This window comes from Lithobates pipiens, unplaced genomic scaffold (genome assembly GCF_037356315.1).
Source record: "Lithobates pipiens isolate NorthernLeopardFrog02 unplaced genomic scaffold, aLitPip1_a1.2 Scaffold_10, whole genome shotgun sequence".
In the NCBI taxonomy this organism is placed as follows: Eukaryota; Metazoa; Chordata; class Amphibia; order Anura; family Ranidae; genus Lithobates; species Lithobates pipiens.
The window spans coordinates 166,672,202-166,928,183 of NW_027507686.1; the positions used below are offsets into that span (position 1 = coordinate 166,672,202).

General features: G+C 44.5%; 4 protein-coding genes across 10 annotated transcripts in view; 2 read left to right on the plus strand and 2 right to left on the minus strand.

The window, feature by feature from the left end:
* The window catches only part of CDC42BPG (CDC42 binding protein kinase gamma), a 304,707-nt gene extending 268,529 nt beyond the window's left edge, over nucleotides 1–36,178 (minus strand). Inside the window, exon 1 of one of the 2 annotated variants that reach the window (XM_077459264.1) lies at nucleotides 35,085–36,178. In XM_077459264.1, the coding sequence (XP_077315390.1) occupies nucleotides 35,085–35,262 (178 nt within the window). In that variant the 5' untranslated portion in view covers nucleotides 35,263–36,178. The remainder of the gene's footprint in view (nucleotides 1–35,084) is intronic. The other variant, XM_077459254.1, reaches the window with a different exon arrangement.
* Nucleotides 36,179–79,406: 43,228 nt separating this feature from the next.
* On the minus strand, nucleotides 79,407–96,170 carry ZFPL1 (zinc finger protein like 1). 5 transcript variants are annotated; one of them, XM_077459331.1, is made up of 10 exons: nucleotides 95,906–96,143; nucleotides 93,035–93,182; nucleotides 92,705–92,874; nucleotides 91,197–91,312; nucleotides 89,921–90,032; nucleotides 88,342–88,535; nucleotides 87,980–88,055; nucleotides 87,728–87,892; nucleotides 83,805–83,928; nucleotides 79,407–80,540 (listed from the first exon to the last, which is right to left on the minus strand). In XM_077459331.1, the coding sequence occupies exons 4-10, from the start codon at nucleotides 91,296–91,298 to the stop codon at nucleotides 80,354–80,356; spliced, it is 960 nt and encodes a 319-aa protein (XP_077315457.1). In that variant the 5' UTR covers nucleotides 91,299–91,312; nucleotides 92,705–92,874; nucleotides 93,035–93,182; nucleotides 95,906–96,143; the 3' UTR covers nucleotides 79,407–80,353. The 5 variants fall into 5 exon arrangements, with proteins under 5 accessions (XP_077315457.1, XP_077315464.1, XP_077315474.1 ...); XM_077459338.1 differs by lacking the exon at nucleotides 93,035–93,182; XM_077459348.1 differs by lacking the exon at nucleotides 92,705–92,874.
* Nucleotides 96,171–96,226: 56 nt separating this feature from the next.
* CDCA5 (cell division cycle associated 5) lies at nucleotides 96,227–136,831 on the plus strand. The gene is made up of 8 exons (XM_077459309.1): nucleotides 96,227–96,463; nucleotides 111,516–111,586; nucleotides 114,268–114,330; nucleotides 116,379–116,471; nucleotides 123,386–123,478; nucleotides 131,508–131,546; nucleotides 131,786–132,280; nucleotides 136,187–136,831. The coding sequence occupies exons 1-8, from the start codon at nucleotides 96,403–96,405 to the stop codon at nucleotides 136,265–136,267; spliced, it is 996 nt and encodes a 331-aa protein (XP_077315435.1). The 5' UTR covers nucleotides 96,227–96,402; the 3' UTR covers nucleotides 136,268–136,831.
* A 22,388-nt stretch (nucleotides 136,832–159,219) lies between these two features.
* Nucleotides 159,220–243,334, plus strand: LOC143935467 (uncharacterized). 2 transcript variants are annotated; one of them, XM_077459370.1, is made up of 7 exons: nucleotides 159,220–160,545; nucleotides 184,358–184,386; nucleotides 218,578–218,709; nucleotides 219,632–219,698; nucleotides 221,758–221,871; nucleotides 238,984–239,385; nucleotides 241,312–243,334. In XM_077459370.1, exons 1-7 carry the CDS (start codon nucleotides 159,430–159,432, stop codon nucleotides 242,266–242,268), a joined length of 2,817 nt encoding a protein of 938 aa, XP_077315496.1. In that variant the 5' UTR covers nucleotides 159,220–159,429; the 3' UTR covers nucleotides 242,269–243,334. The 2 variants fall into 2 exon arrangements, with proteins under 2 accessions (XP_077315496.1, XP_077315504.1); XM_077459378.1 differs by lacking the exon at nucleotides 238,984–239,385.
* The last annotated feature ends 12,648 nt before the right edge of the window (nucleotides 243,335–255,982 follow it).

The following is a 255,982-nucleotide window of genomic DNA, read 5'->3' on the forward strand; positions in this document are numbered from 1 at the left end:
TGATCATTGTAAATGTGATGGCTTTGATCATATACCAGTCTTGACTTGCTTTAATAAAATTAAAAGGGTATCTTTATAGTGGTTAGTGACTGAACTGTCAAAATAGACCTTGACTACAGAAAGGCCATCCTTCCCACTGCTTCACCCTGTCCTAGTGACTACAGTATTCATAGTCGGTATAATTAGAAACGTGTCATGTACAGAGAAAGACTACCCAGGACAGAGCAAACCTAAATATGGCAAAGAACAAAGGTAGTAACCTTCACTAAAAAATAAAATAAATAAAACAGACAGACAAATCTGAAATTTACTTCTAGTGGTAACTATCTTCATACAAGTCTGTTGGCATGAAAACACATTTCAGAGTTGCTAGGAGAAAGCCAGGCTTATCCAAACAGAAAAATTGCTGTTAATCTACAGTTTTGTAAAGATAATGAGAATGAGATGTCAGAAGATTGATCTCATCCATCCACAGAACAAAGTAGAACTTTCTGGCGCAAATTAAAAAAAGGTGTGGAGTTAAATGCAAACACTGCATTTCAGCATAAAAACCATATCAAATATTTGAAACATAGCGATGACCATATCATGGTTTTGGTCTGCTTTGCTGCCCGGGACCAGGATGGTTTGCTAATATAGATGAACTTGGAATTTTGATTTGTAAAAGTAAATTATTCAGAAAAATGTCAGGGTTTCTGTCCCTAAACTAAAGCTCAAGAGTAAACTAGGTTATGCAGCAAGGCAACGGCCCTGAAAAAAACACAGAAGGCACACCTATGCCTTAATAGTATGGCAAGGAAGACTGGAAGGGGCAGTTCATGTAAGGAAGCACACCAAGGGGCTAAAAAGTTTTGCAGGACTTCAACATATACCGGAATGGTTTAATTGCACTTACTACGGCCAAGGGAAACACCCCAGTTACTAAAATCAAAAGATAAAATACTTTGACCAAATACAGAAAATGTACATTGACTTTGGATCATTTTGTAAATGAACAGGTATTGCTTTTGAGACCTTTATCAAGGCTTCCATGGGAAAAAAATAAATAAATAAATAGTATTGTTAATGTTCACAAACCTAAGCAACGCTATACTGTATTTTTTTAGCAATAAACAAAACAAAAAACAAACTACTGAATGTCAGGAGACCAAAGTATCCTAAATCAATATATTAGCTGTGTCATAGTGAGGCGAGTATCCCAAACCTGGCATGAAGCGTGAGCCTAGGCTCTCAAAACTGGAGTCAATATGAGGGGTGTCTGAGAAGGTTCTCATATACCCAGGTCATAGTATAGCTAGCAGTCACATTCAGCCGAATGTAACTGTTCTGTTTATGACTTTCCATTGTTTATTCAAGTCACTTCTTCAGTTCCAAGTGGCTTGGATGAGCTACAAAAACATCCAAAATTACAGAACAAGTCCAGTTGAATGCAACTACTACTAGATATACCATGACATGGAAAAGCTTTCTTTCTGTGATGCCAATACTTAGGCTAGGTGCACACTTTTGCGGCTCTGAGAGCTGCAAGAAATGCTCTCATTTGAATGGGCTACTGTGCTCCTTAAAATGCAAAGAAAGGTCCCTACTCCATTCTTTCCAAAAACGGGGCCACGTGTTTTCTTTTATTGACAAGAGTACATGAAATTAAAATTGGAGCCATAAGAAACAATGGTGCCCTATAATTTTACATCCTTTTAACTTGTATATGAACTATAGGGGCTATACAGCTGAAATGGGATAAGACTGACTGATCTTGGTCTCTACCCATTTCAAGTACAAAATGATAACCTCAATGGAGAGGTACATGGCTTTGCTATGCGATTACCTGCATCACCTACTGTAGCCAACCTGTACATGAAAAAGGTAGCAGAGGAAGGCTTGAAATCTTCCAAGGTAATAACACTTAAAGCGGGAGTCCGCCGTTATTTTTTTATTTTTTTAAAAGCCAGCAGCTACAAATACTGCAGCTGCTGACTTTTAAAATAATGACACTTACCCGCCCAGCGCACCCGCGATGTCGGCAGCCGAAGCCGAACTCTCGATCGTCTCTCGGGTGCTGCGGCCGCCATCTTGGGTATGGGAATCAGGAAGTGGAGCCTTTCGGCTTAATTTCCCGGTACCCTACTGCGCATGCGCGAGTCGCGCTGCGCAATAAGGATGGTCCCCGCTGTCTCTGGGATCCGTGTGTTTCCCAGCAGGCAGCGGGGGACCTTCGGAAAGGGGCGTAGATTTTGCAGAAAGGGGCATAGCTTCTGCAGAATCTACACCGGAAGTGGGTGCAGATACATGTACTGTACAGGTACCTGCACCCCCCTCCCCCCTGAAAGGTGCCAATTGTGGCGCCGGAGGGGGGGGGTTCCAATGAGCGGAAGCTCCACTTTAGGGTGGACCTCCGCTTTAAGCTGGGTATACATGTATCGAAATTTGGCCAGCAACTTCCTAGATTCTCCATGTATTAACTATATTCTGTGCCTGACTTCCCATGTACCGATCCCAGCCTCATCTGTTTTTCCCCGCTTGCCACAGGGCAAGTGATCATCCCATAGCCCTTGTACACACGGTCGGAGATTCCGACGGAATGTGTCCGATCGGACAGTTTTGTCGGATATTCCAACTGTGTGTGGTCTACAGCGGACTGTTTCCGTCGGTATATACGACGGACCAAGTTTTCCAACATGTCGGTAAAATTTTCCGACAAAATGCTCCGATCAGACATACTCCGATCATGTGTAGAGAATTCCGATCGGACAAAGTGCCACGTATGCTCAGATCAAATTCCTACACCAAAGCTATTGGCTACTAGCGTGAACGTAGTCCTGTCGTTACAAAATAACGTCATCACGTCGGATTTTCCGACAACTTTGTCCGACCGTGTGTATGCAACAGTTTCGGACAAAATCTGACGGATTTGGTTGTCGGAATCTCCGACCGTGTGTACAAGGGCAGTGTTAGAAAAAGTAAAAAATGTTTTTTTTTTTTATAAAAACTTTTTTTGAGATGTAGGGAATCGGACTTTGAAATTGTGCGCTTTCACTTAAAGTCGCACATGTTCAAAGCTGCAGATCAGTGTGACTTCAGATGCAAGTGGGCTGAAAGACAAATCAAATCCATCTATCCATCTATCTCACATACATACTTTTCCTCTCCTTTTTCCAAAACGGTGTGGCACCACAAAGTCGGAGTCACACCAATTTGAACGGCTTCATTGCCAACAATAGGGTGCGACTTATGTGGTTTGGACCTGTCGCACTGGTCTAAACAGCAGCTAAAACCCTAATCAGGTAATTTTGCTGACAGTTTCCTACTGAGGAGATTTCCCTTCATGTTTGGTCTTGGAAACTCAACAGGAAATCGTACCAAAGTGAATTAATCTCTCATCACCTTAGATTGTAAACTCCTTGAGGGTAGGGACTGATGTGAATGTACAGTGTCTATGTGAAGCGCTGCGTAAATTGATGGCGCTGTATAAGTAACTGAAATAAATAAATCACACCCCTTACATTCATTTGCATTTTACTGCACTACCGAATCACACAAGCATGAATGGGCCCTTTTTGCAAGTATGCAGATTTATTAAAATCATGCAACACCTCTGTGGCCATCTCAACACTAATGAAGATCTGAGTTTTTGGCTTTGTATCAGATATGGTTTGGGAAATCCAATATTTAGGGTGCCCATACATCTTATACATTGGATAACGTCAAAGATTGTGAAGTAGTCTGCGTACAGCTTTGCGTATCGAAAGTTACAAGCAGTCCATTTCCATCCAATCTCCCCATAGAGGAGAAAGGGACTCTGACAGGTCCATATCTGCACAGTGAGCGGAGACGGACCTGTCATCTGCCTGCACAGCGGGGATTAGCGGAGACCTGGGAAGTGAGATTTCACCTGAGGAATGGCAAACTGCCTTTCTGCTTTTCCATAAATCTTTTGCATCTTCACATGCAAAAAAATAAATAAAAAAAATAAAAATAAAAATAAATAAATACTATAATTTGCTTGCCCATTGACATAAACATAATACCTTCCCTTCGGTCCCTGAAGAGTGTTGTTGATGTTGTAATACGGCGAAAGGAGCTTATCTGCATGTCTGGTGGGAATGCAACAGGATTTCTTTTTTTTGGGGAAATTTATGGTTTAGAAGATGATTTTTGACAGATCCAGTGACCTGTCTCCAGAAATTTCCCTCCTATCCATTTTTTCTAAGCTTCTATAGAGCTAAAATAAAAAAAATAAAAAGTCTACTACCAGGCCATTTTCTCTTGCTGGCCAGACAGCCGATATTCACCCTCTGGAAATCCCCGGCTATCTCTTCATTAGCCCAATGGGAGAACATGGTTACTGATATTATGCAAAATGGAGGAGCTAAGGGCGATGGAGTCTTATAAATTCAAAACGCAATGGCTGGTATTACTACATTACTCTTATTTCTGAAGAATTAAAGAGGCCGACAGCAGCATAATTCTTTTGGATCGCCATATGGCTTTAAATAGGCTTCTTTTACATAACCCACTGTGGTTGGGTTGAGACACTTAAAAAGACACCACTTGGGGTGGGACATTTGACACGGACGTCTTGCAGCTGTGCGGTTCTGGGTCGCAAGCGGCTGTTCATGCAAGCGATTTTCTTTGTTTTATGCTTGGAACATTAAAATATGCTATGGAACTATGGAAAATCCACCTGGGCTTGTGGAGCTTGCCAAGCTCTAGCTGCCCGGATTAATCGTGGGAGGTCCATGAGGCTTGACTACTCAAAATGCCCAGCTTGGCCACAGCCCCGAAAATGTAGTTAATAAATATATTCAACAGTAATCTATAAGCCATTTTTGTTACAATTTAAAAGATAGGGCTGTGCCAATAAAGACATACCAATCATATCAATTCTTATTGCATGTGCCTGTGCAATGGTGGCAAACTGCAGTACATAGTCCGTAAGTGGCACTTTAAAAGCCCTTACAGGTCATCCGTTTAGAGTTCACCATAAATAAATGGCCCTACAATTACTGCTCTCCTTCTGGCGTGTGTCACGATATTATCCAACACAAAAATCCCAAAACATGTGTATGTGCAGGTGGGGGAGGTGGAGGAGGTGGGGGGGGGGGGTCTCCATTTTTTTCTTTTCACTTACCGTATATACTCGTGTATAAGCCGAGATTTTCAGTCTCTTTTTTGAGGCTGAAAGTGCCCCCTCGGCTTATACTCGAGTCGCCGCTGTCTGACTGCTCGATCAGCGTATCGAGCAGACAGACGGCGGACATTAATTTTCAAAAGCCGCGCCTCCTTCTCCGCCTCCGCCTGTGATAGGCGGAACACTGAATTTCCCAGCAGTCAGTGTTCCGCCTATCACGGACATCCGCTCATTCTCATACTACGGACGAGTATGAGAGGATGTCCGTGATAGGCGGAACACAGGCTGCTGGGAAATTGAGTGTTCCGCCTATCACAGGCGGAGGCGGAATTTTGAATTGTAGAATGGCCGCCGAGAAGAGCGGCGATCCATCGGCACGGGACGGAGGAGGCACGGGACGGAGGAGGCACGGCACGGCACGGGACGGAGGAGACACGGGACGGAGGAGGCACGGCACGGGACGGAGGAGGCACGGCACGGGACGGAGGAGGCACGGCACGGGACGGAGGAGGCACGGCACGGGACGGAGGAGGCTCGGGACGGAGGCTTGGGACACAGGTAGGCTGGACACACACACAAGGCTACACACACACACACACGGATGGATGGATGGATACACACACACACACACACACACACAGGGATGGATGGATGGATGGATACACACACACACACACACACAGGGATGGATGGATGGATGGATGGATACACACACACACACACACACACACACACACACAGGGATGGATGGATGGATGGATGGATACACACACACAGGGATGGATGGATGGATGGATGGACACACACACAGGGATGGATGGACGGACACACACACAGGGATGGACGGACACACAGGGATGGACAGCCATGTCTCACCCTCGGCTTATACACGAGTCAATAAGTTTTCCAGTTTTTTGGGGGTAAATTGGGGGCCTCGGCTTATACTCGGGTCGGCCTATACTCGAGTATATACGGTAACTTCATTGCCATCACATAGGGGGCTGCTCATGTTGAGATACCAAGAGTCTATTAGGCCCTCGATAGGTCCAGGGTCGCCTAATATTGATTGGATCCTGGGCAAAAATTTTCTTGGGCCCTCCCCATGCAATTTCACTCTTCACCTGCTCTGAGACATACAATAAATAGCAGCTAGACTTAAAATCAGTTTACTGTATTAGATCAGGCAGAAATTGCGATTGGTTTTCAGCAGTTACAGCATATCATTACTGCTTACTGACTGACAGCACACATTATGGCTCACTGATTAGTTGCTAGAGGTTACAGCACATCACCTCACTGCAGGGGAGCATGATATACATATGAATGCTGCCTTTATTTACATATCAATGCTGCCAGCCGCATCTATTTACTTACTAATGCTGCTGCTATTTACATGTAAAAACGGGTCTACAGGTGAGTTACTTATATACAATAGGGCAACGCTGGGCAACATTAGTACCAGAACGCCATACTGAGATATCAGGACACAGCACAGGACTAAAGCTTCAAGGGACAAGGGAATTTAAACTGGGATAGTTGGCAAGTATGAGGCAGCTGCTTTGGGCCCCCCCCAACAATGACAGGGCCCAGGGCAGCTGCCCCTTTTGCCCTGCCTTAAAGACAGCCCTGGATAGGTCTCCTCTACGCTACACCTGAAGCTAATATAGAGGCACAGATCTTGCTCACATAGAAGAGGTTAGCGTAATTATACAACCTGCTCTATTTAGAATTACACTAAAATTAAAATTGAGGCTCAAAGCATTGCAAAGTTTGTTACAAGTGAAATCAAAGCTTTTTTCCTTATTACAAGACAAATTAAAAATAAACATCATGCAAACAGAAAAAATAATAGTTGTGGGGAGAGGTTTCTAGTCATGGCTGATTAGGGTTAACTAAGGCCTCATGCACACGAGACGCAGATGAAACCTCTGTTAAAAAAAAAGCTGAAACGCGCGTTTTGCCGCGTTTGCATGTCGCGTTTAGACGCGTTTAGACGCGTTTGCGTTTAGACGCGTTTATAAAGATAACATCATGTAGACCCTCCCCAAGCTCTCAAAGCATTTTTTTTAACTATTTCTGCTATTTTGATCAGAGTGAGCAGCAGCAGCATAGAGAGCAGTTGTACACTTGCATTTGCCGTGTCACTTGCCACGGCACCTGCCACAAGTTATGGATTGTCCACTTGCCACGTCACTTGCCACAAGTTGGGGATTGTCCACTTGCCACATCACCTGCCACGTCACCTGCCACAAATTGTGGATTGTCCACTTGCCACATCACCTGCCACGTCACTTGCCACGAGATGTGGATTGTCCACTTTCCACGTCATCTGCCATGCCACCTGCCACAAGCTGTGGATTGTCCACTTGACACGTCACCAGCCACATCACCTGCCACAAGTTGTGGATTGTCCACTTGCCACGTGACTTGCCACATCACCTGCCACAAGTTGTGGATTGTCTACTTGCCGCATCACTTGCCACATCACCTGCCACGTCACTTGCCACGTCACCTGCCACAAGTTGTGGATTGTTCACTTGCCACGTCACCTGCCACAAGTTGTGGATTGTCCACTCGCCACGTCACTTGCCACAAGCTGTGGATTGTCCACTTGCCACATCACCTGCCACATCACTTGCCACGTCACCTGCCACAAGTTTTGGATTGTCCACTTGCCACGTCACTTGCCACGTCAGCTGCCACGTCACTTGCCACGAGATGTGGATTGTCCACTTTCCACGTCATCTGCCATGCCACCTGCCACAAGCTGTGGATTGTCCACTTGACACGTCACCAGCCACATCACCTGCCACAAGTTGTGGATTGTCCACTTGCCACGTGACTTGCCACATCACCTGCCACGTCACTTGCCACATCACCTGCCACAAGTTGTGGATTGTCTACTTGCCGCGTCACTTGCCACTTCACCTGCCACGTCACCTGCCACAAGTTGTGGATTGTCCACTTGCCACGTCACTTGCCACAAGCTGTGGATTGTCCACTTGCCACATCACTTGCCACGTCACCTGCCACGTCACTTGCCACGTCACCTGCCACAAGTTTTGGATTGTCCACTTGCCACGTCAGCTGCCACGTCACTTGCCACATCACCTGCCACGTCACCTGCCACAAGTTGTGGATTGTCCACTTGCCACATCACCTGCCACGTCACTTGCCACGAGATGTGGATTGTCCACTTGCCATGTCACTTGCCACGTCACCTGCCACGTCACTTGCCACGTCAGCTGCCACGTCACTTGCCACAAGATGGATTGTCCACTTGTCACATCACCTGCCACATCACTTGCCACATCACCTGCCACAAGTTGTGGATTGTCCACTTGCCACATCACCTGCCACGTCACTTGCCACGAGATGTGGATTGTCCACTTGCCATGTCACTTGCCACGTCACTTGCCACAAGATGGATTGTCCACTTGTCACATCACCTGCCACATCACTTGCCACATCACCTGCCACAAGTTGTGGATTGTCCACTTGCCACATCACCTGCCACGTCACTTGCCACGAGATGTGGATTGTCCACTTGCCATGTCACTTGCCACGTAACTTGCCACGTCAGCTGCCACGTCACTTGCCACGAGATGTGGATTGTCCACTTGCCATGTCACTTGCCACGTCACCTGCCACGTCACTTGCCACGTCAGCTGCCACGTCACTTGCCACAAGATGGATTGTCCACTTGTCACATCACCTGCCACATCACTTGCCACATCACCTGCCACAAGTTGTGGATTGTCCACTTGCCACATCACCTGCCACGTCACTTGCCACGAGATGTGGATTGTCCACTTGCCATGTCACTTGCCACGTCACTTGCCACAAGATGGATTGTTCACTTGTCACATCACCTGCCACATCACTTGCCACATCACCTGCCACAAGTTGTGGATTGTCCACTTGCCACATCACCTGCCACGTCACTTGCCACGAGATGTGGATTGTCCACTTGCCATGTCACTTGCCACGTAACTTGCCACGTCAGCTGCCACGTCACTTGCCACAAGATGGATTGTCCACTTGTCACATCACCTGCCACATCACTTGCCACATCACCTGCCACAAGTTGTGGATTGTCCACTTGCCACGTCACTTGCCACATCACCTGCCACGTCACTTGCCACAATATGTGGATTGTCCACTTTCCACGTCACCTGCCATGCCATCTGCCACAAGTTGTGGATTGTCCACTTTCCACGTCACCTGCCACAAGATGTGGATTGTCCACTTGCCATGTCACCAGCCACATCACCTGCCACAAGTTGTGGATTGTCCACTTGCCACGTCCCTTGCCACGTCACCTGCCACATCACTTGCCACAAGTTGTGGATTGTCCACTCGCCACGTCACTTGCCACATCCCCTGCCACAAGTGGATTGTCCACTTGCCACATCACTTGCCCCATCACCTGCCACAAGTTGTGGATTGTCCACTTGCCACGTCACCTGACACAAGTTGTGGATTGTCCACTCGCCACGTCACTTGCCAGTCACCTGCCACAAGTTGTTGATTTTCCACTTGCCACGTCACCTGCCAAGTCACTTGCCGCGTCACCTGCCAGGTCACTTGCCACGTCACCTGCCACAAGTTGTCTATTGTCCACTTGCCACGTCACATGCCAGTCACCTGCCACAAGTTGTTGATTTTCCACTTGCCACGTCACCTGCCAAGTCACTTGCCGCGTCACCTGCCAGGTCACTTGCCACGTCACCTGCCACAAGTTGTCTATTGTCCACTTTCCACGTCACTTGCCACTTCACCTGCCACGTCACTTGCCACAAGTTGTGGATTGTCCACTTGCCACATCACTTGCCACCTGCCATGTCACTTGCCACAAGTTGTGGATTGTCCACTTGCCACGTCACTTGCCACAAGTTGTGGATTGTCCACTTGCAATTGCAATTGTTTAAAATATTTTTCTAATGGTTTTTCATCATTTGCAATCATTTTTGAGATTTTTAATGTAAAAAAAAAGGTCACCTTTAAAAACGCATATAAACGCAAACGCGGCTAAACGCGGTAGCGGCGTTTTGCCGCGTTTTGCGTCTGAAACGCAGAAATTTTTGTTTCTGAACGCATTTTTTTGCTTCTGGAAAAACGAGATTAAACGCAACTGCATATAAACGGAAAAAAACGAGACTGTGTGCATGGACACATAGGATAACATTGAATGAGTTCAGGTGCAGTTGAAAAAAACTGTCCAACTGCATCTGAACGCGCGTTTAACTGCGTCTCGTGTGCATGAGGCTTAAAGCTGGGTATTCAATTTGGTTTGACGTTTTTGTTGTAATAAAGTGTGTTTTTTAATCATTAGTGGGGTCAAACAAAAAAACAAACAACAACAAAAAAAAAACCCACATACCATTCGTTTTTGACTGCAGTGATAAGAAAATCTGAAGGAGCAGGATGGAACATGCATAAATGTTTTGCCTTTCATTTCTATTTGACACTGAATGGGTCATTTTACAAGATGAGGTTTTCCCAAAATCTTCAACACCAGCCTTCACTGCCGGTAGGTAAAAGTGATCAAGCAGGGTTTACAACCACTTTAACAAATTTCCATTTGATGTTCATATGTTACGTTACATTGTATTTCTGAATCGCATATCTCAATAGTGTTTACAAACACTGCTTGGAAACAAAGTTTCTGCCAGCTGCAGCCTGTGCTGTACAAGGCCCCTTCCACATGTATTGATCGTTCAGATCTGCCTGTCAGTTCTTTCAGGCAGATCTGAACAGATGCTCCATACATCTCTATGGTGCGAAGGATGTCAGCGGTGATATGTCTGCTGACATCCGATCCACAAAATCCAGACAGATGGATGTCCCATTTCATAGAATTAAAAATGGACAGGCGGTCCCTAATCATCCGATCCTCCCCATAGAGGAGAGCAGTTTCTCTGTTAGCAAGTCCCTGCACAGTGTGCAGAGATGAACTTGTCATCCGCCAGCTCAGCGGGGATCCACAGAGCGATCCCCGCTGAGTAAGCAGAAGGCCAAATACAGATCCGCAGGTCTGAAATGGGCCTTAGGCTCAGTTCACACTACTGTGATTTTGATTCCATTTTCAGTGCGATTATGCAGATCAAGTTTGATGCTCCATAGAATATTCAGTTGCATTGATGTGAACGAGCACCATTGAAAATAATGCGATTTTGCTTGTCACATAATTCTGTGAGACAAAAGTCACATCAGAAATCGCACTAGTGTGAACCAGCACTTACTCAGCAAGTCCGAGATGTAATTTTGAATGCTGATAATTACCAGTAAAAAGTGTGGAGAGCCTGCAGGAGGAAGAACAGGGGTGCTACATATGCCTTGTATACACAGCATACTTAAAGTGGAGGGCCATCCTAAAATAAAAAATACATTAATATTCTTGGGAAAATTTTTTTTTTTTTACCAGAAACCTCTGTTGCTAGGCAGTCTTCCTAATCTGCCTCTTCCTATTCCGCGAGCGGCCCAGTTGCCTTCTGGGACATGTGTGTGTCCCAGAAAACAACGGGACCATTGAAAATGCTGCGCAACTCGCGCAGGAGGAAATGGGCAGTGAAGCCGCAAGGCGGGGCCGACAGCCGATATATTTTTCGATATACTGACCAGCTTTTCATTAAGCATGATTCACATCAGCTTGCGTTTCATAACAGCTAGGTCTATCACTGTTTTTCTTCAAGGCGGTCGCTGTGGCGACTTTTTGCCACAAGAAACACAAAAAAGATTAAGGTCTAGGCGCGTTTGGGAGTATAACCAACTGGTTCATTAAGAAGAGCCACTCTGGGGGTTTTCACAATACTCACCATTGTCACAGAATAAAATCAGTGCATGAATGCTTATCTAAAAAGAACACAGTTTGGTGCACCAGGATGACTGCATCCTCCAGAGCATTAGGAGGAAGTCCCTTCTTACATTTTAGTGAGGCGGTCTGGCACCAGGTACCATCTGGAGTAGGGGTCTAAAACTGGCAGCCCTCCAGCTGTTGCGAAACTACAAGTCCCATGAGCATTGCAAGGCTGACAGTTACAAGCATGACTCTCCACAGGCAGAGGCATTATGGGACTTGTATTTTTGCAACAGTTGGAGGGCCACCAGTTTGAGACCCCTGATTAGAGAGTACCTTGTATCTCACCTCCACTAGGTCAGTATTCATGATGCTCTTGTATGTTAGAGAAGACCAGAGAAGTCCAGTCAGTCAAGTCAACCTCTTCCCCTAAAACACGTTCCTAAGCTAGCGTAGACAGGGCAATTTTGCAGTCTGGTAAACAATTTGAGATGTCCTTCCTCCGAGTCTCTCAACAGAAACATCTGGACTCAGGCCATACGCAAAGAGATATATGCTGTAGCTCTCTGCAACAAGCGTAAAAAAAGCAGAATCTGTTGGAAACCAAAAATTATGACAGGTGTAGCATCAGATCAATGCTCCATCCACTCAAGTACACTTTTAAAAACGCACACACCCATACTTCTGTACAAGTTCCGTTAACTGGCTTGTAAATAAGAGAAGATTCAGATGTAGACATGTGCAATTAGTTTCACTACAAATTCGCTTTTGGAAGAAATTCAGCATATCCGTTCATTCGGAAGCATACGAATGAACAAAAGACTCTTGACGAATGCATACAACAACCTAAAGAACGATTCAACGAATCGATTGCACTCGGATAATTTCATTTTTAAATTATTAATCATAGTTAGAATTTTACAAGTTTACTAATAAAAACGATAGGTATTGGAATTTCTTTGAGAATTTGGCTAAAGTAACCGTTAGTGAATATAAAGCAAATATGAATGCATCCAAAGTTAAGAATTATCCGAAGTAACGAATACGGCATCTAAACAAAAATACAAATTTTTCAGTAGTGCACATGTCTATTTATGTGTACCCGGGGCAGTGTGTTCTACTGCTAACAGGTGAAAATTACAATATATTCTGGTGCCATATTAAAGGGATTGTAAAGGTAATTATTATTTTTTTTTTTAAAAGAACAAACATATTATACTTACCTCCACTGTGCAGCTCGTTTTGCACAGAGTGGCCCTGAACCTGCTCTTCTGAGGGTCCCTCGGCAGCTGTCTCGGCTTCCTCCCGCAGGTACTTCTCACGTTCATGCGAGCTCCCTCACATGGTGAGAAGCATCCGCGGGCGTGCTCCCGTGATACAGCCGGCGGCTATATCACACGGCCCCGCCCCCCGGCGCTCCGCATCAGTGGATGTGATTGACAGCAGCGCGAGCCAATGGCTGCGGTGGAAAGGATGTCGGGGGACGAGTGCGGGACTTGAGGGGTGAGGTAAGTAAAACGGAGGGGGGGGGGGGGGGGGGGGGACTGGGGGCGCAGGCACTGTCAGATGTTTTTTCACCTTAATGCATAGAATGCATTAAGGTGAAAAAACATTTACCTTTACAACCCCTTTAAGCTGTACAAGGACTGAGAGATATCTGCCTGTCTATGGTTGCCATTTTTCAGTTATTCTATTGTGTTTGTAGGGAAAAAAAAAAAAAAAAAAAAGGAAGTCCCTTCTTGGACTTTGGTTTGACCCCTAAATCTCTTAAAGCGGAGTTCCACCCAAAAATGGAACTTCCGCTTTTCAGAATCCTCCCCCCCACCCCCGGTGTCACATTTAGCACCTTTTGGGGGGTGGGGGGAGCATTTACCTGTCTAATCCAGGTATTTGCTCCCACTTCTGGGCATAGATAGCCGCAGTATCCGCGGCTATCTACGCCATGTCCGGCACCTCCTCCCCCCTCCCCCCGGTTGTCTTCTGGGAGACACGCAGGTCCCAGAAGACAGCAGGGACCACGCAGCACAACTCGCGCATGCGCGGCAGGGGACCAGGCTACTCCCTTACCGAAGATGGAGCGGTTTCAGGTGCTAACATCGTGGGCGCCCTGGAGAGGTAAGTGTCCATATTTTAAAAGTCAGCAGCTGCAGTATTTGTAGCTGCTGACACAGAAAAAAAAATAAAACTATATATATATATATATATATATATATATATATATATATATATATATATATATATATATATATATATATATATATATATATATATATATATATATATATTTTAATATTAATATGATACTTTCTTAAGTTATCTTGTAAAGAAAGGGAGGCTGCAAGAGCCCGTTTTGTGTGCATATGAATATGATCTGCAGCAGTCACGCAGCCATAAATCCAAAACATTTTTCATTAGGGCCTCATAAACTGTACGAGTAGGAAACATTCTTCAGGGTTTTGCATGGACATGTTCTACCTGAAAAACAAGCATTGTCAGATCACTTGAAGGACAGGCAACAGAAACCTCTTTACACACAGTAACTACAGAAGAATCATTTGGAATTCCATGTGCAAAATGTATTTTAACCCCACAGAACTTGACACCATAATACAAGTGCATCAGTAAATAGTAGTCACTAACCTCTCATAATTTAACAAAGTAAATTTTTTTTCTTTTTTTTTTTTTTTTTTATAACACCCCCCCCCCCCCAATCATGCAATGAAATATTAAAAATATATATATTAAATAATATATAATATATATATTAAAAAATATTCACCTTTATGATCCCCTCAACGAATACTGACTAGGAACCCTATTTGCTACCAAAACAGCCCTGACTCATGGAGACATGGACACCACTAGACCTCTGAAGCTATACTGTGGTATCTGGGACCAAGCCACCAGTAGCACACCCTTAAAGGGGTTTAAAAATAAATAAATATAAAACCCAAACCCATCATACTTGCCTCCACTGTGCAGTTTGTTTTGCAGAGTGGCCCCAGTACTCCTATTCTGGGGTCCTTCCCCGCATCGAGTGTCTACATTGCAGAAGGCCATCCTAGGGTAGACATACATGCAGGTGCGTTTGAGTCCTGCATCTGTGTCCATTCACACAGAATGCAGGACTTGGCCAAGCCCCCGATGCCCCAATCGATTCGGGTTCCCATAGAAACGTTGAATTTAACATAGCTAAAACTGAAGCCCTGAGCATATCCTTAGCCACCCATAGCCTAACGGTACAAACAAAACGTTCCCATTCATTGGCAGACTAATCTAGCAAAATATCTGGAGACAGAGATCCCTCAAAACTTCCATGATGTATACCACCTAAACTTAAGCCCTTTACTGACTAAAATCCAACAATCAGTAGAATTCTGGCACCACCTAAAGTTGCCATAGCATCGCATAAATTTTAAGATGGATATCCTCCCCAAACTGCTCTACTTGTTCCAGGTCCTCCCAATTACCCTCCCGATGTCCTACTACTGAAAACGCTCCACTCCCCATCGATTAAACTTGTATGGCAACACCACCCATCCAGATTAAAACATACAACGTTATTCTCCCACAAATACACCGGAGGTATTAGTCTCCCCAATTTCGAGATTTATCATGCTTCGGCCATATTCTCCAGGCTGCATGAATGGTTCCCACGTTCCACTGACCAATCAACGCTGATCAGACAAGATATGGCACAGGTAGACCTGCGGGCCCTGCTCTGCGGGTACAATCTCAAAATTCCTCACCATGCCTATGCTTTCCTGATCGACCGAGGCGGCACTAGCTTTATGGTACCATCGATCTACAGCATTTGCACTTTCTACTGATCCCCAGCCCCGTAACCCCTTTGAAAGCCCAACACTTCCTGACTACGATGCCTCGGGATGGGTGGGTGGCTAGGAGAGAGCAGGCTGGCCAACGGCATGCTCATTCGTTCATACGATGGCCAGATTTATACCACTTGAGGGACACCAACCCCCCACAACAACTGGTTACCCGTGATATCCAAAATTTTGCTCTACCCTTCACTTATCCGGTCGGATACATAGGGTTCCAATGACCTTTGAGGAAAATGTGCAGTCTTTGCCAGGTCCCTAGACACACATTATCTTTAATATACAGAGAAATTCTCTCAAGGAGAAGAACTATAAAACGACTCTAGATGGTATAGCGATCCAGTCTTGGCCCACGGAATGTTCCCCAACACTCCTGATACCTGCTGCCGCTGTCACAGAGGAAGAGGAACCTTATATCTGAGAGTGTGCTCGAGTCTGCCCCTTCTGGAAAGGAATATTTGAGGTATACAACGAAAATGTATGACGACTCCCTCTACCTCAAGGTGGCCCTACTGTCTATCCTCCCGGGTTCATTCAAATCCCAGAAAATAACCTCCTCTGCTTTTTTCTGTCAGCAGCCCGTCAGCTGATTGCGAAACTCTGGAAATCAGAGGTAGCCGCGCCCCCCCCCCCCCCAAATAGGTGGATTGATATCCTCAACGACGTCATGCTTACAGAGGAGATGCAGGCTAGAGAAGGGGACAGCTGGGACAAACCCCTTAAACTGTCTTATGTTTGGGTTCACCGTTTTGCCTCAGATAGATTGTTGTTACACAGGTTAAACAGAGGGTGAGCTGAGGGAAACCCTAGGTGTTCAATCCCAGATTATTACTGGGGAATGACACACTATGTATACGTTTACCTTGCCCCATACTCCTTCTCCTCCACCCTTCCTCTGTTTTCACAGATATAGGTGTCCATCTACGAGGAGACACAGAATGTTTATGAAGCGGATTGAAACTTTTGCGCACTATTATTTGCACTTACGTGAGCTAACACTATGTACCGATTGTTTGGTGGCATTTGTTTACTATTACTCCCCCCCCACCCCCTTTTTCTCTTTATTTTGTACCATCTATTGCTCTACTTAGAAAACGTTTAATAAAAATATATTCAACTATAAATACCTTTTCTCATCAGCAGTATATACTGTAGCAGTCTTGTGAATTATATCAGTGCCCAGCTGAGCACTGGTTAAAGCTTGTAGGAGGGAGGAGTTTTCATGCTCCGCTGACTGTTCTATGAGGCTGCATGGCTCCCGATCCACTCTGGACAGTACAGATCAGATGCACCCTCCCCAAAAAAATAAAAAAAAATAAATAATATAATAAAAACCACATGCAACACTTTTTAGCCATACACAAACTGATTATGTGCAGAGTGCTCCCAAGGCTCTGTACGATCAGGAGATGGATTTGGGGCGGATCAGAGAAGACAGGATCAAACAGCGTTTTTTTTTTATTTATCTTTTTTTACAACACACACACACAATGCAGAGGGTTAACCCCTTAGATTCCACAGTGAGTAGAACAATCATGATTTACTGCACACAAACTGATTTGACTGTTGTGGGTTTAGGAACACTTTAAAAGAAAATACATTATCAGACCAGGGCACCATGGCTTTGTGATTCAGTTTGGATGCACATGTGCCCTTTTTAGACACTTTTGCCTCTCGTCTTTGTAGGCAATACTCTGGCCTGCAAAAGCCATCTTCCTGCACATCTGGATCAACACACTCGATACCAACCTTTCTGACAACATATTTAACAAAATCCCTCAAAATGGAAGACTGCTGTCAACACACCAGGTGTCAACGCACAAAAGGAGAAAGGAGGATGAACATTCCCATATGCACATTAAAAACACAAAGTGTAAAGGAACCCTTGAGACTGTTAAGATGAATGCATTACAGTTGTATTATAAGATGGCACACTAATATCCCACTTATGGGTAGTGTGATAAAAATAGTATAATGTTGAATATACCAATTTCAAATTGTCAAGAAAGCCAGAAAGACCAGTCCAAACCACAAAATAAAGATACCGAAACCTCAGTGATGTGGTCAGAGGACAGGTTGTGCCATAGTGATCTCACATTATGACAGATAGTCACACCCAGTCAGCCTCTTTGAAGTGCCCCTATGCATGATAGGATGTCACAAAGAATAATATTTTTCTACACTTGGACATTTTCTATTAATACACACAAGAATTACAATTAGTATTGTAAACTTCATGTATGTAGAAAAGCTCATTCGATACTGCATTACTGTCCCAGGATTTAAGAAAAACCCAGCATCCTGTGGGTCCAGGACATGTCCTGCTGCTGGGTGCTGTGACTTATTCCAACACCAGGAAGAAGCTCTACACAAGTACTGTCAGGTGAAGCGATCACACAGTTCAAGCATTGTTATCATTAGACATCATTAGAGCTGGGGTTTGAGTGGAACAGGTAGTCTATTTCTCAAGTAAGTAGAAGGCTAGGTTCCCACGTGTTGCAGAACCAGTCACGTACTTTCATGCACAAAAAATGGAATTACGTACCGGTAATGTCCTTTTCCAGGAGTCTTTCAGGACAGCCACCTTTGAGAGACACTGGCTCCTCCCCTCTTAGGAAACACCGCCTTCATTTTCATGATTTAAGCCTCCTCCTCCCTTCGTTCCTCAGTTCTTCCAGAGTACCTCCGGCCAACTGGGGAGACACAAGAACACGTCAAACAGATAAACTTTTAGTCTTACCTGACGGTCTCATGTGATGAGTTCCCGATGATCTGCAAAAAACTTGGATGGGAACCGGTGCTGTCCTGAAAGACTCCTGGAAAAGGACATTACCGGTACGTAATTCCATTTTTCCCCAATCGTCTTTCAGGACAGCCACCTTTGAGAGGATAAGCGAGTACCTTGTCTTAGGGTGGGACCTACCACGTTGCGGCTCTACAGATCTGTTCAGGAGACGCACCAGCCCACTTTGTCTGCGGAGTTGCCGCTGTCCTGGCTGAGTGTGCTTTAATTCTAACTGGAGGCTTTAATACCCCAACCACACAAGTCTGCCCAATGGCTGACCTTAACCATCTGGTTAGCGTACGTATAAAGGCTTTGGAACCCTTCCTAGCCCTTGGAAGTAACACTAAAAGTAAATCAGACTTCCTGAACCGACTTTGTGCCACCAAAATAATGAAGGACACATCTTCTAACGTCCAATAAGATGTGTTCCTGTTCTCTCACTGGTTTTGAACACAAAATAGGCAGCATAATCTCTCGGACTCTCTGAGGATTAGAGACTACCATTAGGTAAAAAGGCCAGAATGGTCTTAAACTGAATGGTCTGGAAAGGGAGTGCCCTAAAAGAAAGGGTTTCGAGTTTACTCACTTTCCTTGCCGTAGTGATCGCCACAAAAAAACAGTTTTGACAGTAATCAACCATAACAAGCCAGATTCTAATTGCTGAAAAGGTTCTTTGTGAGAACCTGTAAAACTAATGAGCGACCCCGACTGGGGAGGGGACGACCAAAGGCTTGGTCTTTGCCTACTTAAGGCTCTAAGAACCTTACTATACCAAGGTCTGATATTAAATGCCCTTCCAGGAATACGCTAAAAGCGAAAACCTGACTCTTTAATGTTTATGGGGCTAAACCTTTATCTGCCCCTGACTGCAGGAACTCTAGAACGGCTACAAGGCTGTGCACATTGAAGAAGTTCTGAGCACCAGCTGTTGAACCGCCTCCATACCTTCAAGAAAATGGTCTGAGTTTCTATTTACCTGCAATTCAGAAGAGTGGCTATTAAACAGTCTGAGACCCCTTTGCCCTTCGGCAATTCCTTCTCAGTAGCCAAGCTGCAAGGATCCACCTGGGGACCGCAGATTGGACCCTGGGAAAGGAGACACTCTTAGACCGGGAAAACCCGGGGGGATTCCACTGACAGGCCCTTCAGAATGGAGAACCACGGCCTCCTGGGCCCAAGAGGTGTGATTAGAAAACAGGTAGTAATCTCCACCTGAAAACTTCCCTGACCCTGCAGGAATCAGAACGGGAGGGGAGAAAGCATAGCACTTAGAGAAACCCTAACTCTGTGCTTTAGTATGTCTGCTCCCGACCTCCCCTCTCCCCTGTTCATGGAACAGGAGATGGCTTCCTTTGCGTTTTCCCTTGAGAAAAAAAAAAAAAAAAAAAAAAAAAAAAAGTCTATCCAAGGAATCCCCCAACTCTGGGTGATCCGTTCGAAAAACCTCCTGCTTGAGAACCTGGTTGCTCTGAGGAAATCTAATATCAGAATTTGCTCTCCTTTTAAACAGATCACTGGAAAGACAGGATTTTAATATTCGGCCCATCTGAGGATGGCCTTCGCTAGGACCCATAAGGATCCGCTCCAGGAGTCCCCGTCCTGTCGACGTAAGCCACTGCCAAGGGAATGTTTCCATGACTCTTACATGAAGTCTCCAGAGAACTCTCTGAAAGGTCCTGAGAACCAGATCTACTGTTCTCAACTCCCTCCAATTTGAGGATCTCTTAGATTCCTTCCTCTCCCAGGTACCCTGTACCAAACAGGAGTCTAGGTGTGTACCCCAACCTAAGCCATTCGTATCGGTTGTAACTACCCTGGATACTGGCAAACTCCATTCTAGGTCTTGTAACAAACGTGCTCCCTTTCCCTAAAGGGACCTCTTTACCTGAGTTGGAACCGAAACCAAAAAGTCCCAAGACCCCTGACTGTGGTCCCAAACCTTCAAGATAAATAGTTTGCAGAGGACGGTAACATGACCCCGTCCACTGAACTGCTAGGAGCGTGGCTGTCAGTAAACTCAACCTGCCTGAGTTTTTGACGGTTGCCCTGGAGAAAACAACAGTGCTTTGTCTATCTTCTGGATCTTCTCCAAGGAGGGAAGACCTTTTGTTCTGTTGAGCCCAGCACCTACCCCAGGAAGGTGACCCCCTGGTAAGGAATTTAGGTTGGGTTTCTCTAGGTTCAGAGGCCAACCCAGGCTCACCAACAGGTCTTTTGTTACCTGTGGATCCCAAATCGACTGCGCCAGAGAAGGTACAAACAGGAGAAGATCGTCAAGACACATGATCACCGAGACTCCCCTGAGACGCAGGAATGCCAGAACTTCTACCATCACTTTGGTGAAGATACGAGGAGGAAAGGGATAGCCCAAAAGGGAAGCCAGGAGTCCCCGTCCTGTTTTGAACTGAAGGTGTAGCACCCCTACAGAAGTTATCACTGCCAAAAGTAGACCGATAGACGATCGGACTGCCGAGTGGGGCCAGAGCTCCGCTCGGATAGCTTCAGTCTCTCCAACTGATTCAGCTAAGGTTCCTTAGCGGTGTCTCCCCACCGGAGGAAACACCATAACTGAGGAACGAAGGGAGGAGGAGGCTTAAATCATGAAAATGAAGGCGGTGTTTCCTAAGAGGGGAGGAGCCAGTGTCTCTCAAAGGTGGCTGTCCTGAAAGACGATTGGGGAAAACATGCATTCCTTTTGCAGATACACGGCAGGCACACCCATGCATTTAGTAACGCGCACGGTTGTGCCAAAGCTCATGGCTCTCCCGTGCCATTGGGGGCCTGGAGAAAGAATCGCCCGCCGCCGGATGACAAGCATAGAGATTTCCGGTGACAAGATGGTGGACGCCGGTGGTAAGCAATTTTTTGCGGGCAAAGGAAGGCTGGTGTTGGCGTTTCAATCATCATGGCACCATGGTTGATATGGTGTCAGGGTGAGCGAAGCACATTGTTTCTATTGTTATATTGTAATATATAATAAAATGGTTCAACTCACCACAACGCAGAATCAGTGGGAGCCCTGGGCGTGTCACTTGCCATGCCAGTCAGTGCAACCAAAATGTGCATTCTCGCTGCATAACTTTACCGTTTTACTTTTTAATTCAAGAAACAGTTGAATTGATTATCGAACAGTTATTGAACTGTTTAAAAAGTGTGCAAATACCATGCAAGATGAAAAGCAATGCAATGACTGCCATTTTATTCCCTATTCTCTGCTAAAGAAAAAACCTCATATATAATGTTTGGGGGTTTCTTTTTTTTTGCTAGAAAATTACAAAGAAGAAGAAGATTTTTTTTTTTTTTTTTTTTAAAGGAGAGAAGTGCCAGAATAGGCCCGGTATTGAAGTGGGAAAAAATAAAAATAAAATGAAAACTACTCAATAAAAAGTGTACAACAACAACGTGAATGTAATACAAATAAGCCGTATCAGGTAAGGCATAATGAAATATAGTCCCAAAACACAAAAAAGGGAATTCGTAGATACTGTGCAGGTACACAAACACCTCCAGTGTCCCTCCACCTTCATTCTTAGCCCTTGTACACACGATCGGAAATTCCGACCAAAAAAATCAGTCAGATTTTTTCCCGACGGATTTTGTTCGAAACTAGCGTTGCATACACACGACCAGACAAAGTTTTCGGAAAATCCGATCGTTCGGAACTGGATGACGTTCGTTCCGACGGGACTATGTCCAGCCTAGTAACCAATAGCTTTGCTCTCGTACTTTGATCTGAGCATGCGTGGCACTTTGTCCGATCGGAATTCTCTACATACGATTAGAAAAAGTCCGATCGGATTTGGTTGTCGGAAAATTTGAGATCCTGCTCTCAAGTTTTTTACATCGGAACTTCCAACGGAAAAAGTCCGATAGAGCCCACACACGATCGGATTTCCCGACAATATAATCCGATCGGACTGTTTCCGGTGGAATTTCCGACCGTGTGCACAAGGGCTCATGCACTCATCTCCACTCTGGACCTAGTACAGGTCACCACGCGCCTTCTCTAAGGGGTATATAAATCTTCTGCTGGGAGGCTGGATCCTCTGTTGGTGCTTGCAACAATCTGTAGCACTAAAATTCTGGCAGGTGCTTGCAATGTGTCCTATGATAATACCAGGCAGTATTGCTCAGAAAAGAACGGAAAGGACTCTTAAATTTTTTTTATAATAATAATAATAATAATAATATAAAAAAATTTAAAATCATAAAACAAGTGTACAAACTCAGATTTGTTTGTACACTGAATGCAGATCACAGACAAAGCACATTTAAGGGTGTGCAGCCCCCTTAAGGATCACTTTGCCATTTAGTTGGTAACAAGCTCACAGGGTAAAATCTTCCTTAGGATGCGCACTGACATCAATAGACCCCATCACTGATGCATTTAGTCACACACCTCGACTTTCTCAAAAGGGATTGTTTTGGGACTATATTTCATTATGCCTTACCTACTCACCTGATACCAGCTTATTTGTATTAGGACTCTTTCACACGGGGCGGATCAGTAATGATCCGCCCCGTGAAGATCCGCTCGCTCAGCGGGGATCGCTCCGTTGTCCCTGCTGAGCTGGCTGCGGACAGGGCGGTCTCCGCACACTGTGCAGGGACCGCCCTGTCAGCTCTCCGCTCTCCTCTATGGGGATCGGACGAGCACGGACCGTGTGTCCGTGTTCGTCCGATCTGCTGTGCAGACGGATAGAAAAATAGGATTTTCCTCCGTCTGCAGAATCGGACTGTTGCGGAGGCGGACGAAATCGGGTGTCTGCGGATGCTCATCTGCAGACACCCGCTATCCCATAGGGATGAATGGATGTCCGTATTTCATCCGCAAACGGATGGATGAAATACGGACATACCATCAGCATGTGTGAAAGGGGCCTTACACTGGTGGTTTATTGGTTTTTAGTCATTACTATTATGTTCACACATTGTTTTAAAAAAGGTACAAATTTAAGGAGTAGTTTTCATTGATTTTTAAAGTAGCCTTATCCCCCATTGGAGGAGCCACATAGAGCACTGAAATTTTTTCTTTGTATGTTCATTAGGGTAGCGCTTAACCACTACTAGTATTAAAGTGGGTAATGTAGCCACAGTCATCTTCAATACAGTGCATATAGGAAAGAATCATCCCATTTTGTTGCTTTGCAGCCTGAAATGATAGACACTGTTTTATCTAGCTGTATTTACCAGTGCAACTCATAACACCCAAGTAAAAAGATAACACCAAAATGTCAAAAGGAAAAAAAAAAATCACCGAGTTGGAAAAAGGATCACAGCCCTTGTGTCAGTTTGTTTTTCTTTAAAATTACAGCCTTTACTCTGTTGGTATATGTCTTTACTAACTTTGCAATATTTGCCCACTCTTCTTTGCAGAACTGCTCAAGTTCAGTTAAATGTGATGGTAACAGTTTGTGGACTGCAGTCAAATTCATTTCACAGCTTTTCAATGGAGTTTAAGTCTGGGCTCTGACTAGGCCATGTGAGGACATTCACCTTTTTCTCCTTCAACCACTGTGTGATGATTGGAAGGTAAACCTTCTTTTCCATTGACAACTTTCTGCCAGAGAGCCACAGATTTTCCTCAAGAATTTGATGGCAGAATTTATGATTTCTTGGTCCTCCAGTTTTCTTCTATCCCGATCTATCCGTGTTCCAGTCCCTGCTGCAGAGAAACTGCATGCTTTACTGTAGGAATGGTGTTATTTGGATGGTGAGCTGTACTGTATTTCCGCCAGACATATCATTTGGTATTGAGGCCAAATAATTAAATTTTAGTCTCATCTGACCAGACCACATGGCCTCGGAATCTTCAAAGGTCTGTTTTTGCAAAGTTCAGAATGATGTGGCCTTTGAGGAGGGGCTTTTTCTTGCAACCCTCCCATACAAACCACATTTGCGACATTGTTGTCACATGTACACATTGGGGGTTATTTACCAAAACTGGAGAGCGCAAAATCTGGTTCAGCTCTACATAGAAACCAATAAGCTTACAGGTTTTGTTATCAAGGCTTAATTGAACAAGCTGATTTTTTTCTACGCTTACTGTAAAACGCATAGCTAATCAGCTGTGAGGGTATCCCTCGTCATGTTCAAAGTTGGGAGGTATGCTCATTAGTACTACACCAACAAAATAACTACCAATTCGTATACCATCATAAATAACTATTAATACCGATGTATTTAATCATTCATTTTAAACGGCTGGCATCTATGAATCTTCAAGTACTTATTAATTATATGGCCGTTTAGTGGTGATGTATGCAAATGTGTGAGAAATTTCCATAATATAAACATGACTAAACTACGGAGAAGAAAAAGAAAATAGATCAGTAATTCACACAGTTGTGCTCATAAATGTACATAACCGGGCAGAATTTATGGATTTCTTGCCCATTTTTCAGAGAATATGAATGATAAACTTTTCACTCATGGTTGGTGTTTGGCTGAAACCATGTGTTAATCAATGTGTTTACTCTTTAAAGTGGTTGTAAACCCTAACAAACCACTTTGACCTACAGGTAAGCCTAGATAAAGGCTTACCTGTAGGTCCAAGCAATATCTCCTAAACCTATATGGTTTAGGAGATATTTACCCGAAAACGGGCACCGCTGTCTACGGCGCATGCGCCGTAGACAGCGGCGCGCAGGCGCACTGAGCGCGGCATTCTCCGCGACGGAGCTGCCGCACGTGCCGGCTCCCGTGCGCATGCGCGGGAGTGACGTCATCGCGGCTTCGCCGAATGACAGCGGCGGAGCTGCGAGACCCCACCAACAAGATGGATGCGGCGGACTACAGGGGACAGCAGAGACTTCGCTGGCTCCTGTGTCAGGTAAGTGACACATAATGGGCTACTATGCGATGCATAGTAGTCCATTATGCTTTGCCTTTGCAGGGAATGAAAGAGGAAGTAAACTCATCAGGGTTTACTTCCTCTTTAAATTATGACACCACAAACTATCCTAAATCAAAAGTTTACATACCCCAGTTCTTAATATTGTGTATTGCCCCCCTTGACATCAATGACAGCTTGAAATCTTTTGTGGCTGAGGCTCTTTATCTTCTCAGATGGTAAAGCTGCCCATTCCTCTTGGCAAAAAGCCTCCAGTTCCTGTAAATTCTTGGGCATTCTTGCATGAACTGCACGTTTGAGATCTCCCCAGAGTGGCTCAATGATATTGAGGTCAGGAGACAGATGGCCACTCCATAGCCTTCATTTTATTCTGCTGTAACCAATGACAGGTCGACTTGGCCTTGCATTTTGGATCATTGTCATCATGTTGGAATGTCCAAGTACGTCCCATGCGCAGCTTCTTGACCGATGAATGCAAATGTTCCTCCAGTATTTTTTGATAACATGCCTTCATCTTGCCATCAATTTTGACCAAATTTCCTGTTCCTTTGTAGCTCACACATCCCCAAAACATCAGCGACCCACCTCTGTGTTTCACAATAGGAATGGTGTACCTTTCATCATAGGCCTTGTGGACTCCTCTCCAAAATGTAGCGTTTGTGGTTGTGGCCACAAAGCTCAATTTTGGTCTCATCACTCCAAATGACTTTGTGCCAGAAAGTTTGAGGCTTGTCTCTGCGCTTTTTGGCGTATTTTAAGCGAGATGCTTTGTGGCATTTGTGTAATAATTCCTTTCTTCTGGCGATGCAGCCCATCTTCAAGTGCCTCCTTATTGTGCATCTTGAAACAGCCACATCACATGTTTTAATAGAGTCCTGTATTTCACCTGAAGTTATTCGTGGGGTTTTCTCTGCATCCTAAAACAATTATCCTGGCAGTTGTGGCTGAAATTTTAGTTGGTCTACCTGACCGTGGTTTGGTTTCAACAGAACCCCTCATTTTCCACTTCTTGATTAGAGTTTGAACACTGCTGATTGGCATTCTCAATCCTTGGATATCTTTTTATATCCCTTTCCTGTTTTATACAGTTCAACTACCTTTTCCCACAGATCCTTTGGACAATTCTTTTGCTTTCCCCATGACTCAGAATCCAGAAATGTCAGTGCATGAAAGATGCAAGGGTCTGTCAGGAGACCAGAAACTCATTGACCTTTTAGGCTTAATGTACACGGGACGTTTTTACAACCTCTCCTGAACGATTTAACTCGACAGATAGTAACCCACATTTAAAATGTCTGTTTTGCCGCATTTACATGCTGCCTTTAGCAAAAAAAAATTATATATATATATATATGTTATATAAGAGTTCAGGAGCAGTTGAGCGTCCGTTTAGCAGCAGCGTACATGAGGCCTTTCACACACACTAATTACAAGCAAACGGATCACAGGGGAGGATGGTTACCTTTAATAGCAAATTTAAACTAATTTGTGGGCATGCCATCACGCCAAAATCACCTCATCTGGACATCTGGGTAGTCTCTGCTGTCACGATTTAAAAAGAGTAAAAAACACTTGATTGATAATAAATGGCTTCAGCCAAACACTAACCATGAGTGGAAGAAAAAAGTTTGTTATTCACATTCTCTGAAAAATGGCCAAGAAACCATAAACTTTGCCAGGGTCTGTAAACTTTTGAGCACAAGTGTAATATAACAGAATAGAACAGAGATATAGAGATATATAGTTAGTAGGTCACTCATCTAGGCATCAGCGAGACTTTTTTTCTATTATTATACAAGATTTATATAGCAACAACAGTTTGCGCAACACTTTACAATGTATAGGGGGGGGACAACACAAAAGGTACAGGAGGGCCCTGCTCCTAGAGCTTACATTCTAAAAAGGGAGTGGGTGGTGGTACAAAAGGTATTAGCTGCGGATTATGATTTGATGGGGGTGGCTCAGGGACAGTTAGGTGGGTGTGGGATAGGCTTCCCTTAACCACTTAATAACCGCCCTATAGCCGAATGACGGCTACAGGGCGGTTTCTTAACTCTGGGAGGCCGTCATATGACTTCCTCCCAGAATTCGGCTCTCACGCGCCCCCTGGGGCGCGCACTCGAGAGCATCCGTTTACCATGTGATCGCTCCGTCAAATGACGGAGTGATCACTTGTAAACAAACCGGCGTCATGTTATGACGCCGGTTCCTCCCTCCCCCTCTCCGTACCGATCGGAACAGCGGAGGGGGAAGAGATCGGTGTCAGCAGCGATGTGGGCTGCATCTGCAGTGCCCACATCGCTGCTCACCGAAAATTAACCCCTCAATACCCTGCAACAACCGCAAATACCGTGCAACACCCGCCAACGCAATCATCTGCAACGCCATACACTGAGATACCCAGCCATAGTCGGTGATACCCTGCAATACCCAGCCACCACCCCCCCCTCCCGCCGTCCTCCGGTGCTTCTACCGACTCGCCAATACGATCAAATCCAGAATCTTTTTTTTTTCAGGCTTCCCAGCTTAGAGGTGAGATGCGGGGTCTTATTGACCCCATATCTCACTGTAAAGAGGACCTGTCATGCCATATTCCTATTACAATGGATGTTTACATTCCTTGTAATAGGAATAAAAGTGATCAAAAAATTTATTTTTGGGGAAAAAAAAAAAATGTCAAACTAAAATTATTTTTAAATTATTATTTTTTTTTTTTTAAAGCGCCCCTGTCCCCATGTGCTCGCATGCAGAAGCGAACGAATACGTATGAAAACGGTGTGAGGTATCGCTGCGAACGTTAGAGCGAGAGCAATAATTCTAGCCCTAGACCTCCTCTGTAACTCAAAACATATAACCAGTAAAAAAAAATTAAATCGTCGCCTATGGGGATTTTTAAAGTGGAGGGCCACCCTGAAAAAAAAAAAAAAAAAAATATTAAAAATTACAAACAAATCTAAAAAAAAATAAAAAAATTTTTTTTTATTTTTTATTTACTTACCAGAAGTGCCTGTTGCTAGGCACCTAATCCTAATCTTCCGTGGAGATCTTCTTTCTTCTCTCCTCCGTACGGCGTCTTCTGGGTAATGGGTCGCGCTGTGTTCTGGGAACTGTGTGTTCCAGAACACAGCGCGTCCCACTCACAAAGCGCTGCGTGACTCGCGCATGCGCAGTAGGAAACCGGCAGTGAAGCCATAAGGCTCCACTGCCTGTTTCCCTTACAAGAAATGGCGGTGCCGGGACCCGAGAGCCGAGGGACGGGTCGGCCTCGGGCGGCCGACATCGCGGGCGCCCTGGACAGGTAAGTGGGCTGATTAAGTCAGCAGCTGCAGTGTTTGCAGCTGCTGACTTTTTTTTTTTTTTTTTTTTTTTTAAACGGCCCTCCGCTTTAAGTAGCGACGTTTGGCGCCATTCCACGAGCCTGTGCAATTTTGAAGAGTGACATATTAGGTATCAATTTACTCTGTGTAACTTCATCTTTCACATTATGCAAAAATTGGGCTAACTTTACTGTGTTTTTTTTTTTTTTTTTTTTTTTTAAGCACAAAACAGTTTTTTTTTCCCAAAAAAAAAAGCATTCGAAAAATTGCTGCACAAATACCGTGCGAGATAAAAATTTGCAACGACCACCATTGTATTCTCCAGGGTGTTTGCTAAAAAAACATATATAATGTTTTGGGATTCAATGTAATTTTCTAGCAAATAAATGATGATTTTTACATGTAGGAGAGAAATGTCAGAATTGGCCTGGGTGCTCCAGAACGCCTGATGGTGCTCCCTGCATGTTGGGCCTCTGTATGTGGCCGCACTGTGTAAAAGTCTCACACATGTGGTATCGCCGTACTCGGCAGTAATAGCAGAATGTGTTTTGGGGTGTAATTTGTGATATGCATATGCTGTGTGAGAAATAAAACTGATAATATGACAATTTTGTGAAAAAAAAAAAAAAAAATCTTGATTTTGCAAAGAATTGTGGGAAAAGATGACAACTTCAAAAAAAAAAACTCATCATGCCTCTTAATAAATACTTTGGAATGTCTTCTTTCCAAAAAGGGGTCATTTGGGGGGTATTTGTTAGGGTCTCAAGAATTGAAATAGGCCGTCAGTACTTCAGGTGTGATCAATTTTCAGATATTGGCATCATAGCTTGTGGACTCTATAACTTTCACAAAGACCAAATAATATCCACCAATTTGTACTTATTTTTACCAAAGATATGTAGTGGTATAAATTTTGGCCAAAATTTTTGAAGAAAAAATTACTAATCTGCTAAATTTTATAACAGAAACAAAGAAAAATTCATTTTTTTTTTTTTTACAGAATTTTCTGTATTTTTTCTTATAGCACAAAAAAATAAAAAACCCAGCGGTGATTAAATACCACCAAAAGAAAGCTCAATTTGTGTGAAAAAAAAAAAAAAAAAAAAAAGACAAAAATTTCATATAGGTCCAGTATTGCATGACTGAGTAATTGTCATTCAAAACGTGAGAGCACCGAAAGCTGAAAATTGGTCTGGTTATTAAGGGTGTTTAAGTGCCCAGTGGTTAATAAATAAATTTTCAGGGAACTCCTAAAAGGTGGACAGGGTAGGGGCTGATCGGACAGACTAGGGCAGGGAGTTTTTTTTTTTTTTTGTTTTTTTAAAGGGAAACCTGTGCTGAGAGAAATATGGCATCTGCCAAATAAAATGCTAGCAGCCAGCCTCTCGTGGCAAACCAATCATTTAGGCCCTGTTCACATTTTTATGCTCCATTGTGGCATTACCAAAACATGCATTGAGGCAGCTTCTTCATTTGAATGGACAGACAATGCACAAACACAGCGGGGAAAAAAATAAAAACTGGCAGCGCAGTTTACCACACTACATGTTGCACAATATGAATCAACCCTAACTTGACAAACCATATGGATTAGTTCCGATTTCAATGGCAATATTCTTGTAATCAAGGCTGGCCAATTTTCCTTTAGGATTTGACCAAAACTATTTAATGAGGTCAAACCTAAAAACACTTATAAGTTGTATGCAGAGCCTATCTGCCCTCTATGCAAGCTGCGTAGGGCCCTGCCGCTGTGGGGGCCCACACCCCCTAGGGTGGATTGGCTTTGCTCCAGGAGCTCCCATCTGCTTGGACGATCCCCAGCAGCAGCAATCCCAGATGGCCTCTCTGTCCTCCTCCCCTCTCCCAGGCGGGTCCCTGATGGAGGGCGGGGCTCCTCTCACCTGTCACTCAGCCACCCACTGGGTCCCTCCGGAGACTCGCATCACCCCGGGGGTCATACGCTTCTCCTGGCTGCTGAGCAACCTGCGGACTGGAGGCTTCTAATCCGTTAACTACTGGGGCCCCCCCCCCCCGAACTCAAAGTCGAGGTGAGTGTATGGGCCACAACTGGGGGGTGGGTAGTAAATAATCAGCGTGGTGTATATTATGGAGTGTCAGTATTGTATCTGGGCTGTATATAATTAGTGGGGGCTAATAGTATATGTGGGGTGTATGTTATCAGTGGTGGGGGCAGTATTATATGTGGGGGTAGGCTTTGGTGAGCAGAGACCCCCTTTACACCAGAGTGACAGCATTCCCCCTTCAAATCAAGGTTCTCAGATCCCCCCTTAAAATCAGGATTCCCCTTTACATTAGAGTCTACAGCGCTCCCCCTTACAGTATAAGTGGACCCGATTAAGTAGGGGGGGGGGAGGCTCTCCGGAGACTCTGCTGTCTCAGCCAATGAGGAGGGGAGTCCAGGACTGCCCTCTAGATGGACCTCGGGTAAATATTAGGGTGGCTGCTGCATAAAACTGCAAAACCTTCTGCCTTTACAACCACTTCAAGTCCATAGAACTGAATTCCAAGGGTCATTACTGCCACAGGACAGAAGCATTTATTTACAGGAAGTGGTCAGCAACTTAGCACACATTTCCTTTATTAAACCAAGGAATATGCACCGATAGTGGTTGTCTTTGTTGGCGACAAAGTTACTGGCAACAGTCTATTAAGACGACGTAAGATGAGAGAGACCGGGCCACCGCTTGTAAAAAGCTAGAAGGTGGCGCGGAGGCCCGGCAAGAAGAACCGAAGAGGGGGTACAAGACCCCCAAAGTCGGAAGAAGAAAGCCGGGCTCCTCTGCTAGTGAAAGAGCTAGCAAAAAGAGCAGAAGATAGCGGAGGAGTCCGGCAAGAAGACCCCCGAAGCTGTGCAATAAACTATTTTAACCCTTGTGTGTTGTGTTTTTTTTTTTTACATTTTTTTTGCAGGTGAATGGGTACATTAAAGGGGGCTCCTGGATTCCAATAAGCCCCCCGCCCGCAGACCCCGACAACCAATGTCCAGGGTTGTCGTCGGGAAGAGGCCCTTGTCCTCAACATGGGGACAAGGTGCTTGGGGGGGGGGGGGGGGGCGCTCGCTAGTCCCCATTCCTGACCGGCCAGGTTGCGTGCTCGGATAAGGGTCCAATATGGATCTGGGGGGGACCCCCCCATGCCATTTTTTCGGGGTAGGGCTTCCCCTTTAACTCCATACCAGGTGCCGGGGCCAGCGACGCCTCCTTCGCTGGTCCCAGCTACCTGGAGCCACGCTCAAAATGAGCAGACTTTTCTCCATGCGGGAAAAGTCAGTTCACTTTAAAAGTACGACGGACTAGCACAGACGGCCGTATTGTCCGCCTGACTACGAGTCCGGCAAACATATTTTGGTGCAAAACTACTTTCTTAGTCCGCCGGACGTTTGGGTAAAAAAAATAAAATAAATAAAAAAAAAGTCCGCCGGAGCCCACACATGGGCGGATTGTCCGGTGGACTTGAGTCCGCCGGACTTTTCTACCGGATTGTTTGATCGTGTGTACGCAGCCTAAAGGCCCATACACACGATCAGACTTTTTGACAACAAACATGCAAATTAGCTGTTTTGGAGCAACAACCGACCGTGTGTACGCTCCATTGGACAAACTTTTTTGGTTTTCATCAGACTTTTGTTGGCTGTGTGAATGGACAAACATATACACATACATACATACATACATATATATATATATATATATATATATATATATATATACACATATATATATATATATATATTATATATATCCCCTCCCTGTGAAGTCAAATGATGTCAGAATCCCACCAGGAAACTTTAAAAACTATTATGCATAAAAGTAACTTACTGTGGACGGGGTACTGGATGCAAAAAAAAAATAAAAAATTATTCACATAATGTCAACTGCCTGCATTATGTCAGCATACTCTTGCTAGAACAGGTACATTTGCTCTGACATGCAGCTCACAGTGCATGTCAGAGCAAATGAGAATCATGAGGTCAAAAGGAACTGCCTGAAGAGCTCAGAGACAGAATTGTGGCAGGGCACAGATCTGGCCAAGGTTAGAAAAAAAAATAAGTTCTGCTGCACTTAAGGTTCCTAAGAGCACAGTGGACTCCATAATCCTTAAATGTCAGACGTGTGGGATGATTAGAACCCTTCCTAAAGCTGGCCGCCTGGCCAAACTGAGCTATCGAAGGAAAAAGAGCCTTGGTGAGAGAGGTAAAGAACCCAAAAGATCACCGTGGCTGAGCTCCAGAGATGCAGTCGGGAGATGGGAGAAAGTCAACCATGAAAGCCTGCATGGGGTTTGCTAAAACACCTGAAGAACTCCAAGATGACGAGAAATAAGATTTTTTGGTCTTATGAGACCAAGAAAGAACCTTTTGGCCTTAATTCTAAGCGGTATGTGTGGAGAAAACAAGGCACTACTCATCACCTGTCCAATACAGTCCCAACAGTGAAGCATGGTGGTGGCAGCATAATGCTGTGGGGTGTTTTTCAACTGCAGGGACAGGAAGACTGGTTGCAAATCGAGGGAAAGATGAATGCGGCCAAGTACAGGGATATCCTGGACAAAAACCTTCTCCAGAGTGCTCAGGACCTCAGACTGGGCCAAAGATTTACCTTGCAACAAGACAATGACCCCAAGCACACAGCTAAAATAACGAAGAAGTAGCTTCACAACTACTAATGACTGTTCTTGAATGGTCCAGCCAGAGCCCTGACTTAAACCCAATTGAGCATTCCGGAGAGACCTAAAAATGGCTGTCCACCAAAGTTTACCATCCAACCTGAGAACTGGAGAGGATCTATAAGGAAGAATGGCACCCCAAATCCAGGTGTGAAAAACTTGTTGCATCTTTACGAAAAAGACTCATGGCTATATTAGATCAAAAAGGTGCTTCTACTAAATACTGAGCAAAGGGTCTGAATACTTAGGACCATGTGATGTTTACATTTTTCTCTTTTTTAAATAAATCTACAAAAATGTCAACAATTCTGTGTTTTTCTGTCAATGAAGGAAAAAAAAAAATTAACTTAAAATTATTTTTTTAGCAAATGGCTGCAATATAACAAAGAGTGAATAATTTAAGGGAGCCTGAATATGTTCCATCCCCACTGTGTATATATCAGCAGCTACAACTACTGTAGCTGCTGTCTTTTAATAGGACACTTACCGGTTCATGGATCCGGCATGGTCCTCACCCAAGCGGTCTCTTCGGGTCCAGACGCCAGCATGCGAACTTTGAGAAGCTGGCTGTGAATGCTTGCAGCTTCACAGCCGGTTTCCCCTTGTGCACGCCGATTCGTCCCACAGCTTTCTGGAAACCAGTATGTTCCAGAAGGCTGCAGGGGAAAAAAAAAAAATATATATATATATATATATATATATATATATATATATATATATATATATATATATATATATATATATATATATATATATATATATATATATATATATATATGGGGGGGGGGTTTAAACTTCTGCTCGTATCACTGCGGTAGCCGCTTCCTTCCCAAAATAAATAAATGTGCCAAAAGTTAAAAAGGGGTAGGGAGGGGAGGCAGACAAGCGGAACTTCCCCTTTAAGTCATGCCCGTCCAGCGCAATTAGAAACACAGACACTTTTTGCAGCAGCACGCTTCATTTTCAGGCCAGTCTTGCACCCAGGACCACCATTTTCAGAAAATTACCCTGATTCTACATAAAATAGGAGGACTCTTGGTTCATCAAGAGAAGAAGATTAGACAGCATGGCTTCAAAGAGCTAAGAACTTCAGTATCTCCAAAAAAGTTCCAGAAAACAAGGAATGTTTCAATCACCAACTATTTGTTCATAGGCAAAAGATCAGCTTTGGGTTGACAAACCCTTTAAATAAGTCACCATTTATTAAGTAAAACTCATTGCTGAGCCCAAATAAAAAAAATAAAAATAAAAAAAATAAAAATAAAACAGTTTTAGGTCTGTGGGCCTTTACATGGAAAACTCAAATGGCTTTAACAGGACCCATGGTCAGAATATATTTTACCTCAAAACCAGTAGTCTCCAAATTGCAGCCCAAAGACTGGATGTGCTTCCACAGTCACCAATGATTGGGGCACCATTTCTCCAATACTAACAATGGGGCAATATTCCTAATACCAATGGTGGGGGTTGTTTATTCCCATCAATGCCAGGGCATTGTTGGCCACAGTCTGACCCCTTCAAAAGTCTGAAGGACGGTAAACTGGCCCTTTGTTATGGAAGTTTGGAGACCCCCTGCTCGAAACTAAAAGTTCTCTGGATGACATCAACCTCACCCACATAGTACGCTCAAACACATCACATAATGAATAATGAGAAACAGGCTTTGCATGTTCTTACCCCAGGCCAGGAATTCTGTCACGTTCTTGTCCCGACGGAAAGCTGCTACATTGCATTCTTGACACAAGCAGACAAGGATGTCTAGAAGGGTTTCCACACTTAAGGAATGGCATCCAGTACCATGGGGGCCTTTGAGGACCAGGTCCTCCAAATCCTTCAGCCTTCGTTCCACAGACATCTTGATGATTCTCCGGCACCAAGGTGCTGATAAGTCCCACTCTTTCACGCCAGATCAAAAGAGCCCACTATGGTGCATATACACAGTTTATCCAAAGTTCCGTAAAGAACAAAAAGTCTTGAAGACGGGACTGTAGAATGAAAGCTTGACGTCTCCCAAAAATTCTAGGCCCCAGTAAAAGTGTCTTGTTAAATTATATAAATACTTATTAAAAAATAAGCAGCACAGTGACATTTGGGGGAGGGTGCGTTTGGCTTTTTCCAAGCTTCCAGCCAACTTTGGATGAGGTGAGGAGCCTAGTCACGCATTCAGATCACACACCTGGATGTCTAAGCTCACTCTTGAGATGATCACACAGATCGTGCATCTACAGTCGTCCATACAATCACCCGCACACGCAGCCACACTTTCCCCAGCCGTCACGCACACACGCATTCACACAGCCCATTGTGAATGTAGACTACAAGACTGACACACAACAGCACCACTATTATCGGACACACAATCACTGGGACATAGTTCCATGCTTGTCAATGGCTTTCACCTTTCATTGCAGAAAATGGCAAGCCTTCAGCATGAACACACATAGGCTCAGCCAACCACAGCAACACTCACTCACCTGTGTGATGACTCCTCAGGTGTGTGTTCACTAATACACCCACACCCCTGTACTGTGCCACTGACTACCTGAGCTCAATGGGTTACCTGTGCCCACACTAGAAATGGAGGAGCCGAATAGACTACCTGTGCCTACACCACAAATAAAGGAGCTGCCTGGCCTGCCTGTCCCCGCACTAGGAATTAAGGCGCTGATATCCCTCTCGGCACACGGTGAGCTCTTCCTGAAGTGGCCCCAATCAGCTCCCTTCTTCCCTCACCTGTACAGGTCACGCCCAAACACCGGAGAGGGCGCGGCTACACGGCGCCTTCCCACGCCTCCCCGTGCACACCTGGGCACGCCCCCAGCTTTGATTGACGTCTCGCACAGCTAGTGAAAAGTGACTAATCTCAGCAAAACAAAGTCACGTGGCAGGAGATAATGGCCGGTGTTGTAGCTCGGTGTGACAGCACGGGCTTGTATTGTACAGAGGGGGCAATGTCCTCCAATGACATGATCCGGCAGGTTGTGGAGTCTGCCAGCTTGTCATTCTTTAGAAGTTCCCAGCCTTCCAAACCTGCTGGGACTTGTCATGATCCTGTACAAGTGAAGAAGACTATTCACATTACATTATATTACATTACATTATATATTAGCTGGGAAGGTGTGTTGTACTATAGTTGTATGCTTGCTGGAGGATTACATGACATCTAGAAAGTAAATATTTTACCAGTGATCACTTTAGGACTTATGATGGCCATACACTGTACGAATAATCCGCCCAACCCATTTCCGAAAGACGGACATTCGGGTCGTGAGAGCAAACAATAGTGCCATCGTGTAATGACAGATCAATCGTTCAGTGGACATAAATTAATCCATTTTTTGTTTGTTTTTTTACATATACCTAGTGCAAACAGTTCAGATGGGAAACACATTAACCTTTCAATTTATCGTTCATTCAGCAGAACATTTCCAAACTTGTCCTTTGTTTTTTCAGCTCAAAAACGTCCCAATGATTATTGATTTGTGCCCATTAACTGGCTGAAAAAATGAACAAACTGGCCAAATGACCGAATTTTGGCGATTTTTCACATAGTGTATGGCCAGTATAAGGCCCCTTTCACACTGGGGCAGTGCAGGCATCGGTGGTAAAGCCCGCCACTTTACCATATTTTATCGGCGGTTTTAACCCCCGCTAGCAGCCGAAAAAGGGTTAAAACCGCCCGCAAAAGCGCCGCTGCAGCGGCAGTAAACATCACTGATGGCTCGGTTCTCACAGATCCCCAAGAGGAGAGCTTCTGACTGTCAATCAGCAGCTCTCCCCTGTGCTCCTCCTCTCTCACTGGAGCACTGAGCTGTGGAGGGGCGGGGAGTGGCTATCTCAGGGTCTCAGTGGCTCATTGAAAGGCTGAGACAGGCATCAGTCCAGGCACTTGGTGGATCCAGACTTTATTGTTGCGATGACATGGTACCTGGACTGATTCCAGTGATGTCAGCAGAGAGTGGACTTCAGACTGCTCTCTGCTGAAAACGGGTCACAGGAGTGGAAAACGAATTGCACTCCTGTGACCCATAGGAGAAGCCCAGTCAAACAAGCTCAGGCTGCACTTCTTTAACCACTTGAGACCCGCGCTATAGCCGAATGACGGCTACATCGCGGATCTCCTTTTCCGGGACTACGTCTATTGACGTAGTCCCGTGCACGAGCGGCCTGCGCGCCCCCTGAGGGGCACGCGGCGCGCTCTGTGATCGGCGAGTCTACGAGACTCGCCTGATCACCGATCCGTGCAAGGGGTCGATCCCGACCCCTTATCACGTGATCAGCTGTCAGCCAATGACAGCTGATCATGTGATATAACGGAGCCGGTAATCGGCTATTATTCCTCCTCGCGCTGACAGCACGAGGAGAAAAAAAAAAAGCCGATCACGGCCAGCCCTGCCAGTGCCCACCTGCCCCCTGCCAGTGCTCACCTGCCCCCTGCTTTGCCTGCCTGAATAAAAAATGTGTCCCCTCTGTCAGTGCCACCCAGCAGTGCCCATAGTGCCACCCAGCAGTGCCCAAAGTGCCACCCAGCAGTGCCACCCAGCAGTGCCCACAGTCTGCCTCAACAAAGGTGCTGCACCCCAGTGCCACATATCCGTGCACCCCAGTGCCACATATCCGTGCCCAGCAGTGCCGCCCATCAGTGCCCAGCAATGCCACCTATAAGAGCCACCTATCAGTGCCACCTATCAGTGCCCATCAGTCCCATCTATCAGTGGTACCTATCAGTGCCCCTTAGTGCCACCCATCCGTGCCACCCATCTGTGCCACCCATCCGTGCCATCTTATCTGTGCCCGTCTTTGCCCATCAGTGCCGCCTTATCTGTGCCCATCGGTGCCGCCTTATCTGTGCCTATTAGTGCCGCCTTAACTATGCCTATCAGTGCCCACCAGTGCAGCCTATCAGTGCCCCCCAATGCAGCCTATCAGTGCCCACCAGTGCAGCCTATCAGTGCCCACCAGTGCAGCCTATCAGTGTCGCCTGATCAGCGCACTTCAATGAAGGAGAAAAATGACCTGTTTGCAAAATTTTATAACAAACTATTAAACATGATTTTTATTTTTTATTTTTTTTTGCATCTTTTTTTGTTTGTTTAGCAAAAAATAAAACTCCCAGTTGTGATTAAATACCACCAAAAGAAAGCTCTATTTGTGGGAAAAAAATGATAAAAATTTCATTTGGGTACAGTGTTGTATGCCCGCGCAATTGTCATTCAAAGTGCATCAGCGCTGAAAGCTGAAAATTGGTCTGGGACTGAGGGGGGTTTAAGTGCCCAGTAAGCAAGTGGTTAAAAAAACACAAAACAAAAGTAAACCCAATTCTTTTGTATAATGTGAAAGATGATGTTACGCCAAGTAAATAGATACCCAACGTCATGCTTTAACCACTTGCCGCCCGCCCACTGTCAAATGACGGAGGGACGTTGCGGCTCTTATTCTGGGTGAACTTCATTAAATTGCACACCTGAACGGCCGCACCTGCAGGGGTGCGCAATACGGTGGTCGTGCTGTGTTGCTAGGACACAGTACAACTCCCCGATCTCGGTAATAGGCACTCCTCGTCTCACACTGACAGAATGTATCTTCTACAGTGCAAGTTAAGGAGATATTCACGGTACTTACATCTAAGCCTTATTATAGGCTTACCTGTAGGTACAAGCCAATAAGAAGATTTTACTACCACTAATTGGGTTGTGTTCAATGGTGGCACTGCCCATATAATGGGACATGTGGTTTATATTTTGCCACGGCTATAAAGTGATGTGCCCACGACATGTACAGCTTAGAACCACTGCATGCCCTTCTTGAGGTTGGCAGTCTGAGGGTGTAAAACCACTCACGTGTCCATCGGAATTTCCAACACACAAAATTTGAGATCTGGATCTCAAATTTTCTGACAACAAAATCCGTTGCCAGAAATTCCAATCATGTGCACACAATTCCGATGCACACGCATGCTCGGAATCAAACAGAAGAGCCGCACTTGCTATTGAACTTCAATTTTCTCGGCTTGCCGTACGTCACTGCGTTCCTGGCGTTTGGAATTTCCCACAACATTGTGTGACTGTGTGTATGGAAGACAAGTTTGAGCCAACATCCGTCGGAAAAAATCCCATGGATTTTGTTGTCGGAATGTGCGATCGTGTGTACGCGACATAAGGCTTGGTTCAGACTGCCGCAGCTTGTCATGCAACTTGAAAGTTCACTCACATGACAAGTTGCACCCCACTAACTGCAGTAAAACCTTTCTAATTGGTGTGACTCAGAAAAAGGTTCCTGGACTACTTTGGGGCAATTTCATCGCAACTTGCATTGACTTCTGTTAATGAAGTCACGCAGGATGTTGGCTGTCAAAGTCATGCAACTTTGAAGCCACGTAGATGTGAACCGGTACTAAATCTAAAAGATAACACTGTATTGAAGTAATTAAAGCTCTGTTTGTGAATGAGGTCTTGGGGCTCATTCACATGGGCACTGTGGCCTGTACAGTATGAATCAGATTCTTCTTATTTTTTCTTTTTTTTATGTGGCTGGAGCTGTGTGCAGACAGCCCATGTTAAGCTATGGGGAGGCAGCAGCTGTATGAACACAGCTGCAGGTCCTAACTTGACAGGTCTATGGATGTACATGTATGGCCCCAAACACAGACAGTGTGCATTCGTGGGCCACTTGTCCGCACTGCACAAATAGGACCTGCGGCTGTGTTAATACAACCACCACCCACCACCCCATCCCCATAGAGTAAGGAGCGGCTCCAGTCTCATATGTAAACCACTTGTTTACACTGTATGCGCAAAAACCTACTGGCCCCTATCCCCGCTCTCCTTCCTGAAAGCATCCCCTGTAGCAGCTGGCAGGAGAGGAGGGAAGCCGGAGGCACTGCAGGGGATTAGGAGGGAGCTCAGGCAGTCCGGGGTGATCAGTGCATCAAGGGGCAATTACAAGAACCAATCTCCCTCTATCGCTCTCCAAGAAGCAGCTGAAAGCCGCAGGAGGGAGAAAAGGAGATGCTGGCTTTCAGCTGCTTCTTGGAGAGCCATACAGGGAGATTGGTTCCTATAATTGTCCTCCATCACACCAATCATCCTGGACTGTTCATCAAATTCCCTCTGCTTTGGGAGTTTTCTGTATGTTTTGGCTACACATATGCTGTTCAAGCTGATGCCAGTGTGAACAAGGCCTAAGGATAAATCCTGGAGAAAGGGAATGTAATCTCTTTTGATAAAACACGTAGGGCTCGTTCACAAGCACAGCAGACATAAGTGAGGGATAGGTGGCGATGAGGCGATATGTTGTCTCCTCACCACCTTATTTAACCCTTTAAATGCTGCACTAATATGCCACAATCACGTGCATTGCACATGATTGCGGGGAGGATGCAGGGTGGCTCAAATAAATTGCATTAGTCACGTTAAGTGACAGCGCTGCCCTTCAAAACCATCATGCTGTTTGCAATTTTCCACTGCTGAAAAACACATTATCGTGGCTGTGTACAGCCATGGGCCGAGAGCTGCTGTATGCTTAGAGTTCAGGCGGGAGGATGGGGGAGGTAAAACTCTGGCTCAACTGTCTGGTTTTACTGCACTTGAGCTGCACATGTGGCTGAGCCCATAGGGTGGTGAAGACAGTGACACCATGCTCAGATGCAGACCCCTTTATCATACACGTTTCCCATTCCCCTGGCCTCGCTACACTTACCTATGTGGATGATTAGCTTTCACTGCCCACACAGCTGGTACAGGGTTTCAGGGGTTTAAAAGCCGCCGTCTTCTCTCAGGATGGATCAGAGCGATTCTGATACATCACTTGCTGGCAAGTGGCCGCTTTGACCAATCAGAATCAATCTGATCGGTCCTGGCATCCCTTAGGAAATCAGAGATTTGCAAATCTCATAAACCCATATTTTATTCAGAGTAGAAAGTAGAAACAATATCAAATGTTTAAACTGAGAACATTCTTAAAAAAAAAATAAAGTACCATTTTCAGAAAAAAATAAAGTAATTTTCAAATTGATGGCAGCAACAAGTCTCAGAAAGTTGAGACAAGGCAACAAAAAGCTGGTGAAGTACAACGCAAATTCCAAAAAAGTTGGGACAGGGCCATGTTTACAAACTTTTAACAACACTAATGTTAATGTCTGGGAACTGAGGAGACCAGTTACTGGAGTTTTGGGAGAGCAATGTTGTCCCATTCTTGCCTGAGCATATGATGTTCTAATACCTGGATATATCTTTCAGCATTGATGGTGCCTTTCCAGATGTGCAAGCTGCCCATTCTATACACACTAATGCACCCTCCAACAATCAGAAATGCATGCTTTTGAACGGAGCTCTGATAACATTCCAGAAGGTCTCTCTCACTTTGTAGTCTGGAAGACGCTGCGCCCATTTTTGTCAAAAAAGAATGTCAAATTTTAATTTGTCTGATCACAGAACAGGTTTCCACTTTGCAACAGACCATTTTAAAGGAGCTTTGGCCCTGAGATGGTGGCATTTCTAGATCATGTTCAGATATGGCTTCTTCTTTGCATGATAGAGCTTTACCTTGTATTTTTGGGTGGCATGGCAAACTGTGTTCACATACAGCGGTTTTTGGAAGTATTCCTGAGCCCATGCAGTGATGTCCATCACAGAATCATGCCCGTTTTTATTAGAGTGCCGTCTGAGGGCCCGAAGATCACAGGCATCCAGTATTGCATTTCAGCCTTGTCCCTTCCGCACAGAGATATCAAAAGCAACATGTCTCAAAAAACTTGGGACAGGGCAACAAAAAGCTGGCAAAGTAAGTAGTACTGACAAGGAAGAGCTGGAAGAACATTTGTAACTAATTAGGTTAATTGGAAACAGGTCAGTAACATTATTGGGTTTAAAAGGAGCATCTGAGGCCGCGTACACACGGGCGGACTGTTCGCCCAACCTTGTTCGGCAAACAGTTTCATCAAACAGTCCGCTCAAAATTTGCATGAGCGGACTTGCCCACACACGAGCGGACTGTTTGACGAACAAGGTTGGGCAAACAGTTCGCTCAACTTTTGAAATGAACGGACTCGCCCACGTAAGGCGGAGGCAAATCCGCCCATTTCGAGCGCGTGTACAGGTAGGCGGGGCCCGCGAAGGAGACGTCGCGGGCTCCGCCGCCTGGAATGGGCTTAAAGGGGAACCCCAACGCCGAAAAAAATCGGCGTGGGGGTTCCCCCAAAGTCCACACTAGACCCTTGTCCGAGCACGCTACCCGGCCGGCCAGGAAAGGGGGGCGAGCGAGCGCGCCCCCCCTCCTGAGCCGTACCAGGCCGCGTGCCCTCAACATGGGGGGTGCCTTGGGGAAGGGGGGGCCGCGCGGCCCCCCCACCCCAAAGCACCTTGTCCCCATGTTGATGAGGACAAGGGCCTCTTCCCGACAACCCTGGCCGTTGGTTGTCGGGGTCTGCGGGCGGGGGGCTTATCGGAATCCGGGAGCCCCCTTTAAGAAGGGGGCCCCCGGATACCGGCCCCCCACCCTATGTGAATGAGTATGGGGTACAATGTACCCCTACCCATTCACCTGTGAACTAAAGTACAATAAAAAACACAACACAGAGAAAAAATATTTTATTGCACAGCCGGGGGTCTTCCGTCTTCGGGGGTCTTCTCGCCGGACTCCTCCGCTATGTGTGTGTAGCTCTTTTGCTAGCGGAGGAGTCCGGCTTTCTTCCTCCCCGCCGCCGGCCTCTTCTCCCGACTTCGGGGGTCTTGTCCCCCTCTTCGGTTCTTCTGCCGGGCCACCGCGCCTGGTCCGGTGGCCCGGTCTTCTGTCGCCGTCTTCCGTTCTTCTGTCGCCGCCTTCGGTTCTTCTGCCGGGCCACCGCGCCTTCTTGTAGCTCTTTTACAGGCGGTGGCCCGGTCTTCTGTCGCCGCCGCCGCCTTCCGTTCTTGTTCTTCTTCTTGTTCTTCTTCTTCTCCTGGAGATGTTGACTCGACGAGCTCTCCGGCCGGAATGCCAGAGCCGCGCTGTGCGGTCACTTATATAGTGACAATGGGGCGGTGTCACATGGTATATGTCACATGGGTTGGTCACATGGTGTCCCCGCCCCCTTACGATGTCATAGTCCCCATGTGACATCAACCCATGTGACCAACCCATGTGACATATACCATGTGACACCGCCCCATTGTCACTATATAAGTGACCGCACAGCGCGGCTCTGGCATTCCGGCCGGAGAGCTCGTCGAGTCAACATCTCCAGGAGAAGAAGAAGAACAAGAAGAAGAACAAGAACGGAAGGCGGCGGCGGCGACAGAAGACCGGGCCACCGCCTGTAAAAGAGCTACAAGAAGGCGCGGTGGCCCGGCAGAAGAACCGAAGGCGGCGACAGAAGAACGGAAGACGGCGACAGAAGACCGGGCCACCGGACCAGGCGCGGTGGCCCGGCAGAAGAACCGAAGAGGGGGACAAGACCCCCGAAGTCGGGAGAAGAGGCCGGCGGCGGGGAGGAAGAAAGCCGGACTCCTCCGCTAGCAAAAGAGCTACACACACATAGCGGAGGAGTCCGGCGAGAAGACCCCCGAAGACGGAAGACCCCCGGCTGTGCAATAAAATATTTTTTCTCTGTGTTGTGTTTTTTATTGTACTTTAGTTCACAGGTGAATGGGTAGGGGTACATTGTACCCCATACTCATTCACATAGGGTGGGGGGCCGGTATCCGGGGGCCCCCTTCTTAAAGGGGGCTCCCGGATTCCGATAAGCCCCCCGCCCGCAGACCCCGACAACCAACGGCCAGGGTTGTCGGGAAGAGGCCCTTGTCCTCATCAACATGGGGACAAGGTGCTTTGGGGTGGGGGGGCCGCGCGGCCCCCCCTTCCCCAAGGCACCCCCCATGTTGAGGGCACGCGGCCTGGTACGGCTCAGGAGGGGGGGCGCGCTCGCTCGCCCCCCTTTCCTGGCCGGCCGGGTAGCGTGCTCGGACAAGGGTCTGGTGTGGACTTGGGGGGAACCCCCACGCCGATTTTTTTCGGCGTTGGGGTTCCCCTTTAAGCCCATTCCAGGCGGCGGAGCCCGCGACGTCTCCTTCGCGGGCCCCGCCTACCTGTACACGCGCTCGAAATGGGCGGACTTTCCGAGCGGGAACAGTCCGCTCATTTCGAAAGTACAGCGGACAAGCCCACACACGGGCGGACTGTTCGCTCAAACACAGTTTCAGCGGACAGTTTTTCGGAATTTCCGAAAGACTTTGTCCGTCCAACTGTCCGCTGAAACTGTCCGCTGAAAGCCCACACACGAGCGGACTGTCCGCCCAAACACTGTTCAGCGGACAAGGTTGGGCGAACAGTCCGCCCGTGTGTACGCGGCCTCAGAGAGGCAGAGTGTCCCAGAAGTAAAAATGGGCAGAGGTTCGCCATTCTTTGAAAAGCAGTGTCTAAAAATTGTTGAACAATTTCAGAAGAATGTTCTTTAACATAAAATTGTAAAGATTTTAAATATTTATGTCATCATCTACAGTACGTAATATCAAAAACGTTTCAGAGAATCTAGAGAAATTCCTGTGTCTAAGGGACAAGGCTGAAATGCAATATAGGATGCCTGTTATCTTCAGGCTTTTCTGCACCCCAGTTCCTATGTTTTAATGCCTAGGGCATGGAAACAAGGCTAACTGACTCAACTATGCACAAGAAACTTGGGTAGAGAAAAATGGCAGCAAGTGCTCTGTCAAAATTTGAAATATTTGGCTGTAGCAGGGAGCAGTGTGTTTGCGAAGGGCTGGAGAAGTCTTACAATAATTATCTTTCTGCAGGCTACAGTGACCAACAGTGAAGCATGGTGGATGTTTCTTGCAAGTTTTGGGGCTGCATTTCTGCAAATGGAGTTGGAGATTTTGTCAGGATCAATGCTGACCTCAATGCTGAGAAAATACAAGCAGATACTTATCCATTATACCATACCATCAGGGAGGCGTGTGATTGGCCCCAAATTTATTCTGCCACAGGAAAATTACCCCAAACATACAGCCAATTAAGAACTACAGTACTGTTATCGTAAAGAAGAACAAGGAGTCCTGGAAGTGATGGTTTGGCTCCCACTGATCTCAAAATCATTGAGTCTGTCTGGCATTACATAAAGAGACAGAAGGATTTGAGGCAGCCTACATCCACAGACGATCTGTCATTAGTTCTCCAAGATGTTTGGAACAACCTACCTGCCCAATTCCTTCTGAAACTATTTGCAAGTGTACCTAGAAGAATTGAAGAATTGATGCTGTTTTGAAGGCAAAGGGTTTTAGCGCAAAATTATTTGATTTGGATTTCTCTTCTGTTTGTTTACTTTCCTATTTGTTAACCCCTTCAGATCCGTGCTAAAGCCAAATGACGGCTACAGCGCGGATCTGCTTTGGCAGGAGGCCATTAATAGACGTCATCCCCTTCGCACGCTGGCCACGAAAAGGTGCATGCTGTGATCACCCAAGTCAGTGAGAGAGGTGATCATAGATCCTGACCGCTTACCACGTGATCAGCTGTCAGCTAATGACAGCTGATCATGTGATGTAAACAGAAGATTGGTAATCATTATTATTTCTTCTCACGCTGACAGCGTGAGGAGAAAGAAAAGCCGATCACCGACTTCTGTTGAAAGGACATCGGTCCCGAAGAAGAAGAGCCGCCTCATATGTGCCCACCAGTATCGCCTGCCAGTGCAACGCATCAGTGCCCACAGTGCCCACCAATACATAAGTGCCAGCAATTAGTGCCACCTATCAATGCCCACGAGTGCAACCTATCAAGGCCTACCAGTGGTGCCAATCAGTGCCCACCAGTGCCGCCTATTAGTGCCCATCAGTGTTGCCTTATCAGTGCCCATCAATGCAGCCTATCTGTGCTCATCAGTGCAGCCTATCAGTGCCCATGAGTGTAGCCTCATCAGCGTGCATCAATGAAGGAGAAAAATTACCTGTTGGCAAAATTTATTAACAAAATATAAAATGGTTCTGTATTTTTTTTTTTAATCTGTCTTTTTGAATTTGTTTAACAAAAATTAAAAAGGTGACGAAATACCATCAAAAGAAAGCTCTATTTATGGGGAAAAAATTATAAAAATGTAATTTGGGTACAGTGTTGTATGACCGCACAATTGTCATTCAAAGAGTGACAGCGCTAAAAACTGAAAATTGGTCTGGGCAGGAGGGGGGTTTAGGTGCCCAGTAAGCAAGTGGTTAATTAATAAAAATAAACTATTATCACATTTATTTCTTAAAGAATTCTTAATTTACAGCATATTTTCACACCTGCCTAAAACTTTAGCACAGTACTGTACACCAGTAAATTTTTAGAAGAATTTCAAGGTGATCTTCAACATACTTTTTTTATTTCACAGTGGTGGAAGAACTGACGTATACACACACAACAAATTTTTTACCCAATGGCTTTCTGCCTCGTTCAGTGATGTCATGGGTCCCTCATCTCTCCAGTGGCGTTCACTCTTGCACTGAGTGGCATACCTGTGATCACTGCCCCACCAGGTGGAAATGTCCATGACAATCTGGGCCAAGAAGAAGTTGATTGCCATTCAGTTAGGAAGATTCTGGACATCTAGTGGAAAAGATATTGGCCATAGGACAAGTCAAAATTTAATGTGAGTATTACATCGAAGGCTGCTTTGTTAGTGCTACCAGTCTATTCACTTTTATTTTTCTAGTTCTAATTTATACAAATTCAAATTTAAATCTCCTAGAGAAGTTTTTAGTATATCCTCATCTTTTGAGTCACAGATTTGGAACAAGTATTACGCAAAAGAAAGTTGGAGAAAAGATAAGAAGCCAGGTGTCTTGACAACTGTGTTTATGGTGAAAAGCAACATTTTGGCAAGATAGATTCTTCCTGTGCTAAACTCCTTCTGAAAATGTCAGTTGCCTGGCAGTGTTTAATTACTAACCCAAACCAAACATATATCATGCAAAGTTTGGCAAAAAGAAGAAAGGAAATTGTTTGGGACTTTAAATGAGGTGGTAGGGGCCGTTCACATCCCCTCCTCCATCCCGATTTAGTATTTAAAAAAAAAAGGAAGAGAGCAACGAGCGGGACTTTGCGTGAGGCACACGGGAGCAGAAAGCATCAAATTTGATAAAGATGAGTTTTTAATGAGTACAAGCAATCATATATTTACATGTTATTGCACAATCATAAATTAGTATTCTCTATTTCATCAATGTATACACATTCCAACATGGACTTAGTAGTAGACATGTGAAGAGCTGAGTATTCAATAAGCACAGATTATATATAAATACATGACACATTAAAGCGTCATTTAGAGAAAAACCATAAAATAAAAGGACAAAAATCAAAATGGAACGTTCATGCTTTGTTGACAATTGTATACACAAGACGGCAGTTGAAAGCTCTACGCGTTTCGTGACCTTATAGCCACTCATCAGGAGCAACACCGTAGTGGTAGCCTATAGGTAAAACAAAATAGACAACCATTGTTTTAGGAAAAAAAAAATATATAATAATTTGAAATAAGAATAAAAATAAATTATATATACAGATGTACAGACATGGAGAAACCCCCATGGATGTACATAAAACCCGCAGACTTACATCCATATCTGCGCAGAGGCGGCACAGCGCATCGAGAATCGGGCCGACCCAAAAGTGCCATGAACCGGGGCTGAGGGAGCACGTCCAGGGCGACAACCAAAACACATAAACCGCCCCCCTAGCAGGTAGGAGTAGGGGATGTGAGAAAAATTGAGTATTGGAAGTGAGGTGACCCATTTGGGGGGACCTATAAAATATAAACAATTAAAATTAATGTGTGTTAAAATGTGTGTGAAACTGTTGTGTAGAAGTGTAAGCTGAAAGGAGAGGGAGTGGGAGATTGGAGTGGAAAAGAAGGGGAGTAGTGTAAAAGAAAAGAAAAAAAAAAAAAGGAATGAATAAATAATTACCTTGTGCTGTGTAGATAAGGGAAAAGAAGCCATAGGTCGTGTTGTTGCAAATGGAAAGTGAAGGAAGGAAAACCAAGAGGTGAGATTCTGCACAGGGGGAAGCCCACGGGATGGCGCCGCCATAGACCCACCCCCAACGCCATGCATCCGAAGTCCAAAGGGGGCGGGAAGGCGTCACACAGCTGCCGGCCGTATGGACCAAGCCAGACAGCCACACGCTCCAGTCCCAGCTCCCAAATGGTCAGAGATGGTTAACCTGGCAGCCAAAGCAAGCACGCCAAAAGGACGTCACTTATCAGGCGCCGGAAGCATGACGTCGACGAGCAGTGGAGGAAGCCCCGCCCACCCCACGTCAGAACGGGGCGGGGGGAGATCCCCAGTGCTCGTCGCAACCCCGGGTCATGGCAGAGACGAGCACAGCCACAGCACCGACAGCGCCCGACACCGCCAGTGCGCACATACACCGAAGTCAGCGGACTAACAAAAATTTATGAATATATGAATATATAAAAAAAAAAAAAACAACAGTGTAGTCTCCAATTAATAGTTTCTACACACTAACAGTCAAGGTTCATACCAAAACAGAATCAAAAATGAAGAATTATGGAAAGAAATAAATTGAATCAAATGTTAGTGCTACCGCGTGCCTCCATCCCTAATTATTTAGTTTGGCAAAAGGAAGAAAGGAAATTGTTTGGGACTTTAAATGAGGTGGTAGGGGCCGTTCACATCCCCTCCTCCATCCCGATTTAGTATTTAAAAAAAAAAAAGGAAGAGAGCAACGAGCGGGACTTTGCGTGAGGCACACGGGAGCAGAAAGCATCAAATTTGATAAAGATGAGTTTTTAATGAGTACAAGCAATCATATATTTACATGTTATTGCACAATCATAAATTAGTATTCTTTATTTCATCAATGTATACACATTCCAACATGGACTTAGTAGTAGACATGTGAAGAGCTGAGTATTCAATAAGCACAGATTATATATAAATACATGACACATTAAAGCGTCATTTAGAGAAAAACCATAAAATAAAAGGACAAAAATCAAAATGGAACGTTCATGCTTTGTTGACAATTGTATACACAAGACGACAGTTGAAAGCTCTACGCGTTTCGTGACCTTATAGCCACTCATCAGGAGCAACACCGTAGTGGTAGCCTATAGGTAAAACAAAATAGACAACCATTGTTTTAGGAAAAAAAAAAATATAATAATTTGAAATAAGAATAAAAATAAATTATATATACAGATGTACAGACATGGAGAAACCCCCATGGATGTACATAAAACCCGCAGACTTACATCCATATCTGCGCAGAGGCGGCACAGCGCATCGAGAATCGGGCCGACCCAAAAGTGCCATGAACCGGGGCTGAGGGAGCACGTCCAGGGCGACAACCAAAACACATAAACCACCCCCCTAGCAGGTAGGAGTAGGGGATGTGAGAAAAATTGAGTATTGGAAGTGAGGTGACCCATTTGGGGGGACCTATAAAATATATTAATTTTAATTGTTTATATTTTATAGGTCCCCCCAAATGGGTCACCTCACTTCCAATACTCAATTTTTCTCACATCCCCTACTCCTACCTGCTAGGGGGGCGGTTTATGTGTTTTGGTTGTCGCCCTGGACGTGCTCCCTCAGCCCCGGTTCATGGCACTTTTGGGTCGGCCCGATTCTCGATGCGCTGTGCCACCTCTGCGCAGATATGGATGTAAGTCTGCGGGTTTTATGTACATCCATGGGGGTTTCTCCATGTCTGTACATCTGTATATATAATTTATTTTTATTCTTATTTCAAATTATTTTTTTTTTTTCCTAAAACAATGGTTGTCTATTTTGTTTTACCTATAGGCTACCACTACGGTGTTGCTCCTGATGAGTGGCTATAAGGTCACGAAACGCGTAGAGCTTTCAACTGCCGTCTTGTGTATACAATTGTCAACAAAGCATGAACGTTCCATTTTGATTTTTGTCCTTTTATTTTATGGTTTTTCTCTAAATGACGCTTTAATGTGTCATGTATTTATATATAATCTGTGCTTATTGAATACTCAGCTCTTCACATGTCTACTACTAAGTCCATGTTGGAATGTGTATACATTGATGAAATAGAGAATACTAATTTATGATTGTGCAATAACATGTAAATATATGATTGCTTGTACTCATTAAAAACTCATCTTTATCAAATTTGATGCTCTCTGCTCCCGTGTGCCTCACGCAAAGTCCCGCTCGTTGCTCTCTTCCTTTTTTTTTTTATATATCATGCAAAGTCTGCATACTTGTTCCAGGTCATTAAATATGAAATCCAAACAAACAGTTAAATAAATGGAAAAAATTATTCCGCGCTAGGAAAAAAACGAAAACAAATATACTAAATGTGAAACAGGCAGCAGCAATAGATGTGATACAACACCAAACAAGTATACAGAAACAAAAAACTGCGCCAACCCTACAGTAAAAAATGTCAGAAAGTAATAACAAAATAAATAGGCATTGACCTTAAATGATTATAACAATGGAAAAACACCTTAAGTGCATAAAGAACACAGCAATGTGTAAAGTGAAAAAAACATAAATAAAAGTCCATTCAAGGGAAGTTCCTATGTGGATCCAAATAAGCGTTTGTGACACCACGGTGATTAGAAACGATCCAAAAGCTCATAAAAGTGCCCGTCACCGTACAATGAATGTGCTTACCAGAAAATAAGCAATTTGGGCGTTTGTATATAATCGATGGGTCCCATCAAAAGATATCCTCCTTTTTAGTGGGTCAAATCTCCATCTCCCAATAATGCCCTCCAGGTATTAATATGCTTCGTGGAGCTCAGTAATTCCCGAAAAAGAAAGGGGCTAACATGGCATGATATCGTTTGAACAATTTATTAAAGAAAAAGGTAGCACACTTACATGTGGATGAGTAAAATACAGCTTGTATAAACAGTAATAAGAAACCGGCCGGTAAAACAGGAGCCCGTCCTCCTCTCAAACAGCGTGGTGGCGTCACTGCGTGCCCTCCCAGACGCGTTTCGTCATACCTGACGTTGTCAATGGGGCTAAATAAATACAGTAGATAAAATATATACACAAGTTGGCTGGCAGGGAACAAAAGCTAATCTTTCTATGCTGAAGTTTCACTTTTACTTATGCCGCTTATGCCACGTACACACGATCAAACAAGCAGGTGGAAAAGTCCGGCAAACTCAAGTCCGCCAAACAATCCCCCCGTGTGTAGCCTCCGGCATACTTTTTTGACCCGAAAGTACGGCGGACTTAGAATGTAGTTTTACACTCCAATCTTCCCGCCAGACTCGCATTTCACAATCCGGCCGTGTGTATGCCAGTCCGCCATACTTTTGAAATTAACGGACTTTTCCCGCCCGGAGAAAAGTCCGCTCATTTCGAGCGGGTCTCCAGGTAGGCGGGGCCCACAAAGGAGACGTCGCTGGCCCCGCCGCCTGGTATGGACTTAAAGGGGAACCCCAACGCCGAAAAAAATCGGCGTGGGGGTCCCCCCAAAGTCCACAACAGACCCTTGTCCGAGCACGCTACCCGGCCGGCCAGGAAAGGAGGGGCGAGCGAGCGCCCCCCCTCCTGAGCCGTACCAGGCCGCGTGCCCTCAACATGGGGGGTGCCTTGGGGAAGGGAGGGCCGCGCAGCCCCCCCACCCCAAAGCACCTTGTCCCCATGTTGATGAGGACAAGGGCCTCTTCCTGACAACCCTGGCCGTTGGTTGTCGGGGTCTGCGGGCGGGGGGCTTATCGGAATCCGGGAGCCCCCTTTAATAAGGGAGCCCCCGGATACCGGCCCCCCATCCTATGTGAATGAGTATGGGGTACAATGTACCCCTACCCATTCACCTGTAAAATAAAGTACAAAAAAAAACACAACACACAAGATAAAATAATTTATTGCACAGCTCCGGGGGTCTTCCTGGGTCTTCTCGTCGGACTCCTCCGCTATCTTCTTGTAGCTCTGGTATGGCTCAGGAGGGGGGGCGCTCGCTCGCCCCTCCTTTCCTGGCCGGCCGGGTAGCGTGCTCGGACAAGGGTCTGTTGTGGACTTTGGGGGGACCCCCACGCCGATTTTTTTCAGCGTTGGGGTTCCCCTTTAAGTCCATACCAGGCGGCGGGGCCAGCGACGTCTCCTTCGCGGGCCCCGTCTACCTGGAGACCCGCTCGAAATGAGCGGACTTTCCTCCGTGTGTGTGGGCGAGTCCGTTCATTTCAAAAGTAGGGCGGATAGTACGGCGGACTTAGTCGCCGTATTAGTCCGCTGAAAAAGTGCTGTGTGTGGGCAAGTAGCCCGTTCAGAAAGTCCGATGGACAGTCTGGCGGGAAGTCCGCCAGACTAAGTACGTCGGACAGACGGCTACGTGTGTACGCGGCTTTACACACGACTGGACTTTTCAACAGTAAAGGTCTGATGGAACGAATCCGTCAGACAATTCGATCGTGTGTGGGCTCCATTGGACCTTTGCTGTCCAAAAATCTGACGGACTTTAGAAATAGAACATGTTTCAATTTTTTTCGCCGGAACTCTGCCGAACCCAGTTCCTATCAAGAAATCCGCTCGTGTGTATACTAGTCCGACGGACAAAAACTGACGCTAGGGCAGTTATTGGCTACTGGCTATGAACTTACTTATTCTAGTCCGGTCGTACGTCATCACGTTCGAATCCATCGGACTTTGATGTGATTGTGTGTGGCCAAGTCCGTTCATTCAGAAAGTCCGTCGGAACTCCGCCGAAAGTCCGTCGGGAAGACCGTCGTACCTAGTCAGTCGAAAAGTCCGGTCGTGTGTACGCGGCATTACAGGTCTCCTCCACCCACCTCCAGTCTCCCCTTTTAGCATGCTTCCTGCACTGCAGCACAACCTATTGGCTCATTGGGCTGCTTCTCCCTCTCTCTGTATAGGAGTCTATACTATACTAGACTAGACTAGACTAGACTAGACTGATGAGTCAAATTAACAAACGTATCTGCTTGCTTTAACCAAATACACTTAATGATGTATTAATGATTGCAGAACTGCACTGATCTGTGCTTTTTATATCTGCCTGGAGTTCAGAATTATCTAAAAAAGTAATGAGACCACTGAAACAGTGGGGCAGCTAGGTGACTAGCATTTTCAGAATTACAAGTCTATATACTGTATATAGATCAATGAAGGTTTCTGTGTTGTAAAAGTTGCTATTGTGACTTGTGCTTTTTTTACTACCCATCACTGAACGTGTCAAATACAAAGTCTGCGAGCCGAAGCCGGACCTCCGGGCCATTTCATGTGGCCCTCACACCTTTCCTGCAGCTGCGGCAACCCCCTCATCTCTGCCCCTTCCCTGTCTTATGCAAGGTGAAATGTGTAGCACTACAAATGTGTAAGGTAAGTAAACCTAACAAACCTTAATAAAGTCTATGTAATCAAAAAAGAAAATGATACAAAAATCCGTCTCTCATTATAAAAAGCACATAAATTTATGTTCCACACAGTGTGTATAAAGGACCACATGCGATAACAAGTCGCATGGAAGTCACATGATTTTTTTATGGAAGTAAAAAAAAATACTTAATAAAACAAACCCATGTATGACCATAGATGTGTAAAAAAAAACAAACACACAATACTAATTTCAATTGTGCTACTGAGGGTGAGGTTCAGAAAAAAAGTCAATATGAATAAACAGAAAATTCCAAAGATATTATTGTGTTATACAGATATGACTAAATTCATGAAAGTCTATGAGATTAAGACATCAGAAGCAAACAGTAATGCAGAGTTGTATGAAGAAAATGTTGTTGCTATAGATATCTGACAGTCTCTTCGGTAAATGTGATGGGCAGTTGGTAAATACACCCGGGAGTGCCTCCGCCTTCCAGGATTGGGGGGGGGGAAGGGCTACTCTTACCCAAAATGGTGGACCCAATTCAATGTACGGCGGTGGATAAATCAGGCATGAGACTAGAGACTTAGAGGCCTCAATAGGCCGATAGAAAATCCAAAATGCCTATTACAATGAAAATGGATAGGGCTCCTAGGATAAGATATGTCTTCTCATGTGCCAATTGATGGGAGGTTGTAAGCACAGCTCACCAGATACGTCTACTCCAGAATGTAGTGATGTTTTCCAGGCATAAAAGGGAGAAAAAACCTACACATAGCGTAAATCCAAATGGTGGAATTTATTGAAGTAAAAATATATCCAATATCCAAACAAATGAATTTTAAGTAAAAATATATCCAATATCCAAACAAATGAATATTAAGTAAAAACGGTTCAATTGAACAATTAGAATGCACAGTATGAGGTGGCTTTGGCCAGCGTAATAACCCTGTCTTAGCAGTCGGCAGCAGAGAGGAGGACAGAACTCCCCTGCCAGAGCCTGCGCCTCCTTGTGCAGCCTAGTGCCCCCTTGTCTCTGCCTCCCCTGGCACTCAGCTGACTACAGCCCTCCTCTGGTCCTCTTCCAGACCCTACACTTTCTGCTTTCCAGTTTCTTCTCGACAGCAGCACAAGGTAAGTGCGGTGCACTTTGATCTGAGGGAGGGTGGGGGACTCTTAACTTCTGATGTTGTGGAGATCTTGACATCTGATGTAAGGGGAGTTGGGCTGCTGTAGATATCTCCTTAATTATTATGGGAATAATACAATTCTATGCCCGTTGAAAAGGAGGGTCTCACACTGCTGAAATCATCCACACAAATCTATATTGGAGACTGTTCAGGAAACCATGGAAGAACCATGTTCTGTCTGAGCAATCTCAAATAAAGTTTCTTTTAGATGATACCAGCGGTGTGCGACCCTCCTTTTTAGAACTGCATCATCTGCTACAGGAGTATGAATGGGATCCATGCCAATCTGCACCTCTCTACAGCTTAAGTCTTAAGTTATTACTAAAACCAGTAGTAGTTATGGCTGCAACAGCAAAAGGGTTACATTTCTGATGGGTCTGATGAGTCCGACGATGTTGGCACCGCAGCTGATGATTTCATCAGCTGGCAGGGGCTGCTGCCACCATTGCAGGTGAGGGTACCCAGCAAAAGGGTTACATTTCTGATGGGTAACTAAAACCTGACTGATGCTTCCCTATTCACTCCAAAAATGGTGGGATTCAGTGTTAAAGTGGTTCTAAAGCTTTGTGTTTTTTTTTCTTTCTTTCTTTATTAAAATAACAAAAATGTTATACTTGCCTGCTCTGTGTGGTTTTGCACAGAGCAGCCCTGATCCTCCTCTTCTCGGATCCCCCGCCAGCACTCATGGTTCCTCTTCTTCATCCAGTGACCCCATAGGAAGCCATAGACACAGACAGCGGGGTACGGTCCCCCGACCACCCGTTATAGAGTTCAACTGACAGTAGCAGGAGAAAAAATGGATCCCACTGCTATTGATCTGCCCAGTGGGGAGGGACAGAGCCTGGAGAGCTGCTGCTCTCAGGCAAAGCGCTGGATCATGATGAGGCTCTGGAAAGTATAAGTAGGTGGGGGGGGGGGAGTCCCAGGCTCAGATTTTTTTTTTTACCTTAAAGCGGTGTTCCGCCCAAAAAAAATATTAACAGCCAGCAGCTACACATACTGCAGCTGCTGACTTTTAATAATAGGACACTTACCTGTCCTGGAGTCCAGCGATGTCTGCAACGCAGCTGATGATTTAATCAGCTGGCAGGTGCTGCTGCCGCCATTGCAGATGAGGGTACCCGGCAATGTAGTCTTATGGCTTCACGCCAGGAACCCTACTGCGCATGCGCAAGGCCCCGCTCCTCTCTCCTACTGGCCCGGTGACAGGGAGAGGAGGAGGGAGGAGAAGGGAACCCCGCAGTGATGTCATGGAGAGACAGGTATCCTGCCCCCCCCCCGAAAGGTGCCAATTGTGGCACTGGAGGGGGAGAGGAGACAAATGAGTGGAAGTTCCACTTTTGAGTGGAACTCCACTTTAAAGTTATATTGTTTTTTCTTCTTTTTTTAAAAATAACAAACATATAATACTTACCTGCTCTATGCAGTGGTTTTGCACAGGGCAGCCCAGATTCTCTTCTTCTCATGTAATTTTTTTAAACAGTACAAAGTAGGTGAGGTTGAAAAAAGACACAAGTCCATCAGGTCCAACCTATGTGTGTGATTATATGTCAGTATTACATTGTATATCCTTGAATGTTGTGGTTGTCCAGGTGCTTATCTATTAGTTTTTTTAAACTATCAATGCCCCCCCGCTGAAACCACCGCCTGTGGAAGGGAATTCCACATCCTTGCCGCTCTTACAGTAAAGAACCCTCTACGCGGTCTAAGGTTAAACCTCTTTTCTTCCAATCCTAATGAGTGGCCACGTGTCTTATTAAACTCCCTTCCATGGAAAAGTTTTATTTGTAAATTGAAATCAAGTGTCTCTTCTCCAGAGAGAATAAGTTCAGTGCTCATGACCTTTCCTCGTAACTAATATCCTCCAGTCCCTTTATTAGCTTTGTTGCCCTTCTCTGTGCTCGCTCCATTTCCAGTACATCCTTGCTGAGGACTGGTGTCCAGAACTGGACAGCATAATCCAGGTAAGGCCGGACCAGAGTTTTGTGGAGTGGGAGAACTTGAAGCTTCAGACTCAGGGATAAAAAAAGAATCAATTACTCTCCATAGTGGAGGTTCACATCTCTACAGCAAAGTGCCTGAAGCCAAAAAAGTGTTGGAACTTCTAATGTAGCTTGATTCAGGCAGATTAGTGCATTTTTGAAGTAGCTGAAAACAGAAACACATAGCAATAATTGATAGTTTTCTCTATTGGCTAATACAAAAATTCCAAAGATCCAAAACTCTTAAAAAACACTGTGCAAAAAACATGCATACAAATACATAACAAAATGTCCTTAAAAAATGCAACGCCCAGGTGTAAAAGCAGACTCAGGGCTGTTCAGTACTGTTGTGAATACCATAGATCATCCTTCCCATACACGATCATCTCTGGACCACACAATTCATTGGGCCTGACTGCACAAGCAGCAGAACCCCAGTACAATATATTGTGTCAGCGCTGTACACAGCAATGTAACCAGTGTTCTAGTAAACACAGAGCTGTAGTTTGAATGCACATTCCTGAGGGTGAAAATGCACAGGAAAGCACAAGGGTGTGTATGGGTAGGGCTAAAAGATGAACAAAAAAACAAAATAAATAGCCTAAAAATGTTACTGCCCTTTAAGTAGAAGGTCATTAGGCTACTTTTCCCTGAATAATTATTCCATTAGTTATGTCAGAGGTAGTTGGCTGCATCTATTGATTTTTAAATCAAGCTAACTAGGTCACATTGCTTTAAGCCGAATAGCAGTCCTATGCATGTCATTTTCCACTCACACACAAGTAGTAAATTGGAAATTTTTTACCTTTAGGTCAGAAGTGACATCAATAAAAAAGTCAACAGATATAGAACATTTTCCAAGTTTATAAAATCCTAACAAATAAATATTACATTTTGATTTAATAACAAGAACGCAACTAACTTAGCTTCAAAATACTGGCAAACATACCCATCTCTAAGGCCTCATGCACACTGCAGCTGAAAAACACCCATTTTACAGGACGTCTGACTTTTTTTTTTTCCTGTCCCTAAATGCCCCTCTATGTTTATGCATCCATGTACATGCAGGTTTTTAGTGGAGTTTAGGTGCAGAAATCTGAACACACCAAAATTGCATTCATGAGAGGAACGGCTTGGCAAAAAAACCTCACTTGATGAGCCTACACATGTGTAAGTCTAGGTTCACATCTATGCGGCTGCGCTTGATGCGTTTTTCATGTACGTTTTTCAGTGCGTTTTTAAACTCATGTTTTATACATTTTTCCATGCAGTTTTCATGCATTCATGTTTACGTATTTTTTTCTCTTTAAACGCACTGTAAACACACTGCATATAGCTGGTTGCTAAGGAAGGTTTGGGAAGCCGGCTGCTGCGTCATTAACAACCGTTAAAATTAGTTATCAGCTGTCAGCAAGGTTTCCTGCTGAAAGCTGAATGTAAAAAACAAAAAAATGCCAGCAAAAAAAAAAAAAAAGGCGTGGGGGTTCCACCTCAGGCCCATACCAGGCTGCATGTCCTCAACATGGGGGGTGGGTGTTGATGAGGACAAGGGCCTCCTCCCAACAACCCTGGCCAGTGGTTGTCGGGGTCTGCGGGCGGGGGGCTTATCGTAATCTGGAAGCCCCCTTTAACAAGGGCCCCCCCACTCGTTCACCCAGAAAAAAACTGTGAAATGTTAATGTAGCAGTACCCCCGTAGGGGCTGCTAAGTGGTGTGGCCCACCTGGCCTTCACTTCCCAGTCACTTTTGAGACAATGAACAGTCCATGTGCTTGTTTTTGTTGTTTTTATTAAGGTGATAAACTTGGATGGGTAGAGTAATAATAGGATTTTTATAACAGCTTACCTGTAAAATCCTTTTCTTGGAGTACATCATGGGACACAGAGCCTTAAGTAATAACTTAATGGGTATATAGGCATCTTCAAGTGATGGACACTGGTATACCCAATCCAGGAAGTTCACTCCCTATATAACCCCTCCTCCTTCCAGGAGCACATCAGTTTTTGTAGCAAAGAAATATACTTTAAACCCCATAAAAGAGGGGAGGGACCTTTGTGTCCCATGATGTACTCCAAGAAAAGGATTTTACCGGTAAGCTTATAGAGGTAAGCTTAATAAAGTAATCCTATTTTCTTTATCATACATCATGGGACACAGAGCCTTAAGTAATAACGTCCCATAGCAATGCTACTTGAGTGGAGGGAGACACAACCCGCCGGATACCCCCAGACATGAGGACCTATACTGCTGCCTGCAGCACACTACGCCGAAGACGATTTCCTCATACCTCTTAACATCCACCTGATAAAAGTTTGTGAATGTATGTACTGAAGACCAAGTTTGCAGCCTTACAGATCTGAGCCATGGAGGCCTGGTGACGCACTGCCCAAGAAGCACTAACAGCCCTGGTAGAGTTATAAGTTTGAATTATAACTTGCCGGATCCCCTTAGGGACAATGGATTTTGACGCTGCCTGTCCTTTCTTAGGACCCTCTGGCAGAATAAATAAGACATCAGTCTTACGAATCTGAGCAGTCTTTAAATTGATGTTCACTGCTTTCACCACATCAAGACAATGTAATGACTTCTCTTCCCTGGAACGTGGTTTTGGAAAAAAACAATGGCAGGACAATATCTTGGTTCAGGGGAAAACCTGAGACCACTTTTGCCAAAAAGCCTGGACGAGGGCGTAACACCACTCTGACCTCATGAATAATCAAGTATAGCTCTTTACAAGAAAGAGCAGCCCATTCCGAAAACCTTGCTGAGGATATAGTAACCAAGAACACCAGCTTCCTTGTCAGAACGACTAAGGGAATATGCTGTAGCGGTTCAAATGGCTGTTTTTGTAACACTGACAAAACTAAGTTCAAGTCCCAAGGGTTCAAAGAAGGTTTGATTGGCGGATTAAGCCGCATCACCCCTTGCATAAAACCCAGACTAAAGAATGTGTAGCAAACGGTCTTTGAAATAAAACAGATAAAGCTGAGATTTGGCCTTTAAAAGTGCTCCAGGCCAACTTCATATCTACCCCCTAATTGTAGAAAGGGAAGAAATCTGCCTATGATATATCTCCGAGGGTGCCAACCCTTGGATTCACACTAGGAAACATAAGCACTCCAGACCCTATAATATATAGTTCTGGAAACTGACTTCCTTGCATTAATCAGGGTAGAAATAACTGACGCAGAAAGCCCACGGTTCTTCAAAATGTGTGTTTCAATAGCCAAGTCGTTAAATTTAGAGAACGTAAGGTAGGATGAAATATCGGCCTCTGTGAGAGTAGGTCTGGCTGTAGTGGGAGGGACCATGGACCCTCCACTGCCATCTTTACGATTTCTATACCATGACCTTCAGGGCCATGCTGGTGCTACCAGAATTACCGGCTTTCTTTCCAGCTTGATCCTGCAAAGAAGTTGAGGCAGCAATTGAATAGGAGGAAACGCACAGATCAGTGAGAACTGATCCCACGGGGTCACTAATGCATCTGTTCCACATGCGAGTGGATCCCTTGTTCTGGACACAAAGTTGAGTAACTTCATGTTGAATCTGGACGCTCGAAGATCTATGTCCGGAGTCCCCCATCTTTGGCAAACAGCCTGAAAAATGTTGGGGTGAAGAGACCATCCCCTGGGAATAACTGCTGGTGACTCAAGTAGTCTGCCTGCCAATTCTCTACTCCCGGAATGAAGACTGCCGATAAGCACGGAACATTCCTTTCTGCCGAAGTTAGAATATGGTTCACCTCTCTCTGCGATGAGAGACTCTTGGTGCCCCCTTGGTGATTGATATAGGCCACAACTGTGGCATTGTTAGATTGGATCCTGACAGGACAATCCTGTAACCTGAAAGTCCAGGCCTTCAGAGCCAGACGCACTGCCCGATTCTCTAGGATATTTATGGGCAAGCTTCTTTTGGCTCTTGACCACTGTCCCGGGACAGTTGTCTTTTCTAGTACTGCTCCCCAGCCTGAAAGGCTGGCATCTGTCGATACCACTTTCCAGATAACTGGTCTGAAGGGTTTTCCTTTCAGCAGATTCTGGGTTAGTAACCACCAACTGAGGCTTTGGGGCACTTTTGGGGACAGCCGCATTGGCAAGTCTAAAGCTTGAATTGTTTTGTTCCAAGTAGACAGGATACTGTTTTGCAACAGTCTTGAATGGAACTGGGCATTAGAGCAACCTCATGCAAAAGCGAATGGAGGGATTGCCTTTTGACCTGACCATCCGCACCAGCCCTCTTATGGAGTTGATCTTTGACTGAGGCAAGAACACCTTTTTCTGGGCCGTGTCTATGATCACATGTACTCCAGCCTATTTTAGCGATATTAAGGAAGATTTCTCTAGGATGAGAATCCAACCCAAACTTTAAGTAACTGGTTGTAATGCGTATGCTTTGCTCCAAACGAGCCACCGACTGGTCTATTAGCAATAGATTGTCTAAGTACGCCAAGACTGTTATGCCCTGTGCCCTTAACCTGGCTAGAGGTGGTGCCAGGACTTTTGTAAACACCCGAGGTGCTGTAGCTAGCCTGAAGGGCAGGGCTACAATCTGGAAATGCTGCTGTTCTACCTCGAACTTCAGAAACCTTTGGTGAGCGGGAAATATAGGAACATGCAGATATGTATCCCTGATGTCGATAGACACCAGAAGTTCTAATAGGATAGAAACTGCTGACCTGATCATCTCCATGTGAAAGGAGCGGATCTGCAGGAACTGATTTCGATTTTTTTAAATCTAGAATGGATCTGACATCTCCATTTAGTTTTGGTACCATAAAAAGGTTTGAATAAAACACCAAACATTGCTCTTTTGTGGGAAGCTGTATGATCACCCCCTGAGATATTAATCGGTCTAGTGCCCGAAATAGAGTTGGTCTTTTCTCTGGATCTTTGGGAATGTTTGACCTCAGGAAACAAGATGGTGGAAAGTCTGGAAATTCCAGTTTGTAACCCAATGTTACCATGGAGATGACCCATCTGTCCTGAATTTCCTCTTGCCAGACTTCTGAAAACTGCAGAAGTCTTCCCCCCCACCCTGGTGAGGGGGCAGCCTCTTCATGATGAGGCTTTAGGATTCTGCTTTGCAGGTTTCTAGCCCCAGGACTTGTTTTGAGTCTGGGCCTGACCCTGAGGCCTTCCTCTAGAGTCTGACGGCGGAGGCTGTTTCCACTGCCTAGAGGCGGAAGCCCCTGGGGCAGGAGAAAGAGCCCGTTTAAATAAAGGGCTTTTATACTTTCCCCACTAGAAATTGTTTGGATGTATTTGTCCAAATCATCCCCAAATAGCCGATCCCCATGAAAAGGAAACCCCGTCAGGAGCTTTTTACATGGTGCTTCGGCTGACCGATTTTTTAGCCACAAGAGGATACTATGCATATGTACGAGCATACGTGTAAGGCGGGATGCCTCGTGAATAGAATCTTTAATGGTATCTATGGCAAAGCATAATGCTTTTGATGGTACTGCAAATTCCTGAGCTTGTTGTGCAGGAACCTCTTTAAGGGCCTGTCTAATTTGGTCCTTTAGGGATTTACAGATACCTATTGCAGCGACTGCAGGCTGAGTAACAGCACCTGCCGAGGAAAAATCGTATTTTAACAGGAATTCAAAACTTTTATCTGTTGGATCCTTAAGCTTTATCTACTGGACAAGTTAGACTTTTATTCACTCTGGAAATCGCAGTGCCAACTGCTGTCACCTTCCATTTTTTGGTGAATTTCTCCTCCATGGGATAGAGAACTGAAAAAACTCTTTGGAGGAAGAAAATGCTTCTCCGGTTGATCCCATTCAGCGTAAATAAACTGTTCTAGTAATGCATGCACAGGAAGCGCATGCAAAAGGCTGTGAAGGTTTTAAGAAACCCAAGGAAGAAACCAAGCTTTCAGCAGACCCTGTTAGGGGTAGCATGAAAGTAGAACGAGCCATCTCCGTAAGAGATTGTATCAGAATTTTCTCAGATTGTGAGGCTGAAAAAAAGGTTAATCGACCGTTGTTTCCTCAGCAGAGGATCATCGGTTTGTCTTTCCTCCTGATCGCCTGAGGGTAATACCGCATCCTGTGCCCACTGTTCCCCTTGCTAAGGGTCTAAAGTGGGGGAGGGTGATCTAGCACGCTTCCTATCCATTTGAATGGAGGAAGCGATTAAAGCCGCTACTCTTCCTTCCAGGCCTTGCAGGATGGAGGAAAAGACATCTTCAGTCATGTATACAGGGGCTGGCCATAATTGGTATTTCAGGCGAGGATGAAAGTATGCGACTGGAATTCCTAACGCCTGGGGTGAAAACCTTTAGTTTTTTGTTTTTTGTGGTGTCTTTTTTGGTACGCATAGTCCTAAGTCCAAAAAGGAGGGGTACTATTAAATTGCACTACTTGCTGAAAATAGTCATGACAGAATGATGCCGCTATTAAGATCAGCCTAGTGCTGAGAAAAAAGTCTTCTTGTATCAGGAATGCCACCTGCCACCCTTCCGTGCCCCACAGCTCCTGTGTCCCGTGTGCAGCCTGCTTGCTCCTCCTCGTCAGCCGAGGAGAGACTACTCCAGCTGTATTTTAGTTATCCTGCTTGCCTGCCGTGTGTCCTCGTGGACATTTCACGGTGCTCCACATATAAATATATAGGCGCAGTCCATACACCAGTCCATCCAGGTTTAGCACAGCATTTATTCATTTCAGATTAACATAATATTCTGGTTGAATAAACGCCCCAAACACAGCTACCCTCTCAGTTACAAAGCATAGAAGGATATTAGTTTATATTGACCACAGTAAAATCAGTTGATGTGTGTTTTACCCTTAAAAAATGAACCTAGCACTGGATAGCCTTAAATTTGACTGGGTTTAGAACAGGGTGGATTTGATTTAAATTAAGTCAATTTAAATCACAACTGAAATCATAATTTTTAAAGAGCAACTGTAATGTCTATCCTGCAGCGGCTCCTCCTCTGACACTCTGTTGACTCACCGTCAGTCCCATTCACTTTAATGGGAAGGCTGGTGATGCAGTAGTGACACAACAAGGTGAGGGATGTGGCGGCAGCAGGTGAGTGGATACCAACTAACAGGTGCTACCATGATGGATCTAAATTGAGAGGTGTTCTTTAAATGTAAGGACTCATTCTTGCTTGTAGTTAGAATCTTTAATATTTGCAAACAAAATGAAGGTTCCAGTGGCAGAACTACCACCACAGAGACCCATGCGGGCGCTATGGGGCCCGCAGCCGAGTGGAGAAATGCATTCTGCGGGGGTGGGGAAACGCCCGCGCGGTCCCCCTGCCAGGGGAAGTGAGGAGAGGAAGAGGCAAGCTGTCTACGAGCAGAGAGCAAGATGGTCCGCTGTAATAGCTTTCATTCGAATTTCCTGTGTTCCCGGGCCTCACCTCTTGGCCCAGCGCCTTTGATAGACAGAACACTGGTCCAGTGCAGGACATGTGATGTCAAAGGCACCGGGCCAAGAGGTGGGGCTGTGCGACGGTGAGCCCTGGGAACACAGAAAATTCAAATAAAAGCTATTACAGCTCTCTGCTTGTATGGACAGATTGTCTCTTCCTCTCCTCACTTCCCCTGGCTGGGAGCCCGTGCGGGCGTGCCCACCTCCCACTCTCTGGCAGCTCGACACTCACCAACAGCCATTTGAGGGCTGCAGTATGTATTCTTCATCCTCCACGGTAGGTCCGCCACTGGCTCACCTCTTCCTCTGAACATGTGAGGCTGCATTGTGCACGGGTCACACTGCATTGGGCTCAGGGGGGCACAGGTGAGGCCCCATTAGGCACAGGTGAGGCCCCATTGGTTACTGGACATGCTGCATTGGGCACAGGTCATGCTGCATTGGGCACAGGTGAGACTGTTGTGGGCACAGGTGAGGCTGTATTGGGCAAGGGCAGGCCACGCTGCATTGGGCATAGGGGAGGCTGCATTGGGCACAGGTGCAGCTGCATTGGACACAGGTGAGGCAGTATTGGGTACAGGTGAGGCTGTATGGGGCACGGGCAGGCCACGCTGCATTGGGAACAGGGAGGCCGCATTGGGCACTGGACATGCTGCATTGGGCACAGGCAAGTCATGCTGCATTCGGCACTGTACACCCTGCATTGGGCACAGGTGAGGCAGTATTGGGCGCGGGCAGGCCACACTGCATTGGGAACAGGCAGGACACATTAGGCACTGGTCACGCTGCATTGGGCACAGTGTTTGGAGTATCTTTATCTGTTGATTGTTAAACTTTCTAGATATATTGCTATTGTGGTGTAGGATCTGGGCCTGTTGTCCCTCCATCCCTTCTCTCTCCTTCCCTCCCTATCTTTCCTTCCTTCCTTCCTCCATTCATCATTCCTCTCAGACTCGAACCACGCCCCCTTTGAGCCTCGTCCTTTAAGCCACGCCCAGAATTTAATTTAAGCCCCACCATTTTTTTGTGGGGGGAGGGCCCATACAACATTTTGCTATGGGGCCTTGTGATTTCTAGTTACGGTCCTAAAAGGTTCACTATTTAGAATAATAAGCTGTCAGGTTAGTAAAACAGCGATATTAGAACTGATTCAATCACAGTTAGTAGTGTACATAGATTTGCAAAACTATGGGATAAAGGAATATTCCTCAACTTCGTTTTATCCCATGGTTACTGTGAAATCGTATGAATACATCAATGCAGTGCATGTTATCTCATCTTGCAGAGCTTGGATTCATTGAATGAGTTTACCAAAAATGTAAATTTTGCAGAATATACAGCCTCATGCTACATAACTAAGCTCCAGAGCCTAGCTCTGAGGAAGGGGGTGTGCCCCGAAATGCGTTAGTGTACCCTGTTGTTCTGTGCATGTCCATGCACTGTGTTTTATGGCCTTTTGTCAGTTGAATTTTTATACAAAAATTTCTTATTATTAAATTATCTCTGGTAATGCACTAAGTGTGCACACCTTCCATTCCTGTTTTTCTCATAACTAAGCTCCATCTCATGCTGAATAAACTAAATTATAAATGTATCTCAAATAGAAAACTATCTTTAACTGCTTTGTGCTCATATGACAGCTTCCTAGAACGGCCGCTCTGGAGCGCAGCGACGCCACGTCGTGTTGCTAGGACAGGGAGTGACCACGAACTCTGTAAAGAGCCATGTCCGTGGCTCTTTAACCATGTGATCGGCTGTGTCCAATCACATCCAGTCACATGTAAACAAGGAGATGCCGGTAATCACCTCTCCTTGCCTCACACTGAAAGAGTGCGAGGAGAGGAGAACCGTTCAGCGGCATCTCCTCACAGGGGGGCATCTAGGGATGTAATCAGGGCACTGATCATCGGTGCACTGATTACAATGAATAAATACAGTGTCACAAAACAGTGCCCACCATTACCCACCAATGCCAGCATACAATACCCACCACTGCCCACAAGTGCCACCAATCAGTGCCCATTCGCGATGCCAGTCAGTGCTGGCAATCAGTGCTACCCATCACTGCTGTCGATAAATGCCCATCAGTGTCGCCCATCAGTTCCGATGAGTATCACCGATCCGTGCCCACCAGTGCCGCCTATCAGTGCCCACCAGTGCCGCCTATCAGTGCGGCATATTATTGCCACCTCATCAACGTCCACCAGTTCAGCCTATCAGTGCCGCCTCATCCACGCACATCAGTGAAGGCAAAAAAATTACTAAGTTACAAAATTTACTGACAGAAAAAAAAGTAAAAAATTTTTTTTTCACAATTTTTGGTCTTTTTTTTTTTGTAAAAAAAAAAAAAAAAAAACAGCAGTGATTAAATACCACCAAAATAAAGCCCTATTTGTGTGAAGAAAATGATGAAAATATTGTTTGGGTACAGTGTTGCATGACCGCACAATTGTCATTCAAAGTGCGACAGCACTGAAAGCTGAAAAATGTCTTGGGCAGGAAGGGGGTGTAAGTGCCTGGTAGGCAAGTGGTTAAATACATTTTTACTCCAAAAACATTTCATTAAAATACATTTTGAAATAATCAAAAAAATCAGATTTTTTAGTAGTATTTTTTTTAAATCATTGATTTTATCCACCCTGGTTTAGAATTCCAATTTTTTAATGCTTGATATTATTTTATAAACTACCGTATTTATCGGTGTATAACAAGCACTTTTTTCCCCCTTAAAATCAAAACTCGTGGGTGCATGTTATATGCCGATCCCCTGACAATTGTGCACCTCTCGTCCTCTCTCGTGGCTTTTGGCGGCTCTCGCAGTCCCACGTGAGCTGCCGAAAGCTGCCGAGAACGGCTGAGAGCTGCAGAGAATGGCCGAAAGCCGCCGAGATACACAGGACATCCGGCGCTGTATCTCGGCGGTGCCATTTTTTTAAGTCTGCAAATGACACTGGGGCAAGGCTGCAGATGAACACTGACAAGGCTGCAATGATGGACAAGGCTGCAGATGGACACTGATAAGGCTGCAATGATGGACAAGGCTGCAGATGGACACTGATAAGGCTGCAATGATGGACAAGGCTGCAGATGGACACTGATAAGGCTGCAATGATGGGCATTTAAATGTAAACATTTTTTCCTTAAACTTCCCTCCTAAAAGTTTTATTCCTTAAAATTCCCTCCTAAACTTGGGGTGCATGTTATACACCGCCACGTGTTATACGCCGATAAATATGGTAACTCTTAATGTGAACACAAGTAAGCCTACATAAATAAATCTGAACATAAGTAAGCATACCCACCAAATGATTTGTAATTCAGGTCAGCCAGTCTTACAATTCAGGCACTCTTGCCAAACAACACAGACAGGTTCTCAGCCATTATTGCAGTGGAGCATGACAGCTTGGTCCAGGATACCCTCAAGTCAATCATCAGACATGAAAGAAGCAGTTGAACAATAAGATTATCTCTTTGCTTTCTCTTTCCATAAACCCGATTTGCTCAAAGTGCTGATATTCTCCTTACCAATCTGAGTGCTGTTCTGCAGGGGATTAGAGGAGACTAATACCTACACAGATTCAGGAATCTAAATCATGGGTTTAAACCAGGTGGTGAGGAGGCAACATATCGTCCTGTGGTTTGTGGCGATTCATAAACACAGGCAGAATCACGGCAATTCCACCTGCAATCCAGAAACGTCATAGTGTGAATGGAGCCTTACTCAGCTGTGTGCATGGGTCCATAGACAATAATGCATCTCATTTCAGGCTGGGTTCCCACTATTGCGAATTGGATGCGGGTTCCAAAAGCAGGAGATTTTGACCAGCTCTCTATGTAGCCGGTTCACATATCTCCGTTGCGGTTCCAGTGCGAATTTGCACAGGGGTCCTGTGCGTCTTTTGGTCCATTTCGGGTCTGAACTCAGCCAGAAATTAGAAATCAGACCTGAAACAGTGAACGGGGGCGCACCGGACCCTTGCTGTGAGCTGCATGCGACGATAGTGTGAACCAGCCTAAAAAATGCTGCATTTTTTACTCCCATGTGCAAGAAGCCTATTTGTCCTAGTAACCACCACTGTCACTAGGCAATAACACTGAATTGTCGCTGGAACACGAATTGTGGGTTCATCTTCCAATAGAGATAGTTGTTCAGGTGCCAATTGTCAGAGGAGGACCTCACTTTAGAAAGATTTCCTCTTACTTCCTAATGTGACAACAATGCAGGAAGTGAAAGGAAATCTCCCCAAGGGCACATATAAAGGCAAAAACTAAAAACAGACTTGCATGGATTTTAACCATTCCCTACTTTTTCCAAAACCTAAAAAAAGAAAAATAGTTTTGAAGTACAAGTGTTAAAGTGATACTAAACCTAAAAACATTTTTTACCTTAACGCATTTCTTGCATTAAAGTAAAAAAACGTTTTTTCAGTTTCCCTGTGCCCCCCTCCTCCCACCTTCCATGTGTGAAGGGGAAGATAGGGGAGAAGAGATCAGCACTGTGCATGGCTGCATCTATTCACCCCTCTCTTCACACAGCATTTGAGCAGCAGCAGGAGCCATTGGCTCTTGCAGCTGTCAATCAAATGCTGTGAAGAGGAAGTGAGGGGCGAGCCTAAGTCCTGCGGTGTAAGTATATGGAGTCAAGACAGACAGGTCAGGAGCGAACATACACCATTTGTCCCCATAGCAAATGGCTTGCTATGGGGACACACAAAGCAGAGGAGGAGCCAAGATCGCCACCAGGGATCAAGAAATACCATTGCACAGAGCAGGTGAGTATAACATGTTTGTTATTTTAATTTAAAAAGATAGGTTTACTTATTTATTTATATTTAAGTTTTGGTAATTGGTGTTTAATTCGAATGATAAATGAAAAAACTACTATTTGTGTTATATTTTTGATTTAAATTAAACCAAAATAACACAAGAAATATGGATTTATTAAATTATAGAACTAATAAATGCCCTTTAAAAAAAAAGCTAGCATATTATGCAGAAATGGGTAAATATGTTTAGTTATACACGTCTAGTATTTGTGTCTGAATCACATGTCTAGATGACACTATAAACAAAAAGAAGGCCATTTAACTATGGTTTAATAAAGATAAATTGGATATGTATGTTCCCTTTAAGAAAAGAGGATAACTGAAATAATAAATCTTTGTAATACTGCTTGCACCTGTGCCCAGACTATGGACATTAAAATGCTTACATTCTTAAAGTGATACTAAAGTCTCTCTCTTTGGGGCGTGGCCAAGATGGCAACCAGCTAGGACGTGTTTGCAGAGAGCTCCGCACCTGGCAGGCTATTTATCCGGCATTTAGGGACATATATCTCTCCCCGTGGGCCGGTGAAGCGGTGGTGAGGCTCGGGGATGCGCAGGGGTAGCTCCGGTTCCCATAGGAAGAAGCACACGGTCCCGGGAACCCCGCTACAGACCCGCGCGGCACGCGGGCAGGCCTACACCAACATGGCGTCTCAAACGGACCACGCTGACACGCCACCGATGGGTGATGATCAATTTCAAGCTCTTATGCAAGCGATCACTGGTTGCCAGACTACCCTAACCACTAAGATAGAGCAGATACAGCTCGACATGGGGCTTATCCGGCGAGATATGGATAAACACCGGGAGCGGCTTGCCGAGGTGGAGCGGAGGGTTGGAGACGTGGAAGATGTTACCCGCGACCATGATGCCTCCCTCCGTACCCTGCAGGTGCGGGTGAAGGCGCTGGAATCCAGGGCTGAGGACCACGAGAACAGGAATAGGAGGAACAACCTGAGGTTGGTGGGCCTCCCGGAGGGGTCGGAGGGCCGTGACACCGAAGCCTTTACCGAACGTTTGCTACGTACACTTCTCCCGCTCGCTGAGTTCTCCCCTCATTTTGTCGTGGAACGAGCGCACAGAATGCCGTCGGTTCGTGGCCCACCGGGCGCCCCGCCACGCACGTTTATTTTCCGCCTTTTGAACTTTAGAGACAGAGACCTGGTTCTTCGGGAGGCGAGGAAGGTGGGGGACCTGCGCTTTGAAAATGCTAAATTAATGCTCTTTCCTGATTATTCTGTGGAGACGCAGAGGCAACGCAGGACATTCGACCAAGTCAAGGCCCAGCTGCGCACCAAAGGTCTCAAGTACAACATGATGTTCCCCGCGAAACTCAGAGTGATTGACGGAGAATCCGTTCGTTTCTTTACCTCCCCGAGTGAGGCCTCCAGATGGATCGATTCCCTTCCCCGGCAGAGATAATTTTTTGATGGTGATTACCTGACTGGGGTCCACAAGTATCACAAGTTTTGCCCAGTGTCACGCGGATCGGATTCCCCCCCCCCCCCCCCAGCTCTGTCCCTCCATCTCGGAACTTGGAGGGCAGGTCGGAGTGCCCCTCTCCTTTTCATTACTGGTTTTGGGCAGGGGGCGCGGAGCCGACCTGATATTCTGATGCTCCTTAGGGGGGGTCTACAGGTTCATGTTTTCATATTTCTGCCTTACGGGCCTTAGGGCCCTACCCCTTCCCTAGTTTATACCCGGGGGGGTTTGCATGATTACTTCTGGACGTGAATACACTGTACTGAGGATGCTGGACCCCGCTACTCCGATGTTGTCGTCCTGTTGGATGAGTTGCTACTAAGAATGGGCCCTTGGAACATTCCAAGAGAATCTTGCACTTCAATCTGAGGCGTCACATACACTACTATTTGTTCCCTTTTGACTTGTTTTTTTTTTCTTTGCCTCCAGGAAGCGGCTGCGCTGGAGTTTGTCTACTCTGCGCAGGAGACTCTGTCCTAGGTGTGCTGGTTGATACGCACCGCCCCCACGGGAGATTTCTCCTTTAAATGGGTTTGATTATGTTTGGTTTGGGTTCTCAAACACCCTGGGGCTGTTTTTCTGGGGTGTGGGGTGGGAAGGGAGGGGAGTTCTGTTTTTTTTGTTGTCTTTTTGTTACATGCTTTCATGTTTTCTGGTATAGACAGCGCTACTATAATGAATGTACAAGGTATATCATTGCATTACTTAAGATGAGATATTTGTGCCTTGACCCTGGTCGGGTGGTCTTATCCGTTGGTCCCCCCTGCCCTTCCAGATTATGGCTCCGTTGAAGATCCTCTCCTGGAACGTTAGGGGGCTTAACCAGAAGATTAAACGCTCTCTTGTTTTTGACTACATGAAAAAATATGCTCCGCATATCTGTATTCTTCAGGAGACGCACCTAGTGGGGGGAAGGATTATGGGATTGAAGAGGCCCTGGGTGGGATACCACTATCATGCCACATATTCCAGCTATGCCCGGGGGGTTAGCGTCCTTATCCATAAGTCCCTTAATTTTGAGCCTCTTGATATTGTCACAGATAAGGACGGGAGATACGTGCTGGTCCATGCCACAATAGACATGATAGAAATGGTGCTGGTGGGTCTTTATATGCCTCCTCCTGCGGATCTGTCTCTACTACATAAACTGACTGCCCTGATAGCCCAATTCCAGACTGACAATGTGGTTATAGCAGGGGACTTTAATATTCCTCCTAACCCTTCCCTGGATAGGTTGACGCCTGACCGGGCCACAGACTCTCCAGTTTCTCGCTGGGCACAGGTGTTTGGGCTGGAGGATGTCTGGAGGTGGAAACACCCATCAGATCGCCAGTTTACGTGCCACTCCTCCTCCCACAACACACTCTCCCATATTGACCTAGTCTATGCTGGTGCCCCCATGCTTCCCAGGGTCCTTGGAATAGAGTTACTTCCTCGGGGCATCTCTGACCACTCCCCACTGCTGTGTACATTGCAAACCTCTACCCCTCAGAGGGATAGACTATGGCGTTTGTCTAGGTACTGGATTGAGCATCCCACCATTGCCTTTGAGATGGGCGGTGAAATCCGGGGATTTTGGGCCTCAAATGTTGGCACGGCTTCTGGGGGGATGGTCTGGGATGCCTTCAAGGCCTATATGAGGGGGTGTTACCTCTCCTCCATTGGTCGGGAGCGCAGGAATGATAAGATCACGGTAGAGGAGGCAGAGGCCAGGGCCCAAGAACTGGAGACCCGGTTCACCCTCACGGGTAACCCGCTCACGGCTCAGGATATGAAAGTAGCGTATAGAGAGGTGGTGCTCCTTAGGGTGGCTAAGACAAGCAAACGTCAACTGGCTCAGACGCAGAGGATTTTTGAACAGGGCGAAAAGACGGGGAGATTGTTGGCCTGGATCTCGAGGGAGCAGGCCCCAATCTCCACTATCCCTCGAATACAGAATAGTGCTGGGACAATGGTGACGGATCCCCTTGCCATCAACGCTTGCTTTGCAGAGTTCTACTCCGCCCTTTACTCATCTAGGGTGCAGTACTCAGCGCAGGAGTTAAGTGCTTTTCTAGAGGGGGTGACACTCCCTGCCCTTACTTCTGAGGCCAGGGACGGTCTGGACTCCCCGATCACTCTGGCGGAAGTCCGGGTGGCACTGGGGTCCATGCAGCCGGGGAAGACCCCTGGGGAGGATGGGATACCCCCGGAATTTTATAAGCATTACCTAGAGGAGATGTCAGTTAGAATGCATGATATGCTCACCGTGTCCCTCCGGGAGGGAGAACTTCCTCCATCTATGGCACAAGCCATCATAGTGGTGATCCCTAAACCTGGGAAGGACCCCCAGTTGTGCTCGTCATACCGACCCATTTCCCTACTCAACTCGGACGCGAAAGTGCTGACCAAAATCCTTGCCAGGCGACTGAACGAGGTTATACTTACCTTGATCCATGAGGATCAGTCTGGCTTTATGCCAGGGAAGGGGACAGATATTAATATTCGCAGGCTCTTTACTGTTTTGGCCTCGGGGGATGCAGAATGCGGGGAGGAGGTTGTGGTCTCCCTAGACGCGGAGAAGGCCTTTGATTCCGTGGAGTGGGACTATTTGTGGGCAGTCCTCCATAGATTTGGATTCGGTCCAGCCTTTATCTCGTGGGTCAGGGCGGTGTACAGAGCTCCCACGGCCAGAGTGCGTACGGGTGCGGTCCTCTCCCCGCTCTTTCCCCTCCATAGGGGAACCAGGCAGGGGTGCCCACTGTCCCCGGGGCTTTTTGCACTGGCAATTGAACCTATGGCGGCTATTCTCCGCTCCTCTCCTGAGGTTCGGGGTATTGTCCGGGGTCCTTTGCAGGAAAAAGTTTCGTTATACGCTGATGATACCTTGTTGTATCTCAAGGACGACGGAGCCTCCCTACAGGCGGCATTGTCGCATATAGACCGGTTTGGACAGTTCTCGGGTATACGTATAAACTGGGCGAAATCAATTTTATTCCCACTACATGATGGTGCGGGTGGTTCCCGAGTAGATGGGCAACTGCAGAGGGTTTCTCAATTTAAATATCTGGGGGTGGAAATACACAGAGACTTGAAACAATTTATTACCCTTAACCTGAGTCCGGTGGTTACCCAGTTGACCCAGAGGTGTACTGGGTGGAGGTCCTTGCCGCTTTCGCCAGTGGGACGGGTCAATTTAATTAAAATGTCGGTCCTTCCTCGGTTTACCTATCTCTTCCGTCAGACCCCAGTCCACATCCCGCTTAGATTCTTTAAGAAATTAGATGGCATTGTTTCGTCCTTCGTCTGGAATGGTAGGCCCCCTAGAATAGCTAAAACAACCCTCCAACGGCCCCTTGTGAGGGGCGGTCTGGCACTGCCCTGTTTTCTGAAATATTACTGGGCGGCAGTCCTAGTGACTGTCAGGTGGTGGCTCTCCGAGGGCCCGGTCAACCCTGCGTCCTCGTTGGAGGCGGCGTTGTTGGGCTCTTATGCGGAACTCAGGAACCTGATCTATAGGGGACCACGATCTAACCCTGGGATAACCCTCCCGATGCGTACGACGCTTAAAATATGGGATCTGGTGAACAAAAGGTTGGTGGGCGCAGGGGTGTGGGCCCCGGGGACTCCCCTCTGGGGGAACCCCCGCTTGCCCCATTTTCAATCCATCCCGGATCCGATTGTTTGGGCCAGGCATGGAGTTACAACACTGGGGGACATAGTGTCCCAGGGGCAGCTACTCTCCTTCGATGCTATTAAACAGGCCAGGGACCTCCCGAACCATATGTTTTTCAGATTCCTGCAGTTGCGACACGCCTTCCGTTCTCAATTCCCATCTAGAGTGACTCTTGGGGTGTCGGCGGTGGAGGAGGCGCTTGGTCCTGAGGGGGGAGGGACGCGCACACTGTCCATGGTGTATGCCGCGCTGACCGTATCGGAGGAGACTAGGATCTCCCATTTGTTTGAGCTCTGGCAAGGCGACATTCCGGAGCTTACTGAGGAGGACTGGGAGGAGGGTTTACAGCAATACCTGACCCTTGCGATTTCTGCAAGGGACAGGTTTATACAATTCAAGTTCCTCCACCGGGTATATTTTTCACCGGCACGCCTGGCAAGGATTTACCCTGACCGATTGACTACCTGCCCCAGATGCAAAGAAGATGATGCTGACTTTTTTCACATGGTGTGGTCCTGCCCTGGGGTAGTGGGATTTTGGAGAGGGGTCCTGGCCGATATTAATGCAGTGGGGGAGCTTACGATTCCACTTAGCCCGATACCTCTCCTGCTGGGTATCTGTGATTTTCTGGATATCTCCTGGGGGAAGAAACTGTTTATTTTTTACACTACACTCTATGCGAGGAAAGCCATACTACTGCAATGGAATCAACCTCTCCCTCCTACTAAACAACTGTGGCAGTCCCTGGTGAACGCGGCTTTGCCGCTCTACAAACTCACATATCTGGGCAGGAACTGCCCTGGGAAATTTGGAAAGATTTGGGCGGCATGGGTTGAGGCGAAGCATTTGACTATTGCTTAGGCTAGGGGGAGTGGAGGGTGGGGGGGGGGGGGGTTTCCCTTTTTTGTAATTTATGTGGTTTTTTGTGTGGTGGGGGGAGGTCTCGGGGAGGTTTTACATTCTATGCTGCAATGATTAGTGACTCTACACACTGTTAAGAACTATCTGTGCTTCTATGTGATACATTTGATTATCTGTCTACTCAAAATATGTATGTACCTTGCTGATGCATGTCTGTTTTCTGTTTTTCTTTTGTTTGAAACATAAATAAAAATCTTTGTTAAAAAAAAAAAAGTCTCTCTCTTTTTTTTCCTTTAACCACTTAAAGGACCGAGCCTCTTTTTGAGATTTGTTGTTTACAAGTTAAAAACATTTTTTTTTTTGCTAGAAAATTACTTAGAACCCGCAAACATTATACATTTTTTTTCTAACACCCTAGAGAATAAAATGGCGGTGATTGTAATACTTTCTGTCACACCGTATTTGTGGCAGCAGTCTTACAAGCATACTTTTTTCAGAAAAAATACACTTTTTTGATTTAAAAAATAAAACAGTAAAGTTAGTCCATTTTTTTGTGAAAGATAATGTTATGCTGAGTAAATGGATACCCAACATGTCACGCTTCAAAATTGCACCCACTCGTGGAATGGGGACAAACTTTTACCCTTAAAAATCTCCATAGGCGACGTTTAATAAAAGCTACAGGTTGCATGTTTTTAGTTAGAGGAGGTTCAGGGGATAGAATTATTGATCTCGCTCTACCGATCATGGTGATACCTTACATGTGTGGTTCAAACACCGTTTTTATATGTGGGCGCTGCTCGCCTATGCATTCGCTTCTGCAAACGAGCTCGGCGGGACATGGCACGTTTACATTTTTTTTTCTTATTTATGTTACCTTTTATCTTTACTGTAAAATTGTGTCACTTTTATTCCTATTACAAGGAATATAAACATCCCTTGTGATCGAAAAAAAGCATGACAGGACCTCTTAAATATGAGACCTCAGATCTCATATTTACACTAAAATGCAATAAAAAAAAAGTTGCTTTAAGAGCTATAGGTGGAAGTGACGTTTTGATGCCGCTTCCGCCCTGCAATGGTATGGAGAAGGGTGGGGGCCATCTTCCCCTCACTCATCTCCATACCAAGCCAGGGAGAGGACCCGATCGCCTCCGCCGCTACCGACGGCTCTGGTAAGCGGCGGAGGGCACCAAAGAGCAGCTAGAGGGGGGGGGGCCCGATGAAAGTGATCTGGCAGAGAATCCGCCATAGAGACCACTATTATCTGAAACCGGACTGCCCACTGAAGAAGAAGAGGATACCGGGGTTGTGGCAGTTAGCTACTGCCATAACAAAGATATCCCTCTTCAAGGTGTCGACGTATATTGGCGTGAGGCGGTCCAGAAGTGTTTAAAAATAAGAAACATGTTATACTTACCTGCTCTGTTAAAGTTTTGCATAGAGCATCGCCGATCCTCCTCGTCTCAGGTCCCCTGCCGGCGCTCCTGGCCCCTCCTTTCTGCCGAGTGCCCCCACAGCAAGCGACAAAGAACTGGTTGTATATTTCAAGCTTACTGATAGATTTTGGGGTGATAGAAATGAGTGTCTTATTGTGGCAGCAGGCCTGGGAATATACAGAAGTTGTGTGAACAATGCTTGCATTTGACAAGCCACATGCGCGTGCACACACACACTAATCTCCCTAAAATATTTTTAGTTATGTCACATTAGGCTTATGTACAGTGCATCCGGAAAGTATTCACATAGCTTCACTTTTCCCACATTTTGTTATGTTACAGCCTGATTACAAAATTGATTAAAATGATTATTTTACTCAAAATTTTACAAACAATACCCCATAATGACACATGAAAAACGTCTGTTTGAAATCTTTGCAAATTTATTAAAACAAAAAAAAAAATATCACATGTACATAAGAATTCACAGCCTTTGCCATGATACGCAAGATGGAGCTCAGGTGCATCCCATTTCCACTGATCATCCTTGAGATGTTTCTACAATTTGATTGGAGTCCACCTGTGGTAAATTCAGTTGAGTGGACATGATTTGGAAAGGCACACACCTGTCTATATAAGCTCCCACAGTTAACAGTGCATGTCAGAGCACAAACCAAGCCACGAAGTCCAGTGAATTGTCTGCAGACCTCTGAAACAGGATTGTATAGAAGCACATATCTGGGGACGGGTACAGAAAAATTTCTGCAACACAGAGGTCCCAGTAAACACAGTGGCCTCCATCATCAGTAAATGGAAAAAGTTTAGAACCACCAGGACTCTTCCTAGAGCGGGCTGGCCGTTTTTCAGTAGCAGGAACTGGGAGACTAGTCAGGATTGAGGGAAAGATGAATGCAGAAATGTACAGAGACATCCTTGATGAAAACCTGCTCCAGAGCGCTCTGGACCTCAGACTGGGGCAAAGATTCATCTTCCAACAGGACAACAACCCTAAGCACACAGCCAAGATAAACAAAAGAATGGCTACGGGACATCTCTGTGAATGTCCTTGAGTGGCCCAGCCAAATCCCAGACTTGATCCTGATTTGAACATCTCTGGAGAGATTTGAAAATGGCTGTGCACCGGCGCTCCCCATGCAATCTGAGAGAGCTTGAGAGGTCCTGCAAAGAAGAATGTGAGAAAATGCCCCCAAAAATAGGTGTGCCAAGCTTGTAGCATCATACTTAAAACGACTTGAGGCTGTGATTGATATCAAAGGTGCTTCAACTAAGTATTGTTAGCAAAGATTTCAAACAAACTTCTTCCATGTCAGTATGGGGTATTGTTTGTGGAATTTTGAGGAAAATAATGAATTGAATCCATTTTGGAATAGGGCTGTAACATAACAAAATATGGAAAAGTGAAGCGCTGTGAATACTTTTCAGATACACTGTAGACTAATGCCAGCTTACTACAAGCAATACATGTGACAATAAAGGGCAGATTTATAAATACTTCTGACCACTTTTACACACATAAAACAGAAAAATGTCTCCTTAGACCTTGGAAGCACTCTTCACCAAATATAGAACAGTTAAAATCAAGTTGTTAGTTGCAATGGATAGTTTTATTTCCTTTAACTTAAAAAAAAAAAAAATGAAGCCAGATTTATGTGCAACTTAGTCTTGAGCATCTTCTCGGTCTACCCTGCCCAGGGAAATCAAATGTTATGCTGAATTATGAAAACTGGGGCAGAAATCCATCACTTTACCCAAAAAGCAATTAATTGGTTTCTTAAAAAAAAAAATTAATCTAGTAATCAGCAGCAGCTATATTTTTGTTCCAATTTTCTTGGGCCCTGTTTGAAATCCCATGGAATCTGAGACAATACCTTCACCTTTCAGATTTTCTGAATTCCCAACATGGCAATGATAATTTGATTATGGGTTGAATCTGGTGGTCAAGTCAGACCCTGACTTATATACAGTATCTTCAACGCTTCAGCATCAAAACCTTCTTTCCATAACCCCACTCTGTCCTTGACTCTGTGTCCTGCCAGCTTCCTTTGTTGCCTCCAAATACTAAATTCAACCCATGGTATTTATGGAACTCTCTTGGAAACTTTATAGGTGTACTGCTTTTGTTTCTTGTTTTATTTAATAATACTTTTTTTTTTTTTATCAGAAATCAACAGAGAAAGCAGAAGCTTCTCATAATGACCACAGTAGGTGTGGAGCCCCAAGTACTAAAATAAAAAAGGAAATGTCACCAATAATGTTCTCGAGAGGTGTTGGCAGGTGGATTAATGCACATCTACACCCAAGAACAAAAATTTTATATACTGCATTTTACCAGTCTGTAGAGGTGGTGTCTGCATTTCTTGCAGGGGATGAACATTTTCAGCAAGTAAAGAAATTACCTATTGATCTTGCCAAAAATGTAATATCTTTATAATTTAACGTGAGCTGAACTATAAATCACAAACAATGTTATCTATCTTATCTAAGCTGTCTTTGCTAAAAGTACAAACTCCTTTCCCTCCACCTAATGGAGATGAAAAGAGGATCAAATGTTTGTAGTCCAAATAAGGTGAGCATCCTAATCTGACAAACATCCCTCCATAGATACAGAGGACTGAGTGAGTGCAGCCACTCTAGGACAGGAAGCGGAATACCAGGTAAAACAAAAAGAAAAAGAAAGCCTGAAAAATAGTGATGCAGCTATCCATATAAGGACTAGTAACTGGCTATGAATTACATTTTTTTGTGTTTAATACCATTTTAACTCTCTAGAATCTACCAAAACTTGAAATATCAGTTTTGTGTAAGCCGACCCTTAAACAGGAATGATCTATGAAGAGCAAAATGCTATTGTCCAACACACTCAGTATCCTTGTTTATTTGAAAGAGAATACCCGATTTTATCACAAACATACACAAAAGCAGAAACAATCTAGGACAGTGTCAACAGTATATTTTGATTTGTGTTTAAGAATTACTGATCCATAAAATATTTTAGTGTTTATTAGTTAGCAATATGTCCTGTCAGAATGATAATTTTAGAAAGAAACTTGTATTATTTAAATGAAATTCAGAAAAGTGACTGGCGGTCACTATGTCCTTATCTATTTAACCCTGTATTACTTATTCCATCACCGTTTTCACACTGGGCGAATGACAAAAACAGCAAAAATCTGGTACAGGAACAAAAGGAATGCATTACAGGATGGTCATTAAAAATAGCTGTATACAAAACATTTATGGGTCTGACTTCCAGTTCCTATGGGTTTCAAATTCTCTTGACTTCTGCTTTCATGAGACACAGAAAACGGTTATTGTAAAATTAGACTGAAAAGAAGGGTGAAGTTTTTCCACAAGATCTTTAGTTGTTTTCAGGCTCTGGAGCCCTTTCTGGTTGTTGATTCAGCAAACTGTTGTTCTCGTGCCATTTCTAAAAGGCACAAAACAGTTACAGGGAACCACGCAATCCCTGAAGCAGTAGTTTATATAAAGTATGCTCATTGTCCCTTCTGGTCTAAATAATACACACCTTGGCCATCACAACTGGACCAACACTTTCGTTTTTTTTATTCTTTTTTTGTCCCCTTTCTTTCAGTACAAAGGCTGAAGGGACTTGAAGTAAATGATGTTGAGTAAGTCAAGGCCCTCCTGTTACAAACATTAGTTGTACTTCCCAAAACAGATAATTAGTTAAAGTTCTCTGATTGGTACACCATAGGCCTTGTATACTACTGAGGATTTCAAATGGGGACAAAGTCCAAGGCTGTCTTTTTCTCTGGAATGGTGAAGTATTATCTACTCTTGTCCAACCCGGATGTGAGGATTCAATAGTGGGTCAAGATTCGGATCATTTTCAGCCGATGCTCTACCCCATTTGGACATAAGTAAAATTAGGGTAAGGAAGCCTAATACACCAATTATTAGGACAATGAAAAACCGTTGTTTGGTGGAAGCTGGCTGGGACTTCGAACCAGCACGATTGCTGCAAAGGAAATAATAGCTATCAGTTAAACAGGTCACAGAGTCAGTGGAGAACAGTATCTATGCAAAGAGTACATAGTTCAATATAAATAAAATGTAACAGGTAGCGCCTAGAAGACCATAGAAAAATATGTGATTTGGGTATGCCTTAACCACTTGCAGACCGGACCAATTTGCTGGTCAAAGACCAGACCCCTTTTTGCGATTTGGCACTGCGTCGCTTTAACTGACAATTGCGCGGTCGTGCGACGTGGCTCCCAAACAAAATTGACGTTCTTTTTTCCCCCACAAATAGAGCTTTCTTTTGGTGGTATTTGATCACCCCTGCGGTTTTTATTTTTTGCGCTATAACCAAAAATAGAGCGACAATTTTGAAAAAAAAACGCATTATTTTTTACTTTTTGTTATAATAAATATCCCCCAAAAATATATATAAAAATTTTTTTTCCCTCAGTTTAGGCCGATACGTATTCTTCTACATATTTTTGGTAAAAAAAAAAAAAAATCGCAATAAGCGATTATTGATTGGTTTGCGCAAAAGTTATAGCGTTTACAAAATAGGGATAGTTTTATAGCATTTTTATTAATCATTTTTTATTATTTTTTTTTTTTTACTAGTAATGGCGGCGATCAGCGATTTTTATTGTGACTGCGACATTGTGGGGGACCCATCGGACATTTTTGACACATTTTTGGGACCATTGTCATTTATACAGTAATCACTGCTATATAAATGCAGTGATTCCTGTGTAAATTACACTGGCAGTGAAAGGGTTAACCAGTGGGTGGCAGTGTAGGGGTTAAGTGTTCCTAGGGGTGTGTTACTAACTGTGGGGGGGGTTGGGCTTTCATTTAGTGAACACTGATCTCTGCTCCAATCACATGGAGCAGAGATCAGCGTCACTAGTTGCTAGGCAGAATGGAGAAATGTTGTTTACACAGCATTTCCTCCATTCGGCCGCTCCGTGAGACGATCGCGGGGATGCCCGCGGCGATCGAGTCCGCGGGTCCCACGACCGGACTCACGGGGGTCCCGACCAGCCGATGGCAGGGCGGCATTGAATATTGGACGTACCTGTACGCCAATATGCCTGCCCGTGCCATTCTGTCGACGTACATCGTCGTGCGCTGGTCGGGAAGTGGTTAAAAGTAGAACTATAGGCAAAACTTTTGGATAGAGCAAAAGAGGGATTATAAGCCCTGACAAATTTTTTTTTTTTTTTTTTCACTATCTCCATTGTTCCATTGCGGAGATTTCCCTTCACTTCCTGTCCCATAGCCAATAGGAAGTGGGAGGAAATCCCATTGGAAGATTTCCCCTCTATTACTTTTCTGGGGAGACGGTGAATCTCGAGGGCACAGACAGAAATACTGACAGATGTTCTAATCCCTCTCCACTCTCACCAAAACATCTTGCATTTAATTATACTTTAAAGTGAACTCTGCAGATACACATCTCCCCATTAATGATCTTCAGGGTGCCGAATCTTCAGCCGTTTTGACTGGCTAGTGTGGGAAGACATAATTCCTGTGCATATGCAGAAGTTCATTCGTCCTGGCACTGTATTGAGAATGTATATAGAGCTGTGCATGCAGAGAAGATTGTGAACTGGCAGGTAAGTTTGTTTTATTGCAGAAAAGACATAGTAAGTCTCTTCTGCAAAAAAGCTTCTGTCTGCTCCCAATTTTATGTTGTTTTATACTTTCAGTTTTGCTTTATTATAAATACAGAAAAAAAAAAAAAAAAAAAAAACAATTGAGGAAAAATAAAAAGATTCGATTCAAAAAACCCTAACACAAGGATAACAATTTAGCCACATGACTATCATTTTTAAATCTCATTAGAATTTGGAGCAGAAAATATTTTTTTCTTAAAATATGGGTTCTTATCCTGGTGTGTTAGTTTTGTGAATTGGGTGTAAGGTCTACAAAGATTTTGCATTACAGATGCACGTAACCATTTGAGAACTTGCCCATCTAAAAGTCATAAACAGTCACCATTTCAGGACACCCACCAATCTTAAAGAAGTTCTTCAGCCCTACAATCCCCCTCAAAAATAAAAAGAAACAAAAAACAAGAATTAAAAGTCAGCAGCTACAAATAGTGTAGATTCTGATCTTTGATAAGAGAACACTTACCTGTCCAGGGATCCAGCACGGTCCTTCCCTAGGCTGGTCTCTGGATCCCCAGGAACACCATGTTAACTGTGGGAAGCAGGCTGTGACTCCTTGTGGTTTCACATCTGGCTCCCCCCACTGCACATGCGTGAGCTGCACTGTGCCCTGTGAATGGTCTCACAGCCTCCTGGCACCCGTGACATGTCCAAGAGGCTGTGGGCCTCTTCAAAAGTTGGAGGAGGGGGGAAAATCAGGCACAAAAGTGAAACTTCCTTTTAGGGGTTAAGTTGCTCTTTAAAGCACTATATCTGCAACTTATAAATAATTTTATAACAGACTATATTCTAAATGTTTAGTCCTACTGTATAGGTTTTTTGCCAGAACTACATTTCATACGTGGCAGTTTTACACTAATGAATAACAGAGTGGGTGTTTTGTTGTTGTAAAGGGTCTTAGTCCACATTCTCCGATTTCCATCCATGCTCTCTAAGCAGCTGTTACTGCTTTGGATCCCAGGTAGTGCACCGCAGTGTACGTGCCTTAGGGTGATATTCAGGAAAAATGTCACTACACTGCACAAACACATGTAGTGTGCAGTGCTGCGTATTGTATCTAAATTGACCCTCAAAGCCAGAATCCAAGCAAATGTTAAATACACTTGTGAAACACATAACAGGTGCCTGACAAAGGATTTGTAGATCTTTTCCACCAGGCTCACCTCTGCCAGAAATCAAAGCAGGTCTACTGCAGCAGTGCTATAAAAACCAAACATGGCCCCAGCTTGTTGACTGGACAACAAACATTAGGTTTCCCTGGCTCAGCTTTCTTCTCTCATCAGAATGTTTAATGCCACAATTTGTGTACAGTTTATTGCTCCCTAGTACTCCTTTTCCCAGTCTGAGTGATACTGTACACAGCATTTTCATATTTTCCTAGAGTTGGGCTTTAATATCATAGTCCAAATGAAGAGTGTTGCGAACACCCACAGATGGCACAGATCTGTTTGAGAAAGAATGTCTCTCTTTCCAAGCTCACTGCAGTACTCCCTAAACCAGTACATTACTCTCATAGGAAAAAAAACATTAAATTCGCTGAAGTAGTTAGCTAGTAGTATAATATAAAATTAGCCTTATAATACTAAACTAACCGCAGTATCCGTGCCAACCAGCTGAGTGTCGGTCTCCTTCTGTATTTGTCTTCATCAAAATCGATCACTGTGTCTTGGGAGCCAGCAACCTCTCGAGTGTCATAGATTTTCCTAGGAGTGGAGGCTACAAAAAAATAAAACAATCCTCATTAGTCTTACCGGTAACAGTATTTCTAGGAATCTTCCAGGACAGCCACATGAATTGTGATTAGTTCTTCCCTCTACAGGAAGCACAAGCCAATATATTTCCAAAACCCCCTTTCAACCCCTTGCCTTTCAGTTGAGCTTAAAAGCAGAATACCTCTACCAGTGCATGAGGGCAAAATTGAAAAATTCCACCTAAACCCCAAATAAAAATCATGAGAAAAGAGTAAGAACTAGGAATGCTGTCCTGGAAGACACCTAGAAATACCATTACTGGTAAAGACTAATGGGGTACTTCCCCAATGAGTTTCCAGGTCAGCCACTTGAGAGCATAATCAAATAGACAAGCCCATACCTTAGGGTGGGGCAACACTTTGTAGAACTAAAAGCTAGGGCCTGTTGTGAAAGGAACTCCACCCTGTAATGTTTGATGAAGGTGTCCTGCTTAAGACTACGTAGCAGCTCTGCAGATTTGGTCCACTGGTGCTTCTGGTCTCTCTGCCCATGACGTTACCAGGAAATGTGTGGTCTTGTCTGAAGATGGGAGCAGACAGCCATCTGTTCTATCAATAAAAGGTAATTGTGTCTCTAATCAGTCTACCCACTGAACCTTTGAATGCATGGGGATGGTTTCTAGTTCTACTGAAAAGAATCAGAAGATGACTGGATCTTCTGGAATTCTTAGCAGGATTTCACATATTTCAAAAGTCATCTCTAGACATCCAATCGATGAAAATGTCTTTCTTTGTCATTTTTGGGATTCTCACAAAAATAAGGTAAAATAATCTTTTGACTTCTGTAGTAGTAAGAAAATATTCTAGGTAGGTGCACTGGGTCAGGCCTCAAACAAAAAAAGTTATGGATGCTTCGTAGACAGAGCCTGTAAATCTCCTATTCTTCTAGCTGTGGTTACAACCAACAAAAAAACTATTTTAGGATTAAACTCTATAACAAATAGGTCTTGCAGAGGTTCAAATGGCACTCTAACTGGACCACTAAGTATTAAGAAAGGTCCTAACCTTATGAAAAACTGGAGTACAATACTCTCTAGCTATCCAAAATCTCTGGATGAAAGGATCCTTGGCTAGCTTCTTATTAAAGAAGACTGATAGTACATTGAGGATCCAAGTTTTGGCCCAAAGGGCTTGCCCTAAATCTATGCCCTTACTGAAGAAAATCCAAAATAGACAGAATAGTGGGAAGGCAATCTCAGTTTTTACACCAGACAGAGAAAACGGCCCCAGTCTTAAGCCCCATACACACATCAGATTTTCTGCTGATTTTTTTCTTTCAGATTTACCAAAACCATATAATATGAGGTCAAACCCTTACACTACATGGTTTTGATAAATCTGAAGGAAAAAAAATCAGCAGAAAATCGGATAGCGTGTATGGGGCTTTAGAGTAACTCTTTCTAGTTACTAGCCTCCTGTTCGAGTAAAGTTTTAATAACCTTCTCTGAGCAGCCTCTCTTTAAAAGACCCATGCCGCCAGGTGAAAAACAGCTGGCTGAGGGTTTTCGCAGAGGATTTAGCTTCAGTCTTATGTGTCTCTTGAAAGAAAAACCCATAGGTCCAAACTTATCATGGCACGTATTCCAAGAAAAAAAAAAAAAGTCATCATCTGTAAACAATGTCATTGCAATCTCCAGGCAAACAAGGGAAAAGAGAGTATTTTCTAGATTGCGATATACATCCCGGAAAGTGGAAATACTCTCCAGACCTTCCCTGCGCTCTATGCAGGATGTGGGGGATACCTTCTCTCTGTCTAATGCCAGTACCTTACTGGGTTCAAGGTAACAATTGTAACAATTGCTACACCCTTAAATGAATCCAGTGGCTCACTGTCTGTCGCCTCTCCTCATTGGAAAGCTCTGAGGGACATTGAAGAAACTGTAGCTCTCTGGCCAAAAGGGAGATTTCAAACACGGCACCCACCCAGAAACAATGGCAATTGCAGACATGATGTCATGGTCAAATCTGCTTGAACAACAGACAGGACCTTCCAGATAAAATCTCCAAATAGGCCACAGCGAATCTGGGACCAGGGGAGGACTAATGACCCAACACCCAATAGGAACCAGAAAAAAAAAAAGTAAATGTTTCAGACTATTCCTGGACAATAAGAACCACAGACTAAGGGACCAGGGGGTGGGAAGGGTTTTTATTCTGTTGGCTTGTGTTTCCTGTGGAAGGAAGAACCAATCATCTCTCATTTGGCTGTCCTGGAAAATGATTAGGGAAAATAAAAATTCCTAGCAATACTCTTGAGACTTCAAATTTTCCCTCTTTTCCAATTTTATTTTTTAATTAAATCTTATTTTATTGAGATTGAAAAATTGATATAGAAATAGTGTACAGTAGACATACAAGTCATTCAATATCACATAAACAGGGATATACATCTTTGCAACATTGGTGTTATAGCGTCTCATGGTCTAGATAATTTGTGAGCTTCGAATGATTTAGTGTGGTATATAAGCCCGTATACCTACAGCGTCTAACCTGACTTACTAAGGGTAGATGAGCACCACTATCTACTCAACAAGTGGTGCCCACTCATCACAAGTAGGCCAGGGCTTTTGTTGCTGTGCTGAACACGTTTTCTCTGAGGGGGAAGTTCTGTGTGTGCCACCGTTCAGGTCTAATCAGACTAGAGATTATGATTTAGGTGATCGTGTAATACTGCAACATTTAAAAGGGAAAGGAGAAAAAGAGAGAGAGAGTGGGGCTAGAGGGGTCAAGGCAGTAAGGAACGTAGAAATTAAGAGAGACATTCCACTCTGGCTACACAGGTACGTCGGTGGAGTCCTCTGTGGCTCATGGAATAAATTCAGAGGAGTATCGAAACATAGACCACGAGGTCCAGGTCTTGGAGAATTGCTACACTTTACCAGTTTCCTACGACAACATTCATTCCACAATTTTTTTTTTTTTTTAAGTAATACATAATGCAAAAATTACACAGTACAGCTCAAAAGCAGCTGTATACAACAACTATACAACATATTTTACTTTATGATTTTCTCAGTTTATCATGACATTTAAAAAATACCACTTTAAGACTAGGCTCAAACCTAAACCCTGAGATGTGACAGTAAGAGCACAAATGTTTCTTCACATGTTTATGTGCCCTGTTCTAAGAAGCCTATTCAAAATGAATGGGCTAGCATGCATCTTAGCAAAGCAGAAGTCAGACATGCACCTCTTTTGACAGTGTATGTTAATACACTGGCATGCAACTCTGTTGGAAAGGTGTGTTGGGGTAGAATGTGGTGCCTCACAAAAATGCACATTTCCACAACTTGATATTGTGAACAGGACCTAAAGCTTTGCTGCAGCTGAAACTATGAGCATATCAGAGAACAATCCTGTGTACTGCTGAAACACCTGCAACAAATAATGTAACAAAAAGTTTACTTTGGCTCTATCGATCAATGTAACAAGATGTTACAATGAACGCTGTAGCAGGAGCTCATGTAATGGACACCACTTATGGTGGGTCCCTACAGATATGTGTGAAGAAGTAAGCACAGGAGTGGGAAACATAGAAAGACATATTGTCCAGCTTTCCAGAAACCAAGGACGTAGGTGAGAGGGTCTGAAAGGAAAGCAATCTCTATGGGTTTTTTTTTTTTTTTTTTTTACAGAGAGCACACTCCAGGTTTGTGAGTGTTTTAATAGTAATACAATAATTAAAAAATTGTTTTTAATGTGGCGGGTTGTCCTCAAATGTCTCTGGTTATATCTCCTATATCCTGCTCTGTGCACAGCTCTTACCTGCATTCATAGCAACACTCTCCCCTCCAGTGTCTCCAATAATGACAGGATGGTCCTGTGATGTGCTTCCTGACAACCCATGCTGTACAGGTGTGGGACCAGAGCTGTACAGATACCCTGTCTGTTGTGCTATTTCTGGACTGTCTGATAGGTGATCAGAGGATGCTGAGGAGAAACAGAAACAAGTGGTAAACTCACAGAAAGAGCCTAGAGTTTATATAAGTAGGGGAATGGAAGGAATGAAAAACTCACAGTTCACAACTGACCAGTCCCTGTAATCTGTGAGGTCATGCTGGGAGTTTTCATCTACAGGCTCTGCCTCTTCAATCTAATCGAGAAAAAAAAAAAAAGCATGACATAGGGCAGTGATAAAGGCATGCTTCTTTTCATATAAGGTAGAGTGTAACATTTTGTACCAAATGAAAGTAAATAGAGAAAAGTGGTTACTATAGCTACATAATGCATGTTTCTTATACAAATATAACAATATTTACAATGAACAAAAGAGAAGGCAATGTAAAATAAAAAGTGTGCAGCACTATAAAGTACTATGCAATACAAACATAACAGAGATAATATATGGAAACTCAATAAATACATAACTTGAGACTTACCAAAGGAAGGCCAAGCCCTGCTCTAGCCCAGTTGACCAGTGAGAGTTTATCCCGCAGCGTGGAGGCGACTGGGCTGACAAGATTGCTGGGGGGAAAGATCGGTCCCTGGCAGCTTGGGCATTGGTACCCTGCGGGTGCTGTGTTTGTGGGCAACTGAGAGGCCAGATCATTCAGACAGGACCAGTGAAATAGATCTGATTGAAGTAAAGTTAAAAAATTAAAAAAACAGCCTTTATATGCACAGTCACAGATATGACAAAGTTTATACAACAGGGAAATAATATAAAACAATCCACCACGCTAGGTTTGGTACAGATTATATACACAAATATGAAACAATCCCAGTAAATAGCGATATAAAGTGCGCGTGCTCAAAGTTGATATATCTGTGCTCCAATGTGCTCAAATTGGGTGCCCCACATAGATGTAAACTCACCCTCTAGAGTTGACCAACTATCGCTAGTATGGTCGTTTGCGCATGTGTGGAATACCCCTGTAGAGATCCGTTGCTGGCGTCTCATGCAGTGCAGTGCCCCATGCAGATAGACAAACCAAAGAAATCTTCATTGCACAAATTTTTGTTCCAAAAACGTATTAAAAACAGTTAGAAGTAAAAAATATCACTCACACATTAGGATGCCTAAACATTCTGCCACTTGGCGTGTGTAACAGGTGATTTTAGAACCACTAGAGGTCCTCTTATAATTTTAAATGCACTTTACACGGATCATTGTAAAAAAAAAATTCTCTTCAAATTAACTTAATATTAAAGTACTATTGGTATATATGGTTGTATGTGTGTAATTATTAGATTGTACGCACTGCCAAAATACTAACAGGTGATCGCAATATTTAAATTATGGAATTCCATGTAAGGGTATAAATGCCCTTACTCAAAATGGCGGAATTAAAGCTTCCTGGTGATGGCCTGCTGATTGGCTGAAATGCGTTGAGCATTATTGCGCCACTGTGACTTACTTCCACCCGAATTAATACAGGGAATTAAGCAGCACCGCAACCAGCTGTAAACACCACCATTGTGGGCAGATTTTCCCCTAAAAAAAATCACCTGCGATAGTTGGTCAATATCTATGTGGGGCACCCAAGTCTGAGCACATTGGAGCATGGATATATCAACTTTGAGCACAAGCACTTTATATCACTATATACTGGAACGGTTTCATATTTGTGTATATAATCTGCACCAAACCTAGCATGGTTGACGGTTTTATATCTTCTATTGCCATTTGACAATTTTTTGCTGCAGCTGGATTGGTATTGTGCCTATCATGTTAGTGTTATTATATCTATTAGCGTTTTTTTTTGTTTTTTTCAACAGGGAAATAATACTTAATTATCAGATTCTGTGAGATTGTCCTAACCCTCTTGTATTGATTTGTGTTGTAACTGTACTTTCTCCCTTTTGAAGGTAAAACACTGCACAAACTGTTGGCACTACATAAATCTTGAATAATAATAATCACAATAATAATAATAATAATAATAACAACAATCACCTCGCCAAAAGCAAGAAAAACAAGATACACTTCTCTTGCAACATAGACAGAAAGGTTCATACCATAACAAACAAGGCGTACAGTCTCCTTGGATGCAAGCAGGGTATTGCAAAGACGACAGTTTGGGTTGTAATCACTGTCCTGAAGCCACTGTAGGTATGACTGAACAATACACTGGGGAAAAAAAAATGTATATATAAATATTATACACACACACACACATTTTAGAGAAGTGTATAGAGGGGAAAATGATTAGTTTATTGCCATGCTCAGCTAGAAACACCATTTAAAAAAAAAAAAAATGTTTTAATATGAATCTTGGTAAAGTATTTGTGCACAGAAAGAGATATATATATATATATATATATATATATATATATATATATAATAATTATTTTTTTACTACTCAAGAAAAGGAAAGGTTTTATTTACTAAAATTTAATGTACATATTTGGTGAACATAATTGCCTGAAACACATTTTAGGGTGAACCCGAGTTCCCTTTAAGTGTTACTAAACCCAGGACTCTGCATTCACTATATCTGGTCTCCCACAGAATACACAGAAAATTGAAATACAATCGTTTTAGTAAATATAGACTGCTAAATACCTTTTCTCATCAGCAGTATATAGCAGTCTTGTGACTTCTATCAGTGTCTAGTTAAAGCTTTAGGAAGAGTTTCATTGTCGCCCGATTGTCTTATGAGGCTGCAGGACCCCTAACCCTCTGTCTTGGCAGTGCTGATTGTCCCTGTGCTGATCACATGCACTCTCCCAATAAAAAAAGAAACTCTCTAGCAATACACACCAAACTGAGCATGTGCAGCTTGTCCTCAAGTCTCTATTATATCAGGAGATGGTTTGGGGGCTGTGGAAGGGGAGGATCTGAGAACACAGGATAAAACAGCATTTTTACACAATGCAGAGGATTAACCCCTTGGGTTCCACAGTGAGTAGAACAAGCATGCATTACTGCACATACGGACTGATTTTACGGTTGTGGGTTTAGTAACACATTGTCACTGGTCATGAATAGAAGACACCCAAGAGGTGCTTGCATTCATGAACATATGAATATATGTATACTGTATCTTGTAGACACCAGGTAACCTAATTTTATCCTGGATTTGGGTTTTAATAAAGAAGAGAGATTCTTCCATTTTGGAATAGAAGAAACCAGCCTTCTCGATGGCAGCTCACATACTGTATTTCGCCCATGAAGGGTGTAAATCAAAACTGGATGCCAAAATTCATAGCCAACACAAAATAGAATTGGAATGTCATTTATTTGGATGGCCTAAAACAAGATGCCACTAGCAGACTGATCGTGCTCGCTTACCTTGGCATGATTGGCTACCAGACAGTGTTCACAAACATTGACCCGATGCTCAAAGCAGAAAAGATTTGTAACTTTCCTCTTGGGACATTTGCAAAGACCCATAATGGCAGAGACGCCTGCAGAAAAGGGAAGCACACAGATTAGAGCTTCAGGAATATACATACATAGATTAGGTAAATGTCTACTGCAAACTGTTCCAAAAGCATTGAGAACTGCAGTCTATGTCACCCTCGCCAACGGTCACCAATTATTGCCTTGCAATCCATACAGTGCTCTCATTTACCTCGGATTGGGCTTGCATTAGTCTCTCTGTATCAAACATCACCAGTATATGTTTCTGAGTTTATAAAAGTATTTAGCCCATTATTGCTTGAATCCTACTCTCACCATAAGATTTTATTCCCTTTATTCCTGGTTATCAGGATGACAGCTCTCATTAAAAGGGAGAAGTCAGCTTGGTTGCTGCTGTTGTAAGTGAATCATTTCTTCACATGCCCATTTTAACCTGCGGGTTGGGCTGGGGTTTATGACAATTATATTTATGTGAATTTTGGGCATATTTAGAAAAAGGTTATAATTAATTTTTATTTGCAAAAAAAGTTGCAAATTGAATAGCACATGAATGTGAAAAAGATACATATTCAAATGGAATTAAAATGACAAATAAAGGCAACATTTTTTTTTGTTTTTGTTTTGGATAGGGTGCAGAGACATTAGAACGCCTGTCAGTTTTTATTGCGGTCTGTGCCCTCGTTAAGGAGATTCACCATCTCTATTTGTCCTGTTTACTATTATCAACGAAAGTGAAAGTAAAAGAAATTTCACAAATTTTGGGTTGTCTCCAGAAAAGTAACAGAGGGGAAATCTTCAAATGGGGACACTAGTTCTGGTGACCTGGGGGTCCCCCAGGGATTCCTCCAATCTGCAGGGATTTCCTCTCACTTCCCGTTTGCCTATTGCATAGGAAGTGAAGGGAAATCTCCGCAATAGGGCACAGATGGTGATAAAAAAAATATATCTAACAGATGTTATTACCACTTCACAGAGAAGGCAAGTAGAACATGTTTGTTATTTTTAACTAAAAAAAATTATAATATATATATATATATATATATATATATATGACTTTACAATCACTTTCAAATATACAGTTAAACTGCAAATGTTTTATTTAACTACAATACCTCGATCAACTAGTGTGACCAGCCTCAGGTATGATTCAACACAGTTCACAGGCACACCTCTGAGTTACTGGGGAGTTACCTACATATATGCAGGTAAATATAGATGAATACTATATAAAACTAGGCTGATTTGATTTATTTATAAGCTTAATTTGATATCCTATTAAAAAAAATGGAGTTTGCAGTACTCAGCATTATTACAAGGGCAGATATTTTGGTTATGGGTGGATGGTGCTGGGCTGAATCTGTCATACAACCACACACTGTGTTCCAAGAGGTCGCAGGAATAAAGTCCCTGGTAATGAGGGGAGCTTTCACACTGACCCAGGGCACTTCTTCCACAGTGCAGATGCAGCCCAGTGTACCCGTGACTCTTGTGCTGGTTAGCTGCACTTTTCCATAGACTCCATTATGCCTTTCTGAAAGCACACCAAATGCTCAGCATGCTGGAGTTTCTCATCCCTCTAACTGCTACTCTGTCTGGGCAGCTTGGTCTGTTAAAGGAAGATAAAAAGAAAAAAAATAACAGACTTACTGGCTGGATTACCAGCTGGAAATAAAGAAAACAATCCTAAAAAATAAAATGAATGCAGCCACTACAGCTAAGAATTGGTAAGCTGCAATTTAATACATTTTAATTGTTGGATGATATACCGCTTTAAGATATGAATCGATCTGCTGCACAAGATTTGTCATGTCATAGGCAGTTGCTCAGCTCAAGTGCTTCCCGATCCAACCAGGATGCCGATACAGCAATTTTTTTAATGGAGCCGATTTGTCATCTGGATCACGCATGGATGGTCTGTGAACATTTAAAATCTTCAGGGTCACACTGGGATTTAGTATTACTTCACACTAGAGCTGCACAATTAATCGTCAAGAATCGTTATTGTGATCTTGACTAAAGTGTTTCACGATTATTTCTATGCAAAGAATTCTCTGTGCTCTTCTGAAGCCACAGCCTTCAAAAGAAAGGAAGAGAAAAACTGGGCAGTCTGCCAAGAATCAAAACATTCTTTATCAGTTGAACTTAAGTATAAACATTGTAACAATTTGTCAATGGAATAGACTTTGTGTGTAAGTGAAAAAAGTTTAACCACTTAAACACTAAACCTTTTTCTGACATTTGTTGCTTTCAAGTTAAAATCTTTTTTTTGCTAGAAAATTACTTAGAACCCCCAAACATTATATAGACACCCTAGAGAATAAAATGGTGGTTGTTGCAATATTTTATGTCACACTGTATTTGCAATTACATTTATTAAAAAAAAAAAAAAAAAACACACACACACACACACACACACACACTAACCAGTAAAGTTAGCCATTTTTATTGTATAATGTGAAAGATTTTACATTGCGAGAATCATGAGAGAATTGTGATCTTTTTATTCTAAGCAAAAGAATTGTGATTCTCATTTTGGCCAGAATCGTGCAGCTCTACTTCACACTTATACATTGCACTGATGTGTGTTACTACAAGCACCCCAACACATACTGAAAAAATGTGGTGGATGTATACAGAATGAATGGATAACCTTAAAGTGGTTGTAAAGACTTGTTTAAAAAAAAAAACATGTTACACTTACCTCCTCTGTGCAGTTGGTTTTGCACAGGGCAGCCTGGATCCTCCTCTTCTCGGGTCCTTCTCTCCTATCGAGTGCCCCCCACAGCAAGCAGCTTGCTATAGGTGCACCTGAGCTGAGCTGCAGCTCTGCGTGTCCATTCAGATACAGAGCTGTAGTTCGGCCCTGCCCCCTCTCTCTCCCAAATGGCTAACTGACTTTGATTGCCAGCCACTGGAGCCAATGGCGCTGCTGCTGTGTCTCAGCCAATCAGGAGGGAGAGTCAGGGATCGCCGAGGGATTGGTGGACATCGCTGGACAGAGATGGGGCTCAGGCAAGTATTAGGGGGTGCTGGGGAGGCTGCTACACACAGAAGGCTTTTTTTATCTTAATACATAAAATGCAATAAGATAACAAAAACCTCTGCCTTTACAACTCCCCATTGTTGGTGTCAATGGGAGGAGTCATACCCCATTGTTGGTATCAAGGGGAGGAGTCACGTCCCATTGTTGGTATCAATGGGAGGAGTCCCACCCCATTGTTGTCACCAATGGGAGGAGTCACGCCCCATTGTTGTCACCAATGGGAGGAGTCACACCCCATTGTTGTCATCAGTGGGAGAAATTATACTCCATCACTGGTGTCAGTGGGAGGAATTGTGCTCCTAGGGCCAGATAAAGGAAGGCAAAGGTCTGCATCCAGAATGTGGGCCACAGTTTGGAGACCACTGCTCTAAGATCATAGACTGAGCTGAACAGAGTAGAATGCATACAATCCCTGGGCAAAGCCATCATTGCGTTATACCAATTCCAAAGCTGCCAGAAGAGAGGTATAACCACAGAGGACTGCCAAACAACAATGCGCCAAACAACAATGCCCATACCACACCCACAGACAGGGAGATAATCAACTGCCTGTCACCAGATCATTCCTTTCAACAAACATCTCCCATGAGACAAGATAGTCTTCATTATTTTTTAGACATGTCATTTCCTTGTAAAAGCCTCTCTTGTATAAAAATCAAACAGCCCTGAGATGGCTGCTGGGCACCGCCACCTTAAATGTAATATCATCAGCCCCAGCAGACTGCCATTTCAGGTACTTGGTTTTTCATTGACCCTAAAGGAGATTGCACAGTCAGATAGTATTGTGTACTGTGACAAGCTTTACAGTGATATTAACCAGACCCCCCCCAATAGGTAGGCCTTTTATGACAGAAAGACCCTATCGGTCTCCTCTGTCTTAAATGCTTCCCCCTGTCAGTCAGCTGTAAGCTACACTGAACCACGCATGCACAGCTCAGCTCAACATACATTATCAGCACCTGCTCTCTGGTGTGATGATGTGACTCACATTCGCCAGCAGGGCCCAGCCATTCAGGTGGCCGAGAATATGGAACCCCGATAGAAGCCGAGGCAAAGATGAAAGCACCGGGGACCCGTAGGATCAGTGACAGTGTAGAGCTGGAGGGCATATTATGTCAGGTAGGTCTGCTAGTAAGTGGTGCATTCTGGTACAGTATGACTTATACCTGAGGGGGCCATTTCTTTTCTGAGTTTATTACTGCTTTGTGTAGATTCTGATTGGCCGGCTCAGGGTTATTGATGTCTATGGCCACCAGCGGAGCAACCTATACCCCCAGCTGATCGCAGGAGGATCGGTGATCACCTATCAGGTTCAATTCTAGCCATTCCCCGGGACAGGCTCCTGCCATAGGTGTGCGGGGTGGGCTCCCCCTGCCATCTGTACTGAAATAAACATGCACGTTGAACGATCCGAGCATACATGTTTATAGAGGAATCTTTCAGCAGTCAAATCATGCCAATGACAGCCCTGTGATGTCTATCTAGCCCACACCTTCCCATCATCACAGAGCTCTGGTCTCTCCAGGCTTTTCATACAAACAGCACAGCCAATCTCCTGCAGGAAGCAGTATCAGATATTTGCCATGTATCTTACCTTATCCTGCCAGGGTCAGACACGCCCCACCACCCAGCCTCTTCCCCTGCTCCTTCTTCTTCCAATATCCGGCCTCTGCTGCAGTCCAGGACCCCCACTAACCTCCCATCCAACCCCAGCACTCGTCATAAACAGCTGCTGACTTTTCTCAAATTTTTTATTTTTTTTCCTCTACCTGACTTCTGTCTGCCACGTCTCTTCCGGGTGACAGTGACAAGCGTACGGCGCAGCGCCTACACCTCACTTCCGCCACGCGTAACATGGCGGCGACTGGAGTTTTGCACATCACTTCCGCTTCCGAGAACAGAGCGGGCGCGGGCATTTTGAAAGCCTTCTTCGGGTGATTACGGCGGTCAACGGTGCGGCGGTGCTCAGGCGATAAATCCTGGAGATCGCAGAAGATCAGACTTCATTATTATACGAGGAGAGTGTGGCGGAGGCCGCGGTGGTGGAGGAGCCACGGATCGGCCATAGGGGCGGGAGACAGAGAAGGCATTATGTCTGGTCAGAAGAAGAAGAGAGGCAGCAGCCGGGGCACGGTCACCTGGAAGAACGACAGTGAGTGCGGGGGGTCCATAGTGTCTCCAGGACTGGGGGTCCCATACATTGCTGGCAGCTGATCTCACTCCTGACAGCTCTGCCCACCAAGTGTTCTCTGTACTCAGCATGGAGCGACTTCACATGCATTACATTGTCCAACCTATTACTAAAATGTCCCGTGTGCCCCACTCCCAGGCCTGTGCTGGCCTTTTCTCTTCTACATGTAAAAATCAGAATCCCAAACATGTAAAGATTTTTTTTTTTTAGCAGAGACCCTAGAGAATAAAATGTCACGTGGTATTTGCAATGTCATTTTTAAACGCAGTTTATTTTTTTTGGAAAACTTAGTTTAACTTAAGTGCAAAAGGACAATACTGTATGTAACCCAATTATTTTTTGGTTAAAATATGAAAGATGATGTTACGCCGAGTAAATAGATACCAAAGGTCGAGCTTTAAAATTGTGCACACTCGTGGAATGGCGCTAAACTTCAGTACTTAGAAATCTCCATAGGAACTCAATACTTTTTTTTTACCTGTTTAGGCCTCTTGCACACTGCAGCTTGAAAATCCCAATAGAGCCTTTTTTTTTATATTTTTTTTTATTTTTTACTGTGCTAAAATACAGCGCATTAAATGTAACGTGCCGATGCCCACAGGCGCTGTGTATTCTTCGGTAAAGAAAAAAACTAAAATCTGCATTTTTGGTCAGTAATTTACACCTAATGCTTGCAAATGCACACATTGGAGTGCAAATGTCCATTTAACATATTGTGAATGTGAAAATAAGTTGCAAAAATACATGCAAAGGCAGCTGAAAAGGAATATCGTGTGCACGATGCCTTATAGTTACTTAGTTACAGAGGAATTCTAGCGCTAGAATTATTGCTCCTGCTTTAACGTTTGTGACAATACCTCACATGTATGGTGCGAGCGCTCTTTACAAATGCATTCGCTTGTGCGTGCTTGAAGGGACAAAGGCGCCTTAATAAATAATGATATCACTTTTCCAAGAAATGTATGCAATAAGGTGTGAGAAGTCTTCTTTATGGAGATAGCTTGGGTCAATAAGATGTCTCCTCTACCCTGGAAAGAGGAGATAACAAAAATCTCTGCTTTCGATGGGGGGGTGGGGACTGGCAATGTTTACATCTGCCAAAGCCGGAAGTGACGGCGCTTCCAGGGTCCTAGAGAAGGCCAGAGACCATTCAGTCCATGGTCAGCGCTATGGTAAGCCTCCATTGCATCTCCAGCTTCCCAATTGCACAGGAGAGCTCAGAGAGCCACTGGGAGTGGGGGGTGTCCCCTCCCACTGCCTGTAAAAGCATCCATTGGCTAAACACTAGGATGGCTTTTACAAGTGAGGGAATGGCTGCCTGAAAAAAAAAAAAAAGATATCTGGACGATGCCTGTAGCTACAGGCATCATCCAGATATCACCACTTCAACCTAAAGACGTCATATGATGTCCTACGGACAGGAAACTAGAACTAAAGGCAAAACATTTGTTTTGGTTAAAGTAAGGGAGGGTCATAGCCAAAACAGGAAGTGAGGTGGGATCCCTGGCTGTCGCTAGAACTAGTGTCCCTTTTGGAAGATTTCGCCTTTATTCCTGTTCTGGGACAACCCAAATTTAGTGATTTCTTTTTACCTTCGCTTTTGTGCATTATGGTAAACCAAGACAGAGAGTGTGAATCTCCCTATTGGGGGCACAGACAGAAAAACCTCACAGGTGTTCTAATCCCTCTCCATTCCTATCAAAAACTAAAAAGGTGCCTTTTTAGATAAACTTTAATAAAACAAAAACTGTGCATTAATTACATTATTTATGTTTGAATTCTGCAGAGCATTGCAACCACAACCAGTCTTTAGGGGCAGCTCTCAGGCTCCTGCATGGTTTACATCCCACACCCAGGTCTGCACGTTATGGGGCTGGAGGAAGTAAACAATAGTCTACAAGTGTAGGGATATCAGCACACTTGTGTCGGCACAATCTGAGTCCCTCTTCCACAGGCCAACTTGTAGTACTCCCATTGACTGATCACTGTTAATAGAGGACACGGCTGAGAAGGCAAAGCCATGCACACAACCACACTCCATTTAAAATTCTTAAGGAGGAAATAAGCTGGACAGCACAGTAGAGCTGCATGATTCTGGCATAAATGAGAATCGCAATTTTTTATTTTATTTTTCTTGGAATAAAGATCCCGATTCTCGCAGCGTAACATAATCTTCCACATTACACACAAAAAAAAATACAAAAAAATTGGGCCAACTTTACTATTTAGTTTTCTTTAAATTCATTGAAGTGTATCTTTTTCCCTAAAAACTTGCGTTTGAAAGGCTGGCAAAAATACCAATTTTAACTTTGTAAGAAACAAGTGTCAAAAAAAGGTTTAGACTGGAGTTCCACCCGTTTAAATGTCAGCTACAAAAAGTGTAGCTGCTGACTTTTAATAATCAGACACTCACCTGTCCCACAGTCCAGTGATGCGGGTGCAGGGAGCCTCGCTCCTCTCAGTGGCACCGCCATTCTAATTGTGGGCACACAGCTGTGGCTTGGAGGTGATCTTCCTTCCGGTGCTAGGGGAGGATGTGGGAGCTGGGTGCCTGTAAAAACGGAGTACACCCCCCCCCCCCCCCCCAAAAAAAACAAATTACATGCCAAATGTGTAGAGCTGCACAGTTCTGGCTAAAATGAGAATCACATTTTTTTTTGCTTAGAAGATAGATCATGATTTTCTCACAATTCTCGTGGCGTTTTAGTTTTATTAATTTAAGTGTATTTTTATCCCAAAAAATTGCATTTGAAAGACTGCTGGGCAAACAGTGTGGCACAAAATATTTCAGCAACTGCCATTTTATTCCCTAGGGTATCTGCTAAAATATATATGTTTGGGGTTTCCAAGTAATTTTCTAGCCAAAAATATTGCTTTTTAACTTAAAGTGGATGTAAACCCGAAACTATAACTTTTATTTTTTGATGTCATAATGTAGAGTATAAGATTTCCTATCATTTGAGCCCAGTCTTGCCACAAAGAGTTAATCCACCTCTGATCAATCCTCTTTTATTGTTCAGTGAGATAAATCTTGACAAACAGAGAAACTGTCAAATCCTCCCCCTTGCTGTGAGTGACGGGTGATTTACATATCTCCTGCACTAGCCTAAGACATGCATTATTTTTTTTAATTCTCTCCCACTCCTTTCTTCTGCTGCTCTGCAAGGATTTGCTGTTCCACAACTCAGCATGATTTGGCATGCTGAAGTCATGTGGGGACTTTTATGGGTTTTGACTGGATGTTAGTGATCGTAGCAGAAGTTCAGTGTAAGAAATACACAGGAGGACTCGGGGCTCCGGGGATCGGACCTGTTGCGGGACTGGATGACTTTTTGTGGGGGCTAGTGCAATGCAGCTATCTTGTTACATGACAAGAACATTATACGGGGAGAGAGGGTGGATTTCCCCTCCCTTTTCTTTCTGATGGACATTTCAACACTCTCTCCCCCTCTCCACCTTCATTTGTGCCGGTGGCACCTGTCAACCCCCCCCCCCAACCCCCCCCCCCCCCCGGGAACGCATCTGGACTTGCTCATGCCTATTTGCCCTATGGACGGGGGGTGGGATGGGGGAATGAGCAGAGGGACTGTCGGTGTTGCGTTTGCTCCCCCGGGCGGGCTGTTCCCAGTGGGCCTTTGACGGGGATCGGCTGGTCCGGAATGACTTTTATCGGTGGGGCTGGAGGGACTGTGGCGGGCGGTGGGAGCACAAGTTGGTGCCCTTAGTATCTACTAAGACGGTTACTACACCTGTTATACTAGAATTTAACAGTTTGATATATGATGACTCGGTGCAAGAGAGGCAGGGTGGGGCTCCCAGGTTCTCCCTCCCTCCCCTCCTTTTTTTTTTTTTTTTCTCCCTTTTTTTTTTTTTTCTCCTTTTCTCCCTTTTTTCTTTTCTCTCTTCTCTCATTAATTCTTTTGCTTTCACCTTTTCCTTTTTCCTTTTTTCTTGTCTCCATGGTGTGCTGCTGTGCCACGCTGCCCCACTAGGAGACCTTCCTATTTGAGACTTATCTGGTTGGTTTGGGTATGCAGACACCATACGCTACGGTTGGCGGGGTGTGGGGTGGGAGGGGTTGGGTGTTCAAGTTTTGTTTTTTGTTTTTTCTTTCCAGGTTTTTATGGCTATACTTTATGTCAGACGTATATGTTTCCACGAGTACATGTGGTTCTTATGGGTATATGTCGCCCCACAGCTCTGTCCAACCTTTGGAGGGTGGGTCAGGGCTCTTGCTATACTGGGGGAGGGGCTGTTCTCCCGGGGCCCAGCTTGCCTACTATTCTCCGAGAGTTATCTCATTCGGCCCATGCTATGGCCCAGCTAAAGGTTCTTTCATGGAACGTCAGGGGACTTAACAATAGGATCAAACGCTCACTAGTCTTCGAGTTCCTTAAAAAATATAACCCCCACATTTGCATCCTACAGGAAACGCACTTGGTGGGCAGCAAAATTCTCAGTCTCAAACGGCCATGGGTCGGGAGACATTTTCACGCTACCTACACGGGATACTGTCGGGGGGGGGGGGGGGGTCAGTATCTTAATAAGTAAAACTCTCAACTTTGAGTTGCTGGACCCTGGGGGACGCTATGTCATACTTCGGGGTGGAGATGGTGGTGGTGGGTCTTTACCTGCCCCCCCCCCCCCAGCTGACCTGTCCTTACTATATAGCATTGTTCCCTTACTGGCCTCAATACTCCACGGACAATATTCTGTTGATGGGTGACTTTAATATTGCCCCGAACCCATCCCTGGATAGATTGACTCCGGGTTCCTCAACTGAGTCTAACCTGTCTAAATGGGCAGGAATATTCAGTCTGGAGGATGTGTGGCGGTGGAAAAATCCCTCGGAACGCTCCTATACTTGCCATTCTCTCCCTCATAATACATTATCACGTATTGATCTTGCTTATGCAAGTGTCACCATGCTTCCTAAGCTTAGGGATATTGGCATTCTCCCTAGGGGCATATAGGATCATTCCCCTTTGCTCTGTAGCATACAAACTAATACCGCCCCTTCAGATAGAATCTAGCGTCTCTAGGTTCTGGGTTACTCATCCCACTATAGAATTTGAAATCGCGGCTCTGATACAACAATATTGGCATTTGACCGCTGGCACCGCCTCGCCGGGCAGTTAATGGGACGCCTTTAAAGCGTATATAAGGGGATGCTATCTCTCGTCTATTGCCAGGGAGCGCAGGAATGATCAGATCACCCTTGAGGAGGTTGAGGCCAAGGCCCAGGCCTTGGAAATCAGGTTTGCCCGTACAGCTAACCCCATCACCGGGCAGGATATGAAGGTAGCATACAGGGATGTGGTGCTCCATAGGGTAGCTAAGGTACACAAGAGGCAATTAGTTCAGACACAAAGGATATTTGAACAGGGGGAGAAGACAGGTAGGATGCTATCTTGGATATCTAAGGAACAATCCCCGATCTCTACCATAGCTAGGATACAATCTGAGGATGGGACCATTAAAACAGATCCAGCGGACATTAATAGATGTTTTGAGGACTTTTACACCAAATTGTATTCCTCTAGAGTGGACTACTCCACTGACCAATTAAACGACTTTCTAGACGGTGTGATGTTTCCGACCCTGACTCCTGAGGCCCTGGATAGTCCAATCACGGTAGAGGAGGTACAGGTTGCACTGAGTTCCCTCCAGTCAGGCAAGACAACGGGTACGGATGGGCTCCCACCTGAATTTTTTAAACAATATGCAGAAGACTTGGTACCCAGACTTCATACCATGTTCACGAAGATGTTGTCCGGCGACGCTCTTCCCCACTCTATGGCACAGGCTATTATTGTAGTAATACCCAAACCTGGGAAGGACCCCCAGCTCTGCTCCTCCTACAGACCTATTTCCCTTCTTAATTCTGACGCCAAGGTATTGACTAAAATCCTTGCTATACGCCTTAATGAGGTAATTCTTACCCTAGCTCATGAAGATCAGTCCGGCTTTATGCCCGGGAAGGGGACGGACATTAACCTTCGGAGACTGTATGCGGTCTTGTCCTCAGGGGTCGGAGATGTTGACAAAGCGGTAGTGGCCTCCCTGAATGCGGAAAAGGCTTTTGATTCAGTGGAATGGGTTTATCTCTAGGAGGTCATCCGCAGATTTGGCTTTGGTCCCATCTTCGTCTCCTGGGTCGAGGCTGTGTACAGGTCCCCCGACTGCCAGGGTGCACACGGGGGCTGTTCTCTCCCCACCTTTGCCCCTGCGAAGGGGGACGAGACAGGGTTGCACCCTGTCGCCGGGGCTTTTCGCCTTGGCGATAGAGCCTATGGCTATTTTTCTCAGGTCCACGACCCAAGTGAGAGGCATAAACATAGGTCCCCTGATGGAAAAGGTGTCGCTCTATGCAGACGACACACTGCTGTACCTTTTAGAGATGATGGTACCTCCCTACAGTGGGCACTCTAGGTTATAGACAGATATTGGCGATACTCAGGGGTCCGTATAAACTGGGGTAAATCCGTACTGTTTCCGCTCCATTCAAGGGTAGGACCTGTAGACTCTGACGGGCTGCTCAAGCGAGTATCCCCGTTTAGATACCTGGGGGTAGAGATCAATAGGGATCTTGGGCAATATGTCGCTCTTAATCTCGCCCCAGTAGTAGCTCAGATTACACAGAAATGTGCGGTTTGGAGATCTCTCTCCGGTAGGTAGAGTTAATTTTAATTAAAATGTCCATCTTACCTAGACTCGCCTATCTTTTCAGGCAGACTCCCGTCCCCATACCCACCTCCTTCTTTAGAAAACTGGACAGTGTGGTTGTCGCCTTTATTTGGAGTGGGAGGGCCCCCAGGATAGCGAAATCTACCTTGCAACTTCCGGTTGCAATGGGGGGCTTTGCCCTCCCTTGCTTCCTAAAATACTACTGGGCGTGGGTTCTTGTGACACTTAAATGGTGGCTGGGTGGAGAACGTGCGAACCTGGTATCGGTGGTGGAGGGGGCCATATTGGGGAACTATTCCGACTTGCGGAATCTAATTTATAGAGGGCCCAAGTCCAACCCGGGAGTGACACCGCCTATTAAGATAACAATTCAGGTGTGGGACACGGTGACCAAGAAGCTGGGGAAACCAAACACCTGGTCCCCCGAGACGCCATTATGGGGTAACCCAAGACTCCCCCACTTCTACTCCATCCCGGACCCGGTTGCATGGACTAGATACGGGATTGACACACTGGGGGATATAGTGTCCCAGGGACAACTTATCACGTTTGATGCCCTGAAGGATCTTGGAGGCCTTTCAAACCGAATGTTCTTCAGGTATCTCCAGGTCCAACATGCCTATAGGTCCCGATTTCCTGACCCAATCACTCTACAAATGTCGGATCTGGAGACAGAGCTTAGGTCTCCTGAACGGACTAAAACGTTGTCAACTATCTATAACATGTTATCACTATTAGACACTTCTAAGGTTTCCCAGCTGTATGAGACCTGGCGACGGGACATTCCGGATTTAAGGGGGAGGACTGGGAGGAGGGGATCCAGCAGTACTTGGCCCTGGCTATCTCTTCAAGGGATAGATTCGCCCAACTAAAATTTCTGCATCGGGCTTGCTTCTCCCTGATGCGCCTGGCCAAGATATAGCCGGACAGATCAGCGGCATGCCCCAGATGCGGAGCAGGGGAGGCAGATTTCTTTCACACGGTCTGGTCATGCCCGCTGATCGGGGATTTTTGGTCGGGGGTCCTGGATGACATCAACTCAGTCGGTAAGCTACATATTCCGAAGAGTCCCCTTCCCCTTCTCCTGGGCATATGTTCCTTCATCGAGGCCCCCCAGCGGAAGAAACATTTTTTTTTTTTTTTTTTTTTTTTTTTTTTTTTACGCCTCTATGTATGCTAGGAAGGCTATTCTTCTTAACTGGAACCAAGCTCAGCCCCCAACCAAACAGCTCTGGTCAACACTTATTAATAGGGCGCTGCCTTTATATAAGTTAACATACATGGGAAGGAATTGCCCAGGGAAGTTTGATAGAGTGTGGGCAGATTGGGTGGAGGCAAAGCAGGTGACCATTGGGTAGACGATGGTTCCTGTCCGGATTGACTGGGATTGGACCGTAATCTAACGCTCGCACAGTGGCTGGCGCAGTGGGCGGGTGGGGTTGCTCGGGGGGAGGTGGTGGGCCTGGCGCCCCTGTCCCCCTCTGGCGCAGTGGTTTGGACCCTCACAATACTTATGTGCCTGCAGCTGTTGAGGGTGGGCTGAGGCCCCACAGACATAACCCATCAGATTTTAGAAGTATTTGATAAGTACCCGGGTTAATGATCTGTAATATCTATCTACTTGTACTGCTTCTGGATTGTATTTCTTGTTTTGTTATGAATAAATAAAACTTTTATGTTAAAAAAAAGAAATACACAGGAGAAAATGCATGTTGATAAGAGGAGTGTAGAGGTGGACGGGGAGTCTACTGACATCAGGACTCCACCCACTGAGCCCTGGAAAACAGACCCACCCACAAAATCTGCAGTTTTTTGGGTCTCATAGCAGACAAAGGGGAGACATTTGACAGATAAGTATACATGCAGGAGGTATGTATATCCTTCTAGATAACCAATATTGCAGTAGTTTAGAAAGAATGAGTGGGTTTACATCCACTTTAAGAAATAAAGTGTCAGAAAAAGATTTAGACTTTAAGTGGTTAAACTTCCTGAATTTACAGGTTGTTGGAAACTTGCATATATATATATATATATATATATATATATATATATTTATATTTTCAAACAAGTGTATCCCTTTGAACTAAGAAGGAAGGTTAGTTACAATGTTTCATATTCTAAACTTGGCAGACTGCCCAGATGTTTTGTTTTGACAGCTGAGTGAGCAGATAGTCTCTCCACTTGTTATATGAAAGAATTGGCAAACTCAGCAATATGGGGGGGGGGGGGGGGGTGAATCGAGATTGCAATTTTTATTTTTATTTTTTTTAACGATTAATTGTTTAGCTCTACAAATGTGGCATGTCAGGGGGTCACAAGCACTTAAAGCAGGCATTCCACCCAAAACTGGAATGCAGCTTTAAGTGGTTAAACTTCCCTCATGTCAGACCGAAGTTCATTCCTGATCTAAGAACGTAAAGTTACAATGTTTATAGCGTGGACAATGTTGTGAAAAATTTGGCAGGCTGCCCTTTTTTTTTTTTTTTTTTTTGACAGCTGAGTGAGCAGAGAACTCTCTACACTTGTTACATGAATGAATATGGAAATTCTGCATAGAGATCCTGAGGGGGGGGGTTGAATCGAGATCATGATTTTATAACTATTAATCATGCAGCTCTATAGCACAGTATTAGATATCCCTCAGCCCTGGCATACTTTTATGTTATGTTCTTTCTTAAACTTGCCATTAAGGACATGACAAGTGGTAAATGCATGTAAACGTTCGTATTGACAATTGGTGGCGTGGTGCTCTTGTTCTGGGACGACGTCATGTGATGTGTCCCACTCTTTCCCTGCTTGCTCGCCTGCGGGCACGATGTCTCTGGGACACAGCGCATCCCCAATCTCACTAAAGAGCTGATGACACGCTCTTTACCCATGTGATCAGCTGTGTCCAATCACAGCTGATCACATGTAAACAAGGAAATGCCGGTTATCGGCTCTTCTTGCCTCACACTGCCAGGGTGTGAAGTGAGGAGAGCCAATCCGCTGCATTTCCTCTTGGGGGGGATCTGTACAGGTAATCGGGGCACTGATTATCAGTGCATTGCCAATCAGTGCGACCTATCTGTGCTGCATAATAGTCCCCTATCAGTGGTCATCAGTGAAGGAGGAAAATTACTACATTTTGTAACAGAAACTGAGAAAAAAAAAGTTTTTTTTTTTTTTTTCAAACTTTTTGGTCCTTTTTTTTTTTTTTGTTTAGCAAAAAAAAAAAACCCAGTGATTAAATATCGCCAAAAGAAAGCTCTGTCGCAGAAAAATGCTAAAAACTTTATTTCGCTGAAAATTGGCCTGGGCGGGAAGGGGGTGAAGGTGCCCAGTATTGCAGTGGTTAATATTTTACCAAGATTTTACTGTTGAAAACTTATGTCGGCAATGACCCCAAGCTGCGTCTGGGGACCTTTAGGCTTCTAGCATATCGACATAACAATTCATTGATGTTTATAATCAGGATCTTGATAGACTGACTTAGTAAAATGTTCTGTAAAGAACTTACAGGCATGTAAAATGTGTATAAATGCATAAAATTATTTTTCATACTCTTTTATAGTTTTGCAGTGTATACGTTTTATGCACATAAATTACGGCACTCAAATGTATCATTTTTCTATTTTTATTTTACGGCAGTGAACTCATCACTGTATTACTGATCTATGTGTAGCTGTATGCATTGTTCCATAGACCACAACACACCTTTGTGGCCTTTTGTTTTGTTTTTTAACTCCCTGTGTGCAAGAGGCCTTAAAGTGGTTGTATGTAAACCCTAGAAACCCCCACCCCAAAAAAAAACAACCTGCAAGACAAAGCCATAATGAGCTAGTATGCAGAGCATACTAGCTCATTATGAATTGCTTACCTGAGATCAAAGCCCCCGCAGTAGTCCTCTAAACTGTTTACAACCACTTTAATTGTGGTGATTTTATTTTATTTTTTTTTATTTTTTTTATCCCTATTCCGAAAACGTCAGGACGTTGTGTGAAACCTACATAAAAAACAAATTCAATGATTTGCAAATCTCAGAAACCCATATTGTATTCACAATAGCAACTAGAAAACAAACCAAATGTTTCAACTAAGAAAATGTACCATTTTAAGTAGAGGGTCACCAAATGGAAATTTTGGTGCCAAAAACTGAAAATGACAGATTTAAAAAAAATATTTATATTTTTATAAATAATTGTATTTGTATTCAACTTTTTAATATAAATTTAAATTAATATGAATCTATTGTCGGCCATTATTGCCACCTTTTAGCGCAAGAAAAGCTCAATAAAAACGTATCCCTTTTTAAATTCTATGTTTCTTCACACTGGTTCGTTGCGCTTCCATTGTGGTGTTAAAAATTCAGCTTGGTGCAAAAAAAAAAAAACACGCCTCCCAGTTTAAATGCATTAAAAATGCAGAAAGAACACATCATTAACTCACCCGTGTTATGTTTTTGATGTGGTTTTTGAGGCACATGACCTATGAAAAGCACCATAAGCATATAGTATTCATGGTAAAATCGGTATAAAATGACTGTGAAGTCGCAGCCGTGCATTTTTTGGTGTTGTGAGCACCTTTTCTCTTATTTGCATTCTGCCGATAACACCATTTTCGGCCAAAATGTTTCGGTGTATCTCTAATTTTAGGTGAAAATGAAAGTGGATGTAAACACTTTCCTATGACCAGTGAAGTGAACAGCCTCAGATGATGCACAGAGATGAAACCAATCTCCCTACATACGTTTTTTACATGTATATCTGCTGTCTTCAGCTTTATATATTCTTAAAAGAAAACATCCTGTTAGATCCCTTTCACACTGAGGGGCTTTTCCACTGCTTTCACGCTAAAAAAAGCTTTTAAAAATATCACTAAAGCCTATTTCTAATCAAATCAATGAATGCTTTCACACTGGGGCAGTGTGCTGGCAGGGCAGTGAAAAAAAAAAAGTCCCCTCTCCATTGAAATAAATGGAAAGCTCTTCAAAAGTACCTGAAAAGTGTTTTACTGGCAGTTTAGAAGCGCCTCAGTGTGAAAGGGGCCTTAGAGATTTTCTCTTCCAGTTCAGCACTGGGAGTGGTTTCTTGGCTTACAATCAAGACAGTTGATTGGAGGAAAGGCGCAACCCACCTCCCCCTCCACATAGGTAGAGACTTGCAGAGCTGTGCTGTGACAAAACAAGCTCTCTGCTAATCTATTTATAGCAACCGCCCTCTACATAAAATTCAGGCTGGTTTTATCTTGGTTGACAGAAACTTGTCAGATGTTATCATACTGATAACAGAGCATAGAAACAGCAGAAACACATGGGACTTAGAGCTTTGGCGAAAGATAATAGAACGGCACAGATATGTGCCAAGGTCATATTTTATGAATGGGGTTTGCATCCACTTTAAGGTCGTTTTGAAATTGATGGTGGCAACACTTCTCAAAAAAGTTGGGACAGGACAACAAAAAGCTGGTGAAGTACAACCCCAGTTAAAAAAAAGGTGTCAGGGCCATGTTTACCACATTGTAGAATCCCTGCTTTTAACAACACTCTGTAAGCATCTGATAACTGAGGAGCCCTGTTTCTGGAGTTTTGGGAGAGGAATGCTTTACCAATATTGCCTGATACAGAATTCCAACTACTCAACAGTCCTTACCTGGTCACCGCCTCATTTAAAGTCCCAAAGTTCGTTTTCTTCTACTCAACAGTCCTGGTCTTCATTGTCTATTTTTCGTATCAAGATGCACCAAATATTTTCAATTGGTGAAAGGTCTGGCCTGTAGGCAGGCCAGTTAGGCACCGGACTCTTCTACTACAAAGCAATGCTGTTGTCATAGATGTGGTATGCAATTTAGCATTGTCCTGCTGAATCCTAGTGTGGATGAAAAATATGCTCCTCTGAAAAGTGGATATACCTTTCAGCACTGATGGTAACTTTCCAGATGTGCAAGCTGCCCATTCTATACACACACTAATGCACCACCATCAGAGATTAAGGCTTTTGAACTGATAACAAGACAGAAGGTCCCTCTTCTCCTTAGTCTGGAAGATGCAGCACCCATGACTGCCAAAAAGCTGAGTTAGACATACCGGTAACTCCTTTTCTTAGAGTCTTCTAGGACAGCCATAAGACCTAGGGCTCCTCCTACCAGGACAGGAAACGCGTTAACCCCCACCAGATAAAAAGGGAGGTCCTCCAGGCCCCATGTCAGTATTCTTGAACCGTAGGACATCCCTCTAAAACATATGCATAATACACATAACTTCAAGACCACACCGGGTCGCAATCCGGATGTCCTGCAAGACTCAGAAAAGTAGTTACCGGTAAGGCTAACTCTGCTTTTTTTTTTCGGTAAGCGTATTCCAGGACAGCCATGAGACGATGAGCCAGAACTTACCAGTCTAGGGAGGGACAACTGCCTGAAGGGCCTTACAACCAAATGCCTGCTCCTGAGCAGATAAGAGATCCAGGCGATAATGTTTAATGAAGGTCGTAAAACCAGACCATGTGGCAGCCCTGCAAATTTTTTTCCGGTGAGGCTCCAGCCCTCTCAGCCCAAGATGCAGACAAGACTCTTGAGTGCGCAGTGACAAAGCGGAGGAACTCCCTTAATTTTTTAAGTTTCAGAAATGGCTTGCTTTATTCATTTAGCCAAGGTGGCTTTAGATGCACTCTTTCCCTTGTGTGCTCCTGAAAAGAGAACAAACCAAGGCGTTTGTTTTTCTGTAATATATGGCCCTAGTGGACTGGTTTTCTGCAATTTACCAGGGTCCTGACTACTTTGTCAGAGAACCCCTGAGCGCTTAGTATCTTTTCTTCAGATACCAGGCCATCAAGCTTAAGGAAACCATCTGTGAGTGCGACACTGGACCCTGTGATAAGTCTTGCCTCTTTGGTCTCAGAGCCTCCACTGAGTCTTCCAGAGTCTGTAACAGGGAAAACAAAGTCCCCTGGGCCAAAAAGGGCCATTAGGATAAGATCTGTTTTTTTTTTTTTAGAAGAAACTTCTGGATTTAGCCTGATCAGCTCGAAGGCGTAACAAAGGCAGAATGTCCACGGATTCACCAGAGCATCGATCACCAATGATTGATACGCTGGGCTCAAAGAAAAAAAAACGTCTGTCTTGCGATTGTTCTGATCTGCAAACAGGTCCGCTTCAGGACATCCCCATCTGTCGGTGAGACCCGCAAAGAGATAATCTGCCAGACAGTTTTGTGTCCCTCTCAGGTAATTGTAATTGAGGCTAGAATCCCTTCTGCCCATGATAAAATCTCCTGGGCGATAGATTGAAGTATCAGACTCCTCGTACCTCCCTGTTTGTTGCAGTAAGCAACAGTAGCAAAATTGTTGGATAGAATCTGGAGCTTGTAACCCCTGATTTCCGTTTTGAAATGCCTGCAAGGCTGTCTGAGCCGCCTGAAGCTCTCTCCAATTCGATGAAGCTCTTGCTTCCCTTGATGTGACCGTTCTCCCTGTGCCATTGTGTTGCTGAGATGGGCTCCCCATCCCCAGGAACTTGCATCTGTTGGTTGTGATCCTCTGGGATATAGGAATGGACCATGATAGACCTTGTTAGGTGCAGGTGTGTCTTCTATTACCGCAAGCTTCTTTTTACCCTGGAGGGTAACAAGACCCTTGATTCCATGGAACGTGCGTCTCCGTCCCAGGTCCTTAGTATAAACAGTTATAATGGGCATTGATGAAATCTTGCCCATGGCACTGTGGGGAAAGCAAGAGGTCATCAGACCCACTGCTCTTGAAACTTCTCTCACCGAGACCGACTGATTGGTCTGTAAAGCTGACATTGCATCATTCTTGAGACTTGCAGGAGAAAATGGTTTGTTTGTGTTTTTTTTTTTTTTTGGGGGGGGGGGGGGGGTTATATTGGTAGGATAAACATTTTGATATGTTCTCTATTGTGAATTAAAATCTGGGTGTATGAGATTTGCCAATCGTTGCCCTCCAGTCAGAAACAAATATTTGTATACACTTTATTTTTTATTTTTTTAACACATAGTAAAGTGTAGGAAAACCTTGACAAACATCCAATTCAAGATTATCCTCTACTCCCGTATTTAAATACAGAATATAGCAATGCATTATTACACTGTAGCCAAGGACATTTTGGTAGAATACAGGTTATCTCCATACAGTGCCCCCCCAAGAAGGTATCGCTTAGGCTTGTTGATGTTAATTGTTTAATGATTCTATCAACCACCTTTTATCTGTGCTTAGTAACAACATATATTGGGAGAAGCATTTTTGTGTGACCAACGGTCTGCTGTAGCTAGTTACATTATTTTGTTGCATTAATGTCTATTTTAAAATGACAAACGTATGTTCTTTTCCAGGTCTGTCTTCTCCACCCACCAGAAGATCTGGTAGGAATTCTGCTTCACTCAACAAATCCACAAATAGCCCGGTATGTATTTATGCAGTGCGTTTTTATCTTCTGCAGCTTTAAATTATCCCTAACTTGATTTCCTCCCATTGCCCTACTTGTTTAATGTATTACAGCGGTGGGTGTTCAGTCCCATATTTTATAGCTGGGTTACTGCCCTCTACACATCCCATAGAGTGCATATCGTATAAGCAAGGTAGCAGACAAGGCTGCCCTCTCCACCCCTTGCTTTTTGCAATAGCAATTAAACCCCTGGCCCAACTTATTGGAGAACATCTAGATTAGTTAGCCTTGCCATTGCTGGCCGCCATCATAAACTTGTCTATTTGCGTATGATCTCATACAGTTTATCACTAACCCTCTTGTTGGCCTACATAATCCAAACACCCTCCTAAATCAGTTTTACAAAATCTCTGGTCTCCAAATTAACCACACTACATCTAAAATCCTAAACATCAGTGTTACAATTGGTGCTGTACAAAACGGGTTTTACCTACTAACTGATGACCACACACTTTCCCTATCTGTGGCTTAATCTCACTAATTCAAATCACACGCAGCCAATTATCCACCTCTATTCCAAAAAAAAAGTGCTAGCACTGTGGAAGAACAGAGTGAACCCTCAAATACTCAGATGGCCTTATGTCACCACACCTACCTTTTTTAAATCAGAGTTCCACCCAAAAGTGGAAGCTCTGCTTGTTTGTACCCTCCGCTGCCACATTTGGCACCTTTTTCGGGGGGGGGGGGGGGGATGGGTTTGGCGGATACCTGTCAAAACCAGGTATCTGCTCCCACTTACATGTAAGATCGCTGCATCGTTGTGCTGCAATCTACAAAAGCATTTGAGGATTTTTGTTTTTGTTTTTTCTTCTTATCCTAGGCTGGAACTCCACTTTAATGTCAGTTCTCCAGAAACCTTCTCTCGCTGAAATGATATAATGCCTCCTGTGCTAAAGTGGGGTGGACTAGGGTCAATTTGCATGTGTCTCCTTTAAAAAATAAAAATAGGATTTGAGCCAGGCCTTGCTTTCCTAAGGACTGGGGTAGTCCTGTTAACTGCAAAAGAACATACAACAGAGGGCGCACCAGTTTAGTGCATTATTCCAGAGGTACTTTATATAAAATAAAAATAAAAAAGTTAAAAACCTACTCGCAAACAATAAAGATACACATGTTAATCCACTGTCTGGCACAGTGGATAGTGGGACCTAGAATAGTCCAATGGCAAGAAGATGCCATCCAGGGTAAAAACTGGCTTCATCAGAGTCAAGGTTCTATGCATTTCAAGAGTAAACACTTCATTGGAGCTTTGGCTGTGATGAAGATTGTTTTATCCTTGAAATGTGTAAGCAAGTTTTTATCCCGGATAACGTCTTGGCATTAAAATACTCTGGGCCCCATTATACACTGTGCTACGAGACAGTGGCTTAACATGCTGTGTACCTTTCATTGTTTGAGTGTTTTTAACCGCTTGTCGACCACAATACGTATATATACGTTGTGGTTTACCGCGGTTATGGCTGAAGATATCCGCCATATCCCCTGTACCACTGTACCGTGGGTTTTTATTTATTTTAAGAAGGCGGCTGGTTCATGAGCTGCTGTGTCGGTTTAGGACCTCCCCCTCCCTCCTTGGTGCTCTTCCGGCTTTTCCAAGAAAGGTGAAAAGTTATGGTATAGGCAAGAAATATACAGCTAAATTAAGATTTTTGGTTTTACTATTTTGTCAGTTTTACTTTGGTAATAAAAAAAAATGGATATATCCATTACCCTTTACCACCAAAAAGCCCAATTTGTTGCGAAAAAACATGGTATAATCCACCTGGATGCGCAAAGTAGTTGTGATATATGTATGGTTTTACTAACCCATGTCAAAGTTTCATAATTGTGCTTGGGCATTTGTTTGCTTTACCCTTGGGTGTGAAGGGGTTAAATTACAATGGGTGAAATTATTTATGCAAAGGTGGACTTAGCCTTTTAAATTGATCCTGTTTTTGTCCTGCATGGGCAAAGCGCTGTTTAACTTCAGAGGAACAAAAGTCTGCAATACTTACTAGTTGACATAACTCCTATGTGTGCACGAGTGCAGTTATCCTGCTACAGAGGCACTATGTTGGGAGTGCTATGGCTGCACAGAAGACTGCAAACAGCAATAAAGAGCCTGCCTGTTCACTAATTTTTTTTTTTTTTTTATTCAAACTTTAGTTCTGCCCAAAAGGGAAGCCTGTTACAAATCACTTTTCATTTGCTATACTTTACCAATTAAAGTAACTGGGTTTCCCCCCAGTGTTAACTTTAACGTCAAATTTTGATTTAGTTTTAGCCAGTCTTTTGACTAAAATTCGGTTTTAGTCATCTGAATTGTTTTGGTTGTATTTTAGTCTACTAAAATTGGTGTTAATTTATTTGACAAAAATATTTGTCGACAAAATGTAACACTGGCTCCACTGAACCCGTTCACAAATGCATATAATAATGCAATTGAAAATTCTCTCTGGGTGCTGTGATGTTAAAATGATTGACAGTGTTGAAGCATAGCGCCTGGACCAAACGGCCTATTTGCAGATTTTCTCAGTGTCAGAAATCGAAATAGTGGGTTCCCAAACTGCCAATTTTCTGTTGCTGATTAATGAGCAATATTGTTAATTTCAAATGTAATACCTTGAATGTTAATGATGTTCCCTTTTTAATATGTTTAGGTACCTACACCAGTTCTGAAGCGATCGATCACAGCTAAGAAAATAATGCCCAGGAAGACGCTGGTAAATTAAATTCTCTTCTTATGACAACTGTACATTGCACTGGTTGGTTTTAGAGACTTTTTACAGTCCTGTGTTTAACCACGTCCTGCCATATCATCCTCAGATTGATTTTCTTATACTGATATGCCTGCAGCTACAGGCATCATCCTGGTATTAAAATTTTCAGCTGGCGATTCTCTTTGTTGTAGAAGGGATTTGAACAGCTATACAGCCACTTGATCACTCCTTTAGGTGGTGGAAAATGACCTGTCACAGCTCATGCTATCACAAGGGATGATGTTCATCCCTTGTGATGGCAATAAAATTGATAAACAAACATACAGCATTTTCTAAATTTAAACAATAAAGTGAAAGCGTGATCACACACAAATGGGTCCCATGCACTTTTGTAAACGATAACCCTAATATTTTTATGCATTAGGTGCAATAGGAAACTGCTTCACTCAATCCTCTGGATACAAGGAGTTGCAAATGAGATAAAAAAAAAAATATGTAATCTCCTATATTACTATATCCACAATTACAAAAGAAGATATCTCCTCATCTATTTGTATATGTGACAACCTGTTTGACAAGAAACCAATGTGAAATTCCACCTTTAAAAATTTAATAAACTACACGGTGTGACCAAAAATTTATTAACAATATGGCACAAAAGTGAAAGGTAAAAAAAAAAAAAAAAAAAACGTAATAAACGAAAAAAGTCACTGTCCAATTATGGTACATAAAAGGACAATCCACTTAAAATATGAATGCTGTGTGCCATGACCTCCCACAAGCAGTGCTCCCAGGTTGCCAAATAACCCCTGGCGTCAGCCTTCAGCCCCAACTTTTTTTTTTTTGTACATTTTATTTTTATTTATGTTTTCATAGTAGAAAAAGTAAACAGCCACGCCATCAATCATGTCCATATACAGTTATCAATGCAATACGCAATCCTCTAATAGTCCCAACAGTAGTGCAAGTATGAGTGAGCCTTCTAGATCCACAGCCCACCACCATGTAGACAACCTCCCCTCTCTCAATGACCTCTAGAAAATCATTAGGCTATTGAAAGATTGCTGTCCAACCAATTCTTCCATACTTTGTCAAATTTCTTTGGACGCCCCCTGCTCGGGTATTTTGCTTTATAGAACGGAATCGCTCTATTAAAGCGGGAGTTATGTCGTATTTATTTTTTAAAGTCAGCAACTACAAATACTGCTGCTACTGACTTTTAAAATAAGGACACTTACCCGCCCAGCGCGCCCGCGATGTCCGCACCCGAAGCCGATCTCTCGATCGTCTCTCGGGTGCTGCCGCCGCCATCTTGGGTATGGGAATCAGGAAGTGGAGCCTTGCGGCTTCATTTCCCGGTTCCCTACTGCGCATGCGCGAGTCGCGCTGCGCAATAAGGATGGTCCCCGCTGTCTCTGGGATCCGTGTGTTTACGAGCAGACAGTGGGGGACCCGCAGGAAGTGACGTAAATATCCGCAGATTCTGTGGATATCTATGCCGGAAGTGAGTGCAAATACCTGTACTGTACAGGTATCTGCACCCCCCTCCCCCCTGAAAGGGGCCAATTGTGGCGCTGGAGGGGGGGGGGGTTCCAATTAGCGGAAGTTCCACTTTAGGGTGGAGCTCCGCTTTAACAAGCTCCTTCCAGTACGATAGTGAAGGTGTCGTGGGTTCTTCCAGTAGAGGATCAGTCCCTTGCTCACGTAAAACAATAATAAGCTAAGCAAGGAACTCTGGGCCCTAGTAGGGACCAAGACAAGCCAGCTGTTGCCACCGTCAAGGGACAGCCCCAACTTTTTTTTAAACTGGAAGTTTAAGGTGGGTGAGGGTTTCAGGGACTCCCAAGAAAATCTGCAACAGATGTGACATGTTTACTTTAGCTTGCACCCACAGAAAAACTATAGCTTGCCATGTTTTCATGACTCTTAAGAGATTGTCTTGCCCTGGATCTTGCTTCAAAAACCTCTGTGTATACCAGGATTTAATTTGATATATGGAATGTTCCATTACAGCAATATCTGTAACCTTATTGCATATTTGTCTTTTCCAGGCTGCACTTGCATTTGCTGAATCTCAACCTAAAACTACTTCCCCTGCACAAAAAACAGCTACTGCTGTAGCCACTCCTCGGTCCACTCCTAAGGTAAGTCATGTAAATGGTGCAATCCAAGAACCCATCAATAAGCAGAAGAATGTTCTCTATTACAGCTGGTAATGACATGAAAGGATTATGGCTTGGTTCTTCAAAGTTACTTTCTTGATTTTACAGTACAGAGATTCATGGGGGCAACTCTCAGCCCCAATTTTTCTTTTATTGGAAGTTTAACCTCGTGGACTGCCCACTGTAGATATACTGCAGCAGGGTGGCCGCTGTGCGCCAAATCACGTACACAGTACTTTATCTGCGCAGCATAGAAAGCGTCCCGCCTGTGCTGCGATTGGCTGCAGCACCAACCAATCAGCACCTGCTGATTGGTCACTCACACCCGGTGATTGGGTCCGGACATTATGAAAGCGAGCCCTATTTAGATAAACACAGGGCTCTCTTCTGTTGACAGTAATGTGCTGTTTTTCACACAGTAACACATGTTGGCTAAACGTTTAACCCCTTGAACACTCTAAATGATCACCCCTTCCCTGCCAGTGTCATTAGTACAGTGACGATGCATATTTCTCTTAAGTTCACTAACTGACACAGCTCCTTTACTTAGACCATCGGGTTGTTATGCCACCTTCAGGAGAGGACTAGGCAGAACATGTACAAAAAACAGAACTTTCTAGTTCCGCCCAAGGGGTGGTCCCTTCAGTAACAACCCTCCAGCCTGCTTCCTGTAGCTTTTTTTTTTTCCTGCCTAGTGAAGGACTGTGGGGCCCATCGGTCCGTCAATTTTTTTTCTGCAGAGGTTTGCCTTTTGCGCAAGATGAAGATCCTGTGATCTGCTATCAACAGCCGGCTGGGTGACAGGCTGGATACCCTTATCCTTAGTCTCCCCAGCCTGCCCAGCGAATGTGTGCAGACCAGAGCTCCACGCTGGGTCGGCCACGACATGCGCCCCCCCAGCTCCAGGGGTGGCTGGTGAGCGTAATTCTCCGGGGCACACATGACTGGGCTACTGATGTCAGTGTGCTGGGCCAGCAGCCACCCCATACTGATCGGAGAGTGGGTCTGTGATGGAATGTCCCCAGCTTGTCAGGACTGGCAAGTACAGCTCTCCCGGCCTGGGGGATGCTGTATGGGCTGCTGAGTGGTGTGTGTGTGTGTGTGTGTGCCATAGACAGGGGCCCCCTCGGGTGCTCTCACCTAGGGCGGGGGCTGTGCTGGGTAACTGTGCCCTGAAGAGCTGTGTCTGCTGATCACTGTAGCGCTTTTTGCCACCATTTCCTCTGCCTGTTTTCACTGTCTCTCATTGCATACAGTGCTCAGCGGCCATTTTTGGTGTGACCAGGGAGAGGCATGGTCAGACTCCTTTTTGCTGTAGTCCGGTGGCCATTTTCCCTGTGATTATGTCCTTTGAACTGGATGCTCGGAGGCCATTTTGTTGAAGCCTAAACACGTTTTCACGCTCGGTGCTATTCTGAGGCTCAGCCCAGCGTGGTTTTCTCCCAAGCATCTGGGAGCTGATACAGGACACTGGCACACCTAGCTGGACAGCACAGAACTCGGTCAGGGTGGTGAGTCCTGCGTTGGGGGGGCCCCTCAGCCTGCAGCAGTTAGGAGGGTGGGACCATCACTGTCTTAAGTCCCAAACAGGTGGCAGACAGGGTAGGGTCAGCATGGCTTCAGAAACTGGCGATTCTTCCACCGAAATCCAGGCAATTACAACCGGTTCGCCTGCAGGCAGTGCATCTGGACGCTTGTCAGCGGTCCTTAATGCGTTCGTTGCCAAGATGGAGGCGGTGCGTGGGAGCAATCAAGGGTGGTAAAATTAGGCCTCAGTCCTCTCCCCGGAGGACGGATGCAGACTCTGGGCCCCCACTGAGGCTGGTGACCCCCTGCTCTGTTTCCGATGATGCTGACCAGGACCGATCGGACAGTGAGGATGAGTCACATTGTTGGAGCACTTATCACAGCTGGTGTGATACCCTGAAAATTCTGGAAACAGCAGATTCCTCTGGGTCACATAACCACCCCCCCAGTATCCAGGTTAACCACGATCCTGGTAGATGAGGTTCCTGTGTTTAAGGACCCCACGGGCAGGAACCGAGGCAGTGGCCCATTCCTTATTTACGGTTGGGGGGTCAGCAATGCGACCAGTACTGACCACAGCACTTGTGTCGCAGACACTTATTGAAATGGGCAAAACTTTGCACAGCAAAATGGTGAAGCAGCAGGCTACTCCTGTCTGCGTGGAACTAGCAGACCAGTTAGTGCACGGTTGGAATGTGGCTCTGGATAAGTTTCCGCTGCTATCCAGGGTTTCCGTGTCAGCAGTGGTGCTGAGGCGCCTGATGGGTGAAAGGCTGGTCAGCGGACCAGGCATTTAAAAAAAGCCTTGACTGATTTACCCTTCCTTGGTGAGCAGCTCTTGGGAGCCTTGTTGGATGACATTATTAAAAATGTCACAGTGGGAAGAGTACCTTGCTCCCACGGAGACTAAGGAGCCACTCCGCAAAGGCCTTAATTTTCCGCTCAAAAGAGGCTTTTACGTCAGTTTGGGACTTTGGCAAAATGCTCCCAGTCCAACAGGACGAACCTTGGGGATGAAAGCGTCCCTGGAACCGCAAGCCTGCGAGAAAGGTGTTACTGCGTGAAGGTTTTCCCCGCCCATCATACGGGTGGGAAGCTCGCCTTCTGGAGTTTGCAGCCCGGTGGGCCTCTCGGCTATCTGGCCAATGGGTCTGCAAACTGATTTCCTTGGCTACAAGATAGAGTTCCTCTTGGCCAACAAACAGATCTTCCCTTCCAGCACACCCTTACTCCTGGCTCGCTGGGAGGCCCATGGGGGCAGTATGGAACCTGCCAAACCTCAGCGTGATAGTGTATGTTCCGGTGTCGGAAAGTTGCCAGGGGTTCTACTCCAATCTGTTTGGACGTACCCCCTTCCTTCTTTGGGGACTACAATCTTGGACCGAAAGAGCCTAAATTGCTTTAAGTACAAAGGCTCAGTAGTCGCTGCACTCCATCAGGGAGACACCCTGGCGTCTTTGGACACCCAGGATGCGTACCCACACATGCCCATATGCTTCAGGCATCAGAGGGTTCTGCAAAATGCAGTTGGGATAGCCCACTACCAGTTTGTGGCTCCCTCTTTTTTGGCTGGCTTCAGCACCCTGAGTCCTTACCAAGGTATTGACTTCAATTTTGACGTTGTTGAGACAATGCGGGATCGCAATCGTGAGTTACCAGGACAATCTCCTGAGAGCAGCTTCCGCCTCAGAATTAAAGGAGCATGTGGCGATCACCATGCAAACCCTGCAGGTATGTTGGTGACTGTTGAACCTAAAAAGTCGGTGTTCACACCGATTCAGTGTGGGAGTGCCTAGGCTTATCTTTGGACTCCATGGAAGTGAGTTTCTCCCTTCAGACAAACTGCAGACTTTTAGAGCCGTGGTATAACTATCGTTGAACCGCAGGTGGTCATCGATGTGTTTCTGCATGCGAGTTCTGGACCTCACGGTGACCACCTTCAAGGCGGTACTGTACGCCCACTTTCCACCAGAGTCTCGCAGAAGGAGATATTGACACAATGGGACATATCTCCGTTATCCCTTTAATTCAGGTGAACCAGTCAGTCAGGGACTCCCTGCTCTGGTGGCTAAGGTCCCAGGCACTTCAATCAGGGAAAAGTCGTTCCTACCTCCTCATTCGGCTGTGATCACAACAGACTCCAGCCTGACCGGCTGGGGTGGAGACTACGAGGGTGTACGATTCAGGATCCAGTCAGACAACGCTACGGAGGAAAAAGTAGCTCGGCTGCAGCATGTGAGGTCGCTCACATCCTTCAGTGGACAGAGCGACAGGTACCGGCCTTGTCGGCCATTACATCCCGGGAGGAAGAAACTGGCAGGTGGACTACCTAAGTCGCCAGATGCTGTGCCCAGGAGAATGGGCATTGCATCCACACATGTTCAGGCTATTGTGCCTGCGGTGGGGCACACCAGACGTGGATCTCCTGGCTCCTGTCTTAATCCGGAAGGGCCGAGATTCGTATCCAGGATAAGAGATCCTTGGACAGACGTGTCAATCGCGCCGGTGGCTCCATGGGATCAGTACCGACTGATCTACGACTTTCCTCCAAAAGCTACTACCACATCTGCTCCGCAGAATGGCAGCCGAGGGGGTTCCAGTAATACCAATACCCCGGATTGGCCTTGGCATCCCTGACACGCCGACCTAGTACGCCTGGTTGCAAAGGCTTCCTGGTGGCTGCCATTGCGAGAGGACCTTCTGTGTCGAGGTCTGATTCTCCATCTTGTTTATACCATAGCTGGTTTTAACAGTATGGCTGTTGAGAGCCAGCTGCTAAGGTACCGAGGCCTATTGGACTCTTCTCGGAAAATATACCGTCGTACCTGGAAGGCATACACCTCTATGTGTAAGGAGAGGATGGCATCCCTGCACCTAATTCAGTTTCCAGGATCCTGCGGTATCTACAGTAAGGAGTAGACCATTAAGGGTCAAATATCAGCCTTGGCTGTCCTCCCTTTTATTTTATTTTTTTCGACCCCTGGCGTCTCACTTTGTAGTGAGCACTGTTGTTCAGGGGGTCTGACTTTATAGTTCCTTCGGTGTGTAAACCGTTACCCCCGTGGGATCTGAACCTGGTGTTATCATCGCTTCAGAAACCGCCGTTTGAGAAGATCAGAGGAATTCCCTTGTTGACTCTTCTCAGAAAAGAGGTCTTTCTCATGGGCCATTACATCGGCCAGGAGGGTTTCGGAACTGGTCTTGCAAGTCACCCTATATGGTTAACAATGAGGATAAGGTGGTGTTGCGTTTGCAACCTTCCTGCCGAAGGTGGTTTCGGCATTCCACATCAATGTTATTGTGTTACCATCTCTGTGTCCTAAACCGACACATCCTAAGAGGTGGCCCTTTATTCCGTGGACGTGATCGGGGCTATAAGGATATATTGTCTGTCACGGCTCCCCTGCAGGCATTAGATCTGTTTGTTTCGGTAGCTGGTCCGGAAAAGAGATGCGACGGTCTAGTCCAGTGATGGTGAACCTTGGCACCCCAGATGTTTTGGAACTACATTTCCCATGATGCTCCGCTACACCGCAGAGTGCCAGAGCATCATGGGGAAATGTAGTTCCAAAACATCTGGGGTGCCAAGGTTCCCCATCACTGGTCTAGTCGATCAGCATCTCCAGGTGGGTCAGTCAGATGTTGTACAGGCCTTCGCCTCGAAGGGGCAGGTGCCCCCCTTTCCTGCCATGGCCCATTCTACCAGGACAATTGGGGCCTTTCAGGCTTCCGACATCGAGTGTCAGTCGCTCTGGTGTGTAAGGTGGCGATTTAGTCGTCCGTTCACACTTTTATCAAGTTCTACTGCGTGGATGTAAGGGCGTTGTCTGATGCCTGCTTAGCCGCAAATTTTTTCCACAGTGTGGATGTAAGCACATCGTCCGATGGCCACAAGTTTGCCCGCGGCCATGTAATGTTGCAGTTCTGCACTACTTTTTGAGTATAATGCACTGTTGCATTGTTACCGTAAGTTCTGATGCGGTTAGATAAGGTGGTGACTCCCTTTATTAGGCTGGGTTCACACTGCTGCGATGCGGGGACGCTGCAAATTTACTGTGGGTTCCCGCATCGCATGCCTCCCAGCGGCAGTTCACACTGCCCTATGCGAACTGCTGGGAGTGTCAGTGAAAAGTTAACGACACCTCCAAATCAGTTCGCATATCGCAGTGCGATCTGCAAACTCGGACTGGAATCGGATCGCATGGTGTGATTCTCCAAAAAAGGGTCCTGTATGAGTTTGGTCCGGATGCGATGTGAGTTCAGCCATACTATCTGTATGGCTGAATTCGCATCGCACAGAGATCGCATGTGATTTGCAGTGCGGTGCGAATCGCATCCTATCTCGTACACTGCAGCAGTGTGAACCCAGCCTTAGGGAGCACTTCTGTTTGTGGGTGAAGTTTTTATGCTGTTTCCCTCCCCTCGTTATGACACTGCTTGGGGACGTCCTGATGGTCTAAATAAAGGCGCTGTGTCAGTCAGTGAACGTAAGAGAAAATAGGATTTTTGTACTCGCCATAAAATACTTTTCTCTGAAGTTCACTGACTGACACAGCACCCTCCCCTCCTGTTGATTTACTTTATACTGCTTGTTGATGTACTGAGGCTGAAGGGACCGCCCCCTTAGGCGGAACTAGAAAGTTCTGTTTTTTGTACTTGTTAAGATGTTCTGCCTAGTCCTCTCCTGAAGGTGGCGCAACAACCCAATGGTCTAAGTAAAGGAGCTGTGCCAGACAGTGAACTTCAGAGAAAAGGATTTTACGATGAGTACAAAAATCCTATTTTTTAAGCATTAATCACTGTATTGGTGTTGCTGGTTCCCAAAAGTGTCAGTCTCGCTATAAGTCCATCGCTGCCATTACACGTAAAAAATAAATACTCCATAAATGTATCCCGTAGTTTGTAGACACTACAACTTTTGCACAAACCAATCAATATATGGTTATTGGGATTTATTTTTATTTTTTAACAAAAACATGTAGCGGAATACATTTTGGCATAAACTGAGGAAGATTTTTTTTAAATTTGTGTGGGGTTTTTTCTTCTTTTGTTTTATAGCAGAAAGTAAAAATATACCTTTTTTTTTTTTTTTTTTTCAAAATTGTCAATCTTTTTGTTTTATAGCGCAAAAGATAAACCTTCTGTAACTGAAGTAGTTAATGTGACATCTGAGTTTTAGGGGCTTCCATGGAACCCTGCAGCAGATGTGACAGGTTTACTTTACCTTGTACCCACAGAAAATTTGTGGCTTTCCATGTTCTTATGACCTAGAGACTGTCTGTTTCTGAATCTAGCTTCATATCCCTCTGTACAGTATACAGAAATTACCATCGTATTCTGTAGCAATATTGTATCTTTTTCTTTTCCAGGCTGCACTTGAGTCTGCTGAATCTCAACCCAAAGCTACTTCCACTGCACAACAGCCAGCTAGTGCTGTAGTCACTCCTCGGTTCACCCCTAAGGTAAGTGTTCTCAATCTAAATGGTGCAATCCAAGAACCCCCTCAATAGGCAGGATAACAATATGTACTGTTTATCCAGCATTTGTATATACCAGTGTTTCTCGATCTTTGTCTTGCGGCACACCAAAAAGATTTTCACGGCTCACCTAAAAAGATTTAACAATTTTTGTGGTGAAGAACTTATTTATTTTTTACATATATATTTAATTTTAAATTTAATGTGAAGGATGTGCCTGCTTTCCAGATCAAATCAGATTGAAGCGATTTTGTAATCTTCTTTCCTGGTGCCTTCATGGCAGCATAAACATTGTTTGTTTGTTGGTTACCCCACCCCCCCCAACCAACCCACAGGACCAATTTAACCCTATCAATAGAGTCAGGGACACCCCCCGTCCCCCATACACCATTCTTTCTTCTGTCCTCCAAACCTACAAGATCGGGGATCATGGATACAGCCTTTACCATACCGCTATGTTGGTACACCATTTGCAGGTTCATGCTCCCCTGTATAGGAAGTCCCAATACTTGGGCTGCTAAAGGTGCCAATAAGTTTGGGAACCCATTTTTCTGTGGATCTTTTTGGGGATTTAGGAGCCCAGGTATTCCCTCGCAGAGTTTGTACATATTCTGCTCCTAGTTTGAGACCCTTCTTGTCTGGGCTTTCCTCAGTTTCATGCTTCCCCCCCCCCCAGCTGGTTCTGCCTAGCAGTGACTATGGCTAAATAACTCACATAGGGATAGCTGTAATGGCTAGAAGCCCGGAGTGGTTGTAAAAGCCACATGCTTCCCCTCACTCTGTGTACATCTCGACGCTCTGCGCACATCTCGTGTTTGTTTTATTTCCTGCAAAGGCGGAGCCGCATCACAGGGGGGTGTGACGTCACCGGCACATACTCGGTAGCCTCACGAAGCCAATGGCGGCCATCTTGGTACACCCTGGCCATAAGCTGGCTATATAAGGGAGCTATGTGCCTTCATTATGGCAGAGGCTCTCAGTAGGAAGACATCTCCTGGCAGTCTCGTGCTATGGCAGGATGGAGCCAACCCAAGCCACCTCCTGCAGTCCAGTATCACAAAAAGATCCCCAAGATACCACTAGGTAAGGGGCTGCAACTCCAGGTAAGTGCATTAAAAGAGCTTCTCTTTTCGGAGAAAAAATGGTTTTCCAGTCTTTTTTTTTTTTTTTTTTTTCCTTCTTCTTACAGCCCGCAACATCGGTCATCCCACAGAAATTTGCCGGATAGGAGGTCCAAGGGTCACAGTACCTCTAGAAGGGAGCATTTTTTCTTCAACCCATAGATCTCATGGACACAGATCTCCTAGAGCAGTGATGGCAAACCTTGGCACTCCAGCTGTTTTGGAACTACATTTCCCATGATGCTCATGCACTCTGCAGTGTAGCCGAGCATTATGGGAAATGTAGTTCCAAAACATCTGGGGTGCCAAGGTTCGCCATCACTGTCCTAGAGGCACTGCCTCTCCTCACCAGTCCACCCGCCCCAGAGACAAGACCTACTGGGTCTGCGGTAAAGAAGCACTTCCAGAGAAATTGGTCTGTAAGGCATGTTTTCTAGGAGCAGCAGGAGACAAAAAGGAAAAACAAGAGTCCATAGACGTTATGAAAAAATTAATAAAGGACTGGATCCAAGGGGATGAAGCCAAGATTGGCTTCATCCCAGGATTTGGCAACTCCGTCAACAAGTGAGTTTTTTTGCAGAAGCAAACAAGTGCTGATGTCTGTTTGGATGAAGAAAAAGACGCAACAGAGGATTGTTCCTCGTTTAACTTTGGTTTACTTGAACCCTTCATAGTCGCAGTAAAGGATGCAATCCAATGTGAGGAAGCCCCAGAACCCCCTGCCAAATCTAGGAAGTACTTTCCTCATTTAAAGAAAAAGGCACCAACCTTCCCACTTATGGAAAAGATAAGGGAAGTAGTTAGAGTAATGGCAGAAGATTGAAAAAAGGCCAGCCTCTTTTAACCGCTTTCATAAGTTATACCACTTTTCGGACTTGATACTCAGCTATTTGATTCTTTACCTTCAGTAGATGCCTTTTTATTATAAGATTGGCAAGAAATACCACCCTGCCCTTAGAGGATGCAGTTTCCTTTAAGGATGTGCTCGGTCGCAAGATTGACGCAGACCTCAAGAAAGCTTATCAAGCGGCTGGTGGGGCCTGTAAGCCAGCGGTGGCCCTAACTTCAGTTTCCAGAGTGACAAGCTTGGACAGATGACATAGAGATGGTCTTGAGACAGGGTATCTAATCAGATGAGATTATCAAAGCCCTTGGTGAACTAAAGTTGGCTTCAGACTTTATGGCGGAAGCGGCCATTGATATATTAAGATGTTCTGTGCGGGCCATGTTATATTCAGTAACTGCTCGAAGAGCACTTTGGTTAAAACCATGGTCAGCAGACCCCTCTTCAAAACAAACATGGTGCCGCATACCTTACGATGGAAAGGCACTTTTTGGCAAAAAACTTGATACCGCCGTTAACCGAGTGACAGGAGGAAAGAGTGGCCTGATACCCCAAGATAGGGACAGGAGGAAAAATTTTACACCTCGCCCTTCCTTTCAGCAGAGGAACAAGGATACCAGATCATATAGGCCAGGCAGAGAATATAGAAGATGCTAGAGAGGTTCCCAGGCAACTTTCTTGAAGATGGGCAAACAAAAATCTACATCTACGCCCGAAAACCAAAAATCTTTTTGACTCTGCCCACACAAACCGGTCCAGTGGGGGCTCGTTTCAGGGCTTTCGCTCAAGTTTGGGTGGAATCTTGCACAGATCAGTGGGTCACGTCCACGGCCACTTCTGGAGGTTCGTGCGACACCCACCTCATTCTTCATTTCTACCTACCAAGATCCCAAGTTCTATAGAAAAAAGGGAAATTCTCATTTAATACGTTCAAACACTAATACGTCAGGAGGCGGTAATAAACGGTTCCAGAGTCGGAAACATTTTCAGGGTTCTATTCCCCAATCTTTTTGGTTCCCAAGAAAACAGGAGGCTGGTGACCGGTTTTGGATCTAAAGCATCTAAACAAATTCATCAGTCTGGAGCACTTCAAAATGGAATTGCTCAATATGGTAATTCTAGCAGTACAGCCAGAGGATTGGATGGTCTCTATCGACCTCAGAGACTCATGCATTCATATTCCAATTCATCACGATTTCCAGCCCTTCTTACGGTTCAAAGTTGGCACTCCATCTTCAGTTTCGATGTCTGCCTTTTCGGCATATTGACTGCCCCCAGAACCTTTACAAAGGTATTAGTAGCGATTCTAGCTCCTCTTTGGGAGAAGGGGATGCGTATCTTACACTAACTAAACAACATCCTAATTCTGTCTCTACGCAAGGAGAAGCTACAAACCCACCTACATGAGGTAGTACACGTTAACAAGGTACGGTTGGCTAATAAACTATCTGAAGAGTTGGTTTGTTCCAGCTCTCTCCGGAGAAGATCTCACTAATCATAGCCAAGGTGGGGAGAGTGATGTCGAGCAAGACATTGTCGGCAGCGAATTGCCTGAGTCTTCTGGGAACATTTTCCTCTTGCATTCCTGTAGTGAAATGGGCCCGGTGGCACCTCAGCACTTTTCAGCGAGGATTCCTCTCCCAGTGGAAAAGGAGCTCCCTAGAAAATCCTAATAACTTGTTCAATGAAATCCAGTCTATGGTGGTGGACAAGACCCCACAACCTGCTAAATCACTGCCACCTTGGCCCCATCTCCTGGACCACTCTTACTTCAGACACAAGTCGGCTGGGTTGAGGCGGCCACTTCAAAGGTCAGTTGGTCCAGGGAAAATGGCAGTTCGACTTGGTAGGCGTGGTGTCCAACATTCTGGAGCTCAGAGCAACCTGGATGGCGATATCTCATCTGGCATCCTCTGAGGGGCAAATCCATTTTGCTACAAATGGACAACAAGTCGGCAGTGGCTTATGTCCAGAATCAAGGGGGGGGACACACAGCAGGTCGTTGTCCAATGTGGTGGCCCCAATAATGCTCTGGGACGAAGAGAACCTCATCAACCTCAGAGTGTCTTACATCCCACCTTTCGAGAATCACCTGGTAGATCACCTATCAAGGAAGTTCATCGACAGCAATGAGTGGTCCTTGAATCAGGATGTTTTCCAATGGATCTGCCACCAAAGGGGCAGTCCTCAAGTGGACCTCTTTGCATCCCCCCTCAATACCAAGACACCTTGCTTTTTCACAATGTTTGCAGTCCGAGGTTCAGCGGGAGTGGATGCCCTAGTCCAACCATTGAACTTCCAACTGGCATATACATTCCCTCAGATCCCCCTGATTTTGAGGTTCCTTCAGCGCCTAACAGAACAGGTGATCATCCTAGTGGTCATCCCCTACTGGCCAAGAAGACCCTAGTTTACCCTGCTGTCCAGACTCTCCCTCTACAACCCCTTAACACTTCCGGTCACACACAATCTTCTGTCCCAGGAGAACCTCTTCCATCCACATCCAGAGGTTCTGGATTTGAGGGTCTGGAGGTTGAGCAGAAAAAGCTGGAGAAAATAGGTTGCTCCCTTAGAGTAGTTAAGATTTACTTCAATCCAGAAAAGCTTCCACCAATAGCACTTACTATAAGGTTTGGGAGAAGTTTTTGGAATTTGCAGACGCTAACAGTTTTGACCCATTAAAACCAGAAACCCATGAAGTTATTTTATTTATTCAGAAAGGATAAGATCTAGGACTGGACGTTTATAAGGGCAGTCGTTAGATTAAAACCTCCAAGAAAGCCGCAATATCCAAAGTGTGATCTTCCTTTGGTACTCGCTATACTTGCAGATCCTCCATTTCTCTCCTACGGAAGAATGCTCTCTGGAAGTCATTACTCTAAAGGCAGCATTTTTAGTTGCTATTACCTCTGGCCGAAGAGTCTCAGAGATCCATGTGTTGGTAGCTGAGGATCCCTATATCACATTCTTTCCAGATTGTGGTCCTCCAGCCAATTCACCAATTCATCCCTAAAGTTCCCTCTGTTTATCATCTAAACCAAGAATGGGTACTCCCAGGCTTTGGAGAATATCCAGCAAGCTCAAAGCTGCCCGAATTGGATGTAGGAAGGACTCTGTCATTACATCAGACTAACCGCCCCCTTCCGTAAAGATCAGCAGCTTTATGATCCCTAAGGGCAATGGCGGCATCAAAGACTACTTTGGCATGTTGGATCGTACGTCTCATTCAGAGAACATATCGGGCTAGTGGTCTTCTGGTTCCAAAATCAATCAATGCACATTCAACAAAAGGGTATGTCCTCTTCTTGCCATAGTCTCGCCGAAAACTGTTGTGCGGCAAGTTGGTCGTCCTTCACCACATTATTGACCCACTATAGTCCTGATTCAGACTCGCTTACTTCTCGTGACTTCAGGAAAAAAGCGTTGCAGTTGTCTGCTCTATAATCTAAATTAAAATTGTTTTTTTGCAGCAACCCTGCCTGTGAGCGAGTTTATAAACCTATGTATGCTGCCATGAAGGCACCAGGAAAATGGAAAATGTAATACTTGCCTTTCTGTAATTTTCCTTTCCTGGTGCCTATCCATGGCAGCATATGCCCTCCCTTTGTTTTTTTTGTTTTTTATATATATGTTTGCGTCTAGTTACAAGAATGGCACATTGGGGGGGGGGGGGTCCTGTGGATTGGTTGGGGGCAGGGTAACAACCATGTATATGCTGCCATAGATAGGCACTAGGAAATGAAAATTATGGAAAGGTAAGTATTCAATTTTCTATTTAACAGTTTCAGAGTTCCAGACATGATTAAATATTTCTCCATCGCTACACAATGAACAAACTTTATAAGCATCAAAGTTGGAATGGTCTCCTATTATAATTAGAGCGATCGAGTTCTCCTGAGATCCTTGCGCAAGTCTTGTGTTATGAAAGGAACCAATGAATGACAGATTACGTTTTTATATATGTTAATTTTACTTTTTGCAACATTGATTTACCATTTCATTTTTCGATATGTTCAAGGTTTCAAAACGCTAGCAGTTTTACATTTTTTAAAACTCCCATGGCATACCTGCAAATCTCAGGTGGCACACCATTTGAGAATCCCTGGTATATACAGTAAAAAATAATTTAATTGCTTTTATGAAAAGCTGGCTAGGAAGCACACTTGTAATGTACCAGTTGAAATGCTGTGTAGTATTATGTAAATTGCTTACATCTAAAAGTATTATAAAGGCTTTTTCTAAGATGGTCAGTGTGTAAGTTTGGTAACACTCAACTTATTAAAGTGTATGTCCAAGCATTACCCAAATTTAACCCCAAGCCTTCCTCTTCCCTTCTAAAGCATGTCAGTTCAGTTTCTACTAATGTAGACACACCCCCAGAGCTAGATCTTGCAAGAGCTCTTTCCCTACACATAGTGTAGTCCAGCAGGCAAATTTGACAATGCTGGTTGGGATTTAAGTGCAGCATAAGAGCTGTTATCAGCCCAAACAGGACATTAGAAGCACACTATTTCTGACAGATCAACACCTATTTTCTGTACTTGCAGGGATAAAGTATGGTGAAATATTCATGCATTGGAAGGGATATTATGTTATATTATGAGTTTTAGTTTCAGGTTTTTTTTCTGTGCAGTTGAGTGTTCATGACATACTCTGCTCCAGGAGTGCAACACCTGCTAAAAAATTCACTTCTCTGTAGCCCTTTCTTTTGACTGGAGATTGAGTTTGGAATGAATTTCAGGCAATAAAAAAAGTTATGGCAAAATGCACCTCATATTTAGTTGCATTTGTCTCCCAAGCAACTCCTAATCGGCGTGGATGACTATTGTATACTGTAAGCTGTAATGCTGCGTACACCCGATCAAATTGTCCGGCAAACAATCTGCCGGACTTTATAACGAACGGACTTGGCCACACACAGACGCTCCGAAAGTCAGGCGATTTCTAACGCGATGACGTACAGCACGTACGACGGGACTAGAAAAGAAGTTCAGTAGCCAATAGCTTCCTTCTCGTACTTGCTTCAGAGCATGCGTCATTCCTAGTCCGCTGGACTAGCACACTGACGAACGGATTGTCCGCTGAAAGCCAAGTCCAGCGGACAAATTTTGAGTCAAAACTACTTTCCAAGTCCGCCAGACTTTGCGATGAAAAAGTCCGCCGGACAATTCAATCATGTGTACACTGCATAAGTGTGTTTGCATACAGATGCCTCTAAAAACATGTATTTGTATAAAATCCACCACATTTCAAGACAGAACTTTGCCACCTCTTCAGGTATATTGCATATAGTAGTATAATCTGACAGTTTTAAAGTTTTATTAGGAAACATTCTATCTGCCTAAGATGTGCATTGATCGTTTGTTTCATTTGTTGCCCTGTACATGCAGCCTATAGTAGACTAGATCTTCACATTTCTGTGCCAGAAGTTTGTTTGTGCTCAAACATGCCACATGGCACTGCACATATTAATGCATGACCTCTGTCTATAGAACCAACATTTTTCTGTGAAGAAGCGTCATATCCCCCAAACCCTGGGTCTTTCAGTCTATGCAGGTGAGAGATGAGTAGTAATTAGATCTAAAACGGACACAAACAGGCAGAGCAATTAACTGAGAACTCGCCATACTGGAAGATATGTTTAATCACATTAGCACTCCCACATTTATGATGCAACATAGAGGAAATGGCAAGGATTGGACATTGTGTGACCCAGCACAAAAAGTTGCTTGTCCCTTGGGACAAGCTCACTGAACCAATCATTATGGCAAATTAAGGCAAACAAATAACACAGGGAATGTAACTACACTAGTTAAAACCACAAAAATATTTGAAAGTGTGCAATGCCTTTTAACAAAGGGGGAGGAACACCAAATGAGAGAAAGTCAGATTGTTTCTAATACTAGAGAAAGTTAGGCTCCATGTCAAACCACATTGGATTATCCGAATGGTTTTTAAGCATTTTGTACCTGAACATTGGATCAACACATTTAATTTTGCTAAATGGTTTTGATTTGTCTAATGTTTATTTTTTTCCTTTTACATTTAGGTTCCCGATGTTACATCTACTCTACGAAGAAGTTCAAGGGTATGTTATCCCAGTAATGCAGCTTTGTGCTTGCATCCATTTTATAAAAGTAGTTGAAATCAAAGTCTCAAATGTTCCCATGACACTTGTACATTTTGCATACCTCTTAAAAGAAATATATATGCAGCAGAATAATTTGACATAACTCCATTCAGTAGTGATTTCTTAAATTTCTGTGAAGCTTGAGCTCAGCCAATATAAAAATGAGTTTCTAAACCTCTTTGTTTTATACTCTTCAGATTTCACCAAATTCGGAAAAAGAAAATGCAATCCTTGATAAGTCTCAAGATGTGCGTAATGGAGCTAAAGATCAGCCTGTTTCTAAAATAGATGTCTTGTCTCCGATCCTGCTGAATGTCCCTCAGTCTCCTTCCTATGATGACAGAGCGAAGGTGATGTCTCAGAAAGTGCGACGTTCTTACAGTCGCTTGGAAATGTCATTGAATGGTGGCTCGTTTCTCTACAGTCCCACCAAAGGCACTGACTCGGATACTTCCACTCCAAACCCAGCCCCGCAAGCAGGACGTAGATCGCTTTTTGGGTTTGATAAACTTGGTTCTGAAAGCCAAGAGGAAGAGGCAGAGAAAAACCTAGGAGAGGAAAATAAAAAGACAAATAATAAAAGTGCAAGTGGAACATCAATGGCACTCGCTGCAGAAGAACCAGATACTAATATTCCTGGAGTAGCATTAGCCAAGCAGAAGAGGAGGAAACGGAAGGTTCCACAGATTGGGGTGAGAACTCGGTATTCTCAGCCATGCAGAATGCTACTTATGATTTTTTATTTTTTTTTGTATTGGTATTGATTGTCTTTCACCAGTCATCATCCTAGATAAAATGAGGCTCCTCCCACCATCAGGAAATGGAAGGCTCACAAATGATTTATTTTAGGTATATGCCCAGAAAGTTGACTCAGTTCTAGTGTTTCCTCTAGAAACGGGTAACGTTATTGTAAACTTAGGATGTCCACTTTTGGCCTTTTGTGTCAGTTGCAGGGGCTTCACAAAAATGGGGTAGACTTTCTAAATCGCTGAGAGTGGACAATACAGTCTGAGGGACCAAGCTCTGCTAAAAGAGAACAGGCAGGGAGGCACACACTTGGGATCTAAAACGGCACAGCAGCTGTGGGGGGTCAAAGAAGGACAAGCTGTTACTAATTCAAATCCCTTTCTGATCCTTAAAGTTCCATACATAGACGTAATGTATATTGGCTAGGACTTTTTAAATCGGGGTTGTTGACAGCTAATGTTTTGATCTATAGAAGCCTGCCCAATATTTATTCAAATTAACATTAGTTTACTCATCTGTTATCCATTCTGAATCTCCCTCCAGAGTTACAAGGGAACAAAAATTACTGTCAAATTTTTGCAGAATTACATTTTATGGCACCTAAGCAGCCATGAACACAAACCAGAATACTCCCTAAATGGTTCATGGTGAACTTATTACTTTCAGGGCAAAGTAAATGGTCCTCTCAGAAGCCCACTTTTAATATTAACCCTTGCATTCTTTGTGCTCCCATGCTGCCCTGTGTACCCGTTAGGGCCATGAGTAAAGAAGCCCTGTATTAAATCAGTGTCAAAACTTGCACACGGGCCAAGGGCTCTTGCTTTTTTCCTTCATCCCAGTATAACAGTGCTTAAATCTGGTGATTGGCCAACAAAACAATGAGCACTGCATCATGTGAGGAAAGGGTCATGTGTTCCACCATACCCAGAAGTACCATAATACTTCACAGGACTCTGACTTTTGGTGGGAGCAGGAAGAAGGCAAGCATATACAGCGGAGGAGGGGCCAAACTGTTACTTTGACCTGAATGGGTGAAATGATGAGTTTCTAGTAATAAACTTTGAGTAATGTGCACCAAGAAAAACTGAGTGCAATTAAGCCATATGCTCATTCAATAAAAGTAAACAGTCTGTCATGTCACAGTATGCAGACACAGTACCATGTTTAACCACTTGCCTCCTGTACATATACGTCGAAACTTTGAAGAGGGATATCTCGGTAACGGCAGCAGCTGCTGCCACAACCGAGATATCCATCTTTACAGGAGGCGGTCGTGTTTACGATGATGGTGGTCTTCATGGCGGATTTGCCACGAGATCACGGTTATCAGCGGCAGGAGAGACGTTTTCCCTCTCCCATGCCCTCCGCTTACCGGAGCCGTCGGTAGCGGCAGAAGCGATCGGGACCTGTCATGTCCTGGGTATGGAGACGAGTGAGACTAAGATGGTCCTCCACCCGTCTCCATACCATAGGAGGGCGGAAGTGACGTCAAAACGTCACTTCCGCCCATACCTCTTAAAGGAACATTTTTCTGTTGTCATTTCTTTCAAATTACAATTTTTTTTTTGTTTTTTTTTCCGCATTTTAGTCCAAATATGAAATCTGAGGACTTTTTGACCCCAGATATTTAAGAGGACATGCCATGCTTTTTTCTATTACAAGGGATGTTTACATTCCTTGTAATAGGAATAAAAGTGATCCAATTTTATTTATTTTTTTAAAAGGTGAAAAAATAAAGTAAAATTTTAAATAAGAACCAAAAAGCTTGCACGCAGAAGCGAACGCATACGTGAGTAGCTCCCGCATATGTAAACGGTGGTCAAACCACACATGTGAGGTATCGCCGCATTCGGTAGCGCGAGAGCAATAATTCTAGCCCTAGAGCTCCTCTCTAACTCAAAACATGCAACCTGTAGAATTTTTTTTTTTAAATGTCGCCTATGGAGATTTTTGAGGGTAAAAGTTTGATGCCATTTCTCGTGCGGGCGCAATTTTGAAGTGCGACATGTTTGGTACCAATTTACTCGGCGTAACATTATCTTTCACAATATAACAAAGTTTATTTTTGGGGGGGAATGCATACGGTGTGCAAATAAGCATTGCAATGGACACAATTTTTTTATTTTTTAGGGTGTTAGAAAAAAAATACAATATATAATGTTTGGAGGTTTTAAGTAATTTTCTAGCAAAAAAACTGTTTTAACCACTTAAGCCCCGGACCATTTTGCAGCTAAAGGACTAGGCCCCTTTTTGCGCTTCGGCACTGTGTTGCTTTAACTGACAACTGCGCGGTCGTGCGATGTGGTTCCCAAACAAAATTGGCGTCCTTTTTTCCCCCACAAATGGAGCTTACTTTTAGTGGTATTTGATCACCTCTGTGGTTTTCTATTTGCGCTATAAACAAAAATAGAGTGACAATTTTGAAAAAAAATGCAATGTTTTTTGCTTAAATATCCCCCAAAAAATATATAAAAAATATTTTTCCTCAGTTTAGGCTGATACGTATTCTACATATTTTTGGTAAAAAATATCGCTATAAGCGTTTTATTGATTGGTTTGTGCAAAAGGTATAGCGTCTACAAAATAGGGGATAGTTTTTATGACATTTTGATGAATTATTATTTTTTTTTACTACTAATGGCGTCGATCAGCGATTTTTGTGACTGCGACATTATGGCGGACACATCGGACCATTTTAACATTTTTGGGACCATTGACATTAATACAGCGATCAGTGCAATTAAAAAGTCACTGGCGGTGAAGGGGTTAACACTAGGGGCAGTGTAGGGGTTAAGTGTGACCTAATTTTTGTTTCTTACTGTAGGGGGCCCTGGCTTGGCGTGTGATGTCACTGATCGTCGTTCCCTATGACGGGGAATGGACTATCAGTGACAAGCTCACTAGGAAGGACAGGGAGAGGTTTGTTTACAATTACCTCTCTCCGTTCTTCAGCTCTGTGACCCAATCGCGGGACACCGGTGGTGAGCAGGTCCTACAGTCACGGAACTCGGGTTCCGGTTGCGAGTGCGCTGGCAGCGTGCACGCGTGGCCCTCGGCTGGGTTCTTAAAGGGCAACGTACCTGTACGTGCTTGTGCCCAGCCATGCCATTCTGCCAACGTATATTGGCGTGAGGCGGTCCTTAAGTGGTTAAACATGTAAACACCTAAATTACAAAACGAGGCTGGTCCTTGAGTGGTTAATTTAAAATAAAAGCTCCCCCCCAATTAAAAAATAGCACAGTTCCAGCTCCAGTCCAGGGAAGTGACTTTTTCTAGGCTGAGATGATGTCCTCCGTCTGCTGCAGGCAGAAGGAAGCATTTCCTCTGTCTCTTCCCCCGGGGATAAGTCTGCATTTTTTTCAATTTATTTTTTGTAACGAGGTGAGAGGCTGTAGTAGGGGTAGATATTTGTGAACCTGGCCAAGAACTATAGAGGCACCAGGATTTACATGCATGACCGTGTCCTCTGAGCCTGCATCTCAGTCCAGGAAGTATATGCTGATCCTGGATGATAACTCAATAAAGATGGCTTTGTAAAGGTGATCACTGTCAGCAGAATCGCTGTGATCTCCATGAGAAGTAATAAATACCTAGGTTTATATTACCACATTACTTGCCATGTAAACATGCCAAAGTATATGCTGAAGGGTCCACTTTAAGCAAGAAAAGCTGAGAGTTTGTGTCAGCCCCCATATGCTGTAATAACTTTGTTCAACGGTTGCCATCCTGGTGTGTGTGTGTGTGTGTGTGTGTGTGTGTGTGTGTGTGTGTGTGTGTGTGTATGTATTTGAAAATGTTTTTCTTGATAATAACCTGGGTATAATATAGTTATTTCTGTTCCTGTTTTTCAGGTATATGAGCTTGATGAATGGGCTGCCACCATGAATGCCCAGTTTGAAGAGGCTGAGAAGTTTGATCTAGTAGTGGAGTGACAGAAACTGGGACTCTATTGCTATGGACTTTCTCTTGTACATATTTCCTATAGATCTTTTTAGATACATTTTTTTTTATTTCTTATTTACATCTTACTTTGTCTTTGTATGTTTTTAGAAAGTTGGTTTTATGCTAAATATATCTTGTAATGAGATCTGTTTCTTTTTAATAATTTATTTGTAGTTTCTAAACTGTAAATGTTACTCCAGAGTTACAAGTATCTAATCAATGTCCCCGTTGTAATAATTGAGATTAGTAAATCTAAAGTGAGTTTGGCCCCCATGAAGGCTCTTTTAGTAGGCCTTACTCCTAGAATGTCAGTTTACAAAAGCAAAACCTGCACTCTTATAAGCAAATGCTGGAAACTTTGAACATACATACTGACAAAAAAAGTGAATGCTGTATATTTTGTACTGTGTATATATAATCCTGACATATAATTCCTTTAAATTGAGGGTTAAAAGGAAATGTGTAGCAATGCTGGCAATGAGTATAATACCAGGTTTAACAGTGAGCAAGCAGGCATTCGGATATACGCATTTAAATAAAAATAAATAAGAAAATTTGAAGTGTTAGTAAAATTGGTCTGTGTGCAGTAAAGCAAATGCCTGTTATAAGCACTGTGGAATCTAAGGGGTTAAGCCTCTGCATTTTGTAAAGGCTGGTCCTGTCTCCCCTATCCTCCCCTTCTTTTACTGTCCCCAATCCCTCTCCTGATAGAACAGAGCCCTAGGAGGCATTCTGCACATGCTCAGTTTTGGTGTGTAGTGCTAGTTTTTTTTTTTTGGGGGGGGGGGGGGGGGGGGGGGGTGCGGTGCATGTGATCAGCACATGGCCAATCAGCACTGTCCATACAAAGGGTCAGGGGTCATGTGGCCTCATAGTACACAGAGGAGGATGAAAACGCCTACAAGCTTTAACCAGTGCTTGGTCGGACACTGATGGAAGTCGCAAGACTACTATACTGCTGATGAGAAAAGGTATCTAGCAGTTAATATTTTTACTAAAATTGTATTTCCATGTCCTGTGGGAGACCAGATATAGTGAATACATGGTCCTGAGTTTAGTAACACTTTAAAGCAGTAATAAACCGCTGACTCCCACTTTAAGGTCTGAGGTGGTATCTTGTGAATCTGTCAAAGCACGGAGTTTATGTACATGGAGCTGGTAAAGAGTCAATGTCGGTTTACTTTCACTCTGTTAACGTCAGAAGGTTATGAAAATTGAAACCGAACACCAATCACAGCAGATAACATTCTAGTGTAAGAACATTTATTGGATGTTTAGGATGAAAACACCACCCGGGACAGTTGTAAAATCTATAAATCTAATGACTGGGCAATGTCTACAGATTAAATATTTTAATGAAGTTAATAGACATTGGCCTTGATTCACAGATTACATTGTGTTACATAACCTTGGCTGTATGCCAACTTAAAAGGGTCTGACTGGTTTCAAAGCTGCACTGCAAATGGCTTAAGACATGTAGATGTGAATGACCTTTCCTCACAAGTCTTTTTAACCTTGTGATCCAAACACCCCTAAGCAATATCAGACCTTGCTTAAAAATAAATGGTACTGTGCTGCAAAATACTATTCAATAATTAATAAAACCAGTGTGCTCAAACATGAACTAAACCTATTCCCAAACGTAATGTACACTGTACAATAAACCAATTAATCATAGGTGTGTGCAGCCTATTGCATTAGGACGTACACCCCAAAATTCAAACATGCGCATGTGTAAAAAATATTTTTATTTTGTGTTCTCAAAAGTATTGGGATGTCTGCCTTTACATGCACATGAACTTTAACCACTAGAGGAGACAGATCTGTTCTTCATACTAAGTATGAACAGCGATTGGTCTACTGGCAGTCCCATCCCCCCAAAGTTAGAATCACTCTTTAGGAAACGCATTTAACCCCTTGATCGCCCACTAGTGTTAACCCCCTCCCTGCCAATGACATTTATACAGTAATCAGTGGCTGTTTTTAGCATTGATCACTGTATAACTGTCAATGGTCCCAAAAAAAGTGTCTGATCTGTCCATCGCAGTCCCAATAAAAATCGCAGCTCACCAGCATTACTAGTGTATATATCTATCTCCTATTTTGTAGCTGCTATAACTTTTGCTTATTGCAAAAAAATAAATAAAAATTATTTTTACCAAAAATATGTAGAATACATATCGGTCTCAATGGAGGAAGAAATTTCGCTGAAGTGATTAATGGCATCCCAGTCTTAGTCTGTAGGGCTCAATATTGAGTTGGTCCACCCTTTTACAGCTTCAACTTTTCTGGGAAGGCTGTCTACAAGGTTTAGGAGTGTGTCTATGGGACTGCTTGACCATTCTTCCACAAGCGCAAGAGGTCAGACGCTGATGTTGGACGAGAAGGCCTGGCTCGCAGTCTCCACTCCAATGTGCAGGCCAGTCAAGTTCCTCTACCCCAATCTCTTACCCATGTCTTTATAAACCTTGCTTCATGCACTAGTCCAAATCAGTTGGTGGAGGGGGGATTATGGTGTGGGTTCCCGCCCCGCGGTTGGGCCTTGCGATTCAGTGAAGGGGACTCTTAAGGTATCGGCATACAAAAACATTTTGGACCATTTCATGCTCCCAACTTTGTGGGAACGCTTTGGTGATGACCTCTTCCTGTTCCAACATTACTGCGAACCAGTCAACAAAGCAAGGTCCATAAAGACATGGACTTGGCAAGGGTGGGGGGAAATTTACTTGCAGTGCAAAAATTCACAACTTAATAGTAACTAAAATGTATAGAATTAAGTGTAACAATCTAAAAAATTCCAGTGTCATAATGGTGTGAACCTCCTAACTAAAAAGTTGTTTCGCTTGAAATTAATTTGTATTGCAATTATCTGTAGAGGGGTTTCCACCATCCTTGCTAAGTTTAAAAAAATTAATAAAAATTTAGTCTCATTTTGATGTGTATTACATGGGAAATCGCACATCACTGGACTTATTGTACTGGAAGTTAATCTGTATGGAAAATATCTATCTATAGGAGGGGTTTCCACCATCCCTGCTTAGTTTTATTTGTTATAGATCACAGAGACCGGTATTGTGGTAGTATTGATGTTTGAGATTTCCCTACATTAGAGGGTTCCACCATTCTTGTTTATTGATTAGTAAGTTAGAGCTACGCTCTTTTTTTTTTTTTGTTTTTTTTTGGTGTGGTATAGGAACACGTAATAGTGCTTAGCAGCATGCCTTTTATTTTACGTCTAGTCGTTTAGAACCCTTTCACACCACACCGCCCATAGCGTGGGCTGTAAAACGCCGCTATTTTTAGCAGTGTTTTACCGCCGGATTTGCGGCACATTTCGGCCGCTAGCGGGATGCTTTTACCCCCTGCTAGCGGCCGAGAAAGGGTTAAAACTGCCGGCAATATGCCGCAATAGCGGCGTTATTACAGCGCTGCCCCATTGATTTTCAATGGGGAGCAGCGGTGGAGGAGCAGTAAACACACCGCTCCTTCACAGCTCCAAAGAAGCTGCTGGCAGGACTTTTTCCTGACGTCCTGCCAGCGCACTGCTGTAGTGTGAAAGCCCTCGGGCTTTCACACTACGCATAATGGTGCAGCTTCTTTAGGGTGGATTGCAGGCGCTATTTCTAATGCTATAGCACCTGCAAACCACCCTGGTGTGAAAGGGGTCTTAATGTAAATAGTAGTGTGGTGATTACCTACTATATTAAAGATCAGCATGTGGCATTAATAAACATCAACAGATTTCAGTTGTGCCCTACGAGGCCACCTCCTCCAATAATTGGCATTGCTGATTGGTACTGACAGGTGCTATTGTTTGGCATTGATAGGAGAGTGGTGTGAAAACATAAAATTGTTTAATAATTACTGTAATTTTACTTTCCGATAGATGATAGAGCTCCGCCTTGACGCCTTCCTAAAGATCAGTGACTAGCATTCTCTGTAATATAGAATACCAAGGGTGGGAGAGTAGACAAGGAAAATTATGGTGAGTAAAGATACATTTTCTGGTGCCGCCATGGCAGCATACGGATGAGCATCAACCCACCAATATTAGAGAAAGATAGCTGCATGAACTGTACAGGGCATAAGAGCTCCTGGATCAATGCAGTAGTGCCTAAGAAATGTGGCGATAAGACCCCCACCCCCCCCCCCCCCCCCGAGTGGACTAGCCCACACACGATTGGATTGCCCGATGAACTAATCCCTTTGGACCTAGTCTGCTGGAAAGTCCGGTCGTGTGTATGCGGCATTGGGCACAAACCATGGAAGATGATGTGACTGTCGCCTATACCCAAGGAAAGAAGCTCAGAAATTTTTCCTGATGTAATAGCCAAAAGGAATACGACTTGCTCTACAGGTGCAAATGGATGATTGGATCTAGGATTAAGGAGAGATCCCACTTTGAAAAGGAACTCCTAGCATGCGGATGGGTCTTCAACGCACCTCTGAGGAATATGACTAGAGGGTCTTCTGCCCATCTTGTATTAGTTGTGGCTGATAATGCTGCCACCTGAATCTTGAGGGCGGTTAGACCGAGACCTAGATCAAGGTTAGTCAGAAGGAACCCCAACACACTGGATGTAAAAGGGGAGGCTGGGCCCCTTCTATGTGACAATATTTTGTCCCAGATGCTCGCATACCTGGCAGTTGTTTGGGTTTTCTGGCCTTGAGAAGGGTGGATATGAGCTCCAGGGAACCACCTAGAGCCTCTAACCTTCACCTCTGCATCTCCTTATCCAAAGCTCCAGTTTCTGCGGGTTTGGATGAGTGAAGCTGGGGAAAAAAGAGGGATCCTCATTGGAGGGCTCATGGCTAGAGAAAACCAAGGTCCCTTCAGGCAGTATGGCATGACTGCTAATACTTTGCAAAAAGAGAGGGAGTTACCAGATCATCTCATAGGATCGTAGTGCTGGGTAAATGTAGAACCCAGCACTGGGAGGGGAGATACCGACTTGCCCTCCTTGGGGTGGTGCCCTTTACCTTAGATCCCAAACTAAGAAAGCATTTGAGGGAAAAAAGGTAGTGGGAAAGAACCCAGATAGTTCTACAGATAAAAGGAGTGGTCTTTTCCCAACAGTTAAAAACCTCTTTATTGGTTAAAAAGTACATATAGATGTAAGTGAGCAAACATTAAAAAAGACAATGCAGCCAGGCGTGCACAGCTTCACCCAGGGCAAGGGCACTAGATGGATGGAAAGCTTGCTCAAGTTATAGCTGTGTCCAATGCATTTGAGCTGACAGATCTGGGATGGTGGGAGAGAAACCGGAAGCATACAACGGTGTCAGTTTAATGAAGGGCAATACACTCGTGTTCTCGGTCTCCATCCACTCCATTTCCCAGAATCAAGCAGGTGCGCTATATGCAAAAATACAATAGAGAACATTCATGGCAATATATACAGATGAACTGTTGATTGAAAAAATATATATAAAGTCACTAAATCTTTCTTGGGAAGGAAAAGGTGAACTAAGTTAAAGATGATGGCTCAAGCAGTGATGGAACCTGTGGAGTTCTTAAGGCTGATATTCAAGTAAAATGTTCCGTGAGATAAGCATACATTCTATGCATAAGAAGAAAAAGTGTCCTCACAGTTGACAGATCCACAGGTTGCTTAAGATAAAGATGGCTGTGAATCCAAAGAGTAGTAAAGTTCTACTGATGATGCGATACAGTAGATCGCTCTTCAGAGGGAGGGTGGCTTAGCATGTGTTCTGCTGGTGGCACATAGTTGGCAGACCTAAAGGTTCCTGAAGGCAAGGATGGTAAGGTTGATTTTACCGGTATGAGATAGTGGATCGCTCTTCAGAGGGAGGGCGGCTTGGCATGTGTTTTGCAGGTGGCGCATCTGAGGGGTCAGATATTGCTGCTGGTTATTCAGATGTGCAGTGCAGTGGATCGCTGCTCGGGGAAAGAGCAGCTTGCCATGTGCTTTGCTCTTGGCCACATCCAAGGAGGTCAATGCTGCGCACACAGCTGTTGTCAGATTCTCCCAGGACGAGATGATAGCCTCTGACAATGCAAGGCTACCATTCAGCTCCTTTTGAGATTCTTCAGCTTGGCCAGGCTTGGTGAAACATGCGGTCCTTCACTGGTGGGAATAGACAGGCAGTCCGGGATCCCTGAGTGGTAAATGGCACTGGGATATTCTAGGATTTTTCCACAGCAAGAAGTGTACTAGTTTGGTTCAGTTTCATCTGAAAAGTTGTGGAAATTTGTTGGAGAGGGCAGGCTGGGGTGCCAAAGGCAGCTGGGGTGGCACACCGACGCATGCTTTTATTTTGCAGGATGTGCAAACTTCTTCAGAGTGGTGAGCTCCCCATGAATGGCTAAAGTATATGTGTGGATTTTCAGTAGGTTGCCAACATGTGGACATTTAGAGTTTGCAGGTCATTGTTTTAGTTAGATGGCATTAATACAAGTCACAGGCCAACATGATATATATTGTACAATCCTACTTGGCAAATTACCAGTAATTATATAGTGTAATTAGGTAATCACATGCAGAGATGTGGTGATTGTGGCATAGAGGTATACAAGGACTTAATGTCAATATTTGCCAGGATAGCATTTGATGGTATGGATAGGTTATTAATTTTCACAAGGACATATCTTGTACATAAGATGGTAATCTTGTTATAATTTCCTTAAGTAGCGCATCCAGATCTTTTCCTGTTTTTTCCAGGAGCCCCTTTATTGCCAATATTATAGGTCTTGCTGGGGGGTCCTGGGTTGACTTGTGAATCTTTGGGATGAGATATATGGTCGGTGTATTAAATTTGGATACTGTAAGGTGTTCACATTCCTTCTTAGAGAGTAAGTTGGCCTTTAGGGCCAGTTTGACTTTAAAGTTAACATTTCTTCTTCTTTTTATTGCTCTTTTTAATAATCAAGGTTCTTCTTTTAATTCTCTAAGGGCCTGTCTTTGTTCTTTATCCAGATTGTCCTTCATCCCTCTTGTCCAGTCAAGGTGTGACAGGTCCTCTTGTACAAGGTCCAGAAATACCTTCAGCCATTTATCTTTTTTGAATTTAGGCATTTTAGTTTATTTTAATCTGTATATTAGCCTGTCTTCTACAAGGTTCCTGAGTGGTAACCAGATGTTGATCCTCTTGGTCATCTTCCTCCCCACACCAAAGAGAAGCCAGAGTCTCCAAAGCTGCTAGATCCTGGGCATTACTCTGAGACTGGTTCCACTGTGATAGGTCTCTGATGTAGCCGTCTCAAGTATACCTTCCTCAGGAACAGGACAATGTCTTTGTAGAGCTTGGAGTTCTCCATTGAGCTTGTTGGGGAGAAAAGGCCGGACTGCTAATACTTGTGCTGACTCTCTCATGAGTCTCAAGAGAAACCTCAATATGAGTGGGCAAGGAGGGAAGGCAAATGTTATGGTGAAATTCCATGGGCATGACAGAGTATCCACTACTTTTGCTTGGGTATGTGGAAGGTGAGAAAAGAATCGAGGGAGTTTGGCATTCTTCGGAGCAGCAAATAGATCAACTTGAGGGTATCCCCAGAGGATGGAAATGTGTGAAGGTGAATCGCCCACTCGTCGGTCAGGAAATCTCTTGACAAAATGTCTGCTTCTCTGTGTAGTGTTGTTGGCGTGTGATTAAGGAGGCAGGTTATTTAGTTAGTGGCAGTGTATTTGATTTTATATATATATAAAAAAAATTAGGGCTGTTACTGATTAAAATTTTTGTGATCAATAAATTATAATGCACATACAGATCCAACTACTTTTTGCTGATCTTGCATTGCAACTCTGCATTAGTCAGTGGTAAATGTATACACTATATACAATCACCCGACACTAGTTAGTTTCCACAATCCATGACTTAACTTCACAGTTCACACAAATACTGAGGTAAGTAATTTTATTTTATTTTTTTCCACAGTAGCGTGACAATCCCTCCACCACCGGTCTAACTAATTACTCTCACCTTATAGCATGGACCCCTGTGCAAAAAGGTGGTCATGCAAGCGGGTATCAAAAGAGTTAACACGGAGCATAAACTTCTCCTTAGATCTCAGCAAGGACGCCAGGTCATGGGTCAAAGTGCTCACCACTTAAGTATAAGATTTAATTTTTGTGTTCAAACACAAACTACTTACATAAAGATGATAAAAACACAGCATGTAAAGCCGACAATCTTGTTAGTTCTGTAGGGCAGCAGCGGGCGATGTCATGCGTAGCTCCTCCCCCATATGCGTTACGTTCAATCAGAACTTGCCTAGATCTACATTCTACAGTGCATTCCATGGTATACTATTTCTAATCTACTTTAGGCAGTGTAATTGATGTGTATATATACAATATATATATATATATATATATATATATATATATATATATATATTGTATATGTATATATATATATATATATATATATATATATATATATATATAATCTGCATCTGCAGCATCTAGTCAGTGTAGCCTAGATCTACATTCTACAGTGCATTCCATGGTGTACTACTTCTAATCTAATTCAGGCAGTGTATTTGAGATATATATATATATATATATATATATATATATATATATATATATATATATATACACATACATACAGTCAGTCTAGTATATATATATATATATATATATATATATATATAACTCCAACGAGGAAGGATGTCCTCTAGGGGGCAGCCACCCTACTGCATCACACTGCAGGTGCAGGGCGCTGCTGACTCCCCACTGATTTTGAAAAGTTCCTTGGTGTGGGCCTTTTTTGACACGTGTGCAGCAGATCGCAACTTTGTTGTTTGCAACCTATGTCTGAAGCGGATCAAGCATGGCCATAACAGCCACCGCTTGGGCACCGCATGCTTGACCAGAGATGATGACCTCCCATGCAGTCCGTTGGCAACAGCACTTGAAAGACCCACATCAAAGAAAAAGACGGACTTCTCCTTGCTCCTCATCTGGGATCTCCAACCACAATTTACCTCCAGTCCTCTCAAAAACCTGCACTGAGAGGAATGAAGGTATAGCAATTGGTGTCCCAAGTATTTGCAGGCAATCTGCTATCAGTACACCTCCATCTGATTTTAGCAGGCAAATTTCCCTACCCAGTTGCCGTAAAAAGAAATTTGGTTCCAGTCATCCACATGCTCAGCGTCTGAATGCTAGCCAAATTGCTAGCACTGCAACTGCTGCCTTTTCAGCTGGTAGACTCTGCACCCTTTTGTGAATTTGTGGAATGTGCTGTACCTCAGTGGCAGGTTCCAAAATGCCATTTCTTTTCACGGAAGGCCATTCCGGCTCTCTACTGGCATTTGGAAGACAATGTCTTGGCCTCGTTGGACAGGGTGGTCAGCAGTAAGGTGCATATTACTGCTGACTCATGGTCTAGAAGGCATGGGCAGGGATGTTACCTTTCCTTCACGGCGCACTGGGTAACTGTTGGCAGTTGTGAAGGATGTAGGACAGGGTTCAGTATTGTTGAAGCTTGTTCCGCCACCACACCTCCAAAATGCTTGTGGTGATTCTGCCACAGCTCTCTCCTCCACCCCCTCCTCTTCATCTTCCTCTATGTTTTCTTCTGCAGATTTTTCCTCTGAACCAGCGGTGCTCCGTAAGCATTCAAGGGCCTACACAAGCACTTAGGCAAAAAGATGCCATGCGGTGCTTGAGTTGGTCTGCTTAGGGGACAGGAGCCACACTGGGGAAGAGATTCTGCCAGGTCTGAAGGGGCAGGCTCAGACGTGGTTGACGCCATGCCAGCTTCAGCCAAGAATGGTATGCAACAATGGCACCAACCTTCTCTCTGCCCTCCGACAGGGACACTTGACCCATATCCCATGTTTGGCACATGTCTTGAATTTGGTGGTGCAGCGGTTCTTGAGCAGGTACCCAGGCTTACAGGATCTCCTGAGGCAGGCCAGAAAAGTCTGGGGTAATTTCCGCTGGTCATACAATGCCAGTGCTTGGCTGGCTGACATTCAAAGGGAATGCAAACTGCCCACCAACCGCCCAATTTGTGACATGCCCACCAGGTGGAATGCAACGTTCGCAATCGTGCAGCGGCTGCACTCGCAGCAGAGGGCCATCAATGAGTACCTGTGTGAGTATGGCACCAGGACAGGGTGAGGGGTGCTTGGCCTTTTTTTCGCCACGCCAGTGGGTACTGATTAAGGATGCATGCACTGTCCTATCACCATTTGAGGAGGCCACAAGGATGCCGAGCAGCGACAATGCATGCATCAGTGATAGTATCCTTCTTGTCTTCCTGTTGGAGCACACGCTTTGTGGAATAATGGAAAGGGCGCTTAAGGCAGAACAGCGGGAGGAAGAAGAGGACTTCCTTACCGCTCAAGGCCCCCAAACACACAGGAAGTGTAGGAGGATTGTATCAACATGGATGTAGAGGATAACACTCAGCAGCAGTCTTCAAGGGATGGTTTTCAGTCCCCAGAAACCCAAAGAGTTGTACATGGTTGAGAAGAGGTAGTTCCTGACAACGCCATCCTCAGTGACCCAGAGCATTCACAATTGAATGCATCTGCAAACTTATGCTGCATGGCCTCCCTGATTCTGCAAAGCCTGGGAAAGGACCCTAGGATTTTTGGTATCCAGGAGAGGGATCATTACTGGCTGGCAACCCTTCTTGATCCATGTTACAAGGGTAAGGTTGCAGAACCCATCCTGCCTTCACATAGGGAGCAAAGGATGAAACATCTTCAGGAGTCCATGAAGAAAGGTTTGTGCAATGCGTTTCCAGACCCTGGGAGGTTACAATTTCCTGATGCTGGACAACATGTTGCTGAGGCGTTTGTTCAGTCAGAGGAAGAGCGGTGGAGAAGGTGGCTGGCTGACCGATGCCTTTAGACAATTTTTCAGTCCTCAGTGCCAAGGTCTGATTGGTTCAAGCAACCATCGCCAGCGTCTACATGACATGGTGCAGGAATATCTTGGGGCAAGAGCAGATTTAGAGACCTTTCCAACAGACCATCCACTAGATTACTGGGTCTTGGGGATGGACCACTGGCCAGAACTTGCTCAATATGCAATTGAGCTACTGGCCTGTCCTGCATCCAGCATTCTTTCTGAACGCACAATCAGTGCTGCTGAACGGTTTGTAATGGATCATAGAGTGCGTCTGTCCACAGATTCTGTTGATAGGCTTACATTCATAAAAATGAATCAGTCTTGAATCAGCAGCAGCTATCAAGTAACTGATTGATTTTTCTATGGATGTGGGATCCCTTGAAGACTGCCTATGCTGAGGGACTATCCTATTCCTCCTCAATCTTGATGACGCTAGCTTCCACCAATATTTTTGGTTTAGGGCACCATCACCACTGCCTAAGGCCCAATTTTTCTGCCCCTGTTTAACAGGGGCATGTAATTACAATTTTTGATTGAATATTTTGCTGCAGGACCCGTTCCTGCGCCCAACAAGAGTAACTGCGAGGGGTTACAGTGTTCTGGCACCACCAACACCTAAGGCTCAATTGTCTGCAGAGTATATAGGGCAGGCCGTATAGTATATGTAATTCTGTTCAGAGTATATAGTGCCTGGGGGCCCCCCCACACCATTTTATTTTTATTTGGGTGCGGGGTTCCCCTTAATATCCATACCAGACCCAAAGAGCCTGGTAATGGGGAGGGGGGAACCATGCCGTTTTTCTCAATGATTTTCATCTATATTGCTGGACCCGACAATACATTACAGCCGCAAGCAGTGTTGAATGACTTATTTTCCTTTAGAAATGTCATTTTGCTGTGGTATTGTTCTAAACACGAGAAAACTACGCCATTTTACAGGCATACTATAGACACCCCCCAGGCACGATATTTAAAGAAATATAAAATTTTCATTGTTTCACTTTAAGAATTCTTAAAATCACTGCTCTCAAAAAAGTCTGTTTTTAAAACTTTTTTTTTCATTGATACATGTCCCCTGGGGCAGGACCTGGGCCCCCAAACACTTTTTAGGGCAAAAACTTGCATATAAGCCTTTAAAATTAGCACTTTTGATTGTTCATGTTTTTGTCCCATAAACTTTAACGGTGTTCGTGTGTTCGAACTAAATTTTGCATGTTCGGATGTTCTGGTGCAAACCGAACCGGGGGCTGTTTGGCTAATCCCTAGTTCCTGTCTGCCCAGAGCATTAATTGATTCTACTTCTCTTAGAAACCTTCTCCTGTGGGTAACCCCTTACTTCTGTAAATAGGAGATTGCTGCCCTGTTGTCTAGGCGCAAGAATACTCTGAACCTGATTTGTCAAAGAAGTCAGGGTTAGAAATGCTGTTCTTATTTCCAGAATGTTTTTTGTTTTTTGAAAATCCTTTTTATTAAAATGTTTAACATAGTATAAACATGACACATGTAAAGTGACAACACAAAAAAAAGCAAAACTAAAATAGAAGACCATAAATGCATAAATATATCAGCACAAGTGGCCAGCATGGCCCTGAGAAATAGTAAAAGGACTATCTTGGGATAAGAGCCCACTACAATGCCACAGAAATACTACCGGTAATAATTTTTCCATGGTTGTGTTATTTACTGTATATGTAACCGACTATGGCATTCAGGTATCATTTCCAGAATTATACCAACCCCTCGCTGGGCATTTACCATCTTCCTTGAACTTTGACCTCTCTGCAATGGGCTCCCCAGCCCTGTCCACTGATGTCGGATGTAATTATGGTGCATGAGAGTTCACCCAATTGAAAAGGGTTTCTGGGCTTGTCTACCAGTGCAAGCTTCTGCACATGACTACAGTCAGCAGGATTGACTGTGAGAGTCATTGTCTCCTCCATTGCGCCAAAAAATCTGACTGGAAGTACGGTATCTCAGATGCCAGTGTGAGCATGGAACTAGGGGTATACAGGAGCATATGAGGCTCAGGCATTGTGAAGCTGTTAAATGAGAACTTCGCATTACCTTGTGCATCCTCTGAATAATGATTCCCACATTCAGGGGAGGGAATAACACTGTACCCTGTTGTGTGTCGAACATCGCCCCTAAATACATCATGGTTGTGTTGGAGACAGTTGGCTCTTCTCGTAGTTTATAATCCATCCGAGTTCTGTTAGAGATTGCAACTAGAGGTGCACTGAAATTTTGGCTGCTGAAACATCAGCAAAAAATTGTGTTTTCGGCATGCGGCTTAAAGGTGCAGATTAATGGCACCAAAAAGGGGGCGGTCAACACTGAGTGCCACACATTGCGAGTGTGTCATCCTGGCGCACCCTGTCAGAGTTCTCTGCTCCCCTCCCTCCTCTCCTTGTGAGTGTCATGCAGAGCGGCGATCTCCCACTGTGTTACAAAGCATTAATTTAAATTGTTCGGCAGCCCTTGTAACAAAGTTTCTGACCATCGCCTGTAGCATGTCTGCAGTCTCTGAGCATCGCTTGTAGTATGTCTGCAGTCTCTGACCATCTCCTGTATCATGTCTGCTAGAGGTGCACTAAATGGAAATTTTCCTAATACATTTAGCAATGTGTTTAAGTAAGAGATTGCAGACATGATACAAGAGATGGTCAGAGACTGCAGACATGATACAACAGATGGTTAGAGACTGCAGACATGATACAAGAGATGGTCAGAGACTGCAGACTGCATTTTACTTGAGCTTTTCTTGCACTAAAAGGTGCCAATAATGGGCAACAATTAATTCATAATAATTTAAATTGATGATATTAATTTAAAAGTCGAATATAATACAATTGTATATAAAAAAAATTTAAAACTGTAATTTTCGGTTTCGGTTTTCGCTTAAGTGCATCTTGCATTTTCAGTTTCAGCACCAAAATTTCTATTCAGTTCACCTCTAATTGCAACAGTCTCTCTCTGTGGGAGATGAGCTGGTTTGGATTGTTTGCCAGGAGAAGAATGTTGTCTAAATAGTGGTATACTCTTAGCCCCTTCTCTCTCAGGGGAGCTCTGCCTCTTGGGGGGTAGTAAGAGCCTTGTTCTTCCTCATGCCAGAGAAGGACGCCTGAGTGCCCCTCCAAGATTTCCTGGTATCTCTGTTGTGATGGGACTGTCTGGAGTTTTGATGAACTTTTAAACTCTTGATCTTCACACTCTCTTATCCCCCACCCTGTTACTCTGAAAATAGCCTGGCTGAGTCTCTCTCGAAACAGCTTTCCCATCAAATGGTCTGCTTGGCCATAATAGCATACAGCATCAATCTCAAAAGCCGAACAACGAATCAATCGCTGCTTCTCCCACAAAGTCTGCTGACAATTTTAGCTCTTCTGGAGTCTTAATTATGTCATCCTATGGGCCATCCTGGCGTAGAGCCATCTCAATATTCTCCGTCCAGGACCTAAACGGCATTAGACACGGAGGGAAGGGCAATGGCATGCTGCTCCTAATGACAAGTAACCTCTCTTAAGGTCTACGTCTAGCCAGAGGGTCCTTGAAAGAAGCAGAATCTTCCATAGGAAGAGTTTTATATTCTTATCTAGGCGTACAACTGCCGCTTCCACAACTGGCATTTGGTCCAAGGATTGTGTATCTCTCTCTGCTAAAGGATACGGCCTCCTAATTCACCCTAATGAGAACTTTTTGTCTGTCTTCCTCCATTCCACTTCAGTAACCTCTTTAATCCCTCCCATATGGTAAAGACAAGCTGTTTCTTCTTGCGAAAAGAATAAAAACATCTCTTCAACTTTGGTTCCTTTGAGTCCTTCCATGCAATAGCATTCTTAACTGCTTGAATGAAGGCCTATACAAGGGAAAAACTGCGGAAGGCTCTGAATCTTCTGAGAATTCCTCAGAGGGATCCTCTTGTGGTGAATCTCTGGCTGTATGGCCTAATGGGGGTAAGAGGTACATACCGTGGAAGGCCCCGGGATATTAGAATTCGTATCCGGAGCTTGAGCCACCTATGGTGCTGGCTGAGCGGGAAGCATTGCCGCCAACTCAGAGGAGTCCTCCTTCATAGTTTGCTTAGGCAAGTCTAAGCTCTTGTACACACGGTTGGACATTCCTACAACAAAATCCGTCGGATTTTATCAGACGGATTTTGTCCGAAACTTGTGTTGCATACACACGTCGGACAAAGTTGTCTGAAAATCCGATCGTACGTAACGTGTTGACATTATTTCGTTACAACGGGACTACGTTCAGGCTAGTAGCCAATAGCTTTGGTCTAGGAATTTGATCTGAGCATGTGTGCCACTTTGTCCGATCGGAATTCTCTACACACAAACGGACAAAGTCCGATCAGATCATGTTGCCGGAAAGTTTTATAGCCCAGCTCTAAAACTTTGTCCGTCGGATATTCCGACGGAAACAGTCCGATGGAGCCCACACGCAGTCGGATTATCCAACAACACGGTCCGATCTGACATTTTCCGTTGGAATGTCCGATCGTGTGTACAAGGGCTAAGACCCGTTGACTTTCAAGTTCACAGTTGGCTGCATAGGTCCTGAGACATTCCTTACAAACTGGCCTAACAGGTAGTGGTACAGCTCCACATGCCCAGCACTTGTTGAACGACCAAGGGGAGAGGGAGAATGATAATGTCTGCGACCTCGACCTCTCGGATTACCTCTGTCGTAAGGAGTACGACCTGTGTTCTGGACTGTAATCACGTGAGTTGTAATGGTACCTAGAGGATTTTTTGGACCTCTTAAAGTGGATAGGGCTGGAACGAAAAAGAACTTCATTACCAACTAAACAAGTGCACTCTTTTGTCACTGCTTATGTAAAGATGGTCCCATACCTGTTGGAAATTTGAGGATCTTGACCATGTGGTGAATGTTTAATGGCTCACTAGGCAGGAGGTTTAGCTGAAAGCAAAAGATAGAGAGAGAGCTAGGCCGCTACTACAGAGAAGAGACTGACTAGCTATGGAGCTCCCAGACAGGACTTCAATACTAACCCAGCTAAGCCAGAAAGGGGACCTGCAAGGCGAGGTTGACCACAAAAATGTAGGCAAAAAAGGTGAGCCGGAACAATCCCACTAGAGAGCAGCACAAAACAGAGGACAGAGGGGACCTTAACGGAATATGGGGGAAAAAAAAGCTGATCTTTCTATACAACACCAAGCAAAATACTTGGAAAGTTTCCTATGAGGAAACCATGCATACCCCAAAAGATCCACAGAAGGGGCTCCCAGTCTTAGCATCGTTTTTAGCGGCCCAAGTACAGGGCCTGAGCATGGGAGATGCTGAAACTGGTGGAATCTGCCCTCGGCAAAGGTAGGGACCTACAGCTACTCTTCACCAGTTAAGAGGTATGAGGAAAAAAAAAGAGAATGCTGGTGGAGGGGTTATGTCTTTCTTTTATGCTATTCTCTGGTCCTGAGGGAGGAGTCGAGACAGAGCTCTATTATCATAGGTAGGCACCAGGAAAATATTTTGATGAATTAATAGCAGACCTTCTTTTTATCAGTGTGGTTAGACTGGATCTCAACTCATGAAGATTTGCTGTGTTATAGGAAACATCTTGAAATCTGTGCACTTTCTGGTATGTTAGTGTGCCTAGGCACTTCCTGTGCCTGCAGCCTCCTAGCTACAGTATGTATCTGAAATCTAGTCCATCCATCACCACCTTCTCCACTGATTGACAGGGCTGGTGTCCAAGAGTGGTTGGTGAGCTGTGCTGGGAATTTTCTCTGGTTTTGTCTTTCATGCAGTGGCAGCTGGTGAAGTTTTAAGATGGGGGTTACCAGACCCGCCCCTCCCTTTTGACACCTCACACTTATAAGCCCCACCCCTTATACCATCCACCCACTCCTTACCCTGTATTCCACTTGCTTCTGTCCATAGTGTCAGGAGTATACAGCACAGCCCCATAATCACAGAGCAGAGTATACAGCCCAGACTTGCAGCAGAGTATACAGTCCAGAATCACAGCAGAGTATACAGCTCAGAATCACAGCTGAGTATACAGCCCAGAATCGCAGCATACCCCCTATGAATGGGCCACCACTGCTTTCATGCATTTGCCCTTACATGTGCTCCTTGCTGTGAAGGCCAGTTATAGGTGGGGGCAGGGGCAATCTCTTTGTTACTGGTGTAAATTTGGCCAGGGGACACACTGAGCACCTTTGCTGCCATTGTGTTATGTGCTGGGTGTTCAATGTGCCCCTGTGCCTTTAAGGAGGATTGGGCTACCTCCAGGCCCACCTGCCCCTTATCTATCCATTAGAATACACGTGCTTCCATTGTGGAGACTCTCAAAACATTTGAAGGGTTAGGGCTGCAAACAATACACAGGGTGCGGCGAAGAGTCCTTGTAGCTTACGCATGTGTTTGCAAATGTGTGCTAAGTAAACCCCTGTTTTTAACGCATACTGTTGGACAGGTTAATTTGGTAAGCAAACTGGTTGGTGAGTTGAGCTGGGAATTTTCTCTGGTTTTGTCTTTCAAGGGTTGAGGAGTGAATGTAGCAACCCAGGAGGTGTGTAATGCTGGGTACACATAATCGGACTATCAGGTGGACAATTTGCCCGTGTGTGGGCTCCGGCTGACTTTTTCTTCCCAAAAGTCCAGCAGATTTTGAAAGAAGTGTTAACTCAAAATTGTCCACCGGACTTGGCTTTCGGGCGGACAATCCGCTCACCTGTGTGCTAGTCTGCCAGACTTTCCAAATGAATGGACTAGCCCACACATGGACTAAAGTCCGTTCATTTTGAATGTGAATTCAGGTACGACGGGACTAGGGAGATTGACACCTCGTGAGCCCTGTCGCCTGGTATGGGTTTTAAGGGTAACCCCTATGCCGAAAAAAAACGCGTGGGGGTCCCCCCAAAGTCCATACCAGACCCTTATCCGAGCACGCAGCCTGGCCGGTCAGGAAAGGGGGTGAGCCGTACCAGGCCACGTGCCCTCAACTTGTCCCCATGGTTGTCAGGGTGTGCAGGCGGGGAGCTTATCGGAATCCGGGTGCCCCCTTTAATAAGGGGCCCCCTGATTCCAGCCCCCCACCCTATGTGAATGAGTATGGGATACGATGTACCCCTACCCATTCACATGGGAGAAAAAAAGTGTAAATAAAAAACACACAACACAGGTTTTTAAAGTAGACAGCGTCATGTCAACATGAGAAGAAGAAGGCAGCGGCGGCGAAAGAGAAGACCAGGCCAACCCTAGTAAAAGAGCTGGAAGAAGATAGCGGAGGAGCCCAGCAGAAGAACTGAAGGGTCGGGAAAAGAGGCCTGGAAAGACCCCCAAAGTCTGAAGAAGACCCCCGGACGGTGACGACGTTGGAGGAGAAAGCCAGGCTCCTTTTGCTAGCAAAAGAGCGGCAAAAGAGCAGAAGATAGCGGAGAAGCCCAACGAGAAGCCCCCCGAAGTTGGAAGAAGACCCCGGAGCTGCTTAATAAACTACTTTAAAAACCTGTGTTGTGTGTTTTTTATTTACACTTTTTTCCCCCAGGTGAATGGGTAGGGATACATCGTACCCCATACTCATTCAAATAGGGTGGGGGGCCAGAATCTGGGAGCCCCCTTATTAAATGGGTTTCCCGGATTCCGATAAGCCCCCCTGCTCGCAGACCCCGACAACCAACGGCCAGGGTTGTCGGGGAGAGGCCCTTGTCCTCATCAACATGGGGACAAGGTGCTTTGGGGTGGGGGGCCCACAGGGCTCCCCCTTCCCCAAAGCACCCACCCCCTATGTTGAGGGCACGCGGCCTGGTACGGTTCAGGGGGGGCGCTAGCTCGTCCCCACCCCTTTCCTGACCAGCCAAGCTGCATGCTAGGATAAGGGTCTGATATGGACTTTGGGGTTCCCCTTAAAATCCATACCAGGCGACAGGGCTAGCAAGATGTCAATCTCGCTGATGGATGCGGCGACATTGACTTCCTTCACTAGTCCCATCGTCACATTCAAAATGAACGGACTTTACTCTGTGTGTGGGCAAGTCCATTCATTTGGAAAGTTTGGCGGATTGTCCGCCGGAAAAGTCAGTTCGTGTGTGGGCAAGTCCGCTCGTTCGGAAATTCCGCCGCATAGTCTGATCGTGTGCACGTGGCATTACTGGCTAATCTCTAGTAATGAAAGCCTGAAAAATGAAAATGAATGCAGCCACTACATCAATCATTGGTACATTACAATATATTACATTTTTAGATAATATATAAAAATATAATATATATGTAATATATTTGCAGAGTGGACACAGACAGAGCCCACTCTCTGCGGTAAATGGACTCTGCTGTCCGTTTTCACAGACTAACTTCTGATCTGATCTGCCTACACAGAAGAGAACAGATCCCCATCCGTTTTTTTTTTTTTTTTTTGCAGACCAGAACAAAGGTAGGCGGGTGTAAATGGATACAAGTCTGTTTACACCAGCCAGTCCATAGTGTTGAATGGACCATTTGAAGAGAAAACAAAAATGTGCTGTCCCTTTAAATCTTATACTGAAACATCAAATCAATCCAAAGTTGAACTATGATACTCCTGTGTGAAATATTATACTTAATATAGTGCAAAATTAAACATATAATAAAGCAAATATTATAGCAACATATTAGCGCTGATCATTGTGAAAAAATAAACAAAATAAGAAAAAAAGTCTCTGAATGCAACCAATATATTCATTGGTGACAATGACATGAGTGCTCCTTGCTGAAGATATTCTTCTCTGTGCTGAAGTGCTTAAAATGCTCCTTAAGAGAAAAATGGCCACTTACCAAACGTTGTTGATCCCAAATTATAGGGATCAAACACGCATGTAGTGCATCTCTAATTGAGGAGCTCTCACACAAAGCCAAATCATGATGACCTGTTCCTTGTTAATGGGTTGTGATGGATAGTTGGGAGTCAGCTCTCATATAATCATAGCAACGCTTTTCATAAGATCACGTATGGACGACAAGCAGGGATGATCCACAGTGCAGTAAAGCCAAGTATAAAGTTATTATGAATAAAATACACTCACAATTAAGTTAAACTCTATTTTTACCTTATTTTATTTTGAAAGTGAATAATTTAGCTGTGTAAAACAAAATAGATAAAAGTGATTGTACTGAAGATGCACTCAGGTGTCAAAATGAAATGTTTATCAATCTCTTTAGCACCAAGGGAGCCCTGAAACTTGTGCTGTGCTGATATGCAAATCTCAACCATCTGTGAGTAAATTATGGTCTGACTCTCCCCCAGGGCAGAATTAATCTCCAATAATGGTCTGTAATGCTTTGTACACACGGCCAAACTTTTCGACAGCAAAGGTCCAACGGAACAAATTCGTCTGACAATTGAACCGCGTGTGGGCTTCATCGGACCTTTGCTGTAGAAAAATCAGACAGACTTTAGATTTAGAACATGTCTCAAATCTTTCCGACGGACTCGAGTCCAGTCAAAAAAATCCATTGTATGCTACTCCAACGGACGAAAACCGACGTTAGGGCAGCTATTGGCTACTGGCTATGAACTTCCCTATTAAACTCTGTAGAAAAAGTCAGACGGAATTCAGTCTGTCGAAAAGTCCGGTCATGTGTACATGGCATAAGAGGGAGAAACTCTAAGCCCCTGTACACACGGTCGGAGATTTCCACAACCAAATCCGTCGGATTTTGCCCGTCGGATCTTGTCCGAAACTGTTGCATACACACGGTCGGACAAAGTTGGCGAAAAATCCGATCTTTCAGAACGTGATGACGTAATTTCGTTACGATGGGACTACATTCAGGCTAGTAGCCAATAGCTTTGATGTAGGAATTTGATCTGAGCATGCGTGGCACTTGGTCCGATCAAAGTTCTCTACACATGATCGGAGTATGTCCGATCGGCCCAGTTGGTCGGGAAATATTTCCAACATGTTGGAAAATTGGGTCCGACGGATATTCCGACGGAATCAGTCCGATGCATACCACACACAGTCGGATTTTCCGACGACACGGTCCGATAGGACACATTCCGACGGATTCTCCGACCGTGTGTACAAAGGCTTAGAAAGTTGTAATATGCATATCAGAGGGCCCTAGATTTTGGGGCAGTGAAGATGCTGAAAGGGTATGGTTAGACATCTAAGTGTATCTGCTCTGCAATCACCTGGTTTTTATTTAGGGAAACAGTTCACTTTAAAGCAGTGGTAGGCAACCTTGTGTTGTGGAACTATATGTCCCATAAGGCAGTGCAATACTGACAACCACAGGCATGACTTCCAGAGACAGGATGGGATTTGTAGTTTCACCACAGCTGCAGTGTCAAGGTTTATCTACCCCTGGTTTGGGTGCTGGGGTGGCCAATGTCACTTTGGCTTCACTAATTGGTAGCTCGCAGAACTGAATAAATTATGAGGAAAGGAATTGATTGAACGTATGCTAGTACTACTTTCACTTCAATGTTTTGCTAGGTAGTAAAGTTTCTTAATCCTTGGGGAAGAAACGGGCTGTGTTGGCTAGCACAAACCTATTGTTTTATGGAGATAGAAAATGTCCTTGCTAGAGAAAGACTTGAACTAGATAATATGTGTCTGAAAGGTCAGGATTTATCTTTGTTTAATGAGTTTTTCTCTTTTTCCAGAAAATGCTGTCTGTGTATTTGATGCTGGAAATACAATAACTTTAGTTGCACCCAGTTGGCAATCTGAAATGCAGTGTAGACTCTTACTACCTGTACAGAACCATCCACAGGGGGTTGTTTACCCTAAAAGAGAGCAAAGGTAAGACTTCTATCATGAGCTGCTAATGCTTTAAAGGAAACACAAGTCATAATGTTCATTCATTTTAGTCTGAATTCTCTAATACACTGCAGATAGATTTTCCTAGACCAGGGATATGCAATTAGCGGACCTCCAGCTGTTGCAAAGCTACAGGTCCCATCATGCCTCTGCCTCAGGGTGTCATGCTGTCAGATTCTTGTTATGCCTCATGGGAGTTGTAGTACTGCAAGAGCTGGAGGTCCGCTAATTGCATATCCCTGTCCTAGACCATCCAACAAGGTGAGTAGGAGGGCAGTAGTTATATATCTGATTAGTTCCAAAGGAAATCTAGTACAGTACTTATTATCTTTACATTAGGTAAGTTCATTTATGATACTAGGAGCATTTGGGCACCCAAGCATCTAAAACATGCATATTGCAGAACCACCAGATTACAGACGGAACTGGTACAATACAGCAATGCCTGGATAAAAACAAAAGTGCCATACAGTTGGGCTGTTCATGCTGTGTATCGCAAGGCTTCATTTTTTACAGCAATTTGCTTTTAAAATATGCATAATGATATCTCCATTGTACACCAGACTAACTTTTATCTGATTGTTGTGGCATGTTCCACCAGTTGCTCCAGACCCAACCGTAGGGTGCTGGAGCAACTGGTGGAAAATGCCACAACAATCAGATAAAAGATATGTTGCCAACACCCCCTTAATCTTCTGTGGCACCTATGATGTATGACAGACTGAACAAGTATCAATAAAGGCATTTTTTCAGGTGTGCTGGCAACTTTTATCTTTTTAAAATATGCCACACAGTTATCAGCATCTGTCAATTCTGAACATTTCTGAAAGGTAAAAAACCTACTAGTAATGGATGGTTATTACTCTAATACATTCAAACCAAGTTTAACCAGATGTCCAATAGTGCTGTCCCTTCAACATGCTTCTATTAGGTACTGTGCTTTGTGTTGCACGGCACTTTTTTTTTTTTTTTTTAAACCAAACTCCATATTAATGTGGCTTGTGTGTTCAGCAGTATCATATGCATTTGTTTGAAAAACAGAGAAGCATTTTTATAAAAGCTATTGTAGTAGGATTTTTATCAGAATGTATTTTGTACCTTTTTGTAACCTAGCAGACTTGATTATATAATTAAAAGTGCAGACTCTATATAGTAGAGTATGCAATACTACTACTGTTCAGTACTCTATAATGATTGTTTGCTTCTGTAAAACTTTCATCATCTCAGATGTTACGTAACTGTGCCATGTGCTCACTCATGCGCTATGGCTTATTGATTAAACGCCACAGCACATATTCACAGATTGTTGCATTTTGTATTTCTCTTGGTAATGGAATGGATTGCTTCCTAGTTTGGCAGTGCCTGAAGGACTGTTTCACTGAAACAATCAATATCATTTAATGCCTGCTGGGTTACATTTTCCACCCATGTGATTTTGTGAAACATTCCTTACGTCAGTAGACATCAGTACACTACTCATATTGAGATATCCGAGGCAAGGTTAAACATTGTTGGTTTCAACTGTCATCAGAGTGAGTTTGAGAAACCATGAGCATTCAGAGAGAGGGAAGAAGAATCAGACTGCCAGAAACTAGAACATCTTGGGAGGACAAAGGTACTTCTGAAGTAGCAGCTGGAAAACTGGAGGTTATGGAGAAGTTCTTCACACCACTGCCCCATTCTAGCAGCCAGAGACCATCCAAGAGCAGTTCAAAAGGAAAATCTAGCTGGGAGGGGACCAGAAACCATTACTATAAAGAGTCTATGTCTTCTTCCTCAGCTTCTTCCTCTTCAAGCCCATGGTCATCAGAATCTAATTTCAGAGTCCATGGACAGTTTCAAGGATACAACTCTCGTGCTCCCCATTCACGTTCCTGTAACGACATATCGCTGGGAAAGGGGAGAGGAAATGAGGACAAAAGGAATTTTGTTTCTAAGCAAGATGCTTTACATGCTAAAAAAGCTTCCCAACAAGAAATAGATCATTTGTCTCCAGTAAGAAGTAGAACAGGGTCAGCTAAAAAAAGCCATTCAGGAGATTCAAAGGAGACATGTCCCAACAACAAGAGTGGAAGAGAGGATAAAAAAGGCTTAAAAAATGGTGGCCGAAGAGCTAAATCAATGGAGGCACTAGTGGAAAAGGAAGCAAGGAAGAAAGAAGGTAAAGGAAAAAAACGAGTCACTATAGAGAAGCAGAGATTTTCTCGCTTTCTAGATGAAATAACTGTCCAGGTATTAAGCCCATCAAACCTGAACTCTTTAGGTATTAAAGAAAGGCAGAATCTAGGCAATCGTGACCAGTGGAAGAACTCAAGTACTGACAGCTTGGGTTCCAGAGGTAAAAGAAGCCAACACAATTCTGTAGCAGAACATCAAGAAGGAAGAAAGAAAGGCAAAGGAAAAACGGGGTCTGCTACAAAGGCAAAAGTGAGTGCGGATCCCCCTGAGCCCTGGAGGAGGAGAGATAAGAGTACCAGTCCAGACTCTGTGACCTCCTCAACACGACACAGATGTGACAGAGAGGATGCAAACCTAAGTTCTTCAAACACGGGTCACCAACCAAGAAGAACAAGCCGGAGGCTGTCACAGGAAAATGTTGGAAAGCCATTGGATCACAAAGAAAGGGATAAAAAAGATGGCTTAGGTGGAGCACCAAAAGGAAAGGTGGGCTGAATATTTAACAGGGACAACAATTACCACAATAATGTAAATAAATACTGTATGCTATGTTCATTAGGAAAGCATGTTATTTTTTTTGTCAACAAAATTAACTTGAAGTTTACAATGTCTTTGTAATAATGCTATTCCAGTACATAAATACAATCCTGGGAAGAGTTTAAAGCCTGACCCCAGGAAAATAAACCATATTTGCAGATGGGTGAGGATTAAATACTTGTTATGCCTAGGGGTTACTGTACAAGTATCTTTACTTAGCACTGGAGGGAGTCTGCTGGAGCAAAGTGTATTGTAAATATTTAACACGTCAATACTGGGCACTTTTACCCCCTTCCTGCCCAGGCCAATTTTCAGCTTTCAGCTCTGTCGCATTTTAAATGATAATTGCGCGGCCATGCAACACTGTACCCAAACAATTTTTTTTGCATTTTTTTGAGACGCATAGAACTTTCTTTTGGTTGTATTTAATCACCAATGAGTTTTTTTACTGTTTGCTAAATAAATGAAAAAAGACCAAAAATTTTGTTTCTGTTATAAAATTTTGTAAATAAGTAATTTTTCTCCTTCACTGATGGGCAATGATAGGCTGCACTGATGAGGATGCACTAACGGGCACTTATGAGGAGGCACTAATATGCAGCACTTTTGGGTACTGTTAGCTGGCACTGATATGCAGCACTGATAGGCAGCACTGATGGGCAGCCTTTATGGGCACTAATGGGTAGCACTAATGAGTACCAATAGGCGGAATTGATGAGGAGGCACTGGCAGGCATCACTGGTGGGCACTGGCGGCATCACTGATAATCACTGCACTGATTATCACTGCACATCCTGCCTGTCAGCTTAGCCACTTATCGGCTCCCCTCTACTCACACGCTGTCAGCGTAAGTAGAGGAATGCCAATAACAGGCACTTCCTATTTACACTGTGATCAGCTGTGATTGGACACAGCTGATCACATGGTAAAGAGCCTACATTATAGCGACACACCGCACCACCGATCACTGCTCTGGGCGCCCCCAGGGAAGCACATGAGCAGCATGTTGTGAAGGAGGTCATATGATATCCAGTCACAACTATTAAACCACTGCCCAGCTGTCCTTTTGTTATAGGCTGGGTGGAATGTGGTTAAATAAGCTTTCTCTGCCCCCAGACTAAACAAGCAATCAACCCTTGCAATGCGGGAGAAAGAATTCATAGCAAGGGTAGATTTTTTTCCCCTAGAGTTGGGCTTTAAAGTAGATGTAAAAACCCTAAATGAATTATGTTCACTTTGCTAACACGCTTGTATAAAACAATTGCAATTTTTCTTTAAATACTTGTGTTCACCTTTTTTTATACTTTCCTAGTGCTGCTGATCTTATGCAGTCACTTCCTGTCTACATGCAGGCACTCCAGCAATCCCTGCATGGCATTTGTCAGGGTGGGTCTTCTGATTGTGACAACAGTGTGCCATTCCTGCCTAATGTGTGTTCGGATGGCCACTTATAGTGTCCATTAGAAGGTCGTATGACTGGGTGACAGTGCAGGGGTACTAAACTAAAGCTGGCCATAGATGGAATGAAATCCAGCTGGTTAAACAGCGACTGACCGAATTTAGATCTACAGTATCTATGGAATTGTCTGCAGTGCTGATCAGTTTATTCTGGCAGCGGAGTCCCACTATCAGAATACAATATCACAGTGAGGAGAATAACTTCATCTGCCTCGAATATGTAGATAGGGGATCCATCCTTTTTTGATCAACCAGCTGGCTGATAAAAAAAAATTATCATCTATATCCCAGCTTTAGACTAGCATTGAGAAAAGGAGCAGGAAAGTCATACCTTAGTATGGTAAAGCTTAAAGCAAATCCTGAATATGTAATGAGCACGTTTACTATTTTAAATTAGGTAGAAATGATTTTAACAACCATTTATATGAATATTACATTATGTTGAGCTCTTTTATAGATATACACTATATTACCAAAAGTATCAGGATGCCTGCCTTTACACACACATAAACTTTAATGTCCAAAACATTTGGTTCCAGTAAAGGGAACTCTTAAGGTGTTAGCAAACCAAGATATTTTGGACAATTTCTTGTTCCGAACTTTGTGGAAACAGTTTGGGAATGGCCCCATTCTGTTCCAACATGACTGCACACCAGTGCACAAAGCAGGGTCCATAAAGACATAGATGAGTGAGTTTGGGGTGGAGGAACTTCACTGGCCTGCATAGAGTCCTGACCTCAACTGGATAGAATACCTTTGGGATGAATTAGAGCTGAGACTGTGAGTCAAGCCTTCTCATCCACATCAGTGTCTGACCTCACAAAATGCGCTTCCGGATGAATGGTCAAACATTCCCATAGACACACTACTAAACCTTGTGGACAGCCTTCCCAGATGAGTTGAAGCTGTTATAGCTGCAAAGGGTGGGCCAAAACAATACTGAACCCTATGGACTAAGACTGGGGTGCCATTAACCACGTAACCACCAGACCATAGCCAAATGATGGCTACAGCTTGGCTTGATAACTCTGGGAGGGCATACATTGACATCCTCCCAGAATCGCGCTCTCGCAAATCACGGATCACCATAAATGGCCGACTACAGCAGACGTTCACAACGTGATCGCTCCGTCAAATGACGGAGCGATCACTTGTAAACAAACTGGTGTCATGTCCGATTCCTCTCACCCCTATCTGTACGGATCAGTACAGTGTGAGCGGAGAGGGGAGAGATCGGTTGCAGCAGCTCTGTGGGCTGGATCTGTAGTGCCCACAGCGCTGCTCTGTGCCCATTGCAGCCTCATCCATGCTCAGCCATCTCACTATCATACTCATCCATCCATGCTCAGCCATCCATACTCAGCAAAACTCATCCCTCCATCCATGCTCCGCCATCCCTCTGTCATACTCATCCATTCATCGCCACCCACACTCAGCAATACTCATCCATTCATCTATGCTTAACCATCCCATCCACCCCCAGCCGTACCCAACCTTACTCAGCAATACCCAGCCATACTCAGCCGTACCCAGTCATACTCAGCCATCCACATTTATGGCTCAACCATGCTCAGCCTTCCCCATCCATGGCTCATCCATCCCCATTCATGCTCATCCATGCCACTACAGTGCCTCACAAAAGTTTAATTGGTAGTCAAATTAGATTTGAGAAATGTATGCCTCTAGAACACATGATGCTGCTCCCTGCAAGTTGGGCCTCTGTATGTGGCCATGCTATAGAAAAGTCTCCCACATGTGGTATCATTATACTCAGGAAGAGTAGGAGAATCAATTTTGGGGTGTAATTTTTGGTATGTATATGCTATGTGTTAGAAATATTGTATAAATGGACAACTTTGTGTAAAAAAAAAAAAAAAAAAGCTTTTTTATTTTCTTTACACATTTTCCAAAAACTTGTAGAAAAAAATGACACGTTCAAAAGACTCATTATGCCTTATAGATTATATGTTAGCATGTTTTCTTTCCACAATGGGGTCATTTGTAGGGCGTTTCCATTGTCCTTGTGCTCCAGGGCCTTCAAAATTGTAAGAGGTAGTCAGGAAATCAGAGAAATTAGATGTGTAATTTATGCTCCTAGAACACCTGAAGGTGCTCCCTGCATGTTGGACCTCTCTATATGGCCACGCTGTGTAAAAGTCTCACACATGTGGTATCACCATACTGAGGAGGAGTAGCAGAATGTGTTTTGGGGTGTAATTTGTTGTATGCATATGCTGTGTGTGAGAAATAACCTGCTAATATGACAATTTTATGGAAGAAAAAAAATAAAAAAAAACTTTATTTTGCAAAGAATTGTGGGAAAAAATGTCAACTTCATAAAAACTCACCATGCCTTTTACTAAACACATTGGAATGTCTACTTTCCAAAAATGGGTCATTTGGGGGTATTTGTACTTTCCTGGCATGTTAGGGTTTCAAGAAATGAAATAGGCCATCAGTACTTCAGGTGTGACCAATTTTTAGAGATTGGCACCATAGCTTGTGAACTTTCACAAAGACCAAATAATATACACCAATTTGGGTTATTTTTACCAAAGATATGTAGCAGTATAAATTGTGGCCAAAATTTATGAAGAAAAATGACTAATTTGCAAAATGATATAACAGAAACAAAGAAAATGTCTTTTTTTAAACATAATTTTAAGTCTTTTTTCTTTTAGAGCGCAAACGCAAAAAAAAAAAAAGCGGTGATTAAATACCACAAAAAGGAAGCTCTATTTGTGTGAAAAAAAGGAAAACAAATTCATATGGGTACAGTGTTGCATGACTGAGTAATTGTCATTCAAAATGTGAGAGCACCAAAAGCTGAACATTTTTTTTTTTAAACATTTGTTTGTATTGAAAGATGAAAAAGAAAAAGATAAAGTGCACAATACGCAAGTCGCAGATACAACTGCATAATGTAAGCATAATATCAATATAACAAAATTATATGATTAGGTATTACGTTAGATTTATGTATAGTATTCGGTGAATAAGGCTGAAACCAATCGGAGTTTGGTAGATTTGCTAGTGGTAAATCTCAAGACATGGGCGTCCGCAGGTAGGGGCAAGGGGGGTCAAGTGCCCCCCCCTGGAATCAGGGATCAGATCTTAAAATGGAAGTAAACCCTTCCAAACAACTTTGACCTACAGGTAAGCCTAGATTAAGGCTTACCTGTAGGTCCAAGTAATATCTCCTAAACCTATATGGTTTAGGAGATATTTGCCCGAAAATGGGCACCGCTGTCTACGGCGCATGCGCCGTAGACAGCGGCGCGCATGCGCACTAAATGCGGCAAGTCCAAGAATGGATTTGCCAAATTTGTCGACTCCCGTGCGCATGCGCGGGAGTGACGTCATCGCGGCCTCGCCGTATGACAGCGGCGGAGCTGCGAGGCGCGACTCCCGTGCGCATGCGCGGGAGTGACGTCATCGCGGCTTCGCCGCTGTCATTGGTCGGAGCTGCGAGACGCCACCAGCAAGATGGACGCGGCGGACTACAGGGATCAGCGGCGACTTCGCTGGCTCCTGTGTCAGGTAAGTGACACATAATGAGCTACTATGCGATGCATAGTAGTCCATTATGCTTTACCTTTGCAGGGAAAAAAAGAGGAAGTAAACCCATCAGGGTTTACTTCCTCTTTAAATTCAGCACAGTTCCATCACTATTGGGGTGACACCATCAAGGTTCTGTCAAGCGCCCCTATCAGTGTAATGTGACTGCGGGCTCGTTTCCCTGCTCAGTCCAGCAGAGAACTCAGCGGAGCTGTGACAGGAGAAAGGCGAGCTGCAGGCTATCAGGTTTCCCCCTGTCACCCCCCTTTATCATATCAGGGAGGTTCCCACCAGGTTCCCCGCCCAGCTGCCTGTCCACTCCATTCCTTCCCTATTGGCCACAACTGAGGGCCAATCAAAAGAGACTAGGAGAGGAGAGCATCACGGGACATGTAGTCCCTAAGATTGGCGGCCCCATTTTCCACAGTGAGGAGGCTACAGCTCGATCAAGAGAGAGATTGAGAGACTGCAGCCTGGAAAAAAGCTGAGGGAGAGAGTGCTACAGGACAAAGAATGAGGAGTGTGTTGGGCAGAAGACAGAGAGAGCCACACTGCCCAGAGCCACCAGAGAGCCATGCTGTCCAGCGCCACCAGAGAGAGGCACGCTGCCCAGCACTGCCAGAGAGAGAGAAAGACTGAGCCACTGCCCGGGTACAGACATGCTACACTACTGACCAGAGTCGCCCCCGGGGAACCCAGAGTGAGCGATCGTCCAGTCGGAGGGATCACTGCTGTAGTTTCACTGGATCTGGTAAGAGGGCCTGTCGGCCATTATCCACTACTTATCCTAGGGACTGTACTATGTTTGCAGTCTCTGACCATGATAATGTGATAATGACATTGTTGAAAAGGGGCGGCGCATTGGTGACCCTAAAATGATGCCCCCCCCTGAAAAAAGTTCTGCGGACGCCCATGTCTCAAGATTATGGATTCGCCTCAGGCCTCGGTCCTGAAAGCTGAAAATTAGTCTGGTTAGGAAGGGGGTTTAAGTGCCCAGTGGTTAAAGTTCATGTACATGTAAAGACATGTGTTCCAATACTTTTGAATCTATCTTTGAAAAGGTAAAATATTTACTTTAATAAGGCAGTAAAAAAGCAGTAAGAAGCTCAGAGGTGATGCGCATAGTCCCATAACCCAATGCAGCCAATAAGCCCTCGCATTTCATCACCCCAGTGCAATCTGAACAATGAAGGATGATTTCTGCCTCTTAATCCAATTGTTCTAATATGATACCACTGTAGGGGTAGGTATATAAAAGGTCCATGAGTACCCCTAACTGATCTTTTAGCCATATACAACATGATGCAGTATCCCAGAATTAATATTTACCATTTCCAATAAAACACCAACCTAAAATGCACCTTAACCTTATCTTGGCCATAGGTCCTTGATGCCTAAATACCCAGGCCAAATTTAACAGAATCAGTATGTGTTGATTAACAAAAACTCTTGGTGTAAAGATACGTATTTTTTTCTATTTAAAACACTGTTTTAAAAATGGAAAAAAAAAATCTATTTTTGTATTAATTTATTATTCATTTTAATGGTGGGGCTGCACAGTGGTGTAGTGGGTAGCACTCTCACCTAGCAGCAAAAAGGTTCACTGGTTCAAATCCCAACCACAACACCACCTGCCTGGAGCCTGCATGCTCTCCCTGTGCCTGGGTGGGCCCACTCCAAAGACATGCTGGTAGGCTAATTGGCTTCTGTCTAAATTGGCCCTAGTTTATGAATGTGAGTTAGGGACCTTGGTTTGTAAGCTCCTTAAGTGTAGGGACCAATGTGAATGTACAATGTATAACGCCCATAAATTCACAGTGACTTAGACTTAAGTACCTTAAATAATAATAGTGCATCTGATACTTTTGTTTTCAATCTCTTTTTATTCATTTTAAAACACTTATACAGATACATATACATTTGGTGATCCTATTAACCTCCCTGGCGGTATGATTAGTTCTGGTTTTAGGTGCGGAAAGCGGTACAATTATTTTGCATGGAAATTTGGCGTTTTATATTGTAGTCCTGTAATTCTTAGGAATAACTCTCTTAAATCTGTTCAATCCAGAGTCTAGCAGACATCCCGGGTATGATAAAGTTTATAATATAATAGATAATAATAAAAAAAATTCAATAATGTAATCAAATCCAAAAACACGAAATTTTCTCATTTGCAGAATTGTCGCTGTCATTAGATTTAGTGTTTGATGACGAATTTCCCCACAAATCGCTATCGCTCAATTCTGCAAGTGATTATAATTTATTATCACTGTTTTCTAGTTGGTCTAAAATCACTTTTGACATAAAGGGACACTTTTTGGTTGCTACGGGCAATCTCCAAATTCCAAGCAGAAAAAACAGTATTTATAATATAAAAGTGCATGCAGGGGACTGGACAGACCACTATGGAAAAACGGGGTGTGTAATTTTTTTATACAGTACTGTAATCTGTAAGATCACAGTACTGTGTGTGTTTTGTGTGTTTTTTTAATTTGGCACCAATCTCCGCTCCCGTGCACCGTAACGTCGCAGGGAACGGAGCTCGGCGGCATTCGGCACTGTGTGAATCGAGCGGAGGACATCGCTGGATCCAGGGGACAAGGTAAGTAACTCACCCTGTGTCCTCCCTGTATCCAGCGATGCGATCCCGAGTCTGGCTCGGGGCTACTATTTATGTTGCTAAAATCCCAACCCGAGCCAGACTCGGGATTACCGCTAGGGAGGTTAAACAAAGAGTTTTTGTTAACATATACTGATTCTGTGAAATTTGAAACAGCTCAGGAAATATCAGATACTGTCTCTCATAGGGCTGGCTCTCATGTCCCCAGCATGGGTCATCTGGCTGGGGAATGTAAATAATCATAGAACGGAGGACACAAAAATTTTGCAGCACACACCCTACCAATCAGCAAAGAGGACCTGTTTGATGTTTCTAATGGCAAAACAGAGGTCATAGTTTGCAAATGTGGAAGGTAGAGAACCTCTATAAAAAAACGATTGTATAAAAAATACTGTATGGTAATTTCTATTCGGTACAAACTAAGTTACAACTGACCATTCTGCCTTCTGAGAGTGCAAGGCCTTGAAAAAGTATTTATATTCCGTGACATTTTACACATTTTGTTATGTTACAACCAAAAATGTAAAAGGATTTTATTGGGATTTTATTTGATAGACCAACACAAAGTGGCACATAATTGTGAAGTGGAAGGATAATGATAACTGGTTTTCAAAACAGTACCCCTAACTACCCCTGTCTAAAATCTAGTGGGACCAATTGCCTTTAGAAGTCACCTAATTAGTAAATAGAGTCCACCTGTGTGTAATTTCATCTCAGTATAAATACAGCTGTTCTGTGAAGCCCTCAGAAGTTTGTTAGAGAACCTTAGTGAATAAACAGCCTCATGAAGGCCAAGGAACACACCAGACAGGCCAGGGATAAAGTTGGTTGTGGAGAACTTTAAAGCAAAGTTAGGTTATAAAAAAATATCCCAAGCTTTGAACATGTCATGGAGCACTGTTCAATCCATGATCTGAAAATGGAAAGAGTATAGCACAACTGCAAACCTATCAATACATGGCCATCCAGCTGAACTGACAGGCCGAGCAAGGACATTAATCAGAGAAGCAGCCAAGAGGCCCATGGTAACTCTGGAGGAGCTGCAGAGATCCACAGCTAAGGTGGGAGAATCTGTCCACAAGACAACTATTAGTAAAGCACTCTACAATCTGGCCTTTATGGAAGAGTGGCAAAAAGAAAGCCATTTAAATGAAAGCCATATTAACTCAGGGGGGTTGAATAGAAATGCACATCACACTTTTCACCAGTGGCGCACCAACATGGGGGGGTCCACCCTGGGTGCCACACATTGGGAGGGGGTGTGTCAGCCTGGCACCCCCGCAAGTGACAGTGGGCGCCAGGCACAGGCAGCACTGTGACAGGGTGCCTGGTTGCAGACCGCACCCGGGTGACTGACACCTAGGGCCGGCCGTCGGATTCACTCTGCGCCACTCGCAGCAGGGGAGAGAGACCGTGAGCAGCGCTGAATAGAATGTGGCAACTGCTGGACTTAACTTTTCAAGTTAACCAGCAGGTGATTGGTTGCTAGGTGGTCCTAGCAACCAATCATTAGCTTGTTGATATGAAAGATTAACTCTAGCAGTTTTTGCCCTCTGTACAGTGATGGTGTGTTTCCAGCTCTGCATGCATGCCTCAGTAAGGTAGGAAGGGGGTACAGAGCTGGGGGAGTTTATAATATGCTGGGGTCCAGAGCTGTGTGGGGTAATGTGTAATATGCAGGGGCCCAGAGCCTGGAGGTGACAATGTATAATATGCAGGGATCCAGAGCTGGGGTGGCAATGTGTAATGTGCTGGGGTCCAGAGCTGGGGGGCAATGTGTAATATGGAGGGGTCCAGAGCTGGGGGGGAGGGGCAATGTGTAATATGCAGGGGTCCAGAGCTGGGGGAGTGGTGTAATGTGCAGGGTTCCAGACCTGGGGTAGGGGCTGTGTAATGTGCAGGGGTCCAGAGCTGGGGTGGGGGGGCTGTGTAATATGCAGGGGTCCAGAGCTGTGGGGGGGCTGTGTAATATGCAGGGGTCCAGAGCTGTGGGGGGGCTGTGTAATATGCAGGGGCCCAGAGCTGTGGGAGGGCTGTGTAATGTGCAGGGGTCCAGAGCTGGGAAGGGGGGCTGTTTAATGTGCAGGGATCCAGAGATAGTGTGGGGGGGACTGTGTAATGTGCAGGGGTCCAGACCTGTTGCGGGGGCTGTATAGTGTAAAGGGGTCCAGAGCTGCGGGGGGCTGCGTAATGTAAAGAGGTCCAGATGTGCAGCTGTGGAGAGGTAGTGACAAAGAGATATTGGAGGTGCCGAGGTATGCAGGTGGCATAGTGGGGTGTTTTTACATTTTAAAGTGGGGGGGGGGGTGCCAGATATAGGATCCGCCCTGGGTGCCAGATATAGGATCCGCCCTGGGTGCCAAATGCTCTAGGTACACCCCTACTTTTCACACATTTATTTGTAAAAAAAATTGAAAACCATTTATCGTTTTTCTTCTACTTCACAAATACTGTATGTACCACATTGTGTTGGTCTGTCCCATAAAATCCCAATAAAATACATTTAGTTTTTTTGGTTGTAACATGACAAAATGTGGAAAATTTTAAAGGGGTATGAATACTTTTTCAATGCACTGTACATGTTTATTTAAATGCAATTAACAGGTTTGGGGCATAATATAGACAAAAGGCTGGCTCATACCAGCAGCATACATTGATGCATGGCTGCTAGTGTTCAATATAAAGACAGCGATGCCGATGCTCCATAAACAAGGCATCAGAATATAACCTTTATTTAACCAGTTGCCGACCGCCGCACGACGATGTACGTCGACAGCATGGCACGGGCAGGCATATTGGCGTACATGTACGTCCCTTGCCTCCCGCGGGTCGGGGGCCCGATCGGGCCCCCGCCCGGTGCCTGCGGCGGTCGGTTTTCGTCCGGGAGCGATCCGGGACGAGGGGGCAGCCATTCATTCATGGCCACCCCCACACGATCGCTCCCGACGAATAGGAATCCCCCGTGACATCACTTCCTCTCCTGTAATGTAAACACAGGAGAGGAAGTGATGTATTCTCTCCTCCGTGTCGGTATTTTTCGTTCCGACACGGAGGAGAGCGGATCGGTGAGTTGCACCAACACTCTACACACACAGTAGAACATGCCAGGCACACTCACACCCCCCCGATCACCCCCCCCCCAATTACCCCTGCCCCCCAGTCACAGTGACACCAATGTCATTTTTTTTTGCATTGGTGTCATTTGTGACTGTAATAACTGTTAGGGCAGTTAGGGTTAGCCCCCTTTAGTTCTAATGTACCCCCCTAACCCCCCCAATAAAGGTTTAACCCCGTGATCACCCCCCGTCGCCAGTGTCACTAAGGCTGGGTTCACATTGCAGCGGTTTATGAGAACGAATGTGATTCGCACCGCACTGCAGTGCAAATCACATCCGATCTCTGTGCGATTCGAGTTCAGCCATTCGCCGCACCCGCCACACCCGCCGCACCCGCCGCAAATTCGCACGGGACCCTTTTTTTGGCCCGCAGCAGAATCGGATCGCATGGGTGTTCACACCATGCGATCCGAGTTTGCAGATCGCACTGCGATATGCGAACTGATCTGGGGGTGTCAGTAACATTTCACTGACACTCCCAGCAGTCCGCATAGGGCAGTGTGAACTGCCGCCGGGAGGCATGCGATGCGGGAACCCGCCGCGGATTCGCGGCGTTTCCGCATCGCTCCAGTGTGAACCCAGCCTAATAAGCGATCATTTTTCTGATCGCCGTATTAGTGTCACAGGTGACGCTAGTTAGGCAGGTAGGTATTTAGGTTCGCCGCAGCTTTTTATAGCGCCAGGGACCCCCATATACTACCGCATAAAGCCCCCTGATTGCCCCCTAGTTAACCCTTTCACCAGTGATCACCATATAACTGTTACAGGTGACGCTGGTTGGTTAGTTATTTTTTTATAGTTTCAGGGCACCCGCCATTTATTACCTAATAAAGGTTTAACCCCCTGATCACCCGGCGGGTGTCATTTGTGACTAATAACTGTTAGGGCAGTTAGGGTTAGCCCCCTTTAGTTCTAAGGTACCCCCCTAACCCCCCAATAAAGGTTTAACCCCGTGATCACCCCCCGTCGCCAGTGTCACTAAGGCTGGGTTCACATTGCAGCGGTTTATGAGAACGGATGTGATTCGCACCGCACTGCAGTGCAAATCACATCCGATCTCTGTGCGATTCGAGTTCAGCCATACAGATAGTATGGCTGAATTCGTGTCGCACCCGCCGCAAACTCGCACGGGACCCTTTTTTTGGTCCGCAGCAGAATCGGATCGCATGGGTGTTCACACCATGCGATCCAAGTTTGCAGATCGCACTGCGATATGCGAACTGATCTGGGGTGTCATTAACATTTCACTGACACTCCCAGCAGTTCGCATAGGGCAGTGTGAACTGCCGCCGGGAGGCATGCGATGCGGGAACCCGCCGCGCATTCGTGGCGTTCCCGCATCGCTCCAGTGTGAACCCAGCCTAATAAGCGATCGTTTTTCTGATCGCTGTATTAGTGTCACAGGTGACGCTAGTTAGGCAGGCAGGTATTTAGGTTCGCCGCAGCTTTTTATAGCGCCAGGGACCCCCATATACTACCGCATAAAGCCCCCTGATTGCCCCCTAGTTAACCCTTTCACCAGTGATCACCATATAACTGTTACAGGTGACGCTGGTTGGTTAGTTATTTTTTTATAGTTTCAGGGCACCCGCCATTTATTACCTAGTCTCACTAGTGTACCCCTAAATTTAGGGGTGTCTACTTTCCAAAATGGGGTCATTTGGGGGGGGTTTGTGCCATCTTGGCATTTTATGGCCTTCAAAACTGTAACGCCCTTAGAAAGCCTGAAGGCGGTGCTTGGTTTTCGGGGCCCCGTACGCGGCTAGGCTCCCAAAAAGTCCCACATATGTGGTATCCCCGTACTCAGGAGAAGCAGCAGAATTTATTTTGGGGTGTCATTTCACATATGCCCATGGCATGCGTGAGCAATATATCATTTAGTGACAACTTTGTGAAAAAAAAAAAAAAAAAGTTTGTAATTTTCCCGCAACTTGTGGCAAAATATAAAATATTCCATGGACTCAACATGCCTCTCAGCAAATAGCTTGGGGTGTCTACTTTCTAAAATGGGGTCATTTGGGGGGGTTTTGTGCCATCTTGGCATTTTATGGCCTTCAAAACTGTAATAGGTAGTGAGAAGTGAACTCAAAAATTTACGCCCTTAGAAAGCCTGAAGGCGGTGCTTGGTTTTCGGGGCCCCGTACGCGGCTAGGCTCCCAAAAAGTCCCACATATGTGGTATCCCCGTACTCAGGAGAAGCAGCAGAATTTATTTTGGGGTGTCATTTCACATATGCCCATGGCATGCATGAGCAATATATCATTTAGTGACAACTTTGTGAAAAAAAAAAAAAAATATTTTTTTTTTGTCATTATTCAATCGCTTGAGGCAAAAAAATAAAATATTCAATGGGCTCAACATGCCTCTTATCAATTTCCTTAGGGGGTCTACTTTCCAAAATGGGGTCATTTGGGGGGGTTTTGTACTGCCCTGCCAATTTAGCACCTCAAGAAATGAGATAGGCAGTCGTAAACTAAAAGCTGTGTAAATTCCAGAAAACGTACCTTAGTTTGTAGATGTGACAACTTTTGCGCAAACCAATAAATATACAATTATTGACTTTTTTTTTACCAAAGACATGTGGCTGAATACATTTTGGCCTAAATGTATGACTAAAATTGAGTTTATTGGATTTTTCTAATAACAAAAAGTAGAAAATATCATTTTTTTTCAAAATTTGCGGTCTTTTTACGTTTATATCGCAAAAAATAAAAATCGCAGAGGCAATCAAATACCATCAAAAGAAAGCTCTATTTGTGGGAAGAAAAGGACGCAAATTTTGTTTGGGTACAACATTGCATGACCGCGCAATTACCAGTTAAAGCAGCGCAGTGCCAAAGTGTAAAAAGACCTCTGGTCATTTACCAGCAAAATGGTCCGGTCTGAAAGTGGTTAAAACTTTATTGAAATGTCAAAAAGTTACATAGTTTTCAGTTCTACTGCCCACATTTTAGTGCGATCTGGTGAACTGCATTGCATAATGCTGAGCTGGAAAAAAGTACCGCATGCCATAGCACACCACTGCAGCACAGTGGTGTAAAATGCCATCATTGGGAACAAGGCTTTTTGCCTTGTCTATACATTGGGGCTGTGTTGGGCAAAGGTTGCCCAGTGCACCCCAATGCATCTGGCGTGAACAGGCACATAAAGGACAGCTTATTTTTCTGTTAGGAAAGACAGAAGCTGCAACAAATACAAAGTTCTGGTAAAAAGTTACACTAGGTGAATCTAGAAAATGTTATATATCTAAGCACTTAGCTTCAGAACCCAGAAATATCATTATATTAGATATACAGTAGGGACAATTATTATTTGATCCTCTGTAGATTTTGTAAGTTCTGACACTTAAAATAATTAAGGGTCTATCATTTTTATCATAGGTGTATTTTAAATGATAGAGACAAAAAATCAACTAAAACTCCAGACAAAAACACAATACAAATGTTATAAATTGAGTTGAAGTTCAGTGAGTAAAATAAGTATTTGATCAACCAGAAAAACATGACTTAATACTTGGTGGAAAAACCATTGTTGGCAAGCACAGAGGTCGGATGTTTCTTATAGTTGGTTACCAGGTTTGCACAAATCTCAGGAGGGATTTTGGTCCACTCTTCTTTACAGATTTTCTCTAAATCCTTAAGGTTTCTTGGCCGTCACTTGGCAACTCGAAGTTTCAGCTCTCTGCATACATTTTCTATAGAATTAAGGTCTGGAGACTGACTAGGCCATTCCATGACCTTAATGTGCGTCTTCTTGAGCCACTAATTTGTTGCCTTTGTGATATGTTTTGGGTCATTGTCAAGCTGGAAGACCCATCCACGACACATCTTTAGTGTTCTGTCCAAGGGAAGAAGGTTCTCATCCAAGATTTTACAATACATGGCCCAGTCCATTGACCCCTCAAAGTCGGCCTGTACCTTTAGCAGAAAAACAGCCCTAAAGCATAATGTTTCCACCTCCGTGCTTGACTCTAGGGATGGTGTTCTTAGGGTCATAGTCAGTATTTTTCTTCCTCCAAACATGGTGAGTCGGGTTAATGCCAAAGAGCTCAATCTGACCACAACACTTTCTCCAAATCCTTCTCGGAATCATTTGGATGTTCATTGGCAAACTTCAGATGGGCCTGTACATGTTCCTTCTTGAGGAGGGAGACCTTGTGAGTGCCGCAGGATTTCAATCCATGGTTGGCATATTGTGTTACCAATGGTGTTACTGTGGTCTCAACTGCCTTGAGATCATTCATAAGCTCCTCCCATATAGTTCTGCGCTGATCCCTCACTTTTCTCATGATTATCCTTACCCCATGAAGCGAAATCTTACACGGAGCTTCAGACCAGACGAATAATCCCTCCAACAGTTGTTTACTTCTCACAAGCTTCTTGCTGATGGTCTTGTAGTCCATTCCAGCCTTACACAGTTCTACAATCATGTCCCTGACGTCCTTTCACAGCTCTTTGGTCTTGCCCATGATGGAGCACCTTAAATTGACATGTCTAATCTGTATACCATATGAGTACATACTGTAGCCAGTCTGTGGAGGCCAGAATTCTTCTTGGTTGGTAAGAGATCAAATACTTATTTTACTCACTGAAGTGCAACTCAATTTATAACATTTGTATTGTGTTTTTCTGGATTTTTGGTTGATATTCTGCCTCTATCATTTAAAATACACCTATAATAAAAAATGATAGACCCTTAATTTCTTTGTAAGTGGGCAAAGCTTTAGACACATTACCTTTGTTTACAGTCAGATTGATTAGATATGAACATAAACATTTGAGTAAATGTAAGTGAGAATCATTTGGTCAAAAGGTTAAGGGGCCATTTGAATTTGTGCAGACACGTTATGTTAAAGAGGAGCTGCAGTCTGCTCACATAATTTGTGAAAAAAAAACATCTTTGCCATTCTGAAGCTTTCCTCCAACCACTTTGCATATTATTTTATATATACTGTTATTCTGTTGGGCTATCATCCAACATAATTGCAAATAATTCCCATGATACCTCGTGGACTTGCTGCAAACTTCCCATTGTTCAACTACTGCTCCCTGCAAATTCAGTGATCAATGACACCTTTATTCAATAAAATATATTCAACTATCTTCATACCTTACAACTGAAGCCTTTCCTTATATGTTACTCTATCACCACTGCGCCAAATATTATTGCTGCTACTCATAACTCCAGTGCCTACTTTAGCAAAATGAGGTTGAATAAATAATCTTAAAGTATAACTAAAGGCAAAACTTTTGTACAGTTTTGGATAGAGTGGAGAGGGATTAGAACACCTGTCAGTTTTTATTGGTGTTTGTGTCCCTGTTAGGGGCATTCACCCTCTCTATTTGCCCTGCTTACCTTTAATTAAAGTGAAAGTAAAAGAAAATAGCACAGTTTTAGTTGTACCCAGAATAGTAATAGAGGGCAAATCTTCCCATGGGGACACTAGTCCTGGTGATCTGGGGAGGTCCCAAGAAATTCCCTTAATTTGCAAGGATTTTCTCTCACTTTTCTCTCACCTGTTTTGGGACCGGAAGTGAAGGCACAGTATCTCACATTTTTGTAAATATTTTATTATATCTTTTCATGTGATAACACTGAAGAAATTACACTTTGCTACAATGTAAAGTAGTGGGTGTACAGCTTGTATAATTGTAAATTTACTGTACCCTCAAAATAACTCAACACACAGCCATTAATGTCTAAACCGCTGGCAACAAAAGTGAGTACACCCCTAAGTGAAAATGTCCAAATTGGGCCCAAAGTGTAAATATTTATTGTGGCCACCATGATTTTCCAGCACTGCCTTAACCCTCTTAGGCAAGGAGTTCACCAGAGCTTCACAGGTTGCCACTTGAGTCCTCTTCCACTCCTCCATGACAACATCATGGAGCTGGTGGATGTTAGAGACTTTGCGCTTCTCCACCTTCCATTTGAGGATGCCCCACAGATGCTCAATAGGGTTTAGGTCTTGCCAGTCCATCACTTTTACCCTCAGCTTCTTTAGCAAGGCAGTGGTCATCTTGGAGGTGTGTTTGGGATCGTTATCATGTTGGAATACTGCCCTGCTGCCTAGTCTCCAAAGGAAGGGGATGATGCTCTGCTTCAGTATGTCACAATACATGTTGGCATTCATGATTCCCTCAATGAACTGTAGCTCCCCAGTGCCGGAGCAATCATGCAGCCACAGACCATGACACTCCTACCACCATGCTTGACCGTAGGCAACACACACGTTGTTGTACTCCTCACCTGATTGCCACCACACAAGCTTGACACCATCTGAACCAAATAAGTTTATCTTGGTCTCATCAGACCACAGGACATGGTTCCAGTAATCCATGTCCTTAGTCTGCTCGTCTTCAGCAAACTATTTGCAGGCTTTCTTGTGCATCATTTTTAGAAGAGGCTTCCTTCTGGGACGACAGCCATGCAGACCAATTTGATGCAGTGTGCAGCGTATGGTCTGAGCACTGACAGGCTGACCTTTCACCCCTTCAACCTCTGCAGCAATGCTGGCAGCATTCATACGTCTATTTCCCAAAGACAACCTCTGGATATGACGCTGAGCACGTGCACTCAACTTCTTTGGTCAACCATGGCAAGGCCTGTTCTGAGTGGAACCTGTTCTGTTAAACCGCTGTATGCTCTTGGACACCGTGCTGCAGCTTAGTTTCAGGGTATGGCCAATCTTCTTATAGCCTAGGCCATATTTATGTAGAGCAACAATTCTTTTTTGCAGATCCTCAGAAAGTTCTTTGCCATGAGGTGCTATGTTGAACTTCCAGTAACCAGGATGAGAGAGTGAGAGCGATAACACCAAATTTAATACACCTGCTCCCCATTCACACCTGAGACCTTGTAACACTATCGAGTCACATGACATTGGGGAGGGAAGTGGCTAATTCGGCCCAATTTTGGTATTTTCACTTAGGAGTGTACTCAATTTGTTGCCAGCGGTTTAGACATTAATGGCTGTGTGTTGAGTTATTTTGAGGGGACAGCAAATTTACACTGTTATACAAGCTGTACACTCACTGCTTTACATTGTAGCAAAGTATAATTTCTTCAGTGTTGTCACATAAAAATATATAATAAAATATTTCCAAAAATGTGAGGGGTGTACTCACTTTTGTGAGATACTGTAATCTCCCCAATGGGAACCCTCCCTTATTCTATCTGAAATTAACACATGTTTTTTCTTTTTGCCTATAGTTCTACTTTAAGTTTACTTTCCTTACCCTTAGTTGTATCCCCAACCAAAGTCTAGTGTTATCTCTTCTGTTCCCATGATATGTTAACTATGTTATATCACTAATACTCAAACATTGAAAAAAATGGAAAAAGAAAATGGAAAAAGGTTACTAAAATGAGAAAGTTAGGAAAAACTTTGCGTACCAAATAAGTGACACTATCTACAGTATTTCTGTATTTATTTTAGAACATTCTGCCTGCTGAACCTCTGTACAAAGTTTTAAGTCTTGTTGTTAATGTTAAAGTCACAATTTATCATTTGATCTGTAAGACTAAAGTGATTGTAAATGATCATCTTGTAAAACAACTCATTCCATTTAAAATAGAAATGAAAGGCAAAACATTTTTGTATAGATATAAAAAAAAAAACATTGTAAATACCTTTTTCCCCTTTTTCATAAATTATCACATTCCCTCTGCTCTCAGATGCATAAGTGCTGGGGGAGGAGAAGCAGCAGCACACTGGGCTTGCCAGTGATGATCAAAGCTCGCCACAGCGCCTAGAGGCGATTCAGTTCGCATTGTGCGCTATACAAGTATTTCATTCATTCATTCATTCAGTGAAGGGATGTGCAGCAGGGGGTGTGTTAGGACCACACTGTGCTCTCCTGCTTAGTGTAGTCAGTTTTTATTAGGAAAGCAGAGGGACTAGCAGGAACACCAGGGATTTCACATAAAAGGAGCAGTACAAGAAGAACGGGATACGTTCCTATACAAGTGCATGGTAGAGCAGGCACATATCAAGAATATGAAGTGTTGGGGTAGCAACAAATGTTTTAAGAAAAATATTTGGAATAAAATAAATGGCACTGCATTGCTCAACACACGCATTATCACAGCGCAAAAGGAAAAAGAGTTTCTACAGTACATAGTGGTAGAGAACTTTCAATATGCTTCCAGGGAAATATGGAGAGCTTCTCATTAGTCACCAGATTATTTAGATAAAAAAAGGTTAGTTTTTATCATACAGAAATACCATAAAAAATCCTGTATTGTCACAAATAACACATCCATAAATCGTGTGCACATAGCTCTAATGCATAAAAGCTGTTCCTACAAGTATGCCCATCTTTAGCTGATGCATTTCGCAGATCATCTCTTATTCAGAACTGGGCCAAGCATATAGTGCAGTGATTCTCAACCAGGGTTCCATGGAACCCTAGGGTTCCTCCAGAGGTTGCTAGGGGTTCCTTCAGCATTGGGCAATTTCTGCCTTTCAGATAAGTTCCCACTGACACCTTTGATCTTTTTAGCTATCTGTAAGGAGGTAATTCTTCCCAATGACCACAAGTGTAAGCCCTTGTACACACGGTCGGAGATTCCGACAACCAAATCCGTCGGATTTTGTCCGAAACTGTTGTATATACACGGTCGGACAAAGTTGTCGGAAAATCCGACGTGATGACGTTATTTCGTTACGACGGGACTATGTTCAGGCTAGTAGCCAATAGCTTTGGTGTAGGAATTTGATCTGAGCATGCGTGGCACTTTGTCCGATCGGAATTCTCTACACATAATCGGAGTATGTCCGATCGGAGCATTTTGTCGGAAAATATTTCCGGCAAGTTGGAAAAGTTGGTCCGACGGAAACAGTCCGATGGAGACCACACACAGTCGGAACATCCGACAAAACGATCCGATAGGACACATTCCGACGCAATCTCCGACCGTGTGTACAAGGGCTAAGGATCATTCCTCTTACTGACCATCACACTAAAATATCATGAGTTGTAGATTTCTAATTTTTAGCAGGGGACCCTCAAGACCAGAGAACTATTTCAAAGGTTCCTCTGTGTTCCTCTGTGTTAAAAAGGTTGAGAAAGGCTGATATAGTGTCAGTTCTTGCCATATGCAACAGATTATTCAAACTATAAGCAAAACAGAAATACAGTAATAGTACCTTGATAAAAATAAAGTTCCATAAGGAAAGATTGATCAAATAAACATCACAACTCCACAATTGTATAAGTTTATTGCTTCCATAAGATTTGATATGCATAAAACCAGCATATATGTGACACTGATAACACATGTCTGACCTTTGCATTCATGGTTTGGCCCCAATCACCAGATATTGAAAAAATAGACAGAAACAGAGAAATATAGACAGAATTTCCACCAGAAGATCCCCACAAATACCCCTAAGAGATTGTTTTTGGCCTGTGAGGGGACATAAAGACAGACATGAGCAGAAAACAACCATAAATATGTATATACGGTTTTATTATATGAAACCCATTTAAAGTGAAGACTCTTACCTAAATTAAACCAAGCAGAGTATATATTGGTAAAGGAGTAGTCCTACACTTATTGGTAACCACGTATACCCGATAGCCATAACATCAAAAAGATATATGTGCCCCATGGAGATGCATCAGGTTCTGGAATAATCTGTTGCATATAGAATAATTCTAAGGCCGCGTACACATGGGCGGATTGTCTGCCCAACTTAGTCCACTGAAACATGTTTCAGCAGACAATCCGCTCGTGTGTGGGCTTCAGCGGACTTTTCAGCGGACAGTCTGACGGACTAAGTCTTTCGGAATTTCCGTAATTTTGTCCGTCCAAACTTGGTTTCAGCGGAAAGTCCGCTCGTGTGTAGGCAAGTTGGACGGACTAAGTATGACGCCTGCTCAGAAAGGATTTACACGCCGAAGGTTGCATTGCAGTGTATTGGACGTCGTATTTCTAGTCCCGTCGTACGTGCTGTACACGTCATCGCGCAAGCTTTCAGCGGACTGTCTGTTCATCGTGTGTGGTCAAGTCCGTTCATTCAAAAGTTGAACGGACTGTCTGTCGGATTGTCTGACGAACTTAGTTGGGCAGAGAATCCGCTCGTGTGTACGCGGCCTAAGAATTGAAACACTATATGCTTGGTGCGGTCGTCAAGAAGAGCTGGATCCATGGGATGCGTCTACTAAAGAGGGGCGTGTTTCTAGGAACAGTTTTTATATATTAGCGCTATACAATATTACTAAAAGTATTGGGACACCTGCCTTTACATGCACATGAACTTTAATGGGCATCCCAGTCTTAGTCCGTAGGGTTCAATATTGAGTTGGCCCACCCTTTGCAGCTATAACAGCTTCAACTCCTCTGGGAAGAGTGTCCACAAGGTTTGGAGTGTGTTTACGGGAATGTTTGACCATTCTTCCAGAAGCTCATTCATGAGGTCAGGCACTGATGTGGACGAAAACACAAAAGAAGAGAGTGCAAATCCATCCTAGTGTAACTTGGCTTTAATATGGTAAAGTTAAAAACACTACAATGGTCAAACTCACATTGTATGACGATAGATACAGCATAAGGATTTCACTGTGGCTGGACATCTAAAACCACCTCAAGATCCGACAGGGGAGAGGGGAGCCGTGGACATTCAACCTAGATGCCCCAGATCATGGCAGCACATCCGAAGCTATCCACCACCACAATCGACGTGCAGATCCTAATGTGCATGGCCTGGTCCAGCTGGTGCTGCTCTCTGAGGACACACAAACCCACACAAGCAGGATGTGTGACGTCCACACTGTCTTCCCCCCTGTATCCTGCTCATGTGGGTTTGTGTGTCCTTAAAGAGCAGCACCGGCTGGACCGGGCACATGCGTCTTACGATCTGCATCGAGCGTGGTGTTTTGGATGTGCTGCCAGGATCTGGGCAGGTAGGTTGAACATCCATGGCTCCCCTCTCGGGATCTTGAGGTGGTTTTAGGAGTGTGGCCACAGTGGAATCATTATGCTGTATCTATCATCACACATCGAGAGTTTGACCATTGTAATGTTTTTAACTTTACCATATTAAAGCCGAGTTACACTTTGTTTGTGTTTTCGTCCACATCAGTGCCTGACCTCACAAATGAGCTTCTGGAAGAATGGTCCAACATTCCCATAGACACACTCCAAACCTTGTGGACAGCCTTCCCAGAAGAGTTTAAGCTGTTATAGCTGCAAAGGGTAGGTCAACTCAATATTGAACCCTACAGACTAAGACTCGGATGCCATTAAAGTTCAGGTGCATGTAAAGGCAGGTGTCCCAATACTTTTGGTAATACAGTGTATGTGCACATATTTTATGGATGTGTTATGTGTGACACAACATCATTTTTTATGATATAGGTGTATAATAAAAACTAACCTTTTTTTTATCTAAGCAATCTGGTGATTTATGGGAAGCTATCTATATTTTTCTGGAAGCACATTGAAAGTCCTCAGCCACTCTGTAGTTGTTTTTTTCCCTTATCTATTACGGCATGGTGTTTCCAGAGAAAAAACATATAGTTTCTGTTTTTATCAGTGATTTCACTGTTCTTCTAAATATTTGCTGATGTTATCACAGCACACCATTCTGAATGTTTCTAAAGGCAATAGGTTTCTATGCATTAAGATTAAAAAAAACTTCTGCATGCAGCTCTCCCCAGCCCTCCCCCCCACCTATATACTTAGCTGAGCCTGACCTTAATCTAATTATGTGTACGAATAAAAGAGGCTCTGTCTACCGTCTCCCTCCTCATTGGCTCAGAGACAGCAGAAGGAGCCATTGGCTTCTGCTGCTGTCAATCACAGCCAGTGACAAGGGATTGAGGGGGCGGGGCTGAGTTCTGCAGTCTGTGTGAATAGATGAAGACAGAGAGGCTCGGGATCGAGCCGGTGTTGTGCCATATAGTGTCCGGCCATCATATGGCGTCCGCCCCGTACTGCGCATGCGCAGTACGGAGCTGACGAAGCTTCGGAAAATCTCCGAAGTTGAACGGCGCCTGCGCCGTGAGTGGAGGTGGTAGCCCCACCATCCAAGCGGACATAGGGTTGTGAATATTAGAGGACCCCTCGCGGGCGAGCTTCGATTGCCACGCTTCGGGCTCAGCCTCGCTGCGCTCGGCTCTTTTATATTCCTACTCTATGTCCACTTGGATTGTGGGGATGGAACCTGGACTCACGGCGCAGGCGCCGTTCATCCTCGGCAATTTTCGGAATCTGTGTTGCTGTGTACTGCGCATGCGCAGTACACAGCGGACACTATCGGATGGGGGACCTTATATGACAAGACACCGGCAGCAGTGCTCCCATAACAAGTGGCTTGCTATGGAGGCACTCGGCTGAGGGGAGGAGCCAGGAGCACCTGCGGGGACCCGGGAAGGGGAGGATCGAGGCTGCAGGTAAGTATGACATGTTTGTTATTAAAGAAAAAAAATTGATTTGGAATCACTTTAAAGTGAACTGCAGTCAAACTGCCCAAAGTGACGTAAGACATTTTACTTATTTTCCAAAAATAACCCATAAATGTGCACTACTTACTGCCCTGTAATCTGTCATGAAATGGCTTCTCACTGTGGTTTCTGCCTCCTTGTAAAGTCTTTTGTGAGCTCCCAAACCCCAAGCAGGGAGGGATTGATATGAATGTAGAAGGGTCAGTTCACACCATAGAAACACAGTCCGGGTGCGTTACGGATGCTTTTTTGCATGCGCATTTTTGGTGCAGTCCAGTGCGTTTTTTCCTCCCTCTTTTATCCTTTTTTTTAGGTCATATTTTAACCCTTATCAGTAATCTGTCCCTTGCCTGTGCATTGGATAATGTGTGGATATAAGAAGATTGCCTGTACAGAATTACAAGTCCTACAGCAAGGATAACAGTAAATGTTTATGTATTTTAACTTTGGGTTTAGAGGTTTGCCTGGAGTTCCACTATATAAGGAAAACACACAGTTGTACATTTTATTTAATATATTCCTTAGTAACTCAGAATTTATTTAATTTTGTTTTACAGGCTCAATACAATGACAAAGCACAAAACAGGTATGTATCTTTAAATAAATACTGTATATATTTCAGCCTTTTTAACTGCCTAAATGTTGCATGTACAATGCAGAGCAGTAGAGAGTATTTACCCTTTACAGCTTTAACATTAAAGTGGAGTTCCAACCATTTTTTTTAATTTGCAGTCATTCCCATGGCCATCCTCACTGCTAATCTAAATGGCAATAATTGTTTTTCTAAATACCTTTTTTCTATGTTTTCATGTAGCACTTCTGGCTCCGGCTGCCTAGGTGATTATGTTACAAATAATATAAAAACAGACAAAAATATTGCGCTTGGGGCAAACCTAAGAGCTGCAACTAAAAACCATCAAATATCAAACTATGGATCAAATCAGAAAAAATTATACATAAAGTTGCGCTAAATATACGTGAAAACTAAAGTGAAAAGAGTAAAAACTCAATACAAATTACATAGAAAATACAAATAAATCAAAAAAAACATCATGTGAAAATTCAATCAAGAAAAAGGGAGTCCTTGTAATCAAGAAATCCTAGTTCCGAAAAACAACGAACAGGAAAATCAGTCCTTTTTACGAATTCGGTGAATTCGAGGACTCCGATCGTGAACGTACCGTTAAGCAGTTGGCAGATTTATTTAAAATAAAATAAATACACAACAGTGCCCCAGGAGGATGTAAGTTTTTACGAAACATGTCGGGCTGTTTGTGCTGATACCACCACGCTTAGAATATTCCCTAGCACGGGTGTATATTTGTTCTTAATTTTAACCGTTTTTTTATGCATATTTTTTATTTGTTAGAATCGGACCTATTCGGTCATACCTTTGGTCTGTTGTGTATTTATTTTATTTTAATAAATCTGCCGACTGCTTAACGGTATGTTCACGATCGGAGTCCTCTTTTGTTTTCCCCTTCCCCTCGCTCGTGGCCGGGAGGCCCGAGCGTTTTGTGTTTCACTGCAGGTTTGCGTATTGAAAAACCTTGGTATCTGATGATTCATTGGGGAGCTTTAGATAACTCCAGGTATCCAGAGTGATCGGACGGCCACCTTGCCTTTCTCTATGGTGACCGAGAGGAGAAGCAGGACGTACGATGGTTTTCGGAACTTTACGATCTGGGCTGGTAACCTTCGAATGATCCGCACGGACTCACGTCCCCAGTAGCGTATCGGAACGGAATACACACAAAAGAACCTTGCAGAGGGCTGTCTGCTCGCGCTAACGACTCCGCTGGTTTGGAGTCCACCCATTGCGGTAAGAGTCAAACCTTTTTCAGATCTGGATGTGATAGTGGCAAAGTCAGGAAGGTTTCACCGAATTCGTAAAAAGGACTGATTTTCCTGTTCGTTGTTTTTCGGAACTAAGATTTCTTGATTCCAAGGACTCCCTTTTTCTTGATTGAATTTTCACATGATGTTTTTTTTTATTTATTTGTATTTTCTATGTAATTTGTATTAAGTTTTTACTCTTTTCACTTTAGTTTTCACGTATATTTAGCGCAACTTTATGTATATTTTTTTCTGATTATGTTACAAGGCAATTCCCATGGACTCCTGTGGTATCTGCGTCATCTGTCCCAGGAGTTAATGGGAATTGCCTAATACCGAAATCTTGCATGATTTCCAGACCGGAAATGACGCGAATGGGAGGAGTTAGGTGCCATTGCTAGGACAACCTGTCGGAAAGAAACATCGTCGTGCAGTGGCATTATTGTGCATGTGCGGGATCGGGAGGAGCATGCTGGGTAGCCAGCTGCACTGATTCCCAGAAATTAAGACAAGCGGGCTTCAGATGCCCACAACAGCCATGGACCCTGCCTGCTTCTGAGATCTGATTAGTTTATAATGATTTAAAAAAAAAAAAAAAAGGACCACATTGCTGACATTATCCTAATGTTGCAGTGGAAGTAGTAACAATTACTGGGGAGCTTTTAGAAAAAAAAAACTTGGGGGACTGACACTTTAAATTTGATTGGATCTGTTTTATATATATATATATATATAGATATATATATATATATATCTATATATATATATATATATATGTGTGTGTGTAGCGGGTGACTTACTCTATAACCCGCAACCCCACCAAGCTGGCCGCCGCGATGTACACAGGCTTTCCAGCCTGAAGGAAGGAGAGAGCTACCTGTCATGTCTGCATGGGCTTTTTCAGCCCCCCCCCCTTCTTCCAGTTTCATTCACTGAGTTTAATGTAATGTGAGCTAACACACACCGAGCTGTGCATTCAGTAGCCTCTCTTGTGCCCCTATTGGCAGGAAGAAGAAAGCCAATTAAAGGCACAGTTACAGCAGCCAATCAGAGAGACTGTACTAAACTGCAGGAAGAGCTGCAATGCATTCTGGGACATGCAGTTCTCTCACAAAATGGCCCCATAGACTGGCATACAGGAAGAAACTAAAAAGCCCTGGATGCTTTGCACAAAAAAGAACTGAGGACTCCATTTTGTGTTCTGAAGAGATTCAGAGCTCTCTATGAGGTAGGGAGAGATACAGACTGATCTGAGGGGCTGCTGTTACCCACAGAGGGGATCCATCCAGCCACAGTTCCAGAGGTTGGTGTGTTGATCCTGCCACAACTCCAGAGGTTGGTGTGTTGATCCTGCCACAGCTCCAGAGGTCGGTGTGCTGATCCTGCTACAGCTCCAGGAGTTGAACGGTGACGGACATCCCACCTGAGAGGGAACCTGGCTATATCTCCAGGCGTTCCTGAGGACGTTGGCCAATCCGATTACAAGGCGGCCAGACAGGCCTTTCAGGAGAACTTGTCGCTTGATCCTTCACAGTACGGGTGAGTAGGCATTTACCCATCTTTAAAGGCATGGTAGTCAGGCAACATTGCCTCACCAGTGCCCACATTTTAGGAACACTTGCACCCTGCTGAACAGTCACTACATTCCACCTTGCCTACCAGGATGCTTTTAAGGACCCCTCTGTTTATCCTGCTCAACAGGACACCAAGTGCACCAAAGCCAGGGTATCTGAAGATTCTGGATATCTCCATTGTGAGGACCCTTTCTATTACTCCATCAGTATCAGTAATTTAGTGATTCCAGTGACTACCTTTAAAGAGGAACTCTCACGTTAAATGATAAAGTGACAAATTGCATTTGTGGCCTATTGCCTTACATTTAATTGCATGGGTCTGTGATTTCAGGATTTGAGGGAAACAGACTGACTTGTTAAGTCAGATCAGTTCCCCTTTATACCTGAGTGCATAGGCCACTCTAGATCTAGTAAAGTTGTTTGTGCTATTTTGATGTCTGCATTTTGGGTTTGATTAACACTATTAAAGACCATAGTTTGCCATCCTTGACTATTGAGTTATCAGATCACTGGTTGCAGTGGCGGTGCATCCATTAGGGCGCACGGGCATTACCCCTCTCTCCAGCCACCCCCTCTATGACCAATGGATAGATTCATGCATAGCATGAATCTATCCATGGCCGCCACTGCCACCCCCTATTCAGGCACCCGGCCCTTTTTCGGGTGCCTGAATTACAGTGACGGGGGGTGTTTTTGAAGCACCTGCCATAGGCTCTAATAGGGGTCAAAAAAGGTGAGCGTTATGCTTGGTGCTCGCAGTTCACCCAGGTGTGTTAGAACAGCGAATTAATATTTTCTTTCCTAACACTGAACCTCCTCTCTGCCAATCAGGTGCTTGGGTCCGTTACCCTTAACCTGATTGGCTGAAATGACAGGCGCTGTGAATGGACGCCTATCAGGAGGAGAGGACAGAAGGGGAAGCATGGAGGACATCACTTGCCGCCGTCACCCGATTCTCCACCAAGACAGGGTAAGTGGCGGGCTGACGGCAAGTGGGCGGGGGGGGTCACAGTGGCGGCATTCGATGGCTCAGTGGCAGCATTTGATGGCACGGTGGCAGCATTTGAGTGTTTTTGATTTGATTACATTATTGAATAAAATTTACTATTATTATATTATTATTTGTTATAATTATTTATAGTTATTTATTATATTATAATTTATGATTTTGTGTTTCAAACTTTATCATACCCGGGATGTCTACTCTTGTTTGGACAGATTTAAGTGAGTTCATTCTAAAGCCTCATACACACGATAGGACTTTGTACAAACTTTCCCTTGGATTTTTGTACAAAGGGCGTCGGCCCTGAACTTGTATTGCATACACACGGCAGGACTTTTTCAGCCAACTTTCACCAAATCATGTGGTTTTTCTGCTCTTTACCGCCACCTTTGGTCAACTTCTGTATTGTTGTCTGATCTTTTGAATTGGTTCTGAGCATGCCTGTTTGTACTTTGTACAAAAGTCCTATGGTTTTCTGTACACACGATCAGACTTTGCTCCATTGGACTTTTGTTGCCAGAAAGTTTGTCTGTTCGCACAGCCAACAAAAGTCAGATGAAAACCAAAAAAGTTTGTCCGATGGAGCGTACACACGGTCGGATGTTGCTCCAAAACAGCTAATTTGCATGTTTGTTGTCAAAAAGTCTGATCGTGTGTATGGGCCTTAAGAATTACAGGCCTACAATATAAAACGCCACATTTCCATGCAAAACAGTGTACCGCTTTGACATTCAAAAATCAGACATAATCATACCGCCAGGGAGGTTACTCAAATAGGTCTGCAAGTGCACATTAGTCTGCAGGAGTGCATAGGTCTACAAGTGCACGTAGGTCTGCGGGTACCTGTGTATTGTCTTGTAGTGTAGCTGTGTATTGTCTTGTTGAGTGTCAGGAAGCTAGTTGTTAGGTAATTTGAACAGGGTATAATCCCCAATCCTCATTAAATTAATAGGTACTATGCCAGGGAGGTTAATCAAATAGGTCTGCTTTGTGTCATGCTATGTGTTGGAAATATCTTATAAATTGACAACTTTGTGTAAAAAAAAAATGCGGTTTCATTTTTTTTCCACATTTTCCAAAAACTTCTGGGAAAAAATGAACCATTCAAAAGACTCATTCTGCCTCATAGATTATACGCTGGGGTGTTTGCTTTCCAAAATGGGGTAATTTTGTGGGCAATTCCATTGTCCTGGTGCTCCAGGGCCTTCAAAAGTGTAATAGGTGGTTGAGAAATGAGATGTGCCATTTATGCTCCTAGAAAGCCTGAAAGTGCCACTTCAATGTTGGGCCTTGTATGTGGCCAGGCTGTGTAAAAGTCTCACAGATGTGGTATTGCCATACTCGGGAAGAGTAGCAGAATGTATTTTGGGGTGTAATTTGTCGTATGCATATGCTGTGTGTGAGAAATAACCTGATAATATGCCAATTTTGTAAAAAAAAAAAAATAATTTTGCAAAGGACTGTGGGAAAAAAATGACAACTTAAAAAAACTCCCCATGCTACTTACTTAATACCTTGGAATGTCTACTTTTTAAAAAGGGGTCATTTGGGAGGTATTTGTAATTTCCTGACTTGTTAGTGTCTCAAGAAATGAGATACACCCGATGTACTGAAGGCCTGATCAGATGTGATCAATTTTCAGTGATTGGCACCATAGTTTGTAGACTCTATAACTTTCACAAAGACCAAATAATTTACACAAATTTGGGTTATTTTTTACCAAAGCTATGTAGCAGTATACATTTTGGCCAAAATTTATAAACAAAAATTACTAATTAGCAAAATTTTATGACAAAAACAAAGAAAAAAGCATTTTTTTCACAAAATTTACGGTCTTTTTTATCTATAGCACAAAAAAATGAAAAAATCCACTAGTGATTAAATACCACCAAAAGAAAGCTCTATTTGTGTGACAAAAAGGACGCAAGTTTCATATGGGTACAGTGTTGCATGACTGAGTAATTGTCATTCAAACTGTAAGAGTGCTGAAAGCTGAAAATTGGTTTTGGGCAGGAAGGGGGTGTAAGTGCACTGTTTTGAGGTGGGTAAGTATGTAAACAGTAAAAAAGGGAGGACAGACCATATTGGCCCCATAAAGAATGAGGAAGGACATCTGGTTACAAAGGATGGGGAGATGGCGAAGGTAATGAATTTATTCTTCTCCCCAGTCTTCACGAGGGATTTGGGGGACTTCAGTAACCAAAACTGCAGTGTTTATCCTCATGACACATCATAGGAAGCACCTCCATGGTTAACAGAGGACAGAATTAAAATAACACTTAAAAAAAAAAAACTTAACATTAATAAATCACTGGGACCATATGGCCTGTACCCAAGAGTACTTAGGGAACTTGTTCAAGTTCACTACTTTTTACTGACAGTCTACTGACTGGAATGGTACCAGCTGATTGGAGAAAAGCCAATGTAGCACCAGTATTTAAAAAGGACCTTGGGATCTTTACTGTAAGAGCAGCAAGGATGTGGAACTCCCTACAACAAGCAGTGATATCAGCGGGGAGTATCGTTAGTTTAAGAAACTATTAGATAAGCACCTGAACAACCACAACATGCAGGGATGTACAAGGTAATACTGACATATAATCACACACATAGGTTGGACTTGATGTCTTTTTTCGACCTCACCTACTATGTAACTATGTAATACCCTGCCCCCATTGTGTTTAGCTGGTTAGTTGGCATGGGAGGGAGTGGGCTGTCTTTTACCACTGTGTATACACCTACATGTGTGACTCTATAGTCATATGGGCTGCTCAGATGTGATAGGGAGGAAATGCTCAGCATAGAAACTCACTGTAAACTGAGCATGTGCACAGCTGGCAACACAACTGCGAAATCCTAGCTGAATTAGGGACATGAACAGAAGGTGGAGACAGAGAGCAGCACAATCAACCAGGTTGTTTGCAGAATACAGAAAACAAATCTCATTGTGACTAAGGCCGCGTACACACGCGGGGACTGTTCGCTCAACGCTCGACAGTTTCAGCGGACAGTCTGCTGAACAAAGTTTTTCGGAAATTCCGAAAAACTGTCCGCTGAAACTTTGTTTCAGCGAACAGTCCCCTCGTGTGTAGGCTTGTTCGTCAAACTAAGTTCCGCGCATGCTCAGAAAGGATTTACACGCCGAAGTTTGCATTGCAGTGTATAGGACGTCGTATTTTTCGTCCCGTCGTACGTGCCGTTCACGTCATCGCGCACGGTTTCAGCGGACTGTTCGTTCGTCGTGTGTGGGCAAGTCCATCCATGCTAATTTTGAGCGGACTGTCCGCTGAAACTGTTTGACGGACAAAGTTGAGCGAACAGTCCCCGCGTGTGTACGCGGCCTAAGGGCTCCAGTCACAAAGTACTATCTTACCACATCTGAGTATGCAGTAAGATAATGCATAGCGTTTTTATTTTTTCAAAATGTTTTTTAGCATTCACAAGAAATTCTTCTAAAATACCACGAGTTATTTTCTAAAGTCATGACGTATTTTACTGAAAGTATTAGAATATTAACGGGTTAGTTGGCGCTACCGCCGCTGAAGACGTCTATGACGAAACGCGTCCGACGGAACCACGCCGTTACGTCACTTCCGGGTTGCCGTTGGTGTTCTGGTACGCAGGTGGAACGCAAACCGCGTATCTATCACACGGTCCCCGAAGGAAGGATTTCTTTTTGCTCTTGAACACTACGGAAAGGGCCCTATCCCAGGGGGAACACAGCCGTGATCTACCACCTCTATAGGGAGGTTTGTCCTGGTTTTATGAACTAGTGTTTCCACTTTTCCGTTTGTGTTCTTAATGATACTACATATGGTCTATGATAGTTTCTGGGGTTAATCCGGAACTTTTTAGGGGAGATTATCATACTAACCCCCTGATTAACTGTGGTTCTACAATATAGCCCACTTTATGAGAATTGTGGCCATTTTGAACATCTTTTATTTTTTGGTTGTTTATTTTTATTTTTGATTTTTGATTTTTTGCTGTGCTGTTTTTGCCTCTTATATATATTTTTATTTATTGTGCCAATAAACCATTTTTATACGGATTACACTATGGAGACTTCCATTTTTTTCTCATGAGGACTTGTGGATTCCAAGTTGATACAGGCTCGGGCATCTATCACTAAATTAAGAACGGGATATCTGGAGATTGATTCTTAAGGCGCATAACCCCTGTAGGGGTATCTACTTCTGGTGAGTAGGATTCCTGGTGGGGGAGCACAGAAGTCACAGTGAAGACTGAATAGGAAGCACAAAAGTCACGTTAAGGATTTTTTTTTTAGGATCCCTTGGACTAATACCATTGAACTTATATTTTTTTGGGACTTATTTTCATATATATATATCTTCCATTTTACATATGTTTTATATATATATTTTTTGTAACTTATTCTCAGATTTTATTTTTATTTTTATTTTTAATTTCTCATTTTTCATTTTTATTTCACTATTTTCACTTTAGGTGATATTGCACTTCGCACATGTTTTTTAGCTTTTATCGCAAAAAGGTTTTGTATTACTGTATTTTTATTTTTTGTATGCACTAATACACACACAATTTTATTTTTATTTTTAACCGTTTGGGTTCTGGGGTGTGAAACGTTCACACTTTCAGTTATTTGACCTACACATATAATTTTCTTTTTGGTTTCCACTATACACTGATCTAATATTAATATTGTTTGAGGTGTATATATATATATATATATATATATACTTTTTGGCATTACACACTGGTGGGTACACCTATGTGACCCCAGGTTGTTCACTAGTGCACGGTACTTTAAATATATATATATATCTTTTTCACTTTATACTGATAAAGGGTTCTTCATTACTGTTGCTAATAGGCCTGTCACTGAATGTATTTTGCCGCATCTCAGGCGATTTGATCTTTAATCACATCAGGTTGTACATGTAGTCTGGTACATGTGGTTTTTTGGCCTGTATTTTTAACATACTTGAGAATGTGTGTTTGAATATATATTCTTTAGGGAAGTATCCTGGCTTGTTCTAACATCATTAGTTCCTGATATTTCTGCTGTTTTGTAGTATTAATTTATAATGGGTTTGATTAGTAATCCCCGTCATTAGCAATTTATGTTTTGGGACCTTTTTCTATGGTGGCCCACAGATTTATTACATTTATTGTTTGATTTAAACCTTTCTTTGGGCGGAGCTGGGGCTTTTCATGGTGTCCTGGCTCTTTATGTGATTCTGGGTTTGCCAATATACAGTGTCATTAGAAGTAGGTTGAGAGGGAATACTGGGCTTTTTGTAAAGACCGTGTCCTGCCTCTCCATTCATTTATTCTCCATAAGACCCTTTTGTAATGGAGACCTGTTTTCTAGGTAGCGCCAACTAACCCGTTAATATTCTAATACTTTCACTCTTTAAAAGGAACCCTACTAAGGGGTTTCCTTCTGTCCGGGGGGCAGCAGCCTATGTAGTGTTTTTACATGCAGGTACGTTATATTCATACAGAGCTTTTTATTTGATTTGGTTTAAGCCTCTCCTGGTGCTGAATAGCGCGGTTTTTATATAGATCTTTATTTTTCATTATGACGTATTTTACTGCCAGCAGTTGCCGACATCCTTACCACAGGTTGTCACTAGCTGGTTGTTAAGGAGCCACTGGTGTCCTTAAAAAACAGTAACTGTCATGGTTAAGAAACAGGCGACCACCGCATCCTTAAGAACTGATGAGCCATCAGCTGTCAGTGAGGTTCCCCGCTGAATGTAAAAAAATAAAAATAAATTCCGGCAATAAAAATTAGGAGAAAAAAAGCCCTTCGGGTCTGCTATGGATTTTGAGGAGAACCTCACACCAAAATGTTTAAAAAAAATGTTGTGGGGTCCCCCCAAAATTCGTACCATACCCTTACTAGAGTATGCAGCCTGGCAGGGAGGGGACGAGCAAGTGCCCCCCTCCTGAACCATACAAGAGCACATGCCCTCATCATGGCCCCCCAAAGTCCCCATGTTGATGGGGAGAAAGGCCTCATCCCCACAACCCTGGCCAGTGGTTGTGGGGGGTCTGCGGGCGAATTGGAATTTGGTGGCCCTCTTTAACAATGGGACCCCAGATCCCGCCCCCCCATGTGAATGTGTATGGGGTAAAAGGAGGACAAAGGGAAGGACGCAGAGGAGATGATAGCTTGATTGAAGATTCACACTGTTGTATCAGACCACAGATGTTGGCAGCTATTATTTATAGAGTAGAGTATTAGATTTATTTAATTTAATAGATTTATAGAGTAGCTTTATTTACTATCAAATTTCACATCTTAGCACTTTTTTAAACATAGTATTACATTAGCATTCTCAGCAATGCCAAAGTTGACTAAATAGCACCAAGATGTCTCTCTGGAAGAGATGGGATGTTCTGTAGACTAAATACTTTTTGATGACACATAGATCCCATACAGGTGGATGACCTGGGTGGTCTGGGGTTATTTCTGCTGCCATAGGCCTGGCTGCCTGCAACTATTCAAGGAAATATTAATTCTTTCTGCAGTCCAAAAAATGTAAGGAATGTCACATACTCAGTTTATTGACGGGACCCAAAGCTTTGCGGAGTCATGTAGCAAGACTTGTTTCTAACATGTTCAGGTGAATCAACACCTGAAAAAAAGTACATTTATAAAATAGACTAATCAAAGTTATGCATGAACCTGATTCACAATGTTATAGCATGGCAGGAAAACAATTGCTCAGTAAAATCTTTACACATTTAGGGCCCATCACACATATGCATTATGGTAACAGACAGTAAAACATACGTTTTAACCCATGCTAGCACATGAACCATGGTGTACTGCCATGCCATTCATTTTGAATAGCACCAAAAATGCACTATTACAATAGTGGGCAACGCATCCACAATTTGGTGCACCACAACACATATGACCTGCTTTAGAAAAAGGTCACGTTTGTTTTTATGTACATTCAAAAAGAAGTCTCAATGCTTTTATATTAGTGATCCCTCTCCCAAGGGAAATTGTACATGTAGAATTTTGGCCCATATTCCTACATGTGGAAAGCTTGTTATGTGCTCAGTAGGGATGAGCTTCGTGTTCGAGTCGAACGTACGTTCGACTCGAACATTGGCTGTTCGTCCGTTCGGCCAAATCCGAACATTTTGGTCCGTTCGTGTCAAATTCGCGTGGCGCTCTTGGCCCACAATGCACTGCGATGGCGCAGTGCATTGCTGGCTCATGATTGGCCAAGCATGCACTGTGACCCCGCATGCTTGGCCAATCGCAGCGCCAGCAGCGAGGAGAGCCATGATTGGCCACAGGCAGGATGCCTGTGGCCAATCATAGCTCAGGCTGTGTAGTGCACGCCCCACACTATATAAGGCCGCCATTGCGGCGGCCTCGTGTAGTGTGTTGGCGTCTGAAGCAGTGGGTGTTCTGTGTACCTTTAACACAGTACACACCGATCGTTTTCGGCTGATTTCCTATCTTGCTGTTGTGTAGTGGCTATTGTCTGCGTGCCCTGACCGCAGTATACACCACTATATTCACCTCACCTATATAGCTAGTGATCTATCTTTAATAATAGAGCTTGCAGTCAGTAGTGTTAGGAGATAGTGCGTGCTGTCTGCGTGCTCTGTACCCAGTACATACCGCTATATCCACCTACATAGCTGTTCTCTATTTGAGCCCACTTGCCATCTGCAGGAGTTATTGGAAGTAGTGTGTGCCTCCAGCACAGCACAGTATACATCTGTATATACCCCTTTATCTCTGCTGTTTTCTGGTTGTTGTCTGCGTGCCCTGACCGCAGTATACACCGCGATATTCACCTCGCCTATATAGCTAGTGATCTATCTTTAATAATAGAGCTTGCAGTCAGTAGTGTTAGGAGATAGTGCGTGCTGTCTGCGTGCTCTGTACCCAGTACATACCGCTATATCCACCTACATAGCTGTTCTCTATTTGAGCCCACTTGCCATCTGCAGGAGTTATTGGAAGTTGTGTGTGCCTCCAGCACAGCACAGTATACATCTGTATATACCCCTTTATCTCTGGTGTTCTATAAAAAAAGGCCTCTGCAGGAGTTAGTGGGTGTTGTGTGCCTCCAGCACAATATAAACTACCCAACTGCTGTTTTACCCAACTCCCTTCAGGCCATTACCATGTCTGGAAGGCCAGCAAGGAGAGGCAGACAAGGCGCGAGCCGATAAAAGAGGGCAAGCAGGCTCTGTGTCTAGAGACAACAGTGCTGGTCGTGGACGCGGTGCATTGTCATCAGCACGTGGCCATGGGACATGCTTGTCCTTCTTTTCGGCAGCTGGGCATGTTGAACCGCAACATGCCAACGACTTGGTAGAGTGGATGACCAAGCCCTCTTCATCCTCCTCATCCTCTTTCACCCAGTCTCAGGGTAGTAGCAAAGCAGCTGCCAACGCATCGTCTTCCCTCCTCTCAATGTCATCATCAGTGACTCCTTCCCTAGACCCACCACGTCCTCCTGAGGAGTCTCCTGAACTCTTTGAGCACAGTGTTGGGTACATGCTCCAGGAGGATGCCCAGTGTTTTGTGGGCTCTGATGACACTCAGCTAGAGGAAGGCAGTAGCGTGAGCGCAGAGAGAGGGGATGCTCAAGAAGGACAGCAATCTGGCAGTCATGTTCCACAAGCTGCAGCATACTGCCAGGTTTGCTACAGCGATGAAGAGGGAGGGGATGATGAGGGCACTGACTCCACGTGGGTGCCTGGAAGGAGGGAGGAGGAGGAGGAGGCACATGTCCAACGAGGCAGGATGCCCTCCGGGGGCCAGCTTAGGGGCAGCACACCGACTGAATCACACCGCAGAGCTCCGCCTGTGCAGAGCGCTGCCTCTGCGCGTTATTCTAAAAGTTCTTTGGTGTGGGCCTTTTTTGAGACGAGTGCATCAGATCGCACCGCTGCTATTTGCAACATATGTCTCAAGCGTATCTCACGTGGCCAAAACATCAGCCGCTTGGGCACCACATGCTTGACCAGACATATGTTGACCTGCCATGCAGCTCGTTGGCAAGCGTACCTCAAAGACCCACACCAAAGAACAAAGCGGACCTCTCCTTGCTCCTCATCAGCTGGCATCTCCAACCCCACTAGACCTTCAGTCTTCTCTGAAACCTGCTCTGAGAGGAATGAAGGTGTAGAATTAGGTGTGTCACAGCCAAGTGCTTCCGGGAACTCTGCTAGCGGTACACCCACGTCCGATTATAGCAGGCAAATGTCCCTGCCCCAGCTGCTGGACCGGCGGAAGAAGTTTACTCCCAGCCATCCACATGCCCAGCGGTTGAATGCTAGCTTGGCTAAATTGCTAGCACTTCAACTGCTGCCTTTTCAGTTGGTAGACTCGGCCCCCTTCCGTGAGTTTGTACAATGTGCGGTTCCTCAGTGGCAGGTCCCCAAACGCCACTTTTTCTCACGGAAGGCGATTCCGGCTCTCTACCGGCATGTGGAAGGCAATGTCCTTGCCTCGCTGGACAGGGCGGTCAGCGGTAAGGTGCATATTACCGCTGACTCATGGTCCAGCAGGCATGGACAGGGACGTTACCTGTCTTTCACGGCCCATTGGGTCACTCTTCTGGCTGCTGGGAAGGATGCAGGACAAGGTGCAGTAGTGTTGGAGGTTGTTCCGCCACCACGCCTCCAAAATGCTACTATTGGTTGTGACACACCTCTCTCCTCCACCCCCTCCTCTTCTTCTTCCTCCATGGCCTCTTCCAGTGCTCTGTCCTCAGAACCAGCGGTGCTCCGTAGGCGTTCCAGGGGCTACGCAAGTACGCAGGCAAAACGATGCCATGCCGTGCTTGCGCTGGTTTGTTTGGGGGACAGGAGCCACACTGGGGCGGATGTTTTGTCAGCTCTGCAGGGGCAGCCCGAGAGGTGGTTGACGCCACGCCAGCTTAGGCCAGGAATGGTGGTTTGCGACAATGGCACCAACCTCCTCTCCGCCCTCCGACAGGGACAACTGACCCATGTGCCCTGTGTAGCTCACGTCCTTAACCTGGTGGTGCAGCGGTTCTTGGGCAGGTACCCCGGCTTACAGAATGTCCTGAAGCAGGCCAGGAAAGTCTGTGTGCATTTCCGCCGATCATTTAATGCCTGTGCTCGGCTGGCTGAGCTCCAAATGGAGTTGAACCTGCCAAAGAACCGCCTTATATGTGACATGCCCACCAGATGGAACTCAACATTGGCCATGCTGCAGCGGCTGCACACGCAGCAGAGGGCCATCAATGAGTACCTGTGCGACTACGGCACCAGGACAGGGTCAGGGGAGCTTGGTTTTTTCTCACCACGCCAGTGGGGCATGATCAGGGATGCATGCACTGTCCTGTCACCGTTTGAGGAGGCCACAAGGATGGTGAGCAGTGACAGTGCATGCATCAGTGACACTGTACCTCTTGTCCACCTCTTGGAGCATACGCTGCGTGGAATAATGGACAGGGCACTTGAGGCAGAACAGAGGCAGGAAGAGGAGGACTTCCTTGCCTCTCAAGGCCCCCTTTATCCAGACAGTGTTCCTGCTGTGCCACCCATCACACAGGAAGAGGATGAGGAGGAGGAAGAGGAGGAGGAGGATGATTGTGTCAGCATGGAGGTGGAGGCTGGCACTCAGCATCAGCATCATCAGCAGCAGCAGCAGGCTTATAGGGATGATTTACAGTCCCAAGAAACACGTGGACTTGTACGTGGCTGGGAGGAGGTAGCTGCGGATCATGTTGTCCTTAGTGACCCAGAGGACTCCGGACCGAATGCCTCAGCTAATCTACGCTGCATGGCCTCCCTGATCCTGCAAAGCCTGCGGAAGGATCCTCGTATTCTTCGGATCAAGGAGAGGGACCATTACTGGCTGGCCACTCTCCTTGATCCACGGTACAAGGGTAAGGTTGCCGACCTTATCTTGCCATCGCAGAGGGAGCAGAGGATGAGACATCTCCGGGAGGCCTTGCAGAAAGGTCTGTGCAACGCGTTCCCAGAGACTGGGAGGTTACAAACTCCTGGTCCTGGACAACGTGTTATTGAGGCATCGGTCAGAAGGAGCGGTGGAGAAGGTGGCCGTCTGACTGATGCTTTCAGACAATTTTTTAGTCCGCAGCCCCAAGGTATGATCGGTTCCAGCACCCATCGCCAGCGTCTGATTTACATGGTGCAGGAATACCTAGGGGCAAGGTCAGACTTGGACACCTTTCCCACCGAAAATCCTCTGGCTTACTGGGTCTTGAGGATGGATCACTGGCCAGAGCTTGCACAGTATGCAATTGAGCTACTGGCCTGTCCTGCATCCAGCGTTCTTTCGGAACGCACCTTCAGTGCTGCTGGTGGCTTTGTTACCGATCACAGGGTGCGCCTGTCCACCGAATCAGTTGATCGACTGACCTTCATCAAGATGAATCAGTCTTGGATCACCCACAGCTACCAAGCACCTGAAGCTGATGTAACCGAAGAATTTTTTTTGAAATACCACATCCCTTCAAGACTGCCTATGCTGATGCTGAGTGACTGTCCTGTTATGTTGATTGTCTATCCTCTTCCTCCTCCGCTGATATGTTGGAAGAACATTTTTGGTTCTGGGTGATGCCAGCAGCCCAATTTTTCTGCCCCTGTTTAACAGGGGCGTTTAATTACAATTTTTGATGCAATGCTTTGCAGCAGGGCTAATTCCTGCAATAAAACTAGAGTATATGGCAGAGGTTGCAGTGTGGTGGCACCAGCACCAGTGCCTAAGGCCCAATTTTTCTGCCCCTGTTTAACAGGGGCGTTTAAGTACAATTTTTGATGCAATGCTTTGCAGCAGGGCTAATTCCTGCAATAAAACTAGAGTATATGGCAGAGGTTGCAGTGTGGTGGCACCAGCACCAGTGCCTAAGGCCCAATTTTTCTGCCCCTGTTTAACAGGGGCGTTTAAGTACAATTTTTGATGCAATGCTTTGCAGCAGGGCTAATTCCTGCAATAAAACTAGAGTATATGGCAGAGGTTGCAGTGTGGTGGCACCAGCAGCAGTGCCTAAGGCCAAATTTTTCTGCCCCTGTTTAACAGGGACATGTAATTACAATTCTTGATATAATATTTCACAGGAGGGCCCCTTCCTGTGCCCACCCAGAGTAACGGTGAGGACTTATAGTGTTGTGGCACCAGCACCACAACCACCAAAGGTCAATTTTTCTACCACTGTTCAACAATGGCATGTAATTACAATTCTTGATATAATCGTTCACAGCAGGGCGCTCCAGCGCCCACCAAGAGTCACTTTGAGGGCTTACAATGTTGTGGCAAAACCAACACCTTGTTCCGCCATTTCTGCAGAGCATATAGGGCAGGCCCCTACTTTCAAACATCCAATTTACAAACATCTCCTACTTGCAAACGGAAGGAGACAACAGCAAGTGAGATGAAAAAAGATTGACGACAAAACAAATTATACAGGACTGGAGCTACACTTTAAAAATGTACCAGTTGAAAATTACAAACAGATTCAACTTAACACAACAAACCTACACAGTCCCTGTCTTGTTTGCACCGCCTGTATACTGCTGTTCTGAGTATATAGGGCCTGGGGGCCACACACATTTCCTTTTTTTAATATGGGTACGGGGTTCCCCTTAATATGCGTACAAGACCCAAATAGGCTGGTAATGGGCAGGGAGGGCTACCCATGCCATTTTTCTCAATGATTTTCAACCATATTGCAGGAACCAGATATAACATTAAAACCGCAAGCAGTTTTAAATGGTGTTATTTCCGTTAAATGTCATTTTGTGCAGGGACTGTTCTAAACACGGGAAACACGTGGCACTTCACAGGCATACTACAGACACCCCACAGGCACCATATTTAAAGGAATATTTCACTTTTTTTTTCACTTTAATCGTCATTAAAATCAGTGCTCCCGCCAAAACGGCCGTTTTTAAAACTTTTTTTTAGCATTGACCCATGTCCCCTGGGGCAGGAGCCAGGTCCCCAAACCCTTTTTAGGACAATACCTTGCATATTAGCCGTTAAAATTAGCACTTTTCATTTCGAACGTTCGAGTCCCATAGACTTCAATGGGGTTCTAACGTTCGTTCGAATTTGGGGTCCGTTCGAAAGTTCTGGTGCGAACCGAACCGGGGGGTGTTCGGCTCATCCCTAGTGCTCAGACAGAATGCCCATCCTCCTCCTATGGCCATGCGACAATGCAGCTAGCGAGGGGATGGAGTTTATCTCTGGTTCTAAGCACTTTCCTGAGACAAGCACCAGCAAGAGGTATGCAAAAAGCACAGGAGCCTGACACACCTCCTATCTCTCTATTCTACTTGGCGGTGCTTGTCTCATTAAAATGCTTGGAGCCACAGATAAGCTCCATCTCCTTGCCAGCTTAGTTGTCGGAGGCCAGGGGGGAGGGAAAGGGGGGGGGGACTGGTTTCCTGTCCAAACAACTAGCTATCCTTCTAGAGCAGGGGTCTCAAACTGGCGGCCCTCCAGCTGTTGCAAAACTACAAGTCCCATGAGGCATTGCAAGGCTGACAGTTATAAATATGACTCCCAAAGGCAGAGGCATGATGGGATTTGGAGTTCCGCAACAGCTGGAGGGCCACCAGTTTGAGATCCCTGTTCTAGAGCATGTAGGAATATGAGGCAAAGTACCACATGTACTCTGTCTCTTGGTTGAGAGAACACTTTATAAAAAGAGAAAATAGACTTCTTCTGTAAGTTGGGTTGTTAACCACTTGCTTACTGGGCACTTAAACACCCTTCCTGCCCAGACCAATTTTCAGCTTTCGGTGCTCTCACACTTTGAATGACAATTACTCAGTCATGCAACACTGTACCCAAATGAATTTTTTGTCCTTTTTTTCCCACAAATAGAGCTTACTTTTGGTGGTATTTGATCACCTCTGGGGTTTTTTTTTTTTGCGCTATAAATGAAAAAAGACCAGAAATTTTGAAAAAAAACGCATATTTCTTTGTTTCTGTGACAGAATTATGCAAATTATTAATTTTTCTTCATAAATTTTGGCCACAATTTATACTTCTACATATCTTTGGTAAAAATAACCCAAATTAGTGGATATTATTTGGTCTTTGTAAAAGTTAGAGAGTCTACAAGCTGTGGTGCGAATCGCACAAAATTGATCACATCTGATGTACTGGTGGCCGATCTCATTTCTTGTGACCCAAACAAGTCAGGAAAGTACAAATACCCCCCAAATGACCCCTTTTTGGAAAGTAGACATTGCAAGGTATTTAGTAAGAGGCATGGTGAGCTTTTTGATGTTGTCATTTTTTTCCCACAATTCTTTGCAAAATTAAGATTTTTCTTTTTTTTTTTTTCCACAAAATTGTCATTGTAATAGGTTATTTCTCTCACATGGCATGTGTATACCACAAATGACACCCCAAAATACATTCTGCTACTCCTCCTGAGTATTACAATACCACATGTGTGGGACTTTTTCACAGCCTTGTTGACTACCTATTACACTTTTGAAGGCCCTGGAGCACCAGGACAATGACACGTGACACTGATGACAGATGGCACTGACACGTGGCAATGATGACACTTATACGTGGCACTGATGACACGTGGCACTGATGACAGATGGCACTAATAGGTGGCACTGATGACAGATGGCACTTATACGTGGCACTGATGACACATGGCACTTATGCGTGGCAATGATGACACGCGGCACTGAAGACACGTGGCACTAATACGTGGCACTAATACGTGGCACCGATGACAGATGGCACTAATACGTGGCACCAATGACGCATGACACTGATGACAGATGCACTGATAAGTGGCATTGATGACACGTGACACTGACAACAGATGGCACGTGACACTGACAGGTGGCACTGATGACAAATGGCACTGATACGTGGCACTGACAAATGGCACTAATATGTGGCACTGATGACAGATGGCACTATGTGGCACTGATGACACGTGGCACTGATGACAGATGGCACTGGGGACAAATGGCACTGACAACAGGTGGCACTGGGGACAGATAGCACTGGGGGCAGTTAGCACTGGGGTGGATGGCACTGGGACGGATGGCACTGGGGTGGATGGCACTGGGGCAGGATGGCACTGGGGCGGATGGCACTGGGGCAGGATGGCACTGGGGCGGATGGCACTGGGGCTGGATGGCACTGGGGGAGGATGGCACTTTTTTTTACTTTTTTTTTTTTTTTACACTCACGGCCGCTGCAGCCGTTCATCTCTCCCTCCTCACACGCTGTCTGTGTGAGGAGGGAGAGCGGCGCTGAGAGATGATCTCATATGTTTACATATGAGATCATCTCCCATTGGACACGCCGATCGCGCTGTAAATGGCCGCTGTGATTGGCCGTTTACAGCGATCTGTGTTTGCCTGTCTCCGGGAGACACGGCAAACACAGAACTTCCCCGATGCGCGCCCGCGGCAGCGCGCATTGCGGAAGTAAATAACAGGACATCCAGGGACGGCCTCCCGGACTAAAGCGCCTGCTCTACGGCCATCATTCGGCTATATGGCGGGCGCGAGGAGGTTAAACAAATTAAAATTAATGGGCTGCTGTTGACAGTGCACCATAATGCATATAAACAAATTGCATTACATTAATTTATTTTGCATTGCACCCCAACACACCTCTCTCAACAAACCTGCATTGTAGATCAACAGAATGCACAGTAACACACTACTATACATTGAAGTGCACTGTGCTGTTAAAATAATAGTGCATGCCCCTTTTGGATTGCATCTCACTCATATAAATTCTCTGCCCAATGGAATATTTGTTAAAGCATGTGCGTTAAATGCAATGCAAAGATGTAAATGGGCCCCAAAGTTGAACTCCAAGTAGACTGAACGTATTACATGTCATCACATAATAGTCATAATTTATTGTTAAATACTGTATAGCTAATATTGGGTACTCTGTGCCCTGAGCATATATTGTGTTTTAGAGTTACAAGCTCAGTTCAGATCCTTGTTATTCATAAGCAACTTTATGCAAACTCTAACAATATACATCTTTGAAAAAAAAAAAATATACAGTGGTGTGAAAAAGTGTTTGCCCCCTTCCTCATTTCCTGTTCCTTTGCATGTTTGTCACACTTAAGTGTTTCGGAACATCAAACCAATTTAAACAATAGTCAAGGACAACACAAGTAAACACAAAATGCAATTTGTAAATGAAGGTGTTTATTATTAAAGGTGAAAAAAAATCCAAACCATCATGGCCCTGTGTGAAAAAGTGATTGCCCCCCTTGTTAAAACATACTATAACTGTGGTTGTCCACACCTGAGTTCAATTTCTCTAGCCACACCCAGGCCTGATTATTGCCACACCTGTTCACAATCAAGGCATCACTTAAATAGGAGCTGCTTGACACAGTAAGGTCCACCAGAAGATCCTTAAAAGCTACACATCATGCCGAGACCCAAAGAAATTCAGGAACAATTGAGAAAGAAACTAATTGAGATCTATCAGTCTGGAAAGGGTTATAAAGCCATTTCCAAAGCTTTGGGAATCCAGCGAACCACAGTGAGAGCCATTATCCACAAATGGCGAAGACATGGAACAGTGGTGAACCTTCCCAGGAGTGGCCGGCCGCCCAAAATTACCCCAAGAGCGCAGCGACGACTCATCCAAGAGGTCACAAAAGACCCCAAAACAACGTCCAAGGAACTGCAGGCCTCACTTGCCTCAGTTAAGGTCAGCGTTCATGCCTCCACCATCAGGAAAAGACTGGGCAAAAATGGCCTGCATGGCAAAGTTCCAAGGAGAAAACCACTGCTGAGCAAAAAGAACATCAAAGCTCGTCTCAATTTCTCCACAACACATCTTGATGATCCCCAAGACTTTTGGGACAACATTCTGTGGACCGATGAGACAAAAGTGGAACTCTTTGGAAGGTGTGTGTCCAAGTATATCTGGCGTAGAAGGAACACTGCATTTCATAAAAAGAACATTATACCAACAGTAAAATATGGTGGTGGTAGTGTGATGGTCTGGGGCTGTTTTGCTGCTTCAGGACCTGGAAGACTTGCCGTGATAAAAGGAACTATGAATTCTGCTGTCTACCAAGAGATCCTGAAGGAGAATGTCCGACCATCTGTTCGTGTACTCAAGCTGAAACGAACTTGGGTTCTGCAGCAGGACAATGATCCTAAACACACCAGCAAGTCCACCACCGAATGGCTGAAGAAAAACAAAATGAAGACTTTGGAGTGGCCTAGCCAAAGTCCTGACCTGAATCCTATTGAGATGTTGTGGTATGACCTTAAAAAGGCCGTTCATGCTCGAAAACCCTCTAATGTAACTGAATTAGGACAATTCTGCAAAGATGAGTGGGCCAAAATTCCTCCAGGACGCTGTAAAAGCCTCATTGCACGTTATCGCAAATGCTTGGTTGCAGTTGTTGCTGCTAAGGGTGGCCCAACCAGTTATTAGGTTTAGGGGGCAATCACTTTTTCACACAGGGCCATGATGGTTTGGATTTTTTTTCACCTTTAATAATAAACACCTTCATTTACAAATTGCATTTTGTGTTTACTTGTGTTGTCCTTGACTATTGTTTAAATTGGTTTGATGTTCCGAAACACTTAAGTGTGACAAACATGCAAAGGAACAGGAAATGAGGAAGGGGGCAAACACTTTTTCAAACCACTGTATAGCTACAGTATAAGCCTTAAATCTGCCTTCATGTTAGCCTCTTTGGTGAAGTGGAAGAGGAGGGTCCAACAATGCGAACCAACTGTCCTGTCAGACTAAAGCCCCGTACACACGATCAGACTTTCCGAAAACAAAACCGTGGATTTGTGTTTGAAGGATGTTGACTCCAACTTGTCTTGCATACACATGGTCACACAAATGTTGGCCAACAATTATGAACGTAGTGGCGTACAAGACGTATGTGATATCTCCATTACGAACGATAGTTTTCCAAGACCGAGCGCTTCAGCCTGGTCCTTGATTCCGAGCATGCGTGGACTTTTGTGCGACGGACTTGCGTGCACATGATCGGAAAGTCTGACAATAAACATTTGTTGGTGGAAAATTTGAGAACCTGCTAGCCAATATTTGTTGGCAGAAAGTCAGACAATAAATGTCCGATGGAGCATACAAAAGGTCGGACTTACCGCCAACAAGCTCACATCCAACATTTCACGTCAGAAAATCCAATTGTGTGTACATGGCATAACACTGGGAGCTTGCCAGCAATAGGCTCAATTCACAAAGTCTACAATTAGTTATTTTCATAAACTCAAACAAAGTGCAGCGCTACAATAAAACATATGATTCACTGTGATAATAAATAAAATAGTGTAAAACATGTGACTACACAAGTTGTGAAATACAGTCATTCACAATCCTCTTAAAAGCAAAAAAAAAAAGTCCAGTATGTGAAAACAAGCAGAATTGCTTCTTATCCTCCACACAATAAAGTTCATCCAATTGTGAGGTACAAAAATTCTGTAAACAGATCTTCCAGGTCCACCACGTGAGAAACCTAAAATGCCACCACTATATACGCACTCACCAGAAATAAATGGTAAATACACATGACACCATCCACATATTACTGCAGGATCCACCAGGTGTCCAAACAATGCAGTCGGTTGCCTTTCCATACAATTTGCTGTGCTGCAATGAATGAGTTCACCAAGTGGAGCCAAAAGAATCCGTATATAGTGTAGTCATTTATCGACTCAATAAAAATGACATAAAATGCTGCAGCATACATAAAGCAATCCAGTAAAACAAGCAATCTTGGCCGGACTTACTCTTAGGCCGCGTACACACGGGCGGACTGTTCGCCCAACCTTGTCCGCTGAACAGTGTTTGGGCGGACAGTCCGCTCGTGTGTGGGCTTTCAGCGGACAGTTTCAGCGGACAGTTGGACGGACAAAGTCTTTCGGAAATTCCGAAAAACTGTCCGCTGAAACTGTGTTTGAGCGAACAGTCCGCCCGTGTGTGGGCCTGTCCGCTGTACTTTCGAAATGAGCGGACTGTTCCCGCTCGGAAAGTCCGCCCATTTCGAGCGCGTGTACAGGTAGGCGGGGCCCGCGAAGGAGACGTCGCGGGCTCCGCCGCCTGGAATGGGCTTAAAGGGGAACCCCAACGCCGAAAAAAATCGGCGTGGGGGTTCCCCCAAAGTCCACACCAGACCCTTGTCCGAGCACGCTACCCGGCCAGCCAGGAAAGGGGGGCGAGCGAGCGCGCCCCCCCTCCTGAGCCGTACCAGGCCGCGTGCCCTCAACATGGGGGGGTGCCTTGGGGAAGGGGGGGCCGCGCGGCCCCCCCACCCCAAAGCACCTTGTCCCCATGTTGATGAGGACAAGGGCCTCTTCCCGACAACCCTGGCCGTTGGTTGTCGGGGTCTGCGGGCGGGGGGCTTATCGGAATCCGGGAGCCCCCTTTAAGAAGGGGGCCCCCGGATACCGGCCCCCCACCCTATGTGAATGAGTATGGGGTACAATGTACCCCTACCCATTCACCTGTGAAATAAAGTACAAAAAAAAACACAACACAGGGAAAAAATATTTTATTGCACAGCTCCGGGGGTCTTCCGTCTTCGGGGGTCTTCTCGCCGGACTCCTCCGCTATGTGTGTGTAGCTCTTTTACTAGCGGAGGAGTCCGGCTTTCTTCCTCCCCGCCGCCGGCCTCTTCTCCCGACTTCGGGGGTCTTGTCCCCCTCTTCGGTTCTTCTGCCGGGCCACCGCGCCTTCTTGTAGCTCTTTTACAGGCGGTGGCCCGGTCTTCTGTCGCCGCTGTCGTCGCCGCCGCCGCCGCCGCCGCCTTCCGTTCTTGTTCTTCTTCTTGTTCTTCTGCTTCTTCTCCTGGAGATGTTGACTCGACGAGCTCTCCGGCCGGAATGCCAGAGCCGCGCTGTGCGGTCACTTATATAGTGACAATGGGGCGGTGTCACATGGTATATGTCACATGGGTTGGTCACATGGGTTGATGTCACATGGGGACTATGACATCGTAAGGGGGCGGGGTCACCATGTGACCAACCCATGTGACATATACCATGTGACATATACCATGTGACACCGCCCCATTGTCACTATATAAGTGACCGCACAGCGCGGCTCTGGCATTCCGGCCGGAGAGCTCGTCGAGTCAACATCTCCAGGAGAAGAAGCAGAAGAACAAGAAGAAGAACAAGAATGGAAGGCGGCGGCGGCGGCGGCGGCGACGACAGCGGCGACAGAAGACCGGGCCACCGCCTGTAAAAGAGCTACAAGAAGGCGCGGTGGCCCGGCAGAAGAACCGAAGGCGGCGACAGAAGAACGGAAGGCAGCGGCGACAGAAGACCGGGCCACCGCCTGTAAAAGAGCTACAAGAAGGCGCGGTGGCCCGGCAGAAGAACCGAAGAGGGGGACAAGACCCCCGAAGTCGGGAGAAGAGGCCGGCGGCGGGGAGGAAGAAAGCCGGACTCCTCCGCTAGTAAAAGAGCTACACACACATAGCGGAGGAGTCCGGCGAGAAGACCCCCGAAGACGGAAGACCCCCGGAGCTGTGCAATAAAATATTTTTTCCCTGTGTTGTGTTTTTTTTTGTACTTTATTTCACAGGTGAATGGGTAGGGGTACATTGTACCCCATACTCATTCACATAGGGTGGGGGGCCGGTATCCGGGGGCCCCCTTCTTAAAGGGGGCTCCCGGATTCCGATAAGCCCCCCGCCCGCAGACCCCGACAACCAACGGCCAGGGTTGTCGGGAAGAGGCCCTTGTCCTCATCAACATGGGGACAAGGTGCTTTGGGGTGGGGGGGCCGCGCGGCCCCCCCTTCCCCAAGGCACCCCCCCATGTTGAGGGCACGCGGCCTGGTACGGCTCAGGAGGGGGGGCGCGCTCGCTCGCCCCCCTTTCCTGGCCGGCCGGGTAGCGTGCTCGGACAAGGGTCTGGTGTGGACTTTGGGGGAACCCCCACGCCGATTTTTTTCGGCGTTGGGGTTCCCCTTTAAGCCCATTCCAGGCGGCGGAGCCCGCGACGTCTCCTTCGCGGGCCCCGCCTACCTGTACACGCGCTCGAAATGGGCGGATTTGCCTCCGCCTTACGTGGGCGAGTCCGTTCATTTCAAAAGTTGAGCGGACTGTTTGGCAAACAGTTCGTTGAAACAGTCCGCTCGTGTGTGGGCAAGTCCGCTCATGCAAATTTTGAGCGGACAGTTTGCCGAAACTGTTTGACGAACAAGGTTGGGCAAACAGTCCGCGCGTGTGTACGCGGCCTAAGGGCTGCCGAACCAGAAACCGGAAGCAGCGGGGTGACGTCAGTACATAGGCTCCTCTCAACATGCTTTATGCACATGCACGTCCTCAGGGGTACACCTCAGTTATTTTCAACAGAGTCCAATTAGATTTGTAAATTACAGTCACAAGGCTACTGACACATGATTTCAGAAAATTACACATAAAAATGAATATAAAAAAATAAAAATAAATATAAAAAATATATATGTATATAAACAATAAAATAAATGAAAATAGAAAATAATAAATTAAAATATAAATGAAAAAAAATAAAATAAAATGGAAATAAAAAATGAATATAAGAAATAATGAAAATAAAAATAAATATAAATTATTAAGAAAAATAAAAGGAAAAATACAAGCTCCCTTTAGGGTTGAACGGATGTAGGGTTGACATGCAAAGGGACTTCCCAGCACCCACACCGAAAATCCCCATTGCTCAAACAGAAGCCGGAACGTCTCGGGTCCAAAAATGAGCCCAGATTAAAATTAAAACAAAACATATTCAATCAAATGTATCCCGGCCATGGGCGAACAAAATCCTATGTGCCACCACTACATCCTATTTCTTTGTTGACGTAAATCGCATTATTCCTGGTCAAAATTCCAATGTAAAATGCTCAACTGTCGTCTGATTGTAATACTTTAATGCATACTACATGCTTAAATTGTTCATGTTTTCCTGCGATTGTAATGTTGAAAATCTCAAACTTTTTTTTAAAAAAAAGGAAAAATACAAAAATGTTAATAGTTCACCAATTTGAAAGAAAACAATTTAAGTTCAACTTAATATTCAACCCCAAAGGACTCATAGTTCCTAAACAATGGATCCACTGTGTTTCATTCTGGAAAATTGCCATTTTTAAATTGCCTCCTCTCCAGTGGGCCTCAACTCTGTCTATACCACTGGGATCTCTCCCGTCGTAGAGCCTTAAGTGGTTGGCTGTGGTGTTTATACCCTTTTTTAATATTATTTACATGTTCTTTAAGCCTGACGCCCAGCTTTCTCGTGGTTCTACCCACATATTGGAGACCACATGGGCAAGCTAAGAGGCAAGTAACATGCGTGGTCCCACATGTAATGAACTTTTTAATTTTAAAGGACTGTCCACGTGAGAGCCAAAATATATGGTTTTCCTCTAAGTTTAGAAGTTCGAGAAATCATACACTTTCAACAACTGAAAAATCCCACTTGATCTAAAAACATAACGATTTTTTTTTGGGGGGGGGAGGGAAGGGGGAGTCAACTACATTATGGGCTAATTTTAGATATGAGGTAGCCGGCTTGGTATAAATGAACTGGGATCTATCAGGCAGTATTTTCCGTAACTCAACCTCTTAATAATCTAGGCCAATGCTCTCGGATAATTTTCTCCATCTGTTTATACTGGCGAGTGAAGACTGTCATGAAGGCGACTCCAAAGTCCTTTCTACTGGTTCCCGTCTTTTTAAACAGAAGGTTTCCTATCATTCTTTTAGTCTTCTCTAGATCTTTGGAATTTTAACTTTTTTCGTGAAACCTCTCTATTAGGATATCTTTTAGACAGAGCCGATCTGCCCTATATGCTCACTACACAAGCTGCGTAGGGCAGCGCCACTGTGGGGGGGCACCCAATGGCGGATTGGCTGTGCTCCTGGAGCTCCAATCTGCTCGGACGATCCCCAGCAGCAGCAATCCTGGATGGCCTCTCTGTCCTCCTCACCTCCCCCGGACGGGAGTGTATATTATCATTCCCCCTTAAATCAAGGTTCCCAGAACACCTCTTACATCAGATTGCCCCTTAAATGAGGATTCCCCTTTACATTAGAGTCCACAGAGCTCCCCCTTACAGTGTAAGTGGAATTTCTGTGCAGACTCTGATGTAAGGGGGGGCTCTGTGCAGACTCTAATGTAAGGGGGGGCTCTGTGCAGACTCTGGTGTAAGGGGGCTCTGTGCAGACTCTGGTGTAAGGAGGGGCTATGTGCAGACTCTGGTGTAAGGAGGGGCTCTGTGCAGACTCTGGTGTAAGGAGGGGCTCTGTGCAGACTCTGGTGTAAGGGGGGTCTCTGATGTAAAGGGGGGCCTCTGTGCGGAGTCTGATGTAAGGGGGACCTCTGTGCGGACTCTGATGTAAGGGGGACCTCTGTGCGGACTATGATGTAAGGGGGACCTCTGTGCGGACTCTGATGTAAGGGGGCTCTGTGTTGACTCTGATGTAAGGGGGGACCTCTGTGCGGACTCTGATGTAAGGGGGAACCACTGTGTGGACTCTGATGTAAGGGGGACCTCTGTATGGACTCTGATTTAACTGATGTAAGGAGGGCTCTATGGGGACTCTGCTGTAAGGAGGGGCTTTCTGGGGACCCTGATGAAAGGGAAGGCTCTCTGGGGATCCTGTTGTAAGGGGAGGCTCTCTGGGGACCCTAATGTAGGGGGGGCTCTCCGGGGTACCCTTATGTAGGGGGAGACCCTCTGAGGACACTGATTTAAGGGGGGCTGTCTGGGGACCCTGGTGTAAGGGGAGGCTCTCGGTGGATCCTGATGTAACGGGAGGCTCTCTGGGGACCCTAATGTAGGGGGAGACTCTCTAGGGACCTTGATGTAAGGGGAGGCTCTCTATGGACCCTGATGTAAGGGGAGGCTCTCTAGGAACCCTGATGTAAGGGGAGGCTCTCTAGGGACCCTGATGTAAGGGTAGGCTCTCTAGGGACCCTGATGTAAGGGGAGGCTCTCTAGGGACCCTGATGTAAGGGGAGGCTCTCTAGGGACCCTGATGAGGGGGGAGACTCTCTGGGGTCCTTGATGTAGGGGGAGACTCTCTGAGGTCCCTGATGTAAGTAGGGAGGCTCTCTGGGGACCCTGATGTAAGGAGGGGCTTTCTGGGAATCCTGATATAGGTGGAGGCTCTCTGGGGACCCTAATGTAGGGGGGCTCTCTAGGGACCCCGATGTAGGGGGAGACTCTCTGGGGACCCTGATGTAAGGGGGGCTCTATGGGGACCCTGATGTAAGGGGGGCTCTATGGGGACCCTGATGTAAGGGGGGCTCTATGGGGACCCTGATGTAAGGGAGGCTCTATGGGGACCCTGATGTAAGGGAGGCTCTATGGGGACCCTGATCTAAGGGGGGCTCTATGGGGACCCTGATGTAAGGGGAGGCTCTCTGGGGATCCTGATGTAAGGAGGGACTCATTCTGTTCTATATTGTTGTACTTATTCTTGAACTGTTTTGTTTAAAGGAGGGAGGATTGTATTTGGAGCACTGAAGTGTCAGGTGTTACTGTGTGGAAATGGCAAATGGTTTACATAGTTCACGGCATCACGGGTTAGGTAGAGGGCCACTTAGCAGAATTTTGCTTAGGGCCCCAGGGAGATCAGGATCGGCACTGCATTTAGATCTCTATTAGAGAGGTTTAGTGAAAAAGGTTATAATTCCAATTCCAGAATGGTAGGAGACATGAATAGAAAGGACTTTGGAGTCGCCCTTCACCCGTCAGTATAAATAGATGGAGAAAATGATCAGAGAGCATTGGCCTACATATGTTATTAAAGTGGTTGTAAACCCTTACAAACCACTTTGACCTACAGGTAAGCCTAGATTAAGGCTTACCTGTAGGTCCAAGAAATATCTCCTAAACATATATGGTTTAGGAGATATTTGCCCGAAAACGGGCACTGCTGTCTACGGCGCATGCGCTGTAGACAGCGGCATGCAGGCGCACTGAGCGCGGCATTCTCAACGACGGAGCTGCCTCGCGTGTCAGCTCCCGTGCGCATGCGCGGGAGTGACGTCATCGCGGCTTCGCCGAATGACAGCGGTGGAGCTGCAAGACCCCACCAAGAAGATGGATGCGGCGGACTACAGGGGACAGCAGCGACTTCGCTGGCTCCTGTGTCAGGTAAGTGACACATAATGGACTACTATGCGATGCATAGTAGTCCATTATGCTTTGCCTTTGCAGGGAATGAAAGAGGAAGTAAACTCATCAGGGTTTACTTCCTCTTTAAGATGTTGAGTTACGGAAAACACTGCCTGATAGACCCCAGTTCATTTATACCAAGCCCCCTACCTTACATCTAAAATTAGCCCATAATGTAGTTGATCTGATGTAAGGGGGAGCTCTATGCAGACTCTGATGTAAGGGGGGCTCTGTGCAGACTCTGGTGTAAGGGGGGGCTCTGTGTTGACTCTGGTGTAGGGGGGGGGGCTCTGTGCAGACTCTGGGGTAAGGGGGACCTCTGTGTGGGCTCTAATGTAAGGGGGGCCTCTGTGCGGACTCTGATGTAAGGGGGGCCTCTGATGCTATGTATGCTAGCATAGCATACTAGCTCATTATGAATTACTTACCCGAGAATGAAACCCCCGCAGCCATCCTCTTCTCCCCCTCAGTCCGCCGACATGTCACCTGGGCCTTGCTTCCAGGTATCACGGCTCCGGCGCTGTGATTGGCCGGAGCCGCTATGACGTCACTCCCGCCGCAAACGGCACGGTACAACTGAAGCAATGGCACGTACTGCCATTGATTCAGTTGACTTAAGTGCGCATGTGCCACATGACGTTGGCACATGCAAATACAGGGATATCTCCTAAACTGTGCAGGTTTAGGCGATATCCAGTGCAGCTACAGGCAAGCCTAGTTATAGGCTTGTCTGTAGTTTAAAGTGGTTGTAAAGGGTTTACAACCACTTTAAGCACTGTAGATGTAGTGACTGGCAAAGGAAACTTAATGCAGCAGATAAAAGACAAATGATACTCACTTCCCTTCAGCACTGAAAGATATCCAGCAGTGCCATCAGCACAGAACTATCAGGAACTAGTTGGACCCAGGTACACTCATCTATAGTTTAAAGACATCTTGGATTAGAAGTGCTCTTCATGGGAAGAATTGCAGTCAAAAAGTCATACCTCCAACGTGAAAAAAATAAGTGACTCATTTATGCATGAAAACATAGGACCTGGGGTGCAAAAAAATGGTAGCAGGTGCACTGGACCGACAAGTCAAAATGTGAAATATCTGGCTGTAGCAGGAGACAGTTTGTTCGCAAAGGGCTGGAGTGTCTGCTGGCAACAGTGAAGCATGGTGGAGGTTATTTCCAAATTTGGGGCTGCATGTTTGCAAATGGATTTGTAGATTTGGTCAGGATTAGGGATGAGCTTCGTGTTCGAGTCGAACGTACGTTCGACTCGAACATTGGCTGTTCGTCCGTTCGGCGAATTCCGAACGTTTGGGCCGTTCGCGTCAAAATTCGAGTGGCGCGCGCGGACCACAATGCACTGCGGTGGCGCAGTGCATTGCTGGCTCATGATTGGCCAAGCATGCACTGTGACCCCGCATGCTTGGCCAATCGTAGCGCCAGCAGCGAGGAGAGCCATGATTGGCCACAGGCATCCTGCCTGTGGCCAATCATAGCTCAGGCTGTGTAGTGCACGCCCCACACTATATAAGGCCGCCTTTGAGCCGGCATCGTGTAGTGTGTTAGCATCTGAAGCAGTGGGTGTTCTGTGTACCTTCAACACAGTTACACACCGATCGTTTTTGGCTGATTTCCTATCTTGCTGCTGTGTAGTGGTTGTTGTCTGTGCCCTGACCGCAGTATACACCACTATATTCACCTCACCTATATAGCTAGTGATCTAGCTTTAACCACTTAACAACTGCCCATTGCCGATTAACGGCTTCAGGGCGGTTGTTTAACTCTGAGAGGCCGTTAATTAACGGCCTCCCAGAATTCTGCTCTCGCGTGCCCCCTGGGGCGCGCACTCGAGAGCATCACGGATCACGGTAAACAGCTGCTCGTCGCGGCCGTTTACCACGTGATCGCTCCGTCAAATGACGGAGTGATCACTTGTAAACAAACCGGCGTCATGTTATGACGCCGGTTCCTCCCTCCCCTCTCTGTACCGATCGGTACAGCGGAGGGGAAAGAGATCGGTGTCAGCAGCGATGTGGGCTGCATCTGCAGTGTCCACATTGCTGCTCACCGAATTTAACCCCTCAATTCCCTGCCAATACTCTGCAATACCAGTGCATACTCTGCAGTACCCTGCCATTACTCTGCAGTACCCCACCATTACTCTGCAGTACCCCGCCATTACTCTGCAGTACCCCGCCATTACTCTGCAGTGCAGTACCCTGCCATTACTCTGCAGTACCCTGCCATTACTCTGCAGTACCCCCCATTACTCTGCAGTACCCCCCAATACTCTGCAGTACCCCCCAATACTCTGCAGTACCCGCCATTACTCTGCAGTACCCCGCCATTACTCTGCAGTGCAGTACCCTGCCATTACTCTGGAGTACCCTGCCATTACTCTGCAGTACCCCCATTACTCTGCAGTAACCCCCATTACTCTGCAGTACCCTGCCATTACTCTGGAGTACCCCCCAATACTCTGCAGTACCCTGCTATTACTCTGTAGTACCCCGCCAATACCCCGCCAATACTCTGCAATACCCTGCCATAAATTGCCATACCCAGCCATACTCGGAGATACCCAGCCATAGACGCCCCCAACCCCTCACCGCCCTCCGGTGCTTCTACCAACTCGCCAGTACGATCAAAGCCAGAATCTTTTTTTTTTTTTTTTTTTATTTCAGGCTTCCCAGCCTAGAGGTGAGATGTGGGGTCCCCCAGATTTCCCTGTAAAGAGGACCTGTCACCCCATATTCCTATTACAAGGGATGTTTACATTCCTTGTAATAGGAATAAAAGTAATCAAAAATATATTTTTGGGGAAAAAAAACGGTGTTCAAACCACACATGTGAGGTATCGCCGAGAACGTTAGAGCGAGAGCAATAATTCTAGTCCTAGACCTCCTCTGCAACTCAAAACATGTAACCAGTAAAAAAAAATGTAAGCGTCGCCTATGGGGATTTTTTAAGTAGCGACGTTTGGCGCCATTCCACGGGCATGTGCAATTTTGAAGAGTGACATGTTTGATATCTATTTACTCAGCATAACTTCATCTTTCACTTTATGCAAACATTGGGCTAACTTTACTGTTTTTTTTGTTTGTTTTTTAAGCACAAAACTGTTTTTTCCCCCCAAAAAACGCGTTTGAAAAATTGCTGTGCAAATACCGTGTGAGATAAAAATTTGCAACGACCACCATTGTATTCTCCAGGGTCTTTTGGTATGCATATGCTGTGTGTGTGAAATAACCTGATAATATGACAATTTTGTGGAAAAAAAAAAAAAAAAGGAAATAGGCCGTCAGTACTTCAGGTGTGATCAATTTTCAGATATTGGCACCATAGCTTGTGGACTCTATAACTTTCACAAAGACCAAATAATATCCACCAATTTGTACTTATTTTTACCAAAGATATGTAGTAGTATGAATTTTGGCCAAAATTTATGAAGAAAAAATTACTAATCTGCTAAATTTTATAACAGAAACGAAGGAAAATTCATTTTTTCACAGAATTTTCGGTCTTTTTTCTTTTATAGCACAAAAAATAAAAAACTGAGAGGTGATTAAATACCACCAAAAGAAAGCTCTATTTGTGTGAAAAAAAGGACAAATATTTCCTATAGGTCCAGTGTTGCATGACTGAGTAATTGTCATTCAAAATGTGAGGGCACCGAAAGCTGAAAATTGGTCTGGTTATTAAGGGTGTTTAAGTGCCCAGTGGTCAAGTGGTTAATAATAGAGCTTGCAGTCAGTAGTGTTAGGAGATAGTGCGTGCTGTCTGCGTGCTCTGTACCCAGTACATACCGCTATAATATAGGGCAGGCCCCTACTTTCAAACATCCAACTTACAAACATCTCCTACTTGCAAACGCAAGGAGACAGCAGCAAGTGAGATGAAAAAAGATGGACGACAAAACAAATTATACAGGGGTGATAACCCTTCCCTATGTTTTCCAAAAAGCTTAAAAATAGTTTGTTTGACTGGAGCTACACTTTAAAAATGTACCGGTTGAAAATTACAAACAGATTCAACTTAACACAACAAACCTACACAGTCCCTGTCTTGTTTGCACCGCCTGTATACTGCTGTTCTGAGTATATAGGGCCTGGGGGCCACACGCATTTCCTTTTTTTAATATGGGTACGGGGTTCCCCTTAATATGCGTACAAGACCCAAATAGGCTGGTAATGGGCAGGGAGGGCTACCCATGCCATTTTTCTGAATGATTTTCAACCATATTGCAGGAACCAGATATAACATTAAAACCGCAAGCAGTTTTAAATGGTGTTATTTCCGTTTAATGTCATTTTGTGCAGGGACTGTTCCAAACACGGGAAACACGTGGCACTTCACAGGCATACTACAGACACCCCCCAGGCACCATATTTAAAGGAATATTTCCTTTTTTTTTCACTTTAATCGTCATTAAAATCAGTGCTCCCGCAAAAAACTGCAGTTTTTAAAACTTTTTTTTGCAGTGACCCATGTCCCCTGCGGCAGGAGGCAGGTCCCCAAACCCTTTTTAGGACACTATCTTGCATATTAGCCGTTAAAATTAGCACTTTCCATTTCGAACGTTCGAGTCCCATAGACTTCAATGGGGTTCTAACGTTCGTTTCGAACGCGGGGGTCGTTCGCAAGTTCTGGTGCGAACCGAACCGGGGGGTGTTCGGCTCATCCCTAGTCAGGATCAATGGTGTCCTCAATGCCGAGAAATACAGGCAGATACTTATCCGTCATACCATACCACCAGGGAGGTGTTTAATTGGCCTCAAATTTATTCTGTAGCAGAACAAGGACCCCAAACATACAGCCAACATCATTAAGGACTACCTTCAGTGTAAAGAGGAACAAGGAGTCCTGGAAGGGATGGTTTGGCCCACAAAGAACACTGATTTCAACATCGGGTCTGTCTGGGATTACATAAAGAGACAGAATGATTTGAAGCAGCCTACATCCACAGAAGATTTGTAGCTAGTTCTCCAAGATGTGTGTCGAGTTCCTTCAAAATCTGTGTACAAATTGTACCTAGAATAATTGATGCTGTTTATAAGGCAAAGGGTGGTCACACCAAATATTGATTTGGATTTCCCTCAGTTTGTTAATGGATAAAAATAAACTTTTAACACTTCTATTTCTGAAAGCTTTCTTAATTTACAATTTTTTTTTACTGTACTGTATATTTATGTCGTATTTCTAACTCCCTTCCTTTCTGCTGTCAGCAATCTTACCTTGGAATCTGCTACAAAAGCACCCATCATACCCCCACCAGCCTGGTGGGGAGACTCTGGGAACCCAGCAGCATCTCAGCACTCAGACAAAACCACAGAGAACCATGCAGACCAATCAAGAAGGTGAGGGAACTACCATATTGTCTCCATTCACAGACACTGTACTCTATGCTAAAGTGAGACATAACCAATTATATTCTCATTTCAAAATTTAGGTAAAACACATTTCACCCTAAAGTATAAGGGCATTTCATAAAACGCACTTACACTTTAAAGTAAACTTGCCATAAAGTTGGACAATCCAAAGTGAGCACATGATGAATAATTTATAACCAGCAGTTTCCTCCATTGAAAACCAACATATCAAAATGATCTGTAGATCTAGAGATACAGCTAGCTACGGTTATACTTCTTCAGTTCAAATCAAATATACCCCTGCTCCATCCCACCCACCTATTAGTCTTTGATGTATATTTAAATGTCATAGGCAGCTTAATAAGGCAATAGAGAGACTTTGGAGATGAAAGGAAGTAGGACCAAGCACATCTTACTAGAAAGTTTGAGTTTTGCATAGAACCTCAATTGCCTTTATCTTTTTATTTACTTGTTGCTTTGAATTGTGGTTTCTTGCTTCGGAGTGTAAGATTTTGTAGGGGGTTCAAAAAGAGCTGTTATCATAACTGCCTAGGCCCCTGATCAAATACTCTTCACCCCCACAGACAAAATCTTCTTGCTCTTGGCCAAGGTAGGAGACATTTGGATAACAGCCATACTAGAGTCTTTGGAAATTGATTGCTCAGGCAAGGCCAGCATTGAGTATATTTGGCTATAGTATGTAAAGGTTCAGGAAAGTATACATACAAAGCAGGTGAGATTGGATTATTCTGATCAGGAAGCATACCTTATATGAATGAAATTTCAGTTAAATTTCAGTTATTCTTTAAAGATTTTTATTATTAATACAAGATATATATAGTAAAGTGAAACATACTGTAGGTTTACTGTCCCTTTAACAGTATCCCAAATGGGTTTTTTTTTTCTGCAGGATCAAAGATAAGTTTCCTGGCACTCAGCCATCCAATCAGAGCCAAGAAGCTAATCTCAATTCCTCTGTAAGTCAGCATGCACTGAACTTTACTAAATTGCATTACTTTTATTATTTTATTTAATCGGTTACTTTATATGACTTTTACTGTGCTTTATGGACATTCTACCATTTCTTATCAGTGTTTGCAGTGGAAGATTATTCATTACTAATATTACTTTGTACATTTATTTCCAAGAATCATTCCACTAAAATGTACAACTGTGAGTGTTCAAAGGTATCCACATTGACAAAGTTATCTGCAGAATCTGAATATCTACCATCCAGTACTGTCTGGGAAGATTATATATTATCAAACACTGGGCCATGGCCAGGAGAAATTCTCAACAAACTTAAAATCTCATACACACTACTAGTTTTTTTTACATTTAACCCAGGGAGTTGAACAAAACAAAACTCACAGCTCAGGTCGGAACCACTTTACTAACAATGTAATGTTAGTACAGCGATCTCCCCTATTGTTTTGACAGGGGAGCTGGTCGGCAGACCATTTTTCGGTCATGCATGGCTGGCTTCTGTCGGACTGGCTACCATAGACACGGGCCAAATTTTGTCGGGTTTCTATTGAACCAGCTGATGTCGCCCCACAATCGGCCCATGTGTACTAAGCTTTAGACAAGCAACTGAGTTTATTTTTAAAGTCATTTTGGATAAGTTTAATTCACTGCTTGTGTTAGAGATAATGTTCTCCAGAATAAATAGAGAAAGTTAATCTTCCCAGAGGGGACATAGATAGCAATAAAACCTGTATACAGTCCAAAGAGAATGTCAAATCAAATGGTTTAATGATAATATTGGTCATTTGTTTGGCGCTCTTATTGGACTGTATATACAGTACATTATTCTCAGCTCTGGGTTTTCTCCCCATTTCTAGTAGGTGTCTCTTTTTTGTAGAGAGTTGCCAAACCAGAGTAAGTGTGCCCAGTGATAATCTGTATTCAGCGCCTCAATTTTACTTGTGCTTGAACAATAAGGCCTCAGGGGTTTTAACCCTCCCCTACTCTATCCAAATATAAAAAACTTTTCAGCTCTAGATAAACTTTAAGTCAGAATATGTTCTCAGTTTAGCTTAGCTCTTAGAGTTTCATACACGATTATTATTCCCTTTCTTTCAGCCAGATCAAGCAGGCCTGTCATCGTATCTTTGTTTGGCACTGCATCCACTTTAATTAAAGGAGATGCAGAATTAGGATTACATATTCCAAAAACAATAGGCTACCAGTGACCAACTAAGTTTTCTAGCATTCTCAAACAATACTAGAATAAAATATAAAATGATCTGGGCACGTAGACTGTATCCCATATACAGTGCCTTGCAAAAGTATTCACCCCCCTTGGCTTTTTACCTATTTTGTTACATTACAGCCTTTAGATCAATGTTTTTTTTTTAATCTAAATTATATGTGATGGATCAGAACACAATAGTATAAGTTGGTGAAGTAAAATTAGAAAAATATATACAGGGCAAGCTCATAGAGACTTATCCAAAGTGACTTTTAGCTGTGATAGCCGCAAAAGGTGGCTCTACAAAGTATTGACTTTAGGGGGTGAATAGTTATGCACAGTGACCTTTTCTGATATTTTGTCCTATTTGTTGTTTGCTTCACAATAATAAATAAAACAAAACATCTTCAAAGCTGTGGGCATGTTCTGTAAATTAAATGATGCAAATCATCAAACAATCCATGTTAATTCCAGGTTGTGAGGCAACAAAACACGAAAAAAATGCCAAGGGGGTGAATACTTTTGCAAGGCACTGTATGTGTCTGTATATGTATGAATAAATTAAGTCTATCTCTAAACTATCTGATTTTCTATATATCTCTCCTATTTTTGTGAGATTTTATAGAATGGCTGAAATCAGTACAATATAATATATAGTTTAATGATGTAACTTTTTAGTATAGTGGGTGACATAAACTTTATTAGGGATTGATCATGTGGTCGGATACCAATACATAGTTCACAGTTTAAGTTTCTATTATTTGTCATGACTGCCATAAACTATGTCTTGCTTGTTTTATTGAGACTTTCCTAAAACTCTTGTTTTACTGCCCTTTGTGTAGACTCTGGGTGAAAATTTGGAGCAAGATAAAGACTTTTTGAATCAGAAGATCACTGAGCTCCTTGACCATCTTGTACGGGCACAAAGTACCATCTGTGCCCTGGAGAAACTCAATGTAAGACCTTTTCTTTAGCTCAAATAACTGTAAATAATTTCACAGGTTAGAAAAAGTATATAAATTGTACCTAGTTGTTTTTTACAATTACCTGTATTAGAATACGGAGGTACAGTACTCTTTTCATTTGGTGCAGAGATCCATTCTGGTGAAGTAAAGCAGGACATAGTAATGTGTGGAATGAAAATTTTTAAAATATATATTGCACCATTCAAACATCTCATAAAATGTCTCTTTTACTGGGGAATAAATAGAGGGATACGAAGGCTCAAACACTTACCTTTGTTTTGAGAAATCTTGCTCAAGGCTCTGTCCAGTCTAGGTCACATAAAAAGCCAAGGCACATAGTCATGTGAGTTCTGCCAAAGGGAAGGATCAGAGTTCAGAATGCCTGCTCCTGTAAAATATATGAATCTCCTGTACTGAAAAATTCCCTTTCTGTTCTATTTCAGCAGTCCATCTACACTATTATGTGCTTCCCACAATTATCACCAAAATAATCCTTAAAGTGTTTGTAACCCTAAAAAAACAAAAAAAAAAACAAAAAAAACCCCCAAAAAACAAACAAAAAAACACTAGGATCCTGTTCCTGTAGCCACCCTGGCGGTATGATTGCATCTCAAAGCGGTACAATTGTTTTGCATAGAAATTTGGCGTTTTATATTGTAGGCCTGTAATTCTTAGTAATAACACACTTAAATCTGTCCAAACAAGAGTCTAGTAGACATCCCAGGTATGATAAAAATTAAAAGTGAATCACAAAATCATAAATTATAATATAATTAATAACTATAAATAATTATAAAAAATAATAATATGATAATAATAAAATTTATTTTCCAACGATTCACTATCGCTCAATTCTGCAAGTGTTCTAATTTACTATCGCTGTTTTCCAGCTGGTCTAAAACCATTTTTGACGTAAAGGGACACTTTTTGGTTGCTATGGACAATCTCAAGTTTTCAGGCAGAAAGAACAGTATATATAATATAAAACTGGATGCAGGGCACTGGACAAAGACTAAGGACAAAAGGGAGGTGAAATGATTTGATACAGTAATGTAATCTTACAGATTACAGTGTACTGTATGTGTTATGTTTTTTGTTGTTGTTTATTGTTTTTTTGAATTTCGCGTCGGGGCTCTGCCCCCGTGCGTCACAACACTCACAGGGAACAGAGCCCGGCACACAGAGGCATCGGATGGAGGACACAGCCCACGGACACAGCGGGGGCACATCATAGGATCTTGGGGACAAGGTAAGTAACCTGCACCAAGATCCTGCAATGCAATCCCGAGTGTGGCTCGGGATTACCACTAATGGTACTAAATTGAAACCCTGAGCCACACTCGGGAATACCACCAGGGAGGTTAAGGCACGAATAATAGCACAGTGCTTGTTGCTGTGCAATTCTTCTCTTCCTAACCTGTAATAAACCTGGTTGATCCTGCCAGTTCCCCTGCCTCTGCTGACCATGATAATCATGGCTGCTGAGTCCCGATTACCATGGTCAGTTTACGTGCCTCGTCACCCGCAGCACCCCTGTCCTCCTCGGACAGTCTATCCCTCCTCCCTCCCTGTCAGCATGAGAGCATTTCCTCCCTGCCCCTCCACCCTCTAATCCACTGCATAATGCTGCACATTTAAATGTATCTAATGCAGATATGCAGCCATTAGCAAAACTGTATGTGTTTGTTAAAAATGAAAAGGTGAAATACTGTTTCTGACACTGCAGTTGTGCGGTCACGTGATCGCTCTGTGCTGGTAAGCCTCGATCTATGAAGAGAAGCGGGATTCCCCTCTGCAGGCCGGCTGACGTCACAGGGGAATCTCAGACCCTCCTGCTTCTCTCCATAGATCGAGGCCGGCCAGCACAGGGAAATCACGTGACAGCACAGCTGCGGTATCAGAAACAGTATTTAGCCTAACAAACACATACAGTTATGTTACTGGCTGCATATCTGCATTAAATACATGTAAAGTCACATGGTGACTTTACAAACACTTTAAATCAGTGGAGTGCTACTTATTCCACTATTTAATTACTGCGTGCATAAACATAATAAAAAATAATAAATCAACTCCATCATTCCAAAGTTGAAAATAACCCAGCCTTCTTATTATATTTACAGTATATTTTGCTTCCACACGTATAAGTGTATTAGGCCTCAGTACAGCTAAAATACAGCCCATTGATTGTAATGTGCCTATACACACAAACGCGTAAACAAGTGCTGTGCATTCTTCAGTAAAAAAAAAAAAAATCGAAAAATCTGCATGTTTGGTCAGTGTCTCATGCACACAAATGTGCGCAAATGCCGTTTGCATGCTGCAAAACAACAATGCGAGAATACATTTGAGTGAGTATCATGTGCAAGAGGCCTTATAAGCCCACGTACACACGGCCGGAGAATCCGTCGGAATGCGTCTTATCGGACCGTGTCGTCAGATAATCCGACTGTGTGTGGTATGCATCGGACTGATTCCGTCCGAATCTCCGTCTGACCCAATTTTCCAACATGTTGGAAATATTTCCCGACCAACTGGGCCGGTTGGACGTAATCCGATCATGTGTAGAGAATTTTGATTGGACCAAGTGCGACGCATGCTCAGATCAAATTCCTACATCAAAGCTATTGGCTACTAGCCTGAATGTAGTCCCATCGTAACGAAATTACGTCATCACGTTCTGAAAGATCGGATTTTTCGACAACTTAGTCCGGCCGTGTGTATGCAACAGTTTCGGACACAATCCGTCAGACTAAATCTGACGGACAAAATCCGACGGATTTGGTTGGCAGAATCTCCGACCGTGTGTACAGGGGCTGTGTTTCAATCCAATATACCACAGTATTGTTTCATCCTCCACACAATATATGCAATATTAAACATAAATACAATACACCACGCTGTAAATTCATTATTCTTGTAAAGTCCAATCCAAGTTATAATTATGTATCCAAAGATCACTGTGATTTTCCTCAAAATACACCCCTTCCTTAAGGCCTGATTCACACCTGTGCAGGTTGCAGTTTGCATATTGCAGGTGCATTTTGCGTTTTTCAATATATGCTTTTGATCTATTGAGATCTACAGTGGTGTGAAAAAGTGTTTGCCCCCTTCCTCATTTCCTGTTTCTTTGCATGTTTGTCACACTTAAGTGTTTCGGAACATCAAACCAATTTAAACAATAGTCAAGGACAACACAAGTAAACACAAAATGCAATTTGTAAATGAAGGTGTTTATTATTAAAGGTGAAAAAAAATCCAAACCATCATGGCCCTGTGTGAAAAAGTGATTGCCCCCTAAACCTAATAACTGGTTGGGCCACCCTTAGCAGCAACAACTGCAACCAAGCATTTGCGATAACGTGCAATGAGGCTTTTACAGCGTCCTGGAGGAATTTTGGCCCACTCATCTTTGCAGAATTGTCCTAATTCAGTTACATTAGAGGGTTTTCGAGCATGAACGGCCTTTTTAAGGTCATACCACAACATCTCAATAGGATTCAGGTCAGGACTTTGGCTAGGCCACTCCAAAGTCTTCATTTTGTTTTTCTTCAGCCATTCGGTGGTGGACTTGCTGGTGTGTTTAGGATCATTGTCCTGCTGCAGAACCCAAGTTCGTTTCAGCTTGAGTACACGAACAGATGGTCGGACATTCTCCTTCAGGATCTCTTGGTAGACAGCAGAATTCATAGTTCCTTTTATCACGGCAAGTCTTCCAGGTCCTGAAGCAGCAAAACAGCCCCAGACCATCACACTACCACCACCATATTTTACTGTTGGTATAATGTTCTTTTTATGAAATGCAGTGTTCCTTCTACGCCAGATATACTTGGACACACACCTTCCAAAGAGTTCCACTTTTGTCTCATCGGTCCACAGAATGTTGTCCCAAAAGTCTTGGGGATCATCAAGATGTGTTGTGGAGAAATTGAGACGAGCTTTGATGTTCTTTTTGCTCAGCAGTGGTTTTCTCCTTGGAACTTTGCCATGCAGGCCATTTTTGCCCAGTCTTTTCCTGATGGTGGAGGCATGAACGCTGACCTTAACTGAGGCAAGTGAGGCCTGCAGTTCCTTGGACGTTGTTTTGGGGTCTTTTGTGACCTCTTGGATGAGTCGTCGCTGCGCTCTTGGGGTAATTTTGGGCGGCCGGCCACTCCTGGGAAGGTTCACCACTGTTCCATGTCTTCGCCATTTGTGGATAATGGCTCTCACTGTGGTTCGCTGGATTCCCAAAGCTTTGGAAATGGCTTTATAACCCTTTCCAGACTGATAGATCTCAATTAGTTTCTTTCTCAATTGTTCCTGAATTTCTTTGGGTCTCGGCATGATGTGTAGCTTTTAAGGATCTTCTGGTGGACCTTACTGTGTCAAGCAGCTCCTATTTAAGTGATGCCTTGATTGTGAACAGGTGTGGCAATAATCAGGCCTGGGTGTGGCTAGAGAAATTGAACTCAGGTGTGGACAACCACAGTTATAGTATGTTTTAACAAGGGGGGCAATCACTTTTTCACACAGGGCCATGATGGTTTGGATTTTTTTTCACCTTTAATAATAAACACCTTCATTTACAAATTGCATTTTGTGTTTACTTGTGTTGTCCTTGACTATTGTTTAAATTGGTTTGATGTTCCGAAACACTTAAGTGTGACAAACATGCAAAGGAACAGGAAATGAGGAAGGGGGCAAACACTTTTTCACACCACTGTATGGAAGCAAAAACCAGAAAAAAGTCCCTGGCCCTTTCCATAAAATGCACAAATGTGAACTACATCCATAGGAAACCATGTTAAATGGACTAGTTTGTTTCTGCAAAACTGAAAATGCACTAAAAAAATGCATAGGTGTGAACCGGGCCTAAATAGTGGACACTCTTCACTCAGACTCAGCTTTCACCTTTGGGATATGACCTGAATATTATAGTGATCAGTATAAGCCTTTCCCCTTTATGGGTTGCAATAGCACTTTTCACTTCTCTTCCTCTATATTTCCTCCTCTCTCCAGGTTTAATATAGTGCAATGTAAAACATACAATATACTCATAGTGCTTTCCATAAAATCACCAACATTTAAAATGATCATTTATAATGATAAATTATATTAGGTGCATGTACTGGGAGCTGCACCACTATTCTACTGTGTGCCCGAATACTTCATACCTACTGTGTGATGATGTCACCTTGGTAATGCGTACCGGCTACAGCGAGACTGGAAGGAAGCCAGAAATGGTTTCTATCCAATTTTCTATGTGTAAACACGGAAGTGACGTCACAATGTCCCCAACTCTCTCCATAAAGAGTACCTGTCACCACCTATTACTGTCACAAGGAATGTAAACATCCCTTGTGACAGCAATAAAAGTGATCACATTTTTTTTTTTAAAGAGATGAAAAAAAAAAAAAATAAATAAATACGATTTTCTTTTTGAAAGCACCCCATCCCTGAGGTGCTCACGCAGCAATCAAAATGCACACGTAAGTAACGCCCGCATATGTAAACGGTGTTTAAATCACACATGTGAGGTATCTCCATGATCGTCAGCGTGAGAGAAATAATTCTAGCACTAGACTCCCTCTGTAACTCTAACCTGGTAACCGATATTTTTTTTAAAGCGTCGCCTATAGAGATTTTTAGGTACCGTAGTTTGTCGGCATTCCACTAGTGTGCGCAATTTCAAGGCATGACATGTTAGGTATCTATTTCTTCGGTGTAACATCATCTTTCACATCATACAAAAGAATTGGGATAACTTTACTGTTAATTTTTTAATTCATGAAATTGTCTTTTTTCCCCATAAATTGCGTTTGAAAGACCGCAGCGCAGTGTGTCATAAAATATTGCAATGATCGCCATTATCTTCTCTAGATTCTCTATTAAAAAATATCTATATATAATGTTTGGGGGTTCTAAGTAATTTTCTATCAAAAAATACGTATTTTAACTTGTAAACGACAAATGTCAGAAATAGGCTTAGGCATTAAATGGTTAAGTATTTTAGCGGTATTACTCTTGTTTTCTTCACCCCACAATGTACCGTATTTATTGGCATAGAACACGCACAGGCGTATAATACACATCTTCATTTTAGGAGGGAAGTTTCACGAAAAAAAAATTACCATATTTAATCGGCGTATAACACACACTTTTCCCCCCCTAAAATCAGGGGGAAATCGGGGTGCGTGTTATACGCCGATCCCCCGCTGTTGCTAGGGCTTTCTGCCGCTATCTGCGGCTTCCGTGGCTTTTTCAGCCGCACTCGGCCATTTGCGGCTATCTTTGGCCATTCTCGTCGGCTTTCGGAAAGCCAAAAGCCGCCGAGAAGGGCCGAGTGTGGCCGAAAATAGCTGAGAACGGCAGAGTGCGGCCGAAAATAGCCGAGAGCGGCTGAGTGCGGCCAAAAATAGCTGAGAACGGCCGAAAATACCCGAAAGCCGTTGAGAGCGCCCGAGAACTACCGGCGCCATTTTTAAACAGCAAATGACTGATAAGGCTGCATACGACTGACAAGGCTGCAAATGTAAGGCTGGATACGACTGACAACGCTGTAAATAACTGACAAGGCTGCAATGCAAGGCTGCAAATGACACTGACAAGGCTGCATTGATGGGCATTTAAATGTAAGATTTTTTCCTTCAAACTTCCCTCCTAAAAGTTTTTTTCTTTTAAATACCTCCCTAAACTTGGGGTGCGTGTTATACGCACCCCAATAAATACGGTAAATTTTAAATAAAGAACTTTAAAGCAAAATAAGGGTCAATGTCCATCAATTCAGCCTCACCATTGTCCATCTGCAGCCTCACAATTGCCCATTAATACAGCTTGATCAATGCCCATCTACAGCCTCACAATTGCCTATCAAAGCAGCTTGATCAATGCCCATCTGCAGCCTCACAATTGCCCATCATTGCAGCTTGATCAATGCCCATATGCAGCCTGATCAGTGTCCATCTGCATCCTCACCTCAGATTACTGCTGCCTTGGAGGGGACAGGGAGGGGGGGCACTACGAGCGCCATCAGATTAAATACAGCAAGAATCTCCTGTTTACTCGGCGGCCTCTTTAATACAAAGTTCTATGATAGACAGAACACTGGTCCAATGCCAGCCCAGAACACGGGACTTCCTATTACAGAGGCCCCTGAGTAAACAGGAGATTCTCGCTGTATGTAATCTGACGGCTCTCGTCCCGCCCCCTCCCCATTCCTTCCTAGGCAGCCCAAATTGCAGTATCGATGTATAACACACACACACTATTTGCACCCAATTTTCAGGGTGAAAAAGTGCATGTTATACGCCAATAAATACAGTAATTTTTGATTATAGGGTCATCTTATTTTCCCAGCACTTTCCATCTTTTTATTGTCAGTACTGCTGGACAATAGTTTGTACGATTAAACTAAAAGTACAGCATTTGACTAAAATAAAATAAAAGCATAATGGCTTGGCTTGCATAGAACTCAGTTGTCCAGAAATCAGTCCAGCAAGCTAGCAAATAGGACCTGTTAATTACCCTCACCCCCTTTTTCCCATTTCCTTCTTTTTTTCTTTTTTCCTCCTCTTTATCTTCATCCTTGTCTTTTTTTTTTTTTTTACTATTTTTTCACCTTCAGCTAACAAACAAATGTGTTTGACATATTATAACAAACCTATCTTTCCTCTCCTTTCTATGCCAGAAACATGAGACATTACAATTCCAACAATAAGTTGCAAAGTCCAAACATTTGAAATCCATACTTCACCTAATTCATGCACTGCCTCGATCCTAAAGATTCACTTACCCCATCCACACAAGTCTTGAAAATACAATGGATGCCCCCACCAGACAACCCCTGGCTGTCAGGTCTCATCAAGGTTTTGGATTACCAATGCATACTGTTGCAAGCTTGAATACGATGTATACCTTAAATCCTCATGCATGAGGAATAAAAATGACCCATTGTCTATTTTTTTGTTATTTCAATTTTCATTAAAACAAAATAAAAAATAAATTGAACAAAGGCTTTACTAAGTCCTTTACTAAGTGATAAGTGAGGTATTTGGTGATGTCCACTTGTAGTACTTGATATCATCTCTGCAACCTCTAGCTAGTTGAAAATTATTTTGCTATTTTTTATTTCACTATACTTGGAGCATTTTCAAGAGGTCTTTGTCTGCCTTACACAAGTTTATATTTTCATCTTGTATACAGGAACTGTTGGGGGTTAGGTTCACGTTTGATTCATGGTTAATTATTTTGTCTGTTATAGAACGTTTATTCTGAGCAGTCAGTTTTGTGATCAGGCACTCCTTCCAGATTTACATCCAGATCATTGACCTCCACTGCAGCAACAGTACAGTTTGGTCTTGAACAGTGGTTAAAACATATCTCAAAATGTCCCTCCAGCCCAAAATGTGACTGTGGATTTTTTTTATGGCTTAGGGGAATGTCCTAACCTGCGCTCTTTTTTCGAAAATATTGAGCAATTGCTATAGCCCATCCCATTTGTACTAGGGACTCAACCCAGAATAAGAAAACATGAACCTTTTGGGTTTCTTCTACTAAAGTAAACCTTTTAGTAGCCAGGGCAGTGTTTGGAGTTCATGCACTGCATCGCATGACCCACATTTTGAGAAAGATATTAAAATACACTTTCATTTCCTAATACTACCCAAAGCATGTATTCTGTGCCTTTTTATAGAATCCGTTGGAAAAATATTAACTGAATAATACACACACAAACCAAAATAAAATGTATAAAAATGCACCATATATTTCATTAAGGGTCGGGTCACACCTGAATTGCATAATACTTACCTGAGTCCCCACTCAATCTAGTGCTGTGCCTGTCTGCAATGGCTTCCTCCTCTCTCACAGGACAGAAAGACAATAGTGGGAGCCATTGGCTCCTGCTTCTGTCAATCAAATCCTGTAAACATAGAGGGGTGGGGAGCCACATTTATGGACACACACAGCAGGGTTCAAGAGCACGTCGGCATGTGTGCCACCATAGGAAGCAAAAAAGCAGTGTAAACCTGCATAAACCCGTTTACTGCTATAATGTAAAAAACAAAGGTTTACAACCCCTTTAAATGTGGTGACTGTATTGTTTTTTTTTCATCTGGTGAGCCAGCCAGTAATACACTTTCTTAGGGGGACTCCACTCAGGATGGAGGGGCAACAGAGACACTTTTGGACAGCAGCAATGTCAATCTGGGAAGTGTTACATGCACTCAAATTTAGATAGACTTGACTAAACAATTGAGGCTAAACACACAAATGTATGGTTTGGAGGGATTCTTTGAGTTTTAAATTTGTAAGGGCATTTTCACGCTGGGGCGGGTGGGCGCTGCTATTTTTATCACACTTTACCGTCGTTTTTGTGGTGCTTTTCGGCCAATAGCTTTTAACCCCTGCTAACGCCCAAAATAGGGTTAAAAGCGCAGGCAAAGCGCTGCTGCCCATTGATTTCAATGGGCAGGGGCGCTTTAGGAGCGGTGTATACCTAATATAACAATAATACCTAATATAACAATAATACTTAAAGTAGTATTAAACCCAAAAACAAAAATGTTCCAGTATTTGTATTGGCCCCTCACCCCCTAAATACTTACCCGAGTCCTTAATCGATCTAGTGCTGTGCCCATCTGCAATGGCTCCCTCCTCTCTCACAGGATAGAGAGGCAGTGGTAAAAAACACTGTCAGAGAGTGGGGCAGAGTCATGCTGTCTGTCTCTATGGACACTTCTTTTCTTACTCCATAGATCAATATGAATGCAAAAGCAGCTTGAAGCAGCTTAGGAGGACAAATACAGATCAGAAGGAGGTTAACTATTCTGATTCCGATTGTTGTGAAGTGATCTGTCCCTTGTGAGACCTCTATGTCTGGCTTGTATAAGCAGATATAATCACTGAGGACAATCCTCATCAGATAGCTTGAACTCATCAATACCGATTTCCATCCACAGCTTTATTCTGAACATCAGATTATAGCAGATGACAGGATACAAACAGATGAACAGGTTGTGGTATTGTGAGGTCAAAAGATGATATTGTCTGTATCTTGCAATGTAGAATACATGTGCTCTGCTACATGAGGCTTGTTACTTTATTTATGACACAGGAAGTACAAAACACAGGAAGTAGGGTGGAGCATTACACACAAAGGAAGTATGTGATAACATAAGGAAAAATAATTTGAGAACACAAATGCATTACCACAAAAGATCACTAGATAGCAGCATGTGAACTAAATATAAATGTCCATAAAAAATGGTTAGGAAAACAATATATATATATATAAATTCTATGCCCCGGTGGGGCAGCACACTCCCCATCTGGCATGGTAAATGCCACTATATACATCAGAATGGTAGTGATGCAACTGCAAATAACAACAGTGTAATTTGCTGGATGTCTTGAAGACCTGAAAGACATAAAAGAACATGCATTTAATGCAATAACAATAACTCTTAATTTAAAGCTTCAAGATATGTCAACTAAAGTTCAAGACACTTTCTTCTTGAAATCACGGGTAGGATCCAGCAGAATAGGCAAACAAGTTCATTCTCCAAAGGGCAAAAGCAAATTAAGTTCTGTGATAGGTCTTATGAAAGTCTTTACAGTCCCTTGTCTTAAAACCTCAACTTCCACTTTACGTACTTTACCGTCATCACTAGGAATGTTCTTTACAATAAGTTCCATGGGCCATTCGATCCTTTCAGCTTGCTGGTCCTTAAGCAGAGCAAGATCTCCAACTTGTATGTTAGGGTTCAGTTGTTGCCATTTCCTGCGTCCTTGCAGAGTAGAAAGATACTCCATCTTCCAACGATTCCAGAAGCAGTGGACGAGGTGTATTACTCGTTTCCACTGGTCATAGCACAAAATTTCCTGCTTTAAAGTTTCCAGGTGGAACAGGAACAGACCCAAGCTTCTGGGTAGGAAGAGTAGCTGGGGTAAGAATAGTTGGGGTCTCTGCATCTTTGTCAGGTTCCAGAAGACTGAGGACATCAGTTGTGGTTTCTTCTAGATGATCCAGCAGGAATTCAGGCCCTGTTAACCAGGAGGAATTTGCAAAGACACTTGCAGACACTGGCCTGGTGGCATGATCTGCAGGGTTCATTTCAGATGGAACATAATTCCATTGTTCAGGTTTAGATGGTTTCCTGATTCTCTCTACACGGTTGCTGAAATATACGTAGATACATTTAGTCTGGTTGTATATGTAGCCCAGAATAACTTTGCTGTCTGTGTAGAATCTGATGTCATTTATCTGAATGTCTAGCTCACGCAGTATGAAATCGGCTATTTCTACAGCTAGCATAGTCCCACAAAGTTCAAGCCTGGGAATCGTGTGTTCAGGCTTAGGTGCTAACTTAGCTTTCCCAAACAGAAACCCTATGTGGGCTCGAAGAATCTCTTACCTTGAGGTAAGCGATAGCTGCTATGGCCTCAGTAGATGCATCTGAGAAGATGTGAAGCTCTTACCTCAGACTTGTGGCAAGGGAGGCAGATGTATAGCAGCGTGGTATATGGATTCCATCTAAGGCATGTAGAGATTGTTTCCAGGACAGGATTGTTTCCCACTTTGAAAGCTGATTTATTGGTAGTGGAGCATCCCAATCTTTAATAGTCTCTGAGAACTGTCTAAGTAAGGATTTACCTTGTATGGTGATGGGAGCCACAAATCTCAATGGATCGTATAGGCTGTTCACTACTAACAGAACACGTTTGGTAAATGGCTTGTCTGCAAAGCTGACTTGCAAGCTGAAGGTGTCTTTTAATAATCCCACTGTAGGCCCAGACTTTTCTGTACGGTGGTATGTCCATTCCCAGATTCAAGTGTTTAAACCCTGTAGCATGATCGCCAGGTTGAAAGGCTTTCATAACAGCAACACTATTTGAATCAATCAGCAATCTTGTGTAGTCTGAGATTAGCCTCAGAAAGCATTCCTTGTGTCCTTTGGAGCAGGTCTATGGCTTCTTTGTCTGTAGGTAAAGATTTAATCCGTCGTCCACATAGAAGTCTCTTTCAATGAAGTGTCGAGCATCCATGACATACTCCTTTTCTCCGTCAAGGGCAGTCTTTCGTAAACCGTATGTTGCAACAGCGGGTGAGGGACTATTTCCGAAAACATATACCTTCATGTGGTATTCAATCATCTCATTGTCCACGTTATTGTCACGGTGCCTCAGAAACCTTAGGAAGTTCCGATGGTCTTCACATACAATGAAGCAATGAAACATTTGTTCAATGTCAGCAGTTATGGCAACTGGCTCTCTTCTGAATCTCATAAGTACATCTACAAGGTTGTTGGTTAGGTTTGGACCAGTGAGAAGAACATCATTCAGGGATACGCCTTGATGCTTAGCACTGGAGTTAAATACTACCCCGATTTGCTTTGGCTTACGTGGATTATACACTCCGAAGAAAGACAGGTACCAACACTCATTGTGTCTTTGAAGTGTTGGAGCTGGTTCGGCATGACCATTGTCAAAGAACCTTTTCATAAAAGCGATGAAATGGTCCTTCATCTCAGGCCTGTTCTTTAGTGTTCGTTGAATCGAGCTGAATCTGGATAGAGCCTGTTCACGATTGTTTGGGAGTTTAACCCTTGCAGTGTGAAGAGGTACTTGGATGATGTCGAGAGGCTTTTCTTTTACTTCGTAATGGCGAGGGCACTGTTTGAAGTGGGATGCACGTCTGTTTCCTAACATGTACATTTTGAAGGAGTGGATCTCTGATGATGTGCGCATTCTTTCCAAGCATACGTTGCCCACGATTACCCAGCCTAGATCAAGTTTTTGTGCGTAAGGAGCATTATCAGGTCCACTGCACTGCTTGCATACTTTTTGTACTCTGAGAATGTCTCTTCCTAGCAAGATCAAGATTTCAGCATTCATGTCCATTGCAGGAATTTCATTAACAAGGTGCCTCAAGTGAGGATGGTGATATGCAGCCTCTGGAGTAGGAATTTCTTCCCCTTTGTCTGGTATCTGGTCACACTTGACTAATGTTGGTAGGGGTATGCCCTCTCCCTTATTGATATGAGAGACCATGAACCCATTGGCCCTTCTACCGAAGATCTCTTCACGACCAGAACAGGTTCTCAGAGTGTACGGTGATGCATGTCCCTCTATACCAAAGATCTCAAAGAATTTAGGCTTAACCAGGGATCTGTTGCTCTGTTCATCTATTATGGCATAAATCCTGATAGCTTCCTCAGGTCAACCCTTTGGGTATACTTGACTAAGCAGCATTTGTGATCTAAGCCTTCCCCACAGACTTCTGTGCATGAATAAGAAACGTTAACCGTAGCTGTAGCATGACCTCGTTGCTCCCCGCCATGACTTGAGACAGGGCTAGAAGTAGGAGGCGGCTGTGAATTGTCTGAGGGTGGGCCCGGATGCATAGCTGTAACATGTCTGTTGCTACTGTATTCTGTGCACTTGATAACAACTGTACAGTCTTTAGCAAAATGTCCATAACAAGCACAGCACCTATAGCATATTCCAAGTTTCTGAAGAATTTCCCTGCGCTCTTGTAATGTCTTTACCCTAAGCCCACGACATTTCTTTAGGGAGTGAGGTTTCTTGTGAATAGGGCACTGACAAGTAGGGTCTTTAGCTCTGTCACCCGAATCGCTCTGGTGAGCGGGAAAGGATACAGGTGGCGAGATGTCTGTCCTTTTAACAGATATTGCTCTATTAAAGTCTCTACGTTTTAGCTGCTATGTTATCATACCTTGATGAAGATGAAGCAGGAAGTTGGTTTCAATGAAGCTGAAGCTGGGATTGTTTCTCATCCTGGCTTGACCACTGATGAACCTGCAAAAATATGCGAATGGAGGAAAAGATACCTTTATAGTCTCTTTTGTATTGAGCCCTGTTGTGCCCATTTCTCTTGCAGGCCATATGGCAGTTTAGACACCACTGGATTGACACCATGAGCAGTATCCAGGAAGCTTAGTCCAGGTAGACGTGGGTCTGTCTTTGCCAACTCCATGAGCAGGTCACTCAGATCTTGGAGCTTGCGATAGTCTTTGTTCCCTATTTTTGGGAAGTTTTGCAGTCTCTTGAATAGAGCGCTCTTTATTGCTTCAGAGCTACCATAGGCTTGCTCAAGTCTTGCCCATGCAGCAACAAGACCTGCATCTGGGTGGTCGACATGCACTGTTCTCAGTCATTTAACACGATCTACAGATTCTGGCCCTAGCCAATTTATAAGCAAATCAAGTTCCTCCTTGGTATTAAGGTGGAGATCAACAATAGCAGCTTTGAAGGTTGATCTCCAGGCCCTGTAGCTCTCTGGACAGTCATCAAACCTTGAGAGGGTAGTGTTAATGAGCTCACGGCATACCATATATCTGGCAAAGTCATTCAAGTCTGGTCTCTCACTCTTTGGTGCCAAAGTAACTTGTGGAACCCCTCGGGTGTGAAAGTTCTCTGGTGAAGAAGGGTGGGGTTTGCCAGGATGAAATTATGTTGCATGAGCATTTAACTATGGTGTAGTCCCTAACGCTTGTGCTGGCTGTGGCTTGAGCTGCGGCTTGTCACTGGAAGTTACCTTGTTGTCAGCAAGGGGTGATGCGGTTTGCTGCATAGATGCACTTGTGTTGTAGACTTGAAGAGGCTCAGGCATTTGGAGCTAAGAGGTCTCTGTGTTGAGAGTCAGAACAGTGTTGTTAGTAAGACGTACAGGAGATACATCTGTATCATTGCAAACATTATGCTTTAGTACATATTCACTGGTGCGTTCAACTGGGTCTTGCAGTTCCGCTGGGATGGACCAGTCTGAGTTAGCACTTTCTCCCATCGCTTGTTTCGAGAACTCTCAGCCTTGCTAGGGCAGCTGCTTCTTCCTTTTCCATTTACAGAATCTTTATTTGGGAATCTGACTCTGCTTGTTGAGCTGCCATCTCTGCTTGAAGAGTTTTTCTTTGAGCATCAGGCTCTGTTTGACGAGCTTCCATCTCTGCTTGACGAGCTTTGCTCTGAGCTTCCATCTCTGCTTGGCGATTTACCATCTTTGCATGGCGAGTTGCCTTTTGCGTTTATACTTCTGCTTTCTTCCTGGTAAAGGAGCTTCACACTTTATTTGCTTCCAGACTTGCACGGGCCTCTATTAGCTTGTCACTTAATGTTGAACTTCTGGAGAGAGAGGATCTAGAAACACATGCCGTGTGCTTGGTTGATGTGGATCTGTGAGATCTGGTCTCCTGTAGTTGAGCAATGCAGAGTTCTGCCTTACACTTGGCATTTTGTACTAAGAGATCCCTTTGTTGGTTTAGTGCATCAGCCCTGGTCAGTTCTACTGAAGAGTCCTCTATATTACAGTCCTGCAAGAAAGCCATGTATTTTGCAAACAGCCGCTGGTAGCGTTCGTACGTGGCAGATAAGCGATCTATAGAGTCTCTTAGTTCAGCTGGTTGATCATTCAAGTGTGACAAAACTGACATGCAGTGCGAAGTTCTGTCCCATACGTCTGACAGGTTGCTGGAGAACTCATCTCTAGTGGTTTCATCCTTTTCTCTGAGCTTCTGTGTAGATTTTATTGTACGTTTGGGTCTTACACTCTGTTTTGGCAATATCTGCAGTCTGCTCCCTATACATCTGTGGGTTCAGAGGCATGATGAATCTACATTGGTTCAGCCACAGAAGGGTGCTCAGAGTCTTGTCTAGACATTTTTCACGTTTTTGCAAGAAATGGTACTGTCTCTTTAAGAAGATGAAAAGCAGCTTAGACAGATGGGGTAAAAGTTCAATGTAGAGAAATTGTTTTTAACATTCACATGAGGTGCAGTAAACTTGTGCGACCATGTGTTTCACAAGATGGCGGATGGTGCTGAGCTTGATTGCAGATCAGGCGCACACATATACACAGCAGGCTGTGGGAATTCTATACATCTTTTGACTATTCTGACTCCGATTGTTGTGAAGTGATCTATCCCTTGTGAGACCTCTATGCCTGGCCTGTATAAGCAGATATAATCACTGAGGACAATCCTCATCAGATAGCTTGAACTCACCAATACCGATTTCCATCCACAGCTTTATTCTGAACATCAGATTACAGCAGATGACAGGATACAAACAGATGAACAGGTCGTGGTATTGTGTGGTCAAAAGATGATATTGTCTGTAGCTTGCAATGTAGAATACATGTGCTCTGCTACATAAGGCTTGCTACTCCATTGATGACACAGGAAGTACAAAACACTGGAAGTAGGGTGGAGCATTATACATAAAGGAAGAATGTCATAACATATGGGGAAATAACTTGAGAACACAAATGCATTACCACAAAAGGTCACTAGATGGCAGCAGGTGAACTAAATATAAACGTCTATAGAAAAATGGTTAGGAAAACAATATATATATATATATATATATATATATATATATATATATATATATATATATATATATATATATATATATATATATATAAATTCTATGACCCATTGGGGCAGCACATTAAATGTAGGTAAAATTTCGGTAAAAATCTGAATAGTCTCGAATGCAATTCAAGTGGATCTCAAATGCAAGTAAGGTGCACAAAAAGCAAGCTCCATTTGTCCCTCGACATAAGCCCAAAGCCCTTCCTACGACTGGCAGCTGCATAATAATTTATTCTGGCTGCTGAGATGAATTAATGTTAAATGCATCTAGCGTTTAGGTGCTTTATCAGCATCAAGCGTTTTTTTCTGCCAAAAACTGCTGCTCCTGGGCACACTGACAGTGCTTTTTTTTCAGGCTCTAAAAGCCCCTGCCACTAAATGCTGCTAAAAGTCTTGTGCATGGACACATAAGATAACATGCAGGGGAGTTTAAATGCAGGAAAGAAAAAAAAACCTAATGCCCCTAGGGGCAGCTGCAAAAACATCCAGTGTGCATTAGGCCTAAAACATGCATGTTGCTTATAATAGCGCTGGTCTATAAAACTGGATGGGAGGTGAAGTGGTTGTTGTGCCCAGTTATATTTCACATTCTAGTTCCACAGGTTAGTAAATAGTATCTGTTTAGTTACTATGGGCCACATGTCCAACTTTACCTTTCTCCATTCTTATATATCAACCTCATCAGTGCTTTTTCTTTCTATTTTCCCATCATATTCCATCATACTAACAGGTAGCCTCCCTTCTTCGATATTTACCTGCTGATGTGTTGGATTCAGTGAAGGTTCCCCACCAAGGTCCTGATGGCAGCATACAAACAGAAGGCATTAAATGCCCATCATCATCACATGCCATCACTTCACAGATGAGTAATTTAGCCATCAGTAGTGGCAATATGAAAAATACTGGGGAAGAGAATACAGACGAGTCTCAATCTGCACCAAGAGTGACTGCTTTTAGCCCTTGGAGTCCTAGAAGGCAAAAGTCAATTTCTGCGCTTCACACACTGTACACCTCCACCGAGAGTGAGTGCAGCTTGGAGGATACCCCACCTACCTGCAAACTCCTATCTCCTCGCTTTCCTAAACTTGGGGAGAGCTTTTCTGACGATCGGAAAGATGATCACTCAACTGATGTAAGAATATCAAATTATTTAATGGGTTGTACAAGCAAAATATATTTAAAAGAAGACACAGCTTTTTTTATACTGTAGGTCAGGCCTGTACAACTCACCTAACACAGGCAGTATATTGAAACGTTGTCCTGACCATCACACCTATATGGCAAAAAGAAAGTAGCCCCCTTTAAATTCTTTAGTTTTGGTGTTGAGGAAATTAAAGCAGAAGTAAACCCATCCATAAAAGAGTTTCATTTCCGGCACGTGCCAGAAATGTAACACTCCCATTGGTTGTGCTCTCAACCAAACTGTCAAACCATCCAATGGCTAGTGTCATAACTGATCACATGTGCAACATCATGGCAGTTGTAGATTAAATAGAGGCAAAGATGGCAGCTTCCTTGGCTGAAAATAATAGGGGGGTTTACTTACATATTAAGTAGCCTGCAAAGAGCCCAGACCTCAACACTACTGAACACCTGTAAGATTAATTGATATGCCAATTGCAAGCCAAGTCTTTTCGTCCAACATCAGTACCTGACCTCATAAATGAACAGGCTTTCCAACAGACACACTCCACAACCTTGCACAAAGCCCCTCCAGTGGATTGAAGGCTGTTATAGACAGGGCGGGGTGGGCAACTTTACTTTAATGCCATTCGTTTTGAAATTACATATTCAAAAAGCTCATATACTTGTAGATATGAAAGTGAAGCCTTTGCAAACTTTTTGCCATATAATGCATATGACTAACATTTCACGTGAGAATGTGAGACAAGTGGTCTTGGATTAAAAATGCCAAGAGGTTTTTATTTGCACCCTGGGAAAGCACAAGACAGGAGCAGAGACACCGATTTTGTACAGAACCGTGGATTAATGCAATATATCTTCCCTGTGCTACTCAAAAGGGATCATTGTGCTAATATAAAATTAGGCAAGGTGCCAGGTGCTCCTTTGTTTTAAAGCGGTAGTAAATTTAGAAACTACAAAATGAAAAAATTTCTCCCTGCAAGGTAAAGGCATAAGGTGCTAGTATGCATCACATACTAGCACATTATGAAAGACTTACCTTGAAATGAAGCCCTCCAGCGGCACGCTGTCATCACTGCAGAGGCTTCCATCTTCACCCGTTCTTCCTTCCTTGGAACACGGGCTTCAGGTGCTTGACTGGCCGAGCCGCGATGATGTCACTCTCATGCATGCATGCAGGAGTCACGACCAAGGCACACAGCTCTGAAGGAATGGCACAGGTATGCCCTTTCTTCACAGTGCATGCACGGTGCTGTCACCTGCTGCTGCTCTGTGGAATATCTTCTGAATGGTGCACATAGAAGATATTCATTTTAACTACAGGTAAGTTTTATTATAAACTTACCTGTAGGTAAAAGTCTAAATTTAGAAGGATAAATTTGTTGTAGATCTGCACAAAAGTATTATAGTTGTCAGTTCAGTATTTCAGGGGCTTTAAATAATAATAATAAAAAAGAAGCTGTGGTAAATCCTTTAATAAATGAGGGGCTGCCTGATTTGTACAACAGTTCAGTATATGCTTCATTCTGTGTTTAACTTACTTGACAAATGTCCCCCTTTGTAATATGAATTTCTACAGTACAAACTAGGAAGAGTAAAGCCCTGGGAAGAGTAACCAGATGCCCTTTAAATTTCTACAGTGCCTCCTGTTTTTTTTTGCACAATGTGTTATTGGCAGGACAGTAATTGATGACTAGACCATTCAAAAATACTCGATTTCTAGTACAGCATCATGATAAAGTGAAACTTAAACAATACCTGTAATAGTTGTGGTGAATATTGCAATATTTTGCTTAAGTAGAAAATAAAAGTCATATTATGGAGCTTGGAATGGGAGGTGCTTTAATGTTTTCTAAAATATATATAAAATAGAGGTTTCTTTTCTTTACCAAATCTCAACAATGTATCCCTACAGGGCTGTGATTCCAGGACAGAACAAAAACATACAGGAGCTTCAAAGTCTCCTTTACCCACACCTAGTCTCCTGCCTGCACATCGAACCCCTCAACATAACCATCACTCCAGGACCAGCAGTACTGAAAGCTCTGGAGAAGATCCCATCATGAGCTGGACAGATGCACCTTCATATGAACCACCACTGGATTACAACTCTGCCCAAAAAATTTTAGATACCCTTTTGGGGTTGAAAAATTCTGCCACAAATATTGCTAAACCTGAAATTGCTGGTGGCTTTTCCTCTGTTGACGCTTTGAAGATTGATGGGCGTCTTATTAGAAGTGAAAATAAGTACTTAGAGAATCCAAAAAGCGTTGCTCCAAGAACTGACACAAAACATATGTCTTATTCAGGGGTAAACAAAGATTGTCTAAACATTTCTGGTAAATGTTCTCCAAATGATAGCATACTTTGCAACACCCACAGTCCTTTGCCCAGTCCTGTTAGTGGAGACAGCAAATTACCCCCACTACCAGCCAAAAGAACTTTAGTTCCAGAAAGTTTTGGCAATACTTGTCCAGCCCTGAGCCCTGTAGGAGAAGTTGGTTTTCGTCCAGTGGGAAAAAATGAGGGTTTGATGCATCATAAATCAGACTTTCTTATGCCAACATGCTATTTGTCCTCATCCATGCAATCTACAGATCCTCTCATTCAACATCCTGATTCATTTATGCTTAGGAGCCCATCAGGAACTGAGTTGGCTATGGGGAACTGGGAAACTAGCCAGAATAGTCATCAGCAGGAAGGGCAGAGGGGAAGGAAGTCTAGGAAAGACAGAACGGTGACTTTCAGCACAATTAACAATGATGGTCAGTCAAAGCAAAGTCTAGTGACAGTGAGATCAAAGTTCATGTCCAGCAAGATGGCAGATCAAGGGCAAGAAGACAATACATCAATGGACTCGACCCTGCTTTGAAGAGTTCGACTAGATCAATAAATGGATAGTCGCAAGATTGTGATGGGGGGGTATTATATTTTACCACTGTTGTTCCATTGCAGAAGTGCCCCTTTACTTCCTGTCCCTTAGCTAAACAGGAAGTTAGAGGAAATCCCTGTAAACTAAACTAAAAGGTAATAATCGGGGACCCCCAGGTCACCAGAACTAGCATCCCTATTGGAAGATTTTGGCTCAATTACTTTTCTGGGACAACCCAAAATTTGTTATTTTCTTTTATATTCACTTTCAATGATACTGGTAAACAGAACAAATAGAGAGGGTGAATCTCCTTAATGGGGGCACAGACAGCAATAAAACTGGCAAGCATTCTAATACCTCTGCATTCTATCGAAAACTAAAAATAGGTTTACCTTTAGTTATACATTAACTTTATGTGTTTTTTTTTTTTAATGTTCCTCAATATATCATTTAATTTTGGTAAGTCAAACATCTCTAAGTTTGCTGCTGCCATTTTATTCAGTCAGATGTAGCTACATGAACAAGGGTCAACAAATGAAATATATTTTGCTTCTATATACAACAAATATTTGGAAAGATTAATGCAGCTCACAGTGCATATGCACTGGACCTCTATGCACATCTGAAACTGGAAGCAAAACAAACTAAATTAAATTTTTTTTGTTAAAATTAAAATATACTTTGCATGTGTGTTGAGAATATTGTACCTGGGAGAAAATCTATTGTGTGCTTCCTGCTCTGATTATTAATCTCACACATCTGGGCAGTGGTATTGATTACTGAATATTATCGCTCTAATATAGAATGGCAGTTGATAATGGCAATATATGAGATCACATAACCCATTCCTTCCTTCCGTATACAGCAGTTTGGCATGTGATGGGAAACAGGAACGTTATTAGTCAGTGTACAGTTGTTGGAATGTCTGTCTTAACTATTATAATAAGCACATACTGATGCAAATTGTGTTGACTTGTTGTTGCTAGTATTACTATTATATAATATGCAGTGTTATCTGTGTTTGCATTAGGGTATTGCATGAATAATAAAAAGTTCTTCTGTGTAATATAGGTTTATTTAACAGCTAAATTAAAGGAAATCTATCATGAGCGAAATATACAATCTGTACCTGCTTACCTTTTCTTTTGAAAAATGCTAGTTGCATAAATGTGTTGTAGCAAAGATTTGGTTTTAATGTCACTGATCCTGAACTAATATAGAGATAAGCGTTTCTCTTATGACAGGTATCCTTTAAGTATCTCTAAAATAGTAACTCCTTTAATATTGTTATCTGCTAGCTAATTTAATTTGTACATCACTAAAATTAAAAGCTCTTGCTTTCTCACAGTAGGAAATTATCGATGCTCTCATTACATTATCTTACAGAAATTTTAAAGCACAACTCGACATTTTTTTAAAGTAGTTTCTTATAAAATGAAAAGTAGTTCTGGTTGCAATACACACCTCCTCTGTAGTGCTGTCCCCCACAGTAAATTCATTCCACCCCTTAGTGTCATTGAACCCAGAAGACTGAGGACATAATGTGAGTGCAGGGTGTCATGTGCTTGTCCCATGAGAGCGTGCCACTACTACTGCACCCCACACTACTCTCATACCAATCAAACAGGTTTTAAAATGTTTAATTACTTCAAAGTAAAAAGGTAAGAAATCTTAGCGTGAAAAGTCGGAATTTCAGCCAACAAATGTTTGAGAGCTGGTTCTCAAATTTTCAGATAACAAAACTTGTCAGAAATTCCGATCGTGTGTTCATAAGTCCAACGTACAAAAGTCCACGCATGATTGGAATCAAGCAGAAGAGCCGCACTGGCTATTGAACTTAATTTTTCTCGGCTCATCATACGTGTTGTACGCCACCGCATCCTTGACGTTTGGAATTTCCGACAACATTTGTGTGACCGTGTGTATGCAAGACAAGTTTGAGCCAACATCTTTCGGAAAAAAATCCACAGCTTTGTTAACGGAAAATCCTATCGTGTGTACAGGTCACAAGTTGATACTTGAGATAAGGTGGTTGAAAGACAAATAGGATGTTTACTTTGAAAGGGAAGTTTCCCTTAGTTTAAATGTGGTGAAAATTCACTTTGAAAAGAATACCCAATCACGTGCAATCACATGACTGGATAAAGAAAGTCAGCAGAGATTCACCTCATTCCTTAAGCCAGGTAAAAATTCCTTTGCAACATAAACAGCCTAGCTGCCTTTAGTAAATGAACCCCAAGGAGTTTTGAACAACTACTATTATGGGTGAGAAGTGCAAGATTACAGAAGGAGACTGTCAGACTAGCACTTACCGAACCGGTGAGTCCGCTTGGGCAGAGGGTGGTCTCCCGTACGTGTCCGACTTACAACCCCTGATAGAGTAGACAGGTGGTTGAGAGTGCGGAGTGGTAAGAGAGCCTGTGGTGTGGCTCCAGGAGCAGGAACTTGCAGGAAACTCCAGCAGCAGGTACGTAGGCAAGTAGGTTAAGTTCATAGGCAACTTCATTTATCTTCCTCTTTACTGTGAAAGGGCCCATGAATTTAGGGCCTAATTTCCTGGAGGGACAGGCCATCTTTAGGTTAGCTATGGATAACCATACTTGGTCGCCGGGTGCCAGAACAAGTTCTCCACGTCCCTTCTTGTCAAACGCCCGTTTATAGCATTCCTGGGACTTGGCCATAGTCTCCTTTAGGAGTTTGTTGTTATTGGAGAAGAAGTCCAATGTCTCGAAAACTGCAGGAACAGTGCATTCTGGAACTGGACTAGGTAAAAAAGCTGGGTGGAAGCCGTAATTGGCAAAGAACGGTGTTTGGTTGAAGGCGGAATGTAAGGAGTTGTTATATGAGAACTCCGCCATAGGTAGTAACGAGACCCAGTCATCTTGCGAGAAAGAAGAAAAACAGCGGATGTACTGCTCCAGGGACTGATTGGTTCTTTCCGTTTGTCCATTTGTCTGGGGGTGATAAGCAGATGAAAATGCCAATTCAATTTCAAGAGACCCGCAGAGCGCCTTCCAAAACCTTGAAGTGAATTGGACACCTCGATCAGACACACTACTCGCCGGGACCCCATGCAGCCTTACAATTTCCTTGACAAAGATCTTGGCCGTCTCCATTGCCGAGGGGGTGCCCCTCATCGGGAGGAAGTGAGCCATTTTGGACAACCTATCTACTACAACAAAGATAGTAGAGAACCCCTCGGATGGGGGAAGTTCCCCGATAAAATCCATCAAAATCATTTTCCACGGTCTCTCAGGGACAGGCAAAGGTTTCAGCAGACCCCAAGCCCATGTCCGGCTGTTTTTACTTCGGGCACAAGTGCTACAAGAGTCCACATAGTCCTTGCAATCCTTAAGTAGTTGAGGCCACCAAAAGGTGCGCTGGACCAGTTCGGCAGTCTTCAAGGTACCAAAGTGTCCGGCCATCTTATGGTCGTGGCAGAGCTCCAACACGTTCACTTTCAAGGCTTCAGGGACCACAATTTTGCCTTTATGCCAGAACCCCTCACTACAGCTGACTTCAGGGCTCGGGGGCATTCCCACAGAAGCCTGTCTGATCCGGGAGATAAGGTCCCCTTGGAGGAGCAGGAAGTTCCCAGAAGGGAGGATTGTATCAGGAGGCTGAGTCTTTTCAGGGTTAGAAAACATGCGTGACAGCGCATCCGGCTTGACGTTCTTAGAACCAGGTCTATAAGTAATGTGGAATTGAAACCGAGAAAAAAAAAAAGAGCCCATCTGGCTTGCCGTGGTCTAAGTCTTTTGGCAGTTCTCAAATATTCCAGGTTTTTATGGTCAGTGTAGACCAGGATAGGATGTGCAGCACCCTCCAATAGATAACGCCATTCCTCCAGAGCCGCCTTAATGGCCAGAAGTTCTCGGTCCCCAACGTCATAGTTCCTTTCGGATGACGAGAGTTTACGGGAAAAGAACGCCACCGGAAAAAGAAGGGCCTTGGCACCCTGCCGCTGAGAGAGCACTGCCCCCACGGCGATTTCTGAAGCATCAACCTCAAGGACGAAGGGTAAGGCTGGATCCAGAATAGAGGCAGAAGTAAATAGCGTCTTGAGTCTTTCAAAGGCCAGCTGAGCCTCAGCGGTCCAAGAGAATTGGATACCCTGCCTGGTCAGTTCGGTGATGGGAGCAATAATTGCAGAGAAACCCCTGATGAATTTCCGGTAGAAGTTGGAAAAGCCAATGAAGCGCTGTACGCCCTTCTTGTCCACAGGCGCAGGCCAGTCCAGGATGGCAGACACCTTTTGGGGATCCATCTTGATGCCCTCCACTGATATAACCAGGCCCAGGAATTGGATGGACTGGCGTTCAAACTCACACTTTTCGAGTTTTGCATAGAGCCCGTGTAACCTGAGTCGAGTTAAAACGCTACGGACGTGTCTACGATGGTTCTCCAATGATGAGGAAAAGATTAAGATATCGTCCAGGTATGCAATTACATATAGATCCAGGTAGTCACCCAAAATATCGTTGACAAAATGTTGAAAGGTCGCGGGTGCGTTACACAACCCGAAGGGCATGACAAGGTACTCGAAGTGCCCAAAACGAGTACGGAACGCTGTCTTCCATTCGTCTCCTTCTCGGATACGGATTAGATTATAAGCTCCGCGAAGATCCAATTTCAAAAAGATGACTGCAGACCTCAGCCTTTGGAATAACTCGGGGTAAAGGATAACAGTTTTTAACAGTTATTTTGTTCAATTCCTGATAGTCAATGCAGGGACGTAGGGAATGGTCCATTTTTTCAACTAAGAAAATGCCAGCACCGGCAGGGGAAGTAGAAGGACGGATAAACCCCTTTTTCAGGTTCTCATCGATATAATCTTTCAGCGTGCCTAACTCCTGCTCCGTTAGTGGAAAAATTCTTCCAAAAGGAAGTTCAGTGCCTGGTAACAATTCTATAGGGCAGTCATAAGGCCTGTGGGGGGGAAGAGTCTCTGCCCCTTTCTTGCTGAATACATCCAGAAAGTCTTTATAGGGTTCGGGGATGGACTGATGCAATTCCCGATCGACATCCAAACAGAGAAGTTGAGAGGAATTATTGGTTGGTCGGCCCAAGCAGTGTTGTTGACAGTACTCAGAAAGAAACTTAACTTCTCCGGTGGCCCAGTTTATGCTTGGATTGTGGGCCTGCAACCAGGGTATCCCCAGGATAATGGGAAATAGGGGTTAGGAGATGGCATCCAGACGTAGGTGCTCCTGGTGACAGGTGCCCATAGTAGCCAGCAAAGGGACAGTCTCTTGCGTGACAGGACCGGAACTAAGAGCGGAGCCATCTGCTAGGTGTACAGCAAGCCCCTAAGCCTTGGGTAGAAGCGAGATGTGATGGTTGGCAGCGAAAGTCAGATCGATGAAGCAGCTGCATGCTCCGGAGTTAATAATGGCTGACACTGGAAAATTCCCTCCTGGAAGCTGCAAAGTGAGGAGAAGGGCAAGGTGAGAACTGGGTTTTCGCAGAACAGAGGCACACATGAAGGAAGTGGAAACACACTTACGTGTCTTGTTGGGGCAGGCCCTGACATAGTGCCCAAGTTCCCCACAGTAGAGACATAGGTTGTGAGCACGTCTGCGCTGCTTTTCTTCAGGGGTCAGCGAGAGCCGAAGCAAACCAAGCTGCATCGGTTCAGGAGCTTCCAGAGCGGGAGCAGAAGAGGTGGAAGGAAACTGACCAGCAGAACTGGGAACCTTGCGGAGCATCCAGGTGGGACAGAAGTGGCTGGAGGACCTCTCCGACCGGCGCTCCCTTAAGCGACGATCAATCTGAATGGAGAGATTGACTAACTCATCCAGGGTTTGTGGTATTCCCACCCGTGCCAACTCATCCTTAAGGGGGTCAGAAAGTCCCATCCAGAATTGGTGGCGCAAGGCGGCGTCATTCCAGTCCGTGTTGGAACTCCAACAGCGGAATTCCACCGCATAGTCCTCGTCCGCCCTGCGACCTTGTTGGATAGAGTGCAGTGCGGCTTCTGCAGTCGCGGTCAATTGGGGGTTCTCATATAGTTGAGACATGGCCAAGAAGAAATTATCAAGGCTATCCAGGGTTCCAGATTTCTGCTCCAGCAGACGGTGGGCCCAGGTCTGAGGCTCGCCGGACAACAGGGATATTACAAAGTCCACCTTAGTTGCCTCTAGAGAAAATGTCCGGGGGGTCCAGTGCGAAGTAAAGTTCACAAAAATTGCGAAACGCACGGTACTTGGTGTGATCGCCAGAAAATCTTTCGGGCGTAGGTACTCGTGGCTCGGGAGGAAGCATCACTACGGAGGGTGCGGATGAAAGGCCGGTGGAAGAGGTTCCTTGAGGGTTAGATGAGGAGGACAAGGCTTGAACTTGCTCCTCCAACCTTGAGTAGCCTTCCTGGAGATTCTTCACGGCTTGGGTCAGACCAGCCAGATGTCTGCATAATTCGTCCATGGGGGAGGCCCCCTGCCCGGGCTCAGTCATGGCTGCCTGATACTGTCAGACTAGCACTTACCGAACCGGTGAGTCCGCTTGGGCAGAGGGTGGTCTCCCGTATGTGTCCGACTTACAACCCCTGATAGAGTAGACAGGTGGCTGAGAGTGCGGAGTGGTAAGAGAGCCTGTGGTGTGGCTCCAGGAGCAGGAACATGCAGGAAACTCCAGCAGCAGGTACGTAGGCAGGACACAGGCAAAACTGGGTACGGAGCAGGAACTGAGCAGGCAGGTCCGGGTTCAGGCAGGGTTTGGCAACAGGCGGACAGCAGAGGTACAGAAGGAGCAGGCAGGAGCGAGGTCTAACAGGCCGAGGTCAGGTGCAGGCAGAGGTCAGAGGTATCCAAGGAGAGCCGGGTCGTCAGGAGATCAGGAAACAGAAATGCAGGATACGGGCAACGGAACAGGAACCAGGGAGCTGTTGATCAGGCAGCACCTGAATGGTCTAAGCAGCAGGCCTAAATAGGCCGATTGGCGCCAAGCGCCGTGCACATGCGCATAGGAGCGCGCGCACCAGCACACACACCAGCGTCACCCAAAGTGTACACAACAGCACGCACCGGCGCCAGCAGGAGCACGCAAGGGCACACACCGGCGCGCACCAGCGCCCGCAGGAGTGCGCACCACCGCGCGCACAGGAACGCGCACCCCCGCCGCACATCGTGCACACCAGCGCGGGCAGCACCGCGGCCATCCAGGTAACGTCCCTGACAGAGACAAGAGAAGAGACAGTGAGAAATAAATGAGATTATGAAAAGAGATAGGGGTAGTGAGAGGAAAGGCTGAGGTGCCCTGTGGGGTCAAGCTGATCAGGTTGCATGTTGTCAAGTGCCATTTTCCTGTAGAGGATTGCAGAGATTTCATGTTTCTGAGTCAGATAGTGTGCAGTAACCCTCTGGATATACAAAGTTGACTGAAGTGACTCAGGTAGAACACTAGAATGTATCTTAGGACCATCTGTTATGTCTTACCACCTCCTGTAACCAACACTGGATACAACCAAACTGGTTTCCAATTCAGTTTTAATTATCTGGGAAAAAGAAACAAGAAATAAAACTGGTCACCAAGTACATGTACGCTGTTTTTTTCCTATCGCATAAAAACGGACACAAGGTTGAAAGAAGACTCATGAAGAACTCTTACATAGGCAGCAAAGGTTTAGAAAAAGGTTAAGTGACCTTTTAAGTCTTTATATATATATATATATATATATATAGGAGTTTGTAATCCATATAATATCTCACGTGCTATTACAAAACCCACTTCACTTACTCTAAGGCCGACCATGCACAGAACAAATTTCCCTCAATTTCCCCATCAACACAGATAGTGTTGATGCGGGTATCCCTCCTGCCAAGCCATTGTCTTCTACTGGCAGGGGGAGGGGGAAGCTGTCCCTGCATTGAGAAGACAGTGATTACTGTTAGTGGCTATAGCAGCCGCTAGCAATAATCGCAGGAAAAACCCAGCAGGCTCACTGTACCCAACTTGATACATTCAGGTTGACCATACATTCCTGCTGAACCGGCTAAGACTTGAAGTGTGAATGCGTTAGGGAGCATTCACACTTGTAAATGTACCCTGCTGGGGATTACATGCAAGAACCCCAGTGGGGATTTCTGTGATTAGTTGCAAGTAGGCAGCCTCATTGAAAGCAAGGCAGTCTAAGTCGAAGGCCATTCACTCACATGTAAGCGCAACATGAGAGCTTTCATGCGAGTGATCATGATTAGCTATGAAGCCAGCAGCTTCCTATGACTTTTAACCACTTCTGAACCACCCCACACAGATATACTGTGGCAGGGCGACCGTCCTGCTTGAAATCACGTACCTGTACATCATTTCACGCACGGGGTCTGCGGTACACACGCGCGCTGCCGGCGACCCACTCCCGCTGTAATTGGACACAGCGGAAGCCAATCAGCAGGTCCGGCGGATGTCTGCCGGGACCCAGCAATTGTTGTTAACATAAGCCATGAAGTCAAATAAATTGTCTGTAGACCTCCGAGCCAGGATTGTATCGGAGCACAGACCTGAGGAAGGGTAAGGAAAAATTTCTGCAGCATTGAAGGTCCCAATGAGCAGTGGCCTGCATCATCTTAAATGGAAGAAGTTTGGAACCAGAGGCGGCTCTAGGATTTGTGAGGCCTTAGGCAAAACTTACACATGAGGCCCCAATCACGCCCATAATGGGAAAAAAATTCAAGCAATAAAAATGGCTGCAAAAAGATGCACAGATCTAGCAAACAGTTCATCTGCACCACTTCCAGGGCACCCTCCTCACCCATCAGACATATGCAGCCATTAAAACATCTGGGGCCCACCAAGGTGGCAACCCCTCTAAGAATTCCTGTGTCTTGGGAGAATGGGGAGGAGATGTCACTGAGCCATTCCATATCCGCAGAGGAAGTAGAGCGGGGGATCCCAGCACAGTGCAGGGGGAGCAAGAGTGGGGAAGGGAGACAGAGAGGAGAGGAGAGAGAGGGAGGGGAAGAGAGAGATTGTGAGAGATAGGGGGTGGGAAAGAGAGAGAGGGGGAGGGGAGCAAGACATTGTGAGTGAGAGGGGGAAAGGGGGGTGAGAGAGGGGTAGATAAAGGGTGCACAAAAGGGGGAGAGAGTGGTGGAAAGAGGAGAGGAGGGGAGGGGGAAAGAGAGGGAGGAGAGAGAGAGAGGGGGAGGAGAGAAAGGGTGGGCAAGAAGGGGAAGAGGGAAGGGAGAGAGGGAGGGAGGGAAGAGAGGAGAGGGGGAGGGAAAAGAGGAGAGGGGGAGGGAAGAGAGGAGAGGGGGAGGGAAGAGAGGAGAGGGGGAGGGAAGAGAGGAGAGAGGGAGGGAAGAGAGGAGAGAGGGAGGGAGGGAAGGGAGGAGAGAGGGAGGGAGGGAAGGGAGGAGAGAGGGAGGGAAGGGAGGAGAGAGGGAGGGAAGGGAGGAGAGAGGGAGGGAAGGGAGGAGAGAGGGAGGGAGGGAAGGGAGGAGAGAGGGTGGGGAGGAGAGACGGAGGGATGGAGAGGGAGGGAAGGGGGGATAGAAGGAGGGGAGGAGGAGAGAGGGAAGAAGGGGAGGAGGAGAGAGGGAAGGAGGGGAGGGAGGAAGGAAGGGAAGGGAGGAAGGGAGAAAAGGGAGGAAGGAAGGAAGGGAGGAAGGAAGGAAGGGAGGAAGGAAGGAAGGGAGGGAGAAAGGAAGGGAGGGAGGGAGGAAGGAAGGGAGGGAGGGAAGGAAAGGAAGGGAGGGAGGGAAGGAAAGGGAAGGGGAGGGAGGAAGGAAGGAGAAAGAGAAGGGAGGGAGGAGAGAGGGAGGAAAGGGAGGAGGAGAGAGGGAGGAAAGGGAGGGGAAGAGAGGGAAGGAAGAGGGAAGGAGAGAGCGAGGGAAGGGGGAAGAGAGGGAGGGAAGGTAGGAGAGAGGAAGGGAGGGAAGTGAGGAGGAGGAGGGAGGGAAGGGAGGAGAGAGGAAGGGGGGAAGGAGGAGAGAGGAAGGGAGGGAAGGGAGGAGAGAGGAAGGGAGGGAAGGGAGGGAGAGAGGAAGGGAGGGAAGGGAGGGAGAGAGGAAGGGAGGGAGAGAGAGGAAGGGAGGGAAGGGAGGGAGAGAGGAAGGGAGGGGGAGGGAGAGAGGAAGGGAGGGGGGAGGGAGAGAGGAAGGGAGGGGGGAGGGAGAGAGGAAGGGAGGGGGAGGGAGAGAGGGAAGGAAGGAAGGGAAGAGAGAGAGGGGAGGAAGGGAAGGGACAGAGAGAGGGACAGAGAGAGGGAAGGAAGGGAAGGGAGAGAGGGAAGGAAGGGAAGGGACAGAGAGAGGGAAGGAAGGGAAGGGACAGAGAGAGGGAAGGAAGGGAAGGGACAGAGAGAGGGAAGGAAGGGAGGGGAGAGGGAAGGAAGGGAGGGAGAGGGAAGGAAGGGAGAGAGGGAGGGAAGGAAGGGAGAGAGAGGGAAGGAAGGAGAGAGAGAGAGAGGGAGGGAAGGAAGGGAGGGAGAGAGGGAAGGAAGGAAGGGAGGGGAGAGAGGGAGGGAAGGAAGGGAGAGAGGGAGGGAAGGTAGATAGAGAGGGAAGGGAAGGGGAGGGAGGGGAGAGGGGAGGGAAGTGGAGGGAGAGGAGGAGAGGGAAGGAAGGGAGAGGGGAGAGAAGGAAGGAGGAAGGGAAGGGGGGATAGAGGGAAGGGAGAGAGGGAGGGAAGGGAGAGAAGGAGGGAGAGAGCGAGGGAGGGGAGAGAGCGAGGGAAGGGAGTGAGGGAGGGGAGAGAGCGAGGGAAGGAGAAGAGCGAGGGAAGGGAGAGAGCGAGGGAAGGGAGAGAGCGAGGGAAGGAGGAGCGAGGGATGGGAGAGAGCGAGGGATGGGAGAGAGCGAGGGATGGGAGAGAGCGAGGGATGGGAGAGAGCGAGGGATGGGAGAGAAGGGAGAGAGGGAGGGAAAGGAGAGAGAGGGGTGGGACAGGGTGTAAGGGAGAGGAGTGTGGTGAGAGAGGGGGAGGGAGAGGGGGTAAGAGAAAGAGGGGGGTAAGAGAAAGAGGGGGGAGGGAGGGAGGGAGAGGGGTAAGAGTGAGGGGGGAGGGAGTGAGAGAGATCTAGAGATCTGTCCCTGTCTGTAGCCCCTGGGGGGGCAAAGGAGCAGGGAGAAGCTGTAGAGTGCTAGGGGGTGGGGACCGGAGAGTGCTGGGGGGTGGGGACCGGAGAGTGCTGGGGGGTGGGGACCGGAGAGTGCTGAGGGGTGGGGACCGGAGAGTGCTGGGGGCCAGAGAATGCTGGGGGGCAGAGAGTGCTGGGGGCCAGAGAATGCTCGGGGTGGGGGGCGGAGAGTGCTGGGGGCCAGAGAATGCTCGGGGTGGGGGGTGTAGAGTTCTGGGGTCCAGAGAATGCTCGGGGTGGGGGGCGGAGAGTGCTGGGGGCCAGAGAATGCTCGGGGTGGGGGGCGGAGAGTGCTGGGGGCCAGAGAATGCTTGGGGTGGGGGGCGGAGAGTGCTGGGGGCCAGAGAGTACTGGGGGGTGGGAGGCAGAGAGTGCTGGGGGCCAGAGAGTGCTGGGGGTGGGGGCCAGAGATTACTGGGGGTGGGGGCAGAGAGTGCTGGGGGCCAGAGAGTGCTGGGGCCAGAGAGTGCTGGGGGGTGGGGGCCAGAGATTGCTGGGGGGTGGGGAGTGCTGGGGGCCAGAGAGTACTGGGGGGTGGGGGCGGAGAGTGCTGGGGGCCAGAGAGTGCTGGGGGTGGGGGCCAGAGATTACTGGGGGTGGGGGTGGGGGCAGAGAGTGCTGGGGGCCAGAGAGTGCTGGGGGGTGGGGGCCAGAGATTGCTGGGGGGGTGGGGGGCAGGGAGTGCTGGGGGCCAGAGAGTACTGGGGGGTGGGGGGGAGAGTGCTGGGGGCCAGAGAGTGCTGGGGGTGGGGGCTGGAGAGTGCTGGGGGTGGAGGGTGGAGAGTGCTGGGGGCCAGAGAGAGCCGCAGGGGGTGTAGGGTGGAGAGTGCTGGGGGCCAGATAGTGCTAAGGGTGGGGGGTGAAGAGTGCTGGGGGGAGCTTGAGAGGGGAGGCAGAAAGAATTGGAGAGCAGGGGGTGCTAGCGAAATGGGGGTGGAGCCAGCGAGGACAAGAATAGGCTGAGAGCAGGAGGGGAGGAGCCAGGGAGCAAACGGAGGGGCTGAAGAGCAGGAGGCGTGGAGAAAGGGAGCACAAGAAGGGGCGGAGCCAGTGAGCACAAGGAGGGGCTGGAGAGCAGGAGGGGCAGAGCCAGGGAGGGGGTGAAGAGCAGGATGCGTGGAGAAAGGGAGTACAAGAAGGGGCGGAGCCAGGGAGCACAAGGAGGGGCTGGAGAGCAGGAGGGGTGCAGCCAGTGAGCACACGGAGGGGCTGGAGAGCAGGAGGGGAGGTGGCCATGGAGCGCACGGAGGGGTGGAGCCAGGGAGAACACAGAGGGGCGGAGCCAGGGAGTACACAGAGGGGCCGGAGAGTACGGGGGATGCAGAAAAAGTTAGATAGGAGTGGTGGAGAGACTGCACATAGATAGTGGAATTGATTTTTCCATATTCCCTCCATGCAACCGCTGAATGATCACCTCTCCTCCTGCAGACATTCAGCGGCTGTATGGAGTAATATGGAAAAATCAATTCCACTATCTATGTGCAGTCTCCCCACCGCTCCTCCTATTCAGGCACACAGGGAAGGCTGCACAGCATGGGCACTCACCTTTCCTCTGGTCGGCAGCATAAGAGTTCCTCCCTCTTCACACTCATGGTGGGACTATCCAGCTGGGTGGTTTTTCAGCAACCCCCCCCACTCCAGAACCAAATAGGAGGCAGGTGCGGAGGAGAGGTCTGGTGAGCGGCACAAGAGAGAAGCTCAGGTGAGGGTCCCACATGGACATGCCGCCCTCATGCCGTCTGTCATCCAGCCACTGCGCCACCTAGAGGACTCTACTGTCCCGCTCCCCGCACTTGCTGCCACCGCATTGATCACAGGCAAATTAGTCGATTGCGAGGCCCTTGAGACTGCGGGGCCTTAGGCAATCGCCTAATTTGCCTAATTAGAGAGCCGCCTCTGTTTGGAACCACTAGGACTCTTCCTAGAGTGGCCGCTTGGCCAAACTAAAGCGATTGGGGGAGATGGGCCTTAGTCAGGGATATGACCAATAAACCGATTATCACTCTGACAGAGCTTCAGCATTTCACTGTGGAGAAAGGAGAACCTTCCAGAAGAACAACCATCTCTGCAGAAGACCACCAATCAGGCCTGTATGGTAGAGTGACCAGACAAAAGCCACTCCTCAGTAAAAGGCACATGGCAGCCCATCTGGAGTTTGCCAAAAGGCACCTGAAGTACTCTCAGACCATGAGAAACAAAATTCTCTGGTATGATAAAACAGAGATTGAACTCTTTGGCCTGAATGGTAAGCCTCATGTCTGGAGGAAACCAAGCACCGCTCATCACCTGGCCAATACCATGACTACAGTGAAGCATGGTGGTGGCTGCATCATGCTGTGAGGATGTTTCTTCAGCGGCAGGACTCAGAAGACTAGTTAGGATTGAGGCAAAGATGAATGCAGCAATGTACAGAGAAATCCTTGATGAAAACCTGCTCCAGAGTGCTCTGGACCTCACACTGGGGCGAAGGTTAATCTTCCAACAGGACAACAATCCTAAGCACACAGCCAAGATAATGAAGATTTGGTTACGGGACAACTCTGTGAATGTCCACGAGTGGCCAAGCCAGAGCTCAGACTTGAACCTGATTGAACATTTCTGGAGACATTTGAAAATAGCTGTGCACCAACGCTCCCCATC

Excerpts from the sequence above, each read along its gene's own strand:
- ZFPL1 (XM_077459358.1), bottom strand. The coding sequence starts at position 91,298 with ATGGGTCTTTGCAAATGTCCCAAGAGGAAAGTTACAAATCTTTTCTGC. Across the intron at positions 90,033-91,196 it reads TGGTAGCCAATCATGCCAAG|TGTATTGTTCAGTCATACCT; the intron begins GTAAGCGAGCAC and ends TTTTTTCCCCAG. Across the intron at positions 88,536-89,920 it reads TGTACGCCTTGTTTGTTATG|ATCTATTTCACTGGTCCTGT; the intron begins GTATGAACCTTT and ends TACTTCAATCAG.
- CDCA5 (XM_077459309.1), top strand. The coding sequence starts at position 96,403 with ATGTCTGGTCAGAAGAAGAAGAGAGGCAGCAGCCGGGGCACGGTCACC. Across the intron at positions 111,587-114,267 it reads ACAAATCCACAAATAGCCCG|GTACCTACACCAGTTCTGAA; the intron begins GTATGTATTTAT and ends TAATATGTTTAG. Across the intron at positions 123,479-131,507 it reads CTCCTCGGTTCACCCCTAAG|GTTCCCGATGTTACATCTAC; the intron begins GTAAGTGTTCTC and ends TTTTACATTTAG.
- LOC143935467 (XM_077459370.1), top strand. The coding sequence starts at position 159,430 with ATGAGCATTCAGAGAGAGGGAAGAAGAATCAGACTGCCAGAAACTAGA. Across the intron at positions 184,387-218,577 it reads AATGACAAAGCACAAAACAG|CAATCTTACCTTGGAATCTG; the intron begins GTATGTATCTTT and ends TTCTGCTGTCAG. Across the intron at positions 219,699-221,757 it reads AAGCTAATCTCAATTCCTCT|ACTCTGGGTGAAAATTTGGA; the intron begins GTAAGTCAGCAT and ends CCCTTTGTGTAG.